Source organism: Peromyscus maniculatus, chromosome 19 (assembly GCF_049852395.1).
Source record: "Peromyscus maniculatus bairdii isolate BWxNUB_F1_BW_parent chromosome 19, HU_Pman_BW_mat_3.1, whole genome shotgun sequence".
Classification (NCBI taxonomy): Eukaryota; Metazoa; Chordata; class Mammalia; order Rodentia; family Cricetidae; genus Peromyscus; species Peromyscus maniculatus.
Genome location: NC_134870.1, coordinates 61,664,574 through 61,871,201, shown reverse-complemented (window position 1 = coordinate 61,871,201; position 206,628 = coordinate 61,664,574). Strand labels below are relative to the sequence as shown.

Sequence of the window (206,628 nt, the reverse complement as noted above, 5' to 3'; positions counted from 1 at the left end):
GGTTAAATTGTAGCCACCCGTGTGAGGTGACCTGGGTTTGCTTCCTCAGTTAAAGGAGTAAACAAATAAGACAGATCTCATTTTTGTATCTCCCAACTCGGCTGTTATCTGGGCGCCGGTTGTTAGCCTCCTTCCTGGCCCACCATGGTTTCCCAGGGACTTTGGATTGAACGAAGGAAGCAGTAACCCCACGCAATGGTTGTCAGTGTCCTCCAGGGCTTGGGATCAGGGCCACCGACTAATTCTCCTAGGACGTTTTAATTTGGATTGTTCTCTTCAGTGGTAAGGGTTTGGCTTCTAGATGCTCCGTAGAACACCTGAAGTCCTTGGATTTATCTGAAATTGACCTCATTTCAGGGGGTCTTTTCTTGATTTAAAACCTTTTGCCTCACATAAAAATATCAGTGGCCTCTCACTTGGTAAATACATCTTTATGTGCAAAGTCCAATTTAACCAACTAAACTACTCCTTCAGGAATCTGTGTGTAATTCATCTAAGTCAGCCAACTCGTTATTCTGGAGTAATTTTAGAGCATAGTAGAACATTATTTAAAGAGATTGATTTAAATTTTAGAAAGTTATGTATTACTCATATTTGAGAGGTGGATCTTTCTGTGTTGTCCAGACTGGCCTTAAATTCCTGGAATCAAATAATCCTCCAGCCTCAGCCTCCCATATAGTTGGAACTGCAATGGCAAAGGCCACTCCAGGCCTGTCTTTAAAAAATTTATTTATAACTATCTACCCTTTCCAGAGATGTGCTACTGAAATCCAGGACGATATACTATGAAATATTTGCAAAACTAGAATACACCATGTCAGATTGATGATAAAGTTGGGTTTCTGAACACAGAAAACCTAAAATTTAAGGAGCAATTTTAACATATAGGAAAGAGTATTTAATGTAATGTGATAGAAAATTAAAATTGATTTGTCTAGCATGCAAACAGTCACTCATACACACAAACTTGCCTTTGAGCCCAATCATAAACTTCTTCTAATGTACTTGATTAGAGATAAACTACATAATAACTTCCTGTAGGAAACCTATCTATCAAGAAATGTGGCCGGCAAAGAGTTGGATTGTCATGGCGAGATCAGTACCGGAACTGTGTGCTTTTAGGAGTCATTAGTGAAAGTGAAAGCTGAAGGAGACAGTCGAGCTAGGCATACATCCCAATGGTATATTAAACAAGTGTATGTGAGGCCCTGGGTTTCACCCCCAGCACTACAAAGAAACAGGAGCAAAATCTCTTTGCAAACAATAGTGAGGCCATAAATGGGGTAAATATAGACTTTTGGAAACTTGGACATTTCCGTTTTGTGTCTATATCATGTCTATGAATGTAGTTTAATGGAGTCAGTCACATGAATTTAAGGTTATTATTTTAGCTTCCGCCAGAGTCAACTTACTAAATTCCAGTCAATATAATTTAATGTACCTCTATTAAAAAATGCATTTAGGAATTCCAGAAGCTTTATTGTCACACGTGAGTTTTCCTACTGTAACTCCATCAAGTTTTTTAAAGGTTCCCCTTAAGACTTGGGGTCTTGAGCTAGTTGGAATGTAAAGGAACATAGATCTAGAATTGTTTCAGAACTGGGCTAATTCAGGGTTTGGGAGCTATGAAATCTTTTACAATTCAGTTGATATGTACAGGGACCCAGTGTGGTGATATATTGTGTCCCCCAATATATTGTGCATCCTAATAAACTTATCTGGGATCAGAGGACAGAACAGCCACTAGATAGACATAGAGGCCAGAAAATGGTGGCACGCACACCTTTAATCCTAGCATTCTGGAGGCAGAGATCCACCCAGATCTCTGTAAGTTCAAAGCCACACTGGAAACAGCCAGGCACAGTGACACATGCCTTTAATCCCAGGAAGTGATGGCAAGAAGTAGAAAGGCATATAAGGTGTGAGGACCAGGAACTAGAGCTTTTAGGCTTTTAGCAGCCGTTTAGCTGAGATCCATTCAGATGAGGAGACGGAGGCTTTCAGTTTGAGGAAACAAACTCAGCTGAGGAGTTGGCGAGGTGAGGTTAGCTGTGGCTGGTTCTGTTTCTCTGATCTTTCAGTGTTCACCCCAGTACCTGGCTCCAGGTTCGTTTTTATTAATAAGACCCTTTTAGGATTCGTGCTGCAACCCAGGATGTTGGACACTCATATAGTGACCAGAGTAGAAGTCTGGGACCCTGAATAGAATTCCTTATCCTGCAACAATAAAACTTAAAGATGTGGACTCTGATGGGACTGTGCAGAGCAGATTCAACTTTATTGAGAAGATTTCTGGAAAAGTGATACATTAAGTAAGAGAAATCTCTAAGAGTAGGAGGGCCTTCAGGAGAGGGAAAAAAATCATGGAACTCCTTTGTCGAGAGGTTTCCATAGGGCCAAGGCAGAATCTGAACAAAGGCTGAAGTAATCTCTACTGAAACTGGCTAATCTGTGTTGTCATGGGCTGAAAACGTACAAGAATCACAAACTGTGTGCATGCCCTGCCTGGCCAGCCAGGAAGATGTTCACGAGCTGTTCACATGGTGCTTACTCAGTTAGAGGTGGTTGAAACTCCCCTCTGTGGGTCTCTTCCTCCAACTTTGTTAGTTATTGACTGGTAACTATTAGTCACTTGGTCAGTGTTAATACCATCTGACCTTGCAGGTGTCTCCAGTGCCATTAATTAAACTAAGCTTCCTTGGTCCTCATGAAGTGACCAGCTTATAGTTTTACTGTGGCAGAGACTTAGCCCTATCACAGCCACCAAGCTTCAGTAGCTTTGGTCTTTCTCGTGTTCAGTTCCTCATCTATGGGGTAGTCTGAGGTCTCTGAGGTGGAAGTTTTTTTATTGGGAGCAATCCTTAAAATTTCGTCTGTTACAGTTAGCTGCATAACAAGCAAGAATGCAAGAGAGACCGATGGTGGCTTACATATGCTCCTCAAGAGAGACTGATGGTGGCTTACATATGTCCCTCAAGGGTTTGAGGGATGTCTTCATTTGCTTCTATTGCTCTGATAAAGATCATGACCAAAAGCTAGCTGGGAAGTAAAGGGTTTATTTGGCTTACATATTCTAAGCCGTAGTCTGTTGAGGGAAGCCAAGACAGGAACCCAAGGTATGAACCTTAAGGCAGAAAGTGAAACATAGACCATGGAAGAAACTGGCTTGCTCCTCACAGCTTGCTCAGCCTTTCTTACACTACCCAGGACCACCAACCCAGAGGTGGCATTACCCCCAATGGGTCGGGTCCTCCCAAATCAATTATTAATCAGTGCAATGGCCCACAGGCTTGCATACAGGCCAGTCCGATGGGGGCATTTTCCCAGTAATGGTTCCCTCTTCTCAAGTGACTCAAACTTGTGTCAAGTTGACAAGGAACCAGCCAGGACAGGGTGAAGGGGGAGGGGAGGCTGGTCTGCTTTTAGTGGTGCAGAACCCCTTGTCCCTCATCTGTCTAGTCTAGTTATTTCACATCCAACTCTAAGACTTCCTACTAATCATCCTCAGTGTTTCAGACCTTGCCTGTTAATCTTCAATCTTCCTTCTCATCCCAGCCTCTGCTCTCAGTCTAACAAGGGTGAGCACCTTGCAGTTTTCACCATGGGACCTTATCATTGACCACCAACATCCTTTACTACTTAATACTGCTAGCTACTGCATTAGGGTCATTAGTCCAAAGCATACGCTATTGCTTTTTAAAAGATATGCTTTTAAAAATGCCATAGTTTAGGGGCAAATTATAAATTAGCCAAATACAAGGCAAAGTACTCCAAGAAGAAATCTATACCTGATTCAAAAATAAACAAAAATAAAAATGTGCGCATATAATTTTAGAGACTATTAGGAGGAGTCAAATAACTTTAACTCAAGTGAGCAGAAACGTAAGAGACAGATATTTAAATTGAGGGATAGTTGTGAAGCAGAGTCTAGTTTCATGAGTCTATTTTATGTCATTTCTCTTATACCATTTCTAGGCAGTAATGGACACTGTGAGTTTAAGCTGTTGTAGAAGAGGCTATAGAAAACATCGTAACTGTCATATAATCAAATGTTTATGAACTCAATTTGAGGTCTGTTTTTCATGAAATAAAAAAACGTGTTACATGTTTCTCGGGGCACTGAAATGATGTTGTGTTTTCATTTTACCTAATTCATGTCACGGGGAGAAGTAAGCATGCTACTCATTTTTGAGAGCACACAGTTTAAAATGAATTGTATTTGTTCAGTGCACTCATCGGGTATCTGATGAGCCCTTCGCAGGTGCCAGGCAGGCCCAACAATAGGCACTAGGGATCCAGTAGTGAAATTAAAGGTGAGATTTGTGAGCTGGTGAGAGAAAAAGTTGAATAATCACAATAAAGCACAGCACACAGGTGAGGGGAATACCTCATGGCAGAGTGGCACCACGTATAAAAACCAGCGCCTTTGAGCAGGAGTAGAGGCCTGGAGTGGTAAGGATGTTTCATTCAACAAAGTGGGGGTTACAAAGAAATGGATTGGCGGTGGTGCACACAGGGTTTGCTAGATGAAAAGTTCTTGGAAGAAGCACATAAGATCTCTCCAGCTTTGAGTGGCAGAATTGTGCAGATGAAGAAAGCAGGAAAAGCAGGGAGGGGTTAGGTGGTCTAGCAAACCAGGCTCTGAGCTTGGGGTCAGGCAACAGGGTCTCCACTTTCTCTTGGGAGACACTGAGACGTTGGGATGGCCAATCGCAGGCCGGAACTCTGTCTTGTTGAGATGTAATCTCTGATGCAACGTTACCATTCTACCCAGCATTCCTTCATCAGCCCCTGTTTCCTTTTTGAGTTGTTTGAGACCGAATCTTACTACACTGTCTGGGGCTCCTGGGCTCAAGCCCTTCTGCCCTCTGAGGTCTTAGGGTGGTTTGAATCCATTACAGGTGTTCAGTGTTCGCCCCTGCCAGGCCTGATTTCAGGTGGATCGTGTGTCAGAACATTCTGGTGTTTTGCAGGCCAGATTATGGTTCAAAACCACTGTTTGGCATATCAAGTGTTGCCTCATGGTCCTGAAACCTAAAGAACCATTTTCCTTCTCCTGCAGCACGTACTTTATAGACGTTTGTACATGGCCCACCAGCAAATCACTTACGGATAAAGTTACAAGCAGCAGAAACTTGAGAAGTGTAAGTCATTTCTTAAATGGTTTTCTGTGGCTCAAAATTCACCTCTTCTTGTTTTCACTCGCTTTTCAGACAATTAACTCTTCTTAGCTGGAACTATTCAGCACAAAATTCTCTGTAGTCATTCCAAGTGGATGGTTTATTTTATTGATACCATGTGTACTTGAAAGTGTCATTAGGTCTTGGACATGCCTTGCCAGCAGCATTTTGTTTTCGTTGGAAATTAGGTGAACAGTAGTTGTGCCAACTTGGTGAGTCATAAGGCCTGCTAATTAGAGCTGGGGGCCGTCTTTTTGCCTGCCTTCCCACTCTTAGGGAATGTCTGACAAATTCCGTCCTTACCCTCTGAGCTCAGGGAGGGGGCGGGTGGTCCCCTCCCTGAGCTCAGAGGTCATGATTTTGTCCTTCCTTAACACTGATACACTCAGGGGCAAAAATTCGATTGTTTTCAATATTCTCCTTCTTTTTTGGTTATTTTGTGGCACCCGGAGATACTGACAAGGGTAGCTGCTGGTCAGTGTGAAGCCCGAAGACTCAAGCAGGCCTCCCGCCCCTAGCAGTTAGGTTTCAATCCCTGAACTTGTTCTAATTTTTTCATAATAAAATAGAACAACAGTGTATTTTTTTAAACTACTTTTTGTCTGTTGGCTTAACCTCCTCTTCACTTGGTAAACAAAGAGAAAAATATCTGAAAGAGCAGATAGTCTTTCAGGGTGACAGCTGGTGGGTTAGTCCTTGCCTGTACACCTGGGAGGCAGAAAGCACAGGTCGTTAAAACTCTATTGTTCGAGGAATGGGCCAGATTTCATACTAATCTTAGGTTTATGATTTTTTTTTCCCCCTAAAATAAACCAGCAAGATCTTTGACATTGAAAGAAAAACAAAAATCTCCAAATTTGGTCACAACTTCCCAATGGTGGTGTAGTGCTTCAATAAGTGATATAAAAGGCATTTTTCCCTAGAATTATGAAACGTGCATTATCTTCTCACTATTCTAAGTACAAAAAGGTACGTGTATCTTAGGTATTGAGCAGCTTTTCTATCCATAACTTCAGACTCCTCATCCAGCCCCAGAGGAAGCTGTTACCCTAGTTGAAGACCTTCTTCAGTGGGAGACTTGTGGATCACAGTTGCTTGCCTCTGGGCATCCGATATTGGCACATCCTCTTCTGCAGAGCCTGGAAGTCTGTCCCCTGGGTGGAAGATGAAAACAACTGTGATTCAGCAACCTTTTCTGTCCCTGTCTGTGGCAGATGCATTAGCTGGCGACGCCGAACAGCCAGTACAAACTCTGCCCACCTAGAACTAGAAAATGTGAACACTTTCTCACGACAGCTCAGATGAGCGCCTCAGAAGAGAAGTGGGAAAGTGTTTGCCTTTGTTTAACACAAGAGAAGATGGGATGGCATCACCCTCTTCCTTGTGTTACTAAAGTAACAGGCGTGGTTTCTCAGAAGTGGGACAGCCAGTTTGCAAACTATGAAGCAAAGGACACAAAAGATAAAAGACCCCCCGATTTAAGAATGGCACAACCAAAGATGAAGAATCAGTGACATTACGAAGCTACTGAACGGAGTCGGACAACTATTATCTCCAGACTTCTTGTTACCTGAGAACCTAGGTCATATGGAGCCACGCAGCAGAACACTTTCTTTGATAACATGCAATTTCTACCCTCCTTAACTGTGAAAGCCATGCAACAATTCAGGCAGTTCTCTAGTGTGAGCCCCTGGGTCAGAGACTGCTAGATTAAAGGAGGCAGTCAGGGAGGAGCTGGAATGGAGAAGGAGGAAGGGTGGGCAGGAATGGTTTTCTGTCACCTTGTGGCGGAAGCAAAAAATGTTCCAATGGACCATCTCTGTTTGGGTTCTAATCTCCTGGCTTGGAATATTGAAAGCTCAAGCTTCAGAGACTATGGTACTAAAAATGACCTTTGAACTTGATTATGTCCAAGCAACTGTCCTCTGCTGCCTAACAGGAGAGCCCCCATCATTGGTTTTATAAATGAGATACACAATAGACTTGGTTTCCCAATATTCTATCAAAACATTTTTTAATGTTTTTTTTTGGTTTGGTGTGTGTGTGTTTAAACAGACATTTCTCTCCTGCCTGCCTGTTCTCAAATACCTGGCAGCCGCTTCCCAAATAATTGACTCAAAGGCTAAATATTACTTATGATTGGCCAATAGCTCAGGCTTCTTATTAACTAGCTCTTACATTTTAAGTTAACCCATATTCCTTATTTACGCTCTGTCACATGGCGGTACCTTTATTAGCATGGCATGTTCATCTCCTGCTCCCTCTGTGTCTGCTGGCAACTCCTGACTCTGCCCCTCTTCTCCTTCTCATCATCCTTAGTTTGGTCACCCCATCTATACTTCCTGCCTGGCTACTGGCCAATCAGCATTTTATTAAACCAATTCAAGTGACAAATCTTTACAGTGTACAAGAGATTATTCCACGGCGTGTGTGTGTGTGTGTGTGTGTGTGTGTGTGTGTGTGTGTGTGTATGTGTGTGTGTGTGTGTTTGCCTACATGTATGTCTGGGTGAGGGTTTTGGGGCCCCTGGAACTGGAGTTACAGACAGCTGTGAGCAATCATGTGGGTGCTGGGAACTGAACTCAGGTCCTCTCGTACAGAAGTCAATGCTCTTAACTGCTGAGCCATCTCTCCAGCCCCTGAAAACATTTTTAACATAAATATTTCTTTTCAATAATAATGTCACTTTTTAAAGCCATAACATACAATCACAGTAGACCTCATCACCACTTTATTTCTCCGCACAGGTTTTATCTAATTAGCAAGAAGTCACGATACTCTGATGTTGAAAGAAGGAATAGATGCCAACATAACATGTGAATGATAAAGTTTTGCCGTGAGTAGATCAAGTAACCCCAGAGTACACTGAACATAAACTCTGCTATTATCCCACCAGACACAGGTAGCAGGAATTCCTTGTCATCTGTAGGTCAATACCTACACTGGTGGCAACTCTTGCCGGCATATAAATGATTTGGTTTCTGGTAATAGGAATCATCCATAAAAGAAAACTGGCTTAATTTGATTACTATTTCTGTGATTTTTTTCCTGTACTTTATATAAATTTGTTCAGCCTTTACATAAGAGCCATAAACATAAAAAAATAGTGTCACATACTAAACATAAGAATAATCTTTTTTTTGTTTGGTTGGTTTTTGGTTTTTGATCTGAGACTGGGTTTCTCTGTAGCTTTTGGAGCCTGTCCTGGATCTCGAACTGTAGACCAGTCTAGCTCTGCCTCCCAAGTGCTGGGATTAAAGGCATGTGCCACCACCTCCCAGCAAGAATAATCATTTAACAGAATTAAGGGAAGGGGTCCTCAATAATTTATTTTTTCTTATAAAATATATATTTTATATATATAATATATTTATAAAAATACCTTTTTCAAATTTGAGAAAAAAAGACAATTATAAATCCCTCATGTTCAGTGAGTTCTAAGAAATGGATGTCCCTTTATTTTGAATTTTTTATTTTTTTTCTCTTTTGAGATTATAATATAATGAAATCATTTCCCCTTTCCCTTTCCTCCCTCCAAACTCTCCCATATGAACATAAACTCTACTTGCTCTCTTTCAAATTCATGGCCTCTTTTTTTTTTTAATTTTTTTCAAGTTTAACTTTTTATTGATTCTTTGTGAATTTCACATCATGCATCTCAATTCCACTCATTTTCCTGTCCCTTCTCATCCACTCTCTATCCTTCCCACACCCCTCCCCTGGGATAAAGCAAGATAAAATTTAAAAGAAAAGAAAAAAAATTCAATGTGGAAGCTGTAGTGTGACACAGTGAGTCACATAATCCTTTAGTCCAAGTATTGTTGCTTGGAAGTGTTCATTGCATTGAGTCTTTAGTCTAGTTTAAGGTCTCTGTTTTTTGCTACATCATCAATACTGGGCCCTCACTGAGACTCCTCTTGAATATCCTGTGTCATGGAGATCCTGTAACTTTGGGTCTGCAGGACCAATCCCTTCACATGCTCCAACAGATGGGGTGGATGGTGGGATGGGCCAATTCATAGCTCTGGCTCTGAGTCTGGGTAGTTGCTGGGATGGTCAGCCTGCCAGCTTCCCTTCATCCTTGACACCAGGGTGAGCTCTCCAGTACTGCATCAGCTAGCTCACCCTGTGTAGTAAGCAGCAATGGGTGGGGGCAATTCTCCTACACTCCTGTCCTAAAGGTTGGCCTACCCACACCTATACCACCAAGACCAGCTCTGCTGTGTTTCATAGTTGAGGTGAAAGGTATGGCCATCTCTCTCACTCTAGTGACCTCAGAGATGGATTTCCCCCCTACCACAGGCCTCAAGGGGCATGGGGTGAAGGATTCTCTCCTTTGCCCATACCACCATATGGTAGATGAGGAGCAGGGCTCAGTCTCTCACACTCACTTTCTTGGGGCCACTTCACACATGCCTCCATCAATGAGGTCAGCTCTACTGTGTTGCCCAGGCAAGGTGCAGGGCCCACCCTCCCTAGTTCTGCAGCTGTTGATGGACAGCATCGGCTCTCTTGTCCACTGCAGATAGTGAGGGACAAGAAGGGAAGGGTATCTTTCCCTCTCCTTCACTACCACATGGCAGTCAAGGGGTGCAGGGCCAGTTTTCCCACTCTCATGACCTCATAGCAGGTTCACCTGTGCCCCCTACCAGCAGGGTCAGCACTATTATGGTGCCCAGGTGAGGTGCAAGCCCTGCTCTCCTGAGTGCTGTAGGCAGCAAGAGGTGAGGGGGCAGGGCATCTCTCCCCTACCCACACTGCATCACAGATGAATAGTGGGGCTAGCTAGCTCTCCCACACTTATGCCCTTGGGGTCAGCTCCCTTGCACCATCACCAGCAGGGTCAGCTCGACTGAGTTGCCCGGGTGAGGTGCAGGGTCTGCTTTCCCCAGTGCCGTAGCCGGTGAGATGCTGGGCCAGCTCACCAGTTCTCCTGACCTCAGGGCCAGCTCTCCCATCTGCCACAGGTGGCAGATGAGGGAAAGGGCCAGCTCTCCCACCTGCCACAGGTCGTGAGGGGTGGGGGAGGCGAGGACACCTCCCCTTTGTTCCCACCACCGTATGGCAGATGAGGGAAAGTGCCAGATCTCCCATGCTCACATTCTTGGGGCCAGCTTGCTTGCCTGCATCCCCGTCAACAGGGTCAGCTCCACTATGCAGCCTAGGAGAGGTGCAGGGCCTGTTCTCCCTAGTGCTGCAGTTGGTGAGGGGCTAGTTAAGCTCCCCCACCTGCCACAGGTGGTGAGGGGGTGTAGGGGAGGGTATGTTTCCCTCACCCTCACCACCACATGGCAGATGGGGGGGGTGAAGGGAGGTGGGAGGGGGCCTCCCACTCTCGTGCCCTCAGGGCCAGGTCGACCCCACCCCCACCAACAGGGTCAGCTTTGTCAATGCTGCCCAGGTGAGGTGCAGGACCCACTCCCTCCCTCCAGTGCTGCAGCCTTGAGGGGTAGGACCAGTTCTCCCTAGTGTTGCAGCCAGTGAGGGGTGGATCCAACTCTGTGCAGCCCTGTCTTCTCAGCCTTCAGGGGTAACAGGAGCCACGGACATCAACACAGACCAAGGCTGCAACAGGGTCACAGGTGCAGACATGGCCCTTGGCTGCAGCTTAGGCCTGAACAGCACCATGGCCCTGGGTGGCAAGTAGGCCACCCACCTCAGCCTTCTCCTCACCACCTTCACCCCTTTGGTTCTGCTTCTCTCCACAGGACATGAACCATTCTCCCTCTCTCAATCTCTCTTCCATACTCCACCATATATTTGCTTACCATAAAAGAGTCCATCAGGCACTGAATGGGCCCGCGTTTTCTCTTCCAGGCCCAGACCAGAGAGCCCCAGACTGGCATGTGGATCTTTGTCTCCCATTCATTGTTATTGGTGCTGTACAGGTTCCCATCTTCTCTTGCAGGTGACAGTATGCAGCTTCCAACAAAAGTCTTTTACCCAGATATCTGGTCTGGCAATGTGATTCTGCTGAGAGAACATAATGGTGCCCAACATGACCTCACGGGTGAATTCTTCCCACCCCAAGTCTGGGGACGTGGGACAGAGCTGTGCTGGTGCTGCAGCATCTGCCAGGCCTAGAAATGCCAAATGGTCCATGGCCTGTATTCTTTCATTGTTTATTAAAACAATTCTTTATTGTCTATTAAACAATTGTTATTCATATATATATGTATGTATAATCATAGTATTATGTGTATGTATTCACACATATGTGTACACATTCCTAAATACATAAATACAACCTGCCTAATCTGTATGACTTTACTTATATGCACATGTTTTCAGGGCGGCCACTTGGTATTACATATCCAATTGGTGTGCTCTTCCCTGGGGAAGGTGGTTTTTCCCATTCTCAGCGTTTCTCAGTTGCCTGTGGTTCTTTGTGTAGGACTGAGGCTCCATAAGATTTTCCCCATCCCAGTTCCTTTGTCTATTGTTGTTGTCCTTATTCGGATCATGTTTAAGCAGCGTGTTGGTGAGACTTCGTGGGTGTAGTGGCTGACATTTCTAAGAGACACAACCTCACAGCAAAATCCCTGGCCCTCTGGCTCTTAGAATCTTTACTCCCTGTCTTCTATTATGATACCCGAGTCTCAGGAGTAGGAGTTGTGTTGGAGATGTATCAGCTGGGATTAGGCTCCCAAACCTATATTTTGACTTCTGCTTTTACTATTTTTATTCTTTTATTTCCTTCTCTTCCATATTGCTCCAACTAGTGCTCTGAGTACAGTATTGAAAAGGAATGTGGATAGTGAACAGCCCTGTCTCATTCTTGATTTTAGTAGAATTGCTGCAAGTGTTTTTTCCATTTAGGATGATGTACACTGTGAGTTTCTCATATATAACTCTATTATGTTGAGTTACGTTTCCTCTTGTCCTACTTTCTCTAGGACTTACATGACAGTATGTTGGACTATGTTTGTCAAAGGCTTTTCATCACCTATTGAGATGATCATGTGATGTTTGTCTTTAAGTCAATATATGTGGATTTTTTTTTTAAAAAAAAGTGAGACAGTCAATTAGCTTGAACTTTTGGGACTGAGACCTGTCCTTAGTGTATGAGCTGGCTTTTTGGAGGCTGGGGCCTATGTTGGGACACTTTGCCCAGCCTGGGTGAAGGGAGGAGGGGACTGGACCTGCCTGGACTGAATCTACCAGGCTGAGCTGAATCCCCAGAGGAGTCCTTGCCTTGGAGGAGATGGGAATGGGGGGTAGATTGGGGGGACGGCAGGGAGGGGTAGGAGGAGGGAGGACAGGGGAATCCGTGGCTGATATGTAAAATTAAATTAAATTATAAAATTTAAAAAAACCAACCAAACAAACAAATATCATGACAATGTGAAATTGTTCATTGTCAAGAATAAATAAATGTTTTAGGGCTGGTGAGATATCTCAGTGGGTAGAGGTGCTTACTGACAAGTCTGATGACCTAAGTTCAAGCCCCAGGGCCCGCATGGTGGAAGAACAGAACCAGCTCCCAAAAGTTGTCTTCTGATCTACACACACACACACACACACACACACACACACACACACACACCAAATAAAATGTAATGAAAAGAAGACATTCCATTTTAGATTATATGACATTAAACCCTTCAAGTCAGCAGACCAGCTTTTAACCGGGAAGCTGGACTAGAGAGTCATGGACCACATTTGGAGGAAGTAGAAAGAGAGCAAATGGCACACTGACTTCCAGGAAGACTTAGCTAAATAAGGAGGGTTGGCTTTCTATTTCGGTGATGCTGGGGGAAATCATATCAAAAAGCTCTTAGAGGTTTGAGGGGGAAATCCATGATAATTACAAAGAACACTAGGAAAAAAAAAATAAAGACCATCATTAACTTCAGGGAGAAGGAAAATAACTATAATCATGGTCATAATTTTAGAGTATTTTACAATACGTGGTAATATTCGAATGTTTTAACCAAAGAAGGAGGAAGGTGAACTTAGAGCAAAGAGCCCAGCCGAAGAAGCAGACATTGCCGCCCCTAAAGAGTGGGGCACAGGGTTGGGCCAGGAACCATATATTTTCCTTAGACTCAGTGAAGCATTTAATTTGTTAAAAGCACGTGCACCCAGCATTTTCACTAAGCGTATGACAATTGGGTGGTATGTATGGGGACACCTGCCTAATATCTGAGAATGCAGGAGGGGAAGGCAGGAAGGGTCGAGAGGACGAGGATTCAAGATCTGCCTCAGATACAGAAGAGAGAGAGAGAGAGAGAGAGAGAGAGAGAGAGAGAGAGAGAGAGAGAGAGAGAGAGGAAGAGGGGGAGGGATGGGGTCATAATGTGACTTGACTTGTAGTACTCGCATTCACAACCTCACACAGCCTCATGAAATCAAAGATAATTGCCATTTCCCCAAGTGCTTATTATGTGACAGTCCTTGGAGTGGATGCTTTTCATACGTTGTATTTAATTCTCACCACATGTGTAGAAGACCTTGTTATCCTCAGGTTACAGATACAGACACGGAGGTAAGCAGATGTTAAATCACCCAGGAGAGACCGCACAACTGGTAATAACAAAGCTGGAGAGAAGCAGCCTCGGTCCATCTGGTTTTGGAACCTGAGCCCTTTGGATTACTCATTCTCATGAAATACAGCCTTCCTTTGTTTATATGTAATATTATGTTTTGCACATGTTAACGGCTTATTCCCTGTGTGGGCTCTGTGAACTTGTTAGGTCCTGATTTCAGCGCTTTTGGCTTGGGACTTACAACATCCTTTGAGTCCCTAATGTGCAATTTTAAAGGGCTGTAGTAGTTTCAGAAATAATGCTCAGCCATAACTCTGATCTGCAGAATTTTTTCTTGCTTGTTTGTTTTGGTTTTTTTTTGGTTGTTGTTCATTTGTTTGTTTTCTTAGTACTGTCTGTCTGCTGGTGTTTGACAAGTTTGATAGCATGATGTTTAGGGGAGGAAAAGCCATGCTTGTAGGCTCCATGTTAAAAGATCCAGTAGTTGCCGGGCGATGGTGGCACACGCCTTTAATCCCAGCACTCAGGGAGACAGAGCCAGGCGGATCTCTGTGAATTCGAGGCCAGCCTGGTCTCCAAAGCAAATTCCAGGAAAGGCGCAAAGCTACACAGAGAAACCCTGTCTCAGGGGGAAAAAAAAAAAGATCTGGTAGCAAAACTGCCACCCCTAAAGGAGGCAAAGCTTGCTCATTCAGACCCTCATTCATCCTTCCTGAACCCATTCTTCCCATAGCTCATCAGGGAGTAGCTATGTCAACACGGGGAAGTCATGAGGATGACAATGGGTGAAAAGATTAACGTTCACACATTTTATGGGAAACATTTTTAAAGACACATATAAGCAGAAGTGTTTCCAAAATACATCTAAACATGCAGTTTTTCTATAGCAAGTGCATAGATGAAAAATACTTTTGTCTATCTAACAACAATAAGAATAGGGTAAGTCATGGTTTAAAAAAAAATAAATAAGATGAGCCTGGCATCACAGCTCTGTGAACGTAAACTGCTCAGGAGGCTTCAGCCTGAGACTAAAGGAGACTGCAAGTTCAAGGACAGCCTGTGCCGTTTAGTGAGACCCTCTCACAAACAGAAGTAGAAAGAAGGCTAGAATACGAACCAGTAGTATAGTGCTTGCCTAGCATGCCCATGTCCCTAGTTTCAATCCCCAGCATAAGAAAGAAAAAAAGAACATTGACATTTTTAAATATATAAACTTAAAGAAATGTTTTTCAAACTATTTATGATAAAGTCAGGTGTACTAAGAATAACCTACCTTTTGATTACCTTAAAGCCAACTATTCAGGGATCCTAACTATATCTGTGAAAATACATACAACTGTCTTAGCTTGTATAATCATAGCGGCAACCTAGCAACTGTCTAGTGGCCTGGCAGCTGCCTGGCTGACCCCAGGCATGTCCTTCTATTTCTTCCTCGTTCTCTCCTCTCTTCTTCTTCTCCCCCTGCGTATTCACTCTGCCTGCCAGCCCCATCTATCCCTCTCCTCTCTAACTATTGGTCGTTCAGCTTTCTATTAGACCAATCAGATGCTTTAGGCAGGCAAGGGGAAACAAACTCAACATATCCTTAAGTCATTCAACAGTTGCAGCAGGAACAAATGTAACATATCTTTCTATTGTAAACAAAGGCAGCAGAAACAAATGTAACGCACCTTTATGTAGTTAAAGTAATATTCCACAGCATAAACAAATGTAACACATCTTTCCATTGTAAACAAAGGCAGCAGAAACAAACAGTAACTCACCTTTATGTAGTTAAAGTAATATTCCACAGCATAAACAAATATAACACATCTTTGCCCAGTTGAGATAATATTCCACAACGGGGAGGACATTAACCACATATTCAAACGTCGAGAAGAATTCAAAGGACAAAGCAGTTTCTCATAACTTCATGTCTCAGCCAAGCAGGAGGCGAGAGGGAGAAAGACAGCAAACCGCTCAGTTCATTCTGCAACTCAGCAGGAAAAACAGACTCAACAGCAGCTTTCCTATTTGGTGTCCTTGTTGATTGTCTTCCTGAGTTTCGCTGCTAGCAGCGTTAGCAGAGAAGTGAGACGAGCTCCGTGAGAAGCAGACTCCTAGATGAACACATCTTCAAGGAGCTCTCTCCCTTTTTACAGCTGAAACTTTTGTGTGTGTGTGTGTGTGTGTGTGTGTGTGTGTGTGTGTGTGTGTGTGGAAGACTGGACATTTCCAGAGATGTTTCTGTCCATCATCTTTATGAAACAAACTGAATATGCTCCAAAGTGTTCCTGCCCCATGCTAACGGTAAGGAGGTATGAATGTGATTTGCAGGTGTGCTCACTCGTGCATGTGCGTGTGGGAGCCAGAAGCCGGCTCTGTCTTCCTCTATTGCTCTCCACCTTGTTTGTTTGTTTGTTTGTCTGTCTGTCTGTTTGTTTGTTTGTTTGTTTGTTTGTTTGTTTGTTTTGGGACATGGTCTCTCACTGAACCTGGAGCCTGTCGTTTTTGTCTACCTGGCTGGCCAGTGAATCACTGAGCTCCACTTGTCTCTGTCCTCAGCACTAGCGTTACAGACGCACTGTAGGTGGTAGGTATCTGAACTCAGGTTCCCATGCTTGTGCGGCAAGCACTTTACCCATAGAACCACTTTAGCCTTGACCTTGAGCTAAGCATGCCCCAAGATGTGTCTACGGCCTTAACTTCTTGAACTATGACTTTAAACTCTGCGTGCTCAGAATGTACGACCCATCTGAGCATGCTCAGAAATGTGCCTCTCACGCTAAATGCTTTGCTTTCTGATATGGACATATATCAGCTGTCCAAGGAAGATCCCAATGTGTCTCATCGCTTTGGAAATGACCCCCAGGCTCTTTTTATCTGCTGCAGGCAACCTATCTTTCTCCAACCCTTCATTCCTTGGCTGTGCTTGTTCCGGTTTTACACTCACAAAGATCAGAATCCACCGTATTTGGTTACTGTGGCAGTAAGCTGAGAGGCAATTTCAAAGGCGTTTGCCTTATTAATGTCAAAGGGTCCTTGTGCTTTTCCCCCATAAATCTTGGTTGCTGCATTACTGTGTCGTCTACAGTAGAAGCAGTCTTGGCTGAAGTTTCCACGAAGGTAACTCCGTTTCTCTTGAAAAAGCTTCAACTTCCTTATTACTCCTTCTTTGTTCGATTCCAAATCACTTTTATTTCCGAAGAGTATAATGACAGTCTTGGCAGTGGACAATGGGCAGCTTATTCAAGCCAGGCTGTCATGTGGTTGAGTGTTACATGTCTATATTCTGTTCCTTTTCCATCGCTGGGTAGTATTCCACATATGGCTGTGGCACAACTTGATTATCTAGTCAGTGGACATTGTTTTGCCTTTGCATTTTTACTACCATGTAGTGATTCCCTCCAAATTGCAATATGTCCTCCTAAAGGGGGCAGGGGCTCATGAGACTGAAGAAGTAAATAAAACTTGGAAATCTCAGAAGACTTCTGAGACTTAAAAGACTCCCAGATTCCCCTTCCCGCCTCGCCAGGGTTTTTTTTAAGCAGTAATAACTACTGAAGAAAGGAGGCTATTCCACAGGATGAGCTGGGTGCTGGAGAGGAGCTCCAGGGAGTCAGCCCTTGTGAACTGTGCTCATGGTGGAGTGGTCTTTGCCCTGATACAGCTACCTTTGAACCACCGGTGCTCGGTAAGCAACCTTTTACCCATACCCCCGTAAGTAACCCCAGTGGACTTGCTATTCCACTAAGTTAGCTGTGGGTGGAATTGTTTTTTTTTGGGGGGGGGGGCTCTGTCATTGGTGCCTTATCTGAGGTGACTAGATGTCGTTTGCACCTCCCCAGGGAAAGTCGTACAACACTGACTTGCAAATAAGTCTGGAGTATGGGATTGTAGAGATGGCTCTGGGGTTAACAGCATTGGTTGCTTTTCAAGAAACCCCATATTCAATTCTCAGCACCCACATGACAGCTCATAACCGTCTGTAACTCTAGTTCCAGAGGATCTGATATTCTCTTCTGGCCTCCACAGGCACCGGGCAAGGACGTGGTATACAGACATACATGCAGGCAAAAGAGCCATACACACTTAAAAAAATACTAATAATAAAATTTTAAAAGTCTGATGGGGGTAATGTATTCAAATCATTAATTTATTTATTTGAGTGTGCATGTACCATGGCATGCACGTGGAAGTCAGAAGACAGACTGTGGCGTCCTGATTCTCTTCTTCCATCACATGGACTCTGGGAATCAAACACAGGCTGTCAGGCTTGCAGTAGGTTCCATTAACCACTGAGCCGCATCACTTACCCTCAATGCACATCTTAATGCAGGAAAGATGCTTTTGTGTATCTCGGATATGAGATTCTTTGTGTAGTTCCAGGAACTGAACTAGGGCTGTGCGTGCGTGCGTGCGTGCGTGCGTGCGTGTGTGTGTGTGTGTGTGTGTGTGTGTGTGTGTATCCATGCCTTCTATCATTGCACCATCCGCCCACCCAGCCCCTCACTTCTCTTCGGGTAGATGTGTGTTGAACTGTCTAAGAAAGGGTGAGCAGCATTCCAAAGCCGTTGGACTATTTTCTATTTCCACCAAGAGCATGGAAAGATTCTAGTTGCTCCCCTTAGTTTTTTTTTTCAAAGTTAAGACGTTTTTACTTATGTGCTGTTATCTCATTGTGGTTTCAAGTATTTCCCTGGTTACTAAAGTTGTTCAACACCTTTCCCGTGTGCTTCTTAGCCATTTGTACATCTTTTTTTTCCCACCTATCTGTTCCAACTTTACCCATTTTCCCTTCAATTTGAAGAACTCATTTCAAATCAGTATCTGGAAAGACTTGGTCTTCAGAAAGTTCATTTCTTCCTGTTACAAGTTTGCCTAAGGAACTAGTCAACCACTTTGGTCTTTAACAAATCAAGGTGACCCATCCAGAAATCACTCCACATTGCTTGATCCTATCGCCTATTTTCTTAAATGTTTTTAGCCAGTCAGCTTCTGTGGCTGTGGCAAAATGCCTGAGACAAACAATTGAAAAGGAGGAAATATTCCTAGTGATTTGTGGTTCCTGTCTGTGGTCACCTGACCTGTAACAACACAGTACGACCCGGCAGGATGATGGAGCAGAATATTCACCTAGCTGTGACAGCTGGGAACCAGACAGAATGAGGAGACTGGCCTAAGCAGCAGTGTCTCCTCAAAGGCCATGCTTCCAATGAACCGACTTCCTCCTGAAAGGCCCCACCTCCTAAAAATTCCACTAACTCCAGATAGCACCATGGGCTACTGGAAGCCTGAGACCCAATTCTTCATTCAGCACATGAGCCTTCTGGGGTCATTTCAGATCCAAATGACGGATGTCACCTCTGCGTTTGTATCTTCTCTCCCAGGACACGTACTAGCTGTGAAAAGGTCCAATTGCAATTTAGTGCCTCATTCAGTGTTAGCTGTTGCTATATCTGATATCTGAGGCAGGTACTGTGAGTGCCCGATCTGGCCCAGCAGTTACGGAAAGCCTTGTTGCAAATGAACAGTGGAATATTGTGTGTCTTATTTTGCCAATTTAAGGGGAATAATTATCTCTAAATGTATGAGTAAGTGAAGGTATATCTAGTGGAAACCCAGTGAGAACCTGTCTAGAATATTATCAATTTAAAAACAGTAGAGGCTAATTTAAAACAATTAAACGCTTGGCTCGGCCATCTTGAAGGTATGTTTTTTGGCCTCTGTGATGGACAGCCCCTCACTCTATGTTTTAAATAGCTCTTTTTAAGCTGAGATATAATTGATTATCACAATCTGTGTTATTTGATAAAATAAATGAAAACTGGAGTCACATCCAGTGTACTGGTTATTTCCATTTCAAGCTAATGTGAGAGAAGAGATGCGGCTCTTTTAAGATGTACTCTTTAACCTTCTAATAATTAAAGGGAAGTCTGTTCCACTCTCCAAAGGCAAGGCACTTACTTTTCCCGTCTCTCCACCTGGTTCATTTATTTAACTAGTGAGCAGAGGAGAGGCTGACAATCAAAGGCTATGTGGGGTTAATGGCACTGGGCATTGCCTTTAGAAGGCTGCTGAGCTGCCTGGGGGCAGTGTGGGAGACTGTGCATCTAGGTTCTAATCAAGTGAACAGACAGGCAGGTGTGTTCTCTCTCCCACAGGCCCCAACAGGCCTGTGTTCTCTCAGAACCAGCTTCTTGCTTGCTCCTGGGTGGAAAAGTCCGTACTATTTATACTCAATTCACAGAGGGTAGGACTGTGAGGGACGGAAGGAAAGGGGCCTTAGGAGAGTTTCCCTTTTCCTCCAAACTGACTTCGGTTGCTTATAAAGTTGTGACTAAAAACCTCTTCTACTACTTTGGATCTATTTCTGAATTAGTGGAGTCTGAAGGGGATTTGAACTTTGAGCTTTAAAAGGAAAAGAAAAAAAAAAGTGACTGACCCACGTGACCACATAGCTGGATTCTGCTGCCTTCACAGCCTCTCCCATATACCTTCAGGACTGAACTCCGCCCTCTCCTCTCCAGCACTGAGTATTGTGATGCCTTGTAAAAGGCTGGGAGTGTTACAAGCCTTTGCTGAGACCTGCAAGCGGAGGGAGAAAATTAAGTCAGTGGAACGGTACATTTCAAGATACAAAGGGAGGATTCGAAGGCCTTGAGTAGAGTTACAGTCTGCTAACAGGATGCTCACTCACACAAGAGCCTCCTCGGCAATAGTTTCTGAATAATTAATGAAAGTGACTCGGGAAAAGGATGACTTACCACAGCGTATATTTAAAATGAACAAACCTGAATTGCTTGAAGAGTAGATGCCTTTTACTTATATATTGAATTAAAAAAAAAAAGGGCATGGGCGGGACAGATGACTCAATGGTTAAGAGAAACTGTTGCTCTTGCAGAGGTCCCCAGTTCAGTTCCTAGCCTCCATGTCAGGTGGCTTACAACCCTCAGGAATTACCATTACAAGGGGATCTGACTCCTTCTTCTGGCCTCCAAGGGCATCTGCATACATGGCATTCAAACACAAATTCCAAAGTAAATAAATAAGAGGGGATCTTTAAAAGTACAGAGTAGTCCATTGGCGTGGGTTTTTCACCCAAGTCTGGGTATTTTCTGTGATCATAATCTTAGCTATGTAGACCTACTAACCACAGTACTGTCCAGGAATGTAACAGTCACAATCGATAAAGGATTCACATATTACATTCACATTTAGAGAAAATTTCAGTAATCAAAATGAAAATACTTAACTATTCTCCTTTCAGACCATATGCTTTAAAATCATATTCATTATTCTACATTTTCATCAGGTGTCTATCAAAAGATATAAATGAACACAGACTTTCTCTTCCTATTCAGACATTCATGATCAGTCTGTCCAAGGCAAAAATTCAGAGGAGACTGTCCGGGAATCCAGTGATTTTTAGTTTACCTTTAAATACATGCTGTGTGAAATCATCCCTCCCCACATTCATTAAGGACACCAGAACAACTCTGGAGTGTGGGGTTATGAAGGTTTTAGAGCAGGAATTCGGGAGGCCCCTCCAGTTCTTGTGTCCTAAGATGACGCTCCTATCTTTTTTGATCACAGCCTTTTCTGAAAACTCAGTTTATTCACCGTCAGACAATTCACTTAAACAATAGCTTTTATTATTATTATTATTATTATTATTATTATTATTATTATTATTATTATTATTTGTTTTTTTCGAGACAGGGTTTCTCTGTGTAGCTTTGCGCCTTTCCTGGGACTCACTTGGTAGCCCAGGCTGGCCTCGAACTCACAGAGATCCACCTGTCTCTGCCTCCCATGTGCTGGGACTAAAGGCATGCACCACCACCGTCCGGCCCCTTTGGCATTCTTACAACCTGTTACTGAGATGTCTTTGAGTGAGTGGGTTTAATTCTATGTCCAAGAGGACATTCTTCTGATACCTAATACCACATGCAGGTTACTTTGAGCTATATTTCATTTGAAAGCATCACCTTTGGTAATTGCAAATCTTATTCATGTCAGAATTCAATTGGATTGGAGGTTGGAGAATTCCATCAATAACTTGTTATGCTTTTAAAATCATGTAATCAAACCAGTTGAAAGATGACACAATTATTGGCAGTTTGTTGGCCATTTTTTGACCTTAAAATAGGGGCTTATCTTTAGACTCTTAGATGCTGAAGGGGGAGGGCATTTGAAGAGTTAGTGTCTCACTAGACAGGTGGGATTTCTTGGTACCATTCAAATAACATCAAATATGGTGCTCAGTTATCTTAGGACTCGTGTGCGTTTTCTTTAAATTGTCCCCTCTTTCTAAAGCTGCCTGTTTACTTAAAGTCTGCATAGTTGGCTTTTGTGGTTGTGTTTTCACAACATCGAACCATGATATGGGAAGGAAAGCTTGAGTAACCTGAGCTACACACTCTGTCTAGGAAGACAGTGTGCTGAGTTTAAGAAAGCCCTGCTCTAAGAACCAGGAAACCTTGTCCTGCCAAACGGTTCCGTGACCATGAACAAGTTACTTAATTTTCCTGGTTTTTAGTTACCCTGTCAGTAAAATTACCCAGCAGGACTGGATAATCCCCGTGATCCCTTCCTCACCAATGATACTTAGGCATCTACTGTTTCAAAATACTTTGACATTTCTTACAAAGCCCTTTCACAAACATCATTTTTAGCCTCACAAGAATCCCTGATGGAGACAAGGTAGGTCTTCAGCGGACTGAGAGATAACTGGAGTGTATCATTTTAGCTGTGGTTACTAAGGGGAGATTAGGTGATTGGCAAAGATTATAGCAGAAGTGGAATGTAACCTCAGGTCTTCTGCTAAGTTCTATGTCCCCCACAGAGAAACATAGAAGAGGAAGCACCATGGTTTGGAACAGCCAGTTCTATGCAGGGATCACAACTGTGACAAATATTTCCTTTAGTGATTCAAAGCCAAAACAGGGTAAGGAAATGGCCTACACCCTCCGTTGTAATATGGGTAAGAGAGTAACTCTGCAGGATTGAAAAAAAAAAAAAAAAACAAACAAACAGCCAAGTCCTTGTGGGTAGATTTGAAGGTACACTGTGCAAAAAAAGCTGTCATTCAGTTATGAGCCCTGTCTCCATTATTTGTTTGCTTTATTGCTGTGATAAGACACCATGGCCAAGGCAACTTATGGAAGAAAGGGTTTATGTTTATTGGGTTTCCAGTTTCAGAGGGTGAGTCCATTACCATTGCGGCAAGGACCATGTAGGCAGGCAGGCAAGCATGGTACTAGAGTGGTAGCTGAGAGCTTACATGTTGAGACAACAACCACAAGGCTGGGGGTGGATGCTAACTGGGCTTTTAACTGGGAATGGCATGGGCTTTTGAACCTCAAGGATCATCCACAGTGACCTACCTCTTGCAACAAGACCACACCACCTAATTCTTCCCACATAGTCCCACCAGCTGGGGACCAAGCATTGAAATATACGAGTCCATGGGGGCCCTCCTCATTCAGACCAGCACGGGTTCTTTTACCAGAAATGTGAAGATAGAGTGCGGGGAGCTTGGAAGAATAACATTATGAGGAAAAGAGGAACCTTGGAGAACGGATTAAAAGGAAAAATACATAGACTGAAAACACTAGTGCACAGAAAGCTCATTACTGTGAATTATATTATAAAAAAATAAGACCAGGAAAGGATAACCTCTTGATATTTAGAGTACAATAGAAGAACTGCATGCCCAAAACAGTGACATGACATAGCAAATACTGACAGGTAAAAGATACAGCATATATGAACTCAATTCCTAAATAGTCCAGAGAAGAATTGTGGAGTGTGTGTGTGTGTGTGTGTGTGTGTGTGAAGGATATTTGATAGCTTCTTCTGCGAGTCTTACAACTTGTCCAGAGGTCTGAATTATTTGAAAATTGAATATAACATTTTTTTTTTAAATTGAGATAGGAGCACAGCCATTGACTAGGTAGACAGTACCACCAGTCCTTAACAGAGCCATGAAAGATTTCATCGCACATTCCATACACTTCCTGAATTATTGAAGGCTCAACATAGAAATTTGGGGTAGGGATACAACTCAACCCATAGCATAGAGAGGTTAAATCAAAAGTCCTTCTCCCTTTTTCTGTAGTGCTGGGAATAGAATCTAGGGCTTTGTACAAGACCCATTTCCAAATGCCTTAATTTTAAAACAAAAACAACCCACTGATTTTAGTTAAAAAAAAACAAAACAAAAAAAAAAAACACTTCTATAGTTCAGTGGTAAAGTACTTGCTGAGGCACTGGGTTTGATCCTCAGCACAGAAAGAAGGGAAGGGAGGGAGGAAGGGGGGAAGAGAAAGGGAGGGGAGCTTATTTTCTCAATCCCAAGCAAGTCTTATCTCTACTAGTAAATCTATATTACTGTACTGGAGAAGTAGAGTCAGGTGACATGGGCCGGAACTCCAGACTAATCTAATTAAGAGGTTAGGGAAGGGGATTGAAGCTCAAAGCCAGCCTAGGAAATTTATCAAGACTCCATCTCAAAACTAAAAGTGAGGATCCAGGAAGACGTCTCAGTGAGTAAAGGAGCTTGCCGGTAAGCCAACAGCCCGAGAGCTACCTCAGAGACCCACAGGGTAAAAGGAGAGACCTGACTTCTGAAAGCTGACTGATCTCAGACCTCCACAGACTTGGACTCCACAGACTCCACATGGAGTGCGCCCGCCCTAAGTAGACAGATGCAGTACAAAATAAACATGTTAGGATGAGGTCGCCCTAAGTAGACAGATGCAGTACAAAATAAACAAACACGTTAGGATGAGGAAAATGGCTTTGGCTCAGGAGTAGATGGTAGAACCATTGCCCACCATGAGGTCCTGGGTTCAATCAGAGAGAGGGGGCAGGACCTTCCCACTTTCTGCAAGACCTGTAAAGAGTGGAAGCAGTGTGGTTGTGGATACATTTAGTTACATAATAGAAGGGTGTTTGTTTGTTTTTCCCAATTTGTTTGTTTGTCTTGTCTTTTTTGCTGCTGGATTTGAATCCAGAGCCCTTTGCATCCACCACTGAACTGCACTGCAGCCTTTGGGTTTTGTTTTGTTTTGTTTCTTAAGGAGACCACTCCTCCTGCCTCGGCCTTCTAATCCTGGTATTATGTGTCACCACGCCCAGCTTCCAGAGTACAGTGTGAGCAGGCGGAAGGATGAATGCTTATCCCTCTTTAAATAGTATTAAAGGGGAAAAATAGTATTCTGTAAAGATATTTTTTTTACTGTTTTGTGCATTTGTGTGTATGTTCATGTGTATGTAGCTGGAGGGCTTCTCTCCAGGTTCCCCAAGCCCCGCAGTCCCACAATCCAGTTACAAACTAATCACTCAGACGCTTATATCACTTATAAACTGTATGGCCATGGCAGGCTTCCCGCCAACTGCTCTTTCATCTCAAACTAACCCATTTCTATAAATCTATACCTTGCCACGTGGCTGGTGGCTTACCGGCGTCTTTACAGGTTCCATCTCCTGCCGGTGGCTCCAGTGTCTCCCCTCCTTCTTCCTGTTTCCCCAATTCTCCTCTCTCTTTGTCCCGCCTATACTTCCTGCCTGGTCACTGGCCATCAGTGTTTTATTTACATAGAGTGATATCCACAGCATGTGTATGCAGGTGCACCTGTGTGAGTGTGCATGTGTGTATCATGCAGGGGTGTGTGCGCGCGTGCGTGCATGTATGCATGTAGAAACTAGAGGGCAATTGGCTGGTACTCTTATTATGGAAGCTCTTTCCTACACTTGTATCCTGTGAAGTGCTGCCTATGTTTTCTTCTTTTTCTGTGTTTCGGGTTTTCTGTCTAAATCTTTGATCTGCCTGTTTCTGCGTCTCCAGAGCTGAAATTACAAGCAGGTGCCGCCCGCCACAGCTTTTTAAAATACGAGTCTGGGGATCCCATTCAGATTTCTGTACTCACATTGCAAGAGTGGTACCAATTGAACTAGTACTAGGAATAAAGAATATTCCTGTAAGGAATGTATCTATGTCAGAAGGCTTACAAATGCTGGGTCTCAGTACACCTGCTGGGAGCACGAAGAAGCATGGGCATGGTAGAAAGCTTTCCTTCTTAAGCCAAGATCTCAATAAATCCAAGGGTTGGCCAATTTACTTTTTTAAAATATAAAACTAGATTTATTTGCTATTTTAATAAAGGCATTGTAGCCAAAACTTTAATTGTAGTAGCAAGCCTTTTCCATTGTTCACTAAGTACGCCCCCAGAGTTTAAAATGTAGTCTTCCTCATGTGCCAGCTTGTACTGCACATGTTAATGTGGGCAAGTACTGAACATCTCTTTGATGTGGTAAGACAGGTTCTACCCAGTTCTCTTCTGACACCTCAGGGCTCATGGATAAACTCTGGAGATTAAAAGAAGGAGAAAACTCAGAGCCATTTTTAGAAGCCTCCCCTACATTATTATTCAAGCAGTGACCGGTTTAACTATCAGCCGTAGGCCTGCCCTCTTCACGACAATTCCTAATGATAATGAAAACCTTCTCTGAGAGGAACTCTCAGAGAAGGTTCAAAACCAGCTGGAAAAATGGAAAACTACTTGTGGTGTGCTTTGTGCCTGCAACAGTGTACAAATCTGAGTGACGTCTTCCACCTTACCTTTTGCAGTTACCAACTCAGGCCTTTGTTTCTTGTGAATGCCGACCCCAGTGTGACCGTTCACAGTGCACCCTCTGGAATTAAGTCCACAACTGGCAATGACAGACACTGAGCCCAGCTGACTTAAAATAATCAGGATGAGAAGGGGAGAAGCTGGCATTTCCTGAACACGTATGGCAGGACGAGGTCAGTGCCTCTGCCGCCTCGGTGCAGTTCATCCGGGGGATGGTCTGAGCAAAGTCTAATTCCTAAGGTCTGGGAACAGGTCACGAATTCTGCATTTTTAGCATGTTTTCGGAGTGTGTGGTCTGTGGATGTCCCTGTCACATGTTGTGAAACAAGAGCCAAGAGGCTTCATACGTAATTGTCATAATGAATTTGAAAGTTAGTCATCATTACCTTTCGAAACAGAAAAATGATGAGGCTAAATAATTGTTCAGTGGAGAAATGTGAAGATTTTCTGACAGCCAAGTTCACATTCCTTCCAATTCCTAAATAACACCTTGTAGAAGATACTTTATTTTAATTTGATTTTTGAACTTTGAGAACAAGGGCAGGGAGATGGCTCAGCAGGTAACGCACTTGCCACGGAAGTATGAGGATCTGACTTTGAACCCCGGAACTCACCACAAGCAGAACACAGAAACATGTCTGTAATCCCAAAGCTTGCAAAGCAAGATGGAAGGCGGAGCCTGGAGAACCCTCAGAGGCTCCTAGGCCTGCTGGTCTAGCACAGCAGCGGTTAACAAGAAACCCGTGTCAAAACTGACACAGGAAGTTGTTCTCTGACCTCGCATGCACACTGTAGTATACTTGTGCCTGCACTCACCCACACAAACACACATACACTTATACACACACACACACACACACACACACACACACACACACACACACGAAATAAATGGTGAGTCAAGTCTGCTTATGTGGCATCTGAATTTCAGATTCTCAGCCTGGGTATGAAGCTCAGAGGCAGAATACATACAGTACGCTGGTGTTGATTCTCAGCACTGCAATAATTATTACTAAATAAATAATAGGCAAGGATATTATAAAAGTTCACCTTCCTTCATCTTCCCTTCTTAGCTAAGCAAGAATTTCTCTATGAGGTGCCTAGAAAAGGGGATTTTCACTGGTAATTGGTTGAGCATTTTAAAAAAGTAACCACTTAGGTCACACTGCAGTTTTGCAAACTCAAGTAGGTAATGATGTATTTGTGGTTTTTATCAAAGAGGTTTGTCCTCTCAGGCGAAGAGGATCTTAGCGTCCTCCAGTGCAGTTCGGCTGCTCTAAGTGGAGTTGCTGGGGGGTAGGAGGAGGGAAGCATGGAATGAAATGTGCTGGTCTCATGATGCCAGGGATGGGTTTAAACCTGCATCTTATGACAGGGTGCTGAAATGCAGTGTCTAATTATGGCGCATTTAATAGTAATGTGAAAGCAACAATAGCGATACACACACACACACACACACACACACACACACACACACACACTTTACAAATGGTCTTTATCCACAAGTCCAATTATATGGCATCCATACAGAAAAATGAGAGCTCAAATGACGAAATATTTCCCATATTTGAAGTCCATAAACTTTTTAGTAGGAAGGCTTCATGAGATTGCCGTAAAGGTAATTATCTATCTTTTCTTCCAACCAAGGAGATACCCATAGAATCCTCACTGTAGTTCTGAGGGTAAATAAAGGCCCATGGGAGCAGATATTTCCCAGAAAGCACTGAGTGACTTCTTTTAGAGCATCAGTTCTTTTCTGGCTTTGAAGAAGCACACTTCATGTTCTGAAATAGTATACATTGCTAAACATGTCTCTGGGACATCGGTATATTTAATATACTGGTAAAATTGCTAATTAATTAGCTGAGTATATTCTGCTATTTACTGATAGAACCTAACAATTCAATTAATATTTAAAGGACCTCAGATTTTCTGCATTTATATATTTTGAATAAAATATATTTTATATGACTTTTCCAGTAAAATATCACATTTCATATAAAATTACATTGTTAAGTATTTTCAAAGACTTTGTATGCTGAGATCTCACTATGAGAGAATTCACAAAGGGTAGAACTTGTTATGGCCAGATCAACCTCTACAAAGGATGTAACGACAAGGACACTGAGAGGCCAATCTAGGTAGAAGAGACAACACAGTGGCTAGGAGTGTGATTGTTCTCACAGAGGCACTGAGTACCTCTGGTGACTTATACCTGCCTCTCACTCCATTCCAAGGCTATCTGAAGCCTCTGACCTCCATGGACACTTGCATTTGTACACACACACACACACACACACACACACCATTTAAAAAATAAAATAAATCTTGAGTGCAGGCATGAACCACAGCATTTAGGCAGAGGTCAGAGAACAACCTCAGGCATTGTGGTTCTTTTTCCACAGCTGTTTTAAGTGTTAGATTAAAAGGAAATGAATGGGAAAGCATGTGGTATTTAGCAAAATCCCTGTATGTTTGTATCTCTACTGGGTAACAGTCATCATATGACATCAGGTTTTTTGTTTTTTTTGTTTTTGTTTTTGTTTTGAGACAGGGTCTCACTATGTCATCTTGGCTGACCTGGAATGCTGACCTTGACCATGGAACTTAGAGATCTGCCGGCTTCTGTCTCTAGAGTGCTGAGATGAAAAGTATGCTCCACTACACCTGGCTCCTTTTATTATTTATTCATTTGTTTATTATTTATTTATTTAATTGTATGTGCATTGGTGTTTTACCTGCATATGTGTCTGTGTGAGGGTGTGGGAACCCCTGGAACTGGAGTTACAGACAGTTTTGAACTGTCATGTGGATGCCAGAAATTGAACTGTAGGTCCTTGGAAGAGCAGCCAGTGCTCTTAACTGATGAGATAACTCTCCAGCCCCATGACATCAGAATTTAAAGAATTAACATTCAATGAAATGATTCCTAATGATATCCTGCTATGCGTGTAGACTGGAGCCTAGCGTAATCATCATCAGAGTGTCTTCATTCACAACTGATAGTAGTAGATGGAGAGACCCACAGCCAAACATTAGGCTGAACCCAGAGAATCCTGGAGAAGATAGAGAATCCTGGAGAATATAATTCTGGAGAAAGGATTGTAGGAGCTCAGAGTGGGGGGTCAAGACACCACAAGAAATAGGCCTACAGAATCAACTAACCTGGGCTCACAGGAATTCACAGAGACTCAACATATAATCAGGGAGCCTGTATGGGTCTGACCTGACCTGCGTCCTCTGCATGTTATGGTTGTGCAGCTCGGTGTTCTTGTGGGACTCCAAACAGTGAGAGTGGGGCCTGTCTCTGACTCTTGCTTGTTTTGGGGACCCTTTTCCTCCTACTGGGTGGCTTCATCCAGGCTTAATATGCAGTGATGTGCCTGGTTTTATTATAACTTGACATGCCATGTTTGATTGATATCCCTGGGAGGCCTGCCCTTTTCTGAAGGGAAAGGAGGAGTAGATCTGAGGGAGAAGGGATGAGGTGGGGGATTCTGGGAAAGAAGGAGGGAGAGGGAACCTCACTTGAGATGCAATATATGAGAGAAGAATAAATAATTTAAAAATCAATATTCAATTATATGCATTTGACAAGGAAGAAAAAAGATAGAGGGAATTTTTTTCATTTTTTTTTCCAATTTTCAGTTTTTTTCAGTTTTCATTCAATAAGCAGATGCTCTGGCATAAATATTAAGGAGAAATGTGTTTCAATGGCTCTTTAAGCAAAAACGTCTCTATGAAATGAGTATAATTACAGTATTTTGAAATGTGTATTTTTCTTTTTGAGATACAATATCATGTCCCTCAAGGCTAGCCTTAAAGAACTTGTTTTGTTACCAAGGATGGTTCCAATATCCTGATGACCCTGCCTCTTCCAAGTACTAGGATTACAGGCATGTACCACGCTTAGACTTGAAATGTATGTATTTGTACAAATATTCCTGTGGCATCGGTCAACCATTGTATTTTTTCTACTGCTCAGTTGAAGAAACAGTATTTGTTTTCAAAGCTGGGTGGGGGAGCACTGGCTGTCTTGGAGCTATTGGGAAACAGTGAGCCTTGTTTGCAAGCAGCAGCTTCCTGAGGAATTTTCCAGGACACATTCTACAGTCCTTTTATTTTGAAACCACTTTAGACTCATAGAAGTTGCAAAAATGGCCAAGCAGTTCATAACGTTGTTTTCCATTCTTTGTTGGTTTTCCGATAGTGTTTACAAGTTTAACCATAACATAACTACCAAAACTCAGGAGAGAACACTGAGGTAGAATTGTGAACTAGATAACAGGCCTTATTCTCACTCATTGGCTTTTCCTGAACTTCGTCTTTCTGTCCTAAGATCTGATCCAGGTTCCAGACTTCAATGAAGTCATCACATTTTTAAAAATCTTCTCTAATCTAGGATGAATCTTTCTTCTTCTGCCTGTTGTGACTTTGATCTGTGGTTCCATGAAGGTAAAGAAATTAAATCATCTCAATATATTTTTTGTCTTCTGTATTATTTCTCAAATATTTCTGTGTAAACAAAAGTCCAGGATATTTTCTGTAATAGCTTATCTATTATTTTGACATTACATAAGTGATTGTAGCAGAAAGTATTACTAGGTGGGGTTAAACTGCCTCAGCAATACTTCAAATAGCAAGCTACTCCTATTTTTCAATAGGTAGTACCTTCCAGAAAGAACCATTTCACATACTTGCAGAATTTCTTGGTAGTACTTGATATCTAACACCTCAGAGGGACAGGAGATATAGCATTTCTACATTCAAGTCCTGATACCATTCATTTCCCAAGAGCCTTTCTGGCTTTTGTGCAAAAGAAAAACAAGCTAAAGCTTGTAAACAATTGAGAATGACTTCATGTTGAAACTTTTTAAATGATTTCAACAGTCACAATTGCTTAGTGTCAGTATGTTTTAAATTCTTCAGCTATAAACATTAAATGTTCATAAACTGAAATGTAATATCGTTTATGGATTTTAATGCATGATGATGGAAATAAGAATGAACAGGCTCTGATGGTAAAATGCTTACTGAGCAAGCATGAGGACCTGAATTCAGATTCCCCAGCAACCACAGAAAAGCCAGGTGTGAAACTGCTCAACCGTAATACCAGCATCAAGGAGGCAGACACGAGAGAATCCTTGAGCCTCCCTGGCCAATCAGGACAGCTGGCTCAACAAGCTTTAGACTCAGTGAGAGACCTTCAGAAAATAAGGCCTAGAGCAGTAGAGGAAGACACCAGTGTCAACGTTGGGCCTTGGCATAAGCATGCATGGGTGAGCACATCTGCACACTCACACACTCATATACATATGTTATACATGCACACACAGAGAGAGAGAGAGAGATACAGAGACAGAGACAGAAAACGAACAGTTGAGACCTAGGAAGCCTAACTGTCTTTAAATGGTGGTTATCACTCTATGTATAATTTGACTAACATAAAAAGGCAAAATTTTTTCTCGCACGTTTGAATACTACTAGCAGAATATGTGTGTACGTGTGACCCTCTGAGGATTTTTTTTTAAAAAGGTTAAAGAGTGTGGTTTATTTAGGTTCTGACTTTTATGATTACCATCCTCCTCCTTTTTGGTGGCAGTTGGGGTACTGCTTTAAGTTGTACTGCTTTGCTTTGTAGCTCAGTCTGACCTGGAACTCACTGTGTAGCCCTGGCTGGCCCCAAGCCTCTGATCTCCCTGCTGTGGCCTCCTAACTGCTGGGGATTCAAGTATGTACTACCTAGCAAAGGTCAACTTTCATTTTAGCTCATGCTTAGAGAAGAGCTACAAAATAAGAGAGTTATCATAAAACCTGATTACCCCTTTTTATTTTGTTAACATCTTCTATCACTGTGATATATAGCTTAAAACTAAGTAATCAACATAAATGCAACATTGTTTTTGTTTTTGTTTTTTACTATAAACCTGAGATTTCATTGGCTTTTTCCGTTAATGCCCTCTGTTGCTGGAGGGCTTCTCTCCAGGTCCCACCAAGCCCCGCAGTCCCACAATCCACATATAAAATAATCACTCAGACGCTTATATCACTTATAAACTGTATGGCCGTGGCAGGCTTCTTGCTAACTGTTCTTATATCTTAAATTAACCCATTTTAATAAATCTATGCCTTGCCACGTGGCTGGTGGCTTACCGGCGTCTTTACATGTTGCTTGTCCTGGCGGTGGCTGCAGTGTCTCTCCCTCCTTCTTCCTGTTTCCCCAATTCTCCTCTCTCCTTGTCCCACCTATACTTCCTATCTGGTCACTGGCCATCAGTGTTTTATTTATGTAGAGTGATATCCACAGCACTAAACCTGAGATTTCATTGGCTTTTTCTGTTAATGCCCTCTGTCTGCTCCAGAATCTAACCCAGAATGCATTTACTTTCAATATTTACCTTGGAATGAATGTTGGGTAATTTCTCTCAGTTTGACTTTATGTGATCTTTTCTTATGAACTGATTGAAGTTGGGAATTTTTGTTCAGAGTTCCACAGAAGCAATGCTGAGCTATGCTTTCCTGAGTGCTCTCTTTCATGGTGTGGTGTTCACATGATCACTAGGTAAGGATGCTGCCTGTGGGCTCCCTCCCTTTCATGGTGTGATGTCCACACTGTCATTTGGTGAAGATGTCTGTGGGCTCCCTCCCTTTCATGGTGTGATGTCTACATAGTCATTTGGTGAAGATGGTGCCTGTGGGCTCCTTTCATGGTGTGGTGTCCACATGATTACTGGGTGAAAATGCTGCCTGTGGGCCTCCCTCCCTGTCATGGTGTGGTGTCCACATGGCCATTTGGTGAAGATGGTTCCTTTGGGCTCCTTCCCTTTCATGGTGCCATATCCACACTGTCATTTGGTGAAGATGTCTGTGGGCTCCCTCCCTTTCATGGTGCCATATCCACACTGTCATTGGGTGAAGATGTCTGTGGGCTCCCTCCCTTTCATGGTGACATATCCACACTGTCATTTGGTGAAAATGGTGTCTGTGGGCTTTCCCATTATGGTGTTCCATGGTTCCCTTCTTTTTCAGCATTTATTCTTTGGCAAGCAGTCACTAAAACTAGCCAGCAAAGGAGAGCAGATGGAAATCATTTCCTGAAGCAGGACTTAGCTACATACATTGCTTAGAATTCATATGGAAGAAAAATTTGTCTCAGGAGAACTTTTAAAAGTTAGTTTCAGAATTATCGGTTATACACAGAGAGGCACTGTCTCAAAAGAACTAAACAACAATGATGATGTTCTAACATTATCCAGGTATCCAATTCTTTCATTGATGCCTAAACAGAACTACCTATTGCATATGTTTTTGGTGGGTTCTGATAATGTACAAAACATATGAGGCATCCACATAAAATAGTTTATTTTCCATGGGAGAAAAAGGTTAAAAACAAGGTAGCAATAAATAATGAAGGTAATTACATATCATTATGAGTACAGTAACTCAAACTGCAATGTGTAAGATATTATGATAACTCTGGGGGAGATCTGAGAGATCACAATTTCATGAGGTCAGCCTGAGATGCTGATTTCTAAAAGAGAATTTAGAAAAACAGAACAAGCTGATTTTTTTTAAACTATAGCATGGTCTAGAGGCAGGAAATGGTCCTGACATGGTTATTTCAAGTATTAACTCAACAGGGTGATGCAGAACCCAGATATTTGGTTAAATATTGTTCAGGGCATATTTTTAGGGTATATTTCTAGATGAGATTAACGTTTGAATCAGTAGACCAAGCAAACACTGATTACCTCCCCTGATCTGACAGGTGTTTTGGTCATATTCTCATTGCTATGAGCAAACACCTGATAAGAAGCAACTCTAGAAGTTCCTTATTAAAGTGACTTATTTTATTTCATCACTTGAGGAGATCTAGTCCATTAAGAAGGGGAAGAAATAGTCACAAGTGTGTGCAGCAGTTGACTGTATCCTGATGGACAATTATGAGGCCAAAGGATGCCAGCTAGAACCAGGCCCCAACTACAACCTCAATGTCTGCCTCTCCAGTGACCCACTTCCTCCAGTGAGGACTCACTACTCCCTAAAGGTTCCCTGACTGTTGAAACAGTGTCACCATCTGAAGACCAATGATTCAAACAAGTGAGCCCATGGGGGACAGTTCACACTGTAGCAAGGGACATGATATAATCTACTGAAGACCTACATGCAACCAAAAGGCCGAAGATGGGCCATTTGCTACCTTGCTGTCCCACTGAACTGGGACATGGGTCTTCTACCTTTGTGGATGAGGATGCACATTACATCCCCAGCTCTCCTGGTTTGCAGGCTTTCTGGTTTAGATTAGTACAATAATATAGGCTCTGTTATTTCCACAGCTCTCTGACTGAGTATGAATGCATGTGCCCAGAACATAAAGGGAGTTTCCTGTGGTCACTCCTCACCCACGTTCATGTGTTGGAGGCTTGGTCCCTATGGTAGCAGTATTGGGCCCTGGTGTGGACTTTCAAGAAGTGGGTTCTAATGGAAATTTCACTTGTCTTGAGGGCATACCCTTGGAAGACATTGAGGTATTTGTCTTAGGAGCCTGGTTAGCCTTTGTGAATGGAGGAGTTCTTCAAAAAGAATAAGCCTGGCCCCTCCAAGGCTTCTGGCTTCCCACCATCTACTATGAGGTGGTACAGCCAAGGGAATGCCCATCAGAGCTGGTACTATGTTGTGTGGAATTCACCTTCCAAAAATGTGATTTACACAAACTCCTGTTTCTTTATAAGTAGTCTATATCGTGTATTTCATTATAGCAATGGCAGAAGGAATGATATCAGGCCAGTGTGGCCAATAGAGAAAGATGATCCTGGAGATCAATGTTATAAGAAGCAGATTAGAGGAAGGGCCTTGCAGGGGCTTGAGGACCATGTAAAGGAGGGATTTGACTTTTATTCCAGAGATTGTAAGAAGACTTTGAAAGGCCTCTTAGCAGGAAAACAAACAATTATGAATTATGTTATTAAAATATCACTGTGGTAGTTCTGGAAACAGAGCAGATGTCAGAAAAGTAACCAGTGAGTGAGTGTGGCCTCAGTACAGAACATATCAGCACATATATAGGAAAGCAGGGGAATTTGAGAGAACATTTGGAGTTAGCACTGACACGCTTCATGTGTCTTAGTGTTCTTACATGTGGGTTTTACAGAGTTTTAAGAAAATGTAAGAGCTTTGATGCTGGGGATCCAAACTCCTGCTTGCACAGCAGGCGCTTTGCCAGCTAAGCCATGTCCCCAGTCTCTCGGTGACTCCTTTCAATAAACGTTAGGAAATATGTCTTACAAATATAAAAGTGAGTGCCAATAAAAATTTGTGCCAGGTATGATGGTATTTGGCAAACTGGGAAAGGAAGATCATAAATTTAAGGTCCGATTATACACACACACACACACACACACACACACACACACACACACGTATGTATATAATGTGTATATGTATCTGTGGAATTAAAATTTTCCTTTAAAGTCATGCTTTATGGAAAGACTATCAAATAATAATTATCTCTGGGCACCAAGTCATAGACTATTACAAATATTTTCTGTGGTGGTCTGAATAAAAATGGCTCCTGTAGATTCATATGTTTGAATGCTTTGGCCTATAGAAAGTGGCACTATTAGGAGGTGGGGCCTTGTTGGAGGAAGTGTGTCACTGTGGGGGTGGGCTTTGAGGTCTCCTATGCTCAAGCTATGTCTCGTGTGGCACACGGTTTCCTTTTGTTGCCTGTGGGTCAAGATGTAGAACTCTCAGCTCCTTCTCCAGCACCATGTCTGCCCACAAGCTGCCATGTCCCACCATGATGATAATGGACTAAGACTCTGAAACTGTAAGCCAACCCCAATTAAATGTTTCCCTTTTTAAAAGCTGTTGTGGTTACAGTGTCTCTTCACAGCAATAAAACCCTAAGTTAGACAATTTCCGTTTTCTTCTTAGATCCTTTTTATATTTTTCTTAACTCTATAAAATAGCCATGCCTGGCCTTTGCAGTCTGAAAGAGGTTCTTTTTTATCTTTTATATCTATCTATCTGTCTGTCTATCTATCTATCTATTATCTATCTATCTATCTATCTATCTATCTATCTATCTATCTATCTATCTATCTATCTATGTTGGTTTTTCGAGACAGAGTTTCTCTGTGTAGCTTTGGAGCCTGTCCAGGCTGGCCTTGAACTCACAGAGATCCACCTGGCTCTGCCTCCCAAGTGCTGGGATTAAAGGCGTGCGCCACCATCACCACCACCACCACCCCGCCCAAAAGAGGTTCTTTTAGAGAGAACTGTTAGATTAAACTGAAATGTGTAGGTATTTAATACAGTATATCTGGTATGTGACAACTGGCTAGCACATCAGGTAGTTCTTTTCTCAACAACTAAGCTTTGAAGACTGTTATGAAAATGAAAACCAAAGGAGGTGCACTGTGATGACATTGCTTCCTACCCTCTTCAGCCAAAACGACAACGCGAGGTCCATCAAGTGTGCACCCTTGGTGAGCAGCACCCAGCTTGTCAAAATGACTGTGCAGGCTTTTCACCAGATCTTGACAGAACCTCCAAGAAAGGTCAAAGCAAAGTTTGACTAGATGAAAACCAAAAACCTGCCCAGCGTCTCAGACTGTTTCTTGGCCTCGAGCGCACGGGGTTCAGCAAACGCTTTCAGACTACACAGAGAAAGCCTGAGACTGCAAACGATAACCACAATGTGCAACGCGACATGGGTGGGGTTTTCTGTGTGACAGCTCAAGCTTGCATCAGTTGAAGAGCCTGGGATGAAAGCTACTCAGGAAATCCTGCGGGGCATGCCCGTTCTCCGGCGGCCATCTTAGCCCAATGACAGTTGCTTCCCATCACTCAGTCTTCTGTGATTTGGGGTTTGGGCTTCTCCATGCTTTAAATCATTCCTGGCTTGTTATTCTTTCACCGCTGGAGCAACTAACAAGCTCCACAAATGAGTGGTTATTTTTCTTAAATATCTTTCATAGCTGGGAAAAAAAATTGTTTTAGCTAGAGTGTATTAATTTCCACAGAGAAAAGCAAGTAATTCTTGTTTCCCTCTTTATCGCTTCTTGTCTCTAAAATGTCCTACATATGGCTATTAAGTAAATATAAAAAATATAGCCAGTTCAGAATTAAAACTCCAAAACTGAAATGGCTAATTCAGCCAGAGGGACGCTAATCTGAAGTGGGTGGCTGGGAGTAATGTGGTAGAGATGCTACTGAAGCCCTCATCTTGGCCCAGTGGGTGCTTTGGAAAGATTAATTCTATGTGGCACAGCCTGCACCGTGTTTAAGGATGTTCAGCACTAACATATGACTGCCACCTGCTAGATGCCAGTGAGTGGGGCAGAATTCCAGACCCCCCAAATGTGTCCATCAAAAATGTCAAAATATGCCATAGAAAATAAAATCACTTTCCGCTGGTCAGTGCTGTGCTAGGCAAAAGACCTTGTGAAACCAAGTTCTTTGGGCCTCTGCCAATTCCAATTGATCAGGTGGCCCTGTGGTCAATATGCTGGTTAGTTCTTGTCGCCTTGACACACACTACAGTCTTGTCGCAAGGAGGAACCTTAATTTAGAAACTGACTCCATCAGATTGGCCTGTGGCCATGTCTGTGGGGCAGGTGGTCCTGGGCTGTGTAAGGAAGCAAGCTAAGGAAGCCATGGAAAGCAAGATAGTAATCAACACTCCTCCATGGTCTCTTCTTCAGTTTCTTCTTGGAGCTCCTGCCCTGGCTCCCCTAGATAATGTACTGTGATGCAGAAGTGTAAGCCAGATAAACCCTTTCCTCTCCAAGTTGCTTTTGGTCAGCGTTTTATCACAGCAATAAAAAGCAAACCAGAAAAAGCCAATCTCTACCAGCAACCAACATAAAGCATGGACACACAGAGATGTTCTTCCATTTTCCATGTCAAAGCCTTTGAATGTTGTCTAGGTTTCTCCTCTCAGTCCTGAGTGGGCAGCTTGGCAGGCAAGGATCGAATCAGTCACTTATCAGGTACCTGTGCCCCATACATCAGTAAATGTGAATGTTTATGTATTGCTTTTAATATCCATAAATTCATAATACATTGAATATTGGTGCTTAGAAGTGTCCTAAGCACTATTTTTTTAAAAAGAACATACATGGTCTTATTATGTTGTCCAAACTGATCTCACACTGTTGTACTGAGGGATCCTCCTGCCTCAGCCTCAAGAGCAGCTGGTTCTAGCAGGTGCAAGCCGTCATAGCTGTCTGCCCTGTTTTTTGATCCACTAGCAATGCTCTCCAATCCCACACACTCCCATGACTATTGTCTCAATTCTAATTTTATTTTTTTTCTCGTTTCTCAAATATACATGCAATCCAATCTCAAGATATTTATTCATTAATATTATCCTAGATTATAATCCATTAATTAAAACCAAGTAATTTATAGAATAAAAATGTTTCTTCTCTAAAATAGTTCCCAACAAAGCAACATATGTTGTTTTATTTTGTTACTTTTCTGTTGCTGTAATAAAACATGGCCAAGCGCTGCTTGGGGAGGAACGTGTTCATTTCCGCTCACATTTCTGAGTAGCAGTTCATCACTGAGGGAAGTCAGTTCAGGAACTCAAAAACAGAAACCTGGAGGCAGGAACTGACCAGAAGCCATGAAGCAGTGCTGCGGGCTTGTCCCTTGTGGCTTGCTCAGCTTCTTAGAGTACCTGGATCCTCAGCCTAGGGATAGCACTCCCAGGCTGGGCTGCTGCGGAACAGTCTTCATATACTGTAAACAGGTATTACTCTCCGTGTTAATAGAAAGCTAATTGGCCGATGGCTAGGCAGGATATGGCTAAGTGGGAGAATCAGACTAAGAGAACGCTGGGAAGAAGAAGAAGAAGAAGAAGAAAGGTGGAGTCAGAGGAGATACCATGAGACGCAGAGTGAGGAGGATGCAAACTATGTCCACGAGGTAAACGAGCCTCAGGCAGCACAGAGATGAACAGAAATGGGTTAATTTAAGTTGTAAGAGTTAGTGAAAGACAACCTTAAGCTACTAGCGAGCATTTGCCATTAACATTAAGTCTCTGTGTAGTTGTTTGGGGAATGGCTGGTGGGACAGAGCTGGTCAGCAGTCTAGACAGAAAAGCCTGCCTACACTGGGCCCTCCCATATCAATCATCAATCAAGAAAATGCACCCAGACTTGCCCACAGACCTATCTGGTGGGGCCATTTTCTCCTTTGAGGTTACCCATATGGCTCTAGCTTGTGTCAAGTTGACTTAAACTAGCCAGCATAGCCTGCTTAATATATTTGAGGAACATTTTATTCTTCCCACTCCAAAGAATTTGCTGTGTGCCACACCATGGAAAATAGCCAAGGGGCATTGATTTCCTCTAGGAAGAAGAATTACTTAATTTTTCTTGTGAAGAACTCAGAAAAGTGGATCGGCCATTGCTAGATTCCTATCTTCAAGCAAGGACCTTTTCCTCCCCCTTGCCCACTCCCTACCCCCTTGTTCTCAGAGAGAGAATTTCATGTGGTTCAGCTTGATTTAAAACTCTTCTGTTGCTGAGGATGACCCTTGTACCGATCCTCTTGTTTCTACCTCCTAAGTACTCCAACTGTAAGCTCGAGGCATCACACACATCTCCTCCTCCCCTCTTTCATCTTTGGTAAAATGAGAATGATAATATCTACACTCAAGAGCTATTAATATTGGGCTCAGGAGATGGCTCAGTGGTCAAGAGCACTGGCTGCTCTGCCAGAGGACCCAGGTTCTATTTCCAGCACCCACATGGCAGCTCACAACTGTCTGTAAGTCTAGCTCCAGGGGATCCAATGCACATAAAACAAAATTTTTTTAAAAAAGAGCTATTAATAGTATACTGTATGTAACTTGATTTAAGCTATCAGCTATTTCTGATCTTCAGGAGTTTTATAGGTATCATTTTGTAGATGCCACTTCTGTTCTCCCCCCACCCCAGCACTGGTTAATAAATTTGAAGGGTTCAGTTACAGAATGAAAATCCATTCTTGTTTAAAAAAAAAAAAACAACAATTAACTATGTGTGGGCCCTATTGATTTCATGGGGCTAGTTATGCTTGCTAACTAGCATTTCCAAGGATCCACTTGTCCATCCTCCCACTAAATGAAAAGCTACGCTGCAAGTCTGACAATTGACAGGGAAATGAATACAACTGACTAATAATGACTTGGCTGTGTGAGATGTTTTTCAATGCTGGTCCATTTAACTCAAGCAACATGCTGAATGCTAGTGAGCCTAGGACTCCTCTGAAGGGACTGTGTTCATCTGCCAGGCTATTTCAGTGCTTTGCATCATTAGCAAATCTAGAAGAATTGGAAGAAAAAGAAAAACTAGTTGTTTACAAGTAATTGGAGCCTTGAGGTATAGTCCAAGAGACACTCATGGCCAAAGAGGAACTTAATTCTAAGGTTCTGTTTTTAGGCTTTCCTAATAGAATTCACTGAAGAAACAGCATGGTCTTTTTATTTAATATATTTTTGAAATTAAAATATATTTACAGCATTTTCCCCCTTTTCCTTTCCTCCCTCCAACTCTTCCTATTCATCCCTGCCATGTTCTCTCTCAAATTCATGACCTCTGTTTCTTGTTTCACACACACACACACACACATGAGTCTATGTATTTAGATATTCCTAAATATATAAATACAACCTGCCCAGTCCATATAATGTTACTTACATGAGTATGATTTCTGGGTTGACTGCTTGGTTTTTGGGTAAACAACTAGGAGGCTGTGCCCTGGGGAAAACTATTTTTCCTACTCTCAGCGTTCTTTACTTGCCTGTAGTTCTTTGTCTAGAGTTGAGGCCCCATCCTCAACTCTAGACAAAGGAGGAAGATTTCCCCCTTCCTTCTTAGTATGGCTATTGGCATCATCATTTTTCAGGTCTTGTTTAGGCAGCCAAGTTGGCCACACTTCATGGGTATTGCTTCTCTGACATTTCTAGATGAACTCTGACAGCCAACTTCCTGTTCTCTTGTTCTTACGTTCTTTCTACCTTCGATTCTGCTGTGATCTCTGAGCCTTTGGTACAAGAGCTGTGTTGTAGAGGCATCAGCTGTGACTGGGCTCCATATGGTCATGTGTTCTCAGCATTGGGGCCAGTTGTGGTTCTCTGTAAAGGTTTCCACCTCTTACAAGGAGACATTTCTTTGATGAGGGGTGAGATTTATACTTACTGTGGGTATAAGGATAAGTATTTAGACTGTAGTTAGGAATTAGGCTGATTTAGTAAAGTGTCAGTTAGAGGTTCTCCTATAAGATCCACGACTTCCTGGGTAGTTGGTTAGGTTTCCAATACCAGGTGTAATTTTCCTTTTGTTGAGTGGGTCTGAAGTCCAAGTAGAGAGCTGTTGGTTATAGTTAAAGGTATGTATGCCACTACTGCATCCTTAGGGATAGCATGAATGCTAGTCATTGTTTTATTTCGAAGGTAGCATAGCTGGGTGAGACTATTGGATGGTTCCTCCCCTTGGAAACTTGCATGGAACAGTATGCTTCTTAAGAAGTGATTTTGATCCTATGTAGGCTTTTTGAGAATTGCTCCAATTATCTAGGAATTAAATTTGCAAAGGTGATTTGGAAAAAATGTATTGGAAGAAACGCACGCGCGCACGCGCGCGCGCACACACACACACACACACACACACACACACACACACACACTGTGTTGCTTGCTGCTCTGTATGGATGCATCAGCATGTTTTAAAGGAGTTTTCTTTCTCAAGACCCTCACTCCATATTTGATAAGAAACAGAATCACAGCTGAGCAGGGTGGCCCTTGCCTATAATCTCAGAAGTTCTTAGGTTCAGGAAAGAGGATTGAGAGTTAGTTCAAGGTCATTTTGAGCTAGGTAGTAGAGAAGAGGGATGGGGGAGAGGAGGAAGGACTAGAATCATGTTTAATATATATATATGTGTGTGTGTGTGTGTGTTTACACATGTATACTAATTATTCACATAAAATAACAACTTTGCTGTAAAAGAAACAAAATAGCTTATCCTGACCCAAACGCACCTTGTGTAGACATTTCCTTCAAGTTACAGCATTCCATCCCAGAGGCACCTTGACAGCCCTCTTGAGCCATCATCCCTCTTGGGTTGGGAATATGGTGATGGAGCTGTCTTTGAGCTTTCCATGCTCCTGTGGGTGAGTCCTCACCCTTAGATCTGAAAACAACCTCAACGAACTCATTAGCTCACCAAGGTGGGCTTCGATGGTGTCATTGCTTTGCTGTCAGTTTCTTGTTCCGGGCCAGTAGACTCGGGTTCCCGTCTCCTCAGGAAGAGTCACGTGACACTCGGAACATGGATTTTAAGTCACCCCAGATGACCCGTTACAAAATGAAAGTGGTTGCTATGAACTTTCTTCGGCGAAAGGAAAAGTGCAGTTATAATCAATACAGTGAACAAACACATCCGTGGTAGTATCAGATGACCAGGACACAGTGAATCCGGCAAATCTTTCCAGGAACTCCATAGAGGTTCCTGATTTGCTAAATTCAACAATACATTCAAGATAAGACACAAAGACTAAAGGTAAATAGCTGTTTTTTTCTAAAGAGCCCAAAACAGCATGAGGTTCTCATGGTATGCTGATGAGGTTTTCACCAACTTGAAACAAGGTAGAGTCATCTGGGAAGAAGAAACTTCCAATGAGAAAATGCCTCCATCTGTCTGGCCAGTAGGCAAGTCTGTGTGTCATTTCCTTGATTAATGATTGATGTGGGAGGGCCCAGGCCAGGGTAGGCAGTGCTGCCCCTGAGGGGGTGGTTCTGGGTGGTCTAAAAGAGCAGCCTGAGTGTAAGCCAAAAAACACCCTTTTCTCCCCATGTTGATTTTGGTCATGGTGTTTATCAAAGCAGTAGGAAGCAAAGCGTGGCATTTCCTCTCTACAAACAATATGTTCTACTGAACCAGGGAAGGGAGAAATGTGTTGGAAGATGCACACACATACCAAAAAATCAACATACAGGCACACACGCACCCCAGGAGAAGGCGAGGATACTCTGAGCTCCTAATGTGCCATGTGCTTTACAGACATCAGAATATCAAACTATGTTGTTTTATCTCTATTTATGTAATCGAAATTGCCTGTTTTGTTTGTTTTTACAGTGCAGGTTCAGATCAGTTACACAACATACTTAACTACACTGTCAGCAAAATCAAGAGTCTAGAATGGCGACTTTATGACCCAAAGCAAGTATGTCAAAACCTTATTATTATTATTATTATTATTATTAACATAAACCATTCAGGGCTTCAATGCATCAGAGCCTCTTTAAATAAAACAAACAAAACTCAACAAACCTTCACATTCTTGTTAATCATGTCCTTTACCTGGTTACCTCGATCTTAATATAATTTATACTCTTTCCCCAATCCCATTAACACACATCACTCATGTTTAGGGGTTAGCGGTTTTGCTAACCAATCATCAGACACCTAAAGAATTATATACTTAAGAAATTATAAATTTTGGTATGAGCCGAACACTGAAGCCTGCAGGGAAAACCGAATCAATACAAGAAAAGAATGGCGCTGAAGAGATGTCTCAGAGGTGAGGTACTTGATGCTCTTTCACAGAACCCAAGATCAGTTCCCAGAATCAAGGGGCTCACAGCCACCGGTTTACTCCAGTTCTAGGGGGTCCAACGCTCTTTTCCGGCTTTTGCGGGCACTAGCACTCACATAGCATTCATTCTCACATACACGTTAACAAAATTCTTTTTAAAAGATTAAAGAGGAGAGATGGAAAAAAGAAAAAAAGAAAAGGCCATTTGGTTTCCTCCTCCTCCTCCTCCTCCTCCACTTAACGACCTCCACCGGTTTGCAAAGGTCCTGCCCGTTCTCCCGCCCTCTGCCACTCAGGCCGCTCCGCTCCGAGTGCGCAGGCGCGAGGCCGGAGGGCTGGGCCGTGGTTTCCTAGGAGACCGTGCAGCAGCTGCTCTGCGGTTGGCCCCCGGTGAAGATGGGGGTGGAGCCCGAGGAGGAAGGCGGCCCCGCGGAGGAAGAAGACGCCGCTCGCGCCATGGAGCCCTTGGACGTGGGGGCGGCGGGCAGCTCGCGGGGTGGGCGGCCCCGCCCCGGTGATGGCGGGAAAGGAAGGGAAGGCTGGGAAGGGCGGGCGCCCGGGGCGGTCGTTGGGGCGCGGCCTCTCGGTCCCGCCAGGGCCTGGGGAGTGCGGGGCACTCTGCCCCCGGCTCCTGCACGCTTGGGCGACCCTGCATATTCCTGCACACATGGGGAAGGGTGCACCTGTCTCCTTGGGGGCGGGCAGGCTTTCCTGACCTCCCGAGGGGGACCCCTGATGCTTCCGGCGGCTTCGAGGCGGAGAATAGGAGGACCTTGGCGTCCCTTTAGGCGTAGAGACCTGGCCTCAGTCCAGGTAGGAAAGGATGGCCCCGGATCTAGCAAGCTGGCTGGAGTCCCGAGGTGACCCACTTTCCACCCCAGCCTTGTGGCTCCAGGCCCGGCGTTGGATTTCCATTCCCTGACCCCCCCCCCCCCAATGAACAGAAAAGTTGTGGCATACGTCTTATTTCCCTACTATCAACATCTCTAATATCTCCTTGATACATATATCAAAATGTCAAAATTAAAGTCAGTACACAGCTAATCCCCTGGAGGACACACTGAATTCAGAATTTGTCAGTTTTCCTACAAATGTGCTTTTCCTAGCCCAGGGTTGCATTTAGGTTGTCTTGTTTGTAACTAGAGAAGGGAGCTGTTCCTATTACCCGGTTTACCACCCATAACATAAACTGCTATTTACTCACTGGCCCCAAGGTATCAGGCACATCCTTGACCCTAGTTTTTGAAATCAGATAACTCTGTTTTTAAACTCGGTGATTAATTATTTGTTGTCTGTTGTGCCTCAGGCACTGTTCTGGGCACTGGGGACTTCAGAACAGGAAATCTTATTCTCATGGGAGCTAAGTTTAGTGTCCTGGAACCCACAGGTTGTGTTGTGCCGTTTAATTATTTTTTTTAAATAAACAGGCCACGTTGAGTAATTCTCAAGTTGGTTGAAAATAACATTGTTACAACTTACTGTTTAAAACTTTCTAAAAAAAAAACTTACAATAGTACTAGCTTTTGTGCCAGTTCATTATTGATCGAGGGTTTCTCCCTTAAATTAACTACTCTGAGGAGGGAAAAAATGAAGTACCTGAAGAAGTACTGGTTAGTTAAACAGGACTGAAGACATTTTTTATTGATGGGGCTTCATGCCTTTATGATTTGTAGATACTTTGGGGTATCCAAAAAGTTGGCATTTGGCACATCATAAAACTCAAGTGGAAAAAACTCTTCCAGTCACTGTACATTCTTTTCCAGATAAAATGTTTTAAGGATCTGTTAGTTGCTCACTGATGATAAGCAGCCTGAATATATTTGTTTCCTTTGTGTATTGTGCAGCAGTTTTTGATCGAGGGGTGCCAACACGAATCTCTTCATCCAGAGTCATAGTCCATGTGGATCTTGATTGCTTTTATGCCCAAGTAGAAATGATCTCCAATCCAGAATTAAAGGACAAACCTTTAGGTAATCCATATTGATGGTGTCTTTGTTGGGTGGTGATAAAATGAGCTTCAAGCATGATTTATTTTTTTCCCCGATTTATTAACCATATTAAGACTGTTCTTGGAGTCCATTTTTAGGGACTTGGTTGGCAGTCGTATTTGCTCTGGTACCAAGAGTGAGTGTACCAAGTCTTGCCCCTTTAATAAACGTGACCACACTAGCGTGGGTGGTACATGCACAGAAACCAGAATGAGCTCTGAATAGATGTCGTAGCTCCCCTCTGTAGGCATGTGCCTTCAGTAAGGAAAACAGCCTTTCCTTCATGCCTGTGGGGAGGATCTTTTAGTGTAAGCATAGAGGGCAGTGCTTGCTTCCTGCTTTCATCTTGGGCCTGGCTGGGTTTTCCAAGTCTTCCCTGAAGAACAAAGGGATGACTAGGTTTTAGTTCTCTGAGGTGAGGCTAAATCTTTAAACTTTCCCAAGAGGTCAAGGATTTAAATTAGGAGATCAGGTTTTTTTGTTTTGTTTTGTTTTGTTTTTCCTTCTGAAATCATTTCTAGTTAGCACAAGATGCCCAGTAGTTACTTTGTACTAAAAGGTATTGAATGATTAAGATGTAGCAGTAGTGGTTATCCTGAACTGAGGAGTGTGAGTGCTCAGTCAGCTTTTATTTATAAGTGTGCAACCAACTCAGGCCAAAACATGCTGTGGGGAGTCCTTTTAGCTAAGGAGTTTACCAGTCTGACCTTTTTATGTACTTACTGAGACTTTTAGGCATTATCAGATATGTGAAAGATGTATCTGCAAAACGAATTTTGATTTGTCTTTGTATAGATTTTTTTCTTTTCCATACATTCTACATACATAGACGAATGTGACTTACAGTGTCATGAAGCAATCAACTTGTGTAAAAAGAGAAAAGCAAATCATTTTAGCAATCTTAAATGCCTGGTGATTTTTTTTTTAATGTATTCTGTAGGTAGTCATATTGATGTCAGTTTTTAAAGGAAGCCCAAAGTAATTCCTCATGGTACAAATACAAATTATTATGAGCTATAGTTCATTGCTAAGGTTCTTAGTGGGACAAGATCTCTTATGATTGCTGCAGTTTGGCTCTTAGAATATTGCTTATATTCATTGGTGGTTTGCTCAGAAGATAAATGAGTTTTTCTAGCAGCAACCCGTATTTAATTGTTCTTTGTTATTTTCATTGGGCTTATTGTTTGGTAAACACACCCGAGTGTATTACATGACAATATAAATTAATTGGGCTTTGAGTTGTCTAAAAAAGACTCCTTGAAGGATTTAATTTGTTTTATCACTGAAAATTCCTTAGAGTATATTGACTTAATGATAATTTAAATTTGAGAAACACAGCTTCCCTTTTGTGTATGAGTAACTGCCCATATTCTTCTATGCAATTTCTGCTACAATTATTCTGTGTTTTCTTATTTAATACAATTTCTTTCTTCTCTGATTGGAAAAATCTAAGGATAAAAGTTAAGATACAGGAGAATAAAATTGGTATTTTATAATTTGTAAGTGGGAGATAGCTCAATAACCTGATGTTTCGCTGGGTGGTAGTGGCGCACGCCTTTAATCCTGGCACTCAAGAGGTAGAGGCAGGCGGATCTCTGTGAGTTCTAGGCCAGCCTGGTCTACAGAGCGAGTTCCAGAACAGCCAGGGCTACACAGAGAAACTCTGTCTCGATAAAAAAAAAAAAAAAAAAAAAAAAAAAAAAAAAAAAAAGAGCAAAAAAAAAAAGGAAAGAGAATGAAAAGAACAAAAACCCTGATTGATGTTTCTTAGAATTTTGATAGAGGTTGTTGTTCTTAACTCAGATATCTTTTCGTTCTTGTCAAATCCCATTGTGAGCTGGGCAAGGTGGTACAATTCTGTGATCCCAGCCCTTGCAAAGGGGAGGCAGAGGTGGAAAGAATACAAGTTAGAGGGCAGCTTGGGCTACACGGTGAGTTCAGGGCCACTGTGGAGGGTGGGGAAGTAGCAAAGCCCTGAAAGCTCTGGACGGAGCAGTGGTGGAGTGCTTGACCAGCATGCGCAAGGCTGTGGGTGAGCCTCATTGCTGCAAACAGCCACAGCAGCAGACGGTGGCTACCACCTGCGCTGTTACAGCATCAAACCAGGAGACTGTATTTTAACATGCTCAATTCGACTTCATTTCCTCAGGTGATACTTAATTTTTTTTATAGGTGTTCAGCAGAAATACTTGGTGGTTACTTGCAACTACGAAGCCAGGAAACTTGGAGTTAAGAAACTTATGACTGTCAGAGATGCAAAAGAAAAATGTCCCCAGTTGGTCCTCGTGAATGGAGAAGACCTGAGCCGCTATAGGGAGATGTCATATAAGGTCACAGGTACAAGTTAGTCGCCGCATATTTTAGCATGTGGGATTATTATTCACTATACAAATATTGCTAATAAAGTGCCATGTATCTAGTACTTTTTTCCTAACACTGTAAAAAAACATCAGGCCTTGCTCACTTCAAAAATGATTAAGGAGTTGGCAAGATGGTTCAGTGGATCTGTGCTCTTGATGTTAGGCCCCCCCCAGCAGGAGTTCCATCCCTGGCACGCACATGATAGAAGGAGAGAACTGACTTGGGCAGGTTGTCCTCTGACCTCCACACATACTGTAGCGTATACCCCTCTGCCCCCACCAGATAAATAAATGTAATAAATTTTAAGTTATATAAGAAGGTAGCTTTATGTGCTCCAAAATAATTAAATTTAATACAAATACTTAATTTTGTAAGAAGGTATCTTTCAGTATTATAGCTGTGGTGAGAAAATGAATAGTTGAATGTAATTTAAATTCTGTTACGAATACTATTTTATGTAAGTAACAGAAAAATGTAAATAAAATTTTAAAATATAAAATGAAAATAAATAGTGTGAAGAAAGATATTTTTGTGCATATGAAGTTTATGTGTTTGTATATATGCATGCACACTAGTGTGTGTGTATGTGTGTGTGCGCCAAAGGTCAATATTAGTGTCTTTTGTTACTGTCCAGTTTTTTAAAAATATATTTGGTATATGCGAATGCCATGGAACTACTGTACTTTTCATCATCTAGTTAGAAGAAGATTCAGGGGTAAGTAAAAGTGACTCCAAAGTTGTAATTAGTGATTAGTTTTCAATTTAATTTCAGAATTGATAGTCCTTTTGAATTCATTCTGAGTTTTGGCTCAGAACATTTTAATGGCTAAATCTTGCCTTGATGCTAGCGATTTAAATTTTTGAAGGTGATGTTACTTCAGCTACTTTATCCTTAGGGAATGTACTGAAGGAAGGATTCATCAAAATACTTCATTGTAGTGTATTTTCAAAACTAGTTTTAAATGTCATTTTGTTTAGTCTATTGCAAGTGCTTGTGGGAAATATAGCTAAAATATATTATCACTTGGTTATACTTTTCTAAGATTGTAATTTATTGCTTGACATCCACTTCAAGATTTTAACTACTTCTAAGCATGGATTTTTTTTTAAAAGTATACTACAAATTAAAAAAAAAATTATAGATGTGGAAGATTGAATTAGATGTATTACTGTGATTAATTATCCTGGGAATATTATTTCTGGATTTTTTCCTTTAATATTGCCTCTACTCAAGTCTGTTAACTGAGGATGTTATCAAAGGTTGTGGCACTGGGCTGGACATATGGCTCAGTGGTTAAGAGCACTGGCTGCTTGTTCCAGAGAATCTGGGTTCAACTCCCGGCACCCATATAGGTGCTCACAACCATCTGTAACTTTAGTCCTAGGGGATCCAGTGCCCTCTTCTGGCCTCTGCAGGTACCAGGTACAAACATGGTACACAGATGGACATGCATACAAAACATGCAAGCATATAAAGCAAAAATTTAAGTTAAAAATTAAAAAGGTGTGAAGCTGTGTTACATATGTATCATACATAAGGAATACACATTTTTATATGCTGTATTTGGTATTTTAATAATTAAACAGTGAATTCTGTTCTAGTTATAACTTAATTATATCTGTGCTCCAATATTATTTCAATTTAGAATTGTTGGAGGAATTTAGTCCAGTTGTTGAGAGACTTGGATTTGATGAAAATTTTGTGGATCTAACAGAAATGGTTGAGAAAAGACTCCAGCAGCTTCCAAGAGATGAGATTTCGTCAGTGACTGTGTCGGGCCATGTTTACAATGACCAGTGTGAGTGCTTCCTCCCCGTTCCCATCGTGACCATAACTGTGCACTTCCCATAGTCAGTGAGGTCGCTGACAGATGCGTGGCCTTTTTGGAGGTATAGTCCTGTTTAGTATCTAAGACAACCCAAATGTTGGTCAGCAGGGTGGAAAGCCAGTAAGATTCCAGATACATCGCTGTACAGCTTTTAAAGCTGATGCAGACCTTGCTGTATAGAACAAACACATCAGTGTATAGAGAGCTAGATTTTATATTTCAAGTAAAAATTGCCTCATTCCTCACTACTTTTTCTTCTTCTATATAAGTGACTTATTGAAATGGGTCTTACTATGTAGCCTGGCTGGCCTGGAACTTCTTTGTTGACCAGGATAGCTTTGAACTCAGAGATCAGCTCGCCTCTGCCTCCCAAGTGCCTGGCTCTACACAGATTTAAAACCAATTTCTTTCCAATGAGTTTAGACATTGGCAGAATCATGGCGTGAGCAGTCTTGTCTGTTATAGACAAACCAGTTATTATTTTGGCACATTTATTTTGTCTTTTCTCCCGACTGTGCGCTCGCTCCGAGCTAGGCTAATCAATGAGCTATGAGGGAGTAAATTGCAGGCTCCGTGACAGTCATCCCGGATTCTTTGAGCATGAGCCCTAAAGGATAAAAATGGGTCCATATAACAACCATTCCATACCAAAGAAAACGTGTCAATAATTTCCCTATATATAATGTCATAAACAGATCTTCTAACTTGTGAGCCAGTCAGACATGGGTTTCATTAGGGTGTTCAGGTAATGCATGAATACATATTTATTTCTTGGTAATATGAAAAATACACATAATTTCTTGGTAATACTTATTTATTGGTAAATGTGAATAAAAGTTTTATGCACATCAGCGGAACTTTTTTTGAGCGGTGTTTTCATAGTCTGTTAATGATTAAGCACTTCCAGCATGTGTTCATTATCACAGACCCTAGGTATCTGATCACTTTTTAGAAACCTATGAAGAACTAAAGAAACAGGTAGAAGGGTGGTGGGGGATGGGGTGGATACAAACAAAATCCTGGGCTTGTTAAAGCTTTTCGTGGAAAAGACAATGAGTGTTTTTGTGGTAATAACATTGTCATTATAGCGGTAAACCTGCACAACATCACCCACGTGAGACTTGTGGTTGGATCGCAGATTGCGGCGGAGATGCGGGAAGCCATGTATCATCAGCTTGAGCTCACTGGCTGCGCTGGAGTGGCTCCCAACAAACTATTGGCCAAGTTAGTTTCTGGTGTTTTTAAACCAAATCAGCAGACAGTCTTGTTACCTGAAAGTTGTCAAGATCTCATTCACAGTTTGAACCACATAAAGGAAATGCCTGGTAAGACAAATACATTTGAAGACTGTATATTTATTGGCTTTGCTGTAGTTTCTTTAATATGCATTTAAGTCCTAGAGGCACACACTTGGCTTTTGGAGAAAAACCAAAAAACCTGAAATGTTTTCTGGAACAAATCTGTATGAAGCTCTATGTGAAAGTACTTTTCCATGTAAGGTTCTGAGTGGTGCCCTGGAGCCATATGGTCCCATATTTATAGTCTCCAAACATTTCACAGAGAGGGGAGTTCATTGTTTGCAATGCCTCTTTGTAGTAGGTCTTTCTCATCGGACTTCCTTTGAACCACCAGCCCCCGAATAATGATGCAGAGACTTATTAATTATGCAAGCTTGGCCTTTAACTTAGTCTTGTTCCCAACTAGCTCTTCTAACTTAAATTCCCATTTCTATTAGTCTATATTCTGCCACGCGGCTCTTTACCTCTCCTCCATTCTGTATGTCTGACTCCCTGGCATCTCCGTGAGCCTAGATTCATCCCCCTGAGTTCCTCTCTCTGCCCGCCTAACCTCTCCTGCCTATCTATTGGCCATTTACCTTTTGATTAAACCAATCATAGTGACACATCTTCACACAGTGTAAACAATATCCCACAACATCTCTTTGTGGACCTTATATGTATAGTAGCACAGTGAACTTCCAGAAGCTTCTAGGCCAACCCTTTCATTTAAAAAAATGTTTTTGTGTCTTCCGTATTTTTGTGTGTATGTGTTTGTGGGTGTACAACTGTGTACCGAGAGGTCAACCTCAAGTATCTTTGTCAATCCATATTTTTTTGGGACAGTGTCTCTCACTGAACCTGAGCTCATGGATTGGTGGGATCCTCCTGTTTCTACCTTCCCACGTCTGGGGTTATGGTTATGCACCAGAGCTCATGGCTTTTTATGTGGATGTTGGGGGTGTGAACTGAGGTCCTAGTATTAGTGCAACAAGCACTTTACCTAACTGAACCTTCTTCCAGTCCCCGAGTTCCTCATTTTAAAGACAAGTGACCTACTCAGGAGTCATGGACAGATAGGCTATTAATATTAATGAGTATGTTAAAGTTCATTTTTGTAGGGATTTAGGAATAAGATGGGAAAATGGATTTCTGAGACAACAGAAACTTCACCCTCCCTTTTTAGACCAATGTTGGTATGATTTAATTTGTTTTATATCCTGACTTACCTTCTTGAATACAGTATAATGGAAATCTTGAGTTTCTTCCGAAGAAGCACGTTAGATGTTAGTTTGTAATCAGCAGAGATCTCTATACTCATACAAAACATTCTTGCTTGAATTAATTTTTTAGTTAAGGTATCTGTGTTTTGTTTTGAAACAGGGTCTCATGTAGCCCAGGCTGGCCTGGAACTTGCTGTAGCTGAGGATGGCCTTGAATTACCGGTCCTCTACGGCTACATCCTGAGTTCTGCAACCACACCTGGTTTCATGCAGTGCTGGGGATAAAACCCAGGCCTTCCCGGAAGCTAGCCAAGCACTTGGCCAGCTGAGCCTGCATCCCCAGCCCTCAGCTGTGCTTCTTGTACATTTTACCTTTTCTCTTATTCATAGTCTTTAATTCCGCTGTAAAGTGATCTGTCACTCCATTTTAATAATTCCCCCTACATGCTTGTTTCCTGCACTTTACTGCTTTTACTGGGAAAGGAAACCAGATTATTATTTTTAAATGAAATAAAAAAAAAACATTTCATAGCTTATTTCTCCTGTCCATAAAATATGACTAGTTTAATGGAGTTTGGTTAGCAGGAAAATTTTTGCATTTTTTTTTCTTTTAGTTTGTCCTGGATGGCAAGTATTACTTAGCGTGACTGCGGGTTCCTGGGTAGTGTGACATTTATGAATTTGCCTGGCAGTTCTAATTGTTGCAGTGCAGTCTTTTTTTTTTGCATACATGAATTATTACTTAATTTTGAGTTTTTCCACAGTATCACATCACAGGCTATAAAAAGTATGTTTTATTCAGACAGAACACAGTGGCTATTTCTTAAATGATGCTACATGCTAAGAAGGCTTCAAAGAAGTTTGTATAACTCGTGAGCCCTGAGTGGGAGAAAATCAATGTATTTTGTAATGAGGTTTGATCTTAGTAAAGTATTAAGGACCTTATCATATGGTGGAAACATTATCAATATTTAGAGTAGTTTTATTTTCAGAAGCAAAGCCTCGGTAACACGATGCATTTCTGTTGTTCAGGTATTGGCTATAAAACTGCCAAACGTCTTGAAGTACTGGGAATCAACAGTGTGCACGATCTCCAGACTTTTTCAATCAAAACATTAGAAAAGGAATTAGGAATTTCAGTTGCTCAGCGCATCCAGAAGCTCAGTTTTGGAGAGGATAACTCTCCTGTCACACCCTCAGGACCCCCTCAGGTACGTACTTGAGCATGGTGTTTACTTTATGAGGTGCTGGCTATGATGCCACTTAAGATAAAGATGTGTGGCTTCAGTATTCACTACCCTAGTTTGCTTTGCTACTTGTACGTGATCCCTTCCCCATGAGAGGTGATTTATGTGAGATCTGAAATTGAAACCTGCCTGTCGGTAGTTTTAAATCGTTACCTATTTTCTTTTTACTACTGCCTTAAAATCCTGACACACACACACAAACATGTGAAGAAAACATTTTTATCTTTTAAAACTATCTTTGTTTTCAGAATAATCCAGCGGCTTGGCGAATGGGGAAGGTATAATTATCCAGTTAGTGTGGGTTTTTTCTTATATGCCAGGCACTTTGGAAAGTGCTCCACATATTTGGTGCATTTAATTTTCACCACAAACCTTGGAGACAGACAGTGCTATGGATTCATACCTTCCTTCCTGCCTCCCTTGCATCCTCTTTCCTCCCTTAAGAGCAGGGCACTGTACCTTCAAAAGGTTAAATAACTTACCCAAGTAGAGACTCAGAGTTTTAGGGCAATAGGAGCCTTGCTGTGGTCCTATAGAGAGACTGGAGTTGGTCCTAATGCTTTCAGATTTCATGACTTGTGCACAGCAACTGCACACACCGAGAGTTAAGGAAAAAGAGAACCACGTGTTAAGTTAGGCCCCAGCATAAGGTGGTAAAGATGATTTGGCGCAAGTACTGTGTTTGAGTTTATATTAATTGATACTTCTGTGGTAGTCCTTTAGTGAAGAAGATACATTTAAAAAGTGTTCGTCGGAAGCAGAAGCTAAAGCTAAGATTGAAGAACTACTTTCCAGCCTTCTGAACAGGTATTTCTCATTTTACCTTGTCATCCTTTACATTCATCCTGTACGCACCACATGGGAAAAACGACCTCACGTTCTGTGTTGGGTTTTACAGATTAACTGTATGCAAGCTAGATCATTTGCTATCAGATTTCTCTCATCACGTGGTCTTAACTAAAATTACCTACTTCTGTTAGTCTTCATTCACACAACATGGTGGTTATGTTGATCTTAAGCCACAGTAGTTACCTGAATGGTTTCTTAGGTATTTCTACTATTCCTAGATTTGTAGTCTTTAGGTGAGAAGGACATTTTAAAACTTCTGTAACTATGGCATAGCCTCTGCTCCTGACATCATAATGACTCGCTTTTTAGCTAAACGGGGAAGATGCAGTAAAGAGGAATTCTGCCCCAGTTCTAACACTCCTTATGTGGGCCTGGGTGTTCCGGTTCTTGATGGTTCAGAACAGGAAGATGCCGAGGTGGCAGTGCAAGAGAAAGCAGTGGAAACCTCCTTTTCCCCCAGCCTCAGACCCTTGAAAAGATGGTGGGGTCAAAGGAAGGGATGGCTGGATGGGGCCGTGCGTGGGTAGATCCGAGTGTGCTCAGGGACTCTGGCCTGGGAGTTAACAATGATGTGTCAACTGGGGTCTAAATATACAAAAATACAACGTAAGCTGAACAAGAAATGTGTCCTGGTGCTCCTTGTTATCTTTGAAATGTGCACTTCTCATTTCTCACAAGAAAATGTTACTCTTCCATCACTTCATCTCCTTAGAAGTATCTCACATTGGTTTAGAGCATGTGTACTTCTGGAATGATCCGAGGAAGACTGGACATATAGAGATGACACAACTTGATGCTTGTCTCAGAAAACAGATGATCCGAAGTTGCCTTCCATATTGCTGTCACGAGCAGCTTGCCTCATGTCTGGAGCAGAGCCATGCAGCTCACTGTTGGCTGCATGCTCAAGGCTGTGCATGACTCAGCTCCAGTGATGTGGCTCATTCTGTTCTGGGGAGTCTGCTGCTGAAACTGGGTCATCACTCCGCCTCGGCTCACGAGTACTCGGAAATGTGTGGCTGTGGAGAAGGGCCCTGCATAGAAAAACCACAGGAAGTGTGTGTTGTATATAAGTGCTTGGCCTTGAGGACTCAATCCTGAAGAGAGCCGGTGCTCTAAACCTCTGAGACACCAGCTGTTAGCATCTGTCCATGTCTTGCTTGCCAGTGCCCCCAACACCACACCACAGCACCTTGTTTTGATGGAGGAGGGATAATAGAATTTAAGTGACTGGTGTAAACATCATTTCATATATCTTGGGTCTGTGTGTGAAATACATTTTTCTTCTAGAGAATCTATTGATTAATCCTATGGGTAGGAAAGGAAGGTAAACTGTATTTTAAAAAGCCATCCTCTGGGCACTAGTTTAAAAATTGCTTTCAGCTTTTTCCTCGTGTCCTGTTGAGTGGACCTTAAGTCCAGTTAGGCAGCTGTTGGCTATCACCAAAATATAAGCACCACCATTACACCATTTCTAAAACATGGCCAGTCTAGTCATAGTTTAAGTTCAACCAGGCTACAGCTGGTTAGCACGACTAGATGCTCCCTTCCCTTGCCAGTTTGCATTGTACTTTCTGATACTGGGAGCGCCACGCCTCAGGGATGAGGCTTCTGGATCAGTTCCAACTCTGTTACTCCCAAGACCAGTGTCCAAAGCGCACGGTGTCTTCAGAAATAGGCCCTTACCATAAAATTCTGGGAGGCAGTCTAGGGAAACAGCAATAGCCTGTATGGTTTTGAAAATTTTGGACTGTCCTGACCAGTAACTTGGGAGGAGGTTTCTCATGCATGCTACTGGAGTTTTTGTTAGACTATGGCTCTTGGGGGCCATCACTGCTCCAAGTGTTATAACGTCTTTAAATCATATATATATATGTGTGTGTGTGTGTGTGTGTGTGTGCATATATATATGTGCATATATACTTTATATAGTTTATGTGTATTGCATATATATATATAATTTTAGGTAAATATAAGATAAGCATATATACTTTATATAGTTTATGTGTATTGCATATATATATATATAATTTTAGGTGAATATAAGATATTTTCCTGTATGTCTTTTTTTTTTATTATTATATCCATTCTCCCCCACCAACTCTTCCGACACCCTCCTGCCATATCCCTTTTAGTTCGTGTCCTCTACTTCTGCTGATTCCCTCAGGAGCCATCTATTGCCTGCAGCTTCCTGTCTTAGGGTTTCTATCACTGGGAAGAGATACCATGACCATGGCAACTCTTAAAAAAAACAGAACATTTAATTCAGGTGGCAGCTTACAGTTTCAGAGGTTTAGTCCATTATCATGGCCGGGAGCATGGCAGCATTCAGGCAGACATGGTGCTGACTACATCTTGGTCAGAAGGCAACTGGAAATGGACTGGGACACTGGGCCTGGCTTGGGCATATATGAGACTTCAAAGCCCTCCTCCACAGTGACACACTTCCTCCAACAAGACCACGCCTACTCCAACAAAGCCACACCTCCTAGGAGTGCCACTCCCTATGAGAATATGGGGGTCATTACATTCAAACTACCACACTCCCCAACTGGGAGAGGGGCTGTGTAACCTCTTCTGCTGTCCAGCCGAGACCACTGCTGTGGTCTTGTGTCTGCAGTCATAACTCTTAACAGCTCATGGCTGCATAGCCCTGCCTGGCCAGAAGACATGATTTTGTAGCCGTCCTCTCCGGCCTCTGGCTCTCACTGTCTTCTCCCTCTTCGGCACCGCGCCCTTTGCCCTGGCATAGGGGTTTTGTTGTTGATGCCATATTTGGGGTGGGGCACACCACAGGCACTTTTAGTCTCTGCACTTTGTCCATTTGTGATTCTCTGAAATGACCTCCATCTGCTACAAAAAGAAGCTTCTTTGCTGTGGGGTGAGAGCTGCATTCATCTATGGGTATACAGGTAAGTATTTAGAAGACAATTAGATGTTATACCAGTTTTTGTTGTTGTTGTCTTGTTTTGTGTTTTTCAAGACAGGGTTTCTCTGTATAGTCCTGGCTGTCCTGGAACTTGCTTTGTAGATCAGGCTGGTCTCGAACTCACAGAGATCTACCTGGCTGTGCTTCCTGAGTGCTGGGATTAAAGGCACATGCCACCACTGCCTGCAACGTTATAGCAGTTAAATGAGATGGTAGGTCTTCCTCTAGGGTTTGTGACCTCTCCAGCCAAAGGTTTTTGGCTGGTCTTAAAGCACCAGGCATGAAGTTCCTCTGTTCAGCAGACTTTAAGTCCAACTTCATATCTAATGCCAGTGAAGGAATGGATTTGCCAATGAGAGTGAGAGCACGCAGGCAAAGAGACAGCCAGCTTCCTTCTTCCACGTCCTCTCTATAGGCTGCGAGCAGAAGGTGTGGCCCAGTTGAATTCAGTCCTTCCTCATCCCCCTATATCCAGGCTTTCTTGTCCTTTCTTCTTCATGTTATACTGTACCCACATGTACATTTGACTAGATTCTGCATATGAGGGAGAAAGTGTGCTTTATTTCTTTCTGAGATTATATGACCTTGCTTAATATTGTATGTCATAAGTTCATTCATTTCTTCCACACGTGTCCCAGATTTTCCTTATCAAGGCCTTTGATTATATGTCCAGGAGTGGAATGGCTGGGTCATGTGGTAGATTTGCTTTTAGCTTTCTGAGCAATCTCCACATGGATTTCCATAGTGGCTGTACCAGTTTGTACTCTCATCAACAGTGGATGAGGGTTCTCCTTCCTACACATCCTTACCAGTGTTTGTTATCATTTATCTTAATTGTAGCCATTCTGAGTGAGGGAAGAGGAAATGGCAAAGTAGTTAATTTACTTTTCCCTGATTGCCAAGGCTGTTGAAATTTTTTCCTTCCTTCCTTCCTTCCTTCCTTCCTTCCTTCCTTCCTTCCTTCCTTCCTTCCTTCCTTCCTTCCTTCCTTCCTTCCTTCCTTCCTTCCTTCCTTCCTTCCTCTCTCTCTCTCTCTCTCTCTCTCTCTCTCTCTCTCTCTCTCTCTCTCTTTCTTTCTTTATCTCTCTCTCTCTCTCTCTCTCTCTCTCTCTCTCTCTCTCTCTCCCTCCCTCCCTCCCTCCCTCTCCTTCTTTCTTTGGAAACAGTTTATTTTGCTTCTTTGCCTAAGGGAGGGAAACAGTCCCTCCAAATGGGGAAGACATGGAGGTAGGAGTGTGAGGTGGCCTGAGGCAGGAAGGAGCATGAGGTGGTCGATCCCATCAGTCTGCATTTAGGGAGCAGAGATGAATTTTTTTTTTTCTAAGTGGGGTTGTTTTCTTGATGCTTTGGTTTTTGAGTTCTTTATATATTCTGGCTATTAGTCCTCTGTTGGATCTATAGCTGGCTAACATTCTTGCTGATTTAATAGGTTGTTTTTAACTATGTTTTGGACTATAAAATAGATCGCTCCATTTCTGATAGCACTTAATTCTGAGTGACTCTCCCATTTTAAATGTCAGAACTTTGCTGTGTTGACTTTGAGATATTTATTTGGGTGTTCTTGAACATGCATTGCTTATTATGTACCGTTTTCTACATACAGATACCATAGTTACCCCATCTGACACTTCAATAAATACGTGTTCTATCATCTTAAAGACATGTTAACACATTTTATAATCCTGTTTTTCCATTTATAATTTTAGAGTATGCCGTGATGGAAGGAAGCCGCATACAATAAGATTAGTCATCCGTCGATATTCTGAGAAACACTGTAATCGTGAGAGTCGACAGTGCCCTGTTCCGTCCCATGTCATTCAGAAGTTAGGGACAGGTATGGGCTGGTTATCTAAGGATGTAATTGGCATATTGAACTCTTCAGAAAGTAAACTTTGAATTAGAAACATGCTACATAGAAGTATTTTCCTATGGCATTAAAAAATTACTTGAATTTTACCAGGAATTAACATTAGGAAAACTTTTTAATAGATAATAAAAGTAAATACTCAGTTATTTACTCAGTAAATACTTAGTTAAAAATATATCCCTATATCCCAGCTTCAAAGGGTACAAAACTATTGTGTAGAATAATAATTATGTAGAATATATTTAGTAAATAATGTCAAATGATCCCAATTTAGATTTTAATTTCTTAATATAAGTCATATAAATAATATCATGCTTTGAATATTATTAAGATGCAGGTGCTTATTATATCCTTCAACATTTGACTTAGGAAATTATGATGCAATGACTCCCCTGGTTGATATCCTTATGAAACTTTTCCGAAATATGGTAAATGTGAAGATGCCATTTCACCTTACTCTTCTAAGTGTGTGCTTCTGCAACCTGAAGGCTCTGAACACTGCGAAGAAGGGGCCCATGGATTTCTACCTAACGTCATCCCTGTCAACCACATCCCACTCTGGCAAGCGCAGCTTTGTGAGTACCCTTACTGCGCCGCTGTGGCGAAGCATGCAATGCACACTTGTATCTAATGCCACTTGGAGATTCTTTGAGGTGTTACTGTTTGAACGGTTCACTTGTTTGTAGTTCCTATCATAGGACGGCCGCTGGCCTTAAATATATTGTAATCCAGGAGGAAAGTGTAACCATCACAATAAAAGGGACAAGCAGTATGGTGCTTCTGTTCAGGAAGTGTTAACACACTTTCTAGAGGAATATAAGAATATTGTGGATTGACTTATAAATATAAACATATCTAGAAATTAACTACCATTGCATTAAGATTGGGATAGTATTATAATAATTGTTAAGCTGTAGTTCAGTGTGTGGGCATTTTATGGTACATAAAACTGGAAGGGAAATTCACATGCAAAAATTTTAAGAAAAGTTGTGCAAACTTAGGTTGTGAATGTTTAAGTTTTATATAAATATAGTATTATGCTTAAAGAAATAATATATTTGGGAGCTGGAGAGATGGCTCAGAGGTTAAGAGCAGGGTCTGCTCTTCCAGAGGTCCTGAGTTCAATTCCCAGCAACCACATGGTGGGTCACAACCATCCATAATGAGATCTGGCGCCCTCTTCTGGTGTGCAGGGACACAAGCAGACAGAAAACTGTATACATAATGAGCAAAACCATTTTTTTTTGTTTTGTTTTTTTTTTGTTTTTTTGAGACAGGGTTTCTCTGTGTAGCTTTGCGTGCCTTTCCTGGAACTCACTTTGTAGCCCAGTCTGGCCTTGAACTCACAGAGATCCACCTGGCTATGCCTCCGGAGTGCTGGGATTAAAGGCGTGTGCCACCACCGCCCGGCTACATATATATACTTTTATTTATTTATTTATTTTTGTTTCTTTCTGTTAAATGTTACCTTTTAGACAAGAAATTTTTGGGAAATCAGCCCGTGGTGATCTCTGCATATATTTTTAATAACATTGTATCACTTTAGGTTATAGACTTGGATGTTGGAACACATGATTGCTGAGGTCCTTTCCTTATATTTTGTCTCCTACTCAGTGCGAGCTAGCAAGCAAAGTATGAATATCATGATAAGCTGCATAGTAGTGTAACTCACTGGGGTAGATTAATCATTTGTAGCTCCTTGGCACTGGCAACCCAAGACTGAAAGTGTGGAGCAGGTTGGAAATCATTTGTGAGACACTAGCTGTAGGAGCACTTCAGCGGCAGTGACATTGAAGGCATGTCAGCCTCCTAAGTTCTGCTGTTCTCCTTGTGTTCTAGAAAGTGAAAGACACTCACAATGAGGATGTTTCCAAGGAGAAAGAAGCCACCTGGGATTGTCTCCCGAGTAGAAGAATTGAAAGTACGAGACCTGGGGAGTCACCTTCGGATGCCACATGTCTTTCTAAAGAAAAAGACCCAAGTGACTTTCCACTCCAGGCACTTCCCGAGGGTGTTGACCAAGAAGTCTTTAAGCAACTTCCAGCAGACATTCAAGAAGAAATCCTTTCTGGAAAACCTAGAGAAAGTCTTCAAGGGAAAGGAAGCTTAAGTTGCCCACTACATGCCTCTAGAGGCGTGTTGTCTTTCTTTTCTACAAAGCAAATGCAAGCTGGGTCCTTAAGCTCCAGAGATGCTACGTTTACTGGCAAGCAGGGGTCAGCTGTGTCTCCCAGTGAGCCAGGAACATCAGGCTTGAGTCCCAGTAGTTCCTCCCATCCATCATGCGGAAAGGATTGTTCCTATTATATCGATAATCGGTTAAAAGATGAACGCATGAGCCAAGGACCTAAAGAGTCTCAAGGATTCCACTTTGCCAATACAAATCCTGCTGTTTCAGTTTTTCATTCATTTCCAAATTTGCAGAGTGAACAACTTTTCTCCAAACACCGCACTGCAGATAGCCACAAGCAGACAGTAGCCACCACCTCTCGTCAAGGACTAGTAGAAAATAAAGAACAAGATTGTGTTGATGAAAAAATTACTTTCCCATCTGACATTGATCCTCAGGTTTTCTATGAGCTACCAGAAGAGGTCCAAAAAGAATTGATGGCTGAGTGGAAGTCGGCTGGAGCAGAGTTCCACTCTGGACATAAATAAGTATGCCCAGGAAAAGGCCCAGAAAGCAAGGGAGTCATCATTCTCAGATTAACTTTCCATAAGCTCTTCTTAATTCAAAACTACCATTCTATGATATAGAAATCCCAACATAAGATGTTCCAGATAAAGCAAAAATGGATGCAGGAAGTAAATTCTAGTACAAAGGGGAAAATATCCATAATGTGATAATGTAAAAAAAATGTTATCTTCCTGTTATTTCTACAGCTGTTTTATATCATTTTGCAATAAAAGGAATATCATGGTCAACAGTAGGCTATTTACCATAAGTTGTGGGACAGATGTTTATGCCTGCATGCAAAATACAGGTTTATCACAGCACAGTATCTCTATGCTATAGGAAAGAACAGAGTTCTTATTTTTTGTTGTTGTTTGTTTTTTTGTTTGGTTTTTTTTTTTGTGAACTGTGCCATATCTCAAGGTCAGTTCATAACATCCAAGTAGGAAATAATCTTGTCAATTTCAGAAAGATAAATATCTCTGGTCAAATTACATATAATTTAACAAGTTGGTTTGGTTTTTGTTTTTGAAATAATATCCTAATATGTAACCCAGACCAGCCTCGATTTTGTGATCTTTCTGCTTCAGACCCCTGAATTTTGAGACCACATCAGTATGCACTAATCAGCTTTTGAAGAATTTATTTTGTGTGTTCAAGTGTGTGTGTCTGTGTCTGTGTGTGAGTCCATGGAAGCCAGAAATGGGCTTGTAATCCCTTGAAGTTGGAGTTGCATGTCTTTGTGAACTAACAAGTATTAGAGCTGGGATCTGAACTCCAGTCCTCTGATAGAGCTGTAAACACTCTTAACCACTAAGCCATCTCTCTATCCCCATCATTTACTTTTAAAGTCGCAATTGTTGATTTTTCACCCAGTTAGAACATACCACAATGCATTTTGTAAACACTGAATGAATGAATGAACACTGTGGCCTGTTACCTTAGGGATTGTAGGTGAGAGAGGTTTGTATGTTGTTGAGCAGTGGTTCTCAACCTTCCTAAGGCTGCCATCCTTTAAAATGGTTCCTAATGTTGTGGTGACTGCCAACCGTAAGCTTATTTTTGTTGCTACTTCAGAACTGTAATGTTGCTACTGTCATGAATCATAATGTAAATATCTGTGTTTTCCAGTGGTCTTAGGTAACCCCTATGAAAGTTGCTTGACACCCAAAGGGTTTACGATCCACATGTTGAGAAGAACCATTGTTGTAGAGGAGAGTGGTTGAAGGAACATTATTTACAATTATTAAGGTCAACGTAGACATCAGGAATGCAAGGGGGTGGGTCTGTTAACACTCTTAACAAAGTCCCTTTCCTTATAGGTGATTTATAGGGTCTAGAAACAATTGATGATGATGTTTAATTGTTTTCATCTCTTGTATATTTGGATGTGATACTAAGATATGTCAACAACAAAGAGATCATTACTAAATGGCGGGTGTTCTCTTTCTCCCAAAGTTATTTTACTTTTCTCTTTCCTGGCCAATTTAAATACAAGATTTGTGATTAAGGATATCTTAAATTTTAAGGATATTTCTAGAATATCAAAGTATCCGTCAGCACTGATTTAGAGGAGTCATCTCAAGGTTGTAATTTTTACAAATACTGTCTAGAGCAGTGGTTCTCAACCCGTGGGTCTCAACCTTTACCTAATCTGCCTTCATCTCCCAAATTCAGGCATATAATAATTTGCACAGTAGTTTGAGATTAGCTAAAACTATTTACCTATTTGTGCTCAAATCCAAAGTTGTTCACCAATCAACTATTTAGAACTAATACAGTATTAACTCACAAGTAGTATTTCACTTTTTGCCATTTTATTTTTTATGTGTTGTTTTTTTAAATTCCATTTTCAAATAGCACGTGTATGTTTTTCAGCATGTATGCATGTGTATCATATGCAGATCTAGTACCTGTGGGGTCAGAATAGGATGCCAGATCCTCTGGAGCTGGAGTTGGTGGTAGGCTACAAGAACAACAAGAGCTATTAACTGCTGAGGTGTCAATCACTCCAGCCCACCGTTTCATTTTTGATTTGGTATGCTGGGGTAGGTACTTGACTATCGTGCAAGGTCTGGAGGGATAAGATTCCACAGGATGGGGAGGCGTGGAGATGGGGGCAGCAGGCTGAGAGACCACACCTTCAAATGCAGACAGAGTCTCTACAAGTGAGGTGAGACTATGAATTCTAAAAGTCTGCTCCCAGTGACATCCTTCCTGCAGCAAGGCCATGGTGACTTAAGTCTTCAAATGCCTGAGCCCATGGGGGGACATTTCTAATCAAACCATTGTAGCTGGTATCCCTGTGCATACCTTAACTCCAGCTTCTAAGAGTGAAGACAGGATGTTTGTTGGGGCTTGCTGCTTTCCTGTCTAGCTGAGAAGTATGAGCTCCGGGTTCAAGGAGAGACCCTGCCTCAAACGAACAGGCGGGGAGTGTCAGAGGACACCTGATGCCCCCTTGTGGCCTCCTTGTACAGGTGCACACACCTTGAACACACCCGCCTATGTAATCCCACAGACATACACACAAAATCTTTAAAAAAATGTATTGTGAATGAAGTATGAGTAACTCTGGCCCTGGAACAGATTCAAGTCACTGAATGAATGACATGTTCTGCTGTGGAAGTGGTTGTATGAACTCTTACAGTCACAGAAGAAAAGAAAGTCACAAATCAGTGTATTTAGTAATTACTTGATGGGTTCACCAAGTTAGTTGATGAAGTTAATTGGCTCCAAAGCTGGAGATATCTCTAGGTATCAGAAATCACAGCATTCTTTGCCTTTTAATTGGATTAGAGGTCTGCTGAATTTAGAAATATATCAGGAGAAATGTATTAGTCATGAGATTGTTAGATACAAAAGCTAGGTAATTGGCTACTAAAGGCCTAAGATAATTCAAGACAATTTCGGCTTTCAACTTTGATGTTGATATTCTGGTCAGTTATGCTCAGGTAGTAGTCTGCAGGACTTTCACTACGGTTTTCCCTAGAACTTCAATCCACTGTTTAGATTATCTTTTATTTTGGTTTTCTTTTTTTTTTTTTTTTTTTTTTTTTTTTTTTTTTTTTTTTTTTTTTGGTTTTTCAAGACAGGGTTTCTCTGTGTAGCTTTGCGCCTTTCCTGGAACTCGCTTTGGAGACCAGGCTGGCCTCGAACTCACAGAGATCCACCTGCCTCTGCCTCCCAAGTGCTGAGATTAAAGGCGTGTGCCACCACCGCCCAGCAATTTTGGTTTTCTTTTAAGGTTATCTTTTTTCTTTGGTATTCTCCATATTTACACTAATGTTTGGAACTGTATATTTCTTTTCTTACTGGTATATAAAGGCTTTCCTATATTGTTCAATTTGTTTTCTGTAGAATCTTAGCTAGTTTTTCAAAAATTGCCTTTCCTAGCCATGTTCAACATAGGGCCTGTGGTCCCTATGAGTCCCAAAATAGCTTTTAATGTGTCCGAACACTTTTGTAAATGACATTGTCATATTGCTGTGTCAAAAGGTTGGACAACCCTGCTAATATTCTGATTGCTCAAATGACAGACTTACATGCTGTGGCTCATGTTTTTTCATTCTTTGGTTTCTCTGAGTAATTTTATCAGTTCTGTCTTCCTATTAACCATGCTTTAGGAGAATCTCCTTAGCTATTAAAACGTTAATGGTTTTAATTCCAACATTGTTTTTAATGCAATTCATTTTCAATATTCCTACTCATTGTAATGCCTTATAAATTCATTTCTATTATTGTAAACAAATATTATATATTCCACTTCAAATGATCTCAGTGTCTTGGATCTTTACAAGCTTCAGTTTGTGGCTGTTGTTGTATACCACTTGGGACTTCTTGAGTAAGTAGCACTGTTTAATCTGTGGACAGATAAGGGACCAGAACTGTCACTGCTTCCATCAGATGATAGGTATTTGGTGTTCTGAGTGAAGTGGTCCCCACTGGGGGCACCACCACCTTGGCATCACTGTAGTTTAAACACCCTGAACCAAGCTGCCGTTTTGAAGTTTTGTGTAGAAGTCAGTTATCGGCTCCTGTCAACCTTGGCTGGCTGGTGCCTGTAGATCTTTTCCAACTGGTTTCAGTTCAGTGACTGCACCCCCATGCGACTGTAGAGGGATTAGGCCTAAGAGGTGTCCCTATTTGGTACAGCAATGAATTATTAATAAGATGTCTGCTTTTCCCAGAACCTATTGCTTGGAGTTAGAGAAACTCTTCATGGATGACCTGGTACCACACAAAATGCAAGTCCACTTAGAGTTTCTCTAGAGACAGGGTCTCATTATGCCTGGAACCCACTATGTAGACCAGATTGGCCTCCAAGTAACAGGTCTGCTTCCCTCTGCCTCCTGCCTACCGCTGGGATGAAGGGTGTGTGCCACTGCTACTTTCTGTTGTATTATTTGGTACCATTTTTCCTTTTCTTTTTCTTTTCTCTTTGTACCTTTCCTGGAACTCGCTTTGTAGACCAGGCTGGCCTTGAACTCACAGAGATCCACCTGCCTCTGCCTCCCGAGTGCTGGGATTAAAGGCGTGCACCACCACTGCCCGGCCACCATTTTTCCTTTTCTGTACTATGGTTTTCCTTACTTTTGTTCTTTTTTAACATCTTGGGGTAGAATTTTCCATTATATATTTTCCTCTACTGATCTGAAATGTAAACATTACTACAAGGGTTTTACTTACTCTTATATTTGGGGCTGGAGGAGGATCTCAGTGGTTAAGAGCACTTACTGCTCTTTCAGAGAATAAAGTTTGATTCCTAGCACCTACATCAGGGTCGCAACCGTTTGTAACTCCAACTCCAGGGGATTCAACACCCTCTTCTGGCCTCCGTGGACATTTGCACACATATAGTGCAAATACATACACTCAGCCACCCCCCCCCCACATGCAATCTTTTTTAAAAAAAGTTTAACATACTTGAACATTGTGGTCGTTTGAATGTAACTGGACCCCATAATCTCACAGGAAGTGGAGCTATTAGGAGGTGTGGCTTTGTTGGAGTGGGTATGGCCTTTTGGGAGGAAGTGTGTCACTATGGGGTGGGCTTTGAGGTTTCCTATGCTCTGAATACTGCCCAATGTCTCAGTTGACTTCCTGTTGCCTGCAAGATGTAGTATTCTTAGCTACTTCTCCAGCACCATGTCTGCCTGAATGCTGCCATGCTCCCCATCATGACAATAATGGACTAAACCTCTGAAACTGTAAGTGAGCCACCCCAATTAAATGCTTTCTTTTTAAGAGTTGCCATGGTCATGGTGTCTCATCACAATAATAAAAACCCTAAGGAAAACATGTAAAAATAATAAATATCTGCTCCCATTTTTCAAACATTGCAAAGATATTGAAATATATTAGTTCTGCTAGTTATTTAATCTCCAAATTAGATAATATTTTGCTGTGGCAAAGGGCATCTGGAAGGCCAGTGACACAGGCAATGAGGAAGACTGTCCTAGGACATGAAAAGACAGACTTTCCTGAAAGACACTGCAAGGTGGCAGTGGGCCGCCTAGAGGACCAGAGAGGGGGGACCATAGTCGAGAATGAGTAGTTATTTTAAATCGGAGGGGCTATTACTTGGTCATATCTTGTGGGACAATTGGGTGGGGCCCATATCTGGGCATTTTATTTTGTTATCAAGTACATTTCACAGCACAACTACTCGAAAGACTGGCTATTTGGGTCGGTAGGGCACATGGGCCATTAGTGGTTAGGCTTCAAGTAATTATACAGGGCATAAATTACTGCAGTCAGGAGCCAAGCAGATGTGGCCTGATTAATAGTGTAAGGAACATTTCTCCTATACCTACCCGCCTTGGCCCTTTTTTTTTTTTTTTTTTTTTTTTTTTTTTTTTTTGAGACAGGGTCTCTACATAGCCCTGGATGTCCTACAATTTAGTATATAGACCAGGCTCGCCTAGAACTCAAGAGATCCACCTGCCTCTGCCCCCTGAGTGCTGGGATTAAAGGTGTGCACTGCCATGCCCAGTTAACTTTCGTTATTTCATTTTGACATAATATTACGCCTTATTCCCATTTGTTCCCCACCCAACTTCTCTGCTTTGTGCTCCCCCAAGCGGGCTCCCTTCTCCTAGTGAGTTCACCTGCTTTCTTACTGTGTGCTTCGTTACCCTCTTTGTCTTCACATTCTCCCACCTCCCTAAAGATTTCTCCCTTCTCTTTCCTGTTTGGCAACGTATACACAAACATTTTTAATTTTAAACATGGTTTGCACATACTAGGGAAATGTGATATTCATCTGAGCTTTGTTCATTTTGCTTAATGATTTTCAGGTGCATTGATTTTCCTGCAAATGGCATTATTTTGTTGTTCTTTACGGCTGTATAAAATTCTATTGGGCATAGGTACCACATTTCTTTTTGCGTTCATCTGTTGCTGGATGAAGAGGCTGGGTCCATTTCCAGGCTCTTGTGAGTAGGGTAGCAATAAAGAGGGATGTCCAACTATCTCTGTGGCATGTGGACAGAGTCTCTCCAGTGTATACCTAAAGGTAGACTTGCTGGATTATATAGTGGTTTTACTTTTTGTTGCTTTGAAGAAACTCCATACTGATCTCCATAGTGGCTACAACACTTTACCTATCAACCAGCAATGTCTAAGGGTTCCTTTTCCCCACACTGCCACATCCTCGTCAGCATTTATTGTCACTTGTTTTCTTGATATCCTTTGGGACTGGGTGAGATCAAACCTGAGATGAGTTTCAACTTGCATTTCCCTGATGAAGAGGATGTTGAACACTTTTTCAAAAATTTATTGGTCACTTGTATTTTGTTATTTGAGAACTATAGTTCATTACCCAACTTACTAATTGGATTTTTTAAAATTTAATTTTCGCAGTTCTTTATCCTAGATATTTATTCTATGTGTGATATCTAGTTGACAATATTTTCTCTCATTTTGTACAGTGTAATTTTCCTCTGGTGATTGTTTCTGAAAGTCTCAGATGTGGGACTCAAGAGGACACTGAGACAGATTGTTCCGGTTAAAAAGTTCATTAGAAGATTACTAATGCTACGGACAAACAACGGCACAAACAGAATTCAGGGCCCAGCATCAGAGCTAGACAAGGTGGAGGCACTGTGAAGAACAGTCAGGGCCCGAGCATCACAGAGAGACAGCATGGCATGGGGGTGTGGGGACTCGGAAGGAAGGAATCAGGCTCAGGCAAAATCAGGGTCCCTTCTAAGGGCTCTCTGAGGAAGGGGTGTGGTCCATAGCACAAGCCTGCAGTCAGGTTCCTGGATTCCCCAGTAGGAGGCAGGAAAGAGGGTGGGGTGGAGGATGGGTGGCCTCCTAATACCCACTTTGCTATAAATTCCCTTCTGCTGGTGAGAAATTGGGGCAGTTGGAAGTTAGGTAGCTAGAGATTAAGGAGAATGCTCTCAGCAGTGTGCCTGTCAGGGTGTGTGTGTGTGTGTGTGTGTGTGTGTGTGTGTGTGTGTGTGAAGGGGTGGTGGTGGGTGGTGGGGTGGGAGGGTGGAGGGCTGCTACAGGGCTTGTGGCCTGAGCAGCAGCCTGGTCCAGATTCTATGATTGGTTTCCTTTGCTATGCAGTCATTTTTTTTAAAAAAAAATTTAAAGTTCAGGTCATTCTGTCAATATTGGGATTCTTTCCTTTGCTTTTCAGCAAAAGATGATCCAATTAGTAAGTTGGGTAATGAGCTATAGTTTTCAAATAACAAAATACAAGTGGCCAATCAAAAGCTTTCGACATCCTCTTCATCAGGGAAATGCAAGGATCCTCTGTTTTGCCTATGCCTATACCCTGAAGTGTCTCCTCCTGTGTCCTGCAGCAGCTTCAGGCCCACCAGGGTCCTTGACCCATTTTTGAACTGGGTTTTGTTCAGGGTGTGAAATGAATCTCCTCTAATTCTACATTTGGAAATCCAGTTTTCCCAGCACCCTTTGAAGAGATGGACTTTTCCCCAGTGTGAATTTTGGCATCTTCGTCAACAGTGGCTCTACTTGCTGTGTGTATAGCTAGATATTCTCTTCCCCTTTCACTGATCTACACATCTGGTTTTGTGCCTGAATCATGCGGGTTGTTTTTTTTTTTTTTTTTTTTTTTTGTCACTATGGCTCTGTAATGTAATTTGAGGTCACACACGTGTCACGGTACCTCCAGCTTTGCTCTTTCTGCTGAGGATTCCTTTGGCTATTTGGGATCTTATGTGTTTCAGTATCAATTTTAGGACTGTTTCTCTAGTGTGAAGAATGTTATTGGCATTCTGATGTGATCTTTTGATCTGTAAATCAATTCCAGAAATACAGCAATGTAGCCATGTTTACAACATTAATTCTGAAAATCCATGAACATGGGAGATCTTTCTACCTTCTGGTGACTGCCATAAGTAGTTAAAGTTATTGGGCCGTGTGTGGAGTGAATTTGAATAGGTAAGCAGTCTATAGCAAACTATGTTGATATGCAATCAATTTTACAATACTATTCAACCTTCCTGGGACTGACCATTTGGGATCAAGATCCAGAGGCACGTAGGAAGAGTTGTGCAGGCTGGCACGTCACTGAGTCAATCTCCAGTCAGCCAAGATCTGATAATGTTAAGAGTGGAGGATTTTGCTTTTATTTTTAACACATCTCCACAGTATCTCCTCCAGTTTTTATTAAACTTTATATAGTGTATATAGCTTCTTGCATCCTTGCTTAGGTTGATTCTTAGGTTTTTTTTTTTTTTGAAGCTATTGTGAATGTGAAAAATATTATGATATTTTTCCTGAACTCTTTCACGGCAAATTCACTATCGGTGAACAGAAAATATACTGTTTTGTCTGTTGGTTTTTGCATCATGCTGCTTTGCTGAAAAAGTTATCAAGTTTCTGATTTTTGGGGAATGTCTTTTAAATATAGTGTCACGTCCTTTACAAACAGAGATCTTGATGTTCTCCTTCCCATTTGCATCCCTTTTATTTCCTTCTTTTCTTATTGTTCTACATAAAAGTTCAGTCACATCTTGAGCAAGAATGGTACCGATTCCCCTGTTTTGGTCTAGATTTTAGAAATGTTTTTCTTCATTTAGGAAATGTTAGCTACAAGTTCATCATATAGCCTTAATAATGCTTAGGTATAGTCTTTCTATTTCTTCTGGGATTTTTTTTTAAGTGAAGGCTTGTTAATTTTGTTAACTGCCTTTTTTAAAAAAAAAAATCAATTGAGATATGCATGTGGTTTCTACCCTTAACTCTATTTGTGTGCTGAATTCAATCTATGAATTTGTATATACTAAAGCAACCTTGCATCCTTAGAACAAAACCATGACCACCTATCTCATTACTGTGTTTTTGAATTCAGGTGGTGATAATTTTATTTAAAAATATCTTGTATTAATTTCACGGTAGAAATTTATAGGTCTATAGTTTTTTGTGTGTGTCTCTATCCTGTTTAGATATCAGGGTAAAACTGGCTTCATATTGAGTTGCTGGTATTCCTTCCTTTTCCATTCTGAATCCAGTTCCTCTGCAAGAGCAATGGGCACTCCTAACTGCGGAGCCATCTCTCCAGCCCCTGGAATCTGCAGTACTCGCTAGTGATTCTGTGTCTGGCATCTGTGGTAGTTTCTCCTTTTTCATCACACAGTTGATTTAGTCAGATCTTCTCCTTCTTTTGTTAGTTTGAGTTTGTCAATCTTGATTGTATCATAGACCCAGATATGCTATGATGCTATTTATACTAACGATACTGTAATACAGCTCTACTATGTGTTGTCAACTTAGTCTCCATTTGATTACTTCCTGTCCAGATCTTTACTTCTTGCCATCTGCTCCTTTGTGGTTTGGGGTATTTTTGTTTTTCCGAGGACACTAAGGTGCATCATTATTTATTTGAGATCTTTGTTTTTTTTGTATGCAAGTACAAATAGCTGTAAACTTTCTTCTTATACCATGTTTAAGTAAGTTGTGGTTTCATTGTTATTTAGTTTTAGGAACTCTTAAATTCATTCCATGATTTTTCTTCAATGACCATACTGTTCATTCAAGAAAGTGTTTTGCCTTCTCAAGTTTCTTGAGTTTCTATGGTGAGAGTACACATTTGTTGGTTTGGCTATTTCTTCTGTTTCTTATGGTGATGGTGGTGGGGAGTCTTCTCATTGAAGAGTGTACTCTGGAAGGCTCCATCCCTAGAAATGCTCAATGAGGAGAAGACTGCTTTGGCAGCAGCTATGTCCAACCATGCAAGAGATAGAAAGGCACTTAAAATCAGTGATAGCCCACTACTAATACATGACTAGCGATCAAAAACTGAAACAGCAAAGTATTACAGAATATGATGATGTTAAAAACTGCTTAGAGTTAGTTTGGAAAGAGTAAATGAAATAAAGGAAGAAGACAGGAAGGAGGAGAAATGGGTAAATGAAAGTGAAAGAGCAGCAGAGAATAATGTTATGGAGGGCAAGAGATTAGAAAAGCAACAAAACATATTTACTAATAATAAGTGTTGAAAGTGCTGATGAATATAACAAAGTAAATATCAAACTTAACATAAAAAATTGATTACATGTGCCAGCGCAGGTCACCCTGTGACCACGTGACATCATCTGTTCCCAAATACATCCAACTACCAGGCCCAGTCCTGCCCAGGACAACTGGCACAGTGGCCCAGCCTGGTGACTCTTTCTAATCCCAGCTTCCCACACCCTTCCCAATCCCACCCTCAAGACTAGCTTTCACAACACAAGTAGGTGCTCTGCCAGCTGCCGGAGGAGGGAACGATGAGTAATCCTACCCAGTGTGAGGCCTCTGAACCACAACGATGACCGGCCTGGCAAAATGGCCCAAAAGGTGCAGTAGTGGCGCTGACATTGGGTGGGAAACAGCAGCTCTCTAATTGGACTGAAGGCCCACGCAACAGGATATCGTGATTGGTAATGGAAACCTAGCCAGCTACCCAGAGCTAGCGAAATCATGATCTTAGTGGAGAGCGACGACTGCCACGTTACTGGACCAATATAATCTTAACTGTGTGTGTCTGTCCTCTGGCTAGGACCGCCTGACTTTTGTCAGGCTTACTTTTTGGAAGGGCATTCTGCTCCTCCATCTCCACCAGTGAACTGTGGCTGAGGCTGTGTATCCTTACTTCTCTGTGTTGCTTGTCCACGCCTCACCCCCACATACTTCCTGGTTTACAGAGCACTTCCTCTATTTTTCCTTATTCTGACGTCCTTCACATACACATTATGGAAGTCAGATCTGCCACCTTAACCTGAACATCCTACAATTAATATCTGATATGACTGATGTTTAAGTTTGCTCAACTGTTTATCTTGTGGGAGAGGGTCTTTTTTTTTCTTGCATCTCAGAAATACAATTTACTTTTGAAATATTAGACCTATGGGTTTAGAAACGGCCTCTCTTGGCTCTGGGCTTTTTATTATAAGTCTAGTTATTGGTCTCCCTCCCTCCCTCTCCTTTTCCCTCCTTCTCTCCCTCCTTCCACTTTTACTTTTAGACAAAATCTCCAGCCCAGGATGGCCTTGACTATTGAAGAAGACTTTGACTTTCTGATTCGCCTGCCTGTACTTCTTGAAAGCTTGAATACAGGCTACCAGCCTGCAACCCTGCACCACACACAGCTCCCAGTTTATGTGGTACTAAGGATGGAGCCTAGGGTCTTCTGCATGTTGGGAAAACACTACTGACAGCTACCCTCTAACGCCTAGATTTCTTTTTTTGTCAAATTTGGAATTTAGAACTTTCTTGAATTTTCACATTTATTCAGATTTAAGTTTTTAATCATCTGGTGTAGGTGGAATTTTTTGCCCCACCAGCCAGCTCTCAAATAACCATTCAGACTTATTATTAATTATAAATGCTTGGCCGACAGCTTAGGCTTGTTACTAACTAGCTCTTACAACTTAAATTTGAATATGATAAGATAAAAAGGTCAATTTTTGAATCTACTTTTAAAAAGGAACTACTTGTTTTAAATAGGATAAGTAATGAAAATTTTTTTTGTCTGAGTTTATCAAATGTTACGGGACTGGACATTGTTAATACATATAATGAAGTTTTTTGTCTGAATCCGTCAAATGTTAATGGACTACACATTGTTAATGTAACTCTTGACTGTATATATTGTGTATATTTACTGGATAGTTTTTCTTGTATTAGTTATAAGCTTTTTTAAATTTTAGACAAAAAGAGGGGAAATGTGGTAGTATTGTATTCCCAAAAATATTGTGTACCCTAATAAATTTATCTGGGGTCAGAGAACAGAAAAGCCACTAGATACTTAGGATAGGCAGTGGTAGCACACGCCTTTAATCCTAGCATTCCAGAAACAGAAATCCATGTGTTCAAGGATACAGCCACGCATGGTGACTCATGCCTTTAATTCCAGAAAGCGAGCCTTTAATCCTAGGGAGTGATGGTAGAAAGCAGAAAGGTATATAAGGTGTGAGGACCAGAAACTAGTAGCATTTGGCTGGTTAAGCTTTTAGGTTTTGAGCAGCACAGTTTAGCAGCTGAGAGCCATTCAGATATGAGGACACAGAGGCTTCCAGTCTGAGGAAACAAGATCAGCTGAGAAGCTGGCCAGGTGAGGTTAGCTGTGGCTTGTTCTGTCTCTTTGATCTTCTAGTGTTCACCCCAATACCTGGCTCAGGTTTGATTTTATTAATAAGAATTTTTAATATATGTAGTTCCTGCTACATAAATTAACTCATATTTATCAATCTACATGCTGCCACATGACTTTTTGGAAGAGAGGGGATGGCAGTGCTGGTGACTGAGCCTAGGGCCGCATGCATGGCAAATAAGTACTCTACCACTGAACTATATAGAGCCCTGGCCCGTAGGTCATTGATTTGATGATTATATTACATTCTCACTACCCTAGTAATGAAAAGAATGTTAAGGCACATACTTGAAACATCTCTGTTTACTGAGATACCTGCTTAAGCCTTGGTGTTCAGCTACATTCAATATTTAGTTTTGGGTAGATGAGTAAGCGTATGCCCACGGCAGCATCATTAGTTGTATCCTATGAAACTATGCAGGCAATTGTCATGTATCCATTGAAGCTTTCCATTATATCTGGTCATCGATTCTAGTCTCACTAACAAATAATGATGTCCATTTGGATATTTTAACTCCCAGATATTCATTTCTAAATACAGGTAAACATCTTAACCAGTATATGGTAAAATTTGATGATTATTCACTTCTCATTACATTCCATCAAACTATAAACTTAATTTTTATTGCAGAAATATTGAAATATGAATATAAAATAATTTTATGTAAAAACAAGAACTTTCAAAGGATTAGAATTGACAATTAATATCAAAATATTCAGAGAATACATTATATGGTTCATTTTATAATGGAACAAAGTTTTTTTGTGTGTGTATTTGGAAGTAATTGCTACAAAAGTTTGTTATCTAGAAATGCTGGGCTGTCCCACAAAAATACATAATATATGATATTTAGGCTTCTGAGTAACAAGAGTTTGAAGAAATTGTTAGTAAAAGTTGCAATAATGTTGAGAAAGTTGCTGTAAGAAACTAGTATGTTTTCCTTGGAAAAGAGACCAAATGTTTGCTTTGGGCTAAGGTATCTACAAGCAAAATGTGGAGCGCGCCACCTGGTGGTGTTTTACTGCATAGGATTAAGGTATTAAATTTTTTTTTTTTTTAAGAGTTCTCCTTTCTCCAACTTTAGTTGAAGTGTCAGTTGTCATCTTTGTTGTTCTCATTTTTGTCTTTTTCTCCGTCTCCTCTTCCTCCTTCTTTCACTTTTTTATTGAAAAAAATTTCTTTCATATGCTATATTCTGGTCATAATTTCCCTTCCTTTATCTCCTCCCCGATCCTCCCCACCCTCCTTAAATTGTGGGCTTGATTCCACGTGGAGTCACATGACTGACATTGTGTGGGAGTCACTAATTTGGCAATAGGAAAAGGTTTCTGAATGTGCACTCACCAAAACTTTGAACTCAAACATGAAAAGCATTTGAGGTGTTTCTGTGATGGCCTGTGTTGAATGTAATACTCCATTCACTCCAGCCTTGGTTCTCAAGACGACACAGCATACTGTAATGCTGATCTTGATCTCCTCACTCAGCGCTGTGCTGTTTAATCATGAGTTTCTGAATGTTCTATGTTCTTGTGGTTTTATTCCACCGTGCTCAAACAGAATACAAGGAATTATGCACTTTTCCTGTATGTTAAGATTTGCTCTTTGTAGGTGTGTGTGTGTGTGTGTGTGTGTGTGTGTGTGTGTGTGTGTGTTTTAGAGAGTTTCATGAGCTGTTCATTCTTAAGTATTTGTATGAAATTCTTTGCCAATACCTTTAAGTTCATTTGGTCTATTATGCCATTTAATTCAGGTACTCTTCCCGCCCCTCCCCCCCTTTTTGCCTGGAAGTAAGGTACTGAAGTCACACACTACTGTTGTGTCAGGGTTAATCATCTCTAGTAGTATTTGTTTTATAAAATTAGGTATGCCCATGTTCTATGCCGACTGTTTGGAACTGCCACATGCTCTTGATGGATTCTTCACGAAGTCATTATGAAACGATTATTTCTGGCTTAATATCAATTTTTTAAGACATTAGAACAAGTGGCTTACTTGTTTCCTAGTTCTAATGTGCTTGGATTACATTTTCCACCATTCTTTAACTCTAAGAATGATAGTTTGAATGAGTTATCCACCCCCCGCCCCCATATATTCTCTGGCATTCTGAATGTTTGGTCCTCAGTTAGTGACACTGTTTGGCTAGGTTTAGGAGTTGTGGCCTTGCTGGAAGAACTATGTCCTTGGGGGTGGGATTTAGGTTTAAAAGTCTTGTGCCTTTCCCTGTGAGCTCTCTGCATCTTGTTGGTGGTTCAGGATGTGAGCTCTCTGTTGCTGCTCCAGCTAGCAGGTTCTCCCTGGTGCCACGCTTCTCTGCTATATGGTGATGGATTCTCATAAGCCCAAATAAACCCTTCTATCTATAAGTTGATTCAGTCATGGGGTTTTCAAAAGGATAGAAAAATAGCTAATAAGGTAGCATTTCTCTTTTATGGTGAGGTGGTTTCTCAGAATAACAAAAAGATCCAGCATTTAATCCAATATACTAGTATGTGCCTTTTGACAGCAAAATCAAGACCACTGATATTTAGAGTTATTATTGAAAAATGCATATCATTTCCTCTCATTTGTGGATTTTGTAGTATTTGGTGTTTTCTTATTCCTCTCTTGTTTAACTACTATTGAAGAGTGGTTCATTCATCCCTATTGATGTCTGTCTTTCTTTTCAGTCTGAAGATTCAGTATGATGTACCTAGTTGGAGGCTGAGAGGTCCCAGTGGTCACTCCTTCAGTGAACCAGCCTTGAGCTGCTGAAGGCTGAGGGTGGCTATGGGAACGTGGGTCCGTGGAGTAGTGCAGACTCTTTTCTTCTAACCATCTGAAGGTAGAAATGAAGACTGTATGCTCAGGAAGGTCCAACTCCATCACTGCCCAGGCAAGCATCGCAGCACACCCAGGAAAAATCAGTAAAGAAGGCACTCCAGGGAGACTCTGGTCCTGTCAATCACTCTAGTGAGCTCAGCATCCCACTGATGCTGCATATCCCCCATCCCATGAGGTGTTAGCAACAATCTGAACAGTGCAAGTTTCTCTGGAAGACCAAGGGTGAGCAAAAATATCAAATAATTAATTCAACCAATCAATGACCTAACACCAAATGTGCGAATCCCAACACCAAAGCGCCAGTAACAGGAAAAACCAAGACAATCTTTGTCCTCTAAAAAGTATTAATCCTATAGTAATGTCCTCCACGACAGTGGAGATTTTTATCTCAGAAAATGAATTTAAAAGAATAAAAAGAACTCTTGGAAGAGTGCTGAGTATACAGACAGCTGAATGAAATAAGGAGGTGGACATTCTCTGAATGTGTGCCAACCCTTGATCCTATCATTATTTTTAAAACTTTCTGCCATTCTGCTAAGTGTGCTGGCACCTCAGTTTGAATTTTACTTTAATTTATCTAGCGGCTAATAATGTGGAACATGTTTCTCTTTTTTGAGTTTGTTTTTCAATCACGTATCTTTCTTAGGGCCATTGCCTTTGGCTACTTTTCAACTGGATTGCTTTTCTACTACACATTTTGAAAGTTCCCTGCTTATTTCAGGTGAGAGTTCTTTGTTAGAATGGTCCTTTAAGAAGGCAGATTCACTGCTAGGTGTTATTAGCACAGGAGCTGGGTAGTGTTCATTTCTACCCTGGAGAAAGCACAGCATTGACTGAATCTCATGGCAGAGGCATGTCACAGATCGATGCCATTTCTGCCCTTGCTGATACCTTCTTGGTGGAAGTGGACAATGATTTGCATATGTATGCTGCCTTTGCAGTGGGGGCATGAGCTTGTCTCTCCGGGTGTCACCGATGACACCCTAGATGAAGGAAATGGAGACAGAATGAGATTATCTCTGTGACTCTCAACCTTGTTGATCCCCAAGTGGAAATGGAGGTTCAGATAAACATCACTGGTTATGTACTGGAGTGTTACTGGTTTCTTGTAGCACGAATCTTAAAAGGTCTTATTAATAAAAACAAACCCAGAGCCAGGTATTGGGGTGAAAGTTGAAAGATCAGAGAAACAGAAGAAGCCACATCCAACCTCACCTTGCCAATTCCTCAGCTGATCCTGTTTCCTCAGACTGAAAGCCTCTGAGTCCTCACTGGAATGGATCTCAGCTGAACTGCTGTTAAAAGCCTAAAACCTTAAAAGAGCCCTAGTTTCCGGTCTTCAAACCTTATACACCTTTCTGCTTCCTGCAATCACTTCCTGGGATTAAAGGTGTGTGTCACCAGGCCTGGCTGTTTCCAGTGTGGCTTTGAACTCACAGAGATCCAGACGGATCTCTGCCTCCAGAATGCTAGGATTAAAGGGGTGTGTGCCACCATTTTCTGGCCTCTATGTCTATTTAGTGGCTGTTCTGTTCTCTGACCCCAGAAAAGTTTATTAGGGTGCACAATATATTGGGGGACACAATATCACCACAGTTTCTGGTATGAAAGATGGAATCCAGGGTCGTTATATGGTAGGTTATTATTCTACCCTTAGATGCACTCTGAGTTCCCTAGTGTTCAGTTCTTATGTTCAAGTTTCCATAACTCTCAATTGAAGTAGTAAATGAGGGAAAGGTAATTTAAAATACACTTTTTATTTATTTTTGAGATAGGGTCTTTCTGTGTAGCTCAGGCTGCTCTCGTGAGCTGGTCCCATCTCAGTCCCTCCAGTGCCGGGGTTACAGGTGCTTGCCACTGTCCCTAGATGAATAATTAATGAACTTCTAATTACTGTTGACAGCTGACTCTATCTGCTTGTTTATGATCTGAATGTGGAGCATTTTCAGGTGGGCAAAGTGTATTAATAGCACATTATTTCATGTCATGTGAGATTAAAAGCTATATATAATGGAGTTTTCTTGTAAAATGAAGTTCTTATTTTGACAAAACATTCAAGTCCTCGGTACAAGGATAATGTCTAGAGACATATAATAGATTTACACATATTGACTTAGAAGTAATCAGCAGGGACAAACTACACTTACTAGCAGTTTGTACGGTCTGCAATTGCTATGTTTAATGGCAGAATTGCTTTATTTCTTTTTGTGTACTAATGGGTGCCCACTGTGACGTCTCCGTACTGATAGAGTTTCATACGCCTTTATGCCATCTTTTGCATTGAGGAAGAAGTTCACTAAGTTGGATGGCATAACTTTCTCAATTAACGATGTAAGCCATTTTCCTCTCATGTCTATCTGGACAAATACCACTAGATTGGAATATGCTGGGTTTCTGTAAGCAAATAAAGAGTTACAAAAGATAAAGCATTCTTAACTTGACCTTAGGAAGTGACAAGTTTATAGAGAGCAGAAGTCTTCAATTAATTTTCTTCGATTCTTTCTATCGTGCATATGACAAGACAATTAACTAAAAGGGGAAGGGACAGTGACCTTATAAAATAAAAATTCTACATAGAATATAAGTAGTCAGAAGGTATCTTAAAATCTCAGCTTTAGTTACCCTTTCCTTTTGCTATTTCTTCTATCCTTTGAGTAGATACCGTAGTCCTCAGAATTCATACCTTTTCTTTTCTCTCAACATTTGTTCTACTCCTGTTTATGTAGCATTTATCAACTTTATAGAGCCCATATATATACATCTTTACTTAATAAGAAAAACAATATCTGCCTCTATTAAAAATGAAAAAATAAGGAAAATTATATACCTATGTTCCTGCATATATGTGCAGTTTTTTTCAATGAGATATATTTATATTTCCTTTTTTATTAAACATAGATTCTTTTCTCATACAATATAATCTGAATACAGTTTCCCCACCTCTGCTCCTCCCAGTTCCTCCCCATCTTCCCTCCCATTCAGATCCATTCCTTTTCTGTCTCTTATTAGGAAAGAACAGGCTTCTAGAAGAGAACAACAAACCATAGCAAAAAAAATCTAACAAGATAAAATGAAAATCATCATAAAGCTGGCCAAGCCAACATCATGCTTATAGTTATATAATTATTTTTAATAATTTTATAACTATAATTTTAATACTAAAATTGTATTAATTTGCTCTTCTCTGAGACAGAGTTTGGCTATGTATCTCAACTGGGCCTTAAATTCACTGTAGTATAACCAGCCTCGCCTGGAACTCATCATGGCAGTCCCCCTGCTTTCACTGTCTGAGTTCTAGGGTTACCGGCTTATATGACCACACCCAGCTACAGACATCATGGAAGGTTTAGTTGTGGGAAAATATTTGTGTGTTTCACTTTGCCCAGAGCCCTAGGATATATTTCATAGTAAGTTATCTGTTCTTATATTTAAGACAACAACATAAAAAGTTATTTTTAAAATTGCTTATGGGGCAGTCTTTTTTTTTTTCTCCCAATAAACTATGTTGGTACATATTTCTATTGGTAAGCTAGGGATCCTAAAGTAAATCCTAAGTGGAAGTGGAAAACCCTGTTAAAATAGACACCTATGAATAGCACTTACTCTTTGAGAGGTGAACATACATAGCCAGAAGGGTAGTTATAGCCACGGACATAATGTGAAGTCGGAGGATATCCTGGGAAGTCCACACTGCGAGCTGTGATTACAAAAGGTGAAATGAGACAATTTCACAAGGGCAAACATTATTTCTAGAAGCATAATTTTAAAATAAATGATGGCATTTGACTTCAATGTTAACACTAGTTTCACAGTGTACATATATTTATACTAGTATCCCTAAAGATGCTTGTATATTTTTATACAAAAAAAGTTCTTTAAAAGTATCAATTAGTTACTTTCTGAGGTTTGAAACAAATAAACAAAGCATAAAAGATTGTTTTATTGGGGCTCATTGACTTTTGTTAATACTTTCATTCTCCATGAACTATCTGAAGTACTCAGACACTTTAAATGCTTTCTTCTGTTAATTCCATGTACTAATTTCAAAGTGTAATTAAAACTTAGTAGAATTTACCTTAGTAATTAATTATGCAGCATAATATGTATATTGCAGTGAAAAGAAGGAAGGTGAAATTTAAGACAATTATATATTTTCTAAATAGTTTACAAATTTATAACTTTTGCTAGAGCCAGAGAACATGAATTTTCCTAAATTATTTTAGCAAAGTCTATCCAAAATGCACTAGTGTAGCGGAGGAATGTGGTGGAGTGAATATTCCATTTCTGACTCACTTCTAAACAGAGCCCATTATGCTGGTATGCTGATATTGCCAGAGTGATAGACATATTTTCCATTTAAAACGTGGAGACTATGCTTGTATTTCTTTTCTTTTCTTAAATCTGTTAGTTTACCAAAAAGTGTGAGTCTTTAGTGAGGCATGTACTGTGGTAGGTAGCATTTGTTTTGAAAATCAGAAAGACTAGAGTTTTAAATTCAGTAGCTTATTAGATAGCTAAATCAGTATTTTTACTACTCAGTTTCTGGAAACTTCAGTTTTAACCTTAGTGAGACACACATACAAAATATTTAGCTCAAAGCAAGGTGCAGAATAAAGCTTTAAAAATACCCAGGCCGGGCGGTGGTGGCGCACGCCTTTAATCCCAGCACTCGGGAGGCAGAGGCAGGCGGATCTTTGTGAGTTCGAGGCCAGCCTGGGCTACCAAGTGAGCTCCAGGAAAGGCGCAAAGCTACACAGAGAAACCCTGTCTCAAAAAAACCAAAAAAAAAAAAAAAAAAATAAAAAAATAAAAAAAAAAAAAATAAAAATAAAAATACCCAGAAGAAAACTGACTATACATTGAACATTTATTCAGTGGAAATTTAAGAAAATTTAGCTTTGTTGATGCATAAAATGAATGGTTATTTCTAGTCACTAGTTTAAACTTATATGTTGCTTTATTTACTTACTATTTTTTGAGACAGGATCTCAATATGTAGTCCTGGTTGGCTTGGAACTCACTATGTACACAAGGGTGGCCTCAAATTCATATAGATGAAGGAATGCTCCATTGTGCATTTGTTTAATTATTTTCTAATTTTGCTATGGTGGGATGGAGCCTCGTCCTCAGGTGGCGGTGACAGTACTGTGACACTGAGCTCAAACCCCAGCTGTTGTTTGACCTTCCCTCTGACTCTTAATAGAGGCCGGAAACAGCTTGTTTTTAAAATGGAAAATCACAGCCCTTACAATTCAGAAAAGGCAAAATTTCATATAGTAGGTAGTGAAAACATTTTATGTGATGAAACTTTGAAAACAATGATTAAAATATGTATACATATTTTATGAGAACATTCATCTTTTTTTGTTTTTGTTTTCTTTTAGTTTTTTTTGTTGTTGTTGTTCTTTGTTTTTCTGGGGTTTTTTTTGAGACAGGGTTTCTCTGTGTAGTTTTGGTGCCTGTCTTGGATCTTGCTCTGTAGACTAGTCTGGCCTCGAACCCACAGAGATCCACTTGGCTCTGCCTCCCGAGTGTTAGGATTAAAGGTGTGTGCCACCACTGCCCGGCGAGAACATTCATCTTTAATGATCTGCTCTAAGGCCCAGAAAACTGGCTTTGAGTCAGAGGGCTGAAAAGTCTTGTCAGTGAAACAGAATACTCGAGTCATCCCATTGTAAGTACTGGGAAGTAATAACACAGCTTCACTGTCTATCCCTGAGTAGCTTACAGGAGAGAAAATATTCTCATAGAAATTATAGGATTAGATCAAATTCAAGAAGGAAATTGGGATCTTCACTGCTATTCTGTCAAAGTACTTTCATCAAACATGATCTTAAGCTTTCAGAGTCCAAACCTTGTGGTGTGAAAAGGTTTTGTGTCAGTGACACAATTTAGCAAATAATGATATTATTTGTGTTCCACAGAGTCACATTATTGCAGAGTAGGCTAGGGTTATATCAAAACTTGCATTCCCTAGAAGAGATATAGGCCCATTTAAGGAAAGACCCACCCAGAAGTACTCAGTATTATCATACTTTATACTCAGTACTGTAACAATTATTATATATGCCCATTTTAAACGAGCCAAGTATAAAATTATATATAAAAGGCTAGTTTTGTTTTATAGGATTAAAAATGTATACATTGAAATTTTAGTTTACAGTCTCTATCTGTGTTGATTCCACAGTTCATACTGCAAAAGTCCAGGAGCAACTTATCTACACAGCACCTCTTGGATTAGGTAAAATACCTGGCCTGTGTACATGACACAAGCTTTTTGGTTGCACTGAATAAACAAACAAAAGAACTGAAACTATAGTTTCTTCTAAACTATTAATACTAACTATTAAAGGCAAAACATTTTTAATGACACATAGTAATTCTAAAACATGGGCAAAATGTTTCAACTCACCACAGATAATGTCAAAATTCCCTTCATAGTGTTTGAAGTATATTACGTCGATAAAGTCTCTAGGGGAAATGGAGCCCATGGCAAAACTATTCGTAATGGTATGACATATAAATGTGTCCTGCAACAAATCAAACCATAAAGGTTGCAAAAATTAATGTCAATAATTTATTGTTCCCCAAAAACTTCATCATGTATGTTTAGCCTGTCTTTAGATGGTCTCACCAAATCAGCCTGCATTGACAGTGTTAAGGAACATCAGTCACAGTTAGGTGTGCACAACATTCGGCAAGGAATCTGAAGATCATTATTCTAGTTGTAGATAGAGAGGACAAGGCCCACCAGATGAAATCCTACGCACAGCTAGAAAGCAGTTCAGAATTAGAGCTGAGGTCTTCTGATTTCTGTACAGCACTATTTTGTCCCTCCGTGGGGTTGGTAAAATATTCTGAAAAATATATGATTTGGCACTTTATGGCATAAGGCCTAAAATTAATGACCAGTGTTTGAAACCATCTGGTGAAACTGGATTTTGAATGGCTTAGCTGCAAATACTTCCAAGTCTGTCCTGCTTGCATGTGAGATCCCAGTCACTATCCCTTTCAGTGATTTCAGTTCTCTGTTGGCCTGGGTAGCATGACAGACTTTTTCTGGGAGACATAAAACACAGGTCTACTCATCCCAGAAAGGGTGCCCATGAGAGAGCAACATAAGGATACACCAAAGTCTGAACAAAAAGGTTACTCCGGAATATGGGTGGGAGGTTACTTATTGACAGGAGCAGAAATGACTCAAAGATATCTGCACTACCAAAGCCCACCCAGCACAGTTAATCAGCTCATAAAAGCCGGAAACCTGGAGTTCACTACACTACCCCGGCAAGCAGCTCAGAGTCTGAGAGTGTCTGTTCCAGGTGGCTCTGTTTGTCTGGGCCTCTTCCAGGCAGTTCAGCTGGTCTTTGTTTCTTCCAGGCAGTTGGGCAGTTCTCTGCTTCTTTCTGGCTGTTTGGTTTGTCTGACTCTCAGCAATCTTTACTATTCACATACTTGTGAAGAGGGAGGAACCTACTGAATCTTGTTAGTTTCAGGGACTTCCTAAAGCTATTTAAGTTGCTTACTTCCTATCTTAATGGAGCTTCCCTTAAGGATGGAATGTTTCACTTCCTTATAAACATCCTGTCATAAAGTAGCCTGTTCACTTTCCCTTTATATCCTGTCTCAAGAAATTTCTCTCCAAGACGTAAGGCTTTAAATTGGAGAAAACGCTACACAACATCTTGGCACCACAAGCCTGCCTCCCACAGCCTCTGGTTATTAAATCTATTTTCATGTTACCCTGTGTGGTACTATGCCCTCTTCTCCCAGTCCAGGATTCATGATTATATACCATTGTTTATCTCATTTGCCCATTGTATTGTATATTTGTTTTTCAAGAGTGACAATTCTTCCTTCATCCATGGGCTGCATAACAGGCAGTTAACACTCCTGGAGGTGAAAGCAATACTATAAATGTGAACAGGAAGGTGAAATGACATTATTCAGAGATAAATGGAGTATGGACTGGAAGGGGCAGGACTGGTGTACAAAGCCTTGTTCTGTCACATATTTGCAGCGGCACATACTTGCCGAAGGAGTCTAGGGCAAGTCACATGACCTCAGTCTGCTTTTTAAGTTTTTTAGTGCCCATGGAGCATTCTTTGCTACTAACTTGCAACAACAGCAGACATTTTTGAAGTGCTAGTGGACCCTTCAAACCAATTAACTCTCATGTCTGGGTTTTCATTAGTGAGGCACACTGTTTCTCAAACTGACTGCTCAAATCAGTTTGAAAAGATCATGGACATAATTTGCTTTTATTTTGAGAGGATAGGAAAATAAGGTCTCTCTACAGATACAAGGATCTATCTTTCAGGGCTTCCCAACAATTTGTCTTTCTAGGCTTTAAGATAAGTTTAATAAAGCAAGTAAAATTACAGAAGCATAAATATATGATAATCTGAGGAGCATGCACCTAAGATATTTGCTCCTTTGTTCTGCAGGATGAAGACTCAAAGAGCCAAGGACCCAGTAATCTAGATGTTTACAAATATTCAGCTATAAATATCATGAAAAGTTAGTCTTATCAATGCCACATACTAGTCTTTTTAATGTTAATATTAGCTAAAACCCTAGCAACAGTTTTTTCCCTCATTCTGGATTTTAATGTTTCCATAGAAATATCAGTTCTTTTTCTTATAGAACTACCTTTACATGTAACTCAACCTTTCTCACTGCTTTGAATACACTTTCTTTTTTTTCTGTGTCTTTTGTGCTTTAACTACAATACTACAGGGAGTGTTTCTTTTCTGGTTCTATTTGGTGTTCCATATGCCTCTTGTATCTGGATAGCTATCTCTTTCCTTAGATTTGGAAATTGTTTCTTCTAGGATTTTAATTGAAAATATTTTCTAGGCTTTTGGCATGGAATTCTCCTACTATGCCCATAATTTGAAGGAGATCTCAAACATTCCATTTACACTTAAATGTTATTTCTTAACTGAGTGATTCATTTTTTTTTCTACTTTATCCTCAAGCTTTGCTATTCTATCGTCTGTATGATACATTCAATTGGTTAGGTTTTTTTTTTTATTGAGTTTTAAATTTGACTTTTCATTTTCAGCTTCACAGCTTCATGGATTTTCTTTAATGTTTCTATATCTTTATTGAGTTTTGTTTTCATATCCTGAATCGACTTTGTTATTTTATTAACCTGTTTGTTTTGTTTTCTTGGAATTCATTGGAGAGTAATTTGTCTTTAAATTCTTTCTGGTGTTTGTGCCCTTATTCAGTTCTTTGAATTTTTTTTATAATTGTTTTAAATTTTGTCTATGTTGTTCTCATTAGGGACCATTACTATAGGATTGGTGATCTTCAAACAAGATATTTTGTTTTTCACATTGCTTGACTAATTACATTGGGATTTCCCATATTTTAAAATATGGAACACTTCACTAGTTTGCATGTCATGCTTACATAGAAGTCATAAAATTTTCTCTGTATGGTTTTTAGTATATGTGCTGCCATAAAATGTTCTTTCATTAGTTCACACTTTGTCTTGAGTTTGTCAAAATGTTTTGATTTGCTTTTTTATCGTGTGTGTGTGTGTGTGTGTGTGTGTGTGTGTGTGTGTGTGTACACACGCACCTGTTTACAACAGTGCATGTGTGGAGGTTAGAGGACAACCTTGGCTGTAGATTCTTGCGGTCCACTTCGGTTAAAGCAAGACATCTCTGTTGTTTGTTACCGTATACAACAGGCTAGCTGGCCCATGAGTTCTGACTCATCTCTAGGCTGTGTCTTCCATCCTGATTCTCCTTGCTCCATACTGCTATCACCCCAGCATAAACTACCGTAAGGTTCCATTTAGATTGTTCTGATAGCTGCCTTCAGTTGTCATGGGAAGTTTTACTGGGCATCTTAATCTGATTTAGCATCTGTGATCTTTCAGCACCTACTCTTTAGGCTAGCTCACCAGTCCTGCTCTTTCTTCTTAAGTCTTTATGGTACACATCAATATTGTACCTGTTCTCTACTGTCATATTCATACACTGAACTGCGCCAGGAAACTTGTAGTCATATTACTGATGAGGCAGGAGAATCTCCAGTTCCAGGCAGTGTAAGAAGCACTGGGGTCATGTGGGTTTCTTAAAAACCAAAACAGCTGCAACAAAATCCCAAAACTCATGGCTGTAAAGATGGCTCAGAGGACATACTGTTCTTTCAGAGGACCGAGTTTGGTGTCCAGTATCCACACGAGACAGCTCACAACCATTAGTAAGGACAGCTCCACAGGGACTCTCTGCCTCTGTCCCCCTTGAGCACCTCCACTAGTGTGGATATACCATCCTCTCCCCCAATACAATTTTGATACCTCATCAACAAGGCATGTTTAAATTTGTTTTCAGATAATAGAGGTGAATAGCTAAGTTTAATTCCCTCATAACAAATGTACATATCAACAAGAGACTGGCATTAGGAATATGATAATTATTTACAAACAAAACAAAGCTAATTGGAATTAAACTCTTGACTAATAAAAATGGTGTGCTTATAATTCTATAACTCAGAAAACAGAGGTTGAGAGTATAAAAGTAGTGGTATATGTATATGTTGTTTGTATGTGTGTGTGTGTGTTTAGTGATACAGTGTTTGCTTGGCATGCAAATGGCCCTTGGCTCAAGCCCAAACCCTGTAATGAAAAACAGCTAATTTGAATCTATAAGACACTATTGAATACTACGCAGATTTAATAACTCACATTAGTTAAAAAATATAGTAATACAGTAAATAATTCTTTACTATTCAATAGTAAATTACCGAATCAATCTTGTGTAACACATTGTACGCTTTCAATAATTTATCCCACTTAATTCTGTTTTCAGGTTGGTAGAGGAAATTGGAGAGCTTAGCTGTTGATACTGGAATTATTCCTTCAATGCGGTATCTATGGTTATCAAAGTAAAGAAAATTAAAAAATTTAGTTTAAGCTGAGGATATAGTGCTACTGAAATAAAAGATAGCAAACAATAGTTAAGAAATTGTGAAATTGGTATCTGCTATCAAAACACCTGGGACCAAAAGTGCTTTTTATTTTCACTTTTTAATTTATTATATTTTATAGGTAATATATAAACATACTTTATTATCTACAATTTGTTAATATTTATATTCTTTTTTATTATTTGCATATATATAAAATGAGATATCTTGGGGATGAGAGCTCAGTATAAGCACAAAATTCATTTGTACTTTAGATTCTTTATCTTACATATTCTAAAAGGAATTTTATATAATATTTTAAATAATTTTATTTAATACAGTGTATTGAATTGGATCTAGCATAGCTTATTTAAATAAACATTGCAGCAATTATTTCAAAGTTTACTTTTCTATTCAGGCCCGAGGGCATAGGCCTGTAATCTCAGCTACTTGAGAGGCTGAGCAGGCAGGAGAATCATTATGGATGATTTCTGTCTAGGCCATAAGGTGAGTTCATACCAGACTGGGTCATTTAGTGAAACCCTATTTTTTCCTTTTTAATACAGACAATGACTTTTAAATCTGTGTGATGTTGTTATCCATCAAGAAATTAATGTGGTGGGAGAAAATGGATTCAAATCCACTATTGCAGAAGGTTGCCAGCTGAAAGTGATATCAGAATGGTATGGTCACACCCTAATTTTTTTTTCATTTCTTTCAAAGAAGGAGAACAGATGTTTTGAGGTAAAACTTTTAAGTCTCTGAAAAATTAAAATTTCTTCAGAGAGTGTGCAAAGAACAAAAATGTCGTTACTAGAGAGAAGAGTAGTCACATGTGTGGGAAATTCTTACCCTCTACTTTTACTTTTTGTTTACTGAGGCAGGGCCAAGCTGTGTAGCCCCAACTGTGCAATGTTTTATGAAGCTCAGGATGGTCTCAAAGTTATGCACACCCCCCTCAGCCTCCTGAATGCCAAAGCTAGAATTACAGCATGTGCCCGTGTATCTGGCTGGCTCCCATGATCTGGTCAGACAAGAAATTCTTTAGACAACTTCCTTGTACACTTGACTTTTTCTTTAGAAGTGGGTTCCCAATTTCCTTTATGAGATATTCTGAAATTCCTTAATGTTAGCTTTATTTCCTTCATGTCAAAAGTATGTTTTATTTTTTTGGTTTCTCGAGACAGGGTTTCTTTGTGTAGCCCTGGCTGTCCTGAAACTCGCTTTGTAGACTAGGCTGGCCTCGAACTCACAGGGATCTGCCTGTCTCTGCCTCCCAAGTGCTGAGATTAAAGGGTGTGGGAGACCACTGCCTGGCCTTTCAAAAAAGTTTTTTTTTAAAGATTTATTGATTTATGTGCTATATGTACATGGGTGTTTTGTCTGCGTGTACATTTGCACATCAGAAGAGGGCATCAGATCCCATGTAACTAGAGTTATAGATGGTGGGTGCTGGGAATTGAACTGAGGACCTCTGGAAGAGCAGCCAGTGATCTTAACTGGTGAGCCGTTCCTCTAGCCCCCAAAAATGTTTTTAAGAGGTTACTATTTGAGAGAGAGAGAAAGAGAGAGAGAGAGAGAGAGAGAGAGCGAGCATGAGCCAGCGAGAGTGCTCAGTTTTAAGCCTGGGGAGAAATAAACTCAAATAATCACCATGTAAAGCAACAATGTCAGACATGAAACAGTTAAAATTTACATACAAATTTTTGTTCAGACGTTTGCACACACTGCCACAGATTGTCCTTTACTTATCTAATGTCTCTCTGTAGTAAGACTGTAAACTCTAATGATAGTGACAACCTTTTTGCATTTCTAACCTACACCTAACAACACCTAATTACCCTTTCATGAAGCAGTTATTTCTGAAATGTAATTACTGATGATGACTAACACTGTCTTTTAATAGCTGTTCACCAAGTGAGACCAAATGTAAACTATTTAATGTACTTCTGAGGATCTAGTTTCTACCCTTACGGCCTTCATCCTGCTGGATAGCCAAACATATAACCCAAGGCCTCACTGGAGAGAATGAGAAGTACGGACGAACTAGAAAGCATAGGATTATGGAGGGTAAAGAGGGAACACCGTGTCGAAGCTCTTTTTGGGAGATTTGGAAGTCTGTTTTTTGATTATTTATGACAATATTATGAGACAATGGGAAATAGTAAATAAGCATTAAATGTTAAAGCAGAAGGCAGACTTTGGTAGACACCTTCTCTGGATAATGTGCCTCAATTATTCCATACATCCATGGGATAGATGTAGGGCTCCGAAGAAATGATGATTAAGGTAACCCGGGCAGCCTTTGAAGCAAAGTCCTGCTTGCTTCTGAAAGTTTTCCCTTCATTATTACAATGTAGGTTCCTTGGGGACAGTCACCTATGTAGGCAGTTATTCACCTGAAAGGAGGAAGAGGAGGAGGAGGAGGAGGAGGAGGAGGAGGAAGAGGAGGAGGAGGAGGAATGATATTTATATTGTGGAATATACGGGAGTGAATTAAAATTTTATTTGGTGTACTGCCTCACAACATTAGAGGCATGGGCAGTTGAGAGCAGAAGGGGAAAAACGTGCCTTTCTTCTGATGCATAAAACCAAGTGTTCAAAACTAACCACTGAAGGTCCTTCTGGGGGCAGTAAATTACTGACAAAAAGCACAAATGTTAATAAAACATACAGATTACCTTTTTCTTTTGGTTTTTCGAGCCCCAACTGTCCTGGAACTTGTTTTGTAGACCAGGTTGGCCTCGAACTCACAGAGATCTGTCTGCCTCTGCCTCCCAAGTGCTGGGACTAAAGGCACATGCACCACCACCATTTTTTTCTCTAGTCTGTTTTAAAAATACATTCTTATTAAAAAAAAATGAGTGAGCCAGCTTTGTGCTTGTGACCGCAGACGGAACTGTGTAAGGATCCAGATTCAGCAGTGCTACACCTGTCTGGAAATCCAAATCAGGTGGACCTGTCTCCTGCAGAGCTCAGGGAACTGACAAAGGAGGGTATTCCAACCGGAGATTGAGAGATTACCAATGCTCATAATCCTCCTCTCCTGCTACAGTCCATGGCAGACAGTGATCTAACCCAGGCACCATGGCAACACCATCTGTAAGAGGAGACTAGAAAGTCGCCAGCAAATGTGAATGGCTCAACAATCCAGGGCCACTGCTCCAAAGAAAAAGAGAATTTGTCAGATGAGTTGGTTGTTTGAAAAGAATGAAACTGACCAACTCTTAGCCAAACTGACCAAAAGAGTGATGCAATCTAAATGAAAAAGATGAATCAAAATACACACTTGAGAAAAGACAGCGTTTTAAATAAATGGTGCTGGAAAAGCAGAGCCTGCGGATGAATGAAATTGGGTTTGTATCTTTCACCGTGCACAAAAATCAATTCAAACTAGATCAAAAACCTTAATGTAAGACATGAAACTCTGAAACTGGTAAGGGAAAACACTTCAGGATGCAGGTCTAGGAAATAAACTTGTGACTAGAAGCCTGCCAGCATAGTAAGTAGCCACAGTATTGACACACAGTTAAAAGGCTACTGTAGAGTGGAGGAAAGCAGCAGAGAGAACGGCAGCCCACAGAGTGAGAGAATCTTGGCCAGCTATACTTCAAGCTGTTAATGCCTATACTGTATTAAAAAAAACCCTGCAACGATTAAACACCAAAACCTTCCCTGCCTATCTGTGAAAGGGCCAATAAACTGAGCAGACACCTTTCACGAGAAGATACACAAATGTGCAATAAGAAGGCGAGTTATGGAACTAGGTAATGTTCTGGGCACCAGCTGCTCCTAGCTCTGTGAGAACAGAGCTCTTCTTCCACCAGCCCTTTCCTAGCCTACAACACCATCCAGCCCTGCTTCCCTACTACAGATATTTCTTAGCTGCAGTTCAGCAGGCCTTGTAGCAGGACAATACTGCCACCTACTGTTTGAACATTTATTATCCCCCTCCTCATCCCCTTTTTGATTCCTTGCTCTTCATTCTGTACTTATTCTTCTCATTGTTACTTCTCCAGAGTCCAGAGGCTGGCCTGGTTTATATCTGCGTACGTATTCTCCACATACCTATGCCATTTCTCCTTTATACAATCATTCCCACTCCTGTGTATGGCCCTCTCCTCAACTTCCCAATTAACATCCTAGTACCTATCACTGGTCTCATTGTGATTGATTGCCTCCTTTTCTTTCCCTTTCCATTAATACTAACAGATTAGTATATACAGTACTATCGGGTTATCTTGGCTTCTCAAATTAATCAGTATCTAACAAGGGGTGCTTTGCTAGTCTATTTTCAGAATGGGTTAACTACTGGACAGTGACATGCTGCAGATAATACTTAACCCGCAAGGACAGACAGACTATAGATAGAGAGTCCTGTGCTGGAACACCAGTCTACCAGATAAAAATATAAAACAGCTGTACTACAGTCTAGTCTCCCACAAACACTATATATAGGTCCATGAACAGAAGAAAGGCAGATTGAATTAGGGGAACAACAGCAAAAATCTTAACCAATGTTCTACTTCAAGATAGGTTGATCTCATTGAGAAAACACAAGGAGCATGGAGCCAAGACAACCTGACACCTCCAAACATTACCAATTCCACAGTAGTGATCCCCAATTAAAATGACTTTAGATGAAAATCCAGATAAATAATTTAAAAGAATGATTATAAATATGGTAAAACAACTCAAAGAGGACTCCCATATTTACCAAGAAAATACTGAGAGCTGAATGAAATAATGAAGTCAATTCATAATACGAAAATAGGATTAAATAAAGACGGAAATTCTGAGAAAAGTATAGTTGCAAGCTTTGGTGATACAGTGACTCACGTGGAAGGGAAAACAGGATATGGAGATAAACCATAGGACTGGATCAATCAGTCAAGGTCAATGATAAAAGTTTAAAAAAAGTATGAATGGATTATGCAAGTTTATGAAAAGGCAAGCCTATGAATTATAGCCATACAAGAAAGAGAAGAATTTCATGCAAAAGGCATATAAGGTATTTTTAATAAAACCATAGCAGAAAATTCTGGAAATAGGGAAAGAGAAGCCCTCACCCCCGATACAAAAGACACAAAGAACACCAAATAGAACCAGGCGAAGGAACTCCCTAAATCATTATAGTTAAAATACTAAATTTATAGAACAAAGGAAGTCTATCAAAAGCTGTGAGAGAGAAGGACCAAGTCACCTATAAAGGCAAGCCATCAGAACAACTGCTGGCTTTTCAACCCAAATCAAGAAGGGATGGGACTGACGTCTTTCAGACTGTAAAAGGTCACAATTGCCAACCTAGTCTAACATACCCAGCCAAACTATCTGGGTATATCAGAATTGAAGGTCAAAGAAAAAATTTCCATGACAAAAGCAGGCTAAAGGAATGGCGCCACCCACAGCAGCCTAGGTCTTCCTATATCAATTGATCAAGACACCCCTTCGCCCCTGCCCCGCAACATACCAAAACCAACCTGGTCTAGAAAATCCTTCCCTGAGACTATTTTCCTAAGTGATTCTACATTGTGTCAAGTTGACCATTAAAACAGGTTTGACTTCCCTGGTATGCCTGGACTTGAGTATTCCTACACCTCTCCCACCCTCAGTTCACTTTGGAAAGTACCACTGTTAAGGTCATCTATTGCTTAGACAACAGCAGAAAGAATTACTTTCTTGGTACTTATTAAAATGACCAAGAGAAATTCATGTCATCCTTATCTATTAATAAAAGAAGTGGCATGCAGGAGTCTAAAGCAGGAGAAGCTGAGTTAGTGAGAGCTATCTCCAAAACAACAACAAACTCACAAAAACTGGTGTACAAATACAGGTACACTTTAGTAAGATGAGAAACCAAAAAAAAAAAAAAAACCAAACCCACAAACATCGCACTGACAGGCAGAGGTGCAAGTATAGGTTTTCAAAGAAGTGTTTTCTAAAAATTTGGTCATGGTTGTTTCAATAACACAGTGATCTGAGGGAACAGATGTGATACCAAGAACTATATGTGAACACCTAAAAAGAAAAGTCAGCACATTCACCTTTAGTGTACTTGTGTTTGAAATAGTCCAAGCTCAAAAAACATGCTTCTAAAGCACTTTATAGGAAAAATATCTGCACTTAAGAGTTAGAAAAAGACTGCTGGGGAAATGACTTTTTAGTGGTTTGAGAGAAAAGTGAAGCATTCTAGACATCTTAAAAATGCTACTGTTGGCAAGAAATGTCAATGCACTTCTGCAGAACTTTCCCATTCTTCTGAATGAGGAGTATTTTGTGCACATATTGTAGTTTTCTGGTGTTAGGGATGGATCTCAGGGCCTTGTGCATATGAACAAGTTGCTCTACACTGTCTAGAAGCAATTTACTTTGTGACTGTATTCATGTCTGAAAATTGTTGCACAATACACGATTGCTCTAGCTTATGAAAAGCACATGACTTCAGGCATCATTTCCCGGTGACTATTAAATAGTTTGTTCTAGTTATGAAGTGGTATTGACTTCCAGATTTGGTAATGCCATTGAACTTAAAACAATGTCTGTAAATGGGAAAATGTACTTACAGATTTCCGCGGAATAATTTAGAAGTCTTCTTGGAAACAGTTATCTTTTTCTCAAAGGGGAATAAAATCCAGAAATAAATTAACTGTCAGATACAGAAAACAAAACAAACAAAAAACAAAACAAAAGTAAAACTATGTTTTTCTGGCTTACAAAAGAACATATTATTTTAAAATGTCTTTATAGTAAAAAATAATTTAAAAATAAACTCTTGAAAAATACTTTTTTCTTACTGAAGACTTAACAACTTTCCAGCCAGATATATCTTGACTGTAAGCTAAAATTTCTTCAGCAGTTTGTTGGGCAATTGCCTTAAACTCCATCTACCTGTGAAAATTTAAAAACAAATGGTTGGTAAAATAGAATCATATAAATAAGAAAGTGCTATGTTGCAGAAAATTTTGAATTCATAAACTGAAGCCACCCTTCTGCCCCAGTCTCTCAGATAGTTGGTGTTATAGGTGTGCTCTATTACATTTTAATACTATTTTTTTAACCACATCTGTCATTTAGCAATTCAAAATAATTACTTGATCACTTGCATTCAAAGACTTTTCTTCAAATGAGAAGATGTGCTATTTTGTCTAAAGCCAGATTTTGGAATCAGGGGCCTGGGTGAAATCCGATCTTTGCCCTATGTAAAGTATGATATGTAATATTTCTACTTTCTTATTTTCTTCTTGATGTAAAATTAGCATATACATAACATCCTGAAGAGTCAATGTGTTAAATAAAGTCCTAAGTGGGTTAAACAAATGCCCAGAGCATGGCATGTTATAGTCATTCAATAAACCTTTATTTCTAAAAAGCTTCTTTTTTTCCTTATGATGTGTCACACTCTCCTCATCATGTGCTTGTGGTGGTATTCTAATTGTACTGAAATGTGATTTTGATTGTATGTTAATAAATAAAGTTGCCCGGGGGTCAGAGCTATTAGAGCCATAGCAAGAGTGTGGCGGTGGTGGCACATGCCTTTAATCCCATAGATCTCTGTGTGTTCAGGGATACAGCCAGCACTGGAGACATATGCCTTTAAGACCTAGGGGGCTGTACATTCAGACAGTGACGAGGCAGTCACGTGTTTGGGTTTACAACCAATGAGAAGGCAGAACAAAATACTATTAAAAAATAAAAACGAACAGACAGGATATAGCTCTCTTTCGGGAAGCTGGGACAGCAGGAGGAAGGGTGAGATTTTTAGCTCTGAGCTCTGACCTCTCGGCTTTCTCTTTTACATTGTTTCTGTGTTTCTTATTTAATAAGACGGTTGGTTACATCTACATGTGCTCATAGTATTAACACTGTTAAAGTGATTGTCAGAGACCATATATGATTTCCTCTCCAAGCCTACACCTACTGGCTATCTTCCTGTCCACTTAGCTACAAACTCCTGGATATTCCTCAAATGCAACCCAGAAACTTCCTATCTCAAGGTTCTTATATTTACTGTTCTCTTTCCGTGGAAAAAAATCATGAGAGATTATGCTTCATTGAATCCTTTACTGAAATGTCAACTATTCAGACAAGATCATATTCAAAGCAATTCAGTTTAAACACATTTACTAAATCTCTCCTTGCTGGTAAGTACTGCAAATGACTGTTTTCATTCCACACATTCATAGACTGAAATTGGGTGGTGATTAGGTCATGAGAGCAGAGACTTCATGGATATAAGATTAGTGTCTTTCTAAGTGACTTCAGACAGCTTATTTGCCACCTCTGCCCTGAGGACACAGCCATAATGTAGCAATCTACATTCCAGAAGAGTGCCCTGACCAGAAACCAAACATTATGGCACTCTGGTGCCATATAGTATATCAACTTGTGCTATTTATAACCCACCTAGTCTATGGTAATATGTAGTGGGTCCCTAACTAAGTACAACAGTAATTATAGCAAGAACAATGAAGACACTGAGTCTCCTGTGAATGCATTCAGGCATCTGGGGGATCATTGGTCCTTCAGCCCACCAACCAGTGTTCAGCTGGGGAGGCCGGAGAGATGTTACAAAGAACACGGTAACATATCTGGATTTGAAGCCCAACTCTGACACAGAAGCTGGCAAACCGCTTAGGCTTTGAATTTCAACTTTCTACATTTGTAGAAAGGAGATACTACTACTCACGGAGATCCATAAAGGCTAAGAGAGTTATACGCAAATGTGCTTGAAGCATTGAGGAGTTGTGTTCAAGGGGCTCAAGTAAGGTGAGTTTCTTATAATGAATAGTTATAACCATCACTAAAAATGTTCTTCAAATAACTGGCTCTTAAGTGCATTAATACATCTTAACACATAAGTATCACAACCTTTAGAAGATCCTTAGTGCTCGCTTAAAATTCTCTGGGTTGGATCACAAATTTGTATTCTCTTGCTTACTTTCCTAGAAAGGCAGAATAACTAGGTGATATTTTTTTTTTCTATTAGAAAAACCATTTTAGACTCCTGGTTTCTTTACCTTTGTTAACAAATCTAATCCAGAATTTTAGTGCCCATTGAAACTATTCTCCAAATCCTGGTGGAGATGTCCATATCTGTTAACCTGTAAGGGGATAAAGCAGAGGTAGAGTTATTTTGATCCACAACTTAGGTCAACATATTTTATAAATTATTTTGCATCTCCATAATGTCCTTCATTAACACTTTATATCTTGATTAAAAACACATTCCTAAAGTGGAAGTAAAAGGTCTTACTTCTCTACTGCTGTGATAAAATTATTGCTGTGATAAAACACCATGACCAGGGCCACTTACAAAAGAAAACATTTAATTTGGGGTTTATGGTTTCCAAGGATTAGAGTCCATCATGACAGAGCAAAGGCATGGGTGGCAGGAACAGGTGAGAGCTTACATCTTGATTTGCAAGTTGGAGGCAGAGAGAGAGGCACACACTAAAAAGGGCACAAGCCTCAAAACCACTCCCTAGTGGCACACCCCCTCCATCAAGGCCACACCTCCTAATCCTGCCCAAACAGTTCCACCAACTGGAGACCAAGTATTCAAACATCTGAGCCTATGGGACCATTCTTATTCAAACCACCACCAAGTAGTTTGAAAAGTACTCTTTTTTTTTCAGTGTGAAGATTGAATTTATCACCTTAAGCAAGTGTTCTACCACCAAGCTGCATCCCAAAGCCAAGAAACTGTAAAGCTACTTCTTATAAAGAACCTTTAAAAGGACAGGTTAAAAAGATACCAAGATGAAATTTAGGCTTTTAAAGAATCTAGTTCTATTAAGGCCATGCACGAACGTTGTTTGGCTGGTCTCCAACATGAGTTTGTCCTAGTGAATAAAACACAGGTTTTTACTTCTCAGTGACTTATCTAATATTGGTATAGAAATTTCACCATTGTTAGCGTTTATCACTAGTTTTAAGTTTCTGCATGGGTTGTATAATTATTTTAAAACCATTTCACATTTCCACAATAGATGTGTGTTTAAGGAACCACTGAACTGTATCCTAAGGCACCTGCCAACTTCATGTGCTAAGAGAAACAGGAAGGTGAAGTTTAGAAGGCCAGAGATGCTACAGAGGTGCAGGGCACAGCCAAATTATAGTTCTATTACCTGATGATGTAACATTGGATGAACTAGATGGAAGTCAAGGATGTCTTCAGTCATAGGGTCAGTGGAAAACCAACACAGACCGATGCTGAGACGGCATCTTTTTTGATAGAGCACTCGGTGGCCACTTGATTCTCTCCACCTCATATCCTGTCCCAGCCTGATAAGACAGGTTCACACCAGTCAGTGATCTTTATGTTGGTATAATGTCCCTCCTTCTGTGCTGCTGCCCGACCAGGTCCCTCATCCGTGTTGGGTCACTGCCATTCTTTCCTGAGAATCAAGGTCCCCGGAAGAGTTTGTTAAATCCCATCACAAGTCCATCGGACTTCCTTCCTTCCCCAGTCTGGGTGGAAGCCCAGGAGGGTCAGAGCTCTGGGGCCGGATGGGGGTGGCTCCGAGGAAGGACTTAGTGGGCAGAGTGCTGACTGAGTTGGCTGACTTGGTACCTATCTTGGGAGGGGATGCTCTGAAGCCGCGCGAAGCTCCCTGGAAAGGCGTGGGCTGAGGATCTGACTCTCCGAGAAGGGACCCGGCTCCCGAGGGCGCCTGCAAGTTTCCTACAGCACAGTTCCCTCCCGCAGCCCAGGGAGCCCGGCCTCCCTGCACTGGGAAGAGCGGCGGCCGGGATGGGGATGGCATGGGACCTGGGTGGAGCCTAGAACCTTCCCACCCAGCTCCGAGAGAGAGAGGGAAGGCCAGGGAGAAGCCCCACCTCCCCGGAGGGACGGCGACCTAACGCCCCTCAACGCCCTTTGACCTCTGAACCCTCCGCGGGGCTGTCGAACCTGCCCCCCCCCCCCCGCTCCTCCTCTCCCCGCCCCTCCCTTCCCGGAGCCTAGCGCGACGCATGCGCCCTGCGGGCCGGCGCCATGTTGGGTCGGTTTGAAAGCCGGCGCGGGCGTCTGTCTACCTGGCCCGGGGCTGCGGAGGAGCCAGCGGTCCCGAGGAGGGCGGTGTCCGGCTCGGGTTCGGGTCCGGGGATGCTTTGTCGCGTCGTCCCGTTTGCGAAGGGCCAGGGCTTCCGACCGAGGGTCTGGAAGTCCGCGCTTTAAAAAGTGTCCTGGTGAGTATCGCGCATCCTTCGCCCAGCGGGACGGAGGAGGAGGGGGACCCGCCCAAGGGAGGAGAGTCGGGGTGACCGGGGTGCGGTGATCCAGGGGACCTGGGGACTCACCCAAGGGGGCGGAATCTATGGAAGGAGAGTCGGGGTGACCGGGGTGCGGTGATCCAGGGGACCCGGGACCCGCCCAAGGGAGCGGACTCTATGGGAGGAGAGTCGGGGTGACCGGGGTGCGGTGATCCAGGGGACCCGGGACCCGTCCAAGGGAGCGGACTCTATGGAGGAGAGTGGGGGTGACCCGGGGTGCGGTGATCCAGGGGACCCGCTCAAGGGAGAGGACTCTATGGGAGGAGAGTCGGGGTGACCGGGGTGCCGTGATCCAGGGGACCCGGGGCCCGTCCAAGGGAGAGGACTCTATGGAAGGAGAGTGGGGGTGACCGGGGTGCGGTGATCCAGGGGACCCGCCCAAGGGAGCGGACTCTATGGGAGGAGAGTCGGGGTGACCGGGGTGCGGTGATCCAGGGGACCCGCGCAAGGGAGCGGACTCTATGGAGGAGAATGGGGGTGACCCGGGGTGCGGTGATCCAGGGGACCCGCCCAAGGGAGCGGACTCTATGGGAGGAGAGTCGGGGTGACCCGGGTGCGGTGATCCAGGGGACCCGGGACCCGCCCAAGGGAGCGGACTTTATGGGAGGAGAGTCAGGGTGACCGGGGTGCGGTGATCCAGGGGACCCGCCCAAGGGATCGGACTCTATGGGAGGAGAGTCGGGGTGACCGGGGTGCGGTGATCCAGGGGACCTGGGGACCCACCCAAGGGAGCGGACTCTATGGAGGAGAGTCGGGGTGACCGGGGTGCGGTGATCCAGGGGACCCGGGACCCACCCAAGGGAGGAGAGTCGGGGTGACCGGGGTGCGGTGATCCAGGGGACCCGGGACCCACCCAAGGGAGCGGACTATGGGAGGAGAGTGGGGGTGACCGGGGTGCGGTGATCCAGGGGACCTGGGACCCGCCCAAGGGAGGAGAGTCGGGGTGAGCGGGGTGCGGTGATCCAGGGGACCCGCCCAAGGGAGCGGACTCTATGGGAGGAGAGTCGGGGTGACCGGGGTGCGGTGATCCAGGAGACCCGCCCAAGGGAGCGGACTCTATGGAAGGAGAGTGGGGGTGACCCGGGGTGTGGTGATCCAGGGGACCCGGGACCCGTCCAAGGGAGCGGACTCTATGGAAGGAGAGTGGGGGTGCGGAGATCCAGGGGACCCGTCCAAGGGAGCGGACTCTGGAAGGAGAGTGGGGGTGACCCGGGGTGCCGTGACCTAGGGGTCCCCGGGAGGCTGGGGGCTGCGGGTTCGGGTCGGGGGCCTTGACCGCTGTCACGCAGCGTCCCTGGGGTCTCCCTGAGGGCCGTGTCTGTGCCCGCCACCCACAGGGACGCCGCCACCCCGCAGACACCGATGGGCCAACGCCGTGCAGCCTAAGGTCGGCGAAAGTTACCGTGTTCCCGCTCTGTCGACGCTCCCTCCGCAGACTGAGCCGGCCTTGCTTGGCTTCCATGGTTTAGAACTCTGAGAGCTGCGGTTTCCAAGAGTTGTTCTTAACTTCCAGAAGCGATCTCGGTACCCCCTCCTTGCACTCTTGACACGATCGATAAGTCTGTGTTTTGAATTAAGAGTCGTTGACATTTCTTGCCCTAAGTTTATCGTTCAACACGATGGGTTTCATTTTGGAGATTTCACACCGAAGCGCTCGCGAAGGGGAAGGGTAAGATATGTGGGGTTTACTTAAAATAGGTGTAAGTGGAAACAGTCCCGTGGCTGAAATGGGAGTGAGGGTATCATAAATAGTTGAAGTATGTTGATAATTGTTGGAAGCAGGGCTAGCTACAGGGGTTTCTTAAATTACCTACTTTTGCGCAGGCTTGAAAACCTTCCATAAGAATTTCGGGTTTTCTTTTTGTCATGTAAATGGAGCTAACCTGTAGCCACTCACTGAGAACTAAATCCAACGGCTTCCCCTTTGAAGATTTTGCTGGTTCTTAAGGTTTTGTGTAGAATCGGCAGCCGAATTTGTATTCTGATAAGACATAAATGGTACTCAAACGGGTTTAGTTGAGCTAATTTAAAGATTCGTAAGAAGGATAAAGAAAGCATAAAATTGACTTTGTTCAGTTCCTTTTTAAAGAAAAACCAATAGCAGGGCATTGAGCAACCGAGAATCAGACTGTTACATTTTGCTGTTGCTAACCAACGCTACCCTCCTCCCTCAGCCCGAGTGCTAGGAATACGTGCAGGAGCTACTACAGCCCTTTGAGTTTTATTTAATTACGAAATTTGTTATAAAGTCAATTTTGACATTACTAATATTACATTAAACAACAAACTTCCAAGATTATCGCCAGAATTAAATGTATTGACCTTGCAGCATCACAGCATGCGGCACATCCTATTCGTGACTTTTTAGTTGAGAGAATACTTCAGTTCTCAATGACTGTTATGCTCTGAGTTAATACCTGTCTGCCTGTCATTTCTTGTTTACAAATATTCTTTTATTATGCTAAGAGTTCTCTCAATTTAACTAGACAAACAGAAAGTTGAATACATTAAATGAATTTCCATATCGTTTAAGCTTGCTCAAGAAAGGTGAACTGAATCTATTTGAGAATTGAAAATATAGGAGCTGGAGAAATGCAGTCATTAAGAGCATTGGCTGCTCTTCCAGAGGACCCAGGTTCAATTCCTGGCACTCACATGTTGGGAAATACCTGTAATTACAGTCCAGGGGATCTGTAACCCTTTTTGGCCTTCCTGGACAACAGGCATACCTGTAGGCACAAAGTCCATACACATAAAATATTTTTAAAAATTTAAAAAAGGATTAAAAGTAACAAGGATGTGAAGGTCAAGAGGAGATTCTTAACTTATTTTTAAAAAGGCTTATAGCTAGCCCATTCGGAAATAAAATTTATAGTTTAATGTTTTTTGTAGATGTTTTGTTCTCTGTAGTTATTTTTTTGGAGAGGGAAACAGTTGGCTAAAGTTTCATATTGGTGCTTGCAGAATTAAAAGAAGGTGTCATTCCTTGTTCTTGGCATGAAAACGGACTACTGCTATCTGTAATGCATGGCAGTAGGCTTGTAAGTCTTAAAAAAATACCATCCATTGGAGAATGATAGGTATTGTGATGTCATAGAATAAATCACTACAATAAAAAAGGACTGTCCATTAGTAGTTTTTCGGACTTTTAAGACAGTGAGTACCTTTTCTTTGGTATATTCCATGTATATGTATGTGTATATTTTTGTATGTGTATTTCTAAGCACATAGCAGGTGTTCAAATTTTTTTCTAAATCATTCATGAAATGACTAACAGTATAGATAATAGGAAACATTCAGTGCTTAAGTAGGAATATCTATTGTTGATAACTAATTTTATTACTGAAAAAAATTTGTTTACATATTTCATAGTTTTTATTGCTTATAGTCATTATCCATTGGCACTGTAACATTTTGTGTTTCTATTGCAGTATTTAATGGAAATGAATAACTTATTTTGAGAAAACCATGTCAAAATCAAGCACAAAACACAGAGTATGTTCTCGGGAATCTTCAGTGTCTTCTCTCCTGGCAAGCTGCAGCCTGAGTGGGAGTGGTTCCTCCAACGCGGATGGCTCTTTTCAGTACAAGGACAAATTGTACAGTTCTGCATCCGAGGCCCTGCAGGCTTATATTGATGATTTTGATCGAAGCAGAGACTATCCTGGAGCAAACCCGGGCAGAGGGAATTTTGATGAGGAGTCCGATACTGGGCTGCCATTTTCCAGCTGTGTGCACAAACCTAACAATGGTATGCTCTGTTCTCTAGGCTTTCTTGCATTCTTTTATGTCCAGTGATTTAACACATTTGAGAGATGTGCCTTATAAAGTTGGATTTTTTTTGTTGTTATTTTGGAATAAAAATAACTTTTATATTACTGATATTTTCTAAAACAGATTGTATACTTGTCATGATCCTAGGAGTTTTTGGCTAAGATCTTTTGACCTTGGAGAGAACACCTAGGACACCAGTAAATATAGTTGACAATAGTACGTGGCTGATCCTGAGCTCTTAATCCATTTTTCTGTAATGGAATGATGGAAAAAATATTGCTATTGTCTTCATAAGCTAATGCCTAAATAATCCCAATCATTCTGAGTTTATACTTGCTCAGTTTCAGCTGGTGAGATAAGAATGTTATTTTTTATCATTTGTATTCTGTGGATCAATAGTCACAATATGCTGAGTTTGTCCTTAACAAAGCTTTCATGAAGACAAGTCTGAACAATGAGTTGTTGATAAACAGTCTACTAAACACTGCAGATGAGTATAGTGTGAGAAGGATGTGGGTGACATGTTCTAGGATAGACCTACGACAGCATTCTCTGTGCGGTCATGCCATTGCAAGGTGACTAGGAGAGAAAGCAGTCTGCTTCCACCTGGTTTAATAGCACACTTCTTCCTAGGTTGTAGCCAGTTTTCAGTCATCAACCTTACTGTGAGTGTATTAATGTAAAAGGAATGTCTGTGCAGAGAAAGTTGGAGAAACAGTAAGTTAGAGAACACACACAAATTCAGCTGATTAGAGATACATATAGAAATTAAACACTGAAGAGGTATGAAAAAGCACGTTTACCAGTTTATATGTTTAATATTTTTATTCAAAACTAATGATAAAGGGCAAGCACCAAAGAGATTCTTAAATTTTTAATTCCTATTTACTGTTGATTATTACATATGATAAAATAAACAGAATTATGCTTTGTTTTTCAGCCTTTGAAAATCTTGATCACAAACAGCACTTAAACTCTGTACACTATAGAAGAGAGACTGTTAATGACATGGATTCCATTAGTCTAACAACTGACGATTTGTTAAGACTTCCAGCAGATGGATCTTTTTCCTTCACTTACGTGAAACCTGGTTACCGACCAAGCAAGAAAAACAAAAACATTGGAAGACGGGCTTCGTCGGACATTAAGAAGAATCCAAATTTTCATGTAGACTCTACTCCCAAGAGCAAGGATAATGTAGTTACTCCTGATGTATATACCAATGTAAATGGAAAGAAATATAGTAGCTCCAGAGCCCCAAAACCTATGACTAGAAATAATAAATATGTTTTGGAGTCATCTTTATTTTTTCCTAAAGAATCGTCTTTCAAGGACAGTTCGAAGTCTGGTCCTGAAAAGAATTATCCAAGATGGCTCACTAGCCAGAAATCTGATCTTAATGTCTCAGGGGTAACTAGTATACCTGATTTTAAGTATCCAATTTGGCTCCACAATCAAGACTTGCTACCTCATGCAAATAGTCAAAGGGTTTCTGAATTTCTTAATGAAGATGAATATTCCCTTATGCATAGTTACCAAACACAAAGGACTACTCAGCTTACAAATAAAGTAGATTGTTTTGAATATTCTTTTCAACCTTCAAACTTTACAAATTCCTTCAGTGAGAATAAAGGATTAGTTAATGACTATAAATGTGATTTTGAAAATAGCCAATGTCAGTGTGAGAATCCACTTCTCCCAGGACAATTCCAAAAGCCATTCTGTGGTAATACTTTGTTTTTCATCTTTTATTTTAAAACGAAGGATATGTTAAAATTTAACATACTTTGTAGAAGTTTTATGATGGAATAACATTTTTGTAATGTGTATGATTAACACTAAAGCTATGAAGTTCTCTCTTTTCTTTGCTTCAAGTATCACACTTTGTCGTGGTTTGCTGTCATAGATGTGCACATTCCATATAGTCTACTTCCTGTTGGCTGTGAGATGTTTTGAGACCTGTATTTTTTTTTTCTTAAAGAGTCTTTTTAAAATTAGGTGACAAACTCGAATTGCTTATCCTGAAGGCTAAGAAGAATCTCAAGCAGTCTACTGAAAACTTAGCAAAGTCTGTGGAGAAGGATGACAGCCCTTGCTCCTTAGATAAGCTTGAAGCAGAGCGATCATGGGAAAATGTCCCTGTTACTTTGTAAGTAAGTGATACTGTTTAGTGTGCCAAGTGAAAAAGTGCTATGCCAACATCAGATTTGTTTTCCACATAACTTATAATTAACAGTGTTATGATCTAGCCTTCATTTGTTTAAGTTGCACTTTTCATTTGTTAATACAAGAGGGTATAATGTTTCATATACTTCCATAAAATACATGCTACATGTTCATTTTGTTTTAGTGTTGAATTATATGAATAATATATATATACATACATATATATTATATATATATATAATGGAACTTGACAAAAACTTATTTTGTATTGGAGTAGCGTTATTGAGTTCTCATTACTTTTTTTTTTTTTTTTGGTTTTTTTCGAGACAGGGTTTCTCTGTGTAGCTTTGTGCCTTTCCTGGAACTCGCTTTGGAGACCAGGCTGGCCTCGAACTCACAGAGATCTGCCTGGCTCTGTCTTCCGAGTGCTGGGATTAAAGGCATGCGCCACCACCGCCCGGCTAAGTTCTCATTACTTTTTAAATGTTGTCTTCCTGACACCTGTTATTCATTTCTTATATAGGAATATTTTGATTTTCTCTTTTAGTTATTACCTTCCTGAGATGACAGTCCATTTTTAGATATGGTCTTTTGTAGTTTGTAGAGTTCTTTTCATTTATATACTCAGTCTTCCTGTGACACTAATTTTTGGAATAATTCAAAAGTGCCTACACACCTAAGATGAGCATGGTATTGATCAGCGCTTATATAAGAAAGTTTTTCATTAGTGTATTTACTGCATCTGGACTCACCAGAAACACAGTTTTGGAAGCTGTATCTGTCCTGTATCTTAGGCTCTAATAGTCGAGTGTCTGCCGGAATTCCTGGATCCTTTTCCTTTCTGAGACAGTGTCCTGCTCTGTAGTCTTCATTCCTCCCCTGGCAGCCTGCCAAGTATGTGGGTTCTTTCCCTGTGGTTCTCAGTTGAATACTTCGCTTTGGAATGCCAGCTCTGACTGCCATCCCATCTCATCTCTTACTCTTTTGCTTTGATACCAGTGTAAGTTCCTTGAATTTTGAGGATGGGGAAATTATAGTTACTTAGGGTTGTTAGGATTCAATTGATTTGAGAATGGAAATACTGAGGCTAGTTTCTGACCAAGTGTTAACTGTCTTATGAGTCATGTGGTGTTGGTGATTGCTAGTAAACTATTTTCTCCTTTTAGTTTTATTTCTCAACTAATTTCAATAATATCTTTTTAAAAAGGAATTTATAACTAGCTTATTTAATGTTAGCTTCCTTCATTTTTCTTATTTGCTAACCAGTTAGTCTTTGTTATTAAAAAATAAATACAGTGCTTTGTTTTCAGTTGAGACCAAAAATGCAGAATAAATATCAGAGCTCCGTAAGAGTAGAATTTTTGACTGCATTTACTGTATATATGTTTTGCATGTAGGGTATAAAACTTGTGTTTTTGTACAAGTAATATCAATGATTTGACCCAGGAACTTGCACCCAGCATTTCATTTTTAGAGAGTCAACTCACAACTATGCTTATAGAAAAAGAAAAGATAGATTGCTGAGAAGAATAAATAGCCGTCAGTTGAAGACTGGCAAAGTATTCCAGATGAAGCAGAACAGAATAGGAAGCAATAGTTAGTGTTCTAAAAGGTAGAACGTAGATGCTGGGGAGATGGGTTGGTTCGTAAAGTGCTTGCACAGGACTTGAGTGTGGATCTCTAGCACCCATGTGAGAAGCTGAGTACGGTGGTGTGCACCTGTAATCCCAGGGCTTGGAGAGGCAGACGAGGATCTCTGGGTTTTTGGGCAAACTAGTCTTGCTGAATTGGAAAGCCATGGTTCAGTGAGAGACCTTCAAAAATAAGATAGATAATAGTAGAGGAAGGCATATGAGGTTGATCTTGGCTCAAACATGTCCATACATCCACATACCAAACACATATAGTAAAATGTACGACATAATCAAAATCAACTAATTATACCTTAAGCATTTTTTTTTTCTTTTTAGACAGGGTTTCTCTGTAGCTTTGGCGCCTTCCCTGGAACTCACTCTCTAGCCCAGGCTGGCCTGGAACTCATAGAGATCCACCTGCTTCTACCTCCCGCCTGCTGGGATTTAAGGCATGCCCGGCTCCTTAAACAAATTGTGTTGTGAGAATTTTAAATATAAAAATAGGATAGTGTAGTGAACTTTTCTGGATATATAAAACTATACTCTTGAGTGGTGAGTGAAAAGACTACCTAGACTGAGAAAAAGCTTATAGCAAAGTATAAGTAAGATATGTCAACAAAGAAGTGCTTACTTAGAAAATGATTAGCATGTAATGTTCAAATTTTATATGAAGGCTATTGGATATTGTGTTTTTAAGTTAGAAATATAACTTTGTAATGATATATAAAGAAATAGGATAATTTCATTCATTTCTGTGATAAATAGAATGTCAATTTGGGAACATTCTTATTTTTGCCTTAATACTCCTTTCCTACTCAAAACATCAGGATAGAAGTGACTATTATATATATATACATATATATATATATATATATATATATATATATATATATATATAATCACCATAGAAAATTAGTTATTTTACAGAACTTCTGTGAAATAAGGACAATAAATGTAGATACTCAGGATTAAACAGACAAATTATCTGAAGTCATATGGAAGTGGGACTGGGATTAGAATTTTCAGTTTGGGATTTAGATTTTAAAATTTAGTTTTTCTCCGTTTTCCCTGTGTTGTTAGCAGTTTTGTAGGTGGGCTTGTCTTGTCTGGAAGCTGGGAGAACATAAAACTGAAGTGAAGACTCTGCTGCAGAGTTTTTGTGTCTTCTGATTATCATTAGATAAATAACTTGTTTGGGATGTGCATGGCATGGGGGGTTGAACCCGGAGTCTCCTGATGCTAGGCTAGGACTCTGCCGATGAGCCACACTCCCAGCTTCCCATATTTGCTTGGGAGAAGGTTCTTGTCAAACATGAGCTTCTGAAGCTACTTCATAGCTGCGAGAGTCAGTGGAGAAGAAGTAGTTTCCTTGGCGTGTGTATTGTCTGTAAAGCTGAAGGAGAAGCGAGGGATACAGGAGGCTGAGTATTGGGTTAGGGACAAGATGGGGCAATTAGTACATACCTTTAATATGACTCATGTTCATGACATTAATTTTTTTGCTCACAACTTCAGATTGTCAGCTGTGTGCATGTATGCCTACATGTGTGAGATTACAGTGTCCTGGAAGCCAGAGGAGGGTGTGATATATATCAATCTCCTGGCGCTGAAGTTTCAAGTGGTTATGAGCCATGAGATGTGGGTGCCGGGAGAAGAATGAGGTCCTTTGTAATCATAACAAGTGCTCTTAACTGCTGAGCTGTCTGTGTAGCCTCACTTGTTTTTAACTGAAAAATTTCGAATTATGTAATGCCTGCTTTTTAAACTTTGGGAACTTAATTACTGTTGTATCTTTTAAACCCTGTTTAGCAAATCTCCTGTCCCTGTTAAAGCCGATGACCGTTTTCAACAAAGTTCTGGGACACAGTGTATTAATGAGATTCTTGAAGACTTTTTAAGTGATGAGAATCAGGTGAGTAAAGTTAATTTTTATAGTAAGGGAAAGTCTGTAGTTAATTTGTGGATACTGACTTCTGTTAGTATTTTAAAATAACAGTAAAACTACCCGAATCTATTTTTCTCCAACATACCCACAAAATCGTGACTATTTTAATTATTTTTAGTTTTCTAAAGTACAAGAAACTAGAGTTGAATTATACATGCAGCTTAAATTGTCATATTATTATTTTTCTCCCCTGGAAAACATAAAGGAGACCATTGTAGGGGAAATGATATTTCGTTGTAGACTAGTTCTCCAGTAGTATACATACCATAATAATTTAAATTCTTACCTTGTTTTACAAAGTCACTTTGTATATCTTACAAATATAAATGTACATACATGCATTTAAAAATGATACATGATTTGAGTTAAAAGCATGAGTATGACTGACATATTCAAGGATTTTCAGGGAGTCAGTGTAGTTCCATAAGAAGCAAACGAAAGAATGGTAAAAAGTGGCTGTTTGACCAGGAGATTTATGAAGTAGAAAATGCAGTGAGACCCTAGGAAGGAGTAGAGAACTCATGCCGGAGACCATTGCAGTCTCTGAAATGGTAGAGGAATGATTTGGGTAGAGTGGGCACACTGGAGGTGGCCAGCAGTGCCTGGGTTTGAGATGTGTCTCGAAGGAATCCAAGATATTTTAGCCAGGCAGCTAGGGTGATGACATTACTTAGTAAAGGAACATTGGTAGAGAAACAAGCGTTAGGAGAACTTTTAAGGTTAGGGCAGATCCTAGATAGTGTTTTCCTACCCATACTCTGAAGATGTTCATGTCATCCCATTTATCTTGGACTTGCTTCCAAGGCTCTGTTTTTCCACCTATGAGGAATTTTTTCTCTTTCTTTTTTTTAATCTCTTGAGTCTCCCTCTCCCTCCTGGAGGAAATACTTTAGTTTCAAGGAAACTCCCACTAAAATAGCACTAAATAAGTGAGGACAGACCATTGTAGCATCAACAGTATTAACCCATCAAAGAGAGAAATACAGGTGAAATTGATGAAAGCCCATTCATTATTATGTCCCTGGTAACAGCCTACATAGAGTGTGCTGTTAGGCCAGATAGTACTTAGAGTGGATGTAGAGGCAGCAAGTGAGGGAGGGGAAGGAGAGAAGCGAGGTGAAATAAAAGACAGGAAAAGGCCAGGCGGTGGTGGCGCACACCTTTAATCCCAGCACTTGGGAGGCAGAGCTAGGCAGATCTCTGTGAGTTCAAGGCCAGGGTGGGCTACCAAGTGAGTTCCAGGAAAAGGCGCAAAGCTACACAGAGAAACCCTGTCTTGAAAAACAACAACAACAACAAAAAACCAACAAACAAAAAGACAGGAAAAGTAAGTAGAGGGGTAGAGAAGAGTACTTTGGAAGGGGAAAGAGGAGACCAAGCAATTAAAAGAAATAAATAATAAAATGAAACAAACAAATGAAAATGATTTCCTAGTAATAAAGAACTTCATAACTAAAATTAGACTAATACAATGGTAGACCAATACCAATAAAATATTAAGAGGCTTTTCTTTTCTTTTTTTTTTTGGTTTTTTTTTCGAGACAGGGTTTCTCTGTGTAGCTTTGCGCCTTTCCTGGGACTCACTTGGTAGCCCAGGCTGGCCTTGAACTCACAGAGATCCACCTGGCTCTGCCTCCCGAGTGCTGGGATTAAAGGCGTGCGCCACCACCGCCCGGCAGAGGCTTTTCTTAAAAAAAAAAAAAAAAAAGGTAAAGTCAAAATAGTACTAAAATACAAAGGGGAAACATGAGGCAAAAAATTGTCTCTGAAAAAATATATAAATAAAATTAGGTAAGTATGTTGAGGAGAGTAAAAATAGAAACAAAGTGAAAGTAATTGCTAATGAATAGTACAAAGAGGAAGGGAAACATGGAGCAAAGAAGAAAAGAGAAAATAAGGTTGGCTTGGAATGGCTTTCTGGTGGTCAGATATTGGAGACTGTCAGCTCTGGATGTGGGTGGAGGGCCACCTGGACTTCCTGGGACTGGGGCTGTGCTGAGCTTGTCCTGAGCAAGGTTAGGATGTCTCCTAGAGCTGTCTGTATTAGCTTTCCTGTGCTGGGCGCCAGGGGCCTCTGCCGCCTGTACTTAGATTTGCAGTCAACGTGTTAGATAGATTTGCCCACCCTCCAGCAGAGTGTCTAATATTCTACCTGGGAGGAATCTATCAAATATTTTTGGAGTACAGAGAGAAGGCAGTTTTGGCACTGAGATTGTGTAGGCTGATACCTTTCAAAACGCTTAAACATTAACCATTCTGTTAGAGGGATATGACTGGATAGCATCAGTTTGCTGGATCTTCAGAGCTCTTGGAATCAACTGCAGTAAATCTCATCGCTTCAGAGTTTCACACACTTGCTGACCTCAGACTCAACTATCTGTTTTTCTCAGTTAATGAAACTACCAAGAGTGGGTTTCCTTCTCCCTGTACTATTTACTACCTGGGCTAAACCACCTGATGTCTCCAGTGTATTTATTAATTTACTTGTTTGTTTATTTATTTGGTTTAACAGTGTGTGAGCCTCTTATTCTCCATAAAATTCTCCCAGCATCTATTTCAGCAGCAAATTGAATTTAGGTTCCTGGTTCTTAGGCCCGAGAATATCTTAATTTAAACAAATAGGTACAGTGGTAGCTTGAATGATAGTGACCTCTATATTTTCATGTTTGAATATTTGGTCCTTTGTTGGTGGAACTGTTCAGGAAGGATTAGGAGGTGTGGACTTGTTTATGAAGTGTGTCATCTCCACTCTTGGGGCTTGGGCTTTGAGGTTTCAAAAGACTTGTTGCCATTCCCAGTGTGTTTCCTCCCTGCCTCCTACTTGTAGACCAAGATGTGAGTTCTCAGCTGTTCCTGCTACTGTCATGGGCTCTAACCCTCTGAAACTGTAAGCCCAGACAAATGCTTTCTTCTATAAGTTGTCTTAGTCACGGTGTTTTATCACAACAACGGAAATATAACTAAGACTAGTGCCTGTCAAGATGCCACTGTAGCAGGAGTGCTCTCCTGAGGTAGATCATTGAAAAAAGATATAGAAATAATAGGATCAAAGGGTAAATTATTGAATCTACTCCAAAAAGAAAAAAGAGAAGATATAGAAATGATAAGATAAAAGGTAGATTTTTAGATCTACTCAAAAAAAGAGAGAATATGGATATGATAAGATAAAAAGGGAGATTATTGAATCTACTTTTAAAAAGGAACTTGTTTTAAATAGGATAAGTAATGAAAAATTTTTTTTCTGAATCTGTCAAATGTTAATGGACTAGACATCGTTAATGTAATTCTTGACTGTATATATTGTATATACTTATTGAATATAGTTTTTCTTGTATTAGTTATAAGCTTTTTAAAATTTTAGACAAGAAAGGGAAATGTGGTGACACTGTGTTCCCCAATATATTGTGCGCCTTAATAAACTTTTCTGGGGTCAGAGAACAGAACAGCCACTAGATATAGAGGCCAGAAAATGGTGGCACACACACACACACACACACACACACACCTTTAATCCTAGCATTCTGGAGGCAGAGATTCATCTGGATCTCTGTGAGTTCAAAGCCACACTGAAAACAGCCAGGCATGGTGACACATGCCTTTAATCCCAGGAAATGATGGCAGGAAGCAGAAAGGTATATAAGGTGTGAAGACCAGAAACTAGAGCCTGGTTAAGCTTTAAGGCTTTTAGTAGCAGTTCAGCTGAGATTCATTCCGGATGAGGACTCAGAGGCTTCCATTCTGAGGAAACAGGATCAGCTGAGGAATTGGCGAGGTGGCTGTGGCTTGTTCTGCTTCTCTGATCTTCCAGCATTCACCCCAATACCTGGCTCCAGGTGTGTTTTTATTAATAAGACCTTTAAGATTCGTGCTACACTCTCCATTGCTCACCCATTCTGCTGGACAAGTCACAAAAGAAGTTAACAAAACTTTGAACCATTTATGAAGCGATCTTATCTGTGGGTAAGACTGCTTGTTCATGCTCACTAGGACTCCCTCACTTACCTTTTGATGAAGCTGTGTCCCCTTGTTTACCAGAGAGCTGTTGGTTTGGCTTACTTCTTCCCACTGAGTTACCTTCTGCTTCTCTGCACTGCTTAGCTGTCCTATCTGTGTTCTCAGTTTCCATAGGCCGGTCTTCGTTCTGTTTGGATAGGGTTGGCTTTTTTTTTTTTTTTTTCTTGTTCTGATACTTCTCTGTAACCAGCTCACATGGAGGCAGCTTTTGGTCTGTTACTTAGAAGTTTAGTTTTTTGAATGTATGGAACATTACTGAGTTGGAGGAAAAAGATGATGTCCTCAGAAACATTCACTATTAGAGTTCAGTGATAAGTCTTAGAATATTGAATAATTAAGTACTAATACCTTTTTTTGAGCTTTTATTTTATTGTAGTAAAGTATACATGGCCAAAAATTTGCCATGTTAATTCATTTTTAAGTATATAGTTCAGCGACATTTTAATAACTTGATATTATAGCCAGCACCAACAACTGTGTCCGTACCTTTTCATCTTCCCCAACTAAATCTTATTACCATTTAAGCACTAACTTCTCATTTTTCTCCCCCACCTCCTGATAAAAGGACTGTCTTTTTTTTTTGTAACTGAAGTAGCCACTTTAGGAATCTCCTAAGAAATGTCATGAGACATTAGCACTCAGAAGGTGGAAGTAGGATTGTGAGTTCCAGGCCAGCATAAGGTATAAATTCCCAAATAGATGAATAAATTGAATATCCTTACAGACTAATGTCAAAGAACTGACCATCCTGTATACTTAAGTATTGTCAGGCTTTTAGAATACATGAGAAGTTAGCATGTTTGGTTGTTAGATCTTTAAGTGGAAGGCTCTAAAGAGGTAAAAAAGATAGCATCTCTGTATGAAAACATAAACACACACGCATGCACACACGTACACTCATATATAATTGAAAATCTTGTTTTAAATCTAGTGTCTGAGAAAGTTAGTGTTTCTGAGTTTAGCTTATTTTATTTTACATGATTTCCAGTTTCATTTTTGTGCAAATGTGATTTTCTTTTTTTTTATGCCTGCATAAATTTTCTTTATATATTCAGCTGTTGCTAGACATCAAGGTTGGTTCCATTTCCTGGCCATTATGAATAGTACAGAAGTACACACGGATGTGCAAGTACTTCTGTGGCATGCTAATGTAGTTCTTTGGGTGTAGAACCAAGAGGAGTAGCTGGTGTGTATACACACACATACACACACATTCTTCTTTCAGCTTTTGAGGATGAATCAGTCCATTTGCCTGGTAACTGCTAACATTTTAAATTTTCACAAGCCAGTGAAGAAGGCTTACTCTTTCCCTTATTCTGACCAGGGAAAACATACTTGAAAGTGTGTTGAAAAAGATGTATTTGAAATCTAATCCTGATTCAGTTGATAACTATTTTTTTTAGACATTTGAAAAGAACATTTTGGTTTACATTGGATTCTGAAGACATTTTTGTCCAAAAGCTGTGGTTTTAAGCTGCTAAGTGTAATATTAATTTTAAAGTATCAAGGATTAGGAGAAATATGCTAAACTGTTTGGGTGTGTATCAAGGACCCTCCAGGTCAGACCCCATGCCTAGGAGTAATTAGCTAACACACACACACACACACACACACACACACACACACACACACACAAAAGAGTTTTCTTTGAGAATTTTATATATACAGTGAAATACAATCTTACCTGCCCCCATTTTCACCCTCCAAGTTCCCCCATTTGCCCCCAACCTGCCCCTCTCTTAGCTTCATGTCTTGTTTTCTTTTTTTGTTTGTTTGTTTTTGTTAATCACTAAATCAAGTTAGTGCAGCCCATATGTGATGGGTGTGGCATCATCCACAGGAGCAGAGAAACCTACAATGGCCACATCCTCAGAACAGAATGATTCTTCCTCTCCCAGCAGCTATCAGCTTCTCTCCTCAGTAAAGGATGGGCCTGGAGATCATTTATGCCATCTGTGCTGGGATGATGGCTGGTTCGGGCTTCTACAGATGTCTTCTGTAGGTCTTGTACACAGAACCAGAGCTGCTGTGAGTTCCAGAGGACAGCACAGCACTCCTTCCTCTCCTTGGGCTCTTTCTTCTTTCCTCTTCCAAGGTGTTCCCATAGCCATGTGGTACTAATATAGGTGTCTGAATTATGGCTGAGAACTCAGTCTTGTATTCTCATCATTTTAACTAGTTTTGCATCTCTCCATTGACTACAGTCCACTGCAAAAAGAAGCTGCCGCAATCAAGGCCAAGAGCAGCTCAGGTCTGTGGTTATAAATGTGTATAAAGCAATTAGACAGCTTGACCACTTAATGGAATAGCAATAGTAAAGTTCTGCCTTAGACCTGTGACCTCCCCCAGTTGTGGACTGCTGACAGACGTCATAAAATTCCCTTCTGTGGAGCATTCCTCAGATCCAATCAGAAAGACTATCCTGTAGCAGTCATGGCACTATTTTACCAGTAGGCACATCTTTTTTTTTTCTTTTTTTTTTTTTTTTTTCACCTTCACCGACCTCACAGAGGGTTTCTATTTGTTTATTTAAAGACAAATTGTAAAAAGGAAAATGGATGAAACCAGCTGAGATTAAGATACATAAACCAAACTGCAATGTAGAAAAAAAGGGCCTTGCTGGAAACATGATGAACACTGGAAATAGTTCACAGACACACAGAAGAGCTCACATTGTCAATAGGATTAAGTTGCTACTAATTCTCCCCAGAATGTCAAGGTTTCATTTTGCTCAGCCTGAGATCTCACTCAATTTCAAACTGCCTGTGGTCCACTCGATCCAGAAAAGCTTTCCGTTCAATGTACCCTTCTTTCCCTCGGTTATGGAGAGCCAGTTCTTCACCGATCCCTTCTTTCTCCTTGAAGCTCTCCCAATCCAGCTTAGACTTCTCAAGCGTGCTCATTTTCTGTTTTTTTGCTCCAATTTTCCCCAAAAGGCTGCTCATGCCACTTGACCTTTTTATCCCCAACCCCGCAGGGAGTGGTGGCGCTGCTGAAGTGGCGACAGCCTGAGGGTTTTCCTTCTCAGTTTGCTTGAGGAAAGACTTGGCTTCCTTGGACGCAGCATCTACTTCCTTAGTCACCCTCACTTCTTCACCAGCGAAGTCAAACACCTTGGTAATTTTCACTTTTTCTGATTCTTTAGGTTTCTCCAGCTCATCTGCTTTCGCCAACAGTTTATTTGAACTAGTCTCTTCAGTCTCCTCTTCTGCCTTAACTTGTGAACTTGGAGCTGCTTTTGACTTTGGTCCCACATCATTAAGGAAGCTGGCCCACAGTTCATCTTCCTTCTTTTTCCTTGCATTCTCAGACCCAAGGCCTCCTTGCTCCTCTTCATCTTCTCCACTACTACTACCTCCAGATTCTTCCTTGTCGTCTTCATCTTCTAACAAGAGGCCACTTTGTTTTCTCTTTCTGGCTGGAATGCTCTGAGCCTTCCTTCTTTTCCCTTTGGTTTTCTCAGCCTGCTCTTCACCATCCACTTCGTCTTCCTTCACTAATTCATTGACATCATCTTCACTGTACTCTCCACCCGACGGCACGTAGTCCTCATCCTCGTCCGACGTGGAGAAGTCTTCGGAATCGAATTCCTCCATGCTGCTGTCACTTGGGGCCTGCTACCCACACGACTGCAGCCACTGCCCCCAAATAGCAAAGCTCTAGGGCGAGACCATAGAGGAGCTGGACCAGCAGCTAGGGCAGCCCTGAAAGCATGCGCGCAGGCACATCTTTTTTTGGCAGGTTGGTATTGTGGCTTGCAGGGACCGGTGCTAGGTAAGACCACAGATATAACAGATTTGATTTTTTAAAACACCAATTTTAATACATTGTCTGGATTTTTGCATTAATTCTTTGCTGGGGAATAATACACAATAACCAATGTACTTGTGTAGATGTAACCAACGGTCTTATTAAATAAGAAACACAGAAACAATGTAAAAGAGAGAGCCGAGAAGTCAGAGCTCAGAGCTAAAATCTCACCCTTCCTCCTGCTGTCCCAGCTTCGCGAAAAGAGACCTACTTCCTGTCGGTTCGTTTTTTTAAAGTATGTTGTTCTGCCTTCTCATTGGTTGTAAACCCAAACACATGACTGCCTCGTCACTGTCTGAATGTACAGCCCCCTAGGTCTTAAAGGCATATGTCTCCAATGCTGGCTGTATCCCTGAACACACAGAGATCTTATGGGATTAAAGGCGTGTGCCACCACCGCCACACTCTTGCTATGGCTCTAATAGCTCTGACTCCCAGACAACTTTATTTATTAACATACAATCAAAATAATAATTCAGTACAATTAGATTATCACCACATTTCCCCTTTTCTATTTTAATAAAAAGAAAAAGAAAGCAAAAGGTTATAACTAACAAAAGAAAAACTATGTACAAAAGTACAATAACTATATACAATATATACAAGTAATAAATACCTAAACAGGTATTTGACAAATCAGAGAAAACAATTCCATTATCTATCCTATTTTGGTAATCCCAAGATGTATCTAATGTACTTTCTATCCTAATTAATTTTCAACTATAACTAACTAATCTTCAACCATAACTAACTAATCTTCAACTCCCTCAGAGACCCAAGAAGGGAATAATATTAGCTAACAAAAATAAAAACAGGAAGTGCATGCAAGCAACTTCCAAAAAATTTTGTGAGTTGACAGAAACAGCCAGCTGCCTGGGCAGTCACCTGAGGTTTCTCCGCAGTGTTGGGGCATCATCTTCAGCCTATAGGCTTAGTGTATCTGACAGACTCATTTGTGAAGTAGGATGTACACAAGGTCAACAGTTCAACCTCACATTGGGTGAGAGCAGTCCACGTACCAGAAACACCTGAATTCCACTAGTGTCCTGTCATGATTCAGGATTTTAAATTCTGGAAATTGTTGACAGTTTTTTAATTCAGCTGTCCATTCTTCTTGGCTGTGTATATATGGCTTCATCTCAGCATCCCCTTCTCCACATCCCTCTATTAAATGCCAGTCTACTTTTGAGAGGCATGAGCTTTCAGCTGCTGTTCCATTGTACAACAGAATCCATCGGCCCTCTGCCTGTTAAGCTGCCTTCGAAGAAAAGGGCACCGTACCTTTTCCGGAAGCGAAGGCCACTTCAGGGATGGGGCCATATTGTCCTGGCCTCAGAAGATGCCTTTTGATAAAGCCATAACCACACTTGTTTTGGCAAGAATCAGTAGTCCCTTGTTTCGTGATCTGTCTGTCCATTTTGTCCTGTTGATTCGAGGATACTTTGTTGTCCAGTGGCTAACTTTTGCCAGAATGAAAGTTGACTCCATATGCAGTTTCTTCAATGCCCATATTTTCTCTAAAGTAGATTGGTACTGCCAGGAGCCGACATGTCTCAAAAAAGAAAAATTTTCTAAGTTATTAAAACATTTTAAATGCCATATTCTGTAGATCTCTGAAGGGTTTGAAGATGACCTGTCTAAAACATCTCTGCTCAATTTTTAAAACATATCCAATATGACTACAAGTTCTATGATAATGTCTAACTACTAGCTTTCATTTCTTTATATCCTAATAGTTGATAATAATAACATTCAAGGATCAGAAATTTGCATTACATTGTTAAATGGATGGAATAAATACAATTAGAAATATACATATAGCATTTTCTAACAATATCAGTTTCAAATTTGTGTACAATATAAAAACAATTCAATCCAATGTAAAGTATTTAAAACTAGTAATTGTCTTTCTCTTTTCTTTCTTTTTTTCTTTCTTTCTTTCTTTCTTTCTTTCTTTCTTTCTTTCTTTCTTTCTTTCTTTCTTTCTTTCTTTCTTTCTTTTTTTTTTTTTAAACAAGAACCTTAAATCTAATCTCCTTTGCTTAGCCTTTTTCCTAACCCTTGACAATAACTTGTAACCAACCCCCCTAAATACTGAAAATTATCCCAGACCCAGAACCCATTAAAAAGACCAAAAAACCACCTGCCCCACACCACCTCTTTGGGAATGTGGGCGTCGTATTCTTAAAATTGCTTCCTGCTGGGTATGGGCGAAGTTTTCTTTATCCTGAAAGAAAAATTTTAGGTTAATTGTCAAATTCTAAGAGAGGTAACTATATCCTTCACTATCCAGTCTGTGTATAATGCCAAAGTTCAGGGTTTATCTCAAGTCCTTATTCAAGTAGTCTTTGAGACTGGATCATCTCAGCTAGTCATCTCAAAATTGCTCTGAGCACCTTGTAGTTCAAAGCTGATCTGTGGATGATGTTTGTCAGCTTAATGATATTATTATTGTCCACGTGGAATTGTTGTTGTTGTGGGGCCCCATCTTCTTTCTGGAGACTTCAGTTGATGTTAGGCCTGGCCGTGATTTCCTGCAGAAAACTGATAAGAGACTCGAACACAAAAACATATATATGCAGCTAGCCTTTTTTCTAGAATTAGTTGGTACTCTATGTGACCATTCATATCTTAACAAAGTTTAAAATGTATATATATATATATTAATCTTGTAAATTTTGATATAAAATTTATACTTTGAGAAAAGTTTAAAGAATCAGAATAGAATCAAAGAGTTGAGATTAGTAATAGAATAGTCCCTTAATTAATTTTGCTTTTGTCCTGTACCATAGCAGAAGATGGCTCTTATTCTGGCATGATACAGGGAGTTTGCATTTTCCTTTTAACAACATGCTTGATTTTAAAGAAGGAGAGAGCCATTCTCCAACTCCAAAGTCAGCTTTAAATTTTAATTGAACTGGGACTATTAGAAAATCAATAGTGTTAAATCTTTAGAGAAAAGCAGAAACAAACATTTAGGAAGACATAAAATTTTTTTAGATAATATATACCCATACACCGTTTCACTCTGTTTCTTGGGATAGATGATTTGTCCCTTTTCTTCAGTTGTCTCATTTGTCCAGTGTTCTTCAGATTCCTTAACCTTCATTCTCCTAAAAGACAAAAACAAAAACCTTTCCCCAAGACTAATTTTGGGGATGTTCCTTTTTGGCAAGTTATTATCTGATGAAATGAAAAGGCATGTTTTATTGATACAAGTTAGTTTAAATTGGATGTTCATGCTGGTTGATGAACTATCACCTCCTCTAATTAAGAGGTCTCTCTTGTTCAAATCGAACCTTTATCAATTTTGATGGTACCCACAGCTTATCTTCTCCTGTAGAAACAAAAGCAAAACCACGTCCCCAATGTAATACATACCCTGGTTTCCATTCTGAGGTCAGCACATCCTTAAAGTATATAGGCTGATTTAATTCTGTAGTTTTTTCTATTATCCAATGTCTCTCTGCAGCTGTTGTTCCTTTCTCATTGGCATTCAGAAAATTCAAAGTTAGAAGAGCATTATGCAGTCTATTTCTGGGGGTTTTGTTACCCATTTCTGTTTATTTAGCATATCCTTTAGAGTTCTGTTTGATCTTTCTATAACTGCTTGACCTGTAGGATTATGTGGTATGCCTGTAATATGCTTTATATTGTAATAAGCAAAAAACTGTTTCATTTTAACGGAGACATATGATGGAGCATTGTCAGTTTTGATTTGTGCAGGTATACCCATGATGGCCATAACTTCTAGCAAATGAGTGATTACAGAATCAGCTTTTTCAGAACTCAAAGCAGTTGCCCATTGAAATCCTGAATAAGTATCGATAGTGTGGTGTACATATTTCAATTTTCCAAATTCTGCAAAATGAAACACGTCCATCTGCCAGATCTCATTTCTCTGAGTACCCTTTGGGTTACATCCTGCTGGTAATGGCGTCTGATTGTAGAAGGAACAAGTAGGACATTTCTTTACTATTTCTTTGGCTTGTTGCCAGGTTATGGAAAAATCCTTTTTTAAACCTTTACTATTGACGTGATGTTTTTTATGAAATTCTGAGGCCTCCAGCACATTTCCTATCAATAATTTATCAATCTCATCATTGCCTTGTGCTAGAGGGCCTGGCAGACCAGTATGGGATCGAATGTGAGTTATATATAAAGGATGATTCCTTTTCCTGATTGTATCTTGTAATTGAATAAATAGTGAAGTTAATTCTGAAGCATCAGGGATAAATTCTGCAGTCTCAATATGTAACACCACTCTTTCAGCATACTGAGAGTCAGTTACTATGTTGAGAGGTTCTGAAAAATCCATTAATACCAACAGAATAGCATACAATTCTGATTTTTGAACTGAATTATACGGACTTTGAACCACTTTACTTAAATTTTCTGATTTGTAACCTGCCTTTCCTTCTTTGTTGGCATCTGTATAAAATGTACGAACTCCAGATATGGGTTTTTGCCGTACAATTCGAGGCAAGATCCAATCAGCTCTCTTTATAAGATCAATTCTATTGCTTTTGGGATATTTGCTGTTAATTTCTCCCAAAAAAATTACTGCAAGCTCTTTGCCAAGGTTCACTTTCTGTCCATAATTTTTCAATGTCCTCCTTAGTTAATGGTACGACAATTTCTGCTGGGTCTATGCCTGCTAATTGACGAAGTCTCAGTTTTCCTTTGTAAATCAAGTCAGAGATTTTTTCCACATAAGTTTTTAATTTTTTATTTGGTTTATTTGGTAAAAATATCCATTCCAATATAATATCTTCCCTCTGCATTAATATTCCAGTAGGAGAACGCCTAGAAGGTAAAATAACCAAAATGCAATCCAGCTTTGGATCAATACGATCCACGTGTCCTTCATGCACTTTCTTTTCTACCAAGGCCAATTCTTTCTCAGCTTCAGGTGATAATTCTCTTGGACTATTTAAGTCCTTGTCACCTTCTAAGGTTCTGAACAAATTAGTCAGTTCATCATTTTTTACCCCAACAATAGTTCGTAGATGAGAAATATCTCCAAATAATCTTTGAAAGTCATTAAGAGTCTGTAGTCTATCTCTCCGAATTTGCACCTTTTGGGGTCTAATTTTTTGTAGCTCTATTTTATATCCTAAATAATTAATAGAATCTCCTCTTTGTATCTTTTCAGGAGCAATTTGTAATCCCCAGCGAGGCAAAATTTTCTTTACTTCTTCAAATATTATTTCTAAAGTATCTGCATTTGAGTCAGCTAGTAAAATATCATCCATATAATGATAAATTATAGATTTAGGAAATTTTTTACGTATCACTTCCAATGGCTGTTGTACAAAATATTGGCACAGAGTTGGGCTATTCAACATTCCCTGTGGGAGGACCCTCCATTGAAATCTTTTAACCGGTTGAGAATTATTATAAGTAGGCACTGTAAAAGCAAATCTTTCTTTGTCTTTTTCTTGTAAGGGTATTGAAAAGAAACAGTCTTTTAAATCAATAACTATGAGAGGCCATCCTTTTGGTAACAGAGTAGGCAAAGGCATCCCAGATTGTAGAGAGCCCCTTGGCTGAATTACTTTGTTAATTGCTCTAAGGTCTGTTACCATTCTCCATTTACCAGATTTCTTTTTAATAACAAATACAGGAGAATTCCAAGGGCTGGTTGATTCTTCAATATGCTGAGCATTTAACTGTTCTTCTACCAGCTCTTCTAAAGCCTGGAGTTTCTCTGTTGTTAAAGGCCATTGCTGGACCCATACAGGCTTGTCTGTTAACCATTTTAAAGGTAGAGCTGTTGGTGTCTTTGGAAGATCATCAGTTATTTTGCCCTGTTCTTGTATAATATGGATGGCTGGTGACCACTCATTAGAACAATATCTTCTAATATTTCTCTCAGTAACATGTGCTAGTTTATGATTTGTTTCTGAGATTGGAGGGATGTTAATCTGAGTATTCCACTGTTGCAACAAGTCTCGACCCCACAGGTTCATAGTTATGTTAGCCACATATGGTTTTAATTTTCCTCTCTGTCCTTCTGGACCTATACATTCGAGCCATCTTGCACTCTGTTTCACCTGAGATAATGTCCCAATTCCTAACAGTTGAACGTTTACCTCCTGAAGAGGCCAAGTTGGATGCCAAAATTCTGGTGCTATTATGGTAACGTCCGCACCTGTGTCTACCAGACCAGACAACAAAACACCATTTATTTTTATCGTTAATTTTGGTCTTTGTTCATTAATAGAAGTTTGCCAAAAAATTTTCTTTATGTTTTCTCCTGAATTTTCTATTCTCTCTGTTTCATCATTCTGACCAGCATGATTTATTCCAATAGGCATTTGGTTATTTAATCGCTCTCCAGAGCAGGCATTTCCTCTATGGCTGCCGGAAAGGTTTGAACTGGATTTGCACTGGGGGCCTGCCTGAGGCCCCTCTGGGAGTTTCCCGAAGACTGAGGCAAAGGATTACCCTGTCTGTCCTTTGTTGATCTACATTCGTTGGTCCAGTGTTTTCCCTTACCACACCTTCTGCATACTCCAGAAGGAAGGGGCATTCTGTTGCCATTGTTCCTTGAAGAAACATTGTTTCTGGAAATGACCTGTCTACAGTCCCTTTTCAAATGTCCTTGCTTTCCACATCCAAAACATCTAACACTCCTCAAACCTTTTGAAATTACTTCTCCTACCCATGTATCATCATGCTCATCAGCTTCAACATTAATTGTTTCTCTAATCCAATCTTCCATAGGTGCAGATCTTGCCCTTAATGGCCTGATTATTCTTTTGCATGCTGCATTCGCATTCTCAAAGGCCAAAGATTCAATTATTGCCTTACCAGCTTCTGAATCCGAGACCATTCTCTTTACTGCTGAAGCCAGTCTTTGTAAAAAATCTGTAAAAGACTCTTTTGGGCCTTGCTTCACCTTTGTAAATGACTCAGATTTTTTTCCTGGTTCCTCAACTTTGTCCCATGCATTCAAGGCTGCCGTTCGACATAAAATTAGGGTTTGGACATCATATAAACATTGTGCTTGTGCTGAAGCATATTGGCCTTCGCCCATAAGCTGATCCTGGCAAACTTGTACTCCTTTATCCCTCCATTGTTTTTCTATGTTTTTAGCCTCCTCCTTAAACCAAGTCAGAAATTGAAGTCTCTGGCTGGGTTCCAGAACACCTTGTGCGAGGTCCCGCCAGTCCTGTGGTACTATCCTATTATATGTTGACCAAGTGTTTAACATTTGCTTTACATATGGGGAATGCATGCCATAAGATACTATTGCCTCCTTAAACCTTTTTAAATCCAACATTTCAATTGGAGCCCAAGTATTTTGTGTAGCCATTTGATCAGGCATCTGCTGTACAGTTACAGGATAAATTAAGGGTGACTGTGTGAAAACAGGCTTTCTTTCTGCAACCTTATGATCCCGACTTGAAACAACTTCACTGTTAATTTCTTCTGTCTGAATTTTTACAGGTTTAACAAGTTCTTCTAAAGCTGTTATCCTGGCACTTAAATTGACTATCTTTTTAAATATTAAAATGTGGATTATTATAGTGATAAGGTGCATAATTCCACCAATACTAATATTATATAGTTGTTCCATTGCCAGACTGCCTAAAATTTCAAACAAAAACCAATTTTCTTCCAATGTACACATAAAACCCATTTGTTTTTTAATGTGGAAAAAAATTCTCTTTTAGATAGTTTCCTTTAAAATATCTGATATATTATGACTTACCAAATCTGCGTAGAACAGTAGAAATCCGAGGGGATTTTCAAAGCAGCCACCTAGTGTCCCAGGTGTAAATCCAGAGAGAGAAAGAGAGAGAGAGAGAGAGAGAGAGAGAGAGAGAGAGGAAAGAGAGAACGCACAAGAAAGCGTAGCCGGCTAAAGCTTAAATGCAGCCACGTGTTCCCTCTTGTGCCGAGTCAAGGCTTGGGTCTGGCTTCCTTAAGCTCCGACCACGTGTGTTGGCTTTACAGGCAGGGCCCTGTTCCGCAGGGCAGGTCTGAGTTGTTTGTAGCACCGGCTTTAGGCAAGCTGCTCACAGACCTAGGCCCGGGCTAGAAGTTGCTACCCGGACTAGGAAGCCGGCAGCTCAGACTAGAAAGCTGGCAGCTCGGACTAGGACGCCGGCAGCTCGGACTAAGACGCCGGCCGCTTCCTGCCGCTTCCTTCGCCGCCTGCCACCGCCTGCCGCCCTTGCGGGAAAGCGGACCTGCCGTCAAGCCAAGCGGTTTTTAATGGATTCTTGTCACGTTGGGCGCCAGATGTAGATGTAACCAACGGTCTTATTAAATAAGAAACACAGAAACAATGTAAAAGAGAGAGCCGAGAAGTCAGAGCTCAGAGCTAAAATCTCACCCTTCCTCCTGCTGTCCCAGCTTCGCGAAAAGAGACCTACTTCCTGTCGGTTCGTTTTTTTAAAGTATGTTGTTCTGCCTTCTCATTGGTTGTAAACCCAAACACATGACTGCCTCGTCACTGTCTGAATGTACAGCCCCCTAGGTCTTAAAGGCATATGTCTCCAATGCTGGCTGTATCCCTGAACACACAGAGATCTTATGGGATTAAAGGCGTGTGCCACCACCGCCACACTCTTGCTATGGCTCTAATAGCTCTGACTCCCAGACAACTTTATTTATTAACATACAATCAAAATAATAATTCAGTACAATTAGATTATCACCACATACTTGTTTCCTTTTATATTTGAATAGTTTAATTTTATCATCTCATTTAATTTTAGAGCTCTACCCTATCTGGAGGCAAACATCATGGTCCTGTTGAAGCCTTGAAACAAATGTTATTTAATCTTCAAGCAGTACAAGAAAGTTTTAATCAGAATAAAAATCGAGAGCCAAAAGAAGAGATTAAACAAGTAAGCATTGACTTATGAACTGAGAAGTGTGGTTTTATCTAAAATTGTATTAATTTCTTCACAGTGGCAGGAGCTGTGACATAAACATATTTATTTTGTCTCATGGTTTCAGAGCTTCCAGTTCATAGTCTTGGGCTCCCCTGACTCTGGGCCCACGACGGGGCAGGACATGGAGGCAGCCAGAGGAGTGGTTAGGGGAGGGGAGAAGCTGAGCATCTCACGATCCTGCTGAGGAGGAAAAGTGAGGAAGGCCCCAGGGAGCAACTTCCACCAATTAAATCCCGTCTCTCGGTTTCTACCACCTCCCAAAATAGTGTTAGCGGTTGAGGATCAACCTTGAGCTGTAGGGTCACTTCAGATTCCAACTTATAACAGATTTCACCAGATTGTTTTAGACCTGCCTCCAGTTCCATGTGAATAAGCATGCCAACACAGTACATGCTGGAGAATTGTATTATAATTATGCATGTTTTAGAAATTTTTACTCACACCTGGTATTAGTAGACTTCTAAAGGGGTTCTCTCTTTTTTTTCTGCTTCTGAGCTATTTTTTTTTTCTTATTTTATGTTTACAAGTCTAATCTTATTTATAGATGCTGCTGTTACAGTTATCCTGTGAAAGAGACATCAGTGTCATCTTTAAGCATCCTGCAGAATTAATCTGTCTGGCTTCTTAAAAACACAAAAACTTCCTACAGGTTTTATGAAGCCTAGAAAATGTTCTCAATGTTAGACTTCTCCGCCTTTATACTTCAGAAAAGCAAATTTATTTTTGTTACTCTGTGTTTATTAGCATTTCTGAATACAACACTTTTTCAATTTGTGTATTTCCTAGAAATTTTGAAAAAACATGTTTCTGCTTCATGCTATTCTGTAGAGGATGAGTTTTCAAACTACAGGACCACAGGATTTCTGGCAATGAATTCTAACTGCCACTCACTAGCTAGTGGAACATAAATATAGACCAATTAGCCTCTTTACTTTCATTTTATTTTCTTTCTGTAACAAACAAAATTTTGATATTTTTGATGTAATATATATTAAATAGGTATAGATTATGGAATAGCTGAATCAAGCTAATTGGTATATATCACCTGTCCCCCACTTTTTCCCCAGGGTACTCTTGAGGAGGGAGAAGTGAGAAATACTTAGCTAGAAATAGGGGAGAGAGACAGAAACACAGGAGAGCCTCAGGACTGCCTGGGTCTAAACGCACCAGCCTTTCTCTCGCTATTAAAGAGCTTTTAAAGGAATGCCAAGGGGTGGAGCAAAAGACCTTCCCCAACACAGCCAAGTGCAGACCATCCCAAACACCTGGTGACCATGCACGTGGTCCAGCCATCCCCTAATGCAGCCCTGCTGTGTAAAGCAAGCGCAGATCTCACTAGGAAACCTCTGCGGGCTCCCACAATCACCTTCTGTAGGTCCTTTTTTTTTATAGTGAAAATGTTTAAAAATCTCTACTCCTTGAAAGTTTCAAGTCTATAATAGATTGTTATTAACTGTGACCGCCATAGTTAATATAGTAGCTATCTTGGACTTACCCCTCCTAAGTGTAATTTTATATACTTAATTAACATCTCATTTTTCATCACTCAGCCAGCCTTTAATTTAGTGTGTGATCCAGTGGCTGGAAAAATAGCTCAGTGACTAAGGAGGCTTGCTCTTACAGAAGACTCGGGTCTGGTTCCTGGCACCCATGTTGGGTGGCAGCCCCGGGGCTTTAACGGTTGTACTTTTCAGATTCCATATGTAAGTGAGATTATGTATTGCTTGATTTTATCTACCTGGCTTATTTTCCTGATCAGTTTTATTGCCATTCTGTGGAGCTTTATTATCGTCAGCATGATAAATGAATCAACTTTAGTGTCTCAACTTGGTCGTTTAAATTACAGTATTCATTGTTTCTCCTGACATTCTAATCATAGCATTAAGACACAGTGTAACCTGTCCTTCACTTACTCTCTTAAACATCATTGACACCTAACCTCTGTGAAGATGTAATTTCAAGCTAAAGTAAGATTCCTTAATAGGCATGTGTTCAGAAGCATATTTTAGAAGAACTGAATGGTCTAAGTGTAGTTTTAGAATGAAAGAAAAATGAAAGTATAATTGCTCTCTAAAAATAGTTTGGTATAACTAATTATTTCAAATATTTTTATTTTTTTTGGTTTTTAATAATAGGTGTCAGAGGATGATTTCTCTAAATTACAGCTGAAGGAAAATATGATTCCTATTACTATGTCTCTTCAAAAGTAAGTATTCTTTACTAATATGGACACATCCATTTTAGTCATTCCTTTGACAAAAAATCAGGGTGGAATTCAGTAGTTCCAAGAGTAATCTATGGTAGGCATATTTAAGCTTCTTATAGCACACTTTTTTAAAAAAAATTATTTTAAAATGTGTGTGTGCTTATATGTTGTATTTGTGTGTGTTTGTGTGTGTGTGTGTGTGTGCGCGCGCACATGTGGAGACCAGAGATCAACACTGAGTGTCTTCCTTATTCATGGAGTGCATTATTTTTTTAAGAACATTTCTTTCTCTTTAACCTGTGCAACTTCCTATTTAAATAGTCATAAGGACTAAAAAGATACTCATTTAAAATGTATATATTTGCCTGGCTCAGTTTCTCTTTTCATTTCAGAATAAAAGCAGCAATTTGAGATATATAGTACTGTTGTGGATAGACCATAACAATAGTTTGTTATGAAATGAGTTCATTTAGCCATTAATGCATCAGTTAACATATGTGAAGCTAACTAGATGGTTCAGTGGGTAAGAGCACTTACTGCCAGGCCTGATGATCTGATTTCAGTTCCTGGAACCCATGTAGTGAAGGGCATAACTGATTCCTACAGATTGTTTTCTGAGTTCTACACAAGTGCCAAGAGCATGCATGCACACATACACCACACACCACACACACACACACACACACACACACACACACACACACACACACACACACTAAACGTGTAAAAGATACTTTACACATCTGAAGTAGAATATCAAGTTTTATATAACAGTACATTTAACTTTCTTAGTCATATTGTGCTAAATAATCATTGAATACTAGAAGTTGTTTCTATTGTCAGGTAATTAAGTTCTTTACATTTGCATTTAGTTATAGAAATATGAAATGTGATGATCTCTGAGCATTTGAAGGAATGGGTGTGATACAAATGCCCCCATTTAGCTTTGAACACTCCCTTATTTTCATATTTTCTGCATGTTGGCCAGATGTGGGCCTCTGTGTTAATCACTGTCTTCTACAAAAAGAATTTTCTCTGATGAAGATGATGTGATAGGTTATTAGGAGTCAGTGTAATACGGTGTGCATTTAGAAGAATATTAGTAGCAGGTTCTCCCCTAGGGCCTATGGCCACTTAGCTATGAGTTCTTGGCCGTATTATTGGAATCAGAATATGAACTATGTCTTGTTCAGTGGACCTTAAATCCAATAGAAGGTGTTTGGTTACTCCTATAACATTCATGCCACTATTACAACAGTGGCATATCTTGCCAGGCTGATGGTTATTGTAGCTCATAGAATTCACAACTAGGCAGGATTTATAATTAATTTTCTCCTTAACGTGCATAGTATCTTTCAGTACTATGAAAACTAAGCAATATGGATGAAGCTTTCACATTGGTACTAGTTTGATTTCTTCACACCCTATGACTCAAGTATGTGGTGTTTTCAGCAATAGGGTTTTACCATCAAGTTCTGGAGGGTAGCCAAGAACAGTGGCCATAGCCTAATATTTCAGGGAGATTGTAGGACTTCACTGACAAACCCTTTGGGGAGAGAGAACTCATAACTAGCATTGGGTTTTCTATTTGATAGTCTGTGGTGCTAGGAGAAGCATTGTCCCACTATAATAGGGTAATTCTGTTTCAACTCTTTCTATGTGCCTGTGTATATTTTAGGAAGCTTCTATAGTATTAGATTTCCACACAGATTTTCAAGGTTTCTTAGTGTCACTCCTCATCATACCTCTTCTTATCCCACTTCTTGCTCTGTTATTTTCCATTCCTGCGTCATGGCCACCTGTGTTCTAGCTCCTTTCCTTTGAAAATCCCTCCCACGCATGACTCCTTACAAGTTTCTCAACTGCTGTGAGTACTCCAGTTGAAACACATCTAAAGATTCAAAGCTACTATCTACATGAAAGAACATGTGACATTTTCTTTCTGGGTGTGAATGACTTCACTCAATGATTATTTCCAGCTTCATCCATTTATCTGAGAATTTCATTTTTCTTAAGAGCTGAATATTTCATTGTCTAATGTACTACATTTTCATTATCTGTTTAATCAGCTAATGGACATCTAGGCTAATTTCATTTCCTGGCTTTTATGAAAAGAGCAGCAATGAACATGGATGAGCAAATATCTCTGTAGTAGGTTATGGAGTCTTGAGTATATGTCTAGTAGTGGTATACCTAGATCATAGGGTACATCTGTTTCTCAGTTTTTGAGGAATCTCCATATTGTTTTCCATAGTGGCTGCACTAATTTGCTCTCCCACCAACAATGCATATGTATTTCTTTTTCCACATCCATTCTATCATTTGTTTTATTTAAAATTTTTTAAACATTCTAAAGTAATATGAAATCTGAAGGTACTTTTAATTCTTATTTCCCTGATGGCTAAGGATGTTAGGGAAGTTATATGTATCAGCTGCTTGTATTTCTTCTTTTGAGAACTGTTTAATTATGTGCTTTAATTAAAACTATTTTTTGGATTTACTTTGGTTTTTATGTTATATGCATGAACGTTTTGCCTGCATGTGTGTGTGTATGTGTATCACATGTGTGGAAGTCAGGAGAAGGTACTGGGTTCCCTGGAACTGCAGTTAGTGGTGGTTGTGAGCCACTGCACGGGTGCCGGGAACTGGAACCAGCAGGTCTTCTACAAGAGCGCAGGTGCTCTTAAATCGCTGCGCTGCTGTGAACTGGGTTATAATCTAGACACTAACCTGTGTTAGCTGTAAAAAATCTGGTACAGATTTTTTTCTGCCTCTGTAAGCTGCCTCTTTACTTAAAAGATGGTGTCCTTTGCCATCAAGAAGTGATGTAGGTTCCTGAGGTGTTCATTTTATCAATTATTGTCTGAATGCTTGTGCTCCTGGGTTTCCTGTTCAGAAAGTTCCTTCTAGTGCCTATAAGTTTAAGCATATTTCCTAATTATCCTCTATCAGATTCAAGTTATTGGGTCTAAAGTTGAGGTCCTTGATATATTTGGAATTGTTTTGTAAAGGATAAAAGAGAAAGATTGAGTTCCATTCTTCTACATGTAGTTATTGAGTTTGACCAACAGTATTTGCTGAAGATGTGGTCTTTTATCTAATGTGTATTTTGAAAAACAAAAACAAAAACAAAAACAACCCTAGATTTTCAGTGTATGCATTATTCAGCCTATTGAAGAACTTACTTGTTTTTCTTCTTGACAAAAATAAGTTTTACTAAGAATTTTTACTGATATTTTTAAGATTTAAGCTATCTTTACTGTAGATTATTAAATGAATTATATGCCTTATCTCCTAGATGATACATATAGCATGACAAAAGAAAAAATTAGTTTTCCAGAGCTGTTAGGAAAATTATATGAAAAACCTTTTATTAAATATGATAATTGTGATGCTATGTTTTTTTTTAATTAGGCTCTGGCAGATTAACTAAAACTTGAGTTAAAAACAAGCAAATATTTAGACAACATTAAAGTATTTTAGTTGTTACTTGTTCAGATGTTAAAGTTTATAAGAAATAGTCCTCAAAATTTTATGGTTTTCTATAACTTCATTTCTTACAGTAATTTTGAAGTCAATAAATATTGTAATCATTGTTTCTTGCTCTACATTGGCTAGTCACTTCTGAATATTGGTTTAATGTATTTTTGTTTTTTTTTAATGAAGGGCCTTACAACATTTATCACGCCTGAGAGACCTAGTGGATGATACCAGTGGGAAACAGTCATCAAAAATGTGAAGAGGAAAATAAAACTTTAACCACAATAAACAGTCACCATACAACTCATTATGTACTTTTGCTATTACTTACATTAACAAAGTAAATATAAGATATACATTATTCTATGACTATATCAAGTATATTTCTAAAAATCTAAACTTGGAAATATTCATAGGCCTGATTTTATACAAAAACACAATCGGAAGACCCCAATATATGTCCTGAAGTAGTCCTTGGATCTTCAGATCAGAAAATGTTTAATATTCAGAAGTGGATAATTTCCTTTCTTGCCATTTATCTGGACCCAGCTGTTACATCATTTTTCGTTTAGTTCTTTGATGTTAAGGAATGTTTTATATTTGTGTGTGTACTAAATATATTTAAACAGCTTAAGGAATAACTTAAATTGTTGTATCATAAAGGATTTTGTTACTACTAAGATGTCATAAATTGAATATTTAACATGTTATATTTGTAAATGACATTGATTTACAATAGTTGATGACTCAGTGCTAATGGAATGTTCTTTCATTGTGATATCATGGAACCTTGTTATTTAATTAGCACTTTGATTCTTTGTAATAATCTTGATATTACTTGACAGTTTACAAATCATTTTAGAGAGTATATTTGATATATTGTTGTTGCCCAGATTTTAGCTTTGGATTAATCCCAATTTACTAAATTAATTATGACAAATCTGAAACTAAACAAAAAAGGAGTGTGGAAAATCCAGAAATGATTGTAATTTAAAGCTATTTCCTATAGTTTTCTGAATTTATCTCTAGATAGAACTGAGCAGAGCTGTATTTTGCAGTTTCTACTGAGTATTAATATTTATAATAAGTAGGAAACATCTTCATCAGTGAGACTAAAATTATGTAATAAAGTATAACTAATGCATTTAAAAGTGATGAAATTAAAGAGTGTATGTGTATATGGTCAAATACTACAAATTAACATACTACCCAAAAAGCTGTAGCTTTAATAAATAAATTTATTGTTATGTGGAGTTTCTAAGCACATTTGGCCAAAGAATTTTTTTTTCTCAAGTTATTAAGGCATCATTTAACATCATATGGTGTAGAGTAGAGACCCTGTCTTTTTGTGTTCCCTAGTCAGTGAAGTTTCCCACCTATCTGTCTGGCTAATTCAAGAAGCTCTTACCAGTAAATTTGTTAACACTGAGACGATGTCTGTGCTGCTGACATTCTATTTTGTAACATGTTCTACTGCACAGTAAATGGCTTTATTCAACCAAATAAAGAGTTACCATGTACATTAAGTTATACCTGGCTTTGAAAAGGAAGATTGTAACGGTTACATCAGGTAGGTCTGGGAGAGTCATTTCACCTAGCAAAATGCACTATTTTCTAAATAGACAATTTCTAAAGAGAGATCCAGGTTGTAAGTTCCAATTACATATTAATTATGTGTTTGTCCCACATAATCTATACCATTGCTGGAAAGCATCAGCAAAGACATGGTGCTCTAATGACTGACTAACATTCATTTGGTTAATGTTTCCTTTTGCAAGAACACATCCCTTATACTAAATATAACCGGCTTATTCTAAAATTACGTTATAACTTATATTTTAAAGCAGTTTTATATTACCAAAGGAGCATTACTTTTTTCTTTTATAATAAATATGAAGAAAGGTAGCCTTTACCTAAATAAAAGGAATTGACTGAACCAGTTATTAATCCCAACTTAAAAATATATATAAGAAAGACAACTGAAAAATAAATCTAAATGTTCATGAAATTCTGCAAAAAGTCATTAGTTAATATGCACATTTTTCTTTAGAGTTTTGGAGGATATATCAGTAATGAGGTAGCTGAATTGAGACTTTAATGAGAAAAGTTAGATATTAAAGCTGTATTATAAATGTAAAATTGTGTCAATTCATTGCTCTTACTTTTTAAGGTATATTGGGAAAATGTTAAATAGGAAAAAAGAAGGGGCTTCAATTTTTTGAGCATAAAAATTTAAAAATCAAAGGGTATGGTGGAGTGTGGTGGTTCACGCCTTTAACCCCAGCGCTTGAGAGGCAGAGACAGGCTGACCTCTGAGTTCGAGGCCAGCCTGGTCTACATAGTGAATTCCAGCATAGTCAGCTACATAGTGAGACGCTGTCTCTCAAATCCAAAAAGAAAAAAAAAATGAAAGGGAATGGAGAGATGATTCTATTGATAAAGTGCTTGCTACTAATGCTTAACTCATGTTTAAAAAATAGCTAAGAATGATAAAGCACATGTGGTAATTCTGGTCTGGAGAGGCAGAGAGAAGAGGATTCCTACTGCTTGCTGGCCAGCTTTGTAGACTAATGAGTGAGCTCCATGTCAAAGATTCTTTCCTTTTTCTTTCTTTTCCCTTCCTTCCTTCCTTCCTTCCTTCCTTCCTTCCTTCCTTCCTTCCTTCCTTCCTTCCTTCCTTCCTTCCTTCCTTCCTTCCTTCCTTCCTTCCTTCCTTCCTTCCTTCCTTTTGTCCTTTTTTTGTGGGAGTAGAGATTTTAATATCATAAATCAGAGTGGGCTCACCTTTCACTGCCAAGCTCCCTCTGGGGCTTCCTATCTCTGTATTGCCTGGAAGGCTGCCTGCAGCCAGGGCTTCCCCCACCACTAGGAAGATCCAACACCAGCCTGAGAAGGGAGGCAACAGCAGCTAAGGAGTGGAAGGGGAAAGAAAAGTGTGTGCAGGAGCATATGGGTGTGTACTTATGTGTGAGAACACATGTAAAGTGTCACGTTTATAGACGTTGGCCCAGGGACGGTCTAGGATGGGAAAGGAGGTAGGGCAAGAAACATCCTTTTTCCTGGCACCGTGGCCTCACTCTATCCCGGGGACAGATAGAATGGACTAAGCGGGAAAGATCTGTAAGTCTGAGCTTTCAGGACTTGAGCCCTTTGAGCTGGGTGAAGTGACGGGTCCAGTCTGTGGGACACTTGGTCTGTTTCCTTTTGAAAGCCCTGGAAAAGTGGGAGGTAAGAAGTAGAGGGAGACAGGTTTCTGCTAGAAGAACTTGACTCCTTGGCCGTCATTGCCAGTGGTGATCTCAGCCTTGTGCTCCTGCTGTAGGGCCTGTAGAGCACGAAGTAGGGTCATCTCATCCAGCTCATGGAACTCTTCATCCTCTGTGTCTTCCCCACTGGTCAGTTCATATAGGGTAAACAGAGTTGTTGTGGCTGCTCCTGGAAACCCATTGGTAAATGAGTTTCCCCCATTCTTCTGGCCTCCGCCACACGATCAGGAAGCTAGGCTTATTCTTATCCGACCACTTGAGGTTTCCTTTCTTCCGTAGTTCCTCTAATACAACCTGGATTGACTCTACAGGAAGTTTCCGCTGTAGCTTGACGTCGTTGAAGAGCGGGCTCTCCTGGGCTTCCATCACCGTCATGCTAGACTGTTTGTGCAGGTGACAGAAAGACAGAACCGGAGAGCACCAGGCGGCCAGCTGCTTCCGCCGAGTGTCCACTTTCGGCTGTAATGTAAAGATGGGCAGGAAGCGGTACTGCCACGGCCACTCAAAATTCATCACCATCTTAGTCAAAGATACTTTCTTAATAAATAAGGGAGACAGACATTCCTGAGGCTTGACATCCAAGGTTGTCCTCCTGGCCTCCACATCTGCATGCACACATACTCAAGATACTTTCATAGTATTTGAGATCAGAAATTAAAGATATGAAAAAATTCAGTCAAGACTGAAGTATACTGGCCTTGCTATCAGTGTGAATTCATCACTCAGCTTCATCGAGATTTCTGAGCGATTGAGGAACTGTCTCCTTGAATTAGCCTTGGTTTATGTTTCTGTAGTCACATTATTATTATTTTTGCAAAATTTATGTTAGGAGGTTTTCTTGTACTCAATTTGTTATTTTATACTTAGTATTTTATTATTTTGTACTTAATAGATTAGGCTAATATCTTATTACATGAAATTATAAAATAAAATTCTCAATTATTGAAGAGATGACAGAGGACCTACGTTTGCTTCTAAGCACCCAAGTTGGGCAGCTCACAACCATGTGTAATTCCAGTGCCAAGGAACCTAGTTTCCTGTTCTCATCTCCGAAGGCGCCTGTACACATATGGCATTCACTTATACTGTCAAGCACACTTGAATAGAAACACTCATCTTTGTTCTGACAGTTATTTTTCCTGTGTTTTGGATACATGGATTTTCTATTAATAGATTTTTTTTTCTCTTTCACCCTTCACAATATATTTCAAAGCTATTTGGTGGCAGAGGTGCTGCCAAGCACAGGGTTGACCCTTGGTGTTTAAACTCTGAGTCTGGACAGTTACATGATATGGAGCCACCATTATCCTATCATGAGATTTTCTTTTCCTTAAAGTCCTCTGTACCGCCTATTCATCACCTCCACCCATGCAAAGCCACCTTAAAATGAGATAAATCATACCTACTTCAGACTTATTTCCTTTTTAATATTTCTGCTGTTCTTCAAATAGGATCAGAAGTGTTCTAACTATTGTAGCTAGGCATAGCTATGTCTTTTGATTACTTGAGCTCTGAACAGTTGGGGGTTTAAAGGTTTTGGTATTTTGCATTTTGCTAGCTAGATAGGCAACCTATCTTACAAATGTAGAATTAAATGAAGGGCCATTTTCCATATCTGGCTGTCTTAGTTGCTTTGTCCTGCTGTGATAGGATATCTAAGACTGGGTCATTCATAAAGTTCTTTTTCTAGTTCTGGTGGATGAGAGAGGCCATATCAAAATGCCACCATCCCTAGCTGTCTGTCTGTTGAGGGCTGTTCTGCTTCTGAGATGGTGCCTGGCCATGTTCCCCAAAGGAGAGGAATGCTGTTTCTGCATGTAGCAAAATGATAGAAGACAAAAGGGAATAAGTTTCTTATGTCAAGCAAGCAAGCTTTTTTATGAGGACGTTCATCCATCCATCCATGAAGGCAAGTCCTTATGACAAATACTTTTCGTAAAGTCCTGTCTCCTAATGCTGATGAGTTGAGAGTTTGCAGTACGTAGATGTGGAGGGACTCAGAACAAAACACTGCTTTTGCATCATATTGCTTTGAGCCTGGCTTGGTGACAACTATCAGTTTGGGTCTAATAGAGAAATAAATTTTTATAGTGATTGAAAACATGGGAGGTTTTTAGTAATTTTTAAAGTTACAAACAAAAGATGTGAGAGAACTCTTACTTGGTAAGCTAGAGCTGAAGAAAGACAAACTTGGAAAAGATGAGAGCAAATTAGAATTAAGACCTTACTGAAGTACCTGGAGTCCACTAGATGGCAGATGGAGGTACTCTTGGCTACATCAGATCTCATTGTTAGTCACTAGGTGAACAGCCATTCTCCACGGCACAGAAAAGTTGTTGATGTATCTAGTTTCTTTTCCCGTTGCTGTCATAAAACAGTCTCAGGGAGGAAGGTTTCTATTAGTTCAGAGTTCAGTGTAGCATTCCATCATGGACAGAAGTCAAGGCAGCAGGAAGTTGAAGCATCCAGTCACATTGTATCCCACGGTCAGAAGTCCGAGAGCCCTGAATGCATGCTGCTGCTGCTGAGCTGTCTTCTTTCATTCGGTCTATCCTCCTCTGTTTAAAATGAAGATAATCTCCCACAGCATGCTCAGAAGTCCATTTCTCAGTTTCTAGATCCTGTTGAGTTGACAGTACTTACCATCACAGTGAGTGAGTGGGCATGCAGAGAATCATGGAGAGTGGATTGCCCAGCCTGGCATTGGAAGTCATTAAGGACAGCATATTCTGGCATAGAGATTGGGACAGAGTGCTGTCACATGTCTTAATACTACACTCCCTTTACTGATAGTGCAGTTGCCGGAAATCAATAGGAAAAGGCCCTTCAGGATAAATTTGCACTGAAGGACCTTAGAATGTTCACTGTACAGTTGTTGATCAGGTTCTAGACGGGCATTGCTGGGAGGAGAAACAAAACACCTTAGCTTTCCACTCTTGCCTTCCTTGTTATGCAACATAATATTTAAGAATAAGTAATAATAAAACTATCAGGTTACTTATTAAAACCAAAGAACAGTGAAAATGTTTGAGCTAGCGTTTCCAAACACTAACGAATCTGATAACTTCATAAGAGAAAGTAATTCATGAGATAGAAATCTGGACCTATGGCAAGAATGCTGGAGTTGTTTTTGGTGATTGGGGCCTAGATTGCGTGATTCCATATTCTTCTCCTCTTACTCAAATAATTGAAAATATGGGTTTATACATATTTGCAAAGGGAGCTAGGTAATTTTCTTGGAGGTAAGTGATAGTACAGATTAAAGAAGGACACACTGTAAAAACTGATAGCAAGCCACAGGAGTGAATACTCAAGAGCCCCAATTACTATTTAAAGCTTTTATGGAGCTCAAGAAGAAAAGTTGGTTAATAGGGGACATAGTTTGGGTGGTTCTCTGTTTTGATCAGGTTATATAGTCATTTCTGTACTGTGTATGTACCCATAATGCATCTGATTTTAATCATATGCATGCCCAGTTATGCACAGGCATATGATAAATAGAGGATTCTTCCTAATTGGTTACTAATGGAAACAGTTTTTCTTTTGACTGCTCTTGCACCCCCAACAGTAGAGGTTGAATTGGCCCTTCTAGTCTGCATACCTGGATACCTTAGGACTACACTTGAATGCTCTAAATTTGATTATTTCCAGGGGTGGCAAAACTACCATTTGTTCAAAGAAGATAGTGTGTGTAGCCTGATACAGGTCAGGGGTTGAGGGGGTTCCAAGGTTGCTAAGTGCATGCCTGGAAAGGAATGTGTGTGCGTATACATATAAGTGAAGGAACTAGTGTATATAAGAGGAGGGTTGTGCATAACCCAAAATCAAATGGGGTTCCCAGAGTACCAAACTGTCTCCCCTGCTTGCCTACCTCGGAGTTACATGAGTGTTTTCCTTAAACAAAACACCACGTACAATATAAAGCATTCCTTTTATTAAGGTGACCTTTTAACTTTTCCATAACTGTTTCTAGAAATAGAAAATTCTCTATAATTGAAATTCTTTGTTCCTTATTCTTGCTTCAGTTAAGCTATGGTTTGCTTGTCTATGCCATCTATAGATCATTTATAATTTTACCTTTCAAGATGAACCTCATATACATTTCAGTCTTCCTAATATTAACATGTAATGTTAAGGTTAAATATATAGTTTCTAAATTATTTCATGGGATGAAGTTTTGTTATATCACTTTTTTTTCTGGTTGCTTTCTATCTTTCAGTGTTGTGGGTTTTGTTTGAAATGCAGCACCAAACGTCTAAGATGTAGTAGAATGAAGTAGATTCTGAAATTGATTCTTAAATAGTTTGTTACTGTGCCAGATGGGGGATGTCTGAGGAGCGAGGGAAGTATAGGGTAAGAGGTGCCAACAAATAAGGTGTGTGAATTCCAGACTAGCTTGGCTATATAGCTAGACCCTGAATTTAAAAGGTGGTAAAGATACAAGTTTAAACAGCTAAATCACCTGGGAGTTCATCCAGAGTGAGATGCATGAGCTGATCTAGGTGATGAAACTTGGGTTTTCCATAAAGGAATTGGGCAAAAGTGCATTTATTCTTGATAAAGGTCATATTTGCAAAGATCTGAACAAAGTCCAGTACAAATCCAGTGGTAAAAAGGTTATGTTCTGAGTTATATGGGATAGAATTTGGACTTCTCAACCAGGTAGATTCTGTTATGATTCCATTATTTACAAGCCCTTAGTTGTATACAAGTGAACTTGATCTTCCTTGAACTTTCTCTTGGTGGTGATGGGGGATGAACCCAGGATCTTATTTGTGCTAGGCAGGTTCTGTACTACTGAGATTTTTCCATGGCTCCTTTACTCCTTGTAGTTTTAAGGGTAAATGAGAAAAGGTATGGCTGAGTACTTGTGTTCTCAGCAAATACTAGCTGCTATGGTGTTGATAATTTAGTTAAGGGAGGCACTAGGAATAAGACAAGGCTACTTCTACCCTTGTGCCTCCCTGCTCTATTCTCCACCAAGAACATATTCATTACAAATGTTACATGATAGTGCACCTCTTCTCAAGTTGATACTTTCCTATCATAGTAAAGTATAAGTTCCTAACTTATCGTAAAACTCCTTTGTAACATGGCAACAACTCTTGTCTCATCTCCTCAAACCAGAACATTTTCTTACACTCCATTTACTTTGAGATTCGACCACTTAGCCTTAACCTTTATAATAACTACATCTGTGCTCTCTCCTCCAGGTCTTTGCCCCGTTCTCTCCATCCGGATAAACTTACTCCATGTTTGCTGTCATCAGATGTCTGCTCGGGGCCCACCCTGACCAAACAGCCTTTTGTATTTGTCATTTGTCCTCGTCTTCACTTGATGCTGATAGCAGGGGCTGTATCTCATCCATTGACTAGTTCTTAGCAGTAAATGTCCTGTGAGTATGTGTTTACTGAAGAGCAGAAGCAGAAAGGATGGCTTGAACATCCAGTTGAGACAGCTGTGTATTCTGCCAATTTTGTATTGTGTAGGCAAAGGGGGATTGGAATTTTTGGTGCATCTTACTGTGTTTTCTTTCTCTCTAGGAGCTAGTGTCTTGCAAATGATAACCATGGCTGTGTACTATGTTCATTTCTTATTAGATAGTAATTCATTACTATTAGATAGTAATACAAGTTGGACTTTTGCAATCTTTTTATTTTTGTTTAGGGACAAAACAGACCTTTTTTTTGTTTTGTTTTGTTTTTTGTTTTTTGTTTTTTTGTATTTTTGAGACAGGGTTTCTCTGTGTAGCTTTGCGCCTTTCCTGGAACTCGCTTTGGAGACCAGGCTGGCCTCGAACTCACAGAGATCCGCCTGCCTCTGCCTCCCGAGTGCTGGGATTAAAGGCGTGTGCCACCACCGCCTGGCACTGTTGTTGGGTTTTATACAGCACATCAGAAAAGAATAGTTTATATGATTTATATTATCTTTTTTTGATTTTTCAAGGCAGGGTTTCTCTGTGTAGCCCTTGCTGTTCTGGACCTTTCTCTGCAGGCCAGCTAGCCTTGAATTCAGAGATCTGCCTGTCTGTCTCCCAAATGCTAGGATTAAAAGTGTGTGCCACCATGCCCAGCTAAATAATGTTTTTTAAATGGTTGAATAAAAAGTTAAAGTAGGAAATGGAAACAATTTAAAAGCCCTTCAATGAATGACTGGATAATGAAAATGTGGTACATATATACAATGGAATAGTATTCTGCTGTGAAGAAAAGAAGATATCATGAAATTTGCAGGTACATGGATGGACCTAGAAAAGGTTATGTGTGGGGTGGCTACCAACTAACCCCACAGTTCCCCAGAGATTTTTTGAGTGAGAGTAGCAGAAAACATTAGATAGAAGGATTTAGAATGTGAAGATAAACAGATAGAAAATTACAGGATAGCCTTGAGAGGGCCTAGAACCTACTCCAATGGGCCCTGACTGTTTCTGCCCGAGGGTATTTATAGAAATGCCAAGGGGTGGAGCAAAAGACCTTCCCCCAGCACAGCCAAGTGCAGACTATCTCAGATACCTGCACTCAGGCCTGTGGTCAAATCATCCTCTCTATGCAGACCTGCTGGGTAAATCCACTAGGAACCTGAAAATGAGCTCCCACAGTTATGTTGAGTGAGATAACCCAGACCCAGAAAGGTAAATGATGAATATTCTCATCTCAGCTCCAAGTCTTCAGATGTGAGTTTATTACATGAAGTAACTGCAGAAACCAGGAAATTATAAAGAGATTGGGGGCTTGAGAGAATACAGACCTTAGGAGGAGCTGGAGGGAGAAAAGGGAAGGAGGAAAGTGATATGATTATATTTTGACTAAGTAGGTTAACAAAGGCTAATGGGGTCCAGCCCTTCTATAGTCTTTTCTCAGAGTTCCAGAAGAGACACTACCAGTGATGGATCAATTAATTTGAGGGATTCTCGAATAAATCTACATACATGAAACTCTTTAGTCCATACACTTTATTCTTCTGAGTCAGTTCTCTCTCTACATAGCTCCTATTCTGCACTCTTCCTTAGCTCCTTTCTTGCCTGATTTCTTACTACATTTTTCTGCTTTTTCTGCTGTTCTTTCTAAGTTCTATCTCAAATCTCTTGTAGATGTAACCAACTGTCTTATTAAATAAGAAGCATAGAACCAATGTAAAAGAGAAAGCCAAGAGGTCAGAGCTCAGAGCTTACCCTTCCTCCTGCGGTGGTCCTATCTCTCCGAAAGGGACCTACTTCCTGTGTGTTTGTCTTGATATAGTCTTTCTGTTCTGCCTTCTCATTGGTTGTAAACCCAAACATGTGACTGCCTCATCACTGCCTGTATGTACAGCCCTCCAGGTCTTAAAGGCATGTGTCTCCAATGCTGGCTATATTCCTGAACACACAGAGACTTACCTAGCCCTGCCTACCAAGTGCTGGGATTGCAAATGTACGCCACCACCGCCCTGCTTTCCTATGGCTTGCAAATAGCTCTGACCCCCGGGCAACTTTATTTATTAACATACAATTAAAATCACATTTCAGTACAAATAAAATACCACCATATTCTCTCATCTAGTTCTTCCCCATCTAGTTCTTTCCCATCTAGTTCTTTTCCATCTAGTTCTTCCTCATCTTGTTCTTCCCCATCTTCCATCTCATTCTTCTAGTTCTCTTTTAGTCTCTGTCTTCTAGTTTTCCCTAGTTCTCTGAGGTATTCAGTTATATATCCATACAAAGCAGCAATTCTCTCACCAAGGCAAGGTCACACAGGCTTGAATTCTTACAGGGTCAAACAGAGAGGAGATAAGATCTTCCCAAAGAGCAGTAATTGTCAATTATCCTTTACAGCCCAAAGGGGAAGTGACTAATGGGGAACAGAGTCAACTGAGGGCTTAATCCAGTCAAGAGATGGAAAAAGGGAATTCATGTGCTCAAACTATATTCTTAGAAGTGATAAGAGTTAGTTATGAGGAGCCCATGAGTCACTAAATCATGAGTGAAAATAAAACTGCCTTTTCTTTCCTTTGGAGCCATATCTGTCTTGGCTGTGTTATTTTCTGGGAGGGTAGAGGAAGTGTACTCAGTAGCTAGGCAACCTGAGTCACAGCTTGATGTACCTGGTAAGTAAAAACCCTTTAGTTCTGAGTTAAGAGATCTAGAGTTAGAGATAACACTTGGAGGAGAGGAGGGTTAAGCTTAATTAGCACATCTGCCAGTCCTAGGCAGTAGTCTCAGTGGATGCTTATCTAAATTGCAGTCTGTTCTCTGAAAGTCTTGGAAATATCTCAGATAAGATGCTTTTGTATGGAGAAGGTCCTGGTCGGGTGTTGCTAATGACAATAATTACAGAAAGGCCTGAAATTAGGGGTCTGGCTCTGTGACTGCTTTTAGCACAGTTCGGAGATGTATCCAAATACTTTAATTGTATAGGGGAAATTGTTCCCAATGAATAATCAAACACACTGTTCTAGGAATGGAAAAGCTAAAATAGCACCTGAGAAATTCATAGCAGGAAATGGCCAATATTCAAAAACCAATATTACCAAGACTCCTTAAACCTTGGCTTTGTCCTCTGGAAAGGCCCTTGGCTTCTTCCAGGTTTAGCTTTGTCAGAGTCAGCTGACTTCCTACTTCATATTCTTGCAGCTGACAGCAGCAGGAAATAACTCCACTATTATATATATATAATAGTAATATATATATTACTGTTTGCCTCAGGCTGACATGCTCCCATAAGAGCCTTAATTAATCTAACAAAAACTCCAGTACCAGATAGGGGGAACCTCTGTTTGAGTTAGTGGTCAGGGGACTCCAAGAGACTCCCAAAACTATATAGGATCTTGCTGTTGCCCTTGGCTGCCTCCCAAAGGTTGAAGGCAAGTCCTTATTGCTCAAGACATTGTACACCTACGACACAGGACTTGGATGGTTCAAGCTGCATCTAACTGGGAAGCCTTCTTCTTGTAGCCTAATTCCATAGTACCAGAAAGTACCATGCAAGCTACCAAGGAGGGAAGCAATCAGTAGTCAGCCATGATGCTTATAAACCCCAATACTGACCAGTGAGTCAAGACATCCCTAATGATACAATAATGATACTCATATGTTGGCAGTAACCAACAGCTGATCAATTAGACTTAAGGCCCACTCAATAGGAGGGAAATCATGCCTTGTGCTAGAAACCAACATCCCAGGGCTAGTGAGGTCATGGATTTTAGAAGAGAACATACTACTGCCACTTTATTAAATCAATGCAATTCTTAACTACAGTCTAAATATTTTTATCCTTATACCACAAATAAGTTTAGCTCTTACCCCTTATCAAAGAAACCTCTTTACAGCAGGCAGAGACCATAACAGAAAACCACAACTGGACATAATGCAGAGATTTATGGATTATGGGTAGTCCAGCCCAAACTAATACACCTACAACACAACTCCAGCACCTATGGTTGAGGAAACTTTGTAGAAGAAGGAGCAGATTGTGAGAGCCGGAGGACCAGATGTATTCTGCAAGACTGTATCCCAGAAATGGCTGCCTAAACAATACCTGAACAATGACAGTATCAATAGACATGGTAATGTGGAAGGGGAAATCCTCATGGGGTACACCCCTAGATAAATCTCCTTAGGCAACAAATGATAGTTGAGAGATGGAAAGTTAGTCTCTCCCAGGAATGGTGCCCTTAATTGGCTACATAAAACAAAGTGGTCAGCTCTGAAACAATATGCACACAAACAACAAAAATAGCCTCAGCTGTTATATTTACACACACACACACACACACACAAAAACATACACACCACATGTACATATATATCTATATGTGCATATATATGTGCGTGCGTGTGTGTGTGTGTGTGTGTGTGTGTGTGTGTGTGTGTGTGTATGAGTTAGCACGACCTCTCCAATCCTGCATAGTTCCAACAGAAACCACATATTGTGCTGTTGTCTCAACTTGCTGCTGAACACTGCACATGACAGGGCTTTGTCTAACTTCAGTGCTGATAAATTTTGAGTTCTCTTTCTTCCCTTTTGTATGTGACCACTCAGATAATTCATCTTTCTTCTGTGGGTAGAGCATCTGTCCTCATTAGGGCTCCTCATCTCACCCACTGTTCTCTTCCTCATGCTGACTGTGCTCACATAGAAATACGTAATTTAGGTTTGCTGTTAATATTAATGTCTCTCCTATTTGTGTGCACGTGGCGTGCATTCTACTTGTGCTTTCACGTTACTGCTGCAGGTATCAACACTTTGTATATTTTTTTCTTATCTTTAGAGTATCATTTTGAATTTATGAACTTTTTTATGGGTTCAATTTATTCCATTTAACTACAAGGTAAGTGTAATATCCAGAGATCAGATTGTCAAAATCTTCCAGATCCCTGGAAGGATGAATGGAGAATGATGCAGGCTATCTATGTTAGTACTGAATTGTAAAGATTATGTAAGAGCCAATATTTGTTCACTTAAGCCTGCTGAGTGCCATTGCCATGGTGTCTGCTCTGTGTAATCAGACCTGACAATGGAGACCTTATGAAAGAAAAAAAAAATTTACAAGTCGTCAACTGAAATGAGCACTTTAGGTGAAGCAGGCAGAGTGTTCTAAGAATGGAGTGCCAGAACACTTAGTCTAGCCAGTGTAGTGCAACATGAATGCTGGTGTTTTGAAAGATGGAAGCAGGAAAACGGCATTTGTAACATCTGGCAGTTGGGTGGTAAAGAAAAGGAAACCTCCTTGGGAAAGGCCATGCAATACTGGAGGCAACAAGGGGGCCCCCAGAACAAATTTAACTACGGTCACTAAAGACTTGTTCTGTAAAAAGTAATTTCTTGGGCTGAGGATGCAACTCAGTTGGTAGAGTGCTTGCCTAGCATACACAGAGCTCTAGGCTTCATCCATCATAAAACCTGGCCTGGTGGTGCATGCTTGTAATCTTAGCGCCTGGGAGGCTGAAACAGTGGGATCAGAAGTTTTAACATCATCCTTGACAACATAGCAGGAAGTTTGAGGTAAGTTTGGGTTACATATGGCCCTTTCGTTCCCCCCCCCCAGTTAATACATACAAGTACATGAAAGAAAAGAAATAGAGACATAAAGCAAAAATCCAAAATGAAACATTATTCCCCTAAAATTTGTATAGAACATATGTGAGAAGGTCTACTTAAAATCTCCAACTTACAGCTGGAAGGGATTGATTCCATGAGAGAGCTTAACGCTTCTTGAATGGATCCAATGTAGGTAAGGTAGGTGAAAATTTGAACAAAGTGTGATGTTGTATCATTATCAGGAGTGTGAGAGCTCTATGTGGTTTTTTTTCCGCTGAAGGGAAGGAGACAGGATTAATTTTACATAATCCAATGGAATCTTGAAAGAATGAGAAAGCTGGGAAGTCAATAGTTTGATATTTTTCAAAGTATTATCACTAACTCAAGTTGTAGAACTGTGTCTATTATATTCTGTGCTGCTCTGCTATAACAAAATAACTGAGGCTGGGAAATGTATAAAGGAAGCAAGCTTACATGGATTATGACTCTGATGCCTGGAAAGGCCAAACAGCATAGGAGAAAAGTGGAAAGAGGGTCAATTGCAGAAGGCTCAATGTAAAATATAGAGCCAAAATGGCTGAACTTGGTTTTTGACAATTCATTCTCAATGGAATAAATTTAGTCACGAGAGAGCTGACACAGTGCTCTAAACAACACTAATTCTTAAGGCTAGAGACCCTGTGACCTAATTACTTTTCATTAAGCACCACATCTTATGGGTTCTGCCACCTCAGCACCCTCTCACTGGAAAACACATATCTGCTGCATGAATGTTTGCTTGGTAATCCGTATTCACATCAGTAAGGCCATTTATTCTAGCTTTAATAATTCATACACATAAGGAAACTGACTTAGCAAGGATATGGGATACAGCTAAATCAGTAAACTATTTTTATATTACTTCAAAAGTTCTAGGATGCTCTGATTTTCTTCCATTTATTTTCATGAGTTGATTCCCATCCAATGCTTGCTAGTTTTTCATAAGAGCAAGGGCATTTCTCAAAGGAGTATTGGTGGGTGTGGAAGCACTGGGGAGATGTATTGATCTTTTCCCCACAATCAGGTAAATCCAATGTATGTTACTGATTTGCTTTGGGGCCAGTAAAGTGCCTTTTCTGTCTTGATATCAGGGTACTATAAAACATACTTTAAAATGTTTACTTTTCCTTGTGCATTTATTAGCTAGAGTGAATCATTGCATTGCAATATAGTTGAGGTACAGGTCTGTGTCCTTTCTTGACCTCATAACTTTTAACATTGTCTGGTACATGACATCCACTCTGACAGCCACTCATCCTCTTAGACCTAAGCAGCAGATAAGATATATTTACATAATGAGAGCATTAATGAATCTTGTTAGTGTAGATATTTCATGCTCAACATTTCCTTGTCAGCCTCTCCACAATCATCCGGCTGCTGTCACTAATTGCTCCAGACTTCATATGCTCAACCACTTCAGTATAAACTTGGCAAGCTAAGGTGGTACAATGAGCTACTTACGATTGGTCAGTGCCTGTGCCCTTTAGGTTGTTAAATATTTTGGGGAAAAGTCAGGCTACTAGTAAATAAAATATTTCCTCTTGGGTTTAGCAAGGCTGATAACAGAAGTGGGTACAACTTGTTAATAGACTTAAGAACCACAGCCCTTTCTTCTCTCTCAGGATGGCATAGAGAAGGATCAATGTGGCCCAGTTTTTTTTTTTTAAAGGATATTCAAACAATATTCTCTTGTGCCTTGATATGTTCTTGGAAAATAAACAGAAGTCTTCTAAACCTATCCTACCCAGCCCATGGTTGCTTCCTCTCCTTCAAGATCCTTCTTCTGATATCATGACCTGCGTGTGCACACTCAAAACTCACGTAACGAGTTATAGTGATATCTATCTAGATTACTCTTTGCTGAATAATGCAGTTACCAGCTCTTGCACTTGCTATATTTATTATTAGTTTTGCCTACTCCTTGAGATGGAGATAAGCATTCCAAAGAAGGAAGTCTGTAGCAAGTCCCAATGGGAACTAAAAGGGAGGAGGGTTGTAAATATGTTTTTGATTGGTGGTAAAATAGACTGACCAAGCATATAACAGTGAGCTACAACAGAAACAGACTAGCCAAGTGTGTAACAGTGAGGTACACTGTTAACTCAACTGTAGAGGGTCCCTGCTCAGATTTCATGAGTTTTCTTGTTATATAACACTTGTCCCTTACAGGATCCATCTCACCTAAAGGTCATTTTTCCCCTAGTCACTTCCTTTTGTAACAGTTACAGTTGAGACTTAGCCACTTTTAAAATGGATTTATTTCTTTTTGAAGTAAAAAATATGATTTTAAAGTTATTATCCGAAGTAATAAGTTTCATTACGGTATTTTTGTGCTTTATTCTGATTTCCCCCTGTTGGCCACTGCCTGTAAGTCACCATTCTGCTCTCAGGTCATGTATATTTCATTATCTTTCCTTCCCTTTCTTCTTTAGAGTCTTCTTTTATAGTCCTCCCCTTCATACATTTCTATTCTCTATCTGTGTCTTTCAGTCTCTCTGTCTTTCTCTCTGACTCTCATTCTCACACACAGACACACATAAACACACAGACATTGACACACATACACATGCATACACAGAGATGCAAATATTAAATTCATTTTTTATGGCTGAATAGAATTTCATTACGCAGACATACCACATCATTCTTTTTCTTTTCTTCTTTGTTTGTTTTGTCTTTAAGACAGGGTCTTGTTAAGTTTTTCAGGCTGACCTTGATCTCACTCTGAGTTTGAGGTGGGCCTTGAACTTGTGGTCCTCCTGCCCCATTCAGCCCAATAGCTGGAATTACAGACTTGTACCGCCATTCCAGACAGTTTTAAAAGATAGCTATAACGGATATATAGCTTCTTTGGGAGTGAAATATCTGGGCTTGAATATGTTGTTCCATGACTTCTTGATTTTAATGTTACTAATGAAAGATTTTGGAATAATAATCTCTATTTGCCTTTGTAGTTAGGTAGATGTTTGCCCTTACTGCTTTTAATATTATGGTTCTAGCTTGTTTTGAGGTCTTTTGCTTCATATTTCTCACATCATGGCGAGGTTCTTCTCTGATCATGTCTTGTTTTAAAAAGATTTATATAGATTTATTATATATAAATAATATGTTTATATTATATATACATTATATATAATTTTTTCCACATAACATTTTGATTGATTCTCTGGGACTTTCACATTATGTGGCCTGACCACAATCCCTTCCCAGTCCTTTCATGTCTGCCCCCTCTTGTGACTCCACCCCCACAAATAAGTAAAAGATAAAAAGAAAAAAAGGAAAAAATTGATGTTGTGTTATCTATACACTCACTGCATCATGGTCAAATTCTTAGCAGCCTGTCCCTTGAGACAGAGCTGAATCCTTCCCTTCCCACACCTCTGCCAGAAGCCTTCAGTAGTGGAGAGCTACTGCTGGACATCTCCATCACACTTTTTAAGGGTTTTCTTTGATGGCTTCCTATCTAGGATGTTACTTTTTTTGTGATAGGTTGGTATGGGGGTAGGAGTTATCACAGGGGCCTTCCATGTCTCTCCTCAACTGTGTATCTGCAGTCATCGATGTCATGGCAAAAGTAGTCTCCTTGCTCTTTGAAGTCCGCCAGAACACAGATCATGGGCCTCCACTTGGTTTCTGGTGACAGTGCAGACCACAAACATGGCCTCCTGCTGCAGCAGGACCATGGACTCAGCCTTCAGAGGCTGCCCAGACAATGGACATCAACATGGCCTTAGGTCACCCACATCAATACAACTTCCAGTGGCAGCACAGCCTATGGATATCAAAGTGGCTTCAGGCTGCAGCAGGCCACAGACATCTGCATGGCCTTTGGTGGTAAGACAGGCCACAGACATCAGCGCAGACTCCTGCTGCAGCAGGACCATGAACCTAGACATGGCTCTTGATGGTAGATATATATTAAAAATATATATTATATATAATGATTTTTATCTTTGCAGATATTCTGTTGCTAATTTTATGAGGTTCTTGGGCTCTTCCTCGCTTGCTTTCTGTGGAATAGCAACTTTTCTTATCCCCACATTTCTCCTTCAATGAGTCACACAGTAATATTGTGTAGTCCATCATCTGACTTAAAAATCCCATTTTTGTCTTTTCAATTGACATAGGACAATTTGACACATTTATGAAAGATGGTGTTTGCATTTTGTTTCATGTAGACAATGTGTAATGATTGATTAAGATAATTGGCATATGTAATCACTCTGTGACATCATTTCCTTGTTCTGAGAAAAATAAAATAAGTCCTATGATTGAATTTGGAGTATTCAGTTGTTTGTTGTCAGTCATGGATAGCTTGTGCTATAGAACATTGTAAGTTATCTTCTTAGGTAGTCACACCCCTCTTCCCATCAAGTGCTTTCTCCCTGCCTTCTGAGGTCTAGTAACCACTACTAAGATGTATACTCTTACATTATCAGCTTCTAGCCTCTACATATAGGGTGAATATGCAGCATTTTCTAATTATGCTTGAATTGGGTGGGTTTCATATTTGACAGTGTAAGTGAATTCAGCAAATATGTTTGGTGCTTGTATTTATAGTTGGAGACACAATGACTTCAACAACTAAGTGCAAATAGAAATACTTATCAATTATTTTCCCTCAGTTTGAGTTTGTGTTTGTCTTTGGCTATAGCATGTAAGCATGGCTGTTACACCTGACGTTAGGTGTCTTACAAAGAAATAGAAATGGATTTACAAGTTTTTTTTATTCTTTATATTGCTTGGTGATATGGCTTTATGAGAGAGTCTGCTTAATTTATAGTGTTGCCTTGTTTCTTCCCAGCATGCTAGCCATTTCTAGTTTAACAAAAGCAGCTCTACCTCTGCGGGTAATGTGAATGGTTGGTACATGCATTTCTGTAGTGGGGTCTCTGGTCCACACCACAGAATTACGTTCACATGCCTCACAGTGATGTTGACAGTATTTCCATTTTCCAAGCCTCTACTTAAATTTATCTTCCATTGTTGTTGTTGTTTTGTTCTGAGATGAGGTGTCACTGTGTATCACTGCCAGGCCTGGAACTTGCTATGTGTAGGAGGCTAGTCGTTAACTTGCAATGATTCTCCTCCTTCTGTGTGACTTATGTGTCTCTATTATATCCTCAGGTTATTCTCAACTATTTAATATATGCAAAAGAATGAAGTCTCCCTGCAAACACAAGTTCTTGGAAGCAATGGAAAGAAGGCTGTTTAGCAGGGGCTAGCTGGACTTTTATTTTTGCTTTGCCAGTGGCCTACTCTGTTAACTTGGAAAAATGACTTGGACTCTTTGAACGTTCATTTTTTTTTTAATTTGTAAAGATCAAAGGGACCTTATCTAGCTATGGTGGTTGTTTGATTGAGTTTATCAGTAAATTCTAGTATAGTTTGGTTGATGATTTGCTTGTCCAGCTGTTTAAATAAATGCAAAAAAAAAAAAACAAACCCGCAGAGTCTAAATAATGCTGGTGCTAGAGGGCAGTGTTTTTACATATTCAAGAGAGAAGAGGAACACAATCATGTAAAATCATATAGAATTTGCTGTGATGATCTGATTATTACCATTGTCTGATAAACAGTAATAAGATTGTATAAACCATTTTTCAGTGAGTCTAAAGATTACTTATCTTAAACATCTTCCCTTTACAGAGATGTCAGATTGGTAAACCACGCTCCTTGGATTTGATATATATATGGAGGAAGGTTTCGAGGTCAGTTCTTCATCAGTTAACTATGGATTTATAAGCAGCCTGGTTGGGGCCTAGGCTGGTTGGTCTAGGTAGGGTTTGCATTCTTACCATCTGGTCTGTGGTAGAGCTGCTTGTGGACAAGCCAGGACTGTAGGATCTCCTGTAATTGAATCAGTGTGTCTCAGTGACTCTGTGTTGGGACTTGAGAGCTCAGTTCTAAATGACATTTCACGGAACACATGCCTCGGGCAGCCGTTCTTCCTTATATCTCCAGAGACCAGGCACAGACTTCTAGCACTCAGAGCATGAAGCTTAGCACATTTTGTTGTAAACAGTTTCTTTTCCTTTGGTATATTTAAAGCTGCTAAGGATTCCCTCTGCCCTCAGCTTCTTAATGTTGTACAGCCTGGAATGAAATATTTGGTCATGTTTATAGAAAGACTAAAGGCAGAAAGATGGGCAGAGAACAGGAACTGGTGATGCTTTTCTGGATTATTATCAGTTGCTGATGTTAGAGCAGTCATGTGTCCCTCATAGCCAAGGAAACTGATTCAAAGTGAATTTTATAAAATTTAGCTTCAGTATATTGTATATATGCAATGTCACAGTGACATCTATTATTTATATAATTAATATGTGCTAATAAAAACAGAAAAAATTTTTTTTCATAAGCATTAGAAGAACACCTCCCATGATTTAGACACACAGCTGACTTGCATAAGAAAATATTTTCCTATATTACATGTCTATCATCAAATCCCAAGAGAAGTGATATCATGGGAGAATCTTAGGTGCTTAGCACCAACACTGAAATTGGGTCTGACTTCGGGTAGTTTCTTCATCTCTCTGTGGCTCAGTCTCCCATTTTGAAAAATGAAAGTTAGAAAATCTGACAATATTACTGTAAGAATGAAGTCATACACTGTTACATACCCAACGTCTGATGCATAGTGCTAGGAGGAAGTAAAGGTTGTCTTTGATTAGCACTATCAGCATGTGTCATCAGTTGTCAAGGAAATGGGGACTATTACAGTAACTTTTGCATCTCTTCCATGAGTAATTTTTTTTTAAAGCAACATTATAATTTGGGAGACAGCTTCCTTATTTCCCTTAGCTATAAGCTCTATATAAGCACTTCCTCTCCTAAGAATTCTCATTCTTCTTTCTTTGGTAATCTCCACTTACTAAAGCTCCCTTTTCTTCCTTTCTTTTTCAGTGAATTGTTTGGTCCTTTTTGCCAATGGACAATTTAGCATTTGAAATGCAAGAAGATGGAACCCAGAAAGCTTCTTCTATGGGAAAGATCAGTACCTTGTCCAAAGTGGTAAGGTGGGGATGTGCATGTTGGGGTTATGTGTCTGGAGCTCAGGAAAGAGTCCCTCTTTAGATCAGTGCTCTTAATGATCCTCTTCTCATTGCTGCTGTCTTTTCTTATAAATCCTTAACTACAGCTTCTTTAACGGCCAATTCTTTCCGAATCATTACTCATAATATCAACGAATGCTCTTGACTTGTTGGGTTTTATCACTAGGTTAAAATAAATTTGCCTCTTAATTGGGGCCCCCCACAGGCAATGTTTTCATACATTCTGATTAGTTAACTTTAAACATGTTGAAGGGAAGAATTTTAGCTTTTACTCTTTTTGTTTGGTGGATTATTCCTTGGTGGTTATACTGTTCCTTTTCTCTACCAATCTGAGCAGGCAGTATCAAAACTCATTCTATTTTTTATTGAAAGGGACCTAGCTAAACTCAGGTTGCATCCACTAGTCATAGTGTGTAGGAATAGTATTTTAAAACTAGTAGAACAACAAATATTATTTACTAAAATTTTGTTTGAATGATGATGACGATGATGATGGTGTGTGTTTGTGTGTGTATTTTGTAAGACATACGTGTATAGGAATATATTTCTTAATTTGGATGTGTTTTACAAAAAGGTCAAGAAGCACTAAATGTTTTATGTTCTGATCATTTTCTGATTCAACATCAACAAGACGTAAACTTTAGGGTGTACTGATTGAAGTTAGCAAACAGAAAAAGAATACAAAAAAATCCAGAAAGGAGACAATGTTTCTAGTTTTCCGCAAGTGGGGAATAAATGGCTTCCGAATTTCCCCTAGGAAAAGAAGAGGCAGTGGTCACTGCTGAGCACTTTCCTGCTGTGCTTGCTGGCCTGCTTCATCACCACAGCAATAGGAGTACTTATTCTCTCCCTGGTTTACATCAATGCCCAGCCTCACTTTGAACAGGAAGCCTCAGGTCCACACACAGCCGTTCCCCAAATACAAAAGGCTATCGATCCAAAATTTCAGTTTCTTAATCATTTACCCAAGTCCAAGGTAAGAATAATGCGTATTAGAAAACTATGCTCTAGATGATGATTTTAAAACTATGTTTACGCTTCACGTTGTTAAACTGTTCTCCATGGGGAGGGCCAGTGGGGTGAAAGAGGGTGGGGAATGGAGGAGTGGAAGGTTGGGTTGATGTTGGCAGCAGGCAGAAAATCTCATTAGATCGTTCTGGGTTCTAGGTTTTTAGATTAGATTTGAGAAGAGAAATGCCAGGTTGTAAATGGAAAGGTAGGCTGTGTGTGTGTGTGTGTGTGTGTGTGTGTGTGTGTGTGTGTGTGTGTGTGTGTGGTGTGGTGTGTGTGGTGTGGTGTGTGTGTGTGTGTGTGTGTGTGTGTGTGTGTGTGTGTGTGGTGTGTGTGTGTGGTGTGTATGTGTGTGTGTGTGGTGTATGACAGAATTAGTCTGATGGCATGGCATATGCAATTGTTATAATTCTTAGACTCATACAGGAGTGTTCTTTTGGGAACCCCTAAAATTCATTCTACCTCACTTTCTCATTTTGCGCCTCCTATTTACTCTGTCAAAAATAGTGGGCTCACATTCTTTTTGGACAAAAAACGTGGAGGATAGCCTCAATGCTAATGATTGCTTGCTCATGATTTTTCAGGTGTTTGAGTTCCCTGGTGGTGCAATCCAGTGGGCAAGGTACAGGAACAACATCAAAGACTATCTCAGTGATGAAGAGGAGGCATTTGGCACCAGCTTGAACAGCCTGAGATCACAGATGACTCTGGGGACACTGAGAATAAAAAGCAAGGGCCTCCGGGCTCCTCATTGGCACTTCAATGCCAACGAACATGGCTATCTTGTGCAGGTAGACACAGTTTGCCCTCTTTCTGCTCTTAAGCTCCTGCGCTATATGTCTTCTGAATGTTCTAGTTGTCACAAAGACTCCAAAATGAGCTGTAGACAGGTATCCAGGCTTTCAGTTAGATTAGCTATCTTAGAGAATTTGCCATCACTTTGAACTAATTATTGTTCCAACCAAATCACTGTTGACTTTTTCTATAAATTTTGAGACCCCTCTAAGATTTTTCTTTAATATTTTAAGTGAGCAATTTTATATGACTATTATTCAAATATGTATTCTTACTTAGTACTATTTACACATTTATGACTTTTTTAATTCAGCAAGGGATGAAAGTATTGAATGACTAGCTGAATGTGCAACACACCTATTTCTCAAAATAAATGTTAGCTGTATACATAGGGCTTGATGACACATTTTAATTTCTATTTTATATTATACTGTAATATAAACAGCAAATTTTGCTAAAGTTATCAAATCAAATCACTGTTTAGTCCTTTTGGCCAAACCTAAAACAGTAACTCTGATCTAAAGATCAAAGTAGCTTCTCTTAGGAAAACGCCCCAGTTGGAGTAATGAACTGATATGCTGATGCTCTGCATAGACTCCAAGATCAGGCCATTGAATGAGCTTTGGTTGTTTGGACCCTCCAGAGGATTCTCAATTCACGTGAAATAAATGAATTGAAGTGAAATGGGTATAGTTACTTGAGTATTAGATTATTCAGTTCCAAAAGTGGCTTATCGGTCACCTCTTGTATTCCCAACCTGAGAATGCAATAGTGACTAAGTTCTTCCAGAACTTTCATAGTTTTGTCTGATCCTATAATCTAGTTAGTAGATGGATAGCCAGTTGTATATTTTCTGTTGTTCAGACTCCCCTTGGTCCAAGCCTTTAGTCCCACCACTAGGGAGGCAGAGGCAGGTGGATCTCTGAGTTTCAGGCCAGCCTGGTCTACAGAGCTAGTTCCAGATCAGCCAGGGCCACACAGAGAAACTTGTCTCAAAAAGAAAAAAACAAAAGGGCTTCACTTTGTCAATTACTTTGTCTTTACTAGAGGGAGGATATCTTTGTTAGCATTACTATTGCTTTGATAAGACACTGTAATCTAAAGCAAGTTGGGGAGGAAAATTTATTTGGCTTACACTTCCACATTGTAGTCCATCATTGAAGGGAGCCAGGACAGGGACTCAAACAAGGCAGGAACCTGGAGGCAGGAGTTGATACAGAGATAATTGAATTCAATCAAATAAAGTACTTTGATAGGTACCTGACATAAAAAAGATATTAAGTGTATGCTTTTATATTTTCTCCATTATTAAAATTATATACAGACTTTTTCTTATTTGCAATACAAATGTATCTGTGCGTACTCCCCCCCCAGTGCATATATAAACATATGTGCTTGTGCAATCACCTGTGACCACTACAAATCCTTCATGTATGGCTTCAGTCTTTTAAAACATGTTCTAAACATGTTTAAACAGTTCTAAAATATAAATTCTTAGTGGGAGCCATATTTCCTCCAAGGAGGAAAAATGGATTCTTAGTGGGGGCAAAAAATGCTACACACACACATACATACATACACACACACACACACACACACACACACACACACACACACACACACAAATTTTATAAGGCAATGGAAGGGAAAGGGTTTGAAAACTATGTTTATAAAATGGGTGATAAAAGAATAAAAGAAGATTAAGAAACATTGATCTAAATGAAACTAAGGTTTTTATGTCTTAGGGGACGGCATGGATCGGGGTGGTTGATGATGGTGGTGAGGTCGCTACCACATACAATGTTACAGCTGGCCAAGTGATCTTCTTTCCTAAAAATACACTACACTGGATAAAGAATGTGGGCCATGAAGACTGCTTCTTCTTGCTCTTCTTTTCCACACATGATGAGCTACAGACTCTAGATGTGGATGATGTGTTTTTTTCTACACCAGAAGACATTGCTTCCAGGTCTCTTAAGGTATGTAATATTTGTAAAATCACAAAGATATGTACTACACAGCCATGGAGTATGAATGTCAGTGTTTCTAAAATCTAGCAATCACCATAGATCCACAAGTTCACAAACAGTGGTATTAGTGATTGAATAACACACTCAAAAGTGTATCTTGTATTCCTTCTAATGGCCAAAGTTGAAATTGCATTTCTTATTTTCCTTTATGAAAGTCTTTCACATGAAATTGTAATGTATTGATAGAAAGATTATGATATAATTAATGGAAAATTGCTGTCACTTATAGTCCTGAAGAGTCAAAACACCACTCATCTTTCAGTGGGGAGAAGTTTGCTACATATGATAGAATTATATCTTCCTTCCTCCCTCCCTCCCTCCCTCCCTCCCTCCCCTCCCTCCCTCCCTCCCTCCCTCCCTCCCTCCCTCCCTTCTTTCTTTCTTTCTGTCTGTCTGTCTGTCTGTCTGTCTGTCTGTCTGTCTGTCTTTCTAGACAGGGTTTCTCTGTGTAGCCTAGGCTGTCCTGGCCCTCACAAAATAGACCAGGTTGGCCTTGAACTCACAAATTTCGTCTGCTTCTTCCTCCCAAGTGCTAGGATTAAAGGCGTGCACCACTACTGCCCATCTGGAATTGTATTTTCTTAATTTTCAGCAAAGAATCCTATGTTTCCTGAATAATTGACACTTTAAAACAGATCTTTAAAATTTTTAATTGCTAATGAGGTACCAAGGTGTTTCAATGCAGGTGTACAGGACATGATGTTAACCAGGCTAAACATATCCCTCTCCTTACACATGTATCCTTTCCAGTGAAAACTCTTTTCTTCTAACCTCTGAAAGCACACACTATATGATTATTCCCTACTGTCACCTTGCTGAACAATAGCGTAACATAACTTTTGACTCCTGTAAATTAGTATTATACCCACTACTTATGACCTCACCAGACATTTATTTACATTACCATAGGGGAATAACTGACATTTGCGGTTACAGAAGGTCAGGCATAGATGCTCGCAGTGCTAATGGGGGAGAACTAGTGATGGTATGTAGCTAGCGGCTGGAGAAGGTTCAGTAGCGAGCATAGGAATCTGCATAGTAAACTTGTGGGATTGCCTTTCAACGGAGTCCAGTATTCTAGTGCTCTCCAGAGAGGTAGAAGAGATAGCTTCACAGGGAGAATGTTGGTAAGCATGGGAACAACGTATGCTTTTGCAGGAATTTATACTGACCATTCCAAACCAACCACTAAAACCAAAATATATTGAAAACTTTCGTAACTGTCAGAAATTGTTCTGCCCGGATCAAAGGTCAAGGACAACCATCTGTGGTGACTCTACTGCGTCCTTTGCCACTTACTTTTCTGTTGCTAAAATGTGTTGCGCGTTCCATAGCCGTACATGTGATTTGTGATTGTGTTTCAGCCTGAAGGTGGAATTAATTTCATTAGAAAATTCCAGAAGCAAACAGAGGATCAGGGGGTCAATCTTCCTCCCAACTTGGCAGAGCTAGTTATGAATGCTAGTTATGTACAGTCTCCTGACAACATCGTGTGGAGATATTTTTTTGACCTTAAAGGTACGGTACGTTTCATGAAGGTTTTAAATTAAGTTTTGTATATATAGTTGTATATTTTTGACTTGGAATGTCTTTTTTTGTGGTGGGCTATTGAGAAATTAGAAAGCAAAACAAAATGCTGTAGTTTTCAGTAGATGAGGTAATGTAGGGAAAGTCCTACAGTTGGAAGTGAATGTGACAAATGGTCTCAACGTGGCATGGGTATAGTTTAGATCCGGGAAATGCTGCAGGGTCAGAGACTGATGGCAGAGGACATTCCCAGCCGTGTGGGCTTTAGACACCACACTAAGGAGTTTGTATGGTATCTTAACTGAGAAGTAGAGTGACTGAGGATTTTAAATACGTGTGAAGCAGTGAATTTTGCTGTTAGAAATGAAGGTGCATTTGACTGTCTTGTTAAATGAGTGGAATGGGCCAGCTGGGAGGAAAGAGATGAGGGGAGGGGTTGTCACAGTCCTTCAAACAGGGGGGATAGAGACCTGCACCGTGGCTGCTGTGAGAAGGAGTAAAGAGTTTAAAGAGGTAGGATAGAAAGGACTTGAGAGTAGACAGACTTCAAGGGTAATGATGTACAGAGATTTGTTTGGGGTAACTCCCAAGTTTTCTAGCTAGGTCCCCCAAATTGAATGAAGAATACTAGGATTCTCTGTGTTAGAAATTTCAAGACAGTTTGGGAGGTAGAATAAAATATAACTATGCCTAGTGGGGGCTCACAGGACCTGGGGTCAGCAGTTCACACCTGTAAGTTATCTGTGAGTAGAAGAGCTTTGTGTTTTACTGGGCATCTATTGAGGCACAATTTTGAGGTATTTGTTATTCTGTTTTAAACTTCATCTGATTCAGGTTCAAAAGAATACAAGTTTCCTGGGGGAGTCATCCAGCGAGCACAGTATTGGAAGGATGGAAATGAACTAAGCGACAATGAACAAATTTTCAATGAATTTCTACATCAGGTAACTGAGGAAAAAGGTTTTTTTTTCGTTATCATTAAACAACATTTAAAAATCTATCACTTATGATAATTTATTTCCTTTTTCTTTTTTATGTTTTGAAATTAAAATACAATTATATTGTTTTCTCCTTTCCCTTTCCTCCTTCCAACCCTTCCCATGCATACCCACCTTGCTTTCTCCCAAATTCATGGCCTCCATTTAAAAATTATTGTTATACAAACATTTTATATATGTGTACATATATAATCCTAAATATATAAATAAAAACTATATCAGAATTGATCACTTGCTATTAGTTAACCAGTTTGGGAGCTGTTCCCTGAGGAGGACTATTTCTCCATCTCTCAGTATTCCTTAGCTGCCTATAATTCTTGGCTAAGTGTTGAGGCCCCGAGACCTCCCCCTTCCTTGTTATCACGTGTTCAGGTTTTGTTCAGGCAGCCATGTTGGTGAGACTTCATGGTGTGACTTCCTTGACATTATTAGAAGAGGTACTGTCACAGCAAATGTCCCTTTCCTTTGGTTCTTACACTCTTTATAGAGGGAAAATCCTTTGATAATATCCAGGTGGATGAAATATAAGATTTGGAGCTGGTTCATGTTTCTTCTTACTGGAAGAAGAAGGGAAGCCGGAGTTAAGCCAGCATGGGCTGATCTCTTTCATGTGAGCCAGTAACTGGGGCTTCCAAGGCCTTGGAACTTCCTTGACACAAGCAGTTGCATCAGTGAAGAGCATAGAGTGTTGGGAGGGTTCCGCTTTTGTTTTTAAGAAAAGCTGGTTTTGTAGCATAGTACCTTGTGTTCACAGTCTAGCTCTGTCTTTGCTGTGCGACCCTAGGCAACTGACTTAGATTTTTCACTCATCACCTGTGAAGTAGGGAGACTGATGCAACTTTGTAAGATTGTTGTAAGCAGTAAGTGATGTAATACCTATAAGGAAAATGGAAGACATTTGCAGAGATGCATAAATATTTGGTATTTTATGGTTTTATCAATTGTTGAGTCACTGAGCAGTATGTTGGTTAAATAACTGTCTTTTCTCCTTTTCTTTTGAAAGCACCAAAATGTCCTCGCATTGAGTACACTCAGGATTTATAATAATGGATTAAGACAGCCACATTTTCATTTCAATGCAAATGAAATGGGATATGTAGTGAGTGGATGTGGAAAGGTAATTCCTCAATAAACATTTCTTTAAAAATTCCCTTGATTCAGAAAGGAGCAAATAGGAGATATTTTTCATGTTGATAGAATCATGAGGAACAGAAGGAATCTATCCCTAACTTTCTACAGAGGCTAGCACACAGACCTCATTAGATGCTTGGCATATTTGACAACACAGAAAGATTCAAGAGGTTCTGTATTTCTGAAGTGGGCAAGAGTATTTTTGAAGTGACAAAGATTTATGTCTTATGATAGAGGTCTGAAGAACAAGCTGAGGTTTTCAGTTTTGCACCATCACCTCATGCAAACTGCTCTGCCATGGGGAAGTAGAAATAACCTTTGTCTTTCAACATAAGGTGAATGAAGGAACCCAGGAAGGCTTGGGGCATCAGCATGATGGCCATATGCCCCAGCTTATCTGAGATACTCCTCAGTATACTTGTCTGGCTGAAATTATTGACAAGCCCTTTTACTCCTCAGAGAGTACTTGGCTTGGTTGGTCACTTATGTGGTCAAGCTGCTATACGCCAGGCTATGCAGTATGTTACTACAGTGATCCGACGTTAGTTACTGTAGAGGGTCATGAATTCCAGATAGGCAAGGCTTTGTTTGGAAAGGAGTCTATAGAGGGTGAAAGGGCATGAGGGGATGGGGAGGATAACAAGGGAAAAGAGAGAGGGGCAAGTGAGTCAACAAAAATAAATTATATTTGAAAATGCCATAATAACTTTCTAAACTAATTTTACTAAAATGCTTTGATGGTCTGTATGTCTCTCAATCTCGGAGGAAAGAACAAAAACCATATGAAATTCACTTATACCGAAAGTCTTGTATGTTTTTAAGAATGAAAGTTTTAGTAAATTGAGAAAGGGCATTGCAGTCCTCAATGAATTGCATTTCAATTATCTGACTATTTCTTGTGTGCTAGAGTGCTTTTGTGTATGCATTTAGTCTCTGACTCTAAAAAAGGAAGACTCTTTAGATGGTATGATGAAAGATGGCATAAATAAAGGCATGTAGGTAGAAAATACTGAAAGTAAATCGTCTCTGATATATATGGGGCATCATTTGGGACCTTAGCTAGAACATTACTGCTGATGCCTTTTATGCATGATGTTATGGATATTTATGTAAGTGTTGTATTTTTTGGCTTCTGTGAGGCTCTGTCATATTCTTAATAAGAAGCCTCTAGATAACCACAAGCTATGTTATATGTCTGTTCTTCACATTTGATACTTATCTGAATGAGTGTGTGACTTTCAATTCTAAAGCATCACTTCCCCTCAGGTGGGCATCATTAATACTCAAAGAACCATAGAATTTAATATCCACATTGGAGATGTGGTATTTTTTCCTATTGGAACCCAGCATTACATCAAGAACACATGTGATGAGGATTTGCTCTTTGTCCTTGCCTTCAGCACTGGAGATCAGGTAAGACTTAAGAGTCATCAGTAATCGCTAAGCCAGTGTTTGGACAAAGTATGCCTTAGTAAATATGTGTTCACTGAAGGGGTGAATGAGTAAGCTAGATGAAAAGAAGTGTATGAAGAGAAGGAGAATCAAAACATTTTCCATTACATTGCTTCTTAAGTCTCTGAACTTTGAACCACAGGATCAATATGTAGAGATCCATAAAATCATTTCAATCACAGTACAGCAGACATTAGAAGATATGACCAATATTTGTTGACAAATACGTTCCCTAATACTGATTCCCAGGAATGGATAGGCATCCTCATGTTGGAGCAGAGCTTATCATCTTGTTGGGAAAAGCCAGTGTGGCCATGGAGTACCAGGAGCATTTACCTGGCTATAAGGCTTGTCTCATCATATGGCTGTAGGTGTGGAACCATGGGAAGTCTTCTCACTAGTTCTTGCTCACAGGAAAATAGATGCATTTCTTAGTATAGGACTGATTCCTTCTAAGGAAGGCTTGAAGTATCTTAGCACATTTTTCCATCAGACTTTCCTTCTCAGAACTGAAGAGGTGATTTCCCCATGGCCAGGGGAGACTGGCACTCAAAGTCACCTGTATAAGTTAGATAGATAACCACCAGACCATATTGCCAATGACTTGGCAGCTCCTAGGCTTGTGCAGTATGTTGAACAGTGTGGCGCTGATGCTGCTTTTGTTTTATATCATCAGGTACAAACTCTTGACATGGACGATTACTTCCAGGCTACCTCAGACCATATTTTGGCCCAGCTTTTCTTCAGGAAGCAAAGCGAGTTTAAGAAGATTCCCAAATTCACAGAGGACCAGGCCATCAACCTGCCTTAAATTACTAATGAGTTCATATCTACTGTTCTTTGTCAGGTGTTGATAGAGAAAGGCCACTGGCTAAGAAACTGGGACTTGTTACAAAATGAAGTGAGACAACAAGGCAAAGCAACCCTGGGGTTGTCCATGTGGGCATCTGAGCATGGAAAGTCTTGCTGATCAAACATTTCACATTTGGGTGTCTGGGGTATCTGATAATCTGACATTATTAATGCATTTTAGTATATATGTACATACACACATACACACATATATACTTATATAGGTCTTATTACTTCAAATGTATTGTGTAAGCATTTGTTACATATAAACATATGAACAACATTTAACTATGCAAGTATTATTCATTATTCATTACTGTGGGAGTTAGAAAAGAGACTGGTTTATATATGTTCATTGAGAGGCACTGTAATCCATGTGCACTAGACCATGTCTTAGGAGTTTAGTACAATGCTTTAAGTTGGAGATTCTCAATCCTTTTTGGCATGAGATATTTTTTAGTATCAACATTTTAAAGAATTCAGTCATACTAGTAATTGTGTACTTATTTTCTATTACCATAGAAGATATTTAATGAGAAAATGAATATGAACTAAGTGCTGTCTTTGAATGTATTTGGATTTTGTGGGTAACCTCACCGTCTGTCTACATTTGAGAAAGTTCTTCCCATGTTTGAAAAGCATCTGATAGTCTGTTGCTAGTATTGGCTGTGTCTGAAGATTCACGGGAACCTTATCATTTTTCTGAAGCTGGTTGGGGCCAGTGCACTCTTAAGTTATTTGTGTAAAAAGAGTGAGTTTATATTTGGTCTGTACTTTAATTTTGATTGCAAATTATTTGAATAGGCATCTGGTGTACTGACAGTGTGCTAATCGCCATCATCAGTTCTGAGCTACCCGAAATAAAATTCTTAAGGTGATATAGCTGGCTTTAATATCCTCTTTCAGTCATTGCCCTAATACCTAATCTGATTTCTTTTAAAGGATCAGACTGTTCATTTTTCGAGGCTACAAAAGAATCTGTCCTTTCTCTTCCTCCCCGCACTCTGTCCCTCTCTTCATAAGATTATTTAGCTCTATTGATTTCTAGTAGAGGAATATAGTGAGAACTTTTTATCAGAGTAGGCGGCCACCTACAAAAGGGGCTTTAGGAATATGATGACAGCTTGCCTCTGCTCTCAGTTATTTGTTGGTTCATTCATCCAGATAAGCTAAGCACTGTGTTAGATGTTAGTGAGACATAGCAGTACTGAGGTGGATGTAAAAGCAGACAGTACAAGACATGGCAACACTGATATGGCAGCTATTCACTGTGGTAAGTGATAAATGTGTGCACACAAATTATGTATGGATACATACATTAATGTATAAGCAAAATACCAAACCCAGCTCTGGGAGCCATACAGAGGGTGTTACGATTTCTGGAGTAGATCTGAGTGAAGATGCACAGTTAAGCCACAACATTAAGAGGAAGATGTAACCTATGAGCAGGAAAGCTCTTCTAGATGGAAGATTGGAGGAGTCAGTAGTACCAAACATGGAAGTATAAGAAAACAGTTCACTATGGGTGGAGGAAAGGGCCAATACCAAGGGATGAGGCAAGAGCAGGGAGGGTAGTGAAGATGCCAGCATCCTTTAGAGCCATGTTACTATGCTTTTCCTTATTGTCTTTCCCTAGTAGAGCTACCTGAGACCACAGTTTGGCAGCAAGCAGAGGCCTAATGGTGTTTGGGAGGGGAAGTAATGTTGAATGGACTTAGGGAACAGCACAGAGGAAATGGCACATGGAAGAGGAGATCCAAATAGATGTATTGTTTTAGTCATCAGTAATGACTAAATTACCCTGTGAGGTTGTTTCTCTCCCATAAAAATCTCAACTGTTAGCAGTGGCACTCACCTATGAACTCTGAGGGTCATAAAGGTAGAAAACAATGTCTGTACATAGCTTTTATCTGTAAATTTTGCCTTTGAATTTTAAAAAATTGTATGCTGTAAGCTTGTTTATAATCCCTTTTTATGTACTAGGAAGGATTGTATCAGATAACTATGTGGTCATTAAATAATATTTTGTCTATCTTCTTTATATGATTTTTTCTTTTAATTTTGAATATAATTTGTTCTTATTGTTTTATGGCCTTCACAAACATACAGGAGTACACATTCACACATGCACAAACACACAGACAGATAGACAGACAGACAGACAGACACACACACACACACACACACACACACACACACACACTGAAGTTTTAGCCTTTTGGGGGAGTAGATGTTATTTCTCATTAGACTGATGTCTTGATTAACCAGTGAGTTACTCAGACTGATTAATGACACCATACAGCAAAATCCAAGACTTCTACTGAAAACCTGCCTTAAAACTGAACTCCTCCTAGCCATTTTATGAAAAATATTTTTAAGATCTGGCCATATGTTACTTCTTTGAAGTGATATAAGTTGTTGTAGTACTTGAAATCCCTTAAATGCCAAAAAAATTTTAAAGAATTTTCTTTGCAGCAGCCTTGAATGGCTGAGTAGAATGCACTTAGTTTCCGTAGCTCTTCGGGGTGGGAAGGAGCACCAACACTGCCCCGTGTTGCTTCTAATAGAAGGTAGTCACAAAATGTTGTGTGTCCATGCTTTTATCTTTTCCTATCCTGGAGTAATCAGGTTGCTTTTAATAACCAAACTAACCCAAGACAGGGAAATAGGTACCATTACCTTATGACTTGGTTCTGAACAGCTGTACTATGCCAATGATAAAAAAAAATGAGTCATTAGTGTAGGATTTTTGCTTTAAAAGAAAATAAAATAACACAACAACAAGAAAAATGCACCCCCTTCTTTTTCTTTTTGAGACAGGGTCTTTCTATGCAGTCCAGGGTTACCTGGGACTTTAAATCCTGCCTTAGCCTCCTGAGTGCTAGGATTATATGAGTGAGCTAGTATGCCCCCTTTGAAAGTTAGCTACTAAAAGTTCAAAGTGATGTCTTCTCCAAGCTTTCTGTTAACTGTCACTTTTAGGAAGCTGGCCCTGATCCTCTGGGGGAAAATAGGGCAAACCTGAAGAATCCAAAAGAGAACATAGATAGTTAAAGAAATTGTGTGCGCGCGCATGTGTGTGTGTGTGTGTGTGTGTGTGTGTGTGTGTGTGTGTGCGTGCGCGCTCGTGCACGCACGCACACACATTTTTTTCTTCCTTGTACTTAAATTGGAACAATTCAGAGAAAAGCATTCCTTAGAATCATGGAACTACAGAGCTGGTAGAACCACAAATCATACAGTCCCAGCGCTTTAATTTATAGAAATGGAAACTGATAACCTAACCTCACTGGGTTATTTGAGACCAAAGGGTGTTTGGGGCTTCGATCTTCAAGGGTATGGGATAGTCTTTCACATAAAGTGGAACTCTGTACTAGGAAATGTACCATCTCAGGTGGGGAAAGGGCTTCTGTCACCTGAAAAATCAACCAGCCAACAACAGTACCACCTCCTTTCTGGGCCGCCAACATTCTGAGATGCTAGAGCAGCTAACTGTTAAATAAAGATAATCATAGCCTCTTTGGACTACAATTCACTGTTCCAGTCTAGTCAAACCCTCAAGGCTTATTTTAGTTTAAAAGTTATCATTGGCTTTTAAAAATGTAATAAAATACAACAAAAATTTGCCATTTTAGCCATACAATTTAGCGGCACTGAAAACGTTCACAATTTGGTGCAACTATCATCAAATACATTTTCAAAACCTTCCCCTCTCCCACTAGACAGGAACTCTATACCATTAAACAACTTTTTGTTCTCCCCTCCTGCTAGCGCCCTGGTATAGTCTGCTTTGTGTTCATTCTGTCTCTATGAATGGACACACTCTGAGTACCTCCTATAAATGGAATCACACAACACAAGCAATTGCTTAATTTCATTATTTGCTCATTTTAAAAACTTTGACTCATTAGCATTGTTCTAGGATTACATAAGCCAAATCGATGTGGCACCAGAGGACTTATACTTTAAATGACTTGTGTACAGAAATAGCCTCTATTTCTCTTCTTTCTCCACCCTGTATTTCATGGACTTAGCTCTTGTTACATCATGACCATTCAAAAATGTTTGTCCATTCAGATTTTATTAGATCAAAAACATATTTTAAAAAAATGACACCAGAAAGCCCACATTATGCTTTAATATATAAGTGATGTCCATGCCAGTGTTTCTCTAGTCATTTAGTGCTCAAGCTTTTCATAAAGCTTGGAACATTGTTTTGCCCTCACGTGCTTTAGTGGGGAACTTTGTTCCATTACCTGAAATTTGAACAGGAAGACTAGATTGTTTGATATCTGCTCTTTTTTTCTCCCAGACACTAGCAAGAAATCCCTAAGAGCCTAAGCAGGTGTCTTTCATATCTCTTATCTTGATGGTTTACTGCCCCACTTGATCCTGATTGGCAATAAGTCTAACGTTTTTGTATTATAGCCTTGTATGTTCCGTTTATTACCAGGCTTGGGATGTAAAGTTACTCATCCTGATAGGAGGAAGTTGCCATGTCCAGGAGACAGGATTAGTGCTCTGTATGCTTCTTTGAGACATTGCTTTACCAACTGACTGTCAGCCTGATGACTTGGCACACATTCAAAGGGCCCACTTTTCATATCACGCCAATGGAGAAACTTAATATTTTTAAAACATTCACTCAATGTTCAAGGCTATTCCCCACTTTCTGTTCTATCAGGTTCAGTGTGTCTGGTTTTATGTTGAGAGCTTTGATCCACTTGGACTTGAGTTTTGTTCAGATACAGATCTATTTGCATTATTCTACTTACTGACGTCCAGTTAGATTCGCACCATTTGTTGAAAATGCTTTCTTTATTCCTTCGTGTATTTCTAGCTTCTTTATTAAAAAAAAATCAAGTGTCCATAGGTATGTGGATTTATGTTTGGGTCTTTGATCTGATTCCACTGAACAGCCTGTCTGTTTTTATGCAAATATTATGTGGTTTTTATTAATATATCTCTGTAGTATAGCTTGATATAGGTGATATCTCTGGATGTTATTTTATTGTACAGGGTTGTTTTAGTTATCCTGGGTTTTTTGTTTGTTTGTTTTTCCATATGAAGTTGAGTATTGTCCTTTCAAAGTCTGTAAAAAAATGTGTCAGAACATGTGATCAAAGCATTGTATATATTATAGACTCATACCACTGAAGAAACAGATTTTTCTATTCATTAAAATCCATCTACTCACTAATGAGCATGTAGTTGATTCCACAGGTCTCCAGGAAGATTTTATAACTGTTTCATTTTTATTGTATTTCTACTGTCTGTACTTGTAAAAAACCCAGATTCTCATTTTAAAAACAAAACAAAACAAAAATGCTCACTTGAAATATAAAGCAATTAGTAATAGTTTATTTCAATTTTCAGGAAAAATGGGGATGTATAGGGAGGGAGATTTGTTTTTACCTTGGTGTTGAGCACTCATTGTGCTGTGGGTGTTAGGAGCGTTGGGTGTAAATTAAAAGAAAAAATAGAAAAGCTGAGGTAATGGTGGACTCAAATGATACATGCAATGCTTTCACACGCCTCTTGTCTCTAGAGAGCATTTTCCCTGAATTAGTGCATCTCAAATGACTGTTGTTCTTTGAGACCGTCTCGTCTCTGTTGATTAGGTATGAAAGAGTAAAATCTGAGAAGAAAAACAAGCCCTTCTTGCCTGTTAGGCTGGATTGCTTTTTAAGTGTATCTTATCTTGTAAAATAATCTGTTGGAGACAGTATTACAGGTGTATGGTACGATACTTCCACCTGGCCTGGGTGTGAAGAGTTCAAAAATATGAAGACAGCTGCAGGATTAGTGTTTGTTTAAATCGTCACCATCTGACCAAAGATCAGGGCAGGATTCTTGGATTTCCACCCCCCAAGGTTTAGATTTGCATGTTTTCTCTGTGAAGCATTTGAATTCATAAAGTGATGGCTGTCTCTAATCAGGTGGAATCTACTTTAGCCCATATGGGAACTACTGACCTTAGGCTTTTGCCTTCCAAATCTTAAGTATAAATGTTCATGGACAAAAGTGCACATGCCATGAGAGTATAACCTGATGGGTCTCTGCACACCAAACATACCTGTCTGAAGAGCATCTTGGCCACATCCTGTTTAAGTCTCTGGTGTCTGCTTGTGCTTGTTTGTGTAACTACATAGGCTACTAGGTGTTTCTCAGCACCCAATTTTTGTTGTTGATCGTCATGTTTTTGAAACTCACTGTTTTCTCCATTTTACCCTTCTTTCTTAATTGTTGCTTCTTATTTTACCCCCTCAGATAAACTAAGTCTGCCATCATCTTCATTCAGTGGGGATATGCAGGACATATACATATACAGTCTCTAAGTCAGGTCCTCATGGTGGCCTGGACACCTGAGGCTGTGGTCCTTGCTCTTTCTCTTCCACACACTTGTCTGAGAATATATCCAAGAGGAGAGGGGGCGGAAAGATGAGGCCAGCTCTCCCCTGCTTTGTAACATACTTCTCTCTAACACTGTTCTCATCACCTAGGGTGGGAGGAACTTTGCAGATCAAGCTGTACCAACTCATTAAACCCAGGACAACATTATCCCTAGCAAGAGTCATTTACTTCTCTAGAGAAATAATGGTGGGATTGTGCAACAGGTTACCAGCCCTCATAGCAAGGACATTTATTTCTTTATGTGTGTGTGTGTGTATGTCTGTATGCATGCTTATGTGCATGTACACTTCATGTGCACATGCATCTACACACACACACACACACACACACACACGGAGTTCAGAGGACAGCCTGATAATACATTTTTTGTTTTTTGAGACAGTCTTTCATTGGCCTAGAACTCACTCAGTAGACTAGACTAGCCAGACAGCAAGCCCGGGAGATGCTTCTGCTTCCATCCAGTGCGAGGATTACACGTGCATGTCACTGTACCCAGATGTTTTTTAATGTGCACTCTAGGGATTGAACTCATGTCCCTGTGTGGTATTGTGTTCCCCAAAATATTGTGCACCCTAATAAACTTATCTGGTATCAGAGAACAGGACAGCCACAATATTAAACGTAGAGAGATAGGCAGTGGTAGCACACACCTTTAATCCCAGCATTCCAGAGGCAGATATCCCTCTGGTTCTCTGAGTTCAGAGCCATATTGGAAACAGCCAGGCATGGTGATACAAGCCTTTAATCCCAAGAACTGAGCCTTTAATCCCAGGGAGTGATGGCAAAATTAGAAAGATATATAAGGTGTGGAGACCAGAAACTAGAAGCATTTGGCTGGTTAAGCTTTTACCTGGTTAAACATTTAGCTGGTTAAACTTTTAGGCTTCTAGCAGCACAGTTCAGCTGAGAGCCATTTGGATATGAGGATTCAGAGGCTTCCAGTCTGAGAAAACAGGATCAGCTGAGGAACTGGCAAGGTGAGGAAGCCGTGGCTTGTTCTGCTTCTCTGATCTTCCAGCATTCACCCAAATAACTGGCTTCAGGTTTGATTTTATTAATAAGAACTGCTACATCCCTGTATTTACATTTTACTCACTGAGCCATGTCTTTGGCCCTTCTAGTGGGTGGATTTATTTAGCTAGTCATTTCTTTGTGTTTTTTTTTTTCCTGCATTTTGAAGGTAAGGATGACCATGAGAACAAGTTAACATTATAAAACATGTAAATTTAAGATGAATAAGTTTTATTTGGAGGACAGATAGATAGATGGGTACATAGATAGATAGGTAGATAGATAGATAGATAGATAGATAGATAGATAGATAGACAGATGGATAGGTAGATAGGTGGATAGATAGATAGGTAGGTAGATAGATATTTAACCTTAGAAGCACATAGCCTAGATGAAACAAGTCTCTGATCCACTCAAGACTGAATAATTGAATCTATTAGTATTTTTGCAAGGTATTTGTAGTAAAATATTTTAATAGTAGCTCTGTAAACTTTAGGTTATCATTTTGCTAAACACTGTTCAAAATCATTCCTCATGGATGTTGTGCCAAGTAAAGTCAATAGTTTATGAACTAGCCGTCTTCGAACCCTGATACAATGTAAGGAGAACCAATGGGCTGTATAACCATTTTTCTAACTCAATCTGGTTTCAAATGAGAATATTCATTGGAATGCCATCAAATAAATCTTTAACTCTATTCAAAGAGGGTATGAACAAAATTATTTTATACAAGAAAAGTACATTTGTTTTCTATATAGTTTTTTATATGTTGAGGTACTATGAGAAATTTAGGCTAAGAGCAGATGTTGGCATATGTGAGGAAAAGCATAGCAGTGGAGGTCATGATTTATAGATATGAAGGGAGGAGACACATTCTGGTGGTTTGGGAGAGAGAGAGAGAGAGAGAGAGAGAGAGAGAGAGAGAGAGAGAGAGAGAGAGAGAGAGAGAGAGACGTCCATCATAGTACATGTACTCGAACACTTCTTTGCTGTTTGGTTAGGTTTTCGTACCTTCAGGAGATGGAGCCGTGCCGGGAGAAGTGTATCCCTGTGTGGGCAGCCTTTGAAAATTTACAGCCTCACCCACTTCCAGTTCAAGGTCTCTGCCTCATGTTTGTTGTTGAAGATGTGGTCTCTCAAGAGCTTCCTGCTCTGAACACCTCTCTGCTGCTGCACCTTTCTTGCCATTAAGGACTGCCCCTCTGGAACTTTAAGCTAAAAGAACTCTTGATTCTGTGAGTTGTTTTGGTCATTATATTCATCACAGCAAACAACAAGGAAGTAATACATAGATGCTCCTGGAATGCCATGGTGGCTTCAAAGAGGAAGTCAAGGTGGTGGGTATGAAGGAGAGAGTGGTGATTTTTGGAAAATCCTTTCTTAGGATTCTTGGCACTGGCTCCCTATGTGTACACTCCATTTTAGAATCAACATACTGGCATCATACTCCCCTTGAAGCATGATAATTGTCTTGACTTACAACATGAAATATTGACAATTCTCAACACATGAGTACTAAAAATCTCTACAGCCCCAAAATAAAGGTACGTGGAATAAGACATTCAATTTCTGAGACCTAAAAAATGGAATGTGGGTAGGAAATCAGAATGTAAGTATTTTGAGATGCTGGTTATAGGCAGCTTAATCGGAATGACGACCTTTATGCAGAGGTGCATCCTCTAACACTGACTATGTGTCTATATGGACTTGAATTGGTAGTTTTCACTCACAGACATCTTTTTTTTTTTAAAGGAGAGTAAAAACTTGGTGTTATATCCAGATTACTTTGTCACTTGTTATGGATTCTTAGCAAACATTAGGAATGCCTTGTGTCTGCTGTGCTTCAAGAGTCCCTGCTTATTGACTGTACTTTCCTTTATCCATGGCCACAGGTATGCACTGTCCTCCTGTCTTCAGAGGGTTGACTTTTCCCCATGGCTGCATTCAGGTTGTATGTAAGACAAAAGAGAACCCTTGGAACTGTGAAATGAAGGAGTAACCCAGGAGATTCAAGCTGTACTTGGAAACTGTTCTGGGCACTACCATAGGGTTGGCTTGGAGAAAAGTTAGGCAAGCAGCGTTCTCCATGCCTCTATCTGCTCCCGCTCAGCCCTGATTAAACAAAACAGGAAAGGGCTCAAACAGAGCCTAGTTCTATCTCTTTTATTTTCTGATGAGGAAACTAGGGATGAAAGAACCGCCTTTCTAATGTCAATGCGAATAACGCACAGAGGTCCCCCAAAGAATAATGATCCTACTTAGGAAGGTACTTTTGGTTCTCCAACTTACTTTACCTGCTGGGATGTATTTAAAGACAATGAAGCAGAAGAACTTCTTTAAAGGCAAAAAGAAGAATTTGTATAAGCTGCTTAGATACCACGTTCATTGATCTTAGATGCCTGGGGCAGGAGCTGATGTAAAGATGTTGTTGCTGAGCAACTGTTTGTCATGAACATCTTGTGGGAATTGTTGCATGCTTAAAGAAAATTAGACATAAACTTTAAAGTTATAGACATTAAAAAAAGTATGGAGCTTGTGTAGAATGATAAGTCATTTCCTATAGGACTCTATAACATCCTTGAGAAAGCATTTATCTCAGGCAGACAAATGTTATTTTTTTATTACTACTCCATTATTACTCAGCTCTAGTTTTGTGTTGGTCTGAAAAAAGGATTACATCCCCATATCTGCATCTAGATGAAACCAGGACCTAAATAAGGCTGTATTTAACTAGTTAATGGAAATTTGGGAAATTTCTATCAATGTAATACGCCATATAAACAAACTCAAAGAAAAAAACCACATGATCATCTCACTAGATGCAGAAAAGGTATTTGACAAAATCCAAAATCCAACACCCCTTCATGATAAAGGTCTTGGAGTGATCAGGAATACAGGGAACATACCTAAACATAATAAAGGCAATTTACAGCAAGCCAACAGTCAACATCAAATTAAATGGAGAGAAACTCAAAGCGAGTCCACTAAAATCAGGAACAAGGCAAGGCTGTCCACTCTCCCCATACTTACTCAATATAGTATTTGAAGTTCTAGCCAGAGCAATAAGACAACATAAGGAGATAAAGGGGATACAAATTGGAAAGAAAGAAGTCAAGCTTTCCCTATTTGCAGATGACATGATAGTATACATGAGTAACCCCCAAAATTCAACCAAGGAACTGATACTGCTTATAAACACCTTCAGCAACATAGCAGGATACAAGATCAACTCAAAGAAATCAGTAGCCCTCCTATATACAATGGACAAAGAAGCTGAGAAGGAAATCAGAGATACATCACCCTTTACAATAGCCACAAATGATATAAAATACTTCTAACTAAGCAAGTGAAGGACCTATATCACATTTCTAAATCTCAATTTTATCCTAGAATATCTGAAAAAATTATAGCAATCCTTTCATAAGTTTTTTTGAAGGCTGGATAATATAAGTAAAAAGCACACTGAAGGAATTCTGAATATAGGAACATAAATAGGAAAAACAGGAAGAGCAGGTGTGAAGGTGGGCAGGTAATGAGCATTCCTACCATCTTCTATGCACTCTTTAAGTAGGGTATGCCCGAGGCAATAGGAGCCACCAGGAGAAGGAAACAGCATTTTAGTAGGACACACACACACACACACACACACACACACACACACACACACACACGAGAGAGAGAGAGAGAGAGAGAGAGAGAGAGAGAGAGAGAGAGAGAGAGAGAGGAGGGAGGGAGGGAGGGAGGGAGGGAGGGAGGGAGGGAGGGAGGGAGGGAGGGAGGGAGGGAGGGAGGGAGGGAGGGATCTGGTATGAAATTATTTGAGAATGGATTCTCTATTTCACAAACAACTTTATATGTAAGGTCTCTGATATTCTGACTCATTTAAGTCATGTTTAGCAGGTACTTGCTAGGCATTGGTGGTGGATACCACAGACGTGGGTACATCAATTAGCCTAGTATGGATACAATTAATTATGGATTGTAAGTCTCTAGGAAGGAGGGTAGAACATTGAGAATGAACTACGTTTTTGGCCACGAATCCTTCTAAAGGAAGTCTGTCATCAACTGTAGTGGTCTATGAAAGGTAGTTTGGAGCCCTGTATACTATGAAAGGGGAAACAGTGGAGGTTGAGATGTGGGTATATGGTTTGTAAAAGAATGACATTAAGTAAAAGGAAAGTCAAGGATATAAGCAATTGATCGAGCAGAAAATATTTATGAATGAACAGAAAAGTTGGGGTAAGGCTATAAAAGTCCAGTGTCCCGAGGGTGGCTGTTGTACTGGAGCTTCCCTCTGATCCAGGTTTAAGGACTGTTCAGACTGACAGCTAGAACCTGGCTTGGGTAACTTCCACTTTAATGCTACTGTACAGTGTTTGCCTCTCTGTTTTTAGCCTGTATTACCCCCAGGTAATTTGAAAGATTGTGTTTTCCTCTTACCTTCATATTTGTCATCTAGAAATTTTAAACCATAAGTTTAAGTAATTGCAAACAATACAGCAACCAGATTGTTGCACAGTGTATCTACAGTGTATTCGCACTTCAAACACCATTTTGAAGCTTTAGTGTTATTGCTTTGCAGACTACACCACCACGTGATTAATTAACAAAAACGCTCTTCATTGTCAATCCAATTAGTTAAATCAGATTCTATTTTAGGTTTTTGAAAAGAATTTGACATTCTTTATCTTGGTCGGTTCCATTCAAAAGTATTTCTGAGGTGGTTATCTCACTTGTAAGTTCTCACCAGGAATGTGGCACCAGAAACAGAGAGGTTGTGGTTGCTCACACATCTGTGGATGAGCAAGGAATTCCTTCCTTACTGTTTCCACATCACTTTCCTTGGACTTCTTAGGCGCCAACGCAGCATTTTCTATACTTCCCATGGCTTTGGTGACCTGGAGATTTTCTGGCCTGAGTTAATGATCCATAGAAGGTTAGGGAAGGCTCTGCAAATATTGGCTGACTGCACCAGAGTGGAGGAGACATGAGAGACACAAAGTATGCCTAAAATAGGAGATGGTGCCTTGACCAAACTCAGGACATTAGTATAAAATAAAATTCCTATAAGAAAAGATCTGGAAATAAAAGTTACATAAGGTTTTAAGAAACTGTGACAGATATTATGTATTACATTTTACTAAGAATTTCACAGAAGCCAAGGGACAGCTGGGTAGTTTGATGCCATTTTGTGGCATCATGAATTTTTTGAAAGGTTAGCTAACATATGTATAAACGCACATTGAAGGTATTCTGCATAGATAGACATAAATAGGAAAACCAGGAAGAGCAAGTGTGAAGGTGGGCAGTCCTCCCATCATCTGTGTTTTCCTCAGAGGTCTGAGGCTGAAGGCACTGCCTCTGGGCATCAGGTGGCGCTCGCACACCACCAGAGAAGCTCTGCAAACCATTTCCACTTCAGTTTCTTCTGTTTCAGAGGTGGATAGCTGTGGATTTAAGTGAAATTTGGAATGAACCGATTTCATGGAGACGTTTGGTCTGTTACTCTATTCTCCAAAGGTGATTTAATACAAACATGTGAAACTTCATTATAATGCACCAAACTCAGGCTGCATGGTCTTTGTGCACTTGCTTACAGAAGGAGAGGAAGGCCATAGGGAAGGGCAGCAATAGACAGCTAAAGAGACCACACTGTGGTATTAAGACTACAGAATCTCTACTGATCTACAAAGAAGTCCAATCAGAGTAGTGGCCTGTGACATCCGGGACTGTGAGCAAGTCACTTGGATTGTTTATTTATTTACTTATTTCTGAGACATGATTTTGCTACACAACTCTGGATGACCTGAAAGTCACTATGCAGGCCAAGCTAGTTTGCATTTGCAGAAATCCCCCTGCATGTACTGCGTGAGTGCAGGGTTTACAGGTGTGTGTCACCAGGCCTGGACTCCTTATATTCTTTACACACAGATATCAGGACATTTTCCTGTTTTATGATCTTTGGGGAAGTGAGTTTATACCATGTACTGTCAACTCCCATCTTCTTTCTCTGTAACAATATTGGGGAAAAACTCTCTTCTCTTGTCCTTCTCAAGCACAGAGGAAAAGAAGATGAGGAGGATGCTCCCTGTGGAGCAGGCTAGGAAATGACACACGAATTTAGCATTTACCAAAAGGCCTTTTATTTTTATTAGCCTTAAATGGCAAATGCAATAGTTTTTGTGTGTGCGCCCCCCCCCCCGTGTAGTATGTATATGTGTGGCATATGTACAGGCATGCATGTAGAGGTCAGAGACAGGTATTATACCATTTCAAAGTTACTGAATAGCTAAAGTCAAGTCCCATAGTTCTCCAAAAAGCAGAGCTAGGAGTCAGACTCTATTTTTTTTCTCCAATTTTTGAAATTTCAATTCTTGGAATTAAAATTTCACCTTTATGTTTAGGGAATCTCTATTTTATGTGTGAGAGTTCTCAAATAAGATTCAGTACAAGTATCTGACAGAAAGCTAGTGTTTTGATTCAGTTTCTATTGCTGTGATAAGCACCATGACCAAAAGAAACTTGGGGAGGAAAGTCTTTATTCAACTTATGGTTGTGGTCTATCATGAAGCCAGGGAACTACCAAGGAAGACTCCCAAACCCAGAGCTGGGAGGACCTGGATAGAGGTCTGCAGTGAAGAGACACTCTGCTGGGTTGTAGCTTAGTCACAATCCAGGAATCACTTCTCGCTTCTCTTATTTACCTACTTCTGTGCTATATTGGTGGTGCCATGCCACTGGACTGAGTTGAGCAGTTCAGACTTTGATTGTTGGTGATATTTGGGTTGGTAAGATGTGGCAAGGCAAGAATACCTCTCATTGTCCTCTTGGTTCCCTCTTTCAGCTTTGCTGGTTCCCCTGGCTGATTGTGTGGGTTCATCGAGAGTGGAGATCTTAAGACAGAGCTCGGTCTTGCAGAAGAATATGTGCTTAGAGGTGTTTGTGTGGAAAGTAAATAGATAAATTCGGCCAGACCAGAGAAAGTGTGAGGTTTTGCTGGTTATTCTGTTCATGCACTGTCCTCTCATGTTCTGCTACTCCTCCCTGTTGCCCAGAGCACAGAATCATCATTTTCTTGCCTACCTTTCGTCCCCCAAACCCCAACTCCTGGCCCATTTTTTTTTTGTTAGAATAGCTCTCCAGGTAAAAATGTACCAGTTCACTCTTTATTTGATCTCTCTCTTTCCTCTCTCCTCTCTCTCCCCTCTTTTTTCTTTTCTTTTTTTCCTTTTATTTTATTTTACAATACCATTCAGTTCTACATATCAGCCATGGATTCCCTTGTTCTCCCCCCTCGCCCACATTTTTAAGTCAGGCTTTCCTTGACTGCTATCCCTTCCTCATTTCAAACCCTATCATGTTTATAATAACTCATGGTGTCTTTTAATCTCTGCACTCATGTCATTATTAAACATATATTTAATATGTTTAATTATTTGCTAATTATTTAATTAGCTGATCCTAATATATTATGATGTCATACTTCCTATCACTTCATGCTCTTGCTCAGTTGCCATCTTTTCTCCAAACCAAAGCTTCCAGGTAAATCTACATCTGGGGTAGCATCTCCCTTTAAAGCCAACCAAACATTGCCTTGTGCCTTATAGGTTTCTCCCATTTCCTGCTTAGAAGCCAACAATGTTTCCTAATCCCATTTTGCTTAAAAGTCAGTTTTCATCATGGTCAGTTCTACTACTAACATTTTACATAAATTTTAATTACACGTATTATTGAAATGATTAACTTGGTTTCCGAAATGTGTATGTACCAGGCTAACTGTTGTCACTTTTGAGATATCTGCATTGTTTTGTGTGTTCTTTAAAATTTTTTAAATTTTATACTGATAATAACATGTCATTCACCATTTTAACTATCTACACATTCATCTTAAACTCTCGTATCTCTGAGATAAATAGCTTGAGCTCCTTTCTCTGTTTTGTTATTTTATTTTTTGAGTGTCTTTCTTTATTCTTATATTTCTAATATTTTCTAGAATATAACACTCTGCATATAATTTTTGAGATATATCCTATCAGAGCATTGTTGCCTCCTCTTCGCTGGTTTTCAATAAAAATGAAAACATATGATAAATAGATACATCAGAAAAATATTTACATAATGATTTCACTACACTTTAATTTTAAATTCATAATTAATTTTAGAACATGAAAGTGTAATTGGTGAGTTCCCCATTTACAGGCATCTAAAGCTCCCCTCTCTCACTGTGTGTGTGTTTTTTTAACTTCCTCTCATTTAGTTTTCAACTGTTATTCATCCTCACAGAAGAGGTTGATATATTTTTGACACTCTATTGAATACTGTGATTTAAGATCAAAATAATACCAATAATCTGAATGGCCCTGCTAATAGCTGACACTTGTCAAGTACTTATTCTACTGCTGGGAACCATTGTACACGCTTTACCCAGATTGACTTCTGCACTGAAAACATTGATTACAGCCACACTTTCTGCAGAGCTAGACTTACCATGGATGCAGATGTCTCTTGTCACTGGGTTTTGCTTGTTGAATATGAAGCAAAAGTATAGTCATTGCTATGGGCTGAATGGTGCCCACCCAAAATTCTCGTGTTAGAAGTTCTCACTGCTAGTACCTCAGATGTGATCCTATTTGGCAAAGGAGTAGTTGCAGATATTATTAGTCAAAATGAGGCCATGCAATGGGTGTGTATGGGGCAGCTAACCCAATGAGACTTGTGACTTTGCAGAAAGGGAATGTTAGAAGTAGATATACACACAGAGAGAATATCATCTGAGCATGGAGGAAGAGACTAGGCTGAAGAATACCATGGCTGTCAGCAAGTCACCAGAAGCTGGAGACTGGCACAGAACACCCAAAAAGGAGACTCCCCCTGATAACACTTCAATCTTGGACATCTCTAAAACTTTATGCCACTGAATTGATTTGTCCTAGCCAACGAAAAGATATCTCATCAAGACAGGTGAGCAGCAAACTTCATTAGCTTGGCAACACTTTAAATTATTTATTTTTGATATCCCAAGTCTTACTTAGCCTATAGTTGTTTGAGAAAAAATTAATAATTCTTGGCGATAGCCAACACACTTTAGCATCACACTGGGCTTTGAAATGGCAAGGGAAACAGATGAACAGGGAATGGAGTTTGAAGTTAAAACTCACCTGCTGTTAGGGAGGGACTATTCTTGTTAAGGCAAAATTTAAAGTACATCATATTGGCTTTACCCATGATTGCAAATGTCAAAATTCCATTAATTTGATTTTTAAAGTTTAAGGTATTCTGCCATTTGGTGACTCAGTATATGAATAGAATGACATTTACTCATCTTGGCTTTCTGGAAGATACACACGCACATTTGTTCGAAGGGTATCATTTGTCTCTTTAATGAGTATTTTTGGGAGCACAACAGGATGTGTGTTCTGAAGGACAGGAACACATTCTGAAATGCTGGGCACTAATGGAAGATAAATGAGTCAAAACCAGTATGGTATTAAGTTGCAGTGAGTGATACAGACAAGACAAGGTGACCATAGAATCCAGAGAAGGGAGAGAACAATCTGCTGAGGAATATGAGTAAGGGGAGGAAGGATGTTTCAGAAATAATAATAGCACTGTGATAATTCAATCCAAATTAGGACTAAATAAAGTCTATATTTTGAGAAAAAGTAATGATATTTCTCTTGGTTGGAGCAGGGAATTTTTTGAAGGCTATTTATTGACTACCTGCAATGTGCCAGGCATCATGCAAATGTCAAAGTATGTCATTTAACTAAATACACACCATTTCCCTATGAAGTGGCTGTTAATAACTCTATTTCCAGATGATAAAATGCCAGCTAAGGGAGGTAAAGTTGCTTAACAAAGGTCATGGAGCTACTCAGTGGTGAACACTGAGTGTCTACTTCCCCTTCACAAATGTCTGTGTGCTAACTCATCGCCTCTCATCCTGACCTGTCTACATTTCGATACAATCCACACATTAGTGTGGATTTAGACCTCACCTTTCTTTAGCTTATTTATGAGAATTTCGGTTTATCTTTATCTTATCCAAATTATCCTTCTATATGACTGTGCTGACCATTTGTGTCATGATGATCACTTCCTAGACCATATGACCATTGTCTTTATGATATGTGTTGGCTTCGTCAGAATTGTGATGTGATTTCATTCCTTCGCACACCACCATCAGAAGGCATTACCGAACAAGTAAACTAGAAGTCATATTCGTTAGGTTTAACTGTGAAAGAGAGACTCATTGATAATGACTAAATTACCTTGTGAGGTTGTTCCTCTCACTTAAAAAATCTCTGAAATGCTTCAGTGGCCCTCTTTACTGACAAAGTTTGAGGGTCTTGACTTCTCCCTTGTTCCTCTACCATTGCAAGACTGTTGTATGCAAAGGCTGAGATGATCTACTTTATGTTTACATCCTAACAGTCTTTTTAGAGTACATGTTATGTCTCTCACACACATTGCTTTCAAATCATCCTATTGACTACAACTTACTTATGTAGTCCCATCTATTTTCGTGGGAGGAATAGGAATATTGTCTATACTTCAAATGGCCAAGAAACCAGCTAAAATTCAAGAGTTCTATTTATATGAAAAGAACAGAATAAATGCTAAGGGATAGTTAACAATGTCTGCAGTAGAGGGGATGATAAGGACAGAGAAAACTGCAATGAAGATGATAGATACAGCTGTTCTCAGAATTCAGTAAAGAAGACCAGTTTATTAAGTTCCATTTAGAAGAGCTTCTGTCCCATAATGGGTATTGTTCAGTAGTAATTACAATATTTATGTTCTCCCTTTCAGGTGCACTTCCTTTTAGAAACAGGTAGATAGAAGAAAGGAAGGGGAGGGAGGGAGATATGAAGAAAGGGAGAGAGAGAGAGATTGAGAGAGAGAGAGAGAGAGAGAGAGAGAGAGAGAGAGAGAGAGAGAGAATATCTGATAGCCTGATGTAATTTCTATTTTCACAGGTAACTGTTTTTATCCCTCGGACCTTTACCGGAAATGTCCTCCGACACAACAACACGTGGCCCTGTATTTGCCTGAATTATTTATTTGGGCTAGACTACAAGAGACATGCCTAGAACAATCCCGTCTTCACCTTCAGTTGATGTGAAGTTTTGCCACTCCCTGTCTTCGTTTTCTGTTGCTGTGAAAAACACCATGACCAAAAGCAAATTGGAGAGAAAAGAGTTTATGAGGCTTACACTTCCACATCACAGTCCATCATTCAAGGGAGACTGGACAGGAACTCAGGCAGGAACTTGGAGGCAGGAACTGAAGCAGAGGTCATGGAGGAGCATTGATTAATGGCTTGCTCCTCATGGCTCCTTCAGCTTGCTTTTTACACAACCCAGGACCACCTGCTCAGGGGTGTCACTGTCCATAGTGAGCTGAGCTCTCCCACATCAATCATCAATCAATTCCATAGCTGTGTTCACAGGCATGTAATGGCAACATATTCTTCTCTGAGGCTCCTTCTTCCCAGATGACTCCATTTTGTCCAGTTCACAAAAAACTAACCACTATACTTCTCTAGCATACAGTTGAGGTAGTTGCGGTGTGTGTGCACTCATTCCACTCATTCACATATATAGATGTTCACTCATTTACCACATAGAGAGACAAAACTTTTCTTTAAGTTGTTGAATATAAGCATAAATTAATGAAGAGAGATACCTTTTAATGGCATAGTTTGTATAGACACCTAGTTCACAATGCTGAATGGGCATTGTACACCATGAAGGGCAGTACAGCATTCTTGCTCAAGGACATTCTACTTAGGGCCATCTCTTATTGAGAGCTACTGAAGTATTCAGAAAATATTTCAAGTTTTAACATTTTTGCATTTTTATGAGTGAAAGGCCTTATTTAGTCTCTGCTCTGCTCTTTCCATGCTAATCTATGAATCACAGCAAAATACAAACATAAATTTGCTCCTTTTCAGAGTTGATTGCACGGGTCTTGTAGTTAGATTGTATTTTTATTACATTTGCTTATTTCTCTAATGCTTTTAGATTTCTCTCAGTTGAGTCTTGAGTTTTTCTGGTTAGTTGCAGACATTTGCTAAAGCCTTTGTAGTGAGTTCCATCTGGCTTTTCCACAGTTGATTCTCAGGTTTATTTTAACTGGGGATGATTTACATGCCTCCAGACATATAATAAATACTTACCTTTAATGGAGGACTTCAATTATCTTGACAGATTCATCCTTCAACAATTCTTTAAAATCCGAGCAGGAAAATTTAGGAAACATTGCATAGAAATACAGAACACTCAACCACTAGGGTAAATAGCTATTGTTTCCACTTCTGCTTTTCTTTTCTCATTGTCCTTTCTAAGAAAATTAAACTCCAATGATGTTCTCAGAGCTTATGTATAGTTTGTCTCTAAAAGAGAATTTTGTTATTAAAACAATAAGTTGAATGGATACAAGAGAAGAACTCCAAATGTAGTCGAAAGTGTTTTCTTCACATCATAAGCTATCTGCTTTTCAGAAATATCACTGAGGTCTCCTCTACACTCACAGTTTCTCTTTACACGGTTTTAGCTATATGTGCTCAACTGTGGTGTAAAATATAAAATGCATAATGCCCCAAATAAACAATTTGTAGCTCTCAAAGTACATGCTGTTATGGTGAATGTGATGAAGTCTGATGCCCCCCACCTTGGGGTGTCAATCATCTCTAGCTTATCTACTTTGTATGCTTCTCATTGGTTCGTCATTCATTAGTGTTCCTGGTAATCAGACTGACTCTGGGTTATTGCTCTACCTGTATTTAAGAAGCCCATAATTTATACCATCATGTTCCCAAGTACAGAAGCAGTGGCCTTGGCAACTTGGAAATGACAGAGAATCCATAATATAGAACATTTAAATGAAAAAAAAAAACTCACCTAAGTTCTTAATAAAGAAATAAAAACAATTGTATGTAAAATCTGCAACAAATAGTTAATTGTTAAAATCTTGTTGTGCTTACCTTATCAATTAAACTATCATGCATATGTGTATATAGATGAAAAATATACCGTATACATGTTATATATTACCTGTCAGTTCAGACACTATAGAAGATCTTGAAACAGCATCCTGCATGGACAAGGAGGGGACACTATAGAAATAAGGGTCAGTCCTGCCTGGCCAGGTTTGCAGCAGGTCACTAGTCTCTACAAGGTGGTTCTCACACATTAGACTCACTAGGGGAAAGCTTTGAAGCCTTTAATGCTAATCTTAGACTCTCACTCTTAGGGTTTCCATGTTAATTGGTCTTGAACAGGGCTTAGACTCCAGGATTAGCAGGTAGCTTTGTGCACAGTCGCTATTGGATATATGCCTGACCTTTTCATAGAAGTGTTCCTGGGAGGACACAATTCTGGGTTAGTGACTTTAAAACTCATGTTCTGAAGGTGCTTATGTATGGGATGTCAGAGAAAATAAATTTATGAGAAGCACTGAGGACTGGTCAGAATCAGAAAAAAATGGAATTAAAATTCTCTAAATGCTGAAGAAAGAGAAGTCAAAATAAAGAGACCCATGTGCTGCGTATGCAGGAAACAGTATGCCTGAATTATACATCAGGACAAGGTACAGAAGGAAGAGGTTGTAAGGTGAGACACCCCCCCCCCCGCCCCGGTTCAGGCCTTTTAAGTTAACAATTCTGCCCATGAAGATTTAAATAAGGTGGAGACATCGCTTAGTGGTTAAGAGCATTTGCTGCGAAATGCCGAGGACCTGACTTCAGATCCCAGCTCCCACACGATCATCTCACAAACACCTGTAGCCCCAGCTCCAAGGAATCAAATGGCTTTCCTCTCTCTGCAGAAACATGTGTGCACATGTGTATATGACCACATAGACACACATACACAGAAACATGAACATGCGTAAGTAAAAAGATTTAGATTTACTACGTGCTTTGGAAAAGAGTGTTAGAAAGGAAGGGTCCCAGGTGTGGAGCAGAAGTAGAGCTTCGTTCTCTCAAGCTTCCACTCTCCAGAGCTGCTTGGCCAGCCAAATGTCTGGGAGGAAGCAGGATGGACCCATCCTTCTCCCTCAGATCTTCTTTGCAGGTGCTCCTAGTGCACCACCATGGACAGTTCCTACTAGGCCATGGGTGGTGGGGTAGAGATGCGTATTAGATTTGACCTGGACTTACATATTCCATATTTCATAGTTTCCTAAATAACTTTTTAAAGCCTCGCTCTTGGATTTAGTTCTTTTTGGCCATCGAGGTGCTTTAAGTGGGAGCCTAAAAATAGATCAGATAGAAAAATGGGGAGAAAGGAGAAGTAATTCCTATTAACTCCTATTTAAATTTGGAAACACAGGGCCAGCTGGTGAGGATGTCTGAAGCATTGCCTCAGTTACTCCCTAAAGGTGCCTTTGCCCTTTGCTACCATTCGTGTGGTGTTTTCTTTCTTTTCTTTTCGCAGCAACTTGCCCTTCAGTAATTAGCATGATCTGAAGCGCATCCAGATGGAACGACATTAAAGGAGTACGTTTTGGCTCACATTACGTTTCTGCCTTATAGCAGTTTGTTTTAATAGGCCACTCGCTTTTTAAAATCTAAGTGCAATATAAACACTGAGTGTGGCTTTTCTTCAGTCTTTGCTGTCCACAACTGGGAATCACGGTGTATGAAATTTACATGTGTCTTAGAGACCTGTAGCTGAAGGATTCAAATAATTTTCTTTGAACATTTCTGAAGATCACCAGGTATCGGTTTGTCTTTTGCAAAAAGGAATAGTTTTAATCTTTATTTTATAATGTTTTTTTTTCACTGTGATGATGATGTGCATGTATGTCTTTGAGCATGTATCTTCATGCCTATGTGTGTGTATACATATGTGTGTTCAGGGGTGTACTCATCCATGAGTGTATATGTGGAGGCCTGAGGTCAACATCAGGTTTCTTTCTCATTTGATTCTCCACCTGTCCTGGTGTGGTTTCTGTCACTGAGATAAAGAGCGCACCACAGGAAACTAAGGGAGGAGCTTGGAGGCAGGAACTGAGGGAAAGATCAAGGAGTAACGTTGCTTACTGGCTTTTTTTTTTGTTTGTTTGTTTTTGTTTTTTCGAGACAGGGTTTCTCTGTGCAGTTTTGCGCCGTTCCTGGAACTCGCTTTGGAGACCAGGCTGGCCTCGAACTCACAGAGATCCGCCTGGCTCTGCCTCCCGAGTGCTGGGACTAAAGGCGTGTGCCACCACCGCCCGGCACTGGCTTTCTTTTTTATGGTTGGCTTTCTTCTACACCCAGGAGCAAATGACCAAGAGTGGCACCATTCATAGTGGGCTAGGTCTCTCTACACCAATCACCAATAAAAACAATGCCCTTCAGATTTGTCTATAGGCAGCATGATAGAGACAACCCTTCAATGAAAGTTCTCTCTTCCCAGATGACTCTAGGTTTGCATCAAGTTGACAAAAACGACTAGTATATGAACTTGTGTGTGTGTGTGTGTGTGTGTGTGTGTGCACGTATGTATATATGGTTATGTTTATGTACGTGTGTATTTTTTGAGACTGGGTCTCATATGTATGACTATTTTGGAAACTGGATCTCTTATTGAACCTGGAGCTTGTTATTTCAGCTAGACTGACTGTCTTTGCCCATCCCTAATGCTGGCGTTGTAGACGCTACTGTCTGAACTGGGCTTTTATTTATTTATTTATTTATTTAATTTATTTATTTTTGGTTTTTCGAGACAGGGTTTCTCTGTGTAGCTTTGCGCCTTTCCTGGAACTCACTTCGTAGCCCAGGCTGGCCTCAAACTCACAGAGATCCCGCCTGGCTCTGCCTCCCAAGTGCTGGGATTAAAGGCGTGCACCACCACTGCCTGGCTCTGAACTGTGCTTTTAAGTGGTGGGGAGGATCTGAACTCAGGTCCTCTTGCTTGAGCAGCATGACATTTTACTCACTGGGCCGTTTTCCTAGCTTCTGCATGTTTATTTCTGTTTTAAACATTTTCAATATTTCAAAGCTATTTTATATCATATAAACAATCTGGGTAACAAGGCAAATATAATAATATTGGATCACAACCCAAAGTATAAAATCAGTATCAATATTGATAGAAATAAATGATCAAACACTCAGCAAATGAGAGGAGGAGAGTAAACAGGTCTGAGCAGAGAAATTGCAAACCAACCTAAACTCCCATCTAATTTTTTCAATACCAGGTCAAAACCAAGCGGTGAAAGGTCAGCAATGAAAACATTAGATGTGAATAACCCAGGGCATCTGAGAGAAGTCTGATTATTTAGCTGCCTTGGTTTCACTCTTGGAGAAGTTTTGGAGGTTGAAGTGGGACATTCAGTTGTCTCTCTGTCTGGGAGACATTTGATTCTCCCTATATCTTCCATCTTTACCCATCTTCTCACACCAACATTATATTACAGGCATTTGAAAGCTTTGCCTTTAGCTGAGGGATACATATTCCTAGAGAAGTTAAAGCCATCTGTTACTTGTGTTCCAAAGGTGCATTCCATGTTCCTTTTTGGTAAGCCCTGGAACAGACTGATGAATTAGAATATGTGTGAGGATCTGTCAAAGCGGGTGGGGGAAACAGGACTTAGTAGGAACACCAGGGATTTTTCACCTCTTGATAAAAAGGTTAAGTCTTAGCGTAGAGTGATTAAGAGCACTGGTTGCTCTTCTAGATGACCCAGGTTTGATTCTCAGCACCCACACTGTGGCTCACAACTGTCAGTAACTCCAGTTCCAGGTAATCTAGTGCCTTCTTCTGGCCTCCCTGGGCCTCCCTGGTACACAGATATGCATGAAGGCAAAACACCCATACACATAAGATAAGAAAGTAGTAAGAATTTTCTGAGAGGCTCAGACTCCAAGTGTCTCATCTACTTCCCTCCTAGAAGAAAGGTTATGTTTATCACGGGGCTTTGCCCTGTATCCGACTGCTGTTGACTCTGGCCAGCTCAATTGTGCTGAGCATGGCTCTGGCAGGCCTTGCCTTTCTCCCCCTTTCCCTCTGCCTTGCTAAAAAACGGCTCGGTTACACTCCTAAAGCTAGCCACCAAGGTCTAGCCTCTTATTTGGATACTTTCTTATGCCAGACCCATTCCTGAGAATGAGTACCAAAGTCTAGAAGTCAAAATCCCCCTTTGGCTCACCTAATTCACATGCCCAATCAAAACATACCACTGCTTCCTAGCCCACCCCAACACAGACCTCTCCCTTTTCTCTTCTTAAAAATTATACCTGCAAGGCCATTTACTGCCATTTTTCTGTCTGAGTCGGAGAGCATCCACTTTCTTGTCTTCCTCTTGCTTAATGAAGGATCTCTGTGAAAACAGGTGTTTGGGTGTGGTTTGTACCTAATCTCGTGTCCAGGAGGGAACCCTACTGTTGGGGGTGGTGGTGTCCCTTCAATGTTTGTTTAACATAATGTGCCCTTGGCTGTACTCAACTTCATATTCTTGGGGAGCCAGTCTTTTAAAGTCTTATTTCTTGAGAAATAGCTTAGGGTCAGTCTCTTATACATTACGAAGATACCAGACCAACAATAATATGTTAGGATGAATTGGTGAAATGTCAACAGTTCCTTTCTGTTACTTTATCTCACTAGGGAAAGAGAGCCTTGCTCTGCCTTCTCGGCTCAGTGACTTGTGGAAGCAGTAGCCCCGAGTGTGGTCGGCCCTGTTTGTTCCCATCTCTTTCCCTTGTTTCCTTTTAGACTTGAATATTAAAAGGTCATTAGGGACGGGCGGTAGTGGCTCACACCTTTAATCCCAGCACTCGGGAGGCAGAGCCAGGCGGATCTCTGTGAGTTTGAGGCCAGCCTGGTCTACAGAGTGAGATCCAGGAAAGGCACAAAGCTACACAGAGAAACCCTGCCTTGAAAAGCCAAACAACAACAACAAAACCCCCAAAAAGTCATTAGAGTGTCCTATCAAGGAAAAGGAAGCCAATAAGGCTTTAAAGCCTGGAAAATTCTAGAAGGATTTTCTCCGAAGTAGTAAGATGAAAGAGGTCTGAGAATCACATAGGAACAGGAACAAATGCACTATGTTTGGGTAGTAACTGGGCAGATGAGAAAAAGGGCATTGATATTCCAGATTCCTATGGAGGGCAAAGGTCAGAGTTCTGACCTTCCTGGGCTTAAAGAATCAGAATGCCAATGGTAGTCACCACAAACTGTTGACTAGAAGCACATCCCCACTTCTTCTTTTTGTGCATAATCATTGATTTTTGATATGACCCAGGAATAGAAGGTATGCTGACAATTATTGGATGATAATGCAGGCTTATGCCATGTTAAGCTGATTAAAAAGCAATAAAGCGGCAATGTTTGTTGAACACCTGCTCTTGTGAAATGAGACTCATATCTGCTACACTAGAATTAATTCATGGCTAATTGATTTGAAGGGAAAGTATTGATCTTTCACAGCAAAGGCAAACCTTTGAGTAAATCCAAACAATAATAAAAATTGTGCATAAATGTGTCAAGGGGTGAAAATTAAAATGTATGAATATAGGGTTTTTATTTCTATACCAATGCAGGGAACTTTACCAAGTTCCTTTTAAAGAATGTATACATCTTAAAACTCTGAGTGTCTTCAAATCTCTTTGGCCACGGTTTGGGGCTTGAGCAAAGGGGAAGTTAGGATGTTTAATGATCCATTGTCCTTTCTTTTCTGTATCCCAGTACAGTTTTTTCTTTTTCTTTTTATTGTGAGTAGAAGAGTCAAGACGCTGGATTCCAAATCACTGTACTCTAAAGGAATACAGTGAGGTGTGCCATACTCGGGTGCCCATCAGTTTTGGAGGTCGAAGGGGAGGTGTTGCTGCTGGTGGGAAAGGAATGGTGGGAGGAACACAGGGTTTCCTCTCTTGATCTGGGCTCAAACACTTTGTTGTTGTTCTTCTTCTTCCTCCTCCCCTCCTCCCCTCCCCCTTCCTTTACTCTCCCTCCTCCCCTCCCTTTCCCTTTATTCCCCTTCCCCCTCCTCCCCTCCCCCTCTTCCTCCCCTTCCCTTTACTCTGCCTTCCCCTCCTCCTCCTCTTCCTCCTCCTCTCCCTCCTTTCCTTTTTCTTCTTTAAGTCACTTACTTATCTTACTTTAAGTCACTTACTTTATCACTTACTTTAAGTCACTGGCTTATCTGGTCTTTGACAAATTATTTAATTCCCCTCAATTCCAAGTTCTTATACTGGAAAGCCCATGCACTGTCTCATGTAGACTATCAGATGCAATGGTGTATGTTAGGAGCTTTGTCAATTCCAAAGTACTGTACTACTTTAAGGTCTCTTAACATTAATCAACAAAGATAAAAAAAAATCTTTATTTTTAGTTATGTATGTATGTTTGTGCTTGTGTGTGGTTTTATGCACAGGAGTGCAGTGTTGAAGAGGCAGGAGAGGGCATATGATTCCCCAGAGCTGGAGTTATGGGAAGTTGTGAGTCGGGTGACATGGGTGCCAAGAAGGCAAACCGGGTCCATTGGAAGAGCAGCACACCCTCCTAACCACTGATCCATTTCTCCAGCTCCAAATGTGCTTTCTTTTTTGTTTGCTGCCATTTTCAGATTGGATTTCACTTTATAGCCCTTGGTGATCTGGAACTTTCTATGTATCTGCCTCTACTTCCCACGGGCTAGGATTGAAGGCACCAACCACCACACCTGGCCACAACAAAGATTTTTGATGGCTTGAAATATAGTGCTTGGATTTGGAGGAGCAATGAGAAGACCCTCAGTTATGGCTGCAAGTCTCAGTGAAACTTCAGTTAGGCTGGGGAAAAATTGGAACAAAGTAAAAATTTCAAGAAACATTTTATTGGGATAGGACATGGAGAGGTGGGGCCCAAACAACTGTGAACTGTTATTAGACAAAAATCAATTATCTGTGAAGCTTTCTAAAATCTAACCAAACACTTCCCACTTACATATTACAGTAGTAACGAGTTCCGATGGAAATCACCAAATGTGGGTGAGCTTCCTTGGTGGGGTTCTCCATGTCTGCCAAATCCTTCATCAGTGGAGAATCTTGTTACTTGGATTTCTTGAAACGGACTTGTCTACCATTGGTGTGCCGAGACTGTCACCAGTGACCCTATTTTAGAGAGTTGAAAGTGAGACACAGAAAGGTTAAGTGCTGCAGCTGCACTCAGACCTGATCTTGGGCATTGTAATGCCAGGTCTTGTACTTAACCACTGTCACACTACACTGTTACAAAAGCAGAATCATTTTCATGTTCTTGTCAACCTCAAAAGTTGTAGTACTCAATGTAGAACACCCAGAGAGCTTCAGGTCAAGTTACTGAAATACTGTTTCATTTCATTTAAAATGAAACCACTTACAGCAATCTGTCTGTTGTTTCTGGAGCAGTCAGTGAAAACCATAACCTAGGAAAACTGGCTCTTTATTTTTGGCTGGGAATATTTCAGAGTGAAACTAAAGCTTTACATTAGCAGCTGATCAGAACAGACAAAGAAAAAAGAACAAGAAGACAACAGAACCAGGTCTTGTGAAGACAGAGTGAAAAAACAACATATGTCCAATTTATTTTCACACAACTCCTTTGAGTTCAGTGCAGATTGTGAACAGTTTTTTCCTGAGATATTTGTATTTCCAGAATTTTTTTCTAATTAGCATACCCCTTTGCTTCCTTAAAGTTTGAATTAGGGATTTGCATTGCTACATACTCATCTTTAGGGCAAAAAATAGCTACCCATATACTTAATAATAAGCTATTTGTATAGCCAACAGGTTGAATAAAAATATTAATTCATTGGTGTGGCTGGAGAATTTTTCTCCAGCTCCCACCAAGTCCTGGCAGTCCGACAGCCCACTTATAAAATAAACACACAGACGCTTATATTATTTAAACTGTTTGGCCTAATGGCTCAGGCTTCTAGCTATCTAGTTCTTACATCTTAAATTGACCCATTTCTATAAATCTATACCATGCCACGTGGCTCGTGGCTTACTGGCATCTTCACATGCTGCTTGTCATGGTGGCGGCTGGCAGTCTCTCCATCTGCCTTCCTGTTCTATCAATTCTCCTCTCTGTTAGTCCCGCCTATACTTCCTGCCTGGCCACTGGCCAATCAGTGTTTTATTTATTGACCAAATCAGAGCAGTTTGACATACAGACCATCCCACAGCACAATGGGCTAGGAATTATAGTTATACTTAACTCCTTTTGACTAAACATAGCCACAAGTGATTATTCAACAGTGATTACTGGTTTCCCTTCTCCTTCTTCTTCTTTTGAGACAGGGTTTCTCTGTGTAGTTTTGGTTCCTGTCCTGGATCTTGATCTGTAAACCAGGCTGGCCTTGAACTCATAGAGATCTGCCTGGCTCTGCTTCCTGAGTGCTGGGCTTAGAGGCATGCACCACTGCTGCCTGGCCATGGTTTCTCTTCTTGACCTACCCTTTCTTTCCTCCTTTATCCCTCCATCCCCCACCTCTCACCTTCCTTGGTTCCTTTCCCCTTTCTGCCTTCCTCATCCTTTTTGCTCATTTCTTCCTTACCTCTATCCTTTCTTTCTTGCTTCCTTTTTTTCTTATTAAAATATTATTGTCATTAATTGCAAAGATTTAAGGAACACAACTTGAGTTTTTAACATATGCACATGTAGAAGGCAGGGAGAATTCGGGGCTGCTGGTTGGAGCATCAATTCTTCAACACGACTAAGTTCTGGAAAGCTCATGAATGGAATGATGTCCATCCTTGAAGCACTATTGTGTAATGGGTAGCCATTCCAGCTTTGGTCTGGAAGTTCCAACCCCCACTGAGGCTTCGGTAACTATCACGCCTACAAGGCGGGCGAAGGGAGGGCCCTGAAGACCCAAGATTGGGATGCACCACACTCTCTTCCTTCTTGGACCATGGACTCTAGAGGTAGACTGAGGAGAGTTCTCCAGAGAACACCGCCGGACTGCGCTGCATCTTTCCCAGACCCTGCAACCTACCTATCTCTTCATTTGTAAGTTACTCCACTAAATAAATCTCCCTTTTAACTATGTGGAGTGGCCTTAATAATTTCACCAATACTATTGTTTGCTTCAAGCTTACTGATAGATTAGGCCTTACATCACCTTACCCTATTTTTTTTTTACAAAAGCGACAAAAATGCACAAATGATAGATGTGTTCTCTTTACCATGTTGATTCTTTGCCTCTTCCTCCTCCTGCTGGCTTTTTGAGACAGGGTCGCAAGTAGACTAAGCTGACCTTGAACTCACAGTGTAGCCAAGGTTGATCTTGAATTCCTGATCCTCCCAATTCTACCTCCCAAATGCCGAGACTACAGGTGAGTCCCCAGGCCTAGCTCAATTCTTTCTTTAGCACATACTCACTGGATAGCCACTGTATACCTGTGACCTTGACAAAATGTGCCACACTATCATAGGCCCAAAGCTAAAAGGCCAGGTGTTGATGGATTGAACCTTTGTAATCATGAGCAAACTAAATTTACCCTCTTCCCTTTTTACATTGATTATCTTAGGTATTTTATTATAGTAGTGGAAAGCTGATTAAAGCAGGTAGATTAATCGAGTTTAGGCACTAATAATGTTATAATACAAAAATGGGAAAATACTTTGTTTTCTACTTCTTATTGGCTGTTGTTCTATTTCACATAAAAAGTACTTAGACTGCAAACATTTTAAACTGATGTTTCATGTTATGGGCTATTATTAAATAATAAATTTCAAAACTTCTGATGACCATACACACACAAAAAGTACCCAGACCAAAAAGAAATTCACTGAGAATATCACTGATCTCAGAGAATAAAAACTGAAAATTCCAAATAAAATCAGAAAGTAAATTACAGTTGTCTTGTGGCAGTGACACAATTGCATGCTAGACAGTCACATTTCTCACTTTGGAGACTGTTTTTGTAATTGGTTAAGTGATTGTTGATGCATTCAGCTCACAAAACAAAGACAGAATGATGATCTGTCATTGGAGAGTTTTTAGCTGGACATTGGATTTTTGAATATTAGGGAGTGTGTGTGTGTGTGTGTGTGTGTGTGTGTGTGTGTGTGTGTGTGTGTGTGTGTTTGGTATCAGCAAAAACCATGAAACAGAAACATGTTAGAGAGTTCTTCAATGTTTCTCCCTTCCCCTCCCCTCTCCTCCCCTCCCCTCTCCTCCCCCTCCCCTTCTCTCTTCTCTTCTTTCTTTCTTTTGACCTTCATCCTGTTTCTGTACTAAGTCAGATTCTCGAGTCAAATTTGCTGGTTGTGTCATCTTTTACTTTATCTTGTGTTTCTGAATGTCTTCCTGCATTAATAGTTAATGTGACATTGCCTTTTTTTCTCAACAGAAGGCAGATAAAAATATTCATTTGGAGAATGAATCAGAAGAACTGCCAAACTGTTACTAAAGGTATATTTTTTTTCCATTTTCATTCATGAGCTTTAGGTATTTGTTCATCTTAAAGGACAGTAGTCTATGAAGTTTGTGCCTAGTCTTATTGTCACTTGTTACGCCATGTTCTGTTCATATCCCTGGAAGGCCTGTTCTTTTCTGAAGTAAAATGGAGGAGGAGTGGATCTGGGGGAGAGGGGAGGAGGTGGGGGAACTGGGAGGAGTAGAAGGAGGTGAAACTGTGCTTAGGATGTAATGTATGAAAGAATAAAAAACAAAACAAAAGACAGTTTATCCTATCAAGCCCAAGACCTACCACACATTTTTAATTAGTTTCAATACAACAAATATAAAAAAACATAGTCTCATTTTTATCTATTCCCTATAAAATTGTCTCTCTGTATATAAAATTAGTTCCAGGATGCTCCATGGACTTGAATTCTTTTTTTTTTTAAATGAGATTGATTCACACTTTGCATATAATCTATGACTATCCATTCATACATTTTTATTTTATTCTTTTTTTGCTGGGCATTGCTTTCATGGTAGACAAGTGCATTTCCACTCAGTCACATTCTCAATCTCTCCCATGTACTCTAAATCATGTCTAGATTAGTTAAAATACTTCATACACTGTGAGCAGTTGTTGTACTCTATTGTTCAGGCATGAATGACAAGGAAAAAGTGTGTGCCTCTTTGAAACCTATGCAATCAAGGCAGGCTTGAACACATCGTAGGTATGGTGGCAACGTACATTTTCATTTCAGGTTGGGCGCTGACTTCGCTGGCTCAAAATTCACAGCTGAATTTAGTACTTACTTTATAAAAGAAATGACCTTATTTTATATACTTCACACATTTGCTACACATTTTCCAAATTTAAAAATCTTAAAATATTTAATTTATATGCATTTTAACAATCCGACCTTCTTCAGTTAGTTTTTGGAAGACAAAAAGATAAAAACCTGAAATAAAACAATGATGAGAAATAACAGTAGTAAGATCACAGTATTGAAGAGACTTTGTAGACAGGCTATCAGAGACATACACAGAATTTATCTGTTAAGATTATAATTTGGCCTAGGTGGCCACAAACTGTAGCACTTACTTATCACTCTAGATTTTTAAGCTTAAAATGTGAATGGAGAAATAGCCTGGGCCACTGACTGATATCCCACATGTAAAACACCAGAAAATCCAGTGTTGGTAAAGTTAAGGTTTCTACTTTCTGGGGCCCCTGCGTTAGGAAGTTCACGACTGCCTTTGGCTCTAGCCCTCGGGAGTCCACCACTCCCTTCGGCCACCCAGTCGCCTGTACTCCCACGCACACACACATAATTAGAAAATAGAATCTTTTAAAAACAGATTTCCATTTCCTGAAGTGTATTCTGAGAGAAGCAAGCACTCTGCTGCCCTAAGCAACTCTTGGTGCTTTGTTTCATCATGAGGAAGCGGAGTGTGGCAGGTAGACCCGCACAGAGAGACAGATGCAATTGCTCTCTGGTCTCGACCTCCACGGCTACCACTGTGGCTGCCGTGTAGAGTCACCCAACTCCCCTAGATTTCATTCTTTATTTGTAATATTTTAGAAAAGCAACGGGTTCTACAATCCATAGTTAATAAGGATTTATTTATTTATTTATTTATTTATTTATTTATTTATTTATTTAAGGTAGGCAGTCTAAGGCAGAGTCTCCTGTGCATTAGCTATTCCATAGTTGTTTTTTAATTTATTATTATTATTATTATTATTATTATTATTATTATTTTGGTTTTTTGAGACAGGGTTTCTCTGTGTAGCTTTGTGCCTGTCCTGGATCTCGCTCTCTAGCCCAGGCTGGCCTTGAACTCACAGAGATCTGCTTGCCTCTGCCTGAGGACTGGGATTGAAGGCGTGCGCCACCACCGCCCGGCCCTATTCCATAGTGGTTAACTTCTAAAAACACCAGCAACTTCCGCTGTGCACCTGTGCAGTGTCAGGGTTTTGAAGAACGACTATTGACACCCGGATGGAGCCAGCAATGAGACGCTAGCTACAAAGCAGCCTGGCAGTTCTTTCTCCAGTGACACTGGCTTGACTGGCCGTTCTCTTTCCACGGGGTTAGAAGTGAGAGGGAGACTGGATCTGCCTCCTGACACAAAGAGCTATTAAACATTAGTTTCTGCTTCTGTCAAATATCAAAAGCAACGTATCAAAAGCAGCAGCATATTATTGACAAATAGCCACGTTTTACTTTTTTAATAAAAGAGAAGAATGCCTTAATAACACATAATAATAATCAAGGCTTACTTAATGCAGGTTTTAGCCATGGGGTGGTTTCCTGTACCACCCTGTAGGACTCACATGGACGCTTAATTACCACCATAATGGTATTAGAAGATAGGGCCTTTTAGAGGTGATTATACCACAAGGGTGCTGCCCTCCTAAACGGATTAATGTCATTACAGCAGAAGTGGGTCAGTTCTTGAGAGAGTGAGTTGTTTTTGTTTCTACCTTTCATTCTCCACTGCCCTGCTGCCCTGCTGTGGCATTGTAAGCAGGACTTCAACAGATGCCACTGTGATGGTCTTGGATTTTCCAGCCCCTGGAACCATGAGGCAGATTGCTGTTGCCGTAACTTAGAGGCTCAGTTACTCCCTCACAGCAGCAGAACCAAGGCACACCAACAGATATTTTTTGTTGACTTTAGCTCAAAATCTGCAGTCAGTACATTGCATGAATTTCTTCTGACTACCTTAGAAATGTTCTTAGAGTCCAAAAAGCTGGTGTTTCCCTGGAACATGCTAATTGATCTGAAAGTAGGGCTTTTTGGAGAATAGATGTTGCTTTGAATGGCAGACTACAGCAAGGCCACCGTGCCACTGCCCCCTTGTAACGTTAGCGATCCAGGTGCCTTGACTCTTAGCATTTTGCTATAAAAGAAGCTGATAACGTGATTCTCAATCTTCATTTTGCTATTCAATATCTTTGTAATTTCTTATATGTCAACCAAAAACTCAATAGAGACCTGGGTTAAGTATCTCTTTGGGTCCTTTAATCTTGTTTTTCTAAGACAAAATAAAACCTCATACATTAATTGGTCTCCATGAATACAAAATAAAACTGTGCATTTGACCCACACACACACTACCCAGGGAAGACGCTTTACCACGGTGTGGCCACCGAGTCTGGAAACCATACACTCGAGTCTGTCTAGACGCCAAGCACTGACTCCCATGAAGGATGCAACTCAAACTGCAGCCAGGGCGCAGTCCACAGCAAAGCAGCTTTGTGGCCCTGCCGTCATTCCCTGTCTTGCACGGCATTGTCTTGCTAAAGCATGGGATAAAACAGAAGGGAAGGAGGACGCACTCTGCACTCTGGGGTCTTATCCCATCTCTTCCTTACTGCGTGACTGGCCGAAAGTCACTTCGCCTCTCTGTGCTTCTGCAGTTTCAAAAGATGTGACAGAGCTCCAGTCTCTGCTTCTCCTTTTCTGTCGCCTACTCAGAGAGAATGACCGTTGGTCCCTGGCATGACAGCCCAGCTTAGCATTGATATTTCCTCACCGTTGGCTCCCTGTATCGTTTCTGAGCACAAGAGCCGTCTCTTTTATGATGGGCTGTGCACACCCCCGCCCCAGGCTGGGGATTCAGCACTTTTTGTTGAAGAGAGGACTGGTGGGATTTTCTTTTTCCTTCTTTCATTTTTTTTTTAGGATTTCAAGAGATACCTTATACAGGGTTCCTAGAGCCTTTCCATCCTGTCACTCCAGCCAAACCCACCTCCAAAGACTGAAGATACCATTTTTGGCTCTGTATTTGTTGAACAAAGCTTAGTTATAGCTATTTTATAAATATCTTGAGAAACTGAGAATCCAAAACTCAGAAACTGCTTGTTCATCAAATCTGCAGATTAAGTCAAAATGCCAATTTCCACCCAGTTATTGGGGGACATTGAGTACACATACTTAGGCATAGGGTGAGGCACTGTGGCTGGGAGAACTGGTTTATTTCATTGTGACTGATGAGTTTTATGCTGAGACGAAGTGGTCGTCAACAATGTAGAGGAACTACATGGATTTTCACCAATTTCCTGTCCCATTACTATATTCTAGACAAGAATTATGTCTGAGCAGACAGTGAAAAGCCCTGCTCAGAACTGCTGGGCAGTTTATTTCATTTTGTCCAATCAACTCAATATTTCAGCTGAATATGATTTTCTATCCAAATTATGTAGTTGATTGCTTCATTTTTTGACTTCCTTCCGCATGTCTAGACACATCATTAGGACTTATAAAGAAGATGAGATAATGTAAGTGACAAGCTCATCTCCACGGGGCTGTGTGAGGAGAATCACCTCAGGAACTTAACGCTCTTTGAAAAACAATTCTTATAAAACAAGACACACAGTTTACCAGCCTAGGAAAATCTGTTACACTCACCACTAAGTTGATAGGATACAGATATGACAAAATACAGTGATGGCCACAGTGTTTTATGAATTATGAAATTCTGTCTTCTGAAAGAGCCACGTGGACATGCAGATGCTTTGTGATGTAATCTCAGAGGCCTACAGTGAGTGGCATGCCCTCACTATTGTCCTCAGAATAGTCCTTTTATTCCTTTCTTATTTCATCAAATATTCTCTTAGTTCTAAATATATTACTCTCAGCTATATATCGTTAAGAGCCAAAGAAAGGCTAGAGATTAAGCAAACAACACAAACCAAACAAACCAAATGCCTGGTGAATGCCTTTTTTGTTCATAGACTTATTCAGAATGTAAAATATAGGTTGTTGCTGACACTTAGAGAGACTTGTGGTTTGCCACTAATCCCTACCACAGTTTTGACAGAGCTGGTTCTACTGGTCTGTTCTCATGTATAATGTATGGTCTGCACTTAAGTGTCTTTTTTGTTTTCCAGTTGTGAAATGAAACTGATGAGATTAAGTATCCGTTGGCTAGTAACCTGATATGTAGTTGTTGGCATACATATATTTGTATATATCTACATATCTACCTATCTATCTATCTATCTATCTATCTATCTATGTATCTATCTATCTATCTATTCATCCATCCATCTATCCATCTATTTATCTATCTGCTATTGGCATAGTCAGAGTTCAAAATTAAGACTGATTGTAGAGGCACATGCCTGGAGCTGGAGCACTTGGAAAGATGATCTGTGCTCCATTAGCAAGATCTCATCACACATACACAAATATACACAAAACCAAACCAACCAACCAACCAAACAAAAACCCCAAAAGACAAAACCCCACCAATTTTTTATTTTATAATTTAATTTAATTTTACATATCAGCCACGGATTCCCCTGTCCTCCCTCCCTGCCCCCAGCCCACCCCCCCATTCCCATCTCCTCCAGGGCAAGGACTCCCCTGGGGATTCAGCTCAGCCTGGTCCTAGATTCAGTCCAGGCAGGTCCAGTCCCCTCCTCCCTTGACCCAGGCTGAGCAAAGTGTCCCTGCATAGGCTCCAGGCTCCAAACAGCCAGCTCATGCACTAAAGACAGGTCTTGGTCCCACTGCCTGGGGGCCTCCCAAACAGTTCAAGCTAATCAACTGTCTCACTTATCCAGAGGGCCTGATCCAGTTGGGGGCTCCTCAGCTATTGGTTCATAGTTCATGTGTTTCTACTAGTTTGGCTATTTGTCCCTGTGCTTTTTCCAATCATGGTCTCAACAGTTCTCGCTCATATAATCCCCTCCTCTTTCTCGCCAATTGGACTCCTGGAACTCCACCTGGGGCCTGGCCTTGGGTCTCTGCATCTGCTTCCATCAGTCATTGGATGAGAGTTCTACCATGACAGTTAGGGTGTTTGACCATCTGACCACCAGAGTAGGTCAGTTTGGGCTTTCTCGAGATCATTGCCAGTAGTCTATTGTGGAGGTATCTTTGTGAATTTCTGGGGACCTCTCTAGCACTTTGTTTCTTCCTGTTCTCATGGAAACCCCACCAAATTATAGTTAAATTATATGCAACTTATGTTACTCTACTTCTTTGCCACTGTAAGAGATAGCTGAGATAATCAACCTGCAAAGAGACAGACTTATTTTGGCTCATAGCTTGGGGTTTTTAGTTCATGGTCCATTGGCTCTGTTGTTTGGGCCTGTGATGAAGTACATCATAGTGGGGTAACATCACAGGGAAACCACTCACTGTATTGCCAGAAAGTGACTGAAAGAGAACCAGACTGGGGTCCCCTAAGCCCCTTTCACAGACAGTGATCCCAAAGATGCAAAATACCTCTCAGTAGGCAATACCTTGTAATTTCTGCCACCTCCCACCCTGCCTAGCACGCCTTTAACATATGGCCTCTGGGAGTCATTCAAAATTAACGCTATAGTACATTTCATTTATAGAGGTAAACCATATGTTACAAAATGTGAACTATACCAAGATCACCTTTTACACACTATACTAATTAGTGCTAACAAGTTAGGACTAACTTTAAAAATACTGCTTGCTAGACAAAATTCCTAGAGGAGAAATTTGGGAACCTTGACTCTCCCAAGTCCAGTATGATACTACTGAACGCAAGAAGAATGGATACTTTATATATTTGGCAGTTTTTTTTCAGTAGAATTTATTATTTCTTTCATAAACATTTATTGGGCACCTTCTATTTTCTGAGGCACTTGTGCTGGGGAATTGGTAAGGAATGCTTTCTCCATGAAAGATATTCTTTATTCTTTGATGTTCAGAAACTGATAAAAAGATGACCATCGAGAGCTGTATTGTTATCTATACCCTTCCATTCCTTTTTCTATTAAGTGTTAAGGTGATATTTTCTGCTGCGAAATGTTTGAATTTAAAGAAAACATAATTTATAAGTTTGAGTGACAACCATCTCCTGTCAAAACATCCAGGCATCGAGCAAAGCCTCTGTGTTTAGATCATGGCGACTTTGTGGTACCAGGAGTCCCGTCAATGTTTCAAATGCTAGTCATCCACAGAAGCCAGATGAGGACATGGCCAATGACAAGGTCAGAACTGTGCCTGAGGAAGACACCTGGGATCAGACTAAGACATTTGATTTGAAGATGAAATTGGTCACTAAATAATGGGTGGGACTGTGGTGCTAAGGAAATGTGAGAAGGTTTGTGGACTTCACAACTCAGAAGAAAATACCCTAAAGTAAAAATGAAAGAAAGAACATATGTTTGGTTACAAATAGGGTGGAGGTGTCTGGGGTTTTCTTTTATTAGGTGCTGACCCTATGATCTATATGTGAGTCACAGGATTAGAAACCTGTGGTCTAAGACTGCAATAACAGATTTAGTATAGGATTTTTAATTTTATACCCCCTGAGTGATTCACCCTGCTCTGAGGAACACGGCTGAAGTTACCGACTTCCGATTTTCTGCTTTTGATGAATCATTAGAACATTCAAAAAATTTCCTCTTCCACCCACTTGTTCTCTTCTTTTCTTTCTTGCATAAGACCAGATCAGAGACAGGGAAGGAAATGAGAAGCAAAGGTGGTACGTTATTTCAAACTATTCAGAAGCTGTTAATTGTGAAATGGGTCAGAGAATATAAAATGCATGTTGGATGACTATCACCCAGATAATTAAAGTGATTAGCTGTTTGCCTCTATACTATTTCTAGGGCCAGAGCATAAGCCAATTTTTACCTTTTTACTCAGAAACAAAGACTTGAAAAAAAAATTCAGTCTTACATCTAAAAATCAATTTAAAATGAAAAAAAAATGTTAAAAATGTATTTTCTTTTCGAATTAGTCTCTCACTGCACTCAAATTTATTTTGGTTTCATTTTTGAAGACACGAGTGAAGTGCTTAGAATCTTCTAGACCCACCACCCTTGGCTGTGTTTTCTGTTTTGGTTCCAGAGGAAAGCAGCTGTCCGCAGGCCTGGCCCCTCTGATGAGCTGTATTGTGATCTATGCCAGAGAATCACCACCAGCCAAGACCCCGGGGAGCCTGTGTTTCCCGAGCGATGTGCTAATATAGGTTCCTCAGGATCTTGAAATTTGTGGAGATGTTTTAGTGGGTAAAACGTCAGCTTATTGGACTATTCAACAATATTCTTATTAAAATGATCAAATATAAAATGGCTTACGTATATAAGATGACTTACGAATCTTCCTTAAGCCTTTACTTATTACACAGATATAACACCAAATGAATTTACGAAGTTAATGCTAACAAGACTTTCAACCAGTGGCTCTCAACCTGTGGGTTGCAACCCTGTGACAAACCTATAGCTCCAAAAAATATTTACGTTAAGATTCAGGACAAGTAACCAAATTACAGTTAGGAAGTAGCAGCAAAAATAATTTTATGACGAGGAGACATCACAACATGAAGAACTGTATTAAAGGATCCCAATTGAGAACCACTGCTCTGAGGTCAACAAAATTAACCAACAACATTAATTTGATGTGGTACATGAAGCTATGCTGCGAATTCCATTTGTTCTTTATGATGGGAATATCCAGAACTCAGGAGCACAGACCTTGGCTAAAGAGTGTTCTAGAGTAATGGCATTGACCACTTTGAAAAGGGGAGGTGATCTAATTAATAGATACCAGGTAGGATCTAAAACCAAACAGCTGAATTTGACCTCTGAAATTTCTGCACACTCTGTGATTTTGGAAAAGTTAGTTTATTTTCTTTTATTATTCTCATCAGAGAAACGGGGCTGTGAGAAAAATAATAGTCATGTTCCAGGTACTGTTTTCAAATAAATTTAGAGTGTTTGGCACAGAGACTTATCTGATAATTTTAGCTCTGTTTTTCTCATCTCTAGTTATTTTAAAAAACTATTCATTTCTAAAGAGATTTACAGTTTATCAGGATGTGTTAAAAATTTAAGTAGCTAAGGATTAATCTTAGAAGAAAAACCATATCTGATCTTCTTTTCTATATATTATAATTTCTTCATTTTTTTTCCACTACTGCTTATCTTTCTTTCTTCTACATTTGTGGCCTTCTTAATATTACTACACATCTAAATACAGCTCCATTTCAAGATTAGATGCATGAATTGTGGGCTAGATGACTAGTCCAATTTATGTTTTGCTTCAATGATCACTCTCTTTTTACAGTACTTCACTCACGTGATACTCAAATTCTGGTAGGGTAGTTAGATACGTCCTACACAATGGGAGGGACTTGAAAAGTGGCTCAGCGAGGAATCCTTCCATAGCACAGCAGAGCTAAGAACTGTAGAGGCAACTGGCAACAGATGCGTCCATTGGCACAGCCATAGCTAAGCTCTTCAGCACTCCTGGCTAGGAGTTGTATCAACGCCCTGAAATGGTCTTTGTTGGGAGGATTACTATGTCCCATCAACCCTTACAGATAATCTTAAGGAAGAAAATGCTTACACCAGTGTGTGGTGATGTAGGATTCTCCTCACACTCTGGGCAGTAAGAAGGTTTTATGTTGGCAAATAGGCGGTTCTCATTGGTTGCACAAGAAGCCGACTCAATAAGTGGGTTACCTCTGAATTTGGAACTGTGAGGGAACTTCATTTATACTGTAGATCCCTGGAGAGATAGAAAGGACCCGGAAACCAGGACACTTCATAAAGAAGATTGAGCTGCAGAGAGCGATGAGCCCAGGGAAGAGTCACAATGCCAGTAAAGGTGTGGTTTCTATGATCTGTAGAGAGGAAACACAGAGGTAAACAAATACACAGAGAATTAGCGGCTAGCTAATCAGCTTACTTCAAAAATATAAAAACATTAAAGCTGGGCACGGTGGTGCACAGTGTAACTCCAGAACTTAGGAGGTTGGGCAAGGGGTTCCCCTACAAGTTCAGGGCCAGGGTGTATGTAGTGAATTCCAGACCAAATTAGACAGCAGAGCAAATCTCTATTAAAAACAAAACAAAAAAAAGCAATCATTTCCCTCTCTCTTCTTCCTCTAAGATAGATCTAATTTTGTCTTTGTTGCATAAAGTCAATCTTCTGATTGATTTCTCTTATGTATAAGTAAGCCAGCATGACAACAATTAGCTGAGTGCCTTGAGCTGTACTGTGCCAATACGCTTTCAACTTCCTCAGAAAGATTTCATTCTTTGCAATGAGAGAGAGTTTGAGAACAAGATTGATGCTTATTAAAGCTGATTTTGCTACTTACATTAATTATTTGTTCATTCATTTGATTAATGTATTCATATATTTTTGATAATTAACACAATAAAATGTTTTGAATCTCAGCGCTTTACTGAGAGCTGGAAATAAAAAAAATATAATTTTGAACACTGCTGCTATGTAGATCCCATTTTTTCCTCTGCATTATTCTTGCTCAGCATATGGTTTTGTTGATTTCCTAGTACTGACAAAAATAAAAATATGGACTTGGCTTTCCTTTCAAATTACATGTCTGTAATGTATTAATTAATTAATAGTATTAATTAGCTCACTATAAAAATTAAAATGAATTTTTAGAAGCTACCCATTTGTTAAATTTGTCTTATTTAATTTTAATAAACATTTGTGATTCTGTGCTATATACTGAACTCTTTTTTAAAACATTCACTACAAAGTCTACCCACTTATTTGAGATTGTCGATTCTTTTGAAAAACACCGTATGGGCTGGAGAGATGGCTCAGTGATTAAAGACACTGCCTGCTCTTCCAGAGGACCTGGGTTCAATTCCCAGCACTCACACGGCAGCTCCCAACTGTCTGTAACTCCAGTTCCAGGAAATACAAAACCTTCACACAGGCATACAGGAAGGCAAAATACAAATGCACATCAAATAATAAAATAATAAAAATAAATAAATTATATCTATCTCTGTATGTATCTCTCATCGATCCATCTATCTTTATAAACTCAGGGTTAGGGTTGTAAATACCACAAATATCAGGTTCAGTACCTATTTGTCTAAAGGGAAATTCAGACACCTTTATGATTTTAAAATAAAAACATCTGACTTTTAAATAAAGTGACTTTTAAATAAAAATATGAACATTATATATACATACACACACATACATGCTTTAGAAGCATTGCCTTTATTTGTTTTGAATTGTGAATAGGCGGTATTGGTGACAGATAATATTATGTTGTGCTTTCTTCTATATGAAATGCCAGTCAAAGAACCAAAGGCTCACTAAAAATGAAAAAGGTAGTTCACGTCCTTCCATGTACTGTCCATGTACTTCCTTCATAGTTGCTGGAATGAATAATTTGTACTCTATGAACCAAAGATTCCTTGCAAATTTCTAGTCAGACTCTGTCCCGCTTTACTGAAGGGGAATTTACCCCACAGTATGAGACTTACTGAATGGAACTGAAAATGCGTCTAGATTCAGTTTGACAATCTGGAAGAATAGTTTTGCTGAGATTTGGACTCATTGATGAAATGGTTGGAGAACAAGAGAGGGAGCTAGAGCCAGAGGCAGAAGAAGGAGAGGGAGAGAGGAGTGGGAGGGAGAGAGGAGGGAGAGGGAGGAGAGAGCACACAAAGAAGAGCAAGAAGCTTTCTGAGCTCGTAGTTTCTGACTCATTAAATCTCTGTGCAACACATCAGTGACATCGGACATTTCCCCACAGTAAAGCCTAGCCTCGAGTTTTATGACAGATACTGTGACATAACCCACATGCACTTATTGTACCAGTCGCACTACCTAGATTGTATTCCCCACTTCTCTTTCTCTCATTACTCACATGCCTCTTTCTTCTAAGCATGTGGTTTTCTTTCAACTCATTAAAAAATCAAAACAAACAGACAAACAAAAACAAATCTTTGGTTCTGTGACTTATTCTTTAGCAACTGCCATTTTCATATACTTCTTTTCAGGGTCAAGTATATGCACTATGCATTCTAGGTTCACTGTTATAATTAGCCCCACACATTGCATTTTGACTTGGCCTTATTCCATTACACAGTTAAAACTGCTCTTGTTAGTGTCACCCCTACTTTGCATTGCCCTCCCTCATCAATAATTTTCTTAGTTTCCTTTCTGGTGCATCTGACCATGCCCTCCTTCTGGAACTTCCCTGGCTTCCTCAGTGGCAGGGGCAATACTCTCTTTGGGTTGTGTTCCTAATTCTCTGCTTGATCCTCAAATTTCAATCTCCCTGCTTCAGAAAAAATATTCATCACACTTCCAAAGACAGAAAACGAAGGTGATTTGATGGTGGACAGCCTTGGAAATACTACCACTTGACTAATACTTAATGATTCCGCGGAGATGACAGACACTCGTCCTTTACTTTGCTGTGATGAGAAAGGATACTTTATACTTTGTGAGTCTGGTATGGTTCTGAGAAAAATATATCAGGGTAATGTGCACTGAAAAACATTGTGCCAAATACTTGGTTGGTCCTGTATTCTTAAAAAAGATCATGCCTGCATCCTTAACTGAGGATCTATGGATAGTTACTGGCTTCTAAGGGAGGCAGAACCAGTTTCTTTTAAGGGTGTGGCCCCTGGTAGGTTGACGGTACTCCAATGTATGGACCACACTCAAGAGTTTAAGGGTAGCACAATTGGACTTGATGGGTTATTAAAAAAAGAGAAAGAGGATAAGAAGTTGACAAGGTAGGGAGGTGGGGTGGATCTGGGAGGAGTGGGGTGTGAATATGATCAAAATACATTGTATGAGATTCTTAAAGAATTAATAAAACATTTTAAAAAGAAAAAAAAAAACCACAGGGAAGAATTGAGAAGACTAGTATGACTTAATGCAGCATGCTATCCTGAAATTGATCTTGAAAGAAAAAGGACCTTGGTGAAGAAACTAGTAGACACAAATGTCTAGAGGACAATTAATAATAATATACAACTTGGTTTCTTAGACTTGACAAATGTACTATAGTTATATGAGATGATAATGCCAAGGCAAACTGTTATAGGGTGAGGGGTGTAAGGGAGAACATGTGAGTTCTTTGAAACTTTCTGAGAGTCTAAAATTAGTGAAAGTCAGAGATTAACTTTTAAGTGTAAGAGTCTTAGGTCTCTGCATTTCTATTACATATTTACACATTCTATTTT

At 40.2% G+C, this 206,628-nt stretch overlaps 4 protein-coding genes, 1 long non-coding RNA gene and 2 pseudogenes across 31 annotated transcripts; 3 read left to right on the top strand and 4 right to left on the bottom strand.

The window, feature by feature from the left end:
- Positions 1–1,859: 1,859 nt before the first annotated feature.
- LOC121824119 (uncharacterized) lies at positions 1,860–26,484 on the bottom strand. Of its 2 annotated transcripts, none has more exons than XR_013046166.1 (4): positions 26,277–26,484; positions 20,094–20,236; positions 10,949–11,153; positions 1,860–6,334 (listed from the first exon to the last, which is right to left on the bottom strand). It is a non-coding gene; the product is annotated as an uncharacterized LOC121824119 (long non-coding RNA). The 2 variants fall into 2 exon arrangements; XR_006065918.2 differs by having other exon boundaries at positions 10,949–11,150.
- Positions 26,485–44,216: 17,732 nt separating this feature from the next.
- Positions 44,217–62,371, top strand: Poli (DNA polymerase iota). Of its 7 annotated transcripts, none has more exons than XM_006970094.4 (10): positions 44,217–44,375; positions 45,724–45,849; positions 48,040–48,204; positions 49,875–50,027; positions 51,146–51,382; positions 53,590–53,768; positions 54,520–54,611; positions 59,286–59,413; positions 59,816–60,021; positions 61,286–62,371. In XM_006970094.4, the coding sequence occupies exons 1-10, from the start codon at positions 44,276–44,278 to the stop codon at positions 62,102–62,104; spliced, it is 2,205 nt and encodes a 734-aa protein (XP_006970156.1). In that variant the 5' UTR covers positions 44,217–44,275; the 3' UTR covers positions 62,105–62,371. The 7 variants fall into 7 exon arrangements, with proteins under 7 accessions (XP_006970156.1, XP_015856810.1, XP_076411575.1 ...); XM_016001324.3 differs by having other exon boundaries at positions 44,218–44,375; positions 45,727–45,849; XM_076555460.1 differs by having other exon boundaries at positions 44,256–44,375; positions 45,727–45,849; positions 51,196–51,382.
- Positions 55,411–99,660, bottom strand: Stard6 (StAR related lipid transfer domain containing 6). 16 transcript variants are annotated; one of them, XM_076555465.1, is made up of 9 exons: positions 99,323–99,386; positions 98,611–98,880; positions 97,501–97,584; positions 95,278–95,371; positions 95,047–95,129; positions 88,322–88,448; positions 83,970–84,087; positions 81,161–81,254; positions 55,558–55,684 (listed from the first exon to the last, which is right to left on the bottom strand). In XM_076555465.1, exons 4-9 carry the CDS (start codon positions 95,365–95,367, stop codon positions 55,573–55,575), a joined length of 624 nt encoding a protein of 207 aa, XP_076411580.1. In that variant the 5' UTR covers positions 95,368–95,371; positions 97,501–97,584; positions 98,611–98,880; positions 99,323–99,386; the 3' UTR covers positions 55,558–55,572. The 16 variants fall into 16 exon arrangements, with proteins under 16 accessions (XP_076411581.1, XP_076411580.1, XP_015856681.1 ...); XM_016001195.3 differs by lacking the exon at positions 55,558–55,684 and adding an exon at positions 71,447–72,320; XM_042263717.2 differs by lacking the exon at positions 55,558–55,684 and adding an exon at positions 77,256–77,765.
- Positions 99,534–132,005, top strand: C19H18orf54 (chromosome 19 C18orf54 homolog). Of its 4 annotated transcripts, none has more exons than XR_006065513.2 (9): positions 99,534–99,673; positions 101,095–101,426; positions 103,189–103,508; positions 104,472–105,257; positions 105,530–105,684; positions 109,141–109,243; positions 125,833–125,964; positions 128,148–128,218; positions 131,885–132,005. XR_006065513.2 is itself a non-coding variant. In XM_042263706.2 (9 exons), the coding sequence occupies exons 3-9, from the start codon at positions 103,226–103,228 to the stop codon at positions 131,955–131,957; spliced, it is 1,599 nt and encodes a 532-aa protein (XP_042119640.1). In that variant the 5' UTR covers positions 99,534–99,673; positions 101,095–101,281; positions 103,189–103,225; the 3' UTR covers positions 131,958–132,005. The 4 variants fall into 4 exon arrangements, 3 of the variants coding, with proteins under 3 accessions (XP_042119640.1, XP_006970153.1, XP_042119639.1); XM_042263706.2 differs by having other exon boundaries at positions 101,095–101,281; positions 105,530–105,680; XM_006970091.4 differs by having other exon boundaries at positions 105,530–105,680.
- Positions 115,802–117,001, bottom strand: LOC102915095 (craniofacial development protein 1 pseudogene; annotated as a pseudogene).
- Positions 132,006–134,826: 2,821 nt separating the features above from the next.
- LOC102914780 (vacuolar protein-sorting-associated protein 25 pseudogene) lies at positions 134,827–135,483 on the bottom strand (annotated as a pseudogene).
- A 4,694-nt stretch (positions 135,484–140,177) lies between these two features.
- LOC121823940 (uncharacterized) lies at positions 140,178–163,152 on the top strand. Of its 2 annotated transcripts, XM_042263963.2 has the most exons (11): positions 140,178–140,359; positions 151,668–151,729; positions 152,925–153,032; positions 153,831–154,049; positions 154,669–154,875; positions 156,625–156,858; positions 158,274–158,427; positions 159,271–159,380; positions 160,438–160,551; positions 161,832–161,978; positions 162,694–163,152. In XM_042263963.2, the coding sequence occupies exons 3-11, from the start codon at positions 152,949–152,951 to the stop codon at positions 162,826–162,828; spliced, it is 1,404 nt and encodes a 467-aa protein (XP_042119897.1). In that variant the 5' UTR covers positions 140,178–140,359; positions 151,668–151,729; positions 152,925–152,948; the 3' UTR covers positions 162,829–163,152. The 2 variants fall into 2 exon arrangements, with proteins under 2 accessions (XP_042119897.1, XP_076411572.1); XM_076555457.1 differs by lacking the exon at positions 140,178–140,359 and having other exon boundaries at positions 151,631–151,729.
- The last annotated feature ends 43,476 nt before the right edge of the window (positions 163,153–206,628 follow it).

Coding starts and splice junctions, on each gene's coding strand:
- Poli (XM_006970094.4), top strand. CDS start 44,276: ATGGGGGTGGAGCCCGAGGAGGAAGGCGGCCCCGCGGAGGAAGAAGAC. Junction 44,376..45,723: donor GGCGGCGGGCAGCTCGCGGG/GTGGGCGGCCCC, acceptor TGTATTGTGCAG/CAGTTTTTGATCGAGGGGTG. Junction 51,383..53,589: donor CCACATAAAGGAAATGCCTG/GTAAGACAAATA, acceptor TCTGTTGTTCAG/GTATTGGCTATAAAACTGCC.
- Stard6 (XM_042263713.2), bottom strand. CDS start 95,367: ATGGAGTTTAAGGCAATTGCCCAACAAACTGCTGAAGAAATTTTAGCT. Junction 95,130..95,277: donor GGAAAGTTGTTAAGTCTTCA/GTAAGAAAAAAG, acceptor TGTATCTGACAG/TTAATTTATTTCTGGATTTT. Junction 81,255..83,969: donor GAATTTTGACATTATCTGTG/GTGAGTTGAAAC, acceptor TTGTAATCACAG/CTCGCAGTGTGGACTTCCCA.
- C19H18orf54 (XM_042263706.2), top strand. CDS start 103,226: ATGTCAAAATCAAGCACAAAACACAGAGTATGTTCTCGGGAATCTTCA. Junction 105,258..105,529: donor ATTCCAAAAGCCATTCTGTG/GTAATACTTTGT, acceptor TTTTAAAATTAG/GTGACAAACTCGAATTGCTT. Junction 109,244..125,832: donor TTTTAAGTGATGAGAATCAG/GTGAGTAAAGTT, acceptor ATTTAATTTTAG/AGCTCTACCCTATCTGGAGG.
- LOC121823940 (XM_042263963.2), top strand. CDS start 152,949: ATGGACAATTTAGCATTTGAAATGCAAGAAGATGGAACCCAGAAAGCT. Junction 154,050..154,668: donor ATCATTTACCCAAGTCCAAG/GTAAGAATAATG, acceptor ATGATTTTTCAG/GTGTTTGAGTTCCCTGGTGG. Junction 158,428..159,270: donor ATATTTTTTTGACCTTAAAG/GTACGGTACGTT, acceptor CATCTGATTCAG/GTTCAAAAGAATACAAGTTT.